Source organism: Cervus canadensis, chromosome 16 (genome assembly GCF_019320065.1).
Source record: "Cervus canadensis isolate Bull #8, Minnesota chromosome 16, ASM1932006v1, whole genome shotgun sequence".
Lineage (NCBI taxonomy): Eukaryota > Metazoa > Chordata > Mammalia > Artiodactyla > Cervidae > Cervus > Cervus canadensis.
Window position 1 is genome coordinate 44,100,955 of NC_057401.1, and position 288,358 is coordinate 44,389,312.

Genomic DNA, 288,358 nt, shown 5'->3' on the forward strand with positions numbered 1-288,358 from the left:
ACCAACTCTCAGAGCTTGCTCAAACTCACGTCCATTGAATTCATGATGCCATCCAACCATCTTATCCTCTGTCATCTCCTTCTCCTCTTGCGTCCAATCTTTCCCAGCATAAGGGTCTTTCCTAATAAGTCAGCTCTTCACATCAGGGGCCAAAGTATTGGAGCTTCAACATCAGTCCTTCCAGTGAATATTCAGGACTGATTTCCTTTAGGATTGACTGGTTTGATCTCCCTCAGTCCAAAGGACTTTCAAGAGTCTTCTCCAGCACCACAGTTCAAAAGCAGTGATTCTTTGGCACTCAACCTTCTTTATGGCCCAACTCTCACACTCATACATGATTACTGGAAAAGCCATAGCTTTGACTATATGGATCTTAGAACCTCCATTTAAATATAGAATTTAATTAAGGGGAACAAACAAGCTTCTTCCTTTCCCATTCAAATATGTAGCTATAAACATAGTCAACGTTTAACATGTTCAACCTTTAAAAACCCATCAGTCTGTTTTTTGGGATCATTTTTATTATCCACATGTGAAGTGAAAAGAGAAAAAATTGCAAAAAATATCAAAGGAAAGAAGAGATAGAGTGAATTTATTATTCACTTTAATAAATTATAAAGATTTTTAGAATGTTTTCCTTCTAAATTTCTTGGGTAGACAACAATTATATATTCAAAAAAATAGATCTTTGTGGAATCAAAACTTATGTGAATCATTTTATAAAATGTATTTTAGCCATAAGTTTAAAAAAATAACACCTTTTTTACCTTTAGTACTTAAAGCATTACCAGATCATTCAATATAATTGTCTAAAAAATCTTTGGAAAGTTAGAGATCTCAATAAATGTAGAAGTTCACAGTCTAAATTTGCATTTAAATTCCACTTTGAGAATTTACTTGATCTAGAATGAGAGAAACATTTCCTAGGTTCTCTAATTTACTTTTAATTTACAGCATTAGAACATTAAATTTCAACTGTTTTTCAGTTGAATTATAATAGTCATGACAAAGTTAAGTGTATAATAATTGCTGACAGGCTTTTAGCATACCGATGCACATTATTCATTTTTGCTACAAGGAACCTCAAACTAACAACATTTTTTGGTAGCTCACTGTTTAATGCTTGTTTCCTTTAAGACAATGGAAAGGAATAGTCATACATAAATTGATCTGATTTAATGGTCAGTCACATACAATTTTGGAAAGAAATAGTACAATATAGAAGAAAAGACATTCCTGTTTGTTTGGGGGCAAGACAGCCTGCAGCTAGGCAGATATGCAGATATTTCCCTTTGGTATTTTGCTATTTCAAGAACTAAATAGGGCTAATACAACCTCATCTTTTCATGTGTACTAATTTTCATTGTAGTTTTATTCTTTATCTATATCCTAGAAGCTGTTTCTATAGCATTCTACATAGATTGCGGCCTTTCAGTAAGATTATAGAGAATGTAAGATAAAAAAAAAATTTTTTTTTTTCTAGTTTTTTAGTTTCCTAGTTTCCAAATAGTTGATTCAGTTCAGTTCAGCCATTCAGTCATGTCTGACTCTTTGTGACCCCATGGACTGCAGCATGCCAGACTTCCCTGTCCATCACCAACTCCCAGAGCTTGCTCAAACTCATGTCCATTGAGTCAGTGATGCCATCCAACCATCTCGTCCTCTGTTGCTCTCTTCTCTTCCTGCCTTCAATCTTTCCCAGCATCAGGGTCTTTTCCAATGAGTCAGTTCTTCATATCAGGTGGCCAAAGTATTGGAATAACATAATTTTGTGACATTTTGTACTGTAGTACAAAAATTGGTATACATAAGAAATTAGAAAAACTCTTCTATTTGCACGTAGAAATTAAACTGCCACCATAGTTGCAGTGATTTCATGATTAGTTGCTATTTACCAATAATGTGTCCCAAACTAGAAATCAACCTGAGTGAAGAAGAAGGTAAACAATAGAAAGAAGGAAAAGAGAGAGAAAGACAGTGACACTTCTGCACAAAGAAATTAGAAACTGTGTTCAAATACTTGAAAAATAGATGTAATAGAAAGTGTGGTCTCAGTGTGTTTGGTATTTTAATTTAGACAATCACTTATAAAATGCATTTCTGCATTTTTGGCTTAATAAGCAATATTATATAATGGCAAGAGAAAAGTCTCAGGGTTCTAAAACTGGAAACTGTTTGATTTATTAATTGTGATTGATAAAATCTGTTTGAAACAGAAAACTTAAGTCTATCATCTAACATAATATCAGTGAGGAGCCTAATTCCACTTTCACAGTAACGGAAAAGTAGAGATGTATAATTCTGCCTAAATTTGTCTCACTGTTGTAATGATTAAATACATTGCCACAAGTGTCTTTTCTGCTTCTAAATTAGTGATTAACAAAAGAATGACTTTACCTAGATGGTATAAATTGCTATTCAAATGAAATAATTACTTTATACTTGTATATATAAATCATCCATGCTTAGCTTTCAGAGAAAATTTTGGTTCAAATTATGTGTACATGCTAATAAAGATTTATAAGACATCACTTAGTTGTATAGTTTACAGTACTATAAATTTTTAATGGTAAATTAGAAGTTTACTACTTCAAATTATACAAACATATTTTACATATGTGATTCCTAATGTGGGCAATTCTGAATATATTACATATTTTTAAAGTGTTATGTTTCTTTCTTGAGATTTTGAGTTATATTTTAAGAAACTAGTAATGCATAATTTCTAAAAATGTACAAATGTATGTATATGTCTGCAGATGTGAATTGAGAGATTATATTTATTTTAATCCTATTAATAAGGATTAAAAAACAGAATTAAAAGGTTTTCTCTTATTTCTTATTGCTGTATATCATCTGTGTATTTTAAAATAATAATTTTGCAAAAATCTCCATTCAAATGAAGAATTAATAGCTTTGGTTACTGGAAAGAATATGAAGTCTAGATTCAGAGAAACAGACTCCTGGTTACTAAACTCATGACTACCAATTATGGAAACTTCTTCCTCAGTCATTTGTTTTAATCTTACTTGGAATGTGGTTAGAATAATCAGAGATATTTTACCTAATGCACTAAGCATATCATATCAATATTGCTTATGAAATCAAATGTATTATTGCACATTTTATTCACATGGCCATTTCTTCTTTACCTAACAAGTATTAATTACCTTCATTTCCATGTACATGTTACAGTTGAAGACAGAGAAATACGAACAATTGAGAAAAATATGTTCTGCTTCAAAAGCATATAGCTCAGTATGTGATATATTAAACATAACATACATTATGTTCAGTGACTTTTGAAAAATATAGCAAGAAGCTCTTAACTCTGCTTGAACTTGGAGGGGAAGAGTTCAAAGAAAAGGTGATATTTGAACTGTGTTTCAAGAGTTGAGTATGTTTTCTTTAGGTAGATTGAGCCTGAAGGTAGCATGGGCAGGGAGAGAGAGACTAAATTGAATTGGAAGCTTTCTAGACAAAGAAACCAACCAACATAAGGAAGTAAAAAATAAACTGCCATATTCAGCTACCTGGAAATAAGAGCGCATGGCTTAGATTCAGGCATGTGTGCAAGAGATGAGATTTTTATACCATAAAGATTCACATAAGGCATATGTGGAAAAAAATAAAAAGATAACAGTCACAGATCTGTGAATCACCTCTTCCCTACCTGAGGTTAATTTAATTGAGACACCAATTTTTCTCTAGGACAATAGCCAATTCAGGGCTATGATACTTGAGATAAGGAAAGCATTAAAAGTGAGCTCCACATTTATCTTAGCTTTTTTCCGGGGCATGTTTTCCAAAGGTGTTCAGAAAAGTGGAATGTGCAAAGAAAGTAGTTATATTGCTATGCAGATGAAACAGAGATTGGGCACTAAAGTAGACATGGAAACAAAGTTTTGAAGAAAGAACCCAAGACAGGAAAAAACTACATGCAAGTTTTCTTCAAAATGTATACAAAAATTCTGCTGGTACCCATGACTATAGACATTCATTAGAAAACTTTGGCTACCTAGGACAGAGCAAATGCCGGCAGACTTAGGGTCAAATAGAAAAATCAGAGAGTTCATAGTGCTGAAGTATATTTGTATATTAACTCAGTCAGAATGGACATAACAGTGAAGAATTTGAGTATTCAGCTGAAGCTCTGAAATACAGTAGGAACAGGATCAAACAGAAATAAATTTGCTCTAATGGGCCTAAAATCAAGTTTCAACAGGATCAAGGAGCTCCATGGGGATAAGACTGCTTATCAGAACAAATATCGATACCCTTAAGAAGAAGACAGTATAATCCCAATTCTCAGGACTTATTATCCACAATGTTCAGTACACAATAAAAATAACTAGACACATTAGGAGATAAAACAATCAAGTGATATTCAGGAGGTGAAACAGTCAACAGAAATACACTTGAAAATAATGCGAATGTTGAAACAAGCTCCAGCATCAAAATAGTGAGGATTAGCTTTTTAAATAGAGAAAATAGTTGACAAAATGGTTTAATAAGTTAACACCAGGTTGATATTAGCAAACGAAAAAACAGGATTAGAAACTAGAAGACTATTCAAGGGAATATATCCTTTCTGAAACACAGAGAAAAAATTGAAAAAGAGAGTGCATATAAGAGAAATGCAGCATATGATACAAAAATAACATGTATGTGATTGAGGTCCTAGAATAAGTAGAAAGTGGGAGAATGGAATAGAAGCAATTTTTAAAAGAAATAACAAAAAATAATTTTTCAAATATAAAAGTGGATATCAAAACACGTGTTTAAGAGAGTGAATAAATAACCATACAAACACAGAAAAAATGACACCTAAGACAAACATCACCAAATCTCAGAGAATGAAATGGAAAGAATAAATTTTAAAATTACCCAGAGATAAAGAAATATTATCTTTCATGATTAATAATAAGAAAGTATGGCAAAAACCACTACAGTATTGTAAAGTAATTAGCCTCCAACTAATAAAAATAAATGGAAAAAAAAAAAAACAAAAACAACCAACTTCTCAACAGAAACTTTGTCTCAGCAGGAGGCAAAGAAAAATAATAAAATAAGATAGAATGGTTAACAAAGAATTCTATAAAAAACAAAAATATCCTTCAAAAATAAAGATGAAATAAAAATAGTCTTAGAAAAACAAAAGCTGAGATTTATTTTCAAGTATACATCCGCTATGGGAAATGTTATATCTCAGATAGAAACAGATAAATCTAAGGAATAAGCAATACTAGAAATGGTAAATACTTGAGTAAATATAAAATTCTATTCATGTGTGAAGCAATATTAAATACTTGTGCTTTATAAAAAATGTAGAATAGGTAACAATTGCACAAAATGTAGGCACAGTGCAAGAGGTTATTATATTTAATTATTTTTCAATTGTTTTATATGTTTTAAAAATATGAATCTACTGTCTCTGGAAATAAAAATATATACTGTTGTCTTTAATATGTTAAAACTGCATTTTCAATTTCAAAGATAACCAGTGGGAGATCATAACAAACAGTATAATGAAAGAGCTAGTAGAAAATGGAACATGAGATAAATGAAAATTTTTTCAAGTACTTAATATGAAGAATAGCTTTTGCAACCTCATGGACTGTAGCCAGCTGGACTCCTGTGTCCATGGAATTTTCCAGGCGTGAATGTTGGAGTGGGTTGCCATTTTGTCCTCGAGGGGATCTTCCTGACCCAGAGAGCAGACCTGCATCCCCTACATCGACAGGTGGACTCCTTACCACTGTACACCTTGGAAAGCTACAGACAGCACAATATAAAGAATGGCAGGGAAGTCGAATAAAGGAGAAAATGACAAGCAGAAAACAAAGAGCAATATGGTAGATTTTAACTCAACTATATTAGCTCTACATGAATTATCTAAACATTCACTTTACTGATCTGTTTGGCTGCATCAGGTCTTATTTGCAGCATGTGGGATCTTTGTTGCATCATGCAGGATGTTTTGTTAGTGAGCTCAGGGCTCTCTAGTTGTGACTTGCTGACTCACCAGTTCTGATGCTTGAACTCCAGAGACCCTGGACTTCAGTAGTTGAAGCACAAATGGGCCTAGTTGCTCCGCTGCATGTGGGACAGTTCCCTGACCAGGGATGGAATCTGTGTCCCTTGCATTGTAAAATGGATTCTTAAACACTGGGCCTCCAGGGAAGTCCCTAAACATTTACTTTAGAACACAAAGATTGCCACACAAGATTTGTAAAAAGATAACTCAAATTGTTTTAAACACATACACACGTTAAATGTAATTAATTATATATGAAACTGACGTACCCAGCAGAATCAAGCCCTACTCTAACAATGTATGTTACATAAAGCACAAATCTAATACTAGTGACATTATTACACCATTTTTTGTTACTGTGCTTTGCTACTGGTTAGGACATGTGCTCTCATGTTGCATTTTTCAAAGGTTCAGTAAATATCATTTGCATTTTCTCCTTTAGCTTTTCTCTTTAACAGTGTTGCATTCTCCTCTACATGCAAGAGTGAATTTCTCCCCATCATCTTGTCTTTTCCACACTTGGCATAACTGAGTTAATATTCCATGAATAGGCTTAGCCAATGTTAGCTCTCAATGTTATTCTGGAATCCCAAAGTAAAAACACCAGGCACCTGAGACTTCAGCTGTCAGTGAAATGATGCAAAACCAGATGTTTAGTCTTGACCCAGTAGCCAAAGTAGAGAAATAGCCAGTGTCAAATAGGATGATATAAGTAGGCCACTGGGACAAGAAGAATGCTTGAACTGGACCAGGGCCATGTCCCTGTAGGTGTATTTCTGTCCATCCTAAAAGTCAAAATTACAAATTTGACATCAGTCACTTAAAGCAGTTCTCTATAGCAATGCTATTGCCTCACGGGGCCTTCACAGAGTTCCTCTGATTATTTCTTCCTTTCTTGTATGAAAACTGAGGCTGTTAAGAGGTTGGGTAACTCTCTCAGATTCACACAGGAAAACACAGAATTATTATCTAAATTATCAAACCCATTCTCTCAAAAGGTGAATGAAGCCTGATAAATGCACTCAGAATATGTCATCTGATGTTCTTGGGTCCAGTGCACTAAAAATAACAAAAGTAGAGTAAAACAGATCTGGGTTCAAGCACAGCTGAGCTACCTATGAGCTGTGTGATTTGGTTTTTACATTTGACCATTTCTAAAATTCAGGTGGCGCTTCCCATTTGGCGCTAGTGCTAAAGAATCCACCTGCCAATGCAGGAGATGTAAGAACCACGGTTTCCATCCCTGGGTCTGGAAGATCTGCTGGAGAGGGAAATGGCCACCCAGTCCAGTATTCTTGCCTGGAGAATCCCATGGACAGAGAAGCCTGGTACAGTCCATAGGGTTCCAAAGAGTCAGATACGACTGAAGTGACTTAGCACACACACACAAGAAAAGAAGATCAGATGAGGTAAATTTAGAAGGTATCTAGTGCAGTAACCAACATGGTTAGTTTTCAAACTGTCATTAAAGAATAACATCAATTATACTAAGAGCAAAACAAAGTGTAAGTATAATTTTTTTTTTAAATTTCTGAGTGCATTTTTCATTTAAAGACCAGAAGTTAATATATAGTTACTGATATTAATCTTCATACATAATAGTTGAAACTATAAAACCAAAGCTTGACTAATACTACACTACCTTTAAATGTGTATTTTTAATAAATACATGTCTGTTATTCTAGCTTTATCTGTTAAATTATGCTGTATAGATAAGTTAGCTATATTTTACAGATGATGTGATGATTGAAGACAGATCTTTCTTTTAGAAAAAAAAATGATGTCTTATATATTAATCAATTGGCCAATTTAAAAATTAGAGGGCCCCTTTTATGAGTTTTGTGGCTCAGATGGTAAAGAATCTTCCTGCAATGCAGGAGACCTGGGTTTGATCCCTGGGTTGGGAAGATCCCCTGCAGAAGGGAATGACTACCCATTCCAGTATTCTTGCCTGGGAAATCCTATGGAGAAAGGAGCCTGGCAGGCAACACCCCATGGGATCACAAAGAGTTGGACACAGCTGAGTGACAACCATTTTTTATGAGCTTTACTATGTGCCAGGCATGTAATAATGTATGTGGTTTTAATGCCACAATGTCTAAATAAGACTAGATTTTAGCCTCCAAGGAACTTGCTCTCTGATAGAGGGAACAGGGTCTGTTTCCCCCTGAGAGACAGAAAAAAACATTTACCCATTGGTGATATCTAAAGAGGAGTGGTGAATCATTACCTTTGCATGAGGGACACTCTCACAGAAGAGATGACATTTAAACTCTTTTAAAAGATTAAAAAAAAAAAATGCTGAGAGTGGTAAGAATTCCCTGGCAGAAGGAATGGTATATGCAAAGTATTTAAAACAAATGAACAATAAGGAGTTCATTAAGGAAGTATGAAAAATTACATCTACCATGAGCACTGTGTATCTTGTTGGAAGCAGTGGAACCTAGAGTCTTTGGAGCCCTCTAGACATCAAATGCTTAGACCCTCTCCTGAACTTAACCAAGGAGTGAATCTGCAAGCTCATTCTCAGATCAGCTCCCAAGCCTGTGGTGGGGAAGTTGGAATCATCAGGGAAGCCAAGGGAACTGCCAGGATCTGGGCTATATTCAGCCTAGAACAACTAAGTCAGAATCTTAGGATGAGAAACCTATCCTCAGGTGATGTTCATGCATGAACAGGGTCAAGCACCACTATTCTAGTTACTCCAACCAGTTTTATATGCTAACAGGCAGGAGATAAGAGTCAAAAGTCTTTCCATTTTATTGGTTTAAAAGAAAACTCAAGGTCACCTCCACTTTGCAGGGTATAAACTATCCCCATCATGTCTTAAGAAATTCAAACTTTCTCCTCTGGTGTTTTGTGCTTCTAGCAAAGTACTGTATTCTTTAAAGGTTTGCTTATTTATGGAGATGATGTTAAAGTCACTGTTCAGCCCAGACCTTTCAATCCTTTCTTGGCTGTGCATTTAAGATATATGTATATCATCTTATAATATGTTAACTATAATTTTTATACAACATATGTTATGTTTACTATGATTGTAAAATGTTTCAGAATATGTTGATATATCATACACATTGTAAAATACATAATATAAAAGTTTGCAAATGTTAAATAAATTTAAGAATATGTAAAACTTAAAACTAAAAATATAAAAGAATGATAATACAAGTTACATTTATCTTTAAAAGACTTGGGAATAAAGGTAAAAAAGACTTTAGCAGCTGAAAGGTATGCAAGACATTTATATTAACGGCATGGATGGAAGTATCCTTATGAACCACCAATTAGAAATTGCTATTAAAGAAATGAAAACATGTGACACACATAGAATAGCTATTAGATTAATTTTTGAGGAAACATTTTTCTTCTCTCAATTCTCTACAGCTTCTGTTATTTGTATGGGCAGCCTCCTCTTTTGAAGCTTTGAGATACTGTTTATAAAAAATTTCTTTGATTTAAGAATCCCTGCTTTTAGTAACTAAGCTGTTAATACCAGGCTTTTCAATATCAAACTTTCTCAATTCATATTTTTCTTTTCAAGTTTGGAAGAGCAAATGCCATTATATTTTGTTCTTTTATAAATCAATAGACTAAAACCTAAACATAGAGCCTGCATTACTATGAGGAGTGAACACAGATACATAAGCTTCATTCCTGATATCTAAATGAAATATATCCCAATGAAGAAAATAGCAGAAAAGAAGAGTGTAGTCACTAAAATTCAAAAATTTAAAAACAGGGAATTCCCTGGCAGTCCAAAGGTTAGGTGTCTGAGCTGCCAGTGCAGGGGAATGACTTCAATCATTGGCCTGAGAACTAAGATCTCAGCATAGTCAAAAATAAATAAATAAAAGAAACTTGAAAACAAGTGGCTGTACTGTTTCACTAAGCAAGGCAAATCAAAAATTGCATTTGAAAAAAATTAATATAAATGTAAACTTTTAAAAATTCATAAATATTACATAAAATATTTAGCAACCTTTGAAACAATAAGTTCAGTTCAGCATAGTTCAGTCACTCAGTCATGTCCAACTCTGCTATCCCATGGACTGCAGCATGCCAGGCCTCCCTGTCCATCACCAACTCCCGGGTTTTTCTCAGACTCATGTTCACTGAGTCAGTGACATCATCCAACAATCTCATTCTCCATCATCCCCTCCTCCTCTTGCCTTCAATCTTTCCCAGCATCAGGGTATATTCCAATAGGTCAGGTCTTCACATCAGGTGGCCAAAATATTGGAGTTTCAGCTTCAGCATCAGTCCTTCCAATGAATATTCAGGACTGATTTCCTTTAGGATGGATTGGTTGGATCTCCTTGCAGTCCAAGGGACTCTCAAGAGTCTTCTCCAACACCACAGTTCAAAAGCATCAATTCTTCAGCACTCTGCTTTCTTTATAGTCCAACTCTCACATCCACACATGACTACTGGAAAAGTCATAACTTTGACAAGATGGGCCTTTGTTGGCAAAGTAATGTCTCTGCTTTATAATATGCTATCTGGGTTGGTCATATCTGCTCTTCCAAGAAGAAAGTGTCTTTTAATTTCTTGGCAGCTGTCACCATCTCCAGTGATTTTTGAGCTCAAGAAAAGAAAGTCTGTCACTGTTTCCATTATTTCCCCATCTATTTGCCATGAAGTGATCAGACTGGATGTCATGATCTTAGTTTTCTTAATGTTGAGTTTTAAGCTAACTTTTCACTGTCTTCTTTCACTTTCATCAAGTGGCTCTTTAGTTCGTCTTCACTTTTTGTCATAAGGATGGTGTAATCTCCATATCTGAATTTATTGATATTGCTCCCAGCAATTTTGATTTCAGCTTGTGCTTCATCCAGCCCAGCATTTCTCCTGATATACTCTGCATATAAGATAAATAAGCAGGGTTAAAATATACAGCCTTGGTGTACTCCTTTCCCAATTTGGAACCAGTCTGTTGTTCCACATCCAGTTCTAACTGTTGCTTTTCTGACCTGCAAACAGATTTCTCAGGAGGCAGGTTGGGTGGTCTGGTATTCCCATATCTTGAAGGATTTTACACAGTTTGTTGTGATCCACACAGTCAAAGGCTTTGGCATAGTCAATGAAGCAGAAGTATATATTTTTTTTCTGGAACTCTCTTGCCTTTCTGATGATCAAACAGATGATGCCAATTTGATCTCAGGTTCCTCTGGCTTTTCTAAATCCAGCTTGAACATATGGAAGTTCACAATTCACGTAATATTGAAGCCTGGCTTGGAGAATTTTGAGCATTACTTTGCTAGCGTGTGAGATGAGTGCAATCGAATGGTAGTTTGAGCATTCTTTGGCATTGCCTTTCTTTGGGATTGGAATGAAAACTGACCTTTTCCAGTCCCGTGGCCACTGCTGAGTTTTCCAAATTTGCTAGAATTTTGAGTGCAGCACTTTTACAGCATTATCTCTTACGATTTGAAATAGCTCAACTGGAATTCCATCACCTCCACTAGTTTTGATCATAGTGGTACTTCTTAAGGCCCGCTAGACTTCACATTCCAGGAAGTCTGGCTCCAGGTGAGTGATCACACCATCCTAAATATCTGGGTCGTGAACACCTTTTCTGTATAGTTCTTCTGTGTATTCTTGCCACCTCTTCTTAATATCTACTGGTTCTGTTAGGTCCATACAATTTCTGTCCTTTATTGTGCTCATCTTTGCATGAAATATTCCCTTGGTATCTCTAGTTTTCTTGAAGAGATCTCTAGTCTTCCCCATTATATTGTTTTCCTCTATTTCTTTGCACTGACCACTGAGGAAGGCTTTCTTATCTCACCTTGCTATTCTTTGGACTTCTGCATCCAAATGGGTATATCTTTTTGTTTCTCCTTAGCCTTTCACTTCTCCTCTTTTCACAGCTCTTTGTAAGGCGTCCTCAGACAACCATTTTGCCTTATTGCATTCCTTTATCTTGGAGTGATCTTGGTCGCTGCCTCCTTTACAATGTCACAAATTCTGTCCATGGTTCTTCAGGCACTCTGTCTATCAGATCTAATCCCTTGTATCTATTTCTCACTTCCACTGTATAGTCATAAGGGATTTGATTTAGGTCATACATTAATGGTCTAGTGGTTTTCCCTATTTTCTTCAATTTAAGTCTGAATTTGGCAATAAGGAGTTCATGATCTGAGCCACAGTCAGCTCCTGGCCTTGTTTTTGTTGGTGGTATAGAGCTTCTTCATCTTTGGCTGTAAAGACTATAATCAATCTGATTTTGGTATTGACCATCTGATGATGTCCATGTGTAGTCTTCTCTTGTGTTGTTGAAGGAAGATGTTTGCTGTGACCAGTGTGTTCTCTTGGCAAAACTAGCCTTTGCCCTGCTTCATTCTGTAGTCCAAAGCCAAATTTGCCTGCTACTCATGTATTTCTTGAGTTCCTACTTTTACATTCCAGTCCTCTATAATGAAATGAAAATACATCTTTTTTTTTGCATTTAGTTCTGGAAGTTTTCTTGGTCTTCAAAGAACCATTGAACTTCAGCTTCTTCAGCATTAGTGGTTGGGGCTTAGACCTAGATTACTGTGATATTAAATAGTTTGCTTTGGAAACAAACAGAGATCATTCTGTCATTTTTGAGACTGCATCCAAGTACTGCATTTCAGACTCTTTTGTTGACTGTGATGGCTACTCAATTTCTTCTTAGGGATTCCTGCCCACAGGAGTAGATATAATGGTCATCTGAGTTAAATTCACCCATTCCAGTTCATTTTAGTTTGCTGATTCCTAAAATGTCAACGTTCACTCCTGCCATCTCCTGTTTGACCACTTCCAATTTGCCTTGATTCATGGACCTAACATTTCAAGTTCCTATGCAATATTGCTCTTTACAGCATTGGACTTTACATCCATCACTGGTCACATCCACAACTGGGTGGTATTGTTGCTTTGGCTCCATCTCTGCATTCTTTCTGGAGTTATTTCTCTACTGATCTCCAGTAGCATATTGGGCACCTACCAACCTGGGGAGTTCATCTTTCAGTGTCCTGTCTTTTTGCCTTTTCACACTGTTCTTCGGGTTCTCAAGGCAAGAATACTGAGATGTTTTGCCATTCCCTTCTCCAGTGGACCACGTTTCGCCAGAACTCTCCACCATGACCCATCTGTCTTGGGTGGCCCCACACGTCATGGCTCATCAGTTGGCTTCTAGAGATGTTCCACAATATACTAAGTGGCAAAGCAGGATTCCAAGATGGTAATAAAATATGTGGTCTATTTTTAATTAAAACACTAATAGGTAGAGCAATTGATACATAGGTGATAGAGACATAGATGCATAGATAAAAGACATACAGATTAAAAGATGAATAGACAGATTTTTAAATTTGATTACAGAAGGTACAGAAAATTATACAAGAGGCTCTTAATGTTAGTACCTACATTGAAAGAAAGGGTTGGAAAAGAAAAGAAGGACAGAGAGGAAGAAAAATAAGGGGAAAAGGAGAAGTATAAAGAAATTTAAAGTTTCCATGATGAAAATAATATACAGGATATAATCTCATTTATTTAAAATTAAATGTGTTGATGACTTAAGTTACATGCTAAAAGATAACGCTAGAAATTTTCTTTATTTGAGTGTTATTGAATGATCTCTGTTTAACTTTTAGAATAAGCATACGATGCTTATTTACCCACTATTATACCAACACTATTTTAAGTAAAGAAGAAAATAAATAACAATATTTTTTACTAAATTTTCATTTTGTTTGAAACAAATAAAGTGCATTTACTGGCTAACTAGTTTTATTTCATGTGCTAAAGAGATACAATGATGCGTAAAACTCTAGGGATTTTTAAAATATATCTTTCTCTAATGTAGGTGTCAAAGGAATTTTTGTTATAACACATTATTTTCAGAATACTTATCTGACTAACATAATCTGGATGAGCATTTCTAAGTATTTCCAAAGATTTACTCATGAGCCAGAAAAAGAGAAAAAAAGCTTTAAAATATGCTTAATACTTATAAATCATTTATAAATTGGTGTGCTCTTTTAACCTAATTCCTTACTAAAACTTATTGTAAACGTAGATACACATTTCCTATGTTATATATCATAAAATACGTATAGTAAGAATTTACATTTTAGGTATAGTTCTATGCTGTATAGAAATTTTGTGGATGAAAAATCTTTCCAAAGGATACATGATATTACAGCTATGTTTGGCTATCAGTGCCTAGAGTCGTGATGCATTTCATTGTCAATGAGCAGTTGAAGGAGACTGTATAGTGCTTAACAGAATGGGCATTAAATTTAAATAGAACTGATTTCTACTCCTGATTCTATCAACTGCCTAGCTAAGTAAATTTTGACAATTTCATTGACTGTTAGTATCCTTGTATTATATCAAGTGAAATCAACACTCACCTTCTAAATTTGAGATATTTGTAAAATACTTGTAGTTATTAATGAAAATATGCAATAAGTCAGTCATTGCTATTATGATAATCAGTTGTATCATTATGAGTGATAGCAGTAGCAGTTGCAATAATAATAACAGTGATATTCAGGTGACAATTATAAATATCAGCAGAATTTTTTAAAAAATAATAAAGAACTCATATAAGTCATCCATGTTCTGCATGGTTTATGAATATTCAAAGACTTCAAGGATTCTGAGAACTTCCTGTTTTCATCATCTACATAAAGACTGGAAAATGTTGAAGTTCTTCAAACTGATGAAAAACAAAGAAAAACTATGAATAATGAATCCGGAATTCTACTTCTGCTGCATTATTTGGTATATGCTTCAATCCAAGATCCCAGAGTCTGTCCATGGTTCATGTTTCATTGCCACAAACATGATAGTAAACCTACTCTCTTTTATATCTTTTTTTCCCAATAATTTAGAAAAGTATTGCTTATTGCTCACTAGAGCAGGCAGAGTACATGCAGTTATGAATCAAGAGTAGAACAAGAGCATATGCAAAGAAATAATTTTGATGATGGGCCCTGGGATTAAACCTGAGTGAGCTGAGAAGTAAGATCACAAAGGGGTGACAAACATTGAAAGAAGTTGTGAGGTCAATGGGGGAGAGATCACAAGGAGAATTAGAATGATGGTCACAAGATTCAGGGAGGAATCAAAATAGGAAAATCAAAGCAAGGAGGAGTCAGTGTGTTGTGTGGAGAATCTAAGTGATTGCTGAGTTTATTAAAAATGATGGCAATTGATGAAGAGAGTGTCATTTCACCATTGTATATTCTTTCCACCTTTGTCATGGATTAATTGCCCATATGTGTGTGGATTTATCTCCAGACTCTCTTTTCTGTTCTATTGATCTGTGTGTCCTTTTTTGTGCCAATATCATGCTGTTTTGATTACTGCGCCTTTGTAGTATAGTTTGAGACCTGTGAAGGTAATAATTCCACTTTGTTCTTTTTCTCAAGATTGATTTGGCAATTCAGGATCTTTCGTGGTTTCATATGAATTTTAAGATTATTTGTTCTAATTCTGTGAAACAATGAGATTAGAATATTTCTCACATCATATACAAAAACAAGCCCCCCATGGATTAAAGACATAAAAGTAAGACCTGAAACTATAAAACTCTTAGAAGAAAACATAGGCAGGACATTCACTGACATAAGTCATACAAATATTTTTTACCTGTTTCATAAAACAAAATCTAATAGCAAAAATAAATAAATGAGACTTAATTAAACTTAAAGTATTACAAAGCAAAACCCAAAAGATGACTTATGAAACAGGAGAAAATATTTGCAAAATGGCGGAAATTTTTTAAAATTATATGACAGAGAAGTTAATTTCCAAATATAGAAACAGCTCATACAACTCAATATTTAAAAAAAAATCTGATTAAAAATGGGCAGAACACCTGAATACACATTTTTTTCCCAAATAAGACATGCAGATGGCTAGCAGGCACATGAAAAGATATTCAATATCACTAATCATTAGAACAATGAAAATCAAAACAACAAGATATTACATCACAGCTGTCAGAATGACTGTCATCAAGAAGCCTAAAAATAGCAAATGCTGGAGAGAATGTGGAGACAAAGGAACCCTTACGCATTGTTGGGGGAAAGGTAAATTGGTGCAGCCATTATGGAAAACAATATGGAAACTCCTCCAAAAACTAAAAAGTAGAACTACCATATAGTCTAGCATTTATATATCTGAGTATACAGCTGGAAAAAAAAAAAAAAACAACACTAATTTGAAAAGATGCAGGCAGATTCTTTACCATCTGAGATACCAGGGAAGTTCTGAATGTTCATATCATCCTTGCTTACAATAGCTGAGTTAAGAAAGTAACCCAAATGCCCATCAATACATGAATGGATAAAAAAAGATGTTTTATATATATAATGAAATATTACTCAGCCACAAACATTGAAATTCTGCCATTTTCAGCAATGTGGATAGATTCAGAGAAAACTATATTTAGTGAAATAAGTCAGATCAGTTCAATTGCTCAGTCATGTCCAACTCTTTGCAACCCCATGAACTGCAGCACACCAGGCCTCCCTCTCTATCACCAACTCCCGGAGTTTAAACAAACTCATGTCCATTGAGTCAGTGATGCCATCCAACCATCTCATCCTCTGTCATCCCCTTCTCCTCCTGCCTTCAATCTTTCCCAGCATCAGGGTCTTTTCAAATGAGTCAGCTCTTTGCATCAGGTGGCCAAAGAGAAAGACAAATACTGCATGATATCACTTATATGTGGAATCTAAAATAAAACACAAATGAATGAATATGCAAAACGGAGACAGATTCACAGTATAAAACTACTGGTCGTGAAAGGCAAGGGGAAAAGGGGGTGGAAATGAGGGATATGGGATTAACAGATATAAGCCATATGTATAAAACAGACAAGCAGCAAGTATATACTGTATGGCAACAAGAATCCTAGCCATGATCTCATAATAGCTTTTAATGGAGTAAAATCTGTAAAAATACTGAATTACCTTGCTATACACCAGGAACAAATACAATATTTTAAGTCAACTATAGTTCAAAAAGTTTCTCCGCTGGTAATGAATCTGCCTGCAATGCAGGAGACCCTGGTTTGATTCCTGGGTGGGGAAGATTCCCTGGAGAAGGGATAGGCTACCCCACTCCAGTATTCTTGCCTGGAGAATCCCCATGGACAGAGGTGCCTGACGGGTTACAGTCCATGGAGTCCCATAGTGTTGGACATGACTGAAGGGACTAGGCAGCAGCATACTTAAAAAAAATGATGATGTTGGTGGTTAAAACTAATAGTAAGAAGAAGAAGAAAAGTAGTAATAGTAAGAAGCAGCCGCAGTAGCAGAAGCAGCAGCCAACCAAGTACTCAGTTTCAATGCATGAGGATTAATCATCTGGCCATTAATAAAATGATTTCAACAAGGAGAATTAGGTATGATGAAATCTATGGCAAGAATGGATAGAAGAGTAAGGAAAAATGGCCCTAACAATGACAAGCTAGGAGATCACTGATCCCAACTGGAGACCTGTGGAACTCCAGGCTATGGGAATGACACCATTTCTCAAGTGAGAAACATGAAATGGAAAAGAATCTTCAGACAATAGCATGGTTTGAGTTAAAACAGGGAACTGAAAGTAATGTTCAAAGAAAACTCTGAGAATACAAAGGATTTCCTAATGTCAAACAGATCTGCCAGTGGGCATATTTGGAACAAGGGAACTCTGATGAGATTTGGGGATACCTCAAATCACAGAGTGATAAAAATCATGATGATGGTAGATGATTAGAGAAGCTTCAACTCTTGTTTTCATGCATGCATGATCAGTTGTGTCTTTCTCTTTGCGATCCCATGAACTGTAGCTGTCCAGTCTCTTCTGTTTACGGAATTTTTCAGGCAAGAATATTGGAGTGGGTTGTCATTTCCTCCTTCCTGATTCAGGGATTGAAGCCTTATCTCTTGTGTCTCCTGCATTTCAGGTGGGCTCTTTACCACTGAGCCACCTGAGAAGCCCTGGAGAGGGCCTGATTTAAGTAGGAATGTGGGCAATAATGGGGTTACTGTAGTAGGTTGTTTAGGGGAAAAGAATAGCTTATAACTTTTGCTTCATTCCTGAGTATAATCTTCATGGGAGATTGGAGATATACATATGATAGTGGTACACAAAAGCTCTTGTGCAAAGCCTTTTGAGCTGAGAAAGAGGAAATAATTCTTTCCCAGCTAGTGGTCTTAAATCCCAGGATAGTCCTATGTGTGGTGTCATAGTGCAGGAAGCCTCTTACTGTTGTCTCAGTGCAATATCCATGCCTTTATGGTCCTAATTAAATGATGTAGGACAAATTATATTTTAAAAAATTCACTTGAGTATCAAGGTTATTTTATTCATTAATTCTTCTTCTTTAAAAAGGTTTTTCTACTTCAGTGCAAGATAAACTAGCAGAGTGACTACTTAACTTTTTCAATGTCTTTCTCAACAAAAACATCAATCTCAGGAATAGCCAGGTGAAAGAGATACATAGGGCATGGTATGGGGAAAAGGTTTGGAGCTTCCATGCGATAGCCAAGAACACCACTCTCCTCAAATTTCCACTTTTATACCATCTGGATGCTCTCCAAATCTGGTCTTTTTGGTTTTCCTGTGGAGGTTTCATTCAGTTCAGTTCAGTTCAGTCTCTCATTCATGTTCGACTCTTTGCGACCCCATGGACTGCAGCACACCAGGCCTCCCTGTCCATCACCAACTCCTGGAGTTTATGTCCATTGAGTCGGTGATGCCATCCAACCATTTCATCCTCTGTCATCCCCTTCTCCTCCCACCTTCAATATTTCCCAGCATCAGGGTCTTTTCAAATAAGTCAGCTCTTTGCATTAGGTGGCCAAAGTATTGGAGTTTCAGCTTCAACATCAGTCCTTCCAATGAACACTCAGGACTGATCTCCTTTAGGATGGACTGGTTGGATCTCCTTGCATCCAAGGGAATCTCAAGAGTCTTCTCCAATACCACAGTTCCAAAGCATTAATTCTTTGGAGGCTTCGTTACACAGGTATAATTGATTAAATCATCAGACACTGGCCATTGAGTCAATCTCCAACTTCCCTCCCCTTCCTAAATCAAGGGAGTGGGACTAAAATCTTCAACCCCTATAATCACATGTTCTGAGCTCAGGCAGGACCCTCTGGGGTCCCTAAGCATGGAAATCTTTCTGTCCCCTGTTTCTTGACTCTAGCCTTAATGACCTTCTTTGAGTTCCAAAGGATAGACTCAAGTAGCTGCTAATTCATGAAGGGAGAGTAAGGCAAAAGCTATGGAAGAACAAGCCAGGAAACAAAGAGTGCTGTTTTGAGGCAGGGTCCTGGCACAACCTCAAAGGATACACATACCAATGTAATTAAGCTCTTTTAAGGGGTCAACCTCTTTGAGAATTGGACCATAAAGAAGGCTGAGCACTGAAGAATTGAAGCTTTCATACTGTGTGCTGGAGAAGACTCCTGAGAGTCCTTTGGACAGCAAGGAGATCAAACCCGTCAATCCTAAAGGAATTCAGCCCTGTATTTTCATTGGAATGTGATGCTTCCAATGCTGAAGCTGAAGCTTCAATAACTTGGCCACTGTTGTGAAGAGTCAACTCATTGGAGAAGACCATGATGCTGGGAAAAATTGAGGGCAGAAGGAGAAAGGAGCAACAGAGGATGAGGTGGTTGGATACTATAACTGACTTAATGGACATGAGTTTGAGCAAGCTCCAGGAGATGTTGAAGGACAGAGAAGCCTGGTGTGCTGAGGTCTATGGGGTCGCAAAGAGTGACTGAACCACAACAAAGAGGTCAACATTCTTCATACCAGAGAAAGACACCATCCTCCACGCACATTGCCTTAAAGTAACCAGAAAAACTCATTGAGAAGATTGTGCATGCTCGGTCAATTCAACCGTGTCCAATTCTTTGCAACCGCATGAACTGTAGCCCACCAGGCTCCTCCGTTTATGGGAATATCCCAGCAAGAATACTGAAATGGGTTGTCATTTCCTCCTTCAGGGCATCTTTCTGACCCAGGGATCAAACCCTTGTCTCCTGTGGCTTTTGCAGAGGCAGCAGATTCTTAACCACTGAGACACCTGGGACGTGCCAATCTTTTCAGCATCCCTCTACGTAAAGCATTGCCATGAAAGTTCTCACCAAATCCCCCTGGCTTGGGACTTTATGAGGGCAGAAGTCCACTGTGCCCCTCTTTGCCTGGCACACCAATAAAGCTATTCTTTTCTACTTCACTCAAAACTCTGTTTCTGAAGTTCGGTTTGGCACTGGTGAACAGAAACAGCTTTTGGCATCAGTTCTCCTGTGATCCAGCCCCCATCCTTAGGTGTAGTTTGGTAGTCACCTCACTAACCTAAGGAGAGGTACCTTTTGTATCTTACTATTTAGGGAATTCCAATGATTTTAAGGAGCTCTGTGCCAGAAACCAGGATGAAGAGTCAATATGTATATATTTCTTATTATATATCACAATATCATACAGGAGTAAGCCAATTGCTTTGAATCGTGTTATATAGATGAGTCCCCAGGTATGAAGACACAGTATTTTCAAAGACTAAGGGAAAAAACAAAACAAAACACAGAACTTTTTTTTTTTTTGCAATAAAGTAGTACTTTTAAAGTTTCAAATAATTAAGAAAAATTAATTCGAGCTAAAGTAATATTGAAAAGAATAATTCAAATAACATTTTATATTTACTAGAAATGAAATATACTCCTACTACTGTTAATAATGATGATGATTAATAGTTTTGTGCAAACCTTTTTGCTAAATATTTATAAACCCTATACTAAGTATCAAAAGCTGTTTTGTATGATGCAGAATGCTACTTATATTTGAAAACTTAAAGATAGCTATACACATAATATAAAGTAATTTTCAGTAATCCCAAGGTTTAGGCCTCCTGTTTTCAAATGCTCCAAATCACTGTGACAAAGGATAGAAAGGTAGAGGATTTCTGAGACAGTAAGATAGTAACCATTTTTTTAGTTGGCAAGTTCCAATCTCCCACCTCTAGAAGTAGTAAAAATAACTTCAAATCAGGCAACAGAATGTTTTGTTGGATTTTGAATTTCACACAAAACAGCCTTTCCCTACAGTTGGGTTTCAGTGGGAAATGAAATGCATGTGACTTTAGGGATTTAAAGCTTTTATTTGTGAACATTCACCTTAAACTATGATAAAATATTTTGTTTGGTTCCTTTTTCCCACTTTACAAGCATTACTTTATCAGCATTAACAGAGAGACTTCTATAATATGTTTATTTAAAGGAACAAGGAGACCTGGAAAAAATGAATATAAAGGAGAATGTGAATTTTATATTAAGTGTCTTTGCCTCGAGAAAACTCTCTTAGCCTCTGTGAAAAATTCACTAAGCTGTTCTTAACCACTTGGATCTATCCAGTCTTGGACAATATGCTCTATTTCTTCTTTCACTTCCTTCATTTGTAGATAAGCTAAATCACTTTTTGTTGTTGTCCATCTGTCGCTAGGACATCAGACTCCTTGCAACCCCATGGACTGTAACACTCCAGGCGCCTCTGTCCTCCACTATCTCCAGGCGAGTTTGCTCAAATTCATGTCCACTGAGTAGGTGATGCTATCTAACCATCTCTTGGTTGGGGGCTGGAGGGTATCCATTTCCTACACTTTAAATTCACAAATATTTAAAAATTGTGTACTACTAATTAAATTATCATGCATTAGCTATGTCACATTTTATTTTGGGACAACTGGAACTGTATTTTCTAAGTATTTGTTTTCCCTTTTAAGAAAGGAATTTCTATAATGCACATAAATAACAATACCTCAGATAGGCAGCTCTATTATCTGCACTTCATGGATAAGCTTCACCACTGGGGGGGAAGAAGTGGCAATTTTATTTTTATTTTCTATTGTCAGTGTTCCTTTGAAGCATCAAATAGAATATTGATATTTTTGGCACTTATGCTATTTACTTACTGTGATTTAACGAGCCGTTATAAAGTGAGCCATATTCCCACTATGCATTTCATACAACTATTACTAGAACTTCTTTTCAGAAGGATTTATCTACAAATCAATATTTCTCTTATTGTACCATTTCCAGAAGTACTAAAGAAACTTCTCTTCTGAAACAAGATTTGATTCTGTTACAGTTTACCCTCTCTAATAGTTGTACAATATATAGCAGCAAATCTAACAGGTGGAATATTTAGTTTTTATGATGTTGCTATGGTCACAATTATATGTGGACATTTCCAAGAAAGGTAGAAAATACATCAATTGCATTATCAACTAATAAGCAAAATGTTATAGAAATCTGAGATCATGTTTAAAATCATTCTCTTTACTGAAAAAATCAGGTTAAGGTATTAGATGTCTTAAAATTATTGTTAATGAAAGATTAGTTTAGTCTATAAACTCGGAGACACAGATAAAAATTCATGATCACTGATAAATAGAATTTAGATTCTTTCTCTTCCTTTTCTTAAACTTTGAAATTGAAACAGGTAGTCATGAATTCTGCGGGGACCATACACAAAATTCCTTATGAGTATCCACACTGTCCATGTGATATATATTTGCTGCAGATGATTTACAGGTTACAGACATGCTGTGACCTTTCTCTCCCCACTGCAAACATATTAAGCAGAGCTGATTAACGGAGACGGAAAACACTGGGTTGTTTTCTCTAACGGGAGTCTTTGACAAAGCCCTCTTTGAGCCCTCCCACTTCATTCGTCTGCAAATCGCCGTGCCTAAAGAGTCTTTAGTCCCCAGCCCAAACCTGGAGCCCTGCAGCGCCATCAGCGGCAATATCTTCCTATGTGAGGGACGTCTCTTATTAATCAGAAACGCTGAATGGAAACCAATCAGATAGAGAGTTCCTTCGGCTTCAGCTTCCTGCCTGTCTGAGTTAAAAGTGATGCTCGCTGTAACAGGAAGGCACATTGAGACTCAGGAAGATTCAGCTGAGAAGATACTATAAAAAGAGAAGAGAAGGAATGAGAGAGAAGCAACGCCGGGATCGTCAGCGCTGAGCAGGGCTAAACTCAATTTCATTGCGGAACAAGGTAAATGTCATTTACTTTGCTTGACATTCTAAGCTATTTAATTTTTGCTTTCTTGTAATGTAGTCATACAAATAGTGCTTTTCTCCAAGTTGCTATATTTTGCTCTTTCATTCTCTCTCAACATTTGAAAGCAGGTAAGAGTCCATTTTTTAGTATTTGGATAAGATATTAAAATACTCAGGGAAAAAACTTGCGATGTTTGCTTCTTATTTTACTTTTACAAAACTGATACCACCAAGGCTCTTTTTATAGTGCTCAAATTTGCATATGGAGCTTTATTAAAAAAATAAAACTAAACTTCACATCATGTTGATTTGGGTGGCTTTGAAACATATTAATTTTGTTTGTGTGTACTATTATTAGATTAATTTGAAATAGACTCCTGTTTTTCTCATAACTTTTGCTTACATAATTTGAGTCAGAACTGTCAAAAATAAAACCATCTTGATCATGTCTTAAAAAGTGATTTATTTTTAATATTGAAATGGCATAGAAATAATAAAAATACCACATATATAGATAAACATAGGATGCCAGGATAATAGTAATCACTTTACCTGGTGAAGGAGGTTTCTTCACATATTTGTGGTTCTCACTCAGGTCAACATTCTGAATGGGTACATCTGTTGGCTATAATTGTTCTCCATTATTATGGGCAAATGTATCTTAATGTAATAAAGACTGGATGAAAACCACAGGAGGGAGTTTCAAAGGCAAAATTGGTGTGTTTTATTTGAAGTGATATGGAAAATGCAGTGACTTAATGGAGCTTTTTTTTTTTTTACCTTGCATGCTCAATATAGCCCTTCACATCAATTATATTTTCAAGCACGCTAATCTCTAAAAAGCCATGATGAATTTTAACTAAAAGGTTATCAATATTCTATAGTACATTTAGATACTGTTAACAGTGTATGTTCTCAGAATCTATTTTAAATGATAAAAGTGCACAAAGGAACAGTGATCACCTGTAGTAAAGTTCACATTTATTTGTATTATCAACTTTTGGAAGTCTTTTCTGGGAGACTTGTAATATAATATTGTGTTGTATATCTAAGAGATTAATAATCAAGATTTTTTAACAAGGTCTTTGAAATCTGTAGCATAAAAAATGAGTGATTTTTGTAACTGCCTAAGGTGGTAACTTTTGCATGACAGGAGGAAATCTTCATGTGGCTCTCTACTTGTCTATGGAAATAGAATGTTGCCCATCTTCAGCCATTAACTAAGAATGAACTTGATCATTCAGTGTTCTTAACTTGGCAAAAAAAGTACAATTTAAAAACCTCTAGCATTCAGTAGAGGATGGATCTTATTTTCAGACTGAGACACTGCTTCATTACCTAATCAGTGCTATGTCAAGGGTAGACATCATTTGTGTAACTACAAAACTTGTTAATACAGGATTGAACAGTAGATATTTTTTGAAAAATAAAGAAAATGAAATAACATGCTATTCCAGCACATAGCAGCAGAGAAATGGGACTCAACACGAGCAGCATGTATGTGTGGTCTTGTCGTCAAACATATTATGGATTCAACTGAAGTTTTCTAAAATGAAGTGAACAAAATAATTGTATTCACTTAATAGATATATGCTGAGGTGTTGAAATGCTGTCATCTCTGTATTTGTTTTGAAACATGAGAAAGTGTAAGATAAAGCTCATGATATGAGCAAATCTAATTCTGGAAATAATGAATAGAAAAATGCTTCAGAGGAAGCAGATTAGTAGTATCAATTTAGAAAGAATTCACTAACTTTAAGTCAGAAAGGTTTGTTAGGACTGAAAAAGCAAATCATTTAAGATCATATTACTTTCTAGGATAGAAAAATGATTTTCCCCTTATACTATTTAGAGTTTAAGAACAATTTTGATATGGTTCACATAATTATACCACCAATATTGTATTTGTTGTATAATTGGAATAAAAATGTCTTGTACCACAGCCTATGTATAAAAGATTATGGTATCAAAGTTAGCTTTGAAATTATGTCTTTAAATGTTATGTTGCTCTACTTGATGAATTACATGTTAGATGAGAAGCTCTTCTGAATGTCACCTTGTGTAAAAAGATTTCATTGGGTATTTGTTATTTTACTGTGACCCTCATACACACAAAGTTTAGTCAGTTTAAAGTCCCTTCTTCGGTACATGCCCCAAATGCAAAAAAAAAAAAAAAAAACTTCATCTGAGATTTTTATTCTGCTGAGTTACCTCTTTATAGACATCAGTAGTGATCTAAGGCAGACATGCATTCCCTACAATCTTTGCACAATCTGGAGGGACAGTTAATCAGAATGCTTTGGACAATGCTTAAAATTACATAACATAAAATATGTGAGTAATATGGCAATATATTGTATGCAAGAAAATATAAATTAAGCTGTGTTAATTAAAAAACATGCATATGTGTCATGAATAAACATTGGCTGTAACTTGTTCTCTATGAAAGTGAACAGACTAGATGGATAATTGTTTAGTGTTAATACAAATGCTTCAATAAACTAGATCATTAGTTTGTTATACTCTTTATTTTAAATATAAAGTATAAATAAATCTAATGTTTTTAAAAAACAGAGTATGATACTTTAAAAATGTCCAATGTGATATTTTAAATATTTGCACCTCTGACTTCAAGGACACATATATAAGTATCTTATAATGTATATTCATACAAAATATATTATAATATATTATTCTATTCTATTATAGAAGCTCTAGGAAGGTTCTTAGGCATTTTACTTGCTAATTTATCTCCTTATGTTTTCTTAAGAAAGAAGAAAACATTCTAAATGGTACCAAAGGGTATTGGTCTTAGCTTTGTTTTTACCTAATGCAAATTTATGAATAAATTATTTTTACTGTAGAATAAGACATTTCTTAAGGTAAAGAAATCATTTCCTTTGTAGCTTGCATATCTGTTTTCAAAATGAGCTGTGTCTTAAAATATACCCACCTCAAACCTCTTAATGTCTATGACATCTTATCCTCTTATTTAGGTGTTAACATAAAATCCTAGAACTTTAGAAAAGCGGTTTTAACCACCTCCAACTCTGATGTTGCACAGGAAAACTAAGGTTTAGGAAAATCAGATTATATAACCAAGGATGTCAAATTATTTATGAAAATTGTCAACACTTTGTGAAAATATATCATTACGTGGGAACATTATGTGAAAGTTGAGCATGAGAATCATATCAGGGATACACACACACACACACACACGCACACACACACACAGTGACTAGCTGAAAATACTAGATTGTTTTAAACATCCTGAAAAAGTTTATTTTTTTTTTTCTTATGAGTCACTTCAAATTCCTCTGCCTGGAACTACCATTATCCTCATCAATAAAATAAGGAAAGGAATGCACAGTGAGGAGAGTATCTTTATAGCACTCTTATACATTTTCATAGCAGTCCTAATATGTTAATGTACTTATCCCTAAATTTAGCACTGCTGAGAGATGGTCTTGTAGCCACATTAAGAATGCAAAGTGCCTGAGTAAAAGAAGGATCTCTGGAGCCTAACCAAGACATTTTATATTAACACTATCAAGACACCTCCCAAAGCATAAAAGTCATAATAATGGATTTCACTACTTATGAAGAGCAAATGGAAATCTCATGAGGTTATTGTTGCCGTGGTGTGTGTGTGTGTGTATAATACATAGTCTTTATGCTACAGTCCATGGGGTCACAAAGAGTTGGACACAACTTAAGGACTGAACAACAATTTATTTTTAAGAGAAAAGGTGGAGACAAGGAGAAGGGAGAAGAACTGAATATTTTCTTAAAGTGACATTCAAGGTTTTCCTTTTTTTCCCTATTCAATCACTTTGCTAAATTATAAATCAATTGCAGGAGGAATGGTTGTACTCATATTCTATATTTCTATTCATGAGCAAGATAATTATTGGTCTTTCTGATTAATCAATGAAACACCAGAGCATATGATTGTTTTGTAAGCATTAATTAAAAAACCTACTCCTTATATCACTGTCTGAGATTAACATTTTGGAAAGAATGGAGATAGCAGTGACTAGTAGTTGTTATTTGATTCTTGAGTTTAAAGATGAATGTGTAAGAAGTAGATACACCTGATAGAATTTATATTGGAATATGTCAAAATCACTACACTTTATGTATTATTAATAGAGTATCCAATGAATATTCATATTTTCCTCATATTTACTGAAACAAGATCTTAGGAAATTCATAAAAAACAAGAAACAATATTTACAGAAAGGAAGTGTAATAAGAATGACAGCAATGCATAGCAATGTGTAATCTAAGAAAATAAACACCAGTAATTCTCTTCCTGTGATAAGAGATATCATGTGAAATATAGTGCTTTTATGAACTAGGCCCTCAATACTACAAGTTTTCAAAGGGTGTTTTCCTTCAGACAAATAATTTCTTTATCATCTATTTTTTTCTAGCAAAACAGGTTATTGAACTGATTTAATATAATTGCTTGAGATATTTTTTCAAAATATTAACACCTATGTGTTATAAACATGCCACAATTCAAATCTCTTTTCACTGTAATGGTAATTAAGCCACAGATGAAACACTGGTGAACATTTACAGGTCAAATTACAAAGTAATATCTATCTATGCTGTGTACTGTGTTTGGTCGCTCAGTCATGTCTGACTTTCTGGTACCCCATGGACTATAACCTGCCAGGCCCCTTCGTCCATGAGGACTCTCTATGCAGGAATACTGGAGTGGGTTGCCATGCCCTCTTCGAGGGTTATCTATCTATATCTTTATATATTTATCTATGCATCTCCATCTGTATGTATTTCTGTATCTGTATCTATAGGTAGATCTGTGTGTATGTGTTTGTGTGTACCCAAAAATAAATAATGGAAAAAATAGAAAGGAATAACATGATCAATTGTTTCAATGTACAAATTATTATAGCCTTTAAATTAGTAGAATGGTGTAATATTAAACAGTAAAAATCTATTTTATTGGCAATCATGGATATTATGAACAAATGATGAAATAGGAGTTAAAACTATGTTTTAACATTGGAAAAGTTTAAACACAAAGTTCATGTATTATGGCTGACTTTTTTAGATAGGGAGAGTTGCCCTTGCATTTTTTAAAACCATAACTAGAAATAATCACCTTCCATTTAACGTGCACAATTCTTGAAGACTTCATAAAATTATAATCTGTTTACCCAATCGTATGGTGGGTAGAAAATAAAGTAGGAATTTTAATGCTATCTAAAGCCAAATTGGTTAAAACAGATTATTTTTATTGGAAAATAAGATCTTTATTATTTATTTAAAATATAGAAATAGCACATCATATATGATGAAATTTTAAATGATTTATTTTGTCATTTTCCATAGTTGAGGGTGTCAATAGCCATTTTATATTTCTTATATTATTGAGTAAATTAACTATTTGCTTATCCAAATTTTCTTTATAATAAAAATATGATACTGAGATTAAATACCATTGCTTTATGTCATATAACTTATATACAATAATTTAATAAATCGGTGAAGGATAAATATGTGTATTACTTCCAGTCCTTCCAGGTTAATTTTATAACTTAGCATACTACAAATTAACTATGCATGTAATGAGCAGGGTTGAAATAGGTTTAACTACTAGAATAAAAGCAATACTTTTCATTCTCCCCTAAATCTTGTCAGTTTATCTAGATGATGTGACATTTTATATATATTATCAATTCAGTTATGCTTTTTTGATTACAAGAGTATTAGATAAGATTCAGGTTTGTATTTCTGCTAATACTTAACTCTTCCAAAGACTAAATAATTAATATGATTATAATAACACATATGAATTTAGCTTAGAATTAAGTTTCCTGATACAGTCATTAACAATGAAGAATGTTATCATATCAGGAAGAAATAATTTTTTTATAGTTAAAATTAACTTTAGTCAGTTTGGAATAAGGAGTTCTATTGAAATACAAATAGTTAATAACAATAATAAGCTTAAAATTTTTAATATTATAGTTATTTTAGCTCTTTAAAATGAGGATTTTTTAAATCAATGCTATCTATATCTATATATTTAAATGTCTATATATTGTGTGTGTGTGTGTATATATACATATATATACACGTGTGTGTGTGTGTGTATCATGTGTCTCAAGCTCACTACTTTGGACTTGAGACCTATGTTAAATTTTGCTTTCAGTAGGTAAATATGGAAGATTGTTTTATTCAAATAAGAAGGTTTCAATTTTGGAAATTTAGAAAATTGATTTCAGAAAACTAAGTGGGCAATTGTTCTAACAGAGTTTTTTAAACTAAATATGTATCAGGAAACTACTTGAGTTTATAATTAAAAATGCCCAAAGATGAATACTGAAACTTATGGAGACCAAATGACAGAATGGAGACTAAAAAAGTAGTGAGATTCAATGGCAGACTCAGTAGCAGAGATACACAATAATAATGATGCTATCATGAGGGTCTGATGTCTCCCCAAACCTTCTTGTGGTTTGCTGCTGACAAATGAAGGATTATCTTTGGAGTCATTGTAACTCTTTATTTAAACACAGGCATAAAGATTCCTCTCCATTTCACTCAAGACTAAACTGTGTTTATTGAAGTTTTACATTGAAATTGAGCTTTAAGCATTTTCAGGGAGGAATAAAATTTTACTTCAGGATAAATATGTCAGTTGTGTATGTCTCGCATTATACTTCAAAGACCATATTATTAAATTGCAGGTTTCCCTGGTAGCTCAGTTGGTAAAGAGTCTGTCTGCAGTGCAGGAGACCCGGGTTCGATCCCTGGGTAGGGAAGATCCCCTGGAGAAGGAAATGGCAAACCACTCCAGTATCCTTGCCTAGAAAATCCCATGGATAGAGAAGCCTGATGGGCTGCAGTCCATGGGATTGCAGAGTTGGGCACGAGTGAGCGACTAACACACACATTAAGTTGCACTCGTCTAAAACTCTAAGAAAATGTAGGTAAACAACCCAAATGGAAAGAATGTTGAGTAAATTCTACCCCAGAATGAAAATTTAATTTAGATGGTGGGTTTTGACAAACATATCTTTACATATTTATAACTAATATTTTCATATAAAATATGGATTTGACAACAGATTTTAGAAAACAAGTAACTATAGAATTCTATATATAGTCTTACAATGCAATGACATTCTATAAATAAGATGTTTTATAAACTATCAGTGATACACATTTTATTAAAATTACAGCTCTATATCATTTTTCTAAATGTAATCATTTAATGTTTTTATTACTTTTCATCCAGTATTTTGACTTATGTCAATGGAACCCATATGAAATTAATCTTTATCCCCAAGATGAGAAAAATTTTAAGTATTAAGTAATCATTTTACTAAAAGTAGATTTTTTTTTTCTTGGTCATGCCACACGGCTTGCCCTTGGCAATGAAAGCACACAGTGAAACCACTGGTCACCGGTGGATACATTCTCAGTCGCTCAGTCATGTCCAACTCTTTGTGACCCCATGGACTGTAGCCTGCCAGGCTCTTTTGTCCATGGGTTTCCCCAGGCAATAATACTGGACCACCAGGGAATTCCCACTAAAAGTAGCTTTTTAACCTATTTAATATATAGGAAAGTAAGCGTATGTTAAGATTATGTAAAGAACTTTTTGTCTTTAACATGTGATTAAAATGTTCTCAGTAATAAATTCACTGATAAGATACATCAAATGAAGGGGTGACAGAGGATGAGATGGTTGGATGGCGTCACTGACTCCATCGACATAAGTTTGAGAGGACTCCGGGAGATACTGAAAGACAGGGAAAGCTGGCATGCTGCCTTCCATGGGGGGGTCACAAAGAGTTAGACATGACTTAGCCACTGAGCAAGTATATAAGTATTTAACTATATATAATGCATTAATTTTCTAATATGCTTGGTGACATGTATTGTGCTGAAAATGTTAAATATATCTCTCCTTTAACTATGACTATTATCTCTGAGGCAAAAAAATGATCCACATCCATCTTCTTTTAACCTTTCACTTCTGTTTGAATTCTGAATTGTTTGGTGGCTAAAATAGATTTCATTTGAGTTGTCTGTTTCCCAATGATTTCTACCAAATTGAATGTAAATCTGTACTGATTCATAGAAGGCAGATTTTTTTTTTTCTGATGCAATGACCTGTGATAATTTATTTCTCTTGCTGCTTTTAACTACTTTAGCTTTCTTACCTTCACTGAAGTTTTAGTTTTCTGCTATTTCTGTTTCCTGTTTACTGCTTTGCTCCTTCCACCTACCCCTACACCTTCAGTTTCTCCTACCCCTACACCTTCTCTAATTCCAAGACAGAATATATTTAACTACAAGTGCTTTTTCATTCTTAATTTGGCTTGCTTTTCAGGAAGATGATTCAGTGAACTGTAACAGAAAAGTAGTCTAACTCGAGGAGATCCTTAGATGTGACGGTAATAAAAATTGGTCAGTATATTCAACGGGCAATTTTATTGATGGAAACACTTCTGCTCCATTCCACTTCTCCCAACTTTACCTTCTAATTAACTGGAAATGGGCCTTACGGTGGTGGTTTAGTCGCTAAGTCATGTCTGACTCTTGTGATCCCAGGGACTATAACCCGCCAGGCTCGTTTGTCCATGGGATTTTCCAGGCAAGAATACTGGAGTGGGTTGCCAGTTCCTTCTTCAGGGGATGGGCGTTTTGGGGAGCTGAATATTACCGAGGTCACAATTCATTAAGACGAGATAAGTGGAACAAAGAGAAATGGTACTACTGACTAGTGGGTTTGACTACAGGTCCGGCAATGTAGCCCTGACTTGCATTCAGCTGCATGAAGATTTTGGAGAACCATTAAGAAAAATCAGGACTTGAAACTGGTAAGGCTGTTTTTTATATAGTTAATATACATAAGGTGTCTGTGTGAGGAGACAGATTAGCAAAAGTATTTTCATGCTGACTGCTCAAGAATCCCAAAACTGATACTTATGAACTGTTCACATTAAGAAGCTGATTGTGTCCCATTTTCATTTAGTGGAAATGACAGCCCATCTTACAGTTCGCTGACACTGGTAGAAGCAGTGCTTCTCATAACATCAATAGCAGAATGTGTTGTTCTAAATATGTGCAGGTTTATTGAGAAGTCTGTTCAGAATCCTATATGCATCCTTTATGTTCTTTTAAGCTCACTATCAAGAGAACAAGATCTGATTAGTTGTAGAAATTAATTTATCCATTGGCTGATTATTTCATTTTCTTAGCTTTGAATTTGTTCATCACTGAAGATCTGCTTCACTTCTAAGGCTCTATGCTATTGTGGGACATGTGCTGGGAAGACCATCGCATGAAAATCACTTTTATTTCCAAACAACTTCAGTTGTTAGAGAATCTCCTCTTGCCATAAGTGGCAACATTTATCTTTACTGTCTCTCTTTATTTTTTCTTAGTTTTCCTTGGTATTAATTTTTATTTCACCATTATGTAATAGTATTAAAAGAAAAGCATTAAAAAAACATTGTCCAGCCTATACTTTCCTTTCAGTGTGAACAGACCTTGTTACTTCAGTTTTAAAATAAGTAACATTTTATAGACTGCTATACCATTCCAGTTGCCCTGTGCAAATTGAACTCTTGTTTGATATTATCCCAAAATTGAAATCAATAATCCTAATATGAAATAGGGAGCATACAATAAGTTGGACTATAACTTACAAGCTACTTTCCAAGTTAAGCTAATACCATTTTTCTATTCTTCTTCACTGCTTTCAAAAGACATACATAGAAAAAAATGTCTTTATGATTTGTAATTCTGTGTTACAAGGCAAAATACCAAATCTTAAGAGATAAAATACTACTCATATCTTGCATTGATCTTTTACTGTCTTGTCCTTCAACCAGTCTTCTTATGAAAACTTTCATATCTCTTTTCTCCAATAAGATAAGAAATTTTACTTGCTCACCTACCCAACAGTATGTTTAATAATTTTTTTTTACATATACGCTTCTTTTTTTGGATTTCCTTTCTATTTAAGTCATCATAGGGCATTAAGTATCCCTGGATTGGGAATATCCCTGGAGAAGGGAAAGGCTAGCCATTCCAGTATTCTGTCCTGGAGAATTGCAAGGACTGTATAGTCCATGGGGGTCACAAAGAGTTGGACATAACTGAGTGACTTTCACTTTCACTTTCTTTTCTTTTTTCACTTTCTTTTCAGGGCATTAAGAAGAGTTCCCTGTGCTTCACACTAGGTTCTCATTAGCTATCTACATTATGCATATTAGTGTGTATATATGTCAATCCCAATCTTGGTCTGTTCTCTAGTATGTTTAATTAATGATATATTCCACAAACTATAATCTTGTAAATTAAGAATATATCTCAGTAACCCTTTCTCCCTTACCTCTAACCCACCCTTCATCATATCTAGAAATACATCAGTACTTCTCAGCCTTGGATCTGAGTCTTCAGCAATTGGTCTATATATTTTAAATTTTTCTGCTATATTATGAATCTTAAAAGTATGTTCACAGCCTTAAAGGGCCCAAAGTATACATTTCAAATGATCAAAACTATCCTGGAAACCTTATAAAAATATTTATGATTTGGTGTGAGTTCCATGGAAGAAAGACCAAAGCTTTCATGATATTTATGGAGTTTTTATATTGACCTCAAAGATGTGGACTGCTTAACAGTTTATAAGTTAAAATACTTGTAGTTAACATACAAGTTTATCAAAACAATAGCAAAAATGCACTTGACTGATAGTATAAGTAAATATACAATCTCTTCCCAGCTCCATTTACAGGTTCTGTCTTGTTGGTAAGTTATCTTCTTTTCTGGGTACAAATTTTCTCATATATTGTAAAATGCAATGAGCAGGAAGTTTAGATAGGTAATATTTTATGGTCATATGGGCAAGCAAAGTCCTGGAATCATACATATAAGAGTAGTTTTACTATACACTTCATGTATGAGGATGAGAAAGATTTTTAATGAGTCAGGGCTCTTGGAACTTCCTGGGTAAAGATATTAGCAATACCTACATTATAGTATATTATGAAGAGACACTACTGATACTATAACAACCACTGTTATTATTATTAAGAATGTTATTGCTCAGGTTCATTATATCTAGGTAAAGTGTATTGAAACTTTCCATGTAGAGAAGCATAAGAGTGACCTAGCTTAATTTGATGACTACTTTCATTGTTTTTGGAACTAGATAAGGTAAATCTGAAAGTCACATACAACATTATCAATATAAATATGCATGTTTATCATGTGATTTCTTAAGTTGACATAGCATACAATGACAATATTTTACATTTTGAAAAATTATGTGGTATAAATTTATACCATATTTAAAGTAAGATAGGATATGTACAGTCATAGATTGAATACTATAAAGTTTATTGCTTCAAGTTAGGATGAGTACATTACACATGGACCTTGACGATGTGAATGAGTTATGAAAGTCTTTTAAATCATTGGTAATAACATTTCATAGTAACTCATATCATCACATATTTTAGCCAGGTATTTAATTTTCCTTTTCTATCGTTTTTATGGTCTTCTACCTTTTATTCTTTGAATTACATTAATAACAATAAAGTGAATGACATTCTTGACCTTAAAGTGCATAGAGTTTATAAAGATGGTTTACTTGTATAAGAATTTTACTATGATTTGAAAAATATAGTTAAAAATGGTAATAATGATTGCAAGCTTGTGATATTCACTAAAATTAACTTGTAAGCTATCTTTGTGATTAACGTTACTGATTTGATGGTTTATTTGTAATCCATGTAAAATGGAGTTAATATTCATAAAATATAGAAACTATTAGTTATATTTATTAAATATTTACTATGCAGATAGCACTTTTCTGAGTGCTAAGGTTATTGCAGTAAACATGATACAAAGTGTTTCCAGTCATCAGATTGTACTTTCTTGGGGAGTAATATAAATAATAAATTAGATAAACATGGTACTGATGAATGCGAAGGAAATAGGCAGTGGAATAGAGAGGTACTGAGGGGGAAGGGGTGGAACTTATCAGTGTAGTTAGGAGCTTTTCTTTGAGGTGATATTTAAAATGGTTCTGGATGGTAATATAAAAAAATGTCATTTTAGGCAGAAAGAATGGCAAGTTCTAAAGTTCTGGTATGTTGATAAATTTTGCTATTTTTTATAATATTCTGATTATAAATGCTTTAATTTATAAAAATTAGATTGTTATATTATGTATACTTATATGCTTATAAACTTCATAATAAAGATATGAACTGGGCATTTCCCATTTTTCACCTATTGGTAACAATGTACATTCTCACATTTTTCTTGCTTCATGAAACAAATGGTTCTGATATAATAGTCATCTTTGTATGTATACAAAGCTAGACTTTTATTAAATGTTACTATTTATATAATGGTAGGCATTTCAGGCTACTATAGAATATATAAATATTAACTCTTAGTGCCCAAAATGTTTATTTCTCTTTTTTCTCCTGGTTATAAGTTGAAGATCGACTGAATCTAAGGCAGGAAAGAGTATCTTATTATAATGAGCACATTTATATCTGTACATATCTCTGTATATTTCTTTATCTATAATAAGGGACAGTTAGTCTTACAATTCTCCAAAGGGGAAAAATGAACTCCATAATAGGTTTGATCCTCTTTTTTCCTAAATGTTGAGGGAAATTCTGTTCTTCTTGAAGGCACTAAGGGCAGCAGGGTATGTTCTAGAATTGCCTTGAATATCTCCAAATGTTGATTCATTGCTATCTGTGTGATTATTTTTAACATAATTTTCATACTTCTCTAGAGTTTCCAAAAGAAAGAGTCTAATTATGTGACTGGATTTTTTCTCCACTTCTGAGGATCTGCTGTCCTACACGTTCCACTTTCATCAGTTTATTATGTCGTGCTTACCTTTATATTCTGGCATATTTACAGTTTCTCTTTTGTTACTCATTTCCTCTTTTTTGATGATCTGTGGTTAAAATTTCAGAGATAATTGTATTACTCTCGTATTTCTTGTTCCAGGACCCTAGACAATCTTTTAGTTGGTGCTCAGTATTTTGACCCCATGGATTGCTGCACACTAGGCTTCCCTGTCCTTCACCATCTCCTGAAGTTTGCTCAAACTCACGGCCATTGAGTCGGTGATGCCATCCAATTATCTCATCCTCTGTCATCTCCTTCTCCTCCTGCACTCAATGTTTCCCAGCATTAGGGTCTTTTCCAGTGAGTCAGCTCTTCACATCAACTGGCCAAATATTGGAGCTTCAGCATCAGTCCTTTTAATGAATGTTCAAGGTTGATTTCCTTTAGGATTGACTGGTTTGATCTTGCTGTCCAAGGGAGTCTGAAGTCTTCTCCAGCACCAAAGTTCAAAGCTACAATTCTTTGGTGCTCAGCCTTCTTTACGGTCCAACTCTCATATCTGTACATGACTACTTGAAAAATCATAACTTTCACTAGATGTCTAGACCTTTGTTGGAAAAGTGATGTCTCTACTTTTTAGTACGCTGTCTATGTATGCCATAGCTTTTCTTCCAAGAAGCAAGCATTTTTTAATTTCATGACTATAGTCACCATCTGCAGTGATTTGAAGCCCAAGAAAATAAAATCTGTCACTGTTTCCACTTTTTCCCCATCTATTTGCCTTGTAGTTATGGGACCAGATGCCATGATCTTTGAATGTTGAGTTTTAAGCTATCTTTTTCACTCTCCTCTTTTACCTTCATCAAGAAGCTCTTCACTTCCTCTTCACTTTCTGCCATAAGGGTGGTGTCATCTGCATTTCTGAGGTTGATATTTCTCCCAGCAATAGTGATTCCAGCTTGTGCTTCATCCAGTCTGGCATTTCACATAGTGTACTCTACATAGAAGTTAAATAAGCAGGGTGACAATATACAGCCTTGACGTACTGCTTTGTCAATTTTGAACTAGTCCATTGTTCCGTGTCTGGTACCAACTGTTGCTTCCTGACCTGCATATAGGTTTCTCAGGGGGCAGGTAAGGTGGTCTGGTATAGTTGATCCTAGTCATATTCTCTTGGATCCCTGATATACAATGTATTTGTGGAGAGATTGACCTTTGACCTCATCAAGGACTGGTTGGACACCCTTCTTTAAAAGCACCTGTCAGCACAGTACTCAATGTACATGTATAAGACTACACCATTTGTGCAAAATATACAATTATAATGACAAGATTCTTAATCCAAATGACATGTAGAAAATATGCTTATCTTTCACAATTGTGTTGATTTTGGCTAAAATCTCATTTGCAGTTATAAAACAAAAATGAAAACATACCCAGTTTAGAGTTTTAAGATTATATCATAAAAAGTTATTGGATGTTTTCAGTAAAGAAACACAATGGCCTAAGTATTTTGGGTGAATTGTGCTTTGCTAAATAATTCATTCCATAAGTTCTACATTGCTTAATTATGAAACTGATTCATATACCATATTGGAAGGTGTGTTATTTATAACTTTTGATTTGTTGCTAACTTTATATTTCCTATATTCCTCCTTCTCCTTTTCCCAGTGCAAATCTGGCTGCCATTCTTTTGAGCTACAGAGTAGGGAACAAATCCTATTTACTTAAGTGCTAACTGCAATGGTTAAAAGCTTAGATTCTTAAGCCAGAAACACCAGCTTTATCTCTTGCCTCCAGTGTGGTCTCAGGAAACTTATTTTATCTTCCTAAAATTAAATTTCCTCAGGTGAAAATGTGGACAATTGAATCATTAAAATTATTGCAAGAGGGATTGTGGTAATACATACATCAAAGTGATCTCTGGTGGCCTTGGCTTGCAGTGGCTCGAAGCAGGGCTTGGGTTCCCATCCAGGGACTGAGGTCAGGTCTCAGCAGTGAGAGCACCAAATCCTAGTCACTGGACCCCATAAGGGTCTTGGCCTTTCAGCTTTGCAGAAAAGAATTCCCACAAAGATAGAAAGCAGTGAAAAAAGTCAAGTATTTATTACAAGGAAAAAAAGTCCAGTACATGTGGATATACATATGGGTGGGCAGACACACAAATGGGTTCAGAGAGAGTTGCTGAGTCTTCCCTTGTGGTGGCCTGAATTACTTTTATGGGGGTATTTCTTCCACATTTTCTGACCAATAATTCTGACTTTCTTGGTTCAGAGTCCATATTTGGTATATCTCAGGATCCTCCCATGTGTGTGTACATATCACCTAGTCAAGATGGATTCTACCAAAGAGGTCTATGGGTAGTGTCATCAATTGACATCACTCCCCTTTTCAACCCCAAGGAGCCTTTCTGCTCCTGTGTAGTCAGGAAGATCTTCGGACTCAGAATGAGAAATATGTGGTCTCTTATCTTCTATCTGGGCAGGACCCAGGCTCCTCCCTCAATTTTCCTGCTATTCTTATCTTGGTGTATTGTTCCACAGGGGACAAATCTCCCAGTGTTTCACCCTGGGTCGCCATCTACCTCCTGCCTCAAAAGTGCTTATATAGTAGCCATTTAATAAATATTAATTTTGCTAACTATTCTTGTTATATTCACAAAATACTCAAACCGTCAGTTTCTAATACTGTTTTTAGAGAATTTTACCCTTGTATTTGGAAAAATGTAGTTATAAAATCCTGTACATGTTTCAGGACTTTTCCTGTCTAGACTTTTATTTATTTTTTTTTTAGAAAGAAAACTCACCTTTAATAAAGAAAATGCCCAACTTCTCATGTATTTCATAACACATTTCCAAATACATTAAACAAGAATGGACAAAACTGCAAGACTTTGAGAATCTATGTTTAGAGTAGCATTATTTTATTTTAATTTTTGAAAATTTTTTTTTTAAATTTTTGGCTGTGGTGGGTCTTTGTTGCTGTGAGGGCTTTTCCCTACTTGTGGCACATGGGCTTCTCACTGAAGTGACTTTTCTTGTTGTGCAGCGTGGACCCCAGGGCACTGGGGTTTCCGTAGTTGCAGCTCCTGGGCTCTAGAACACAAGCTCAGTAGTTGGGGTGCACGGGCTCAGTCATTCCATGGCATGTGGGATCCTCCAGGATCAGGGATTGAACCTACATCTCCTGCATTTGCAGGCCAACTCTCAACCACTGAACCACCGGGGAAGCCCCAGATATTTTATTATGAACTTGCTCAGTGAGTAAAAATGTCATTAGTAAGACAGTCTAAAACACTCTTAAGAAGCTTGACCATTCAAATACTGACTAGCCCACCCAATACTGAAGAAATGCACAGCATCTTGAATCACACGAGGAATTACAAAAAATTGGCCACATACTTACTTTATCATTCTAACTCTGAGTTATAAAACCTCCCCCAGAATTGCCCAGCAGTCCAGTGGTTAAGACTCTGCACTTCCACTGCAGGGGGCCTGGAGGGTTTTTTGGCTACAGCATGTGGGATCTGAGCCCCCCAACCAGGCCAGGGATGGAACCCATGCCCCTTGAATTGGAAGCGCAGAGTCCTCCAGCTGAATCGCCGGGGATGTTCCGGGCCAGGAGTTCAATCCCTGATTGGGGAACCAAGATCCCGCAACATGTGTGGCAAGGCCAAAAATGAAATAAAAGTAAATAATAGCTTCTACTTAAAAACAACCAAACAAACAACAAAACTCCCCTGAAATGCTTCTTAACCAAATTAGGGCTTTGCTTTATGGAATAAATTTAGACATGAAATCTACTGCAGCCATGAAAATCCCCAAATATGCCATTCAAATACAAGAGTGAGAAATTGTGTATTTATATTTGAGGGTCGTGTTACTGCGACCATGACCTTCATTTCAATGATCCTCAAGTTGCATGAGCTAACTCAGGGAATATCATCCCATTTCCAGAGCGAAACAAAGGAAAGAACAGGGGACTTGGTTGAGAGAGAGTAAAGAACATTCTGTCCTTTCCAACAGCCCTCCAGGAATCCAAACCACCTCCCTCCTTACTGGCAATAAGCTCCATTCACCATCAGATATGAGAAAATCTGAGAAAGGCATTTCTTTTCTTTTCTTTTTTTTTTTTTTTTTTTTGCTGCATGGCATGTGCGATCTTAGTTCCCTGACGAGGAACCTTGCAGCGGAAGCGCGGTCCCAACCACGGGACCACCAGGAAAGTCCCGAGAAATGCATTTAAAAACACTCCAGAGAGACTTCCCTGGTGGTCCCATGGTCAAGACTCATGCCTCCACTGAAGGGGGCGTGGGTTCGACTCCTGGTCAGGGAACTAAAACCTAACATGCTATGTGGCGCTCCCCCGCTCCCCCCACCAAAAAAAAGTCCAACTGTGCTAACTCTGGAAAAACAAATCTATGTCCCTTCAGTAAAGAAGATGAGAAGAATGTGGTCAAGCAATGACAGAACTGGTCCCATCATGAGACCAAAATGAAAGTCAAGACAAGTATCTCCTATCAGTACCACAAAGATGACATACTCTGACCATAATGCAGTCAAATCAATGGACAGAAATGGCATCACGAAGCACAGCAAACCTGAGTTTAAATTAAACGTAGCTCAAACAGTAATTCACACGGGTGCAGTGATGCATCGGTGAAATGTTATGAAGCTCCTACAGCTCAAAACTCATGTGGCAGAGCTGAAAGGATCCGCAGTGGGGTAGTCAGCATTCTTGTGGGATTTTATTAGAAATGGTGGCAAATACAGAATTTTGGTTCCAATGGAAGGAAGAGACATGGATAATGCTAGTGATCAGAACAGAACATCTACCCTGTTTCTCTCCTACTATTAGGGGCTTTCCTGGTGGCCCACCGGGCAAAGAATCTGCCCACAACGCAGGAGACGCAGGTCGGATCCCCGGGTTGGGAAGATCCCCTCGAGAAGGAAATGACAACCTATTCCAGTACTCTTGCCTGGATAATTCCGTGGACAGAGGAGCCTGGCGGGCTACAGTCAATGGGGGTCGCAGAGTCAGACACGACTGAGCTTAAGACTCATTTGTGCCCTGCGTGTGAAGAGAGGGAAATAAAGGCTTTCTCAAATCTATTACTGATGAGAGGGTCTCTCTCCAGGGTTTGGTCACATGTGTAAAGTGAGGGATGAGTATGTAAGGTGTGCCCACATTCCTTAATCCCATATGATGCCTCGGCAGTGTGAGTTTTATTTTTTACTCTTTTGGCCCTGCTACATGGCATGTGGGATCTTAGCTGCCCCACCAGGGATCAAACCTCCGCAGTGGGAGGGTGGTGTCTTACCCACTGGACTGCCAGGGAAGTCCTGCAGTGTGTCTTTACAGGAACTGTACATTTGAGACACTGAGGGCTTCCCCATATTCCCCCTAAAAAAATAAAAGTGTGAAATCTCACATTTCTGTAAGATCTGAGAGTTCAGAGAAGACGTTTCCATCTTTGTTCATTCACTGAGCTCCCTTCCACCACGTCCTCCTTCTGCACTCAGTACTTTGAGAAAATGAATGAAGGCTTCTCCCCATTCCTTTCATCCGCAGACCCTCTTCAGGTGGGTTTTAAGACTTGAAGAATTAGTGTAGCTTGTCCCACATTCCTTACATTTATAGGGTTTCTCTCCAATGTGAATCCTAATATGTTCCTTAAGCTTTGAGGACTTGTTGAAGCTTTTCCCACATTCCGGACATTCAGAGGTCTTCAGGTTATGATTTCTCATATGTTTATTAAGGTGTAAGATAAATGTGAAGGTTTTCCCACAATTCTCACATGTGTAGGGCTTCTCTCCTGTGTGAATTTCCATGTGTTTCTTAAGGGACGATTGATACACGAAGGCCTTCCTACAGTCCCTGCACTTATAGTTTTCCCTCCCATCGAAGTTCTCCTGTGCCAATCAGAACTCGGAACAGGGACAAATGTCTTCCCATTTTGATTATTCTCATTATTTGTCTCTGCTTTGTAGGGTTGCGTCTGCCCGGCAGGGAGAGTTATTTAGGAAGGTGTTTTCACACTGATGAGAATGACAAGGTTTCTTTTTCAGGGGCATCCCTCCTGTCCTAAGGGAGATGTCTTCCCCTAAGGCTTTCCCACGTGGACAGTATTTGTGAATGCTCATGCCCATGTACATTTCAGCCTGCATTGAAGCAGGTCGTTCTGATGATCCATCCGTGCCTTTGATTTCAGCTCTGTCTGAGTTCTCGCATGTGGAATCCATGACATTTCCTGCCACTTGACTCGGTCATCTTCGTTGTTTGTAAAGATTTTTTGATTACTGTGTAAGAGGAGAATTTGTTTCAAGATGTCTGGGTTACATCTTGGGTTATGTTTTCTTGTGGAATCTCCCTGTGATGGCACGATCTTCTGGCCAGGGTTAGAGATGGCCCTCATTTCTGGATATTCCCAGAATCCAATGGGAAAGGCATCTTTCTCGTGGGCAGCTGCAACTTGTTGCAATGTTCACCCTCCTTGCTTGCCTGGCATCTCTATTCTATGGGACATCCAGTATTCTCTGAGATCGGAGAGTCGGGAACCGCTGCTCGCCAGATGTGCTCTGTTCACTTCCTGAAACGTCCTTTTAGCAAGGTTGTTCTGCCGAGGGGTCGAGTCTTTGGTTTGATGTCCAGTCGCCCAAAACAGGCCAGGTGACCACAGGTCTCCAGGATCACATCTCTGTAGAGCTGCCTCTGTGCGGTGTCCAGCAGGGCCCACTCCTCTTGGGTGAAGTTCACAGCCACATCTTTGAAGGTCATTGAGCCCGTTTCCCCCGACAACCGGCTCCTAAACGGGTCTAGACTGCTGGTGGCAAGCGCTCATTCCAGTCCCGGAGGTTTGCAGGGTGGCAGGCGGAAGGAATGGAACTGCTTCCTGATCTGCACGCCTCACCGTGGACGGTGTCGGGGGGAGGAGGTAGAGGCAAGCCCTAAACTTTTAAAATAAGGCAGAAAATGAAATATAATTGTACCTCCAAATAATTGACTGAAAAGATGTTTTTGCCCTGTGCTAGGGTTTTACTTGATTAGGCAACATATTTTTTCAAAAGAAATCTTCACTGACTTTTAAAAATACCATACCATCAATCATGAAAGCAGAGAGTAGGAGTAACAATGAGAACATATTGGAAACATTGAAGAAATGTTTAAGATTATGTAAGCAATCACACTTTGAAAATACACAGAGCACTAAAAAAACTTCCAATTATCAGAAGATGAAAAATATGTTTGAAAATGCGTGAAAAATACATTGATCTTAGAAAAACACTTGTCCAGTTTTCATTATTAGTAAAAATAGGGCCAAGTTGTCATAAAGATTTTTAATGCTATTTTTAAATAGAAAAAAGTTTATGCTATAAAATGTGATATTTCTCTTGGAAGGAAGATTTTAAATTAAGAAAAGATTGAAAAAAAAAAAAAAAAGAAAAGATTGATTCAATGTAACCAGGGACTATAACAGTAAGAAGGAATCTAACAGACATTTAGGTAAGGATACCAAGACCCTGAAAAACTTGCTTAAACTGATCCTAGACAAGAAAACTAAGGAAAGAATCTAGGTCTCCAAGGATAAGTTATGTGATTGAGGATGACTGATCAATGTAAATCATTATATTTTTCAAAAATCAGTTTTGATTCATACCCTTTACATGTAAAATATGGCATATTAGTAAGGATGAATAGCCAGACATAAATAATGACTGCCATTTATTTGACCACTGTAGTTGGGCCTGACTTTCTCTATAAATCCTACAGAAAGAGTAGGATAAAACTAATCAACTCTGCATATAGAGAAGGAACAATAGCCTTATGCCAATTGTCTCTGCTGTCTGCAAGAATGAAAGTGGGGTTGACTATTTCTAAAATTTTATGTGATGGAATTACATTGCAATCTAGTTTAGTAAAAAGAAAAAGAGATGGGGCTAAAAAGACTGGAGATAGGGGCTCTGTATTCATTTACCACTTTGAAATGTCTTCATTTTGAAAATGATTGATGGAGATAAGAAGACTTCTATCTCCATCAGAACAGAAAGGGCTTTTTCAGTTCTGAAGTCAATTAAATTTGTGAAAACAGTTATATTAATATTTAACATTCTATTATTTCGCTAACAAGCTTCCATCTTGTGGGGAAATAAAAAACAGAACAATGGAAATAAAACAGTTTGAAAGTACCCAAAGACCTGGTCACTATGTGCTTATACATGGTCCTTTTGAAGGCCTTTCCTGAGATGTGAATCCCTCTGTGTTGATGCTCACTCTAGTATTAGAGCAATAGCTTGTGTTCAATTGATATTCTCCATATTGCCTAAGTTTCCCACGTTGATATCAGACTTTATTTGCTTTAAAAATATGAGTTTGAATTTTATTATTGTCACAAATATTCAGAAATGTATTAATTTATCATGTTTACAGCACCAAACATTCTGTTTCTTCAAGCACATTCACAACTATTGTATTTTTCAAGCACATTCACAACTATTGTATTTGTATTTATATATAGCTTATTGTATACAATAAGTGATACGTAGTTTATTGTATAAGCTATGTATGTAGAAATACATAGCTTTCTAAAGAAATTATCTTGTTTTTTGTTCAGATAACCGAAATAGTGTAATCTACTCATTTGATTGAACTTATATGCATGTTTCTGTAGTTATAAAATTATTTAACACTATTTATATATTTTTATATATGGACTTCCCTGATAGCTCAGCTGGTAAAGAATCCACCTGCAATGCAGCAGACCCCAGTTTGATTCCTACGTCAGGAAGATCCCCTTGAGATGGGATAGGCTACCCACTCCAGTATCCTTGGGCTTCCTTGGTGGCTCAGATGGTAAAGAATCTGCCTGCAGTGTGGGAGATCTAGTTTCAGTCACTGGGTTGGGAAGATCCCCTGGAGGAGGGCATGGCAACCCACTCCAGTATTCTTGCCTGGAGAATCCCCATGGACCGAGGAGCCTGGTGAGCTCACCATGGACAGAGGAGCAGAGCGGGGCAGGCTACAGTCCGTGGGGTCCCAAAGAGTTGGACACAGCTAAGTGACTAAGCACAGCACAGCACTTGTGTGTGTGTGTGTGTGTGTATTTTATTATTATTATTATTATTATTTTTATTATTTCTGTATTGTAGCAAAGATTCCTTGAAATGGAACAGTTTGCTAACGCAACAGCTCAATCTTTGTGAAAAAGAAAGTATGTCAGTTTCCCAGTTTCAAAGATAACAATTAGATTCATTTAAAGAATATGTAATTCTAATATCAAGTGAATTCCTAAAAATACACTCAATTTGTAAATGACTAGATTTAAAAAAAGAAATATAGGTCAGTTATTTCTTCTAGACTTAAATATTCATATCTTTCAATAATTCTATCCTTGGATATCATCATGTCATTGGTTTATGTCGAAAAATATGTCAGGCATTTCAGATGTTAGATCCCTCGTTTAAACCTAGAAGAATTTGTTACCCTTAACTATGTTTTATTTATTGTGCTATCAGAGTAGTAATAGCATAAATGTGTAAGATAAGTTCTCCCAAATCGCAAAGGAGCAACACCCTCTGTTTCAATGTAATGTCTTGAGGAAGCATAACAGTACAAGTATTTGATAGTCAATTAAACATTTTGCTTTCACAATCTATTTACATGAAAATTAATTATTTATAGGTAAATTATTTCATCTCTGTGATTTCCTACTGGACTTAGAGATTTCTTTATGATGTTTTGGAGAAGGAAATTAAACTGTACACTAAATTAATCCCACTGTAAAGTAACATTTTGTAATAAGGAACTACAGGCTCTATTTTTCTTTGGCAATGAACCTTTATTAATAATGGTATCTTGCCCTAGTCTATGGGGAAAATGGATAGTAGCTGTGCCGGATAAAGTTCACATATCATTAGTATACAAGATCTCTTTGCCAAAGATATCACTGGTTATGTAAAATATATACTCTTGATGTCCTTTTTTAAATCCATCATATTTTGTTTTATTTTAATTGTATTCATGTAGATGAAAACAACCTCCATGTTATTGGCCCTACTTATACAGATATAGACAAAAATCATGTGATTCAAGTTACTTGAAGATTATGTAATTTCTCTCTTTATAAGACTCAATTTTTGAGAGTTTGCATAATATAGCAATGTTAATTTGTCAATATCAGACCTAGTTAAATTTACATCTAAACACATGTCTTCAATTCCTATGTGAAATTTATCCATTTATAAAACCAAGCTACGTAGCACAATACTTTAGCGCCCTCTTATGGTTGGCCCAGATTGCAATATGAAAATTACAAGAAAATGCTCTAATAGGCTTTCATTTCTACTGTCATTTTATATTTGAAACAGTACTTATTTCATTGTTCCTGCATAAAATCTAAATTACTTTTATAATAAAAATAATCAAATATATTTCTGGACTATTTTTACATAGGTAAATGCTAACTTATTGGACACTTCATTTTAAAGTTAAAGATATATTTTGACACAGTTTTACAACACATCATTTAAAAAATAGTATTTACTTAATTGTTTAGGTTTTAAAATATGATTTCTCCAAATAAAACATGAACATATATATCACTTATACGTGTTTCCTAATATCTATCAATACTTGTGTCTCCAAATCTATGTTCTCATCTGTATTCTCATCTATAGTTTCTAGCCTCATTTTTCCAGTCTTCATATTTGTGGCTTTCTTTCATAACCTATACTTAATCCTAGTTCCAGTTTTCATGATTACACCAAACTGAGTCCATCCCTCTAAATATTTCCTTAAAATTTCTGAGACTATTTCCAAGTTCTGAGTTTCACCTATTTGTACATACTTAGGATCCCTCTTCAAGTTTCTCAGCTGACCAATGCTCAGCCCCAATAGGCCTCTGCTGTTTTCTCTCAGCCCTACTAATTCTAGGACATAATAGTAACTAATAATAATATCAATGATGATAATGTAACACCCTTTAGGGAAGGATGGGCTTCCCAGGTAGCTCACAGTAAAGAATCCACCTGCAATGCAGGAGCCATGAGTTTGGTCTCTGGGTCAGGAAGATCCCCTGGAGGAGGGCATGGCAACCCACTCCAGTATTCTTGCCTGGAGAATTCCTTGGACAGAGGAGCCTCACAGGCTGCAGTCCATAGAGTCACAAAGCGACTGAGCACACACACACACTCAGTGAAAGATAGAAGAACAAAGATTATGTTAAGGAACAAAAGACATCAGGGAAGAAAAATTACAACGAAGCACTTCACTGTTGTTGTTTAGTCACTAAGTTGAATTAGACTCTTTTACGACCACAAGGACTATAGCCCGCCAGGCTCCTCTATACATGGGATTCTCCAGGCAAGAAGACTGGCATGGTTGACATTTCCTTCTCCAGATGATCTACCCAACTCAGGCATTGAACTCACATCTGCATTGTAGGTAGAATCTTTATTGCTGAGCCCCCTGGGAAGTCCTGCAGTTCACTGATGCATCAAAATAGTCCCTGCAATTTCTCAGAACTTGACTCTAAGAATTCTTCTTCCTTTGCTCTCAGCCTGCTGACTAACCAACAGGTATTACCTTGACAATAATTGTCATTTGTGACCCCCAAATCCTCAATTCTTCTCAGACTATAGAAAGAGTTTAAAGGAAAAAAATGAAATAATTTGGGCTTCCCTGGTGACTCAGTGGTAAAGAACCTGCCAGCCAATGCAGGAGATGCAGGAAACTTGGGTCCGATCCCTGAGTTGGGAAGATGTCCTGGAGGCAGAAGTGGCATCCCACTTCATTATTCTTGCTTGGAAAATCCCATGGACAGAGGCGCCTCCTGGGCTACAGTCCATGGGTTCACAGAAGAGTTGGGCATGACTTAGCACCTAAACAACAACAACAATATAATTTACTCTAATATTATCTCAGAGATGCCAGTATTTTTGAAAATTACATTATTAAGGAGTACACATGAGCATTTGGAGTTTCTTATTAGAAATCACAAGGCTATCATTTAACCTTTATTTACATGACTTATAAGGCTTTCTGTGCATTAGGACAAATCACATCTTTGAATGAGATAATCTAAAAAATAATACTATTAACTTTGTCAATGATATTTTGTCACTAATCGCTATCCAAAGATCAAAAGTATTTTACACTGTTTTCCCTCCTAATTTGGGGTATATATAAAAGTACTTAAATGTTTATGCTTACTATGTGGTTAAGTGAAGATTGTATAAATTTGAGAAACCTTCTGTATATAGTATGTGAAAGCCAAATTCCTTTATCTCCTCCTGTAAATAAACAAAAACCCAAATCACTTTGATTAGCTTTCCATTTTTTTTTTTTTTTTTGGTTATCCTTGTTTATGACATTTGTAACATAAGAATTGGTTCAAATAATTTTTAGAAAGAAAATGAATCTTAAACTGTTTCTTTTAAAAAATGAATAAAAATTAGAATTACTGTCTTTTGGCCTTATTAGAACCAATATCAGCCTTTATTATAAAAACCAAAGACAGTATAATCTCTGTCACAACATATCATAAGAGGAAGAACATATGTGTTAGAAATAGTTGGCTCTGAGATTAAAATGGTAGCACGGGTTACTAATGGAGTTGAAAATTAGGCAGAAGGATTTGAACCTGATCTAGGTGGCAGCACCAGAGGCTGGTCTAAACAAGTAAATGAGAGTTTATTTACAAACATGTGCTTGGCAATGATACCATACAGTTTCATATTCCAACCCAGTCTTGCTCTAACTCCAGTCTTAGAGGAGTGATTTGATCCTTCTGAGGCCCAATTTGTTTCTGTATAAGAGACTCATAATAGTTTTTCATATGTATTCCTTTATGAGTCTTGGTGAAATATACCTAAAAAGAATGTGTGTATTATGATAAAAGTAATATTTGGCAGAAAAATATTTTAAGAAAAGCACTTTGACACATGTATGTCAGAAATCAAAGAGTAAGGAATAGAAAGAAGATAATAACAGTTTATAAATAATGAGTTCCTATATTTATTAAGTTGAAGCTTGTCATGTTGAAGAAGAGGAGACAAAGAGAAGAAATTAATGACAGAACTTGATAATACTCTGGCACTGAAACTCCGAATGATCTTCATACAGCCCTTTGGAAAACGATCAGGGATTAATTCCAATGAATAAAAATATGTCTCTCTTCTCTATGGATTAAGGTATGATGTGTTTTTGTAACTTTATGCTTCCTTAATTTTCTTTTAATTTCACCAAAACTCCATAAATAAAAAGTTAGCATATCCTAAGCTTTAGGTTCTTAAAAGCATTTATGACAGCTCATTGAAAAGAAAAAAATAGAATTTTACTTCATGAGTGATTTCCACATTGGATTTAAGTTACTCTTGGATTTCAGAATGCAAAGAGAAATATCAACAATCTCAGATATGCAGATGATACCACTCTAATGGCAGAAAGTGAAGAGGTACTAAAGAGCCTCTTGATGAGGTTGAAACAGGAGAGTAAAAAACTGGCTTAGAGGAGAACAGGATGGCGGAGGAGTAGGCGGATGTGGATCTCTCTCCATGGATACATCAGGAATACACCTTCAGACACAGAAGCACACGCAGAACACCAACTGAGAGCGGACAGGAGTACCTGACCAATGGAAAAGAATATATAGAACCATGCAAACTGGTAGGATTCAAAGGAACTAGGGGAAAAATAGGAGTGTTAGAGGGAATGGACCTGGCCTCAGCAGGTCTGGGAACTGAAGCAGGGGTCAGATCCCCACATCAGGGCGATTGGCTGAGTCAGAGGAGAAACATTTAAAGCTGAATGTGACACAGCTGATCTGTGGCAGCCTAAATGGAATGAGAATCAGAAAGTCCTTGCCACAGCCATACATACCTTGGATAGGAACGCCTACCCTGGAAGGCACAGGAGTTGGATGCTAGACTTTAGGGATTCTGGAGCCATCCCAAGATAAGGGCTGCTGTTGACTGCAGGGAGATGGATTGAGGGGATGTAAGGGAGGAGATTGTGGCAGGAAGAGGGAAGTTCATAGTAATACAATCCTACCTCAAGAAACAAGAAAAACATCAAATAGACAACCTAACTATACACCTAAAACAACTGAAAAAAGAAGAACAAAACCCCCAAAATTAGTAGAAGGAAAGAAATCATAAAGATCTCAGCAAAAATAAATGAAAAAGAAATGAAAGGAACAATAGTAAACTAAAAGCTGGTTCTTTGAGATGATAAACAAAACTGACAAACCTTTAGCCAGACTCATCAAGAAAAAAAGAGAGAAGAATCAAATAAAAAAAATTAGAAATGAAAAAGGAAAGTTTACAACAGACAACACAGAAATAAAAAGGATTATAAGAGACTAATATAAACAACTATATATCAATAAAACAGATTACCTGGAAGAAATGGACAGATTCTTAGAAAAGATCAGTCTTCCAAGACTGAACCAGGAAGAAATAGAAATTATGAACAACCTAATTACAAGCGCTGAAACTGAAGCTATGATAAAAAAAATCTCCCAAAAAACAAAAGCCCAGGGCCAGATGACTTCACAGGAGAATACTATCAAACATTTAGAGAAGAGGTAATGCCCATCCTTCTAAAACTCTTTCCAAAAATTTCAGAGAAAGGAACACTTCCAAACTCATTCTATGAGGCCACCATCACCCTGATACCAAAATCAGACAAAGACAACACACAAAAAAGAGAACTACAGGCCAGTGTCACTGATGAACATAGGTGAATTTTCCTTCTAAAACTCTTTCCAAAAATTTCAGAGAAAGGAACACTTCCAAACTCATTCTATGAGGCCACCATCACCCTGATACCAAAATCAGACAAAGACAACACACAAAAAAGAGAACTACAGGCCAGTGTCACTGATGAACATAGGTGAAAAATTCCTCAACAAAATTTTGGCAAACAGAATCCAGCAACATGTCAAAAAGCTCATGAATCGTGATCAAGATGGGTTTATTTCAGGGAAGCAAGGATTCTTCAATATACGCAAATCAATCAATGTGATACACCATATTAATAAATTGAAAAATAAATGACCCAATCAAAAAAATGGGCCAAAGAACTAAACAGGCATGTCTCCAAAGAAGACATACAGATGGCTAACAAACACATGAAAAGATGCTCAACATCACTCATTATCAGAGAAATGCAAATCAAAACCACAATGAGGTACCATTACACATCAGTCAGGATGGCTGCTATGCAAAAGTCTACAAGCAATAAATGCTGGAGAGGGTGTGGAGAAAAGGGATCCCTCTTACACTGTTGGTGGTAATGCAAACTAGTACAGCCGCTATGGAGAACAGTGTGGAGATTTCTTAAAAAACTGGAAATAGAACTGCCATATGACTCAGCAATCCCACTCCTGGGCATACACACCGAGGAAACCAGATCTGAAAGAGACACGTGCACCCCAATGTTCATCGCAGAACTGTTTATAATAGCCAGGACATGGAAGCAACCTAGATGTCCATCAGCAGACGAATGGATAAGGAAGCTGTGGTACATATACACCATGGAATATTACTCAGCCATTAAAAAGAATTCATTTGAATCAGTTCTAATGAAATGGATGAAACTGGAGCCCGTTATATAGCGTGAAGTAAGCCAGAAAGATAAAGACCAATATAGTATACTAACGCATATATATTTAGAAAGATGGTAGAATTTAGAATTTAGAAAGATGGTAACGATAACCCTATATCCAAAACAGAAAAAGAGACACAGATGTACAGAACAGACTTTTGGACTCTGTGGGAGAAAGCGAGGGTGGAATGTTTTGAGAGAACAGCATCAAAACATGTATATTATCAAGAGTGAAACAGATCACCAGCCCAGGTTGGATGCATGAGACAAGTGCTTGGGGCTGGTGCACTGGGAAGACCCAGAGGGATGGGGTGGGGAGGGAGGTGGGCGGGGGGATCGGGATGGGGAATACATGTAAACCCATGCCTGATTCATGTCAATATATGGCAAAAACCACTACAATATTGTAAAATAATTAGCTTCCAACTAATAAAAATAAATGGAAAAAAAAGAGAAAGATTAAAAACCATATTATACTCTCAATAGATGCAGAAAAAGCCTTTGACAAAGTCCAGTACCCATTTAAGATTAAAACTCTTCAAAAAATGGGCATAGAAGGAACCTAGCTCAGCACAGTAAAGGCCATATATGATAAACCTACAGCAAACATTCTCAATGGTGGAAAACTGAAAGCATTTCTCCTAAGATCAGGAACGAGACAAGTGTGTTCACTTTGCCACTATTAATCAACATAGTCTGGAAGTCCTACCTACAGCAATCAGAAAAAGAAATAAAAGGAATCCAGATCAGAAAAGAAGTAAAGCTCTCACTGTTTTCAGATGGCATGATACTGTATGTAGAAAACCCTAAAGATAGTATCAGAAAATTATTAGAGCTAATCAATGAATTTAGCAAAGTGTGGGATACAAAATCAATACATAGAAATCACTTGCATTTCTATATACTAACAATGGAAAATCAGAAAGAGAAATTAAGGAATCAATCCCATTCACCATTGCAACAAGAACATTTATATATCTAGGAATAAACTTACCTAAGGAGACAAAAGAACTGTACACAGAAAATTATAAGACACTAATGAGAGAAATCAAAGACAACATGAACAGATGGAGAGATATTCCATGTTCCTGACTAGGAAAAATCAATATTGTGAAAATGAATCTATTACAAAACACAATCTACAGATTCAATGCAATCCTTATAAAATTACCAATGGAATTTTTTACAGAACTAAAAATAAAAATTCATAATTCATATGGAAACACAAAAGACTCCGAGTAGCCAAAGCAGTCTTGAGAAAGAAGAATGGAGCTGGAAGAATCAACCTTTCTGACTCCAGGTTACACTACAAGCTACAGTCATCAAGACAGTGTAGCACTGGCACAAAAACAAAAAATGTAGACCAATGGAACAAGATACAAAGCCCAGAAATAAACCCGTGCACCTATGGGTACCTTATTTTTGACAAAGGAGGCAAGAATATACAATAGGACAAAGGCAGCCTCTTCAATAAGTGGTGTTGGGAAAAGTAGACAGCTACATGTAAAAGAATGAAATCAGAACACTTCCTAACACCATACACAAAGATAAACTCAAACGGATTAAAGACCTAAATGTAAGACCAGAAACTATAAAACTCTTAGAGGAAAACATAGGCAGGATACTCAATGACATAAATCAAAGCAAGATCCTCTATGACCCACCTCGTATAGAGTAAAGGAAATAAAAACAAAAGTAAACAAGTGGGACCTGATTAAACTTAAAAGCTTTTGCGCAGCAAAGGAAACTATAGGCAAGGTGAAAAGACCCTCAGAATGGAAGAAAACAATAGCAAATGAAACAACTGACAAAGGATTAATTTCCAAAATATACAAGCAGCTCATATAACTCAATGCTAGAAAAACAAACCCAATCAAAAAGTGGGCGAAAGACATAAACAGACATTTATCCAAATAAGATATACAGATGGCTAACAAACACATGAAAATATGCTCAACATTGCTCATTACTAGAGAAATGCAAATCAAAACTAGGATGAGATATCACCTTACACCCGTCAGAATGGCCAGCAACAAAAAGTCTACAAAAAATAAATGCTGGAGAGGGTAGGAGAAAAGGGAATGGTCTTACCATATTGGTGGGAATGTAAATTGATGCAGCCACTATGGATGGTGGTATGGAGATTTCTAATGAGGTGGATGAAACTAGAAACTATTATACAGAGTGAAGTAAGTCAGAAAAAGAAAGATAAATATTGTATTCTAATGCACATATACAGAATCTAGAAAAATGGTGCTGAAGAATTTATTTACAGGGCAACAGTGGAGAAACAGACATAAAGAATAGACTTATGGACATAGGGAGAGGGGAAGAGAGGGTGAGTTTTATGGAAAGAGTAACGTGGAAACTTACATTACAGTATGCAAAATAGATAGCCAATGGGAATTTGTGGTATGGCTCAGGAAACTCAAACCGGGGCTCTGAATCAACCTAGAGGAATGGGATGGGGAGGGAGATGGGAGAGAGTTTCAAAAGGGAGGGTATATATGTATACCTATGGCTAATTCACCTGGAGGAGGGCATGGCAACCCACTCCAGTATCCTTGCCTGGAGAATACCCATGGAAAAAGGAGCCTGGTGGGCTAGAGTCGATGGGTTACAAAGAGTTGGGCATGACTGAGCAACTAAGCCACACACTTAGCAGATTCATGTTGAGATGTGACAGAAGACAACACAATTCTGTAAAGGAATTTTCCTTCAATAAAGAAAAGAAAACTGGCTGAGAATTCAACTTTAAGAAACAAAGATCATGGCATCTGGTTTCATCACTTTAAGGCAAATTGAAGGGAAAAAATAGGAAACAGTGACAGATTTTATTTTCTTGGGCTCCAAAGTCACTGGGGATGGTGGCCGCAGCCATGAAATTAAAACAAACAAACAAAAAAATGCTTGCTTCTTGGAAGGAAAACTATGACAAACCTAGACAGTGAGGTCAGCATCACTTTGCTAACAAAGGTCTGTATAGTCAAGGCTATGTATTTTTCCAGAAGTCATGTATGGATGTGATATATGGACCATAAAAAAGACTGAGTGCCAAAGAATTGATACTTCTGAATTATGGTGCTGGAGAAGACTCTTAGACAGCAAGGAGATCAAACCAGTCAACCCTAAAGGAAATCAACCCTGAATATTCAATGGAAGGGCTGATGCTGACGTTGAAGATCCAGGAATCTGGCCTCATGGTGTGAAAAGCCAACTCATTGGAAAAGACCATGATGCTGAGAAGTTCAGGTCAGCTCAGTCTTGTCTGACTCTGCAACCCCATGGACTGCAGCACGCCAGGCCTCCCTGTCCATCATCAACTGCCAGAGCTTCGTCAAACTCCTGTCCATTGAGTCGGTAGTGCCATCCAACCACCTCATCCTCTGTTATCCTCTTCTCCTCCCGCCTTCAATCTTTCCAGCATAACAGTCTTTTCAAATGAGTCAGTTCTTCGCAGCAGGTGGCCAAAGTATTGGAGTTTCAGCTTCAACATCAGTCATTCCAATGAACACTCAGGACTGATTTCCTTTTAGGATGGACTGGTTGGATCTCCTTGCAGCCCAAGGGACTCTCAAGAGTCTTCTCCAACACCACAGTTCAAGAGCATCAATTCTTCAGCGCTCAGCTTTCTTTGTAGTCCAACTCTCACATCCATACAAGACTACTGGAAAAACCATGGCCTTGATTAGATGAACCATTGTTGGCAAAATAATGTCTCTGCTTTTTAATATGCTGTCCAGGTTGGTCATAACTTTTCTTCCACGGAGTAGATGTCTTTTAACTTCATGGTTGCAGTCACCATCTGCAGTGATTTTGGAGCCCAAAAAAATAAAGTCTGACACTGTTTCCACTGTCTCCCCATCTATTTGCCATGAAGTGATCAGACCAGCTGCCATGATCTTAGTTTTCTGAATGTTAAGCTTTAAGCCAACTTTTTCATGCTCTTCTTTCACTTTCATCAAGAGGCTCTTTAGTTCTTCTTCCCTTTCTGCCATAAGTCTGGTGTCATCTGCATATCTGAGGTTATTGATGTTTCTCCCAGAAATCTTGATTCCAGCTTGTGCTTCATCCAGCTCAGCGTTTCTCATGATGTACTCTGTATATAAGTTAAATAAGCAGGGTGACAATATACAGCCTTGACGTTCTCCTTTTCCTGTTTGGAACCAGTCTGTTCTTCCATGTCCAGTTCTAACTGTTGCTTCCTGACCTGCATACAGGTTTCTCAAGAGACAGGTCAGGTGGTCTGGTATTCCCATCTCTTTCAGGATTTTCCACAATTTATTGTGATCTACACAGTCAAGGCTTTGGCATAGTCAATAAAGCAGAAATAGATGTTTTTCTGGAACTCTCTTGCATTTTTGATGATCCAATGGATGTTGGCAATTTGCTTTCTGGTTCCTCCGCCTTTTCTAAAACCAGCTTTAACATCTGCAAGTTCACTATTCATGTACTGTTGAAGCCTGGCTTGGAGAATTTTGAGAATTACTTTACTAGCATGTGAGATGAGTGCAATTGTGCAGTAGTTTGAGCATTCTTTGGCATTGCCTTTCTTTTGGATTGGAATGAAAACTGACCTTTTCCAGTCCTGTGGCCACTGCTGAGTTTTCCAAATTTGCTGGCATGTTGAGTGCAGCACTTTCACAGCATCATCTTCTAATTTGAAATAACTCAACTGGAATTCCATCACCTCCACTAGCTTTGTAGTGATGCTGGGAATGATGAAGGCAAAAGGAGAAGGGAATGCCAGAGGATGAGATTGTTAGATAGTATCACTGACTCAATCAATATGAGTTTGAGCAAACTCTGGGAGATAGTGATGGACAGGGAGCCCTAGCATGCCCCAGTCCATAGGGTAGCAAAGAATGGGATATGACTTAGCAACCTAAAAACAACTCAGGGGAAAATTATGTGGCCAAGCATTCTAAAATTTTTTCCTACAATGGATAGAATCAAATCCTCAGATTTTTTACCACAACCATTGAAAAACTCAAAGTTCACAAATAGCTAAACTTAGATAAGCATTCTTATAAGACAAATATCATATGTGTTTTAAGTTTATTGGCCAAATGAATTCCTTTTCTGAAATGATGGCAGACTCTAAAGTGCACAATGTTTAACCTTTTTGTGTACATATCCTCTACCTGTGTACACACAGTAGCATTTTGTGATAAGTATATATATATATTTTTTTTTCATTGAATGACAGTCCTTCTCAACTGCATCCCTCACCTCTATCTACTAGTCTATTGATTTCAGATCTGTGTTGTATTAATAGAAATGAGTTTTGAGTGCATGGTCAAAACCCATACCTCATATTCCATCAGTGTTCTGGAAAATCCTAGATAAAGTTTATGAATAGTGGCTAATCAAATACCAGTACTGTCTGTTATAGATTTATTGAAATGTTCCAGTATCTAAAGATGGTTACAATTAAGGAAAGTAATAAACTGTTCAAAACCTGTAAAATATGTAGAAATTAAAAGGATAGACTATCTCACTAATCAAAGATATGTTAGTGCACATTGAGTTTGACTTTATTCAATCCTCCTGTTTATGTACTTACGTTAGTTCTGATGATGATATGATGATGGTGTCTCATTAGATTAAGATGATGAAATCATGGACTAGAAGTAGTTGTTCTCTAAGTTATTATCAGGAAATAATGACATACTGGATGTTCTGAGTTGCAGTGTTGGCACAGGTGATTCTCATATGCTTAATAAGCAGAATTCTATTAAAAAAGACAGCTGGGTTAAGTATTTGACAGAGTATGTGGTTACAATATTATGCAATGGAAACATGAATTAATTCTGGGAATCACTGTTAATGCTCGAGAAACCAGAGCATATATTAGAATTTATATCTAGTAATAGGTATCTTCCTAAGAGGTAAACATTTGAGGGCATTTTGACTTTAGTTAATATATTGGAGAAGACTCTTGAGAGTCCCTTGGACTGCAAGGAGATCCAACCAGTCCATCCTAAAGGATATCGGTCCTGAATATTCATTGAAAGGACTGATGCTGAAGCTGAAACTCCAATACTTTGGCCACCTGATGAGAAGAACTGACTCTTTTGAAAAGACCCTTATGCTGGAAAAGATTGAAGGCAGATGGAGAAGGGGAGGACAGAGGATGAGATAGTTGGATGGCATCACCGACTCAATGGACATGAGTTTGGGTAAACTCCGGGAATTGATGATAGACAGCGAGGCCTGGCATGCTGGAGTCCATGGGGTTGCAAAGAGTTGTACATGACTGAATGACTGAACTGAACCGAATATATTACATTTACTATTTCATATCTCTGACACTTAATGATGCTATTTAAGCAGTAGGCATATATTCCTTTGGCAAATATACAGAGAAAAAATTTTAAATAAATTGATTTTATCATATAGCTTACTTAAACAAGTTTCCTACAGAGAAGGATCCATAGCCGGAAGAATAAGAAGCTCAATAAAACCTGACTTTAGAAGTTATTTCTGACCTATTTTTACTTCTTGGAGTTTCTCTTATAGCAAAGAAAATATATCCTAATAAAGATTAATAGTGAAACTGAAGTGACATAGCATGAATGATAATTTAAACTGAAAATAGTAAATATTCTCTGCTTGGGATTCAGTGGATTAAGAAATATTTCAAAGCTTTATTAACCTCATTGGCTGTGCAGCATCTCTAACTAAATTTTTAGTATTTTTAATGTTACAGTGCCTTAAAAATGAGATCCAATTATGTGCAATATGTGTAGAGTGAAAGATAACATGTTGAAGTTGTCTGTTATAGTTAGTTGTTCCCTAACATCCCATTCCTTAATGTACAGACTCAGTGCATTGAGTTACTTGAATTCTTGGTCCATTATTCTTCCTCCAAATCAAACCATGATTCTACACTAATCTCAAGGGTACATGATGAGGATAATTAATTTTATTATAAAACACTTTGATTCCCAGGTTATATTATTTATTGAAAAATCCTTAAGAAAACTGGAGGAGGTAAGAATGGCAGATGGGAATAAAATAAAAATAAATCAAGAAACAAGAAAAGGTCCTTGTATGATCTGATAATAATTACAGTCCATGAGCTGAGAGTATAATTTATTCAGCCCTCTGCCCTTGAGGTTGGGCACTGAGGTAAGAACTGAGTCTATTCTTTAACAACCTTCCTTATAAATTCATATGTGTGTATACACACACACACACACTCATACACACATACTCCAAAATGTCATATTTGTGTCAGTTTTACTACACTCTTCTTTGACAGTTTGAACAGTTCTTTGACAATGATATTGTTTTAATCTTACCCTTTGATTTATTCAAAGTAAAAACTATCTATCATGGAATTATGTTAAGAAACGAACTAACCTCAGTAACCTCATTGATTCTCAAAATTCATACCTCTTTGTTTCAATTACCGCATAGTTGTTGTGTGGTGGACAATAAAACCAGACTTCCCAGGTATGAATCTCGATTCTCACTGAAAAGTCCAATGCCTAAAGGACAGCCAGGAGCACAGTTTTAGTCAAAATTTGGCATATTAACTTCCTGCAACAAGGTATACTGCCATCATGGGGAAATTGGAGATATTTTGGGCAGAAGGAGTTAAGTCTGTCGTAGAGTTTGGGGGTATGCTGGGGCATTTGGAATGTGTTTATAAAAGCAGGGATCAGCACTAGTTTAGGTAATACCAGGAAATTGAGGCAATTCTGTACATGTATGTTACTTTCTATATGGTACTTGGGAAAACAGTTTGAAGTTGTTTTTGATAAAGACATAGTAACTAAGAGAGGAAGCTATTCGGTCATTTTGAGGGTGCCTAGTGCCCAAGAATTTTATCTTGTTTATTCATAGAGGGAGCTCATCTAGTGATGGTATTCTGTTAAATTTTTTGTGCTCAGCAGAAGAAACCACAACCTTTTCTTAGTTGCCAGAGCAGATACCAGCTGTCAGCTCTCTGAGCTGATTTTAATTTTCTCCCTTATCACCTAATGGATGTTTATCTGGGCAATTTATTTAAACACTCTAAACTTTCATTTTTTTGTGTGTAAAATAGGAATAATATAGCACTTCATCAAGCAGGTTTTGAGACTGTTATGTGATTTAAGATAGATTCATCAGTCCTAAAGGGCTAAGGTGTACAGGGAACTTAAACAAAAATTTTAATTTTTTTCTCCCCCTGTTTACAGTATCTAGTGGGGATGTCAGGGAGCTCCTGTGGTCTTCATTTTGGGTCCTAGTGGGAAGTCCTGCTATTTGGTATGGCAAAGGGAAAAACATAATAGCAGGATTATTTAGCAGTTCATACATTTTATTCCAGAAAGAACAGAGATCACATCCACTCAAACTTCAGTGGCTAAATAGCTAAAAAGAACTTCAAGATGGCAGTGCAACACAGCCCCAGTGGACTAGAATTGGGATAATGAGCTGTTTGTGAACTGAACAGACACATTACCAAAACTGTGAGGCACTTAGAACAGTGCCTGGGGTATAAGATGTGCTTCATAAATGCTAGATATAACAATAATAAATAACATAATTATCTTCATTTTCCTTCCCTCCATAAGATTTCATAATAATGACTTACTTATCATATGCGAGTTTATTTTCAGATGAACTTTCCTGATGAAATAAACACTGGATTTTTAATATCAGTGTCTGTTAATGACATATGAAGCAATTTCTTTGTAAATTTATTGTGTTTGAATAGGTGGTTTGCAAGGGAACAATGCTAATGTATTTTTACACTAGATTATTTGTAAAGTTTAGTGAGTATTTGAAATTTAAAAATTAGGGATGGTACGTGATTAATGCTTTTTTCTTTTTTTTTTTTTTTTGGCCTGTTTAGATTTTATTGACTGGTAAAATTAAATAATCTGTAGATCTGTTATGAACCTGCCAAGTGGTACATTAGACTCATGTTATGCTGTGACTGTGAACACTAATTGAAAACATTACCATAGTGATTGCTATAGTAACATTTAAATTGGCATCAGTGCCAAGAAATCTTTTTTGTTGATCTGATAGAGATTAATTCATAGTACATTTCAAGAATATAAATGAAATTTTTCTGGTATTTTCATTCATATGGGCTGAAAAAAGAGCTTGTGTATATGTTCATAAAATAATAATTCTAATAAAAATTGCTTAAATGCAATTTGCCGTGTTTCATATATGATTTTATATTTTAATGACATCAGAGTACCTCATATAGTTTTCTTCCATAATATCACACTATATTTTCAGTTTGAAATATAAAAGAAATTAAAATATACTCTAGGTAATTCAATATATAAATATTAAGCATTTTAAGTTGATTAAAGTATTTAATCCCTCAACGTATACTTCTAATCTTCTCCTCTGCTCTGTGCAAGATCATTTAATATAAAGACAGGAAAAGCCTGTTCTGGTTTTGAATAACAGTCTGAAAAAAGAGAGTCATATGTAATTTAAAGATAGCTAAACTTAATTGAGCTTTTTCTAAGCTTTTTATGAGAATTAGCAACAAGTTCATGAGTATTAAGTTTTACAAATTAAGAAACTAAGATGTAGAAAGAAGTTAGTGTCTTATCTAAAGTTACACTCTGCTAACTAGTAGGGAACGTAGCTTTCTGAAATAATTCCAATTTATGGTCCTAAAAATGCTTTATGTTAACTCCCTTCACTGAATATTATGTACTCATTGATATTGAAGCATTGAAAAGAAATCTCTTAACTTTACCAGTTACAGTGAAGAAAATCTTACAAATTGGTAATAAATATTAATATTTAGTTAGCACTGTGTTAGTTTCCTAGGGCTATTGTAACAAAGCACAGTAAACAGGATGGTTTAAAAAAAAACTGAAATTTATTATTTATTATTTTACAATTATGGAACTTAGCTATCTGAAGTCAGGGTATTTGTAGGTCTCTACTCTCTCCATAGACTCTAGTGGAGCAGTCTTCTTTATCTCTTCCAGCTTCTGGTAGGCTGTCGTGTGGCAGCACAAATCCAGTATTTATATCTGCCTTTCCATGGCCCTTTTTTCTCTACATTAGTCTCTTCTCTTCTCATAATCCAGTCATGTTGGATTAAGGCCCACATTAATTCAGAATGACTTCATCTTAATTTGGTTACATCTTTACAGATCCGATTTCCAAATAAATTCACATCCATAGGTGCCAGGGTTGAAGACTTGAATATATCTTTTTGGTGAACAAAATTCAACATGTAACAAGCACTCTCATAAGCAATCGTCCAGACTGTTGACCAAATATTTCTGGATTTCTTTCTTCCAAATACATTGTTAGACTGTCCTCCTTCATAACCTCTGAATTTAAACATAACCATGGCATTTGTTTTGCACATTAAAATATGAGTGTAAGTGAGTGTCCCTCTTCTGTGTGGACAGCCTAGGGGCCAGCTTGAGAGACTCCATGATCCTTCTTCCTTCTCTTGGTAAACCTGGGGGCATGGAGATGGGACGTCCTTTGCCTTGGGTTCCTGGTGACAAGGTTTATTACAGCCTCCCAGGAAAACCACAGTGTTGTATATCTTGAGCAAGAATAAGCATTTGCCTCCAAGCCACCATGGAACAACGTGACTGGTTAATAAATATTTGCTAGAGCTCATATGCTGTCCCAACAACAACAACCCAAGCAATTTGTAACACTGACTTAAAGCCTGGCCATTCAGCAGTCAAGAAAGTCTTGTCAGAGTCTCAAAATGCAGAAATTCTTTTCATACAGGGTTGTAATATTTGGCAAAACTATCACCTGTGATAACTTGGAAGGTAGATTCTGGGCCCAGTGAGCTTGTAGCCTGAGTGGAAATGTGGAAAAACAGAGTATCAGTAGAGTGTACTTGTCACTAAGGCTGTGTCAGCCAAGTACTATAAAAAACAGATAAATTCAGAGAGCTATTGCTTCCCTTGTGGCTCAGCTGGTAAAGAATCTGCCTGCAATGCGGCAGACCTGGGTTCAATCCCTGGGTTGGGAAATCCCCTGGAGAAGGGAAGGACTACCCATTCTAGTATTCTGGCCAAGAGAATTCCACGGACTAATGGGGGTCTCAAAGAGTCGGACACAACTGAGCAACTTTCACTTTTCAATGCCAGTTTGTTGGCAGGAAAAGGAGATGGCATGAATGGAGTACTGGCAGGTTGAGAAAAAGATGCAACCTTTTGATGCTCTTTCATAAAAGAGAAGTAATATTTTGTGTGAAAATGGCTGATTCAAACTTATCAATGATAAGTAAGTGAAATTGATGTGTATCAATACTATGTGGAGATTTTCAGAAACTGAATGCCAAAGTTACTTTTTTCCTACCTTGGCAAAAGTGAAATCAGAGATTGGAGCAGGTCTCCTTCAGCCTGAAATTCTGATAAAGTTGAAGTAGAACAACCTTCACTAACTGACCGATTATAAACATGCTGTGTGTATATGAGGTACATATTATTATTTTACTATAAGATTATCATTGTATTAACTAGTGCATTCAAGCTAGCAGTGAGGAGCTATTCCATTTAATATCAACTAATTAGTATCAACTAGTGTAACACAAAACACTAAAAAAATGATTATACAACTTTTGCACTAAGGCAACTAGGGAACTATTCAGGACTGCCTAGCTAGGACTTGAAACCAGAAATTTGTGCTTCAGAAGTCATGTCCTCAAATAATGACCTGTTATAACCTAAGTTTTAACATTTGAACAGTTTTCAAGGTTGACTCTATAGATAAATAAAATCACAGCAGATATTAGGACATTTGCAAATATATTCATCAGTAAGAAAAATTGTAGCACCTTCTAGTACTTAAAAGCTAGACCACTTGAATTTTTTTCATATTTAGAGACCATTTGAATAACCCAGGTAAACTATAATCTGCATTTACTAATAAAAGCATTGCAAAATATTAATTGTATAGTGAAGACTGTGGTTTCTATTCAATGGGCAGCTTCTAGTCCCCATATTTTTGATCACTTAGCTTGATGTCATCACCTCCTCCTTCATATGCTTTCCTCTCTGGGTTACAAGAACCTTCCTCCGCCCACTTTCAGTTTCTCTGTCCTCTTCTTCTACAATCTCCCCACTTCTTTCTCTCAGATAGACACAGCTGAAACAAACCAGCCATGCTATTGCCAACTCATTGGAAAAGACCCTGATGCTGGGAAAGATTGAGGGCAGGAGGAGAAGGGGCTGACAGAGGATGAGATTGTTGGATGGCATCATTGACTAAATGGGCATGAGTTTGAGCAAACTCTGGGAGATAGTGAAAGATGGGTAAGCCTGGGTGCTGTAGTACACGGGGTCACAAAAAGTCAGACATGACTGAGTGACTGAGAAACAGCAAAATTGCTTTAGGATCTTTGATTTGGCTATTTCTATAACTGGGCTTCCCAAGTGGCTCTAGTGGTAAAGAACCTGCCTGTCAATACAGGAAACATAAGGGATGTGGATTTCATCCTGAATCAGAAAGATCCCCTGGAGTATGAAATGGCAACCCACTCTGGTATTCTTGCCTGAAGAATCCCATGGACAGAGGATCCTGGCAAGCTACAGTCCATAGGTCGCAAAGACTCGGATACGACTGAAGCGGCTTAGCATGCACGTGTATGCATATAATTGAAAGAACACCTCCTACATATCTAATTGGATGTTTCCCCTTCCTTCAAATATTTACTCAAATAATGCTTTCTTAATAAGATCAACCTGGAATGTCACTTCCCTTCCCTTGCTCAGCCTCTATATTCATATCCCACTGTATTGCTTTAAGTTCTTTCATTTAGTTCTTTCATAAGATTCCAGATTAGCACTTATAGTAAACCGTGGATGTGCTTATGCCTGTAAAATAGTTAATGTGATAGTTTACAATGACCCTCTCAAACCTCTCATTTAAAGTTTTCTAGACAAATGCATAATGTTTTATTGCACATTAATGTAATATAATTATATAATGACCTAATCAATAGGTCAGTTTGAGTGAAAGAAAGAGTTTAATTAACACAGATCAACCATATTTCAAGCTCTCTTTATGCACATGATTTTATTTAATCATTATACCTTCTTTTAAGATAGACTTATGATTCCTATTATAGATATGATGAAAATAAAGACTAGTTAATAAATTCCCCTATGCTTATAAAAAGTTACAAACTCAGGATATTAACCCATATCCCTCTTCACAATTGCTGTTTATTCCACTCTTCTGACTACATCGATAATGTCAATGTAAATATATTTTTTTTCAAATTTTAAGTTCTTGTTACTTTAAAATATGGAGTCCATACATTTAAACTGGGAAACATTACATTAATATCCATACTAATTTCTTACTGAAGTTTCAGTTCAGTTCAGTTCAGTCACTTAGTCGTGTCCAGCTCTTTGCAACCCCATGAATCGCAGCACGCCAGGCCTCCCTGTTCATCACAAACTCCCGGAGTTTACTTAAACTTATGTCCATTGAGTCAGTGATGCCATCCAGCCATCTCATCTTCTGTCGTCCACTTCTCCTCCTGGACCCAATCCCTCCCAGCATCAGGGTCTTTTCCAATGAGTCAACTCTTCGCGTGAGGTGGCCAAAGTATTGGCTTCGGCTTCAGCATCAGTCCTTCCAATGAACACCCAAGACCAATCTCCTTTAGGATGGACTGGTTGGATCTCTTTGCATACTGAAGTATAACATATCCCAAATTTGTGTTTATAGGTATCAATCTACAGAAGTTTTAGAGGTATCTGTGACTTTATCATTAATAGAAATAAAATAACATTCTAAATATCGTGTTTGTTCACTTTTTCTTTGTAAATTTTGGAACCAATCATATCTGCTGCTAGGTCTTATTATTTATTGCATTACTTAAGAAGCATGTGCATTATTTTATCATATGTGTGGGTGCATGTGCTCAGTTGTGTCTGACTCTTTGCTACCCCCATGGACTGTAACCTGCCAGGCTCCCCTGTTCATGGAATTTTCCAGGCAAGAATACTGGAGTTGGTTGCCATTAGCTACTCCAATGGATCTTCCTGACACAGGGATTGAACCTGTGTCTCCTGCATTGGCAGGCAGATTCTTTACCACTAGCACCACTGAGGAAGCCCTATTTTATTACAATCAGTTTTTAAAAATAGATTGATAGCTGTATTTTAATAAAATTGATCTCTATTTTAATACTACACATCTTATTTCTTAATTCATGCAATAAAATATTGCCATTAGATTGATAGATTCATGAAAGAAGTTAAAATTCCTGTTTAAAATCCATGTATGTGTATTAAGTCACTTCAGTCATGTCCGAATCTTTGAAACTTCATGGTCTCTAGCTTACCAGGCTCCTCTGTCCATGGGGATTCTCCAGGCAAGAATACTGGAGTGGGTTGTCATGCCCTCCTCCATTTGATCTTCCCTACCCAGGGATCGAACCTAGGTCTCCGAGATTGCAGGCAGATTCTTTACCGTCTGAATCTTTACCTGGTAAAGATTCCTTTACCAGGGAAGCCCTTAAAATCCATAATACATATTTTTTTTATTAAACTATTAACTTCCCATCTGTATATGTACATGGTAATTAGTATAAGTGCTTGCATATTTGTTTTGTAACTTGTTCTTCCATAACTACTTAATTTTCCCTCCACTCCTCTGTACTTCCAAGCATATCCCACCACCCACTTGATCCTGGAATCTCCTGCTCTACCCTAACACATAAGCTGGGCAGCAGTTTGGTGTGAACTGCTGCTTTCTAGAGCTACTTTGGGAGAAAAGCTGTGTAAAATCAAATACAGTTTTAAGCATGGACACTTTTCAACACTGTGTTCTTTCTTAAATGAGAAATACTTAGTGTAGGCTGGTGCATGTGAGACACTTATTAACTTGCATCTGTCACGTTCTGATGTTCATTTTTGACACTGGAAGCTAATATGAAACCACGAGTAGAAAATGTATTTATACCCTTCTCCACTGATTAAAAATTTGAAATATAGAATTTTATTTCATTTTCCTGATAGATTAAATATTATTCAATAAATCACTTGTAATCTCAGTTACCTCTTCAGATATGTGTCATAAGCACATTTTCTCATGTTATATATGTAGAACACATTCTTAGATTATAAACTCCTTAGAATATAAACCCTACCTGATGAGAAGAACTGACTCATTGGGAAAGACCCTGATGCTGGGAAAGATTGAAGGCAGGAGGAGAAGGGGACAACAGAGAATGAAATAGTTGGATGGCATCACTAACTTGATGGACATGAGTTTGAACAAGCTCCGAGAGTTGGTGATGGACAGGGAAGCCTGGCAGGCTGCAGTTCGTGGGGTCGCAAACATTCCAAAATGACTAAGCAAATGAACTGAACTGAAATGAAACTCCTTAAGGAATCTGCAGTTCTGTTCACCTAGAAAAATGCCTAGAAAAAGAGTAGGCATTTTGTACGTAGTTGGTGAAAGAATTACTAAGTGATTTTTTGATAACTTCATGTATGATCTCATATTACATGTAAGTTGTAGTCTTAGACAATTAGCTCATTTTCACCTTTTCCCCAGTGTTTCTGTCAGCATATTTTCAGGAAACAGCATACCGAATGATTGTGAAGGACTTAAAAGGGTGTTTGTTGTTGCTTTTGCTTAGTTGCTAAGTCATGTCTGGTTTTGTGGACCCCATGGACTATCGCCTTCTAGGCTCCTCTGTCCAAGGGATTTCCCAGGCAAAAATACTGAAATGGGTAGCCATATCCTTCTCCAGAGGATATTCTCAACCCAGGGATGGAACCTCCATCTCCTGCGTGGCGGGCAAATTTTTTACCACTGAGCCTCTAAGGAAGCCCCAAAAAATGACGTGGGTAGGGTTAAAGGAATTGATTGAGGATGGTGCAATGTTTGAACTGTGTTGTTGGAGAAGACTCCTGAGAGTCCCTTGGACTGCAAGGAGATTAAACCAGTCAATCCTAAAGGAAATCAGTCCTGAATATTCATCAGAAGGACTGATGCTGAAGCTGAAATTCCAATACTTTGGCCACCTGATGCGAATAATTGACTCATTGGAAAAGACCCTGATGCTGGGAAAAGGCAGGAAGAGAAGGGGACGACAGAGGATAAGGTGGTTGGATGGCATCACCGACTCAAAGGACATGAGTTTGAGTTGGTGATGGACAAGAAGCCTGGCATGCTGCATGCGGTCCATGGGGTCACAAAGAGTCAGACACAACTGAGTGACTGAATTGAATGTTTCAGGTGTGTGTGTGTGTGTGTGTGTGTGTGTGTGTGCGCATGAGCATATACACACACATGTGTGTGTGTGTTATTTTAAGCACTGCTTCACTTTCTGGCTTCCTTGGTGGCTCAGACAGTAAAGAATCTACTTGCAATGTGGGAGACTCAGGCTCAGTTCCTGGGTCAGGAAGATCCCCTGGAGAAGGGAATAACTACCCACTCCAGTATTCTTGTCTGGAGAAACCCATGCGCAGAAGAGTCTGGCAGGGTTACAGTCCATGGGGTCACGAAAAGTACGACAGGACTAAGCAACTAACACTACTACTCACTTACTGGCACTACAAAATGCTACTGGCTTATTTTGTATGTTTCCTGCACTAGTCCTACAATCAGACATTTCTCCATGAATCCCCAGTTCCTTTAATTTGGAAAGTTGTATTAGAAACTAATACCAGTGTACTAGGTGAGTTCATTGGTACTGGATAATATTGCTGGCAGGCCATCTCAACTAATAAAGTAAGGGCTACATATACATGTACTTCATATGTGTAACCCATATCTATAAATATTTCAACATATAAACATCTGTCTTTACATTAAAGTACATAAGTTTTCACTGATGTCTCCATTTCTAATCTGTTACCACATGGATCATGCTGTCCTCATTTCCTTTATTGTTCAGTCACTAAGTCATGTCTGACTCTTTGTGATCCCATGGACTATAGCACACCAGTATCCTCTGTCTTTCACTATCTCCATGAGTTTGCTCAAATTCACATCCATTGAGTTGGTGATGCTATCTAACTATCTCATCCTCTGCCTCCCCCTCCTCCTTTTGCCATCTATCTTTCCCAGCATCAGGATCTTTTCTAGTTAGTCGGTTCTTCCCATCACATGGCCAAAGTATTAGAGCTTCAGTATCAGTTCTTCTGATGAATATTCAGGATTGATATCCTTTTGAATTGACTGGTTTGATCTCCTTGAAGTCCAAGGGATTCATTCCCTTGCTTATCTGTAAATTCTCACAATAGCAGTGAGAAATGTGACTTCCAATATCTGCCATCCAATTACTTAATTGTTCAATTTTGGTATATACGTAGAGTTGCATAATTCGTAAACTATATCCTTAGAAGAAACAACTTTATTGGCTAGAAGGCAATGCATATGTTCAGTTTCTTTCCATTTAGTCTTAGTGACTCATTCCCAAAGTTGTTTAGAGCAGCACCTTTCTCCCCCCTCGCCACCCTTCACTCAAGTGGTTTCATATAATTTTAATGTTAGATTCTCTTGTAGTAGCCTGCATTCCTTCTTGGATTCAACCTTTGCAGTTTTCAATTCCTAAATGATTTTTTCAAGTGCATAAATTAAAGCTAATTCTTTGAGTAAAGTTGCATGGGTTTTGACAAATGTATAATGTCATATAGGCCACTGTTGTAGTATCATACAGAATTCACTGTTCAAAAGTTCCCCTTTGTACACCTGTTCATCCTTATTATCTTCCTCCCAAACCACCGCAACCTCTGGTTTTTCTATTGTGTCTGTAGTTTTGCTTTTTCCAGACTGTCATTCAGTTTTAATGATTCAGTATTTTCAAACTTGAGCACTGCGTTTTAACATTTCACTTATCACAAGGCATCTGTTTTCTCAGTTTTGTGTGAGTGACTTGATAGCTCATTTCTTTTTGCCCCTGAATAATACTATATAGGTATATCCCATTTTGCTTACCCATTCACCTACATTTTGTGCCAGTCTGAGCCTACTGATAAGCAATGTCATGGCTAGATCATCCCTTACAGTTCTTATTATGATTGCAAAACACTCTCAGCACCAAAAAATCAAAAAACTTTGGAAAAAAAAAAAAAAGCCCAAAGGTTTATTCTCACAACTCCTGGGAAGCACATGGGACACCTGAGCACACATACCTATTTCCTGGTGGGGAGGAGGAGTTGAGGGAGAAAAAGATACACACACACATATGCAGAAATAGAGAGAGCAAGAATAAGTCAGCTAGCCAGTGCATAGTTCTGGAGTTCTGCTTTTACTACTAGGGAGAGTGAGGGCCTAGGGCTTCTCATTCTTTATTGGCGAATTGAAAATGTAACAGCAGAAATTTAAAGGGTAAGAAGAGAAAAACAAGTGGCTCTCAGGTTGTGAGAAGTGTTGAGTTTGGCGACTTTTAACTTCTATATGAGCATGATTATTCTTTCCTATGGAAAGCCTTCTCTTCATCTGATTTCCTGCATTTTCATAGACCACTGTTGTGCTTTGATTTTTATTCTTCCCTCAGATAAAAGTGTTGTATGTGCTTATGCTGATTAAATGGTGTGCATTTCCCTTAGGCTTAGTATAGTCCAATTTTACGCTGCATGGTATGTCATTTTGCCACACCAACTTGAAAGTATTTTCGTCCAGTTTCGAGTGTTTAAGAACACAGAAGCAAAAATTGTCCCTCTTTGTGATAGAAAATTCCAGTAATACCTTAGTAGCCAACATTCTTAAACAGGTTATGAACATATCTCTTAACAGTTTTTCCATCTCTGACCCTGACTAAGATGATTCACTTGTAAGGCAGATCCCCCAATTAAAATATGTCCAAAATAACACCCCCTAACATGTCCCTTTTTTCTTTATCTTGTTATATTATAGGGGGGAACCTCAACTGAACAGATGCAGTAGTATCTTGGCCAACTACAAAAGGGGCATCTGTGTAATAGAAGTTCACATATAAGTTTCGATCTTTTTGGTCCCATTTAGGGCACAGAGTTGGACACGACTGAAGTGACTTAGCAGCAGCAGCAGCAGGGTGCTGATATTGGGGAAAAATTTGCTTGCCCATCTCCTTTTGTTTGAAAGTTGATGTGTTTTCCAGAAATCATAGAGAGTCATCCATTATTATTTATTTTTTAATCTAGAACACTATTCTTACAGAGTATTTCTCTTAGATTCTGCCAATAGATTGTTTACATGTCTTCAGATTTTATAATTCTATATGTACATATTTATATCCTGTTATGTATTTAATATAATGTTATCATTGTTATTTTGATAGTTTATTGTCAAAACCTGTTGTAGAACTTCCTTCAGACCCCAGTTTATACTCTGTTTTCTAGAGAAGACCTAAAGCTGAATATTTAAGGCTTAGTTTAGTGGTGATAACTGTTAAAGTTTGATTATAGAAAGCTGGAAGTTCCTATTTCTTTCATTAATTTCTGGTTTTGTTTTGAAATAGGTTTACCAGATTTAATTAGATAAAGATAGAATCCCAAATGTCAAGATGCCAATAACTGAACATGAAATTATTGAGAAAGAATCAGTGTTATTTTAGAAAAAATATGTATATTAAATAAATATAACAAAATGATAAATTTCATATGTATATGTGTATTTATTTAGTAAATATGAGAAGTATCAATTACCATGAAAAATAGATATGTTAAAACATATGTTCCTAAATATTCAACAGATCCTTGATTAAAAGACTTACAAGACTTGTAATTTTGGTGTCTATTCACATTCATAGTATTGATTCTTTGTATATGCATCATTTAACTAGCTAAACTGTTAGACTTATCTCACCAAACAGTATAATAAACTACAATAGTGTGTTGGAAAGATCACTAGCCAAGCAGAAAACAACATATGTATACCATTTGCCAAATCCACAGAGTAACTGGGTAATCAGAAATATTAATAGCTTTCTTTCTCTCTCCAAACCTTATATATCTCATCTGGAAAAGGAATCAAAATATACGACCATAACCCAGAGGTTTATTTGTTGTTTCTTGTTTTCCTTTAGATAAATATGTTAATGTGTGTGGAAGTAGATTGTTGACTACAAATCTTAAAATAAGGTACTAAAATCAATCATATACACTTGTTTTGTGTGTACATTTTATCTCAGAAACTCTGTCTGAAAAATATGGTTGGAAATTTGAAAATACTTTGTCTGAGTTAAGGATAAGAAATAATGACATAATTCAAGTCTGGTTGGTAGTTTTATATTATGAACATCCTACTTAATTATAGTAATTTACATTTTTTCTTGGTTCACAAATAGCCAACAGTCATTTTTCTCAAATGCAATTGAAACATAATTAAGAGAACAAGAGAATGATAATAAAATAATTTTCAGTTTTTAAAGTTAACAACATTTAGTGAATTTCTTGATTACAAAATCAAGATTAAACCAACCTTAAAATATGGTACTTCACAATACATCTGATGTTTTTTATTTATCAACAAAAATGTGATTAAAATGCAGAGCATTTTAGGCTGATAGAGATAATTAACCATAGAAAATTTAGTAACCAGCTTGTTGCTATTGAATAAATAAAGGATATGAAGAATTTTTAATAAACCCTATGGGATAAGAGCTTGCTAAATTTAAAAACAAATACAATAGAACCCTTTATGATGTGCACTATTGTTCAAGAGTTGAGGAATGTACAGGTGTTAAATTGGCCACACAAGGGGGTACAATAATTTTTCCTAAAGGTGAATGAATTACGCTTAGAATCATGAGGAAAATAAAGGAGATATTTAATAAAAGGGCTTCACTGTTCAGTCTATAATTTATACCAGTCACTGTGTGAAGTTCATACTTAATCCCATGTTATGCAAACTTTTATGAATATCAGTCTTACTTCACTGCAGCATGAGTTTTACTTGTTAGAAAAAACACTGAAACTCTTTTTTAAGATGTTTTTTCCCCTAGAACTCTTTTAAAAAGCACATTTCCTCCCAGTTAATCTCTTTCTGTATCTTTATTAGATACTTACACAATCAGATATCATCAATCTCATATTTGATCCCTGGCTCAAATGAGGATTATCCAATTTAGGCATGAATCAACTAATCAGTTAATTTTACAAATACTTATTAAGTGCCTATGGTATATCAATAATTTCATGCAGGGCACAAAATATCCCACAACCATCCATTATAACTAGAGGAAACTGTCAATAAACATATAATCTACTAAATGAAATATATAATTAAAATCATTGTAAATTATATGAAAGAAATAAATGGATAGTATGAAAGAAATCAATAGAGACTGAAGTTGGCTAAGCTATTTTTGAAAAGGTTATTTTGGAAGATTTTGAAAGAAAGCAGAATATGACATAGAAATTGAAAATAATGAGAAGGTGTTGACTATGGATGAACCAGGTAACATTGTTCAGGGTCAGAGTGTGAGTAAGGCAAAACCTTGATTTATGCAAGCATTTAAAGGTCATAAAGGAGGCCTTCAGATAAGTTGCATGTGAAGCAATATTTCTTTACAACAGTACAATTAATACCAGGAACACTGATATCAGGCCAACAGAATTCAAATCCTAGGCCCTTCCGCTTTCCCACAGATTCCTGACTTTCTGTGATATTAGCAAGTTACTTCAGTTCCAGTTTACCCCTCTTTCTAGTATGGTCATACTTTCCTTGTAATATGGTTATGAGGAGAATATAGAAACTGTGTTTGAAAAAAGACTTAGCACAGTGCCTACTACACAGAAGGCAAGTTGGAATAAATGTAAGTTGCCAGCATCACAGATGTTAGTAGTCTATTTCTGGAGCAGTAGAGCCCAACTGCAAGTGAATGCCTGGCTTTAGTTTTTAGTCTTTCTGTTGCTATTTGTGTGAACTTGTGCAGCCAGTTAAACTCTCTGTGCCTCAGTTTCCTTACAATATGAAAACTATGAGGAGTTATAGAAGACTTGTTTAAAAGGATGCCATAAACTGATAAATTAAACTATATAAAGTCAGTAGACCAGTGAATAACTTTGCTTCTTATTATTATGCTGAAATGTTAGTAGTAGCAGTAAAAAAAAAAAAAAAAAGGTTTCGTTTTGACCAAGAACAAGGAGAAAAATGAAACAGTTTTTCTAATGAATCTTCTCCCCTCCTGATATAAATGACACTCAAAAGTGGCTCAAGGTTTTGCTCAATCATTTGCCTAGTTCACAAACTAATAATCTAGTATTATAATTTATTCCTCCTTTATTTAATACTTTATAATTGATACAAGGACTGATGCTGAAGCTAAAACTCTAATACTTTGGCCACCTGATATGAAGAACTGACTCATTGGAAAAGACCCTGATGCTGGGAAAGATTGAAAACAGGAGGAGAAGGGGATGAGAGGATGAGATGGTTGGATGGCATCACCGACTTGATGGACATGAGTTTAAGCAGGTTCTGGGAGTTGATGATGGACAGAGAAACCTGGTGTGCTCCAGCCCTTGGGGTCGCAACAAGTTGGCTGCGACTGAGCAACTGAACTGAACTAAATCAATGCAATCAACATTCTCTTTTGAATATTGATTGTGAAGAGTTTATTCCGGTCTTAGGTCTGGTTCCCCAGAAACAGGGAAGGATTTGGGTGCAAGTGATTGGTTAACAGATTGCTTCCAGGTCAGGAAGTGTGGGAGAGAGTGGGAAAACAAGACGAGAAAAAGAGTCTAAGTGAGTGTTATTTCAGTCAGTCCAGGCTCAGCATGATTCTTTAGGGGAGCTGCGGGATGCAAATAACATATTGGTTTTTAATATTTCTGCACCTGTTAAACAGTGGCTCAGGGATTCCATGAAAGACAGTTGTAAACTTGCAGGCACTTTAGTCTCCCTGTGCCTGTGGGCAAAGTGGCTCCAGTAACCAAGGGAAGTCCTTCAAAGAGAGTAGCAGGTGCAGGCCATTAGAAGCAAAGCATACAAAAATTGCAGTGCATGAAGTGTGTGTATGTGGCCATATTAAAGAATCAAAGGAAATCTGAGCAGAGATTCGGTGTCCACTTCAAACCACTTCTCTGTGAGCCATCATCATCACTTTCTGGATTACAGTGATATACTTTAACTGTCTCCCTGAATCCTTTCCTATCCTCTAACCTGTTTCCCAATCCGTAGCCAAATTGGTCTTTTCTAAGCATGGCATGTAAAGCCTTCCAAGAGCTTTCCATTTTGCACTGAAATGAAAGCAAATGTCTTATGATAGATTATAGAGACCTATGGGATTCTGGCCTCTGCCTGTCTTTGGCTCCATCTAATACTGCTGAACTTTTCAGCTTAAAGACTTACATTCTACCTAAAATAGGTATCACAGAACAAATGACAGGAAATGAAGAGCGCTCTTCAATTTCTCATGGAAATCTCTCAGTGGGAAGAAACAAGGTTACCCAGTGTAGTCTACTAAGGAAGTGTGATTATTTATCAAAGTGAGTTAACAGCTATTCTTGAGATTCTCTGACTGCTCATTTTCTACCATACTATCCCTGATAAAGAACTTCCCTGGTGCCTCAGACAGTAAAGTGTCTGCCTAAAATGCAGGAGACTGAGGTTCAATCCCTGGGTCAGGAAGATCTCCTGGAGAAGGAAATGGCAACCCACTCCAGTATTCTTGCCTGGAAAATCCCATGTGGAGGAGCCTGGTAGGCTACAGTCCATGGGGTCGCAAAGAGTTGGACATGACTAAGTGACTTCACTTTCACTTTCATCCCTAATAAATAAAATGTGGGGCATAGTCTAAACTATTGGCCATTAGATACTTTTCATTAAATGTTTTGCAAGTATTATTTGCTGTTGTACTGTTCTGAAATTTATTTCACAGTTTTAATGGTTGTGGTTAAATTTACCAGTTTCCAGTAGTTTACGAGATTACTACTAGTTATGTAAAGTCAACAGGAATGATCAATGAACAATCTATAATGAGGTTGTTGATGGAAGTAATAAACAATCTATTATGAAAACAATCAAAGGGTCTTCTCTGAGCCAAATGGAGCACAAGAGCTCCAGAGACACTGAATCAAGAATTTGAATTGTGTTTTGCTGGACTACAAAATGGGGACGACTGATAAAGATAAAAACCTTTATGCGTTAAAAATTACATAAACTGCTCATCAAGAACTAGGACTGGAACTGCAAGAGGTAAGGATGCTTGTTAAGCAAGGATAAGTTGGTGTCCAAAATGGTTGCAGAGTTAAAAGGGAAGACCTTGAAACCACAATGCTGCTGCTGCTAAGGGATGTTAATTTGAGAACGGCTGGTGGTGTTGAATCTGAATCAGGAGATTCAGGTTCTCAGTGATGCAGGAGCATGTCTGAAACTGTCCATTTTGGATGACTAAACTGCAATTACTCTGTTTTGGTTTTCAAATGTACTCTCTTCTTAAATGGTTAAAACAGATTTACAATGCATGTTCAATATACCACAGGTAGGCTTTTTTATTTAGCATAAAGCTCAACTTAAATCATGTATAAGCCAGAATGACTTTCTCATACCTCAATAAGTGAAAATTTCTCCCATCAATAATAATTATCACCACCCATGCTTTCAGAGTTAAAAACAATAACATGACTTTGATTTCTCTCATTCTGGAAGAGTGTGTAGATTTGTGGTTACATATGTGTATTTTGTTAAGTAAGAACTTTAAAAAAAAATAATAATAGGTATGGAAATTAGAGTACATACAGGTGGACAAGCCAATGGGTCTGGACCATAGCAAGTATCCATTCTTTGTTATATTGGTATACATTGGGAGCAAACCTCATTGATTGATAATGAAAACACTAACATGCTGGGGAATTGTATGCTAGCACTGTGCTGATTTAATATAAGCTACGTGTATTATATTATGTAAAAATAAGTTTAAACCTGAGAATCTAAAAACTAGCTCCAACATGTACTATCTGTATGAATTTTGTCAAATTAGTTAATTCTTCACACCTCAGTGTTCTCATAGGTATATGCTACTATAAAATGTAATCTTTGTATTACAAATAGCTATGACATTGTGATAAATGTTCAAAATAAAATAAATACTTTATGAGACAGGTACTGATTTTTCTCCTTTTATAATAGAAGTAGTTGAGACCTTGTGATGCAGCTAAGTATCCAGAAGTCTCAGATAATAAGGGATAAGCCAAGCTTGAGGGTTATATATGACTTTTATGACTTGATAACTGCAACTGAATCCACAGGTACATAGTCTAGTACTGGACATTTGGCTTAGGCCAGGTAAATTAGAGTCCATTACTAGGATTTTTTTGTTTTTTAAACTCAAAATAGAAAAGGCTATCAGTTGCTTTCTCCATTGGAAGATGTTGAATCTTAAACTCATGTATTTGCAGATTTCATCAGGTTGAGAAGGCTTAGGTCGAAGCCAGAGAAAAGTGAGAGAGAAAGAGAAGGAAATAAAAAAAGAACTCCAGTACCCAAGGCCCTAATTCTCAGTTTTCATGAGCAGGAAGGGCCCAGTTGCTTCTCTATTCCTTTCATCCTCTCCTTTCCACACTTAATTTGATTTTATAATGTAATGAATTATTTATTTATTTTTGCCCGTACTAGTTTGAGATGGGTTGTTCTTGCTTATCAAATCATTATAATCAGCAACAACATCTCAAATGTTCTAGATTATATATGTTTCAAATTAAAGCAAAGTACTAATAGATAAAATTAATTTTGAAATACCAAAACATTTAACAATTCTGGATCAAATTATCTCATAGGTAGAACTGCCTATCTAATTTTGCAATACTAATTTTGTGTTTTCCTTTTTGTTATTATTATTATTTGAAATAAATATGGTTTTTTTTTTAATATCAAAATGTTCCTGAACAGGAGGAGAGCACATTCTCCTCGCTTACTCAACTGATATTTGGGAAAAAAAGTTATTGATTGTAAAGGATCAACCTTACAGTGCTAAGTAACTGAAGACACAATCCAAAGTATATTTGGTGTCATTTAGTTTGCCTTGAGGCAACATCTCAATATGTTAAAGAAGAAAAACAGAAGGGAAAGGAAAGAAAGAGGTGGAAGAGGAGAAAGAGCTTATGAAATTTGGTAGACTGTGGACAGAAAATAGTGTTCTTGTTCATATATATTTATATATTGGTAAATATTCTACTTTCATTGGTCTTGAGGACTTTAGGAACTTGATATGATCTTTTGTGTATTATAGAGCTTACTCTTTTTCAAAATAATGAATATTTAAAAATATTAATATATTCAAATTTACATGTCATAATACAGTAACAGTAAGTCAGCTGTTTTCTGTTTATTTTTCCTATATATTTCTCCTTTACTATTGATATAAGTTTTTAATGATAATCCATTGATATACATCAAAAATATGTCAATAATATATTATTTACGACATCTAAATAATATTCAGAAAAGTTTTGCAGTTTACAGGTTATATGAAAAAGAAACACAACCTAATAAACTATTTTTCTCCTACTACTTTTCAGGGAAAAAGACAGTACATTGAATTTGTTTTCCTGCGGAAGCCACAAATAATGAGGACTTATCATTGCCTATCACTATTCATCTGGACCTATATGTATCATACAACTGATGCTCTCCCATTTCAAGAAAAAGGTAACAGTGATTTACCAAGTGAAAGAATACTGGGTCTGACACAAGATGATGGTAAAATGCTACATCGCACCAAGCGTGGCTGGATGTGGAATCAGTTCTTCTTGTTGGAAGAGTATACAGGTACAGACACACAATACGTAGGCAAGGTAAGAGTTTTTGTATGGTAAGTCTAGAAGTTGAAAGTGATAGTTATTTTTTACATCAGTTTTCCATGTCACTAATTATTTTAAAGTATTTGACTAATGGCAATATGCAGAGGTATCATGTTGTCAATTCATTCAGTAGGATAATGTGGGGAATGTGATTTATTCAGGTAGTTAGATTAAATCAGTATTCATAGTAAGCCTCAAAGAATAAACAATTTGTGGACTTAATTCACTATTGATCAGCTAGATATGATATAATTTTATGTGCATGTATCTAAAAGATTTTTTTTTTAATTCTTTGAAAATTAAGCCATGAGTAAAAATAATTTAATGCATTATATAAGGTGAAGCAGCTGCAATTGTAATATACAATAGTTGCTAAAATATATTAGTCTCTGCTGATGAATAATTTATTGTTATTAAGAATAGTATGCTGTATATGAAAAACAAGTAATTTGAATACTTCTAGATGCCTCTGTCTCCTAACCAGTCAAAATGAACTATATCTTGCCTATAATCCAGACCGAAGGATTTAAAGCAGAGGGAAGAAGAAAAGAAAAGAAAAAAAAAAAAAAAACTAGAAAAAAGACAGTACCCTTAGACAGACTTAATTCCATTCCAGTTGCATCAAGTGAAAACTTACTCATTAACAATCAGGATCAAATGGCATCAGGGAATACATAGCTCCCTTCTTGTACCCAGTTTTGACGAAATAGAGTTATTGCCTCTCTCCTCTTTCTGCTGTATCTTGAAATAGGTGACATATTATTTCTGCCATCCAGAATTTTCTAATTATCTATTGTCCTCTTACCAATCACATTCATTCTATTCCACACATACACTAACTCCTTTTTTTCACTGTGAATTATCCCGTTTATGCCCAGTGCTGAGGTAGTTTCAAATTCTGTGCATAAAACAAATTAAATAATTATTAATACTAACATTTCCCATTAGTTATGTATTTATTTATTTTTTATTGTTGGCACAAGACACTAGAAGTGACTCTAATGGTATAAATATTGTTTGACTCACTGGCAACTTGGGCAAATAGGATAGAATCAGACAAAAATGAAAACGTGAAAAGTACCCAATATCGCAAAAGTTATGCTTATTGCTATTAGATCAGAAATATTGGTGAAATAGACAAAATCTTGGTTAATTCTTTACTCTCCTTGTGTGACAGAATATATTTTTTTCAAATGCAACTTCTGTTATCAGAAACCTATTATTTCCTTTTCTTTTGATGTCTCCCTCCTCTGGTTCCATAAGTCATACTCATTTTGCTCCATGCATTTCACTTCCTGATTCTTTTTTCTCTCTTATTTTGCCTTAGGTTAGCCACATGGCACCCTCCAAAATCCCTCATTTAATATCACTTTTCACACTATATTTAATAACTCACATCAGGATATTACAAGTTCAACTGACAAATGTTTGTGTCTAAGGACTTGAAATTGCCTTATGATTCTTTTCCTAAGGCAATGTGTAAAGGACACATTCAGTTCATGGGGCCTTGCACAAAGGGATTTATCCTTGGAGATTCACAGATACAGAAGAATAGATACAGATAAAAAGAGATACTAGTAATCTTAAGGTAACCAAGGCTCCTCTACAAGCACTTATTTTTAGCCATAAACAGAAATATTTCTTTCTAAATATTGATTGCACATTGATTAACTGATCACCATTACTGCACTGACATTTAAAAATATACATTATGCTTTAGATCTTCTTGCTCCTTATTCATTTTTAGTTAGTTCTATGATCTGTTAAAAAATAGTGAAGTGGGTGCTGCTTTTATTAAATTGTTTTTCATAAAATATTTTATCCCTTATCTTGGGAAAGTAAACTCACTTTGATCATGGACAAGTTTCAACAAGATCATGAACCCAAAATAGAAAACACATTAAAATAGCAGAATTTTTCACATGAGGATATTCAAACCAAAACTATGTGTCAAATATTTTTATATAACCAATGGAAACAATACTCATATGAAAGAAAAACTTCAACAAAATAAAACACTTTTTGGAAAAAAAATACTTTATCTCTTTTGTAAGAAGACCTTGTCTTAGATATGCTGTCACCACCTATTTAGTTCATTATAAAAATGTGATTTCAACTACTTCTTAGCATTTGTTAAGGTTTTCTGTTCTGTAAGTCACTCAGTTGGGTCCAACTCTTTGCGACCCCATGGACTGTAGGGAACCAGGCTCCTCTGCCCCTGGGATTTTCCAGGCAAGAATATTGGAGTGGGTTGCCAGTTCCTTCTCCAGGGGGACCTTCCCCACCAAAGGATTGAACCTAGGTCTCCTGCATCGCAGGCAGATTCTTTACCACCTGAGCCACCCAGAAAGCCCTATTAAACTCTTAAGGCTCTGTAAATTCTCTCCTAATCTGCTCTCCTGGCATTTGACTTTATTGCTCACTTGCATATACAGCTTGGGAAAATAAAGCTCAGCTCTCAACCTTGAACTTGGTCAAACACTTGAGTTATGATGACAAATTAATCTTTTGAACACAACACATACTGTCTTTTTGACCACCTTGCTCTGGTTGCCTTGGGTGAACTTAAACTTAATCTTCAAGAATCCATTGCAGTGGCAATACCTTGAGTGAAGACCTACTATATTTACCATGCATCAAGATTGGGAAAGAATAGGAGCTTCTAACGGGAAGAAATTTTCAAAGGTTTTTTTTTTTTTTCCTTATTTTTCAGAAGCTAGGTATCACAGAATGTGACAAGCTATATTAATGTATAGCTGATATAAAATTGTAGAAAGTTAGAAGTGTATCTGATCCTTGGTTGTAAAATCTAGGGTTTAATCCTGAATTTAAATTAGTCTTAGAACAAACTGAATTAGTCTTAGAACAAACAAAGTGGCAGCCATGAAATTTCATAAATATACAAGTGTACACACACTAAACATGAAGCTTACAAGGTTCAATAACAGTGCAAAAGTTATAAGTCAGCTAACTTACCCAAACTTCGGATTCTTGTTAGGTTAAATTAAAATGTCATCAGTGAAAGTCGCTCAGTTGTGTCCAGCTCTTTGCGACCCCATGGACACCAGGCTTCTCCATCCATGGGATTTTCTAGGCAAGAGTACTAGAGTGGGTTGCCATTTCCTTCTCCAGGGAATCTTCCGGACCCAGGGATTGAACCCAAGTCCCCTGCATTGTAGACAGACGCTTTACCGTCTGAGCCACCAGGGAAGTCCTAAAATGTCATTAAGATTTTTTTTTTTTTCATTTATTTTTATTAGTTGGAGGCTAATTACTTTACAGTATTGTAGTGGTTTTTGTCATACATTGACACGAATCAGCCATGGATTTACATGTGTTCCTCATCCCGTTCCCCCCTCCCACCTCCCTCTCCACCCAATTCTTCTGGGTCTTCCCAGTGCACCAGGCCCGAGCACTTGTCTCATGCATCCAACCTGGGCTGATGATCTGTTTCACCCTAGATAATATACAGGAAACACAGAAAGGTTGTATAAACGTGAACCCAAAACAACAAAGTAAATGGCAACGGGACCATACCTATCAATAATTACCTTAAATGTAAATGGGTTGAATGCCCCAATCATTAAGATTTTTAAACTCCAAATTCCTGTTGTTTCCTAGGATTGTGGAGGAAGGGAGATGAGTCTGTAGCTAGGAAGTGCTAATAAAAAACTTTAAAATTTCATGAGGATAAATCCAAGGGTTGGGATTGCATACAGCAAGAAACACGCAGACACACACCCCTAAATAAAAGCTAGTTTAATGGGGTGAAATTAGACCACCACTATGAAATGCTGAAAATTCCATGCTGTGATGTTTTTATATACATCATGGGATGTGAATCCCTGTTGAACTAGTGTACAAATTCATCATGAGTGGAGCACATTCTGGGATGATCATTTTGTTTTCAATGTCAGGGTGTAGTGGAGGACTAAGGGGTGAATTGTGAGGATATTTTTATAAGGAAATATTGTAGAATATTTTCTTATGTCATTTCAGGTCTTTGTAATACAAGAGAAAAGTAAAAAATGTTGAAATTAAAAGCATTTTTGTTTTCACAGTAATGCAAGCTGAGGTTTACTGACTCTGTTTTCTGCAACGAGGGAAACCTTTGGTTCTTATTCTTGGAGATTACAAAGTCATAACAAAGCCATGTAATTTCCCAGTAATGTGAATAGATGTGTGATTGAATTACTTGGGCAGTACTAATATTGCTCAAGAGAATAATTAAAGCAAATTTAAGAAGTATAGCAAAGGCTCCTACTATTCTTATAGAGAAACTTCATACACAATTGATTTTTTATACATTAGGTTTAGATCTTGAAAAATCTGTACTTATGGATTCATAATCAATTGATCATATGTCTATACTTAATTAGCAGAATTTAATTTTATTATTTTAATGTTTGGCTGTTAAAACATTTATTGCATGAAGAGACAAATTTACAGATATAGCAATTATTATTTTTGAAGGAAATTTTAATATCCATAAAATAATTTTAATATATCAACTTAATTGACAAATATATTTTAATTCAAAGATATGTAATATTTATGCTTACTTTGCTCAGGGAAATTATTGAACTGCCTATTAATAGTCACCATCTAAATTCAAGTTATCTTTTTTACAGCATATCTGTCAATTATTTATCATTTTAATTCAAAAACATGTACTATTCCATAGCTGAAATCATCCAAAATGTAATCATAAAATTATAAACTAGAAAAGAGCTTTAACATTCATGAAACTCTTGGTTGCAGCTGGATAGTATTAATGTAGGTGTTAACAAAAATGAAGCAAAACAGAAGTACCGATTGTCAAATGATTAGGAGTCTGATTTACATTTGATTAAGTATCAGGTGGTGGAATAACTCTCTCTCTTGCACTTTTATAGGTTGATGTGTTCACTATATATGAATATTTCCCCCAAGAAAATATAAAATAATGTTCTTGGATAGGCGATTTTCTCTTAGGCTTTTAGGTAGGATATGGCGGTATGATTTGTACAGAGACAGAAATAAAAACTGAAATTTCCTGAAGGCTATTTGATAAATGGTTATAGAACATTATAGTGTTTTTCTGAATCTAAATAAATGATCTTTATAAAGGTGTTAGAATGTCATTACTTATGGTGCAGTCCAGGTAGCAGCTGCATCTGATTTATGGGCACATTGTATCCCAAAATGCTCTTTATAGGTTCGTTGTTTAAAACTAAGGACATATGAGAAAAATATTAAGCATTAAGGCGAGGTGCTCAGGAGAGTCTACAAAGGCTTATTTCATACTGAATTCTATACAAATCTACTTTTACAACAGAGTCCTATCATTTCCTTCTTACTACCAATCCCGTCACCACCTGTACCGTAACACCACAGCCCTGTACCACTGTATCACCACAGTAAATAGACTTTTCACTTGACTTTATTTAATTTTTAATTCTCAGAAATATGTTGCACACTATTTCTTTCTTTTTTATAGTTGCTTTATAATGTTGTCTTAGCTTCTTCTGTATAACAAAGTGAATCAGCCATTTGTATACACATATCCCTTCCCTCCCTGTTGGACCTCCCAACCTTCACCCCTTCCCATCCATCTAAGTCATCAAAGAGCACCAAGTCAGCTCCTTGTGTTATAAGACTCCCCTTAGTTTCTTGAATGATATCAATCTCTTAGATAAAATGTCTATGGAAGAATAACCTAAATTTACTTAAGTAGAATTCAGTGTTCAATGTCATTGTGTATTCCTGCTTTTGTTCTATGTTCCCATAATTACGTAGCCTAAACTCCAGGCAAAGTGAAAACTTTCCTTTTCAAAATACTTGACCTCTATCTGATCATTTCATAGGCCCTTTTCCAGGAAGTATCTAACATTTTTCCCATAATCTCATCTTTTCTCTTTTCCTTTAAGTCCTACGTCAAGTGCTTCCTCCTACATTAAGCCCATCTTCATTCTCCCCAGCTAGAATCTACTGTCAAAGTTATGAAGTCATCCATCAAAACTGTATTGATAGGAGAATTTTAATTATTTTGGTTTACTAGCTTATTTCCTATACACAATATGTGACCTTTGGACTTTGAATTTGTGTTAGATTTTCTTTTTATTTTCTCAAAGTGTTTGACATCATATATTTACTCAAATTAATATTCAGGTTCTATCTCAATAGATTTTGATTGAGTGTTTATTAATCTGGGTCCTGAGAGATTGGCACTATATATCACAAAAAGAGCAGAGAAAATTTCAAAGAAATATACTTTAGAATCACTTTTACTCCAAAATAATTATTACCTTATAAATTATACTGTAAATGGAATCAATATTTTATATTTTATAATTGCTTACAACATGTTTACAATTAAAATAGTAATCTTACAACATTATAATCTCTCATACCTGTAGGACTTTAGTTTTAATTTTGTTATATATTTTCCTCCTGTATGTATTTTAAATTGCTTCATACATTGCTATCATTTCTTATTTAGGCATTTTATTACCTGTTTAAAAGCAAAAGAGTTTTAAAAAATCATGTTATATTAAGTGATTACCATTTCTAGCCATGCTTTTTATTTTCTTGTGTAGACCTTAATTTCTGTATGTTATCATTTCCCTTCAAACCAAAAACTTGCTTTAGCATTACTTCTAGTGTGAGTTTGCTGGAAGCAAATTTTTTTAGCTCTTTTTAATCTGAAAATATTATTATTTCACTTTTATTTTTGAAAAAAAATATTTTCATTGAATATTGAAATATCAACTGATCTGAGAGGTTTTTTTTTTGGTTGTTGTTTGTTTGTTTGTTTTCCTTTCAGCACTTTAAATTTTTGCTGCATTACACTGTGGATTCTATTTCTTTCAATAAGAAGTCAGTCATTATTCTTATCATTGTTGCCCTTATATAATTAGTATTTTTCTCTGCTTGCCTTTAAAGTTCTGTCTGTATCATTGACTCTTAACAGTTTATCTTTGCAAGTATCTTACTTTGATACATTATATGTGTTTTATTAATCTTGTTTGAGAGTAACTGGTTTTCTTAAACCAGTGGTTTTGTTTTAATCAAATTTTAAAATTAACAGTCACATTTTATGTCCTGTTCTACCAAATTAATAAACATTATGGATATGTAGATTTAAACTACTCAAATACCAGAACAACCAAGAGTAAAAAGACAGAAAATTCCAAGTGATATGAACAAGCTGTAACTCTCATGAATTTATGTTGAACTATGAAAGCTAGAAATATTAAAGGAGACCAAAATGGAGAAGTACAATGTGCTTAGAAGTTAGAAGATTAATTAATAATATAAAAATCAAATATCATCCAGTCAATACTCCTGTACATTTCTTTTATCTTTATTTTTAATTAATTTCAAACATTTGGAAGGTCAGTCAAATTGTACAAAGAACTATATATCATTCAGCAAGATTTACCGGTTATCAATATTTCACCCTAGTTGTTTTTGTTTTATCTCTCAATTTGCTTTATAGTATGGCTGAACCATTTCAGTTTCTCATTATTTCTGGGATTTGTCTCTTCTTGAGCTCTATAGGAGGTTTGATGTAGTTGCAAACCCAAAATAACTTGGCAATATTGAACTCTTCCACTTCCTACTGGCGAAATCCACAACTCCTTAGCCTTCTTGCTGACATTTTCTACTGTTTATGAAAGTCAGGTATTGTTCATGTGAAGTTTAGACATCAACTTAGAGATGTTAACAGAGACTTGAGGGTTCCGTTTTCTGTTACTGTCTCCTCCTTAAGATTGTGCCCTCTGGTTTCTGTCTACTCTGGCAAACCCAAACTCCAACCACCGTATCCTCCGCCCAGTGATATTACTTCTTCCTGGCTGGGGTCTAATTAAATATTCCTAACTCTATCACTGGAAAGTACCCTCAGAGGAAAAGTCTGGTAATAATGTGGTGGTTTAGGCCACAAAAATTTAACTCTGAGTCAGAGGCTTTGCAATACCACCTCTTTTGATTGGTGGTTTGTGTCATCAAGCAGTTTTGTCAGTTTGTACATCTGTTGGGGTCATACATTCATAATTATTCTCAGCAGATATATTACAGTGCAGCTACCTGTGAGGATAAAACTCTGAATATCAAGATTGATTTTGAAAAAATGCTTCATGATGTGACTATGCTTGTTTCATGAACCAGTTCAGTTCAGTTCAGTCACTCAGTTGTGTCCAGTTCTGTGACCCCATGAACTGCAGCACACCAGGCTTCCCTGCCCATCACCAACTCCTGGAGTCCACCCAAACCCATGTCCATTGAGTCAGTGATGCCAGCCAACCATCTCATCTTTGTCGTCCCCTACTCTTCCTGCCTTCAACTTTCCAGCATCAGGGTCTTTTCCAATGAGTCAGCTGTTCACATCAGGTGGCCAAAGTATTGGAGTTTCAGCTTCAACATCAGTCCTTCCAATGTACACCCAGGACTGATCTCCTTTAGGATGGACTGGTTGGATTTCTTCGCATTCCAAGAGACTCTCAAGAGTCTTCTCCAACACCACAGTTCAAGAGCATCAATTCTTTGGCACTAAGCTTTCTTTATAGTCCAACTCTCACATCCATACATGACCACTGGAAAAACCATAGCCTTGACTAGACAGACCTTTTTTGGTAAAGTAATGTCTCTGCTTTTTAATATGCTGTCTAGGATGGTCATAACTTTCCTTCCAAGGAGTAAGCATTTCTTAATTTAATGGCTACAATCACCATCTGTAGTGATCTTGGAGACCAGAAAAACAAAGTCAGTCACTGTTTCCACTCTTTCCCCATCTATTTGCCATGAAGTGATGGGACCAGATGCCATGATCTTAGTTTTCTGAATGTTAAGCTTTAAGCCAACTTTTTCACTCTCCTCTTTCACTTTCATCAAGAGGCTTTTTAGTTCCTCTTCACTTTCTGCCATAAGGGTGGTGTCATCTGCATTTCTGAGGTTATTGATATTTCTCCTGGCAATCTTGATTCCAGCTTGTGCTTCCTCCAGCTCAGCGTTTCTCATGATGTACTCTGTATATAAGTTAAATAAGCAGGGTGACAATATACAGCCTTGACATACTCCTTTTCCTATTTGGAACCAGTTTGTTGTTCCATGTCCAGTTCTAACTGTTGCTTCCTGACCTGCATACAGGTTTCTCAAGAGAAAGGTCAGGTGGTCTGGTATTCCCATCTCTTGAAGAATTTTCCACAGTTTGTTGTGATCCACATAGTCAAAGGCTTTGGCATAGTCAATAAAGAAGAAATAGATATTTTTCCTGGAACTCTCTTGCTTTTTTGATGATCCAGCTGATGTTGGCAATTTGATCTCTGGTTCCTCGGCCTTTTCTAAAACCAGTTGAACATCTGGAAGTTCACGGTTCACGTAGTGCTGAAGCCTGGCTTGGAGAATTTTGAGCATTACTTTACTAGTATGTGAGATGAGTGCAATTGTGTGGTAGTTTGAGTATTCTTTGGCATTGCCTTTCTTTGTGATTGGAAAGAAAACTGACCTTTTCCAGTCCTGTGGACACTGCTGAATTTTCCAAATTTTCTGGCATATTGAGTGCAGCACTTTCACAGCATCATCTTTCAGGATTTGAAATAGCTCAACTGGAATTCCATCGCCTCCACTAGCTTTGTTCATAGTGATGTTTCCTAATGCCCATTTGACTTCACATTCCAGGATGTCTGGCTTTAGGTGAGTGATCATACCTTCGTGACTATCTGGGTTGTGAAAATCTTTTTTGTATAGTTCTTCCGTGTATTCTTGCCACCTCTTAATATCTTCTGCTTCTTTTAGGTCCATACCATTTCTGTCCTTTATTGAGCCCATCTTTGCATAAAATGTTCCCTTGGTATCTCTAGTTTTCTTGAAAAGATCTCTAGTATTTCCCATTCTACTGTTTTCCTCTATTTCTTTGCATTGATCGCTGAGGAAGGCTTTCTTATCTCTCCTTGCTATTCTTTGGAAGTCCACATTCAAATGGGTATATCTTTCCTTTTTCCCTTTGCTTTTCCCTTCCCTTTTTTCACAGCTGTTTGCAAGGCCTCCTCAGACAGCCATTTTGCTTTGTTTCATTTCTTTTTCTTGGGGATGGTCTTGTTCCCTGTCTCCTGTACAATGTCACGAACCTCCTTCCATAGTTCATCAGGCACTCTGTCTATCAAACCTAGTCCCTTAAATCTATTTCTCACTTCCACTGTATAGTTATAAGGGATTTGATATAGGTCATACCTGAATGGTCCAGTGGTTTTCCCTACTTTCTTCAATTTAAGTCTGAATTGGTAATAAAGAGTTCATGATCTGAGCTACGGTAAGCTCCCTGTCTTGTTTTTGCTGAGTGTATAGAGCTTCTCCATCTTTGACTGAAGTCTTATTACAATATTGTAAGACTTAAAAATGTTTCAAATGTTCTAAGTCAAAGTAAACTCTTTTTCCCAAATGTATACTTATTATTTCTTTTTAATGGTTGATTATATTAGGTAGGACTGTCAGAATGTTTTACATCATAAGTGTTAGTGTGAATCAGTTTCTTACTGTGATACATCACTTTAAACAATACAGTCCTTGGTATTTTAGCATTCTCTGACATGTTAAGAAACATGATGGTTCACTGTTTTCTTCCTGGAAAAGAATTCAGACCTTTGAAAGGAAATTTCTTGTGACCATTTGCAAATGTTTTCTATTCACATCTTGTCTGGACCAGCAAGTCTATTTTAGAGTCACATTTCTGCTTTTCCATTCACATATCAAGTACCCGACAAGAAAAAGTTATAAATGACCTTTCTTTCCAGGGAAGTTTTGAACAGCTGCATTCAATGTACCAGTACATCAACGAGAGCATGAGGGCAAACGTCAGGTTTCAAGAGTTAGCCTGTATCTTTTGAACTATTTACTCTTCCATGGTGTATGTTGCAGTTATGTAAAATAAACTTAAATACTACCACTTTGTTTTACTGCATTTTGTAATAATAGTTCCATTTTATCTATTCAGGTTAATTTATTCCTTGAAAATATAGATTCTTTCCCCCTAATGCAGTGTCTGGTATATATTAGAACTCAGTTCCATGTTGATAGTAATCTAGGTTTTTGAGCACTGGACTGTAATGTTATCATCAACTGTTATAATCACTACACTGATTAACCACAAGATAGAGCTAAAACTGAACAGGTGAATAGCTTCTAAACCCACTGAATGGCATTAATGGAGTTTTGCAAAAGGAAAAATAAATCACATGCCATGCCTTTTTACTTATTCATTTTCATAGGTACATAAATCATTATTTTGCTCATTAAAGATGGCCTTTTCTTAACATCAAACATGATTTTAACAAAATGGAGCAAAAGAGGAGAGAAATAAGTTTTAAAATATATTTTGCAAGATAGTTAACATCGAGCCACATTAAATAATATAAACATTACCTGTTATTGTGTTAATTTTCAACATAATTTAAAAAGTAAAGATCCATTATAAACACTGTTTTAACCTTAAATTCATTCATGTTAAACATGTTAAAACAGAAAATCAGATCACAATTAAAAATGTTCACAAAAAAAATATTTATTAACACATGTTATTGAAGGTATATTAGGTAGAGAGACACTCAGATCAGTGAAACTTGTTACAATCATTTGTAAAACTTTGGTCATGAAAGAAGTAGAAATTAATAGTTATTGTTCTATAATCATATGCTTTTGATGAGTTTAAATTGTCTCAACTGTATATCAATACAGTTGATATATATATGTGCCTTGCATATATATGAAAGGAACTGTATATGCCTTGCGCTGCTAATCTTCAAGGAACTTTTTAAGTAAAAGAGTAAAAACTAAAATAGATGTTATAAAAGTGACTACAAGCTAAAATACAAAAGTAAATGATATATTTATGCAATCAGATATCTAAAGGTTCTTCCACATTAACTTAGGTTACTTAGGAGTTCCAATTTCTTGAACCATTACCTGAAATCATGAAATAAAGTTAATAAAGAGAGCACATTGAGTAAATGATCTTAAAGCCCCATCTCATGATCAGGCATCATTTCAAAGTTAGATAAAAAAAAATATAAACTTACTATTACTTTGCTGCAGTTAGCAGTCCTAAGAATAAGACTGTGTTCTCATTCCTTAGTATTTCCCTCTTGCCTGCAACCTGAGTCACAAGTGCCATACCAGAAGAAATTTTTAAGTGTTTGGCCGTGTGCTGCAAGTCCTGACAAGAATTCTTTTAATATTTTTTCTTCACATGAACACTGAAAAGCATACAGTAGAAAAGGGATACAAAATATATTCAAGGAACATCAATGCATTCAGTTTATCATTGATGTCTCCTCTTTTTATTCCTCTTGTGTGATTGATTGGTTCTATTGATTTGTCTTCCAAATTCATAGGTGTGGTGACATATGTGTTGCTTCTGTCAATCTTCAGTCTCTCAAAGTCTCTAGTCAGCTTTCTTATGCTATTAAATTCCTAACAAGTCCTATTACTCCCTCTATTTTTTTTCCCTAACAATTTACTTTTCTATACCTAATTAGAGTACCTTTTCTAAATTATGAGTCACAATGTTATCCTCTCCAAAACTTTTTAAATGGTTCTTACTTAGGAAAAATGCTCACATGTTGAGATTATCATTCTTTGAAAGCTCTTAACAGTTGAATATTCACTATTGTGTTGTTGTTTAGTTGCTAAATCAACTTTAACTTTTTTGCAATCCCATGGACTGTTGCCTGCCAGGCTCTTCTGTCCATGGGATTTCCCAGGCAAGAACACTGGAGTGGGTTGCCATTTCCTTCTTCAGGGGATCTTCCCAATCCAGGGATTGTTTCCTGCATTAGCTGGTGAATTCTTTACCACTGAGCCACTAGGGAGCCCAATATTCACTATTATTCATGGCATAATCACTCTTTGTTTATTTTTCCATTTAATACCCATCCCTCCACAATTTATTTATACTCTCCATTCTATTCCCTGCTTATCGTTTTGTTCAATTTAAACGGTCTATATTTGATATCACTCTTTATGATCCATTTACCCATCTGCCATGTAGAGGTTACTGTTTTCCCTTTGATATTACTGTATATTTTATAGTTTTTTTAAATCATAGAACAATTGTATTTCTCTCTGTGTGTATGTATTTGTGTGCAGATTGTTAAAAAAATAATTTTCAATGTCAATGATCCTAGTATAGTACACATGAACACACACACATCTTAGAGAAATAAGAACAGCTTTCTTTGTAAGGATATTAAACTTTGTAAGCAAATAATCTAAAGTGAATTCTGTTGTTAAAGTGCATTTTAAGCATGCGGTTGAATTTAGAGACATATACAAATAATATGATATAAGACAATGATTCAATCTAAACTCCTTTCTTTCTGACTTATGGCTTTTTATATTTAATCAATTTTATGCACTGAGAGTACAATGGATAATACTATTTCAAGTTGTTCCTTCTAAACAAGTATTTCTCTAAAGTCAGAATAAAATAGTGAGAGTGATAATACATTACTGTAGTTAGCACTCCCCCGAGTATAAAAATTGCCTCTTTAAAATGATGTGTTCAAGGCTATAACCTTCACTTGTATTCTATGAGATATAATATGACTGATGAATGAATCCTAATTTTCTCTCATGTCATTTCACTCCTGGTTATGTGCTTCATCTTGACCATTTTTATGGTGAATAATGCTGGAATCATAGAGTACACATTCTCTTTTTTGACTTTCCAGTCAAGGCTAGAAATAGAGACTCTCTTTTTAGCTTTGCATAAACCTGAAAAGAAGCAGAGTTTGCATTTATGTCACAAGGAATTTCATAGAATAAAAGGTAGCTGAAATGTGTGAATTGTGATAAGAATGGCCTCTCCTATGTCAGAAGCATTTTTTGAGGTTTTTACTTGGTAACATTCTTTTCCTCGCTATGGATCAGAAAATTTAGAAGAAATGAAAAGTTTATGTTGGTATTCAATTTGAATTATATGTGAAGAGCCCAGGACCATTCTTATTATATTCACAGTAGACATTTGAATTACTGTAGGACTTGCAACATTTATGAGAAAAATCATCTTATTTATATGTATACAGGTATACAAGACAAAGTCAAATTTGCAAAAGTGAGTCTTTTCTCAAGTAAATAAGGCTTATTCTATGTAAATATATGGAAAAACTCAGTGAATGTATAAAATGAAGTTTACTAATGAAAAAGCTTCAAAGTGTACTCAATTATTCTGTCATACTGCTTTGGAGTTGTTGCAATGATTTAGTTATTTTCTGTTTATTTTAAGCTAACAAGCCAAGTAAATATGGTATAACTTGAACAATGAAGCTTAGTCATAAATATCCAAGCAATACAATATTGGAAAAATCATTTACATAACATGTGAAACCACATATGTCATGTATATTGTGTATGTGTGTGTGTGTGTGGTGAGTTTGTTTTCTCATATATTTCTAAGGTTTGGTAATTTGTTAAAAAAAGAACTATAAATAAATCTATAAGGCTTATTCTTTACAATAAAATAATGTCCCTTATGGTTGCTTACTCATCTGACTTCTTGAAAAAGTTTAATTGATTAGAAAGAACAGTAATAGTAATTTAAGGTCAGTAACTACAATTCCAATTATACATATAAATAAAAACTCAGTGACTGCTTAATTTTGTGACATTTCTTTTGAAGCAAAAACCTGACATTTCTTAAAATATTAAAAATTCAAGATTTACTAACTATATTTTAAACATTCATTTTAATTTAAAAATTCAAAGTGTTATTAGAAATGCTTAAATTTTAAAATGGGTTTTGTGATGAAGAAAGTTTGAGACTATGACTCATCTTGAAAAAGATATATATGTATTTAGTCTTCACATACATATATATGTATATAAATTTGTATCCCACCCATCAATAGAAGACAAGAAAAATGTAAATCTAAGATTCTTGATGTCAGTAAAACAGGAAATATGTGTTATAATATGCCAATAAACCAGGAAAAAGTTAATTAAAATAAATAAGAAACATATATATCAGGCAAAGGAAATTTTGAATTTTCAAGTATTAACACAATGTAATTAAACTCTACAATTATGCATTGATATCTGTTAGTTCTAGCACTATGCTCTATGACATCTAAGGTTTACAATGAATGTTTACAGAATTCATATGGTCCAGTGACATTGATATCAGAAGCACATACCCAAGGGAAAAAGCTAAACGTTTTTCACAACCCACTTTATTGGAATCTCTGCTTTTGCTTACTTCCTTGCTCTAATTTGTCACACTGTAATTTCAAAAATTTTAAATGATCATCATCCAAAAATGTTTTCTGTTCAATTAACATAAGAACAGATTCACTTCACTGACAATAATAAAAATAATATCAAAACAACTATTAAATATAGTTCTCCAGTGAGCCTTGTAGAGATGACAAAGGTTGAGACCTGGCAAGGGATTTGAAGTGTATTTCAGCCATCAGTATCCAAAAATAGCAAAAGACAAAGTAGTAGTTAGTAGTTGATGCTGTGATTCCCCCACCAGAAATGTACCCATTAGATACAACCTCAGAAATATTTGAAGATATATTCACATGGGCATTTAATATATCTCACTGTATATAATAGCCAATGACAACAAAAACAAGCTGAACATCCATTCACTGAATGTTGCTTATACACAAGAATGAACAATTTCCCCACAATGTATAATGAGTATATGGAACTACTTTAAATTATACGAGAAGCTATCTGAGATAAATTATTTAGTAAAAGAAAAAGTAAAGAAAAAGAAAAGTGTGGGAGATGAAGTTTTAAGAGGACAGACAGCTCCAGTTAATATTGAATATTTATACCTTTGATATATTAGACTATATTTCATGTCAATAAGGTGAGGACAGATGTTATCTTTATGTCCACTTTGTTTTTATATTTTCAGGTTATCTTAATTCTTTATCATCATCACATGTTCATTTCATAGTAAGAAAAAGTACTAACATGTATACAATTTTGCCTGACATGAGATCCTGTCCAGACTTGACCCCATCACTCTTTTTAAATTCTAGGTGCTTCCCCTGCCAAAGGCTGGGCTGCCTAATCACACCAAAGTCCTTATTGTCTTCAGATCAGATTATGCTTATACCTCCAGCATTTTGTAAATGGTTGGTTCTTTTTTAAGTGTCCTGTAATATCTCCCATCTCTTTTGTTTTCCATCAACTGGATATAACACGTATTCACATTTCATGATTACTTCATATATCCCCAATTCCAGAAAAGTTTTCCTCAAATCCTTCCTCTCTTCTCTCAACATATTTCCATATATACTTCAATAACAGCATTTTATATTTCCTTTGTTTGCATGTTTCACATTACACTAAAATGTAAATCCATTAAATTAATATTTATGCCTTTATCTCTGCATATATAATGTATTGCACAGCTGCTGATGCACAGTAGTTCTATAGTTTGCATGTAGTGAAAAAATAAAAGAAGAATATAAGAAATAATATAGATATTTAAAAGGCTGGATGTAGTTTAGAATACATATTTGAGTATCATTCACTGTTTCACGATTTATCTTTACTAGTATATAAGTTCCTTTCAGTAGGCATTTTCATTCATGTATTTCATTGTTGGGTTCCTAATGTCTAAAACAGTACGTAGAATATATATATGCATATATATATATATATATATATATATATACACATATATTCCAGTGATTTCTAGGGATCACTTCATAATGTCCAGTGGAATACTGTATCATTTTTAAAAGGAGTAATTACCAACTTGCAGTAATGATCAAATGATACATGGTAAAGTTCAACTTGCATTTTTATCCATCTGTCTAGGATAATATATACAAGAATAAAGTAAAAGTTCCTCGGTTTCTCTATTTCAGAAACATTTGTAATAAGGCTAACGGTTGCTATTGATTGAATGATTGACTGATGATTGATTTGGTGTTAATGTCACATCTTTGTAGCAATCTATAAGTAATAATTAGTCTGTAATGCTCTGTTTGGGCTCAAATATCAGCAATGAATAGTTGCTGTCACTACAAACCAGAAAAGACAGAAAAGACATTCAATGCCATTGCACTTAGCCTTATTTTCTCTATATATTTTGAAGAGGGGATGGAGCCAGAAGCTCAATTAGCTGCTATCCTACAAAGGGATTTAAATTATTTGAGTTCTATTGTATGCTCTATGTTTTCCTCTAGGCAAAATAAGCACTATTTCTTTAAAAGGACAAAAGTCAAAATGCTGTAGATTATATTATTACTGATAGTTGTAAATGATCAATTCTAATATGATTTAGTGAGTTATCATCAATTCTTATTCAGTACTTACATATATATATAGCTCAGAGTAATCATATTTGTAAATAATAACATGGGTAAATTTTTACTTTTATGCTCTCATGAATCACTGCAGATTAACTTGTTTAAAAAGAACAGATTTTTTTTTGTAGAAACATATTGACTTAGCTTTTTTGAGGGTTCTTTATATTAAGAAAATAATTCTTCTTTAGAAAAAATGTTAAACAGATTAGATATGGAGTAAAAGCTTTAGAAATAGAAAAGTTTGGGAGTTTTTTGCTCCTTTTGGTGAATAGAACAGAAGAGCACAGAGGTGAGGAGATTACTAGTGACAGAAGACTAACCGCTTGGATGAAAGGTCAATAAAAGTTCATAACAAAAGCTTACATTTGGTAGCAAAAGGAACTCTAAGATAATGAACACATAGTACTAAATTTCTGTATAGTGGTCAAAGTGACTCAGTGCTAGGTCTTCCATGCAATAAATATAATCTTCTACAATAGAGTTAAAATTATGTATGGATTTGTTAGTAGTTATGAGGTAGAATTATTAAGCAGTCAGTGTAAGGTTGGAGGCCTCAGTTCTTTTTTTCTTTTTTTTAATTTCACCTCATTTTCTCACATAAGCGTTTTGCTCCATTAGCCTGAAGCTATACTTGTTGCTCCAATCTAGGCATTCAGAGGAATGCCTTGCTGGTCTGGAGGATCATAAAACATTCAGATCCAGGACAAAGCAATCATTAACTGCCGTCCAACTTATCAAGGAGGAAAACTCCAGATGGATCCTTAACTCTTCAACATCCATCTGGCCCCTAAATAATGGTCTGGGGTCTTGAGAAAGGGTTGAGGGCTGGCGCTCAATGTTTGGAGAAACTAAGAAACTGGGAACCCAAAGAAGCCATAAAAACAACAAACTGGATGTGGTGATATTTAACTGCTTGGTCAGAAATTACGTATATGGGGCTCTGAGCCAAATAAAAATGAAGAGATCAGTTCTAATAAAGATATAAACTGCTTTTATTCCTGCCTTTGCAGGTATTTCACCCCCTCTCAGTGTCTATGCAGAGTTTTGTATCTCTGTCCTCTAAAATAAACTTTCCCTGTGTGAGTGTTTGCAAGTTTGTGCAGTTCGTTATTCAGCCCCGTAAACAGAATTTGGTTTTCTGTTTCAGTTATATTGGTTAGCTCATTAGTTAGCTTGGGTTGAAATTAAGTGGATTAAATTTTTTTCTTATTTAATTTTCTCTCTCTCTCTCTTTTTTTTTTTTTTACTTCAAAGTGTTATTTATAAATGGGGTTATCTGGAAGACACACAAGAGGGGAAGAATTAAAGCGACAGAATATAGACATCTTTGATAAGTGTTCAGTTAAATGGAGAGGACTTTGCATTTCCAGAAGACATTAAAAGGGGTCAGTGAAGTTTTATCTAAAATTTAAAAGATCAGAAGATACCAGCAGATACCCAGTTTAAAGCTGGAGCTGTATGTTTGAAAATGTATATCACCTAAAGAACAAATGAATAAACTTTAAAGTTTCAAGATCATATGAATTTTCTTCTTTTAAAATTTCCCTACCCAGGAATTGAACCAGGGTCTCCTGCATTGCAGGCGTATTCTCTACCAACTGACCTATCAGGGAAGCCCCTCTTAATATCTACTAGTCATTAAAGTCTTTAATTAAAGATTAAAACTACCTTTTAGTTTCAGTCTATATCCTAATTGAACTACTAATACTCTCCAGAAACTTTTACTTTTTTTTTTTTTAAAGTAATTGGCTGTCTTCTTTATGCTGACAAAAATGCATCAATATTATTCTCAATGTAAAGCCTCCAGTGACATAACTGTATTATCAATTGGAAAGTCTAATGTGATGTCTACACTTTTTAGTTGTTTTATAATGACATATGGAAGGTAAACTCTGTGTCCATGAATGAATTATCTTGATTTTATCCTCATGTTTAACTAATAACTTTACTAAGTATAGAATTTATTTTCAAAATAACTTCAACTTGAACATGAGCAGCATCAATCACTCCTTTATCTTTTAGTGTCCAAAGTTGTTGATGAGAATATACCTGCATACCTGGGAAGATGATCTCCTCACTGGAAGCATTTAGGATACCTTTTCTTTATGTAGTGGTATAAAGTTTAATGATAGCAGAGGAGAAAGAAAATCATAAGTCAAAAGATCCTAATTCTTATGTTTCATCACCTTATCACTTTTAAAATATTTTGGAAATATTGTGAATATAAAAATCAATCATTTTGAAGTATATAATTCAATGGAATTTATTTCATCTTCAGTGTGCAACCATAACTCCTATTTAGTTTCAAAACATTTTATTACCCTCCATATAAACCCTATATTCACAAAGCAGTCACTACCTAGTCCCACACCTCCAGCCCTGTCAACCACTAACCTGTTCTGGATACCTCATATAAATGGAATCTATACAATGTCATCTTTTATTCCTGTCTCCTTTAATTTGGAATAATATTTCTGAGGTTCAGCCACACTGTAGATGAGATCAGTTTTTAATTTCTTTTTATAATTGAGTGACATTCCATTACATGAATATACCCCATCTTGTTTATCCATTCATCCAGTAATTAATGTGGTTCCACTTTTTGCTATTGTGAATAGGGCTGCTAAGAACATTTAGATACACATATTTTTTTCAATACATGTTTTCAGTTTGGGAGGATATACCATTAGGAGTGAAAATTCTGGGCATATGGTAATTATACTTTTAATTTATGGATGTTACAAAAACCTTTTCATGTTTTGTTGGTCTTTCATATATAATCTTTGATTAAAAAAGTTATTCAAGTCTTTTACCCAATTTTTAATTGTATCATCCTTTGGTGTTAAGTTATAAGAATTTTTTACATAGTCTGAATACTGGACACCTCTCAAATATATGTTTTGAAAAATATAAGCTCCTATTATGTAGGTTACTTATTTTACTTTTCTGATATGTCTTGGTGCACAATAGCTTTTGTTTGTTTATTTTTATTTACCTATGACATTCAATTTATCTAAGTCTTTTGTTGCTTGTAAGGATGTCATATATAAGAATCCACAATCAAATCCAATGTAATGGAGATTTACTTCTATGTTTTCTTCTAAGAGTTTTATATTTTTAGTTCTTAAACTCAGGCCATTGATCTATCTTGAGTTAATTTTTGGCACCATGTTATTTTGCCCATACTTTTGTCCAGTCACTCATTAATATTTTTGCATAGGTTCTTATTAAATAGATAACTTCTGGATTTCTAATTGTCCTACTTTCATTGTAAAATATTCTACTAGGGTATATGTAAGTTCTGAATGTAATAAACATACAATTTAGATTTTTAAAAAGTAAATTTGTTTTAACTGTACTGATACAGTATCTCCTGGATACAGTTTTCTAATCTTTATTTGCTTACTTTTAAGTCACCAGTTTTCTTCAAACCTATCATTAGCATTTTTGTCTGTTCATATCCATGTCTATTATTATAGCCACTATTCCTGAATTTGTAGGTGATCTTTCCCTCTGTGCATATGAAAGATCTCTACAGAATAACAGGCTTTATCTCATGAGGTACTTGTGGGAATCATAAGGGCAAACAAGGAGATCATTGTTTCCTTAAATAAACAAGGGAGACTAGTGTAAGATATATTTCTGATTTTTTTAGAAAGCCTTATTTCAATCTCTTGTTTCATTCTAAAGGTAAACTGCCTCTTTCCTCCATGTTGGTTAGGGAAGAAGGGTAACAAAAATCAACCAATCAAAGATACCATTGCCTAAAATATTATTTGATTAAGTTCTTCAATATTCAACCTTCTTATTTTCACTTTTCTGTTAATCTCAGGGTTTAGTGTATATATTTAGTTTCATATATATATATGAAACAAAAATTAAACAAGCTTCTCCATTCCTCACTAGAGTATTCTTTTTGTTTATCTGAGCTTAGGTCTCTTTTTCTTACAGAATCATGTTAGTAAATCTCACTTATTTGCTCTGCTCTAGGACTTGGGTAGAATTAACTAATGCATTCATCTTTGTTCTCAATATTACTTTAAATTCATTCACTTGAGTATTTTTTTTTTTCATATTTCATTTGGCTTGTGAGAAAGAATGGGAAACTAAAATTGCTTCTGTAATCTATCTTTTTAAACTCAATGTCTCAATGACTTTGAAATGTGAAAAGAAAGTTAGTCTCTCAGTCTAAGCTAGCAGTCATGTCCTATTTGCCCTTCCATGGACTACCCATGCCTGCCAGCCTCTCTGTCCATGGAACTCTCCAGGCAAGAATACTGAAGGGGGTTGCCATCTCCTTCTCCAGGTGATCTTCCTAACCCAGGGATCGAGCCCAGGTCTCCTGCATTTCAGGCAGATTCTTTACCAACTGAATCACTAGGGAAGCCAAATGACTTTGAGATAATCTTTAAATAGAATCTACATGTAAAATAATGTATTTTGTTTAGAATATAAGAGGTGTCAGAATGTATTAATTAATTTGAAGTAGAGAAAGCATAAATTTGTATAGCATGAAATCTGCAGCATGCCTGTATTTGTGCATTAAATTTGCCATTCAAAGACAAAATATATTTAGGTAATTTCAAATATTTATGGGACTATCAATTTGACAGCAAAAATAAGTTGACTTTATTATTCCCAACATGCTTTTAAGACCATTTTTTCAAACAGTAACAGATTCACAGACATAGAGAACAGGCTGTAGTTGCCAATGGGGAGGCAGGTGGAGGAGGGAAGGACTGGGAGTTTGGGATTAGCAGATGCAAACAGGATGGATAAACAAGGTCCTACTGTATAACACAGGGAACTCTATTCAATATCCTGTGATAAATCATAATAAAAATGTACAAAACATATTAAAGAAGAACATCTATATGTGTGTAACCAGTTCACTTTGCTGTACCACAGAGATGGACACAGCGTTATAAATATTTTGATAACAATTATTTAAAAATTTAAAAGAACCATTTCTCATTTATATTATATGTAAAAATTTCTCATTAATACTATATAAAATGTTCTCAGTATCACTCCTACAGCAAACCTGATTACAAATTTCAAAGAGAAGTTTACTCCTTTTAATATTTTATATATGATATCAAAATCCACTAAATATATGTAAAAGTTATATTAAAATTCAATTAAATAAAGGGACATTTTTGAAGGACAAATTAATGAAATTTAAGAATCAGATGTACAGAAATTACTCAATTTATCCCACTATAGTATTTTAAGGACATATTAAGACTATGCATTAAGAATAAAAAGTTAATTAAATGTCTTCAGATAAATTAAAAAAAGGACAGGGAAGGACAACTTCATTGAATTATGCCTATGATTATGTTTAATATTCATTGAGCACTAACCATGGTCTAGGAACTTTTCTAAGTTTTTCCTACATTTTAATGAATTTATTTCTCAATTTTAAAAATGATTGCTGGTATTAGGATGATTTCATGGAGATGCAGATGTTAAGTCACTTGCTAAGGTCACACAATACCAATTTGCAGACCTAGGATTTGGGTCCAGTCTGTCTGTCTCTCAGATACATATTTTTAACCACTACACTCTACTGATGCTTAGTGTAGCTTAGTGTATGATATATAAATAGGATATTTACTAATATAGTAGGATATAATATAGTAGATATTTATAAAGTAGGTATATACTATTATATATATGTATATGATACAGTAGAATAATTAGTGTAATAAACTGTACCTGAAAATACATGATAAGCAGAATGATGGTCCCAAATATGCCTATATTCTAATACCGAGAATCTGTGATTTTTGTACAGTATGGCAAAAGAAAATTTGAATCCTTCTGATGGTCAGAGGGAGAGGGAAGGAAAGAAAGAGAGAGATGCAACTACAAAAGAAAGTTCAGAGAGATACCATGTGAAAATAATTTGACTTGCCATTGCTAGTTTTGAAGATGAAGGAAAAGCTTGTAAGCCAAGGAATCAGGCAGGCAAAAGAAATTTAAAAACTCAAGAAAATGGATTCTCCCTTATATCTTCCAGGAAGGAATGCAGCCCTGATGGAATCTTGATTTTAACCTAGTTAGACCTTTTAGACTTTTGACTAAGAGAACTGTAAGAATTGGAAGATAATTAATTTGTGTTACTTCAGGTCATTAAGACTATGGTAAATGGTTACAGCAGCAACAGAACAGAATAGTTGAATGATAGACTACTGATGTTTGGTTTTAGTATACAATGACTATTTGCATACATGCTAAGTCCCTCCAATTGTATCTGACTGTGAGACCTTATGGACTGTAGCAAATGAGGCAACACTGTCCATGGGGTTCTCCAGGAAAGGATAGTGGAGTGGGTTGCCATTTCCTACTCCAGGGGATCTTCCCAACCCAGGGATCAAACTCACATCTCTTGTGTCTCCTGCATTGACAGTTAGATTCTTTACCACTAGCACCACATGGGAAGCCATAACAACTGTTTAACACTTTGTTATGGTAATGTTCTAACAGCCCATTGTAAGTTGTTATTTAATTTGAAGTTTATAATGACATACATAATACAGTCAGCATTTGATTTTATGAACCTTTGCTTAAGTTATTATAATTTAAAAATTGTCATTCATTATTCTTTATAACATTATAATTATCTACCTTCACCTCAGGAGGTGGGATTTTAAGATCCAAAGAGTGGTGATTTAATTTTCCAAGAATGGGAAAAATTAGGTAGTTACCAAAAAGACAAAAGCTCTAAACTTCTCAGCTCTAAATTTCTCTAAATCTAGTTAGGGTGAGAATTAATGTTCAGAATTGTTAATTAATCAGAAATGAAGGAAGTCATAGAAAGTGTTGCTGTTAATTGAAATTTACATACTTGTAAGAGGAGTGAACAATGATGAAGAGTCAATAAATTGTGGATTAAATAACATTCTGCAGTAAAATGTTAGCATGACCTTGGACACAGTAATTCATCTGTCACTCCAAATTGAAGGGGTTGTGCTCAATTACATTGAGATCCATGGTGAATATAGAAAGACAGTATGGTTACAGTGATCAAGGAGGAAAATAATGCCTGGATAAATCTGGAGAGATAGAAAGAGGCAAGGCCATATGGGTTCTTGAAAGCCATGGTAACCTTTTGTTTTTATGTGTGTGTGTGTGTGTGTGTGTATGTGTGTAATTTAGCACAATCAAAAGATGAAAAGACATGAATGTGCTTTAACCAAGCGATTTTCACATAACTGTTTCTATTTTGAAAAGAATTGGTCTGGTTGTTGTGTGGAACATGGGTTCTAAATAGATTCAAAAAGACTGATTAGGGGTTCACTGATATACTACAGATGATCAACAGCAGTGGTCAGAACTAAGATGTTAACAGAAAAAAAAAAAAACAAAAACATAAAAAATGTCACCATAAGACGAAGGCAGATTGAATGCAGCGGAAGAGAAAAAGAGAGGAAATACCTTTGTCATGATCCGTTGCACTATTGACCACAATGGAGTCTCCTGGAAAAGGCAAAGTGAGGGGATGAGGAGGAAATGGCTCAGAGAGAAACACAAAATTCCTATGGGGCCATATAAAGTTTTAAATGGCCTATTTGTCACCCTGGTGGGTATGAAAGGCAGTCATTTCAATGCTAGGTTTGAAAAGACAGTGGAAAAATTAGCGTGGAGATATCACATGTGATATCATTCGCATAAATTGGTATGTAAAGACATTCAAATAGGTAAACTACTTAGGGAGAAAATATAAATAGAAGACAGGGATATGGGCACTACTATTATAACGACAAATTCTTTCAGGTAGTATCCATGGCAATGTCTAAAAGAAAATGCTTTATGAGCACACTTGCAGTGCACTGGTGCCTAAGTTTTCTTTTAAAAATATTTTTGAAGTATAATAGAGAAAAAATTTAATAGAATGATAGTCAAATTTTTAAATTCAATCTGTAATAACAGAATCAAAATTATATAATGCCTATATGTGTCAGATTACTATCTCATTAGGTTTTCTAAGGAAGAATGTTTGATATATTACTGAGTATGAACTTTAATGTCTTTCAATAAAAATGAGGAAATGTGTAGCAGAATTATAAAAGCTTCTGTAAACACTGAGGTTATACTGAAGTTAATGTGAAGAATCTACTGCAGGCAGTGTGTTTTATTCTGATACTGCATAGAATATCAATTATATAGCACACTTCCTAATTACATAATTTATTTTAGTTTATTATTTTGAAAACAGCCTTACTGTTCAACTTTAATTATTATTTCCTTAAACTGTTCATTCCTTAAGAAATGGACACATTTGGGGTTAATTCCCTGAACATTAGTCTTAAGGCAAATTGTTTTCTTCGTTTTTTTTTTTTTAATTGAACCTATGCATTGAAGATGAAAGTTTTGTAGGCACATTTGGATCAATAAAAAATGGAATCTGTGAGAATAGCCTTGGGATGTCACTGATTAAGAAATGACAAATGGCTTACAGATAAAGAGTTAGTCTGGAGAACTAAAAAAAAAAAAGAAAAGAAATGACAAATGACTGTCTTTCTGAGCTAAGATAGGGAATTGTCAGATCAGAGATTTTGACCACCAGTAAGTAAGCTTTACTGATGGTTTTAAGGACACCATACAGTCTATGCTAAAATACAGAGGGAAAGGGGAAGGGCACTTAGTGAAGATTCCAAGATCCCTAAAGGATGCCTCTCAAGCCCACTTCTGAAGAATAGATCAAGGTAAAAAGGACAGTCACTTGCTTTATAAAACATGGTGTAATTAGGTTATGAAGCATTTCCATTTTATACTTATATAGCTTACATGATATTTCCCAGAGAGTATGTTTCATTATTCATAGATTCTTTAATATCAAAGGCAACCCTAAACCAGGTATAGTCTAGTACAGCATTTTAAAGGTAAGTATTCTCCTCATATTAAACCCCATTATTTTGTTTTAAGGATATCTATTCTTAGCATGTTTGCAATGAGATTAGATCATCTTCTTTCATTCTAAGGAGTTTCTCTTCATTAAGGAGAACATTTTATAGGTGAACTATTTGTTAGTCATCTGTCCTCCATCATTATCTTCATACTGTATGTTTTATAGACACAGTTTCATTTTCTGTCTTACATTTTGTGTTATATTTTCTACAAAGACTAATCTTACTAACATGATGACAATGAATGAGATTTCTTAACTTATATTAAATAGGAATTTCCTTTGCAAAACTTGTTAAACATCATGTTTTTAGAGTTGTTTTAACATTTTTTGTCAGTGCAATTACTCTTATCCTCCAGTGACCACAATCATTTGACCTTTTTTATATATGCTGATGTAAGCCTTTATTCAATGTTTAATTTTTGAGGGCCAACTTTACTTCCTTTTCTGGACAAAGTCTTCACAGACCTTTGTTAGGGGGTGGCTTCAATTAAGATCATAAAAATCTTTTCTCATTCTGAAGAATTATCATTTACACAAGTCTGGTTTTAATTTAATTCTATAAACCTATTTTTGAAGCATTTGTTCTTTGTATAGCTTTGTCATAGAGATTAATGTTGTAGTTTCCCCATGTACTATATGGTTTGACTGATGAGATGGTAACTGAAGAACATTATGGTGTGAATTCTGGGATACACTTGGTTTGTGAACTTAACGGTGCCCCAACAATGATAGGGAGATGTTTTGGACACTAGTGTCCATGTATCAGTGTTTTACACAGTTTATCTATATATACCTAATAGGGATGGCACAGTTTTGCTCCTCTGTTTATTCAAACCCAATGAATTGAATCTTGCAATTATTTTAGTTGTGATTTTCAGGCTATTAGAAAACAGTGGTAAAGATCACACTTCTCTCTGATGAACCACCATTCCCTTAAGTTTAATATAGCATTCACACAATTGGACTTCCTTTGCTTGGTTCTCTAAGCCACACTGTCACTGGCCTTTAAACCCATCAGGGATTGCATCTGATCCCCTATGCTTGTAATGAATAAGCCCTCTGCCACCACTGTGGGCAGCTTTGCTAAAGTTATTATTAAATTAATCCATATAATTAGAGCTTTGTTTTCTCTTAAGGCCAATTTCCTGTCATTCCTGGTCTCATGGAAAATAGCTTTTCTATAGCATTTATTCGTGTTAAAAAAGACTTTTTCATCATCCTGACAACATTCTAGTGCCATATTTCAATCCTACTGAGACTTTCCAAACAAGATCCCAACATACTCACATAATAGTTGAAACAATGAGGCTGGTGCTTATCAAGTCACCACATATGATGTTACCATGAAGGAATGAACAGTAGTTCAGTCTTTCTTCTGTGGGGATAATAAGTCCTTTGTCTTTGGTCATCATTAGACAGGAGGGGAATAACTAAGAGTATTACTCCCCTGTGCTGAGATGCTTATTTGGATACTGCATACTTGCATAACTCTCTAGTATTATAGTCCTTTAATGGCCAAACTTTTTCATTTATTATGTCTTCTGCTTATACTTATAACTTTTCTTTCCACCTAAGAATTATTTTTTAAGCTTAGTAGGTTTCCTTATGGACATATCAGTTCAATTCAGTTCAGTTGCTCAGTTGTGTACGACTCTTTGCGAACCCATGAACTGCAGCACGCCAGGCCTCCCTGTCCATCACCAACTCCTGGTGTCCACCCAAACCCATGTCCATTGAGTTGGTGATGACATCCAACCATCTCATCCTCTGTCATCGCCTTCTTCTGCCCTCAATATTTCCCAGCATAAGGATCTTTTCCAATGAGTCAGCTCCTCGTATCAGGTGGCCAAAGTATTGGAGTTTCAGCTTCAGCATCACTCCTTCCAATGAACACCCAGGACTGATCTCCTTGAGGATGGACTGGTTGGATCTCCTTGCCATCCAAGGGACTCTCAAGAGTCTTCTCCAGCACCACAGTTCTAAAGCCTCAATTCCTTGGTGCTCAGCTTTCTTTATAATCCAACTCTCACATCCATACAAGGCCACTGGAAAAACCATAGTCTTGACTAGACAGACCTTTGTTGGCAAAGTAATGTCTCTGCTTTTTAATATGCTGTCTAGGTTAGTCCTAACTTTCCTTCCAAGGAGTTAAGTGTCTTTCAATTTCGTGGCTGCAATCACCATCTGCAGTGATTTTGGAGCCCAGAGAAACAAAGTCAGCCACTGTTTCTGCTGTTTCCCCATCTATTTGCCATGAAGTGATGGGACCAGATGCCATCTTCGTTTTCTGAATGTTGAGCTTTAAGCCAATTTTTTCACTCTCCTCTTTCACTTTCATCAAGAGGCTCTTCAGTTCTTCTTAACTTTCTGCCATAAGGGTGGTGTCATCTGCCTATCTGAGGTTATTGATATTTCTCCCAGTGATCTTGATTCAAGCTTGTGCTTCCTCAAGCCCAGGGTTTCTCATGATGTACTCTGCATATAAGGTAAATATGTAGGGAGACAACATACAGCCTTGACATACTCCTTTCCTATTTGGAACCATTCTGTTGTTCCATGTCCAGTTCTAAACCTGCATACAGGTTTCTCAAGAGGCAGGTTAGGTGGTCTGGTATTCCCATCTCTTGATTTTCCACAGTTTATTGTGATTCACACAGTCAAAGGCTTTGGCATAGTCATTAAAGAAGAAATAGATGTTTTTCTGGAACTCTCTTGCTTTTTTGATGATCCGGCAGTTGTTGGAAATTTGATCTCTGGCTCCTCTGCCTTTTCTAAATCCAGCTTGAACATCTGGAAATTCATGGTTCACGTATTGCTGAAGCCTGGCTTGGAGAATTTTGAGCATTACGTTACTAGCATGTGAGATGAGTGCAATTGTGTGGTAGTCTGAGCATTCTTGGCATTGCCTTTCTTTTGGATTGGAATAAAAACTGGCCTTTTCCAGTCCTGTGGCCACTGCTGAGTTTTCCAAATTTTCTGGCATATTGAGTGCAGCACTTTCACAGCATCATCTTTCAGGATTTGAAATAGCTCAACTGGAATTCCATCACTTCCACTAATTTGTTCCTAGTGATGCGTCCTAAGGCCCACTTAACTTCACATTCCAGGATGGCTGGCTCGAGATGAGTGATCACACCATCGTGATTATCTGAGTGGTGAAGATCTTTTTTGTACAATTCTTCTGTGTATTCTTGCCACTTCTTCTTAATATCTTCTTCTTCTGTTAGGTTCATACAATTTCTGTCCTTTATTGAGCCCATCTGTGCATAAAATGTTCCCTTGTTATCTCTAATTTTCTTGAATAGATCTCTAGTCTTTCCCATTCTATTGTTTTCCACTATTTCTTTGCATCGACCCCTGAGGAAGGCTTCCTTATCTTTCCTTGCTATTCTTTGGAAGTCTACATTCAAATGGGTTTTTCTTTTCTTTTCTCATTTGCTTTTCACTTCCTTTCTTTTCACAGCTATTTGTAAGGCCTCCTCAGACAGCCATTTTGCTTCTTTGCATTTCTTTTTCTTGGAGATGGTCTTGATTCCTCTCTCCTGTACAATGTCATGAACCTCCATCCATAGTTCATCAAGCACTCTGTGTATCAGATCTAGTCCTTTAAATCTATTTCTCACTTCCACTGTATAGTCATAAGGGATTTGATTTAGGTCATACCTGAATGGTCCAGTGGTTTTCCCTACTTTCTTCAATTTTAGTCTGAATTTGGCAATGAGGAGTTCATGATCTGAACCACAGTCAGCTCCCAGTCTTGTTTTTGCTGACTGTATAGAGCTTCTCCATCTTTGGCTACAAAAATATAATCAATCTGATTTCGGTGTCAACCATCTGGTGATGTCCATGTGTAGAGTCTTCTCTTGTATTTTTGGAAGAGGGTGTTTGCTATGACCAGTGCATTCTCTTGGCACAACTATATTAGCCTTTACCCTGCTTCACTCTGTACTCCAAGACCAAATTTGCCTGTTACTCCAGGTGTTTCTTCACTTGCTACTTTTGCATCCCAGTCCCCTATAATGAAAAGGACATCTTTTTTGGATGTTAATTCTACAAGGTCTTGTAGGTCTTCATAGAGCTGTTCAGCTTCTTCAGAGTTACTGGTCGGGGCACAGACTTGGATTACCATGATATTGAATGGTTTGCCTTGAAAACGAACAGAGATCATTCTGTCGTTTTTGAGATTGTATCCAAGTACTGCATTTTGGACTCTTTTGTTGACTATGATGGCTACTCCATTTCTTCTAAGGGATTCCTGCCCAGAGTAGTAGATATAATGGTCATCTGAGTTAAATTCACCCATTCCAGTCCATTTTAGTTCACTGATTCCTAGAATGTCGATGGTCACTCTTGTCATCTCCTGTTTGACCACTTCCAGTTTGCCTTGATTCATGGACCTAACATTCCAGGTTCCTATGCAATATTGCTCTTTACAGCATCGAACCTTGCTTCTATCACCAGTCCCATCCACAACTTGGTGTTGTTTTTGTTATGGACCTATAGAGCTGGTAACAAAAGCAGTCTTATTAACACTTGTCTACTCCCATCCTTGCCTCTAGGCAGATGAGGGATCTGAAAAGTAGAGAATATAGGCCAAGCCCTGCTACTTAGTAATAGAACTGCATTCATATGTAAGTCATAATTGGGTCACAAGAGTTGATATTATGACTGATCCCAAAATACCTTTAGAAATATGTGCTTAATTCAATAACATCAAAATCAGATCTTAGACATTCTTTAGACATTGAACATTTTAAAATGGGTTTGGCATCACTGGAGAAGCTGAAATGGAAGAAAATTTTTTATTAGATGGAAAGATGGAGTGTTTTATAATTGCATGTCCCTATTCTTCAATCCCTACCCCTAGCTTCTACAAACAATTTCAGTGAGGATCTTGCATTACTTCTTCTCATACTCAAAGTTTGGACATGTTCATTTGACTGATTAAGACAAACCATAGTCTTTTTAGCCACCTGTTTTTAATAACAAGTCTTCCTATTGCCAATTGATTAGAGAAAATCTCTGCATGTTATATGTATTTTGATAGATTCATAAAATGTCTCCCTGACTCTTTCAGTATAGTAATAACAGTGTAAAAATTGTGTAGCTTGAAGAGAAGAAATGCACCCATATTGGCCACATTGATAGAAAATTGCTGTTCTAATTCTTGACTTGTATTCTCTGATGTATGTCTGTTACATAATTAGCAAAACTGAAACAATAGCTGGTGTCAGGCCTGGCATAACTCATATTTGTAACCCTTAAGGCTACCAGTAGAGGTTGTGTGGTATGAGCTATGAGTCTTCATTCATGGACACTTCAGTCACAGCCATGTTCAATCACTTTCTTTTTGGTTGATACTGGATGAAGTTCTGGACATATGAGACATTTTGAAGGGCATTACAGGAATTTGTTATCTCTCAACCTATCAGGGATTGACTGAGTCCTGACATGTCCTTTCATTTCGTAAATCCAAATAACTAGCTCTATAAATCTAACTGGACTTCCCTGGTGGCTCAGTTGGTAAAGAATTCACCTGCAATGTGGGAACCCTAGGTTCAATCCCTAGGTTGGGAAGATCCCCTGGAGGACTCCAGTATTCTTGCCCAGATAATCCCCATGGACAGAGAAGCCTGGTGTGCTGCAGTCCATGGCACCGCAAAGAGTCAGACACGACTGAATGACTAAGCACTGCACATAAATCTACCTAGAGCACTGCCCTAGCATTCCATTGCCTTCTTGACTTTCTGTTTTCTATCAGTTTTGTTTAAAGAACACCATTTTATAGTGATTTTAAGTCACACTTTACATAAAACGAAAAGAAAACTGTTTGACATGAGAAGAACAACTATCTATTCTTAACGGCTTGGTGATGTCATATGTTTACATGTACTCTCACACACAAACACAAACACACATACATTTGTGACCACTTCTCAGAACAAAGTATAGAATTCTTATCATTTCTGAAAGTACCACTTTGATCTTTCCAATCAACCTACTGATACTTTGATTTATTATCACCATAAATAAGTTTTGCCTATGTTTGAATTTTATATAAATGCATTCATACAGGATATTCATTTGTATGTTTCATTTGCATATTTGACCTTTTTTAGTCACTGTACTATATTTGCAATTTATACATGTTTCTGAATGCATCAGCATCAGTTAAATGCTGAGTGATGTTCAATTTTATGGATATACATAATTTATCAATTCTCCTATTAATGATCAGATTATTTTGAATAAAATATCTTTGAACAATTTGATAAAATAAAATAAATATGAACAATACAATATAAAAATGTTAAATAAATGTTTAAGTGCACATTATCATACACAGGTACATATCAAGGAGTGCATATACTGTCTTTGGATAAGTAGGTAATTGACTTTGTTAAAAGCTGCAAAATCAGTTTATCAGACTGATAAAATAAGTTACCCTTCAATATGGATAATGTTTTGCATAGCCTATCTTTGTCAATTTAGCTTTCAATTTCAGATGTTCTGGAATATTTTAGTATTAAGTGTTCAAGACTGAAGCATTTTGATAAAGAATAACATTTTTGAGAATGTTTTTATGTTTAATTGACTGTTCAAGCAACTACTCTTACGAAATGCCTGTTGTCCTTTTATCCATTTTGTATTGGTTGGATTCTTTGTCTTTTTGTTTATTGATTTCTAGTATTTCATTTTATAGAGATGGGATCCTTCCTAATGTATATAATCCTGCAAATACTTTATTCCAGTCTATAGCTTGATTTTTATTTTCTTTACATTGATTTTTTTATGACTTTGTATTTGTTGTTTTGTTTTTAATTAAAAAAATATTTTTTAAAGTAGTTTTGTGTTTACTGAAAATGGATCAAAAAGAAGAGTTCCCCTGTCCATTCACTCCATATAGCTTACCCTATTATTATCATCATGCAATAGTGTCACACATTTGTTAAAATTGATGTCAAATATTGTAACATTGCATATAACTAAAGCCCATAGTTTAGATTAGTTAACTCTTTGTACCATACAGTTCTATGGGTTTTGACAGGTGGAAAATGTCTTGGATCGACCATTGCTGTGTCTTACAGAGTGTGTGTTGTGCTTGCTAAGTCGCTGGAGTTGTGTCTGACTCTTTGTGACCCCACGGACTGTAGCCTGCCAGGTGCCTCTGTCTATAGGATTCTCCTGGCAAGAATACTGGAGTGGGTTGCCATGCCCTCCTCCAGGGGATCTTCCTGACCCAGAAATGGAACCCACATCTCTTATGTCTCTTGCATTGGCAGGCAGGTTTTTTTTACCACCAGAACCACCTGGGAAGCCCCTTGACATACAAAGTAGTGGAATTTGAAAATCCTACATGCTTCCACAATTCATCCCTTACTTCCCCGAGACCCTGGCACCTCTGATATATTTTAATTTCTAAAGTTTTGCCTTAAAAAAAAAATAAAGATTTTCCTTTTTACAGAATAAAATATTTAAATTATACTGTGTGTAATCTTTTCAGACTAGCTCCTTTCACTGTGTAATATGAACTTAAACTTTCTTTATCTCTCTTTTTTAAAGGATTATAATATATTTTTCCAGAGTTGAGAGAAAATATAATATAGAAAATATTCAATATAACAAAGAAGGGCAGAAAAAGATTTAACAGATAAGAAAAGAAACAAAGAACCAGGACATGAATAAAAATAATTGCAAATATGGCATATATTAAACAAATTATATCAATAAAACTTCTAAGTTTGAATGACTTAAATATACCGGGTAGAGAATGGTTAATAAATACAAAACTTCACTAGATGCTGTCTAAAATGAACTCATTTTAAATGTAAGTATACAGAAAGGTTAAAGTGAAGAGATATGGATATTCCAAGCAAGTAGTAACCAAACTTTGAACTATCTATATCAATTTCACAAAGCAAATATCAGATCAATATTCTTATCAGGAATAAATAGGAACAATATTCAATGATAAAAAAGGTCAGTTCTCCAAGAAAACAAAACAGTAGTTAATGTATATGCACATAACCATATAGCATCAGATTACATTGTCTTTTGATGACTGAAGGTTAGCTTCTACTAAATCAAAATTATTGTTTTATTTTCTTTACTGGTAATGCCTATTGGTTCTTTAAAAGAAATATTTGCCTACCTTGTGTCATAAAGCCATGGTTTCTTTTTCCAATATGCTTTTTTTGTTCCATTTATCTCATTCGGCTCTGTGTTGTTCAGTGCACAGTCATGTCCAACTCTTTGTGACCCTATGCGGTGCAGCAAGCCAGACTTCCCTGTCCTTCCCCATTTTCTGGAGACTGCTCAAACTTATGTCCGAGTCAACTCTTATTATCAGGTGGCCAAAGTATTGGAGCTTCAGCTTCAGCATCAGTCCCTCCAATGAATATTTAGGATTGATTTCCTTCAGGATTTACTGGTTTAATCTCCTTGTTATCCAAGGAACACTCAGGAGTCTTCTCCAACACCACAGTTCAACACCACATCAAGTCTTTGGTGCTCAGCCTTATTTATGCTCCAACTCTCATGTCCATACATGACTACTGGGAAAACGATAGCCTTGACTAGACGGAACTAGACTTGACTAGAACTGTACAAAAAAAATCTTCACAACCCAGATAATCATGATGGTGTGATACTCACCTAGAGTCAAACATCCTGGAATGCAAAGTCAAGTGGGCTTTAGGAAGCATCACAATGAACAAAGCTTTTGGAGGTGATGGAATTCCAGTTGAGCTATTTCAAATCCTAGACGATGATGCTATGAAAGTGCTGCACTCAATATGCCAGCATATTTGGAAAACTCAGCAGTGGCCACAGGACTGGAAAAGGTCAGTTTTCATTCTAATCCCAAAGAAATGCAATGCCAAAGAATGCTCAAACTATTGCACAATTGCACTCATCTCACACACTAGCAAAGTAATGCTCAAAATTCTCCCAGTCAGGCTTCAAGAGTGTGTGAACAGTGTACTTTCAGATGTTCAAGCTGGATTTAGAAAAGCCAGAGGAACCAGAGATCAAATGGCCAATATCTGTTGGATCATTAAAAAAAGCAAGAAAGTTCCAGAAAAATATCTATTTCTGCTTTATTGACTATGCCAAAGCCTTTGACTGTGTGGATCACAACAAACGGTGGAAAATTCTTCAAGAGATGGGAATACCAGACCACCTGATCTGCCTCTTGAGAAATCTATCTGCAGGTCAAGAAGCAACAGTTAGAACTGGACATAGAACAACAGACTGGTTCCAAATCGGGAAAGGAGCATGCCAAGGCTGTATACTGTCACCCTACTTATTTAACTTATTATGCAGAGTACATCATGAGAAACACTGAACTAGATGAAACAAGCTGTAATCAAGATTGCTGAGAGAAAGATCAATAACCTCAGATGTGCAGATGATACCACCCTTATGGCAGAAAGCGAAGAACTAAAGAGCCGATATGTGAAAGTTAAAAAGGAGAGTGAAAAAGTTAGCTTAAAACTCATCATTCAGAAAACAGAGATCATGGCTTCTGGTCCCATCACTTCATGGCAAATAGTTGGGGAAACAGTGGAAACAGTGGCTGACTTTATTTTTTGGGCTCCAAAAATCACTGCAGATGATGACTGCAACCATGAAATGAAAAGATGCTTTCTCCTTGGAAGAAAAGTTATGACCAACCTAGACAGTATATTAAAAAGCAGAGACATTACTTTGCCAACAAAGGTCCATCTTGTCAAAGCTATGGCTTTTCCAGTAGTCATGTATGGATGTGAGAGTTGGACTATAAGGACAGCTGAGCGCTGAAGAACTGATGCTTTTGAACTGTGATGTTGGAGAAGACCCTTGAGAATCTCTTGGACAGCAAGGCGATCCAACCAGTCAATCCTAAAGGAAATCAGTTCTGACTATTCATTGGAAGGTCTGATGCTGGAGCTGAAACTCCAATACTTTGGCCACCTAATGCAAAGAAATGACTCATTTGAAAAGACCCTGATGTTAGGAAAGATTGAAGGCATGAGGAGAATGGGATGTCAGAGGATGAGATGGTTACATGGCATCACTGACCTAAGGACATTATTTTTTGTAAACTCCGGGAGTTGGTGATGGACAGGGAAACCTGGCATGCTGCAGTTCATGGGGTCGCAAAGAGTCAGACATGACAAAGTGACTGAACTGACTGTACTGTACTGAAGCCTAGTGTGGGATATTTTGAGCATTACCTTGCTAGCTTGTGAAATGAGTTCAGTTGTGCAATAGTTTGAGAATTCTTTAGCATTCCTCTTCTTTGGGACTGAAATGAAAACTGATCTTTTCCCGTCCTGTGTACACTACTGAGTTTTCCAAGTTTGTTGGCATATTGAGCACACACTTTAACAGCATCGACTTTTAAAATTTGTAATAGCTCAGTTGGAATTCCATTGCCTCCAGTAGCTTTATTTGTAGTGTTGCTTCCTAGGGCTCACTTTACTTTGCACTCTAAGATGTCTGGCTCTAGGTGAGTAATCATACCATTGTGGTTATCTGGGTCATTAAGAGCTTTTTTGTATAGTTCTTTAATGTCTTTAATCTCAAATTAATTATTATGGATGATGTGATCTATGGATGGAGTTTCTTATTTTTAAAAAAATACTGATAACCAAGTTGCTATAGTAGGATGTATTGAGAATACACTCACAATGAAATTGCATTGACACCTTTTACTAAATTCAAATGATTATATCTGTGAGTTTACTTCCACACTTTCTATAGTTCTTACTAGTCTTTCTAATGTCTCACTGGCTTCATTATCACAGTTATGTAGGAAATCTTGCAATATAGTAATGTAAGTTCTCTTTGCTTTTGTTTTCAGAATTGTCTAGATTATTCTATGTTTTTTGCACTCATGTTTGTTTATTTTAAATCTAGTTGTCAGTTTTTTATTAAAAATACTTATTACAACTCTTTTTGGCCCCATAAACTGTAGCCTGCTAGACTCCTCTGTCCATAGAATTTTCCAGACAAGAATGCTATAGCAGGATACCATTTCCTACTCCAGGGGAAATTTCCAAGCGAGGGACTGAACTCTAGTCTCTCATGTCTCCTGCATTCTTTACCACTAGCACCACCTTGCAAGCCCACAGTATACAGAGAAGGGGGAGGAAACATATAATACAGATTATACATAAACAGGCTGTGGGAGTTTGGCTAATTCCAGCTCATCACATTAGTACATAGCAAAATGTGATGAATACCCTATGTGTACTTGAAAAAAAAATGTGTATTATGCACATGTTAGATTTTGTGCTAGGAAAATATTATTGGTATTGATTTGTTAAATAACACTATCCAAATGTTTGTTTTATATCTTTACTATTATTTGTTTTTCTGTTCTTTAAGTACTAAAATTTGTATTTAAAATATCTAAGTATAGTTCAGCCTCTCAGTCATGTCCAATTTTTTGCGACCCCACGGACTGCAGCACGCCAGGCTTCCGTGTCCATCACCAACTACCGGAGCTTCCTCAAACTCATGTCCATCGAGTTTGTGATGCCATTCAAGCAACTCATCCTCTGTCATCCTCTTCTCCTCTTGCTGTCAATCTTTCCCAGCATTAGGATCTTTTTCAGTGAGTCAGTTCTTCACATTAGGTGGTCAAAGTACTGGAGTTTCAACTTCAGTATCAGTCCCTCCAATGAATATTCAAGATTGATTTCCTTTAGGATTGACAGGTTTGACCTCCTTGCAGCCCAAGGGACTCTCAAGAGTCTTCTCCAACACCACAGTTCAAAAGCATCAATTCTTTGGCACTCAGCCTTCTGTATGGTTCAGCCCTCACATATGTACATAACTACTGGAAAAACCATAGCTTTGAGTAGACAGATCTTTGTCAGAAAAGTAATGTCTCTGCTTTTTAATATGCTACCTATGTTGTCTAGGTTTTCTTCCAAGGAGAAAGCATCTTTTAATTTCATGGCTCCAAGTATATATATCAGAATAAACTGTATATAGATGCAGCTAGTTTCATAGTGCATGCATGCCTGCTCAGTCGCTCAGTCATGTCCAACTCTTTGCGACCCCATTGACTGTAGACTTCCAGACTTCTCTGTCTATAGAGTTCTCCAGGCAAGAATACCGGAGCATGTTGCCATTTCCTCCTGCAGGGGATCTTCCTAACCCAGGAACTGAACCAGCATCTCTGGTGCCTTCTGCATTGGCAAGAGGATTCTTTACCACTGAGCCATCTGGGAAGCCCCTTTCTTTCATAGTACTGTACAATGCAAGTTTATAATACACAAGAAACACAAAGATAAATAAAACATTTTTTAATCCTACAGTACAGTACTTTGTAAAGTACAATAAGCAAGCAAAGTCGCTCAGTCATGTCCAGCTCTTTGCGACCCCATGGGCTATGGCCTACCAGGCTCCTCCGTCCATGGGATTTTCCAGGCAAGGGTACTGGAGTGGGTTACCATTTCCTTCTCCAGTAAATAGCTGGCAAACAAGGGCTGACTTCCAATGAACAGGCAAGAAGAGTTACTGACGGGAGGAGGGAAAGCAGTTGAGAGATTGTAGAGCTGAAGGATCATCAGCAATAGGAGATGGAGGACAAGCTACAATTTCACTCATGCTTGACATGGATAGAATGAATGGTTCTCATCTTTGAAAGTTCACAACTTGAAGGTTCATATGTAGGAGACTTCCTGTAATATTTTTAGAATATGTCTTTAAATTACGGGAAAAATACAAAGATACTGCAGTTAGTTCCCAAATACCTTACACCCAGTTTCTCTTTCATTAACCTCTTACACTCCAATAGCCTCAGTTCAGTTCAGTTCAGTTCAGTTGCTCAGTCGTGTCCGACTCTTTGTGACTCCATGAATCGCAGCACACCCGGCCTTCCTGTCCATCACCAACTCCCGGAGTCTACTCAAACTCATGTCCATCGAGTCGGTGGTGCCATCCAGCCATCTCATCCTCTGTCGTCCCCTTCTCCTCCTGCCCTCAATCCCTCCCAGCATCAGGGTCTTTTCCAATGAGTTAACTCTTCGCATGAGGTGGCCAAAGTTTTGAAATTTCAGCTTCAACATCAATCCTTCCAGTGAACACCCAGGACTGATCTCCTTTAGGAAGGACTTGTTGGATCTCCTCACAGTCCAAGGGACTCTCAAGAGTCTTCTCCAACACCACAGTTCAAAAGCACCAATAGCATAGTTCCTACAATTAATGAACCAATATTGACAATTATTATAATTTAGTCAATTATTATTGACTAAAGTCTACATTTTATTTGGAGCCCCTTACTTTTTACCTAATATCTTTTATCTGTTTTCCACTGCATTTAGTCCTCATATTCCTTAGAATTCTCTATATTGTGTGATTGTTTCTCAGACTCTCTTAATTTTTTATTACCTCCAAAGATTTGAGGAGTCCATGTTATGTCTTTAGTAATATGTCCCTCTAATAGGATTTATTTGATGCTCATTTTCACGATTATACTAAGACTATGTTTTGGGGAAGAAGACCACAGGGATAAAGAGGGGTAAAGTGTCATTTCATCACATCATGTCAAGGGTATTACTTTCAAAATGATGTATTACTGTCAGTGTTAACTTAGTTGACAGTGTTTGTCCAGTATCTCCTCTGTAAAGATACTCTATTTTTTCCCTTTCCTTAGTGTGTTCTTGGGAGAAAGCCACTATGTTCTATCAACATTTAAAGGGTGGGAGTCATGCTTCACCTCCTTGAAGGACTTAATAACATACTCTGAATGGAACTTGTTTGTATGTAGGGAACTTTCTGTATTAATATGAGTGTACAGCATTAAGTGAACCTACCTATTCTTTGTGCCTAAATCAATATTTGATGTTTTAATTATATGTGGACAGCATAATGACTCAATAGGCTCATCTATTCTAAAATATCATAATTTCAATTATATATAGAAGAAATAAAACCTGATCATTCCCATAATAAAATTCAACTGCGATTTCAATTTGTCTACTACTTTTTTAAATTTTATGAAATGCGCTTCATGTATTTTGAACTCTTTTGGTGTCTCAGCTGGTAAAGAATCCTCCTGCAGTGCAGAAGACCTGGTTTCGATCTCTGGGTTGGGACGATCCCTTGGAGAAGGGCATGGCTACCCACTCCAGTATTCTGGCTTGGACAATTCCATGGACTGTATAGTCTATGGAGTCACAAAGGGTCAGATATGACTGAGTGACTTTCACCTTCGTGTAGTTTTAAAATTTATTTTAGTTCCATGCACAATAATTTTTGTTACATCTTTTTAAGATAATTCTCCTTTTATCATTATAAAATATTCCTGTTTATCATCTCTCAAAGTTTATTTTGTTTGGTATTAATATATCCCCACATATATCCCTACAATTATTATTTCCTATGTTTTTATTTCTTTACTTCAAATGTATTTGTACTGTTGCATTGAAATCATGACTGTTGGAATGTATGAGTAGTTAAGCATTTTTTAGTGGATTCTCATAATCTCTTTATTACTTGAAGTTTTAGTCTGCTAATATGTACTGATCTATTTGTATTTTATTTATTCTACTTCTTTTTTTTAACTCCTTGTTTATGAAAGTGTTCCTGTCTCTCTTTCCCCTTCTTTCTCCCCTATAGTTTAAATTTCACTATGATATTTTCAGCTTTATCTTCTTATATTATTTAGTGGTTGTGCTAAGGATTATAGAACAATTACAAAGGTAAAGATAAGTATCCATCCTTAATTTATATCCAACTAGAATATGATGCCCTTATTACAAAACATTATAACTTTGTAAAAGTGCAATTCCAGTTACCTTTTACACACTATATAGGTTATTTCTATATAATTTACTTTTACTGTATTGTATAAATTCCATAAGACATTGCTATTATCCTAGATTTAAACAATCAATTGTTTTTAAGGAATATGTCTAGCGTCTCGTATTTACCAACTGTTTTTCCCTTTCCAAGGATTCAACCTAGTATTATTTCTATCCTAAAGATATCCACTTAGTATTTTTTTAAATGAAAGGCCTATTTTAGTGAATTCTCTGAGTATTTTTCGCTAAAATGTTATTATTTCTTCATTTTGGAAGGTTATTTTACTCAACAATTTCGCATTTCACTAATTCTAATGTGAATCCAGCTGTCTTTATTGCAGGATTGTTTCCCTGAGCATATGTTTATTTTTTGGATGCTTTAAAGATCTCTTTGTTCACAGTAAAGTCAGTTTAAAAGTGATAAAAATAATAAGAAAACATTAAAACATTTGCAAATTAATAATACACTCCTCAATAACTAAAAGAGGATATCATAAAAATTAAGAAACATGAATTTATTCTCTAAAACTTGGTTTTCATGGATTAACCTTGATGTGCCCCCATTTACATTTTTTGTAATTATTTTCATTGAAATTCACTGAAATTGGATATATGGCCCAATGCCCATCACTAACTTGGAGAATGATCACCATTATCTCTTTTAAAAATTATTCTCTGCCATACTTTTTCCTCTCTTTTTAACTACATATATATTAATTGGTTCTCTAAGTATATATACTTTTGTTAGTTCACGTATCTGAGTTGTTTGCTTCCATTGAGATGGAGATACAAACAGACACACATATATATGTGTTATGCATATATAATATTTTTCTCCTGATTTTGTTGTTGCTCATCTCCTCAGTCGTGTCTGACTCTTTGCCACCCCATGGATCATAGCCCACCAGGATCCTCTGTCCACGGGAGTTCCCAGATAACAACATTAGAGTGGATTGCCATTTCTTTCTTCTGGGGATCTTCTGGACCCAGGGACTAAATCTGCCTCTCCTGCTTGGCAGTGGATTCTTTACTGCTGAGCCAATTGGGAAGCCACTATCTATCTATCTATCTATGTAATATTACATATATATGTGTGTATATAATTTTCCTTTTACTGTACTAATTCATTTAAATTTCTATATTGTGGGTATTATAGATGATACAGTGTCTTGTCAAGTTTTGATTCTAGAAACTATTTGAATGGGTCTGTGTTAGTCTTATTTTTCTTAGGATGTACTTTTTTACTCATAGAACACATTCTTTTCTCCTGAGGCATGGGTTTTCTCAAGTCTTAATGCCCAAGATGCTCACTTAAGATGAATCTTTCTGGTTGTGTCAAAACTCCTATCTGTTCCCACTCTTCGCAGTGGCTGACATTATCTGTTAAAATCTTAGATCGCTAGGAGTGTCTTTTGCTGGGCCTGCCTCCCTGTATATGTACAGTATAAGATTCTACTATAAATTTTAGCAGAAATCTTACAAAGTTACCTTGGTTAGGCCCTTCTGTGGTTCTCTGGTTCTCTCCTCTTGGTACCCTCTCCAGGAAATTCATGCCACAATAGCAGCCCTGGATTCTGATCTCTGTTTTCTCTGCGGAATCGCTAATCTCTGTACACAGGCTATACATCCCTAAAATAAAGCTATTCCCAAACAAATGCTAGAGTGAATATATATCTTATTCTGTTACTTCCCCTCTGCTCTTCAGTTCTTATAATCAGAAATTTCATATATTTTGTCCAGATTTTTACTTGCTTACTATGAGAGTGTAAGTCAAACAAATGTAATTTAGCTTAAGCTAGAAATCTTTATGGTGTAAATATATTGCATATCAGTGGCTTTCTCTTTAGGTTTTATTTACTATAAAACTGGATATTAACATAAAGTCATGAAGGCATTACCTAATATAAGTAAATTTAAAGATAAAAAGTTGTTTTATATTAAATAAATATGCAAAAAGACACTGTTAAGACTGATGCACGATTTACTATTTTTGAAAATGTATTTTAACATTATTAAAACATCAGAGATATATTGTAATTGTTATCAATGATTATTTTTTAGCAACTCTCAGGAAGAGCTCTTTGGCTTTCCTCACTAAAGTATGAGCAGAATGTTAGAAAATTCCAAATATAATTTTAAGGATGTATAAGGATTTTTTATACGAGTTGGGCAATATGGCCTACTTTTGTATTTAAAAGCACTTTCAACAAAAATAAATGAGCAAACAATTAAAAGATCTTTACTTTTAATTTTTAAAGGAAAAGTGATTAGAGGTGAATTTGCTTTGATTTTGCAAACTTTTGCTTCCAAATGTTGTATTATTCTGAGTTCTTCAGAGAAACAGAAGATATATAACATGTTATATAGGTTATATATATGTACACACACACACACACACACACACACATACACACTGCTTGAAGCTCTGTCCACTGGGAGTATTTCTTTTCAACACTGTCCTACAAGGATGTCTCAGAAAATGATTGTAGTGTTATAGTCCAACTTTCAGTGATGCCTGAAAATCATGAAGAACACTTTTTAAACCAGACCCAAGACTTTTCTTCTTCTGTCACCTGAAGAGGGAACTTCTCATGAGGCTATCAATGCAGGCTGGGTAGAGAAGTCAGTGTAGCAGAAGTGGGGACCAAGGGCGTTTGGGTCACTTCTTTCTGTCCCTTAACTTGGGTTTTTGGGGGCATGTCCAGGCCTGACCACATATGAACCAGTTCCATTTGAGGATAGAGTGCTTTCGTTCACACTCGACTTTATGCCTCAATAGGTTAGACAACACACAATTCGTGAAGAGCATTTCAGACTGCGTGGTCACTTGGTACCCCATGGGTTAAGAAATTCATTTGTAAGCCTCCATAGTAAGCCAAGAGGTTTTTCTCAAAAGGAGACTAGTTATCCACAGAGGAACAAGGGAGGGCCTTGTTCCAAAATCAGGAGGGTCTGTAAAGCAATTCACCTATCACAGGCTCCAACCAAAATCTCTACCTGCCACTGCTACTTTAAGAACTTCTGGCTCTATAGGGTTAATATGGCCAAAGTGATGGAGTAGCTTGCACACCAGACCAGACCTATTACAGTCAAAGCCAATAGTTTTTCAGGTGACTTGGTAAATGGATTTGGAGAAAACACCCAAATGAGGAATACGCTGCCTCCAAAATCTGAAGAGGCCCACTAACCCATTGTGCTATTTTTTTGGTTGTAGGATGGGTCAGAAGTGACAGTGTGTTATTTACCACAGGGTGGGTTTGGGGACACACGGGGTGCAGTATGAGATGAACTGCAGGTAAAACTCCATTGATCACCTGACTTTTGTCCTCCTCTATTCAGGTTGGCAGATCACACTAATACTTTGCTTCTCCTGGAGTTGATGTCAGTTCAATGTCTAGTAATACCAAACTGTTTAATTATTTCCTTTTCCCCAGTGCATAGTTCTCCTAAAAAAAAAAAAGCATAGTGTTTTTCGGGAAGACTTGGAGAAAGAATAAGAAATGTTTGGTGTATACTGGGGTCCATCCTCAAGAAAACTTGGCATCCTTTTTATTCAAGGGATTCTGGGTCTGTAAATTGGCTCAAGCCTGGGAAATGATTGATTCTGTTTTTAAGATTCATGCTGGTGTTTTGCTCTCTTACCTTGAACTTTTTGGCTTTTATAGGTTAACTATGAATTTAGTAGCCCTCCTATCCACTTTTAGGAACACCGTAATCAGTTAGCCAATGCCATAGATCTATGTGATTCAGACTATTCTGTTTAACTCAGCTGACCACTATGATATTCCTGCCCCCTATCTTTTGCTAAGTGAGTGCGCTTAACCTCTGTCACTCTGGGATCCAATTACTTCCATTGCACTTAGGTTTCCCAGTTCAGAGATAGCAGGTCCATTGTATCACAGAAAACAGTGATAACAAAGCTCTTCAAGGATGACTGGCCGCCCTCATAGGTTTGTATCCCACAACAGTGATGAAAGATATGTTTTCTGTACCGTGTCAGTGTGGGTGAGTAGATGTTAAATAACAAAGTTACTCTAACATTCCAATCTCCCTTAAGATGATTTTCCTCCCTTTATTTTCCTCTGGAAAACCTAGACAAATACAGATTTTATTTACATAAAATATAATTTATATATGCATAATGTATATATATTATAAATATACAAAACATTAATTTTCTCTGGAAATATATAATATATATATATAACATATATATGTTATATTATTATAGACCAATATGTATTATTATTATATTATTAAAGAAATGTACATATGTAAAAATTGGCTACCATGATTATGGAGCCTGAAAAGTCCTAAGATTTGCAGTTGGCAAACTGGAGATTTAAGAATGTTGATGTACTGGTTTAAGTCCAAGTCCAAATACTTGAAAACCAGAATCAATTGTGTAACTTACAATCTGAATAGAAGACAATAGACAGAAAGAGTAATTGCCCTTTATTTAGCCTTAGATGAAGACACCACCTAAGATGAGGAAAGGATAGTCTACGTCAGTCTGTTTACAGATTGAGTTGTTAATGTCTTCCAGAAGTATCCCCATAGATACATTCAGAATTATGTTAAACCAAATATATAAATTGATTTACAAAGTTAATTATCAGTTTAAAATTTTAGCCTATTTTGCATGTGCATGTTTAATTTTTTCAAATTTTTGAAAGTAAAAAACATTGTAGCAGAGCAAAACTAAAAATGATACTCTTGGAAAACAATAACATTTGAGATATTTATCCATAATTTATTTTGCTTTCAATGTATTTATTCAAGTCTAGAAGAAGGAAGAAAAGTATGATGAGGAAATGAAGACTACTTGGTTTGTTGATGCCTGGAGAAAATAATTACATTTGGTACTCATTTCGTAAGGCATTTTATGTTGGCTTTGCTTTATAACATATAAACAATATTTTTAAGATTTCTATTTTGTCATGATCCTAAAAATGCTAATTTTGAAGTTTATTTTTATCAGTTATTTATATTTAAGCTATGGTAGAATAAATTTTACTATTGATATCTATCAATTCTAAATATATAATTCAAAATTAATATGTACATGAAGCAAAAATTAGTATTTTAAGATAGTGGCTTTTGTTTCTGTTATATTTTACCAGAGTATAACTTTTAAGAACTTTCACTTTTAAAATGAAATTGTGAATTAAAGCCATTAAAATGTGTTTGATTTTGTGTAAAACAACTCTTTTAAAGTGGAATTTTAAATTAAGAGAATAAGAAATATTATGAAATATTGGAACAGGGTTTAGAACAGGTAGGGATTGAATAATAAAATTATTTCAATGATGTACTACTTCATTGAATGTAATGGTTTCAATATATGAATGTCTAAAATAATATTATTGTTTTATTGAAAGGATTTATTTTGTAACTAAAATTTAATATTTTCAGACAAAATACTTATTCTGAAAGTTTTGTATTTCCATGAATATTTTAATTTCCCTTTGGTCATCACCCTTAGTCCAAACAATGTGATATTATAATACAGAATTTTCCTTGAAAATTTAAAAATTGAATATAGTATCATTCAGAAAACAAAAAGGATAGTTTCTATCCTACATAAATGTTTTTCTAGACTTCAAAATATTTTGAATGAGTAGAAAATCTTTGAAGAGTAAATTGTTTCCATAAATGATTGAATCTAAGATGTAGATTCATGTATAATTCAGTGTGATAGATACAGGTTCATTTTCCTACATAATTTAATAACCACAACAGAATGTTAAACATTTATTAAATGCAAAAAATAAAGGTATAATATAATATTTATTATAGTATTATTCTAATTATGTTAAATGTAATGAAAATAGTGGGAAGGATTTAGAAAAATCAAAATTAATTTTCATTTGTATATACATATATAAAATTTCTACTGAAATTTGATGCTACAAACCTGTTTCTGCTTTTTGTTTTGGCTACTTATTAATAATTTCCATAATATAAACATGGGATGGTGTCCCTGACATAATGCACAATATTTACACTACTATATTTAATATTCCACAATTTTCAGTAAATTGTAGCATTATCCCTGGATTACCTTTGTTTCAGCCTGAGAATATATTTGACAATATTGATAATTGACCAATATCTCAAGTTTGTTTTTTGCTGTGTATAAATATGTATTGGGCTTCCCTTGTGGCTCAGACAGTAAGGAATCTACCTGCAATGCAGGAGACCTGGGTTCGATCCCTGGGTTGGGATGATCCCCTGTAGGAGGGCATGGCAACTCACTCTAGTTTCTTGCCTGGAGAATCCCCATGGACAGAAGAATGGTGGGCTATAACCCATGGGGTTGCAAAGAGTTGGACACGACTGAGTGACTAAGCGCAAAGTGTCTTAACAGTCTAGACTTGACTCTCTACAATAGAGAGTTAAGGAAAGCATCCCTAAGAATAAAAATTGTAAATGAAATTTGATAAACATTTAATTAGGGGAAAATGCAGAGAAGAGGAAGGGTGTTAAAGGGTGAGAGAAACATCTGCAGGCATGAGGTATAAAAGCTGGAACAAGCCTTCTGAGAAATGAAGAAAACAAAACAAGGCAAAACAAAGCAATTGATATGTATCGAGTGTATAGCAAAGTGGGTGAAGGTGACAGGAGCACATCTGGAGATGAGGACAAGATTATGATTAATGCATAAATAAGGCTACAGAGTCCAAGCAAATAGAATAACAATAAAAGTAAAGATTATTAAAAAAGAATATTATCCCCTTTTAATAGAAGTGCCTTAGACTAAACACACACACACATACACACACAAAATTTGCCTAATATGACAGAAATTTGCATTAGACTAAGCCAGATTTCTAAGATTTTAGATTCATATTTCTTATGTACTGTACCTGGTTGGAGACTTTTTTGCTACAAAGTAGTATGACTACACTTGTGATGTAGAAAAATCAGCTTCTTTAGTACAGAAAATTGTGTGCAGTAGAAGGAGAGGGAAGTAGTCATCAATCCAAAGACTGCTGCATTGGTCCAGATAAGACCAGTGCAGGGTGCTAGCCACAGAGATGGAGACAGATGACTAGGCGGGGAGATATTTCAGAGGAGAAAAGTCTGCATATATTTATTTTAATATTGGGCTTAAAAGTAAAGAAGGGGTAAAGCATGAATCCCAAGTCTGTAATTTTTGTTACCATAAAAAATAGATTCAAGTGCTCAAATAGTTCAAAGATGGAATAAGATACCAAAGATAGGTGGAATCAGAATGTACTGGGAATTGCAAAGTAAATGATGGAAGACAATAGAGCAGGGGATAGGCTGGAAATGACTCAAGGTACAGAATAGTTTTAGATTTGAAAAACCATGGTTTCCCTTGTGGCTCAGATGGTAAAGAATCTACCTGTAATGCAGGTAGGTCACCTGGGTGTGATGCCTGGGTCCAGAAGACCCTCTGGAGAAGGGAATGGCTACCCACTCTGGTATCCTTGCCTGGAGAATCCCATGGACAGAAAAGCCTGACAGGCTTTGGGGTCGCAGTCCTTGGACTCTCAGAGTCGGACCCGATAGAGAGACTAACGCTTTCACTTTTGCAAAACCATTGGGAATTTTTCCAACTGAAAGTTTCTGTAAATATTGATACATGGTTCATGTGTCTGTTTTAAACACTTGATGAAAAACCGTCTATACTAAGAAGTTTACTTTTAAGATGGGAATGAATAGAATGAAGATGCATAAGATTATTTAAATGGCCAATGGAAAAGTCCTGTGAGTTTTATATCCCTTGAAATTTCAAATGTCCATAAAATTTCTCAATTCCCCAAAAAATGAGAACATTCTGGTAGAAAGAGTACTCTTCTAAAGTCATATAGAGAAAAATCTGTGAGATTAAGTTTAATATTCTATCTCTGGTCGGTCTTTGATGACAGAGCCTGTGTATCTGCAAGCAATATTATACTGAGAGAAGTAAAATCATTTAAAATTATGGCATATAGCCTAAACTTATCATAATAAGGTTTGAAGTTCCTCACATTATCTCTTTGAGTTCAGTGATTTTAAGTGTAATCAAGAGTATATTAATATTTTACACTTAAGATCTAGACTAATAGATTCTTTTCTTGTTAATGTGCCAGACATTTAAATCTTGGTAGTATTCTATTCAAAAATATTGTGTGAGCACTGTGTTTTGAAAATATATTTTACTTTATTTCAAATTAATATATATGTGCTTTTGAGAATGATAAAATTAAAATGTTTAATCTCTCCACAGTGAAAATTAAGATAACGACCTCAATCATTGTTCTAGTGATGTTATGTGGAGATAAATTGATATTTGCCAAAATTATTTTTTCTGTAATAACAATGCATATATTTATAGACTCTTCCTTTCTACCTCCCTGAAGCTTCACACTGACCAAGATAAAGGAGATGGAAATTTAAAATACATATTAACAGGAGATGGGGCTGGCAGTCTATTCGTCATAGATGAAAACACAGGAGATATTCATGCGGCAAAGAAACTAGACAGAGAAGAAAAGTCCCTTTACGTTCTTCGTGCCAAGGCTATAGACAGAAAGACCGGGCGGCAGGTGGAGCCTGAATCTGAATTTATAATTAAAATTCATGATATCAATGACAATGAACCAAAATTCACAAAAGACTTGTACACTGCCAGTGTTCCTGAAATGTCTGGAGTCGGTAGGTATATGCTAATTCATGTAAATTAAGGTTTTTATTTTATTTTTTGCTAAGGTAGTTATTATGGACATACAGTTATGAGATGTGATCTTTTTCAAGATAAGAGCTATAACTGAAACTACTAATTAGTGTTAGCTAACTCACTTCTAATGATTTTCAGTTGTGTTTCTTAACAGTTTCTGCTATTTTGTAACTGATATTTAAGATGATTACTGAGAACAATTATTCCATTGAATTTCAACCAAGTTTTTACCTCTACTCAACTGCCATTCAAATGGCACTCAGATTCAATGTATTTTTGCCTGAAATGAAAAGAATAGTGTCAGCAGTTTTAGAAAGTTTTGCTTGCATTATTTTGCATAATAACAACAAATGCTTGCATTTGACAAATTTCTTTTGATAGTCTCATTTGATCATTGAAACATCTTCATGTGATAGGCATGAGAAATAGAACTTTAAATCCCCATCCTGTTAATTAGGAACCCTGGATTCAGAAAGATTAAGTAACTGAATTGAGATCAAATAACCTGGCAGCATATCAACAATATTCTAATTCTTTTTCATGTTATTTTAGCTATATTCCACACAGAATGATTAGTCTAAAAACTGAAACTAATCATTTCATTCTTTAAGGCTTCCCATAATTTTAAATGCCTTTTGTTATTATGCAATATTTTTATCTGTAAAGGTCATTACATTTAGCTATAGTTATATGAAAGGTTAGATTTGTTAATGAGATAGTACAAGATGACTCAAATTATATTTCTAATAAAAACACTGAAAAACATGCAATTGATTTTCAAACTTTGATATTTAATTGAATACTATTTCAAAATCAAGTATATAATTTTGACATTGTTGTAATTAATACCTAGGTCAGTCTAAAACAAAAGAAGGAAAACAAACTTATGTATACCTTTGCTGAGTGATTGATGTTAAATATTTTTTAATTATGTGTGTCATCTAGCCAGAATAACCAAAAGTTTGTAAAGAAGTTTTTATTTTTTTCTAAACTGAGATGAAATCTCACCTGAGGAGGGGAAAAATCTGCCTTTTCAGGTATTCATTCCAATAATATGAAAAGCATTAGTCAAATTAGAAAGGAGTCCTGTGAAATCATAAAGCCTAGGATGAAATATGAGTGGTTGTATTTTCCTTTAAGATTTTTATATATCTGTTAGCTTGGTTCGGTTACATGGAAAGTACTGCGTTGGTCCATAAAAGTTGACCAGTGGGTTAATGTAGATATGCAGCATGTCTCTTTGTAGGCTTATATTTGAGATAAAGATACATATAAAATTATGTTTTCCATTTCAGTTTCCTATTGATGTACACTCTACAGTTTGGTTTTCTGATTAATACCCTTCAACAATTGTAAAACTTTTTTTTTTTCTTGTATGTATGTTATTTTGTCAGATGTTTTGACACATAATAATACAAAAAGTGAAACTGTTAGTTGCTCAGTTGATCTGACTCTTTGCAACCCCATGGGCTGCAGCCCATCAGACTCCTCTGTCCATGGAATTCTCCAGGCAATAATACTGGAGTGGGTTGCATTCCCTTCTCCAGGGGATCTTCCCCACCAAGGGACCAAACTTGGGTCTCCTGCATTGCAGACAAATTCTTTACTGTCTGAGCCACCAGGGAAGCCCCAATGGTACAAAAATGTTCATGTCTTGTCTTTCTCCAGAAAGATTTGATATACCTATAAGATATGCAATTATGCAAAATCATGCAAGCAAAGCTGTCTAAAACTGCTGACACTATTCCTTTCATTTCAAGCAAAAATACACTGAACCTGAGTGCCATTTCAATGGCTGTATATTCCCTAGTGGCTCAGACAGTGAAGAATCTGCAATGCAGGAGACCCAGATTTGATCCCTGGGTCAGGAACATCTGGAGACGGGCCTGGCAACCCACTCCTGTATTCTTGCTTAGAGAATTCCATGGACAGAGGAGTCTAGCAGGCTCTAGTCCATGGGGTTGCAAAGAGTTGGACATGACTGAACAACAAACACTTTCACTTTCATAGAAGTAAAAAGTATAATTGATATGATAGAGGTGTTTGAATGTAATAAATTTGGATAATTGACTTAACACCAAATGACTTTTTAAATTTCCAAACTATTAATTCATCTTTAAAAACAGAATATTTACTTATCAGAGACTCTTTATATTTAAACTCAACCTGTATTTTCTCCTATATTATTTTATATTATTTAATAGGATATTATCTTCTACTCAATATGGTTTTATAATCTACCAAATTCAAAGATAGTCTTTCTCATTGAAAAACTAATATCATCTAGATTCTATTAAAATTTATCAAGTGTGTGATAAGATCAGAACTAGACTAAGTGCTTCTCTGTTTTATTTTTCACAAAACTTTCACTTGTTCAAACCTATATTAAAATATAGAATATATAAGTTTATACATAGGAGAAGGCTTGCAGATTATCTTGTCCAAAAAGCCTTTCATGTAAAGCAATATGTATTTCATTTATATAAGCTTTAAATTATGGGCAGCACAATTTCTAATTATTGTAAACCTTAAATATGAGAATTTGGGTCACTGCCAATAGCATTACCTGCATGTCTACAATAACAACAAAACCGAGAAGTGTATAGGTGGTGGCTGTGTGGCTCCAGTTGCAGATTTTGGTAATGATAAGCAAAGATTTAAGAACTACAGGTGAATCTTGATCCCATTTATAGAGAGAGAAGTAGCGTTAGTCATTCAGTCATGTCGGATTCCTTGTGACTCCGTGGACTGTAGCCCGCCAGGCTCCTCTGTCCATGGAATTCTCCAGACAAGAATACTGGAGTGGGTTGCCATGCCCTTCTCCAGGGGATGTTCCCAACCCAGGGATGGAGCCCAGGTTCCCTGCTTTAGGAAGATTCTTTACCATTTGAGCTAACCAGGGAACCCTGCCCCTTTATAGAGGATAATTATTATTCTTTATTACTAATATTGACATTATTGCACTAATTGGTTCTTCCTTGCCCCACTCATAGATTTTGTATGTGTATCTATTTTTAAACAGAAATGTGCACATTATAAACATCATATGTATATGTGGAAGATACTTGGTTTAATTACCACTCTTAATAAATAAGTAAAAAGGAGTCTAAAAGAATTAAACTGATTTGCTCAAAAAAATACAGAGACAAATTGTTACTATACTATCTTTAAAAAGGAAAAAAAAAGTTAATGAAATAAAGAGATAGCTGGATAATTGTAATACTTTACAATTTTTCTCTACTATAAAATAGTTATGATTATTATGCAAAATGTACTTTGGAAAACTTCTAATTTTGTTAGATTCTTAGTGACTCTTTGAAAGTGAATTTTTTCTTATTGTTTTAATTCAAATTTATAAAAACATTAAATCTATATAAGTATAAGGAAAGGGGAAACTGCATTTTACAATAAGAATTTAGGTCTATTTATCTATATATGTATATATATATTTCTTGTATATATGTATATATTTATTGTGATTTTTTGCAATTCTTCTACCTAATTTAAAGGAAAAAAAAGATTAATTCATTATAGGCTTTAGATGTGATTTTCTCCGCTTTTACCTGTAAAAATTATCATTTACAGAGAAATATAAAGGGTGATACTTAGAAACTTTGTCAGGTTATGTGTAGCCCATATGTTAACAGCTAAAGCCTAAATATAATCACATAAAAAAGAATATCTTCTCTCTAAATGAAGTAATTCACAATTATTTAATTATAAACTTATTATTAATTTTAAGCTTATTTTCACTATATTAGTGATTTTAATTTAAACCCAATAATTGAAAATCTACTTTTAACTTTTTTGGTAAATTAAGTCTAAGATAATAAAGATTGAAGATTATCTATAAATTCTTTTTTCTCATTTTATCTTTCTTTCCAATGTTGCAGTCCAATGTTCTCCTTTAAAGTGTTCCCTTCTATGGTATTATTTGTTTTTATTAATACATTTGTCTTTTTTTCTCTCACATAATCCTCTGCATGCTTTTTCCCTCTGCTTCTTCTTTCTGTCAAAATCATAAGCCATATTTCACTTTTGTTCTCAGAATCATGTGTCTCAAAATAAAACGAATCTGGTGACAAAAGAAATTTTATGAAATCAATGAATTAGCAATTTGAATTTAGCATCTTTGTTATGATTAATAATTCATATTTCAAATAATCCTCAAATATGAAAACAATTAATAATCTAACATATATGCACAAAACTTTTTGTTAATAGCTAAATTCAAATGATTCCAATTAACTCTTGAAATCTGAAACACATTAGCAACTTCTTATCAGAACAGCTAATCAGGGTAATATATGAGGCTATATGGTGAAGGAAAATGGGATACACTTTGATTTAGATATTTGTAGCAGATTCCTATACTTTATGTTTTCCATTTTTTGTAACCATTATACTTTGGTTGAAGATTATCTATCAACTTTCTATATTTGCATGCATTCATCTCCATCAAGGCAAATTCCTACTGCATAATTTTGGAGGTTTCTCATTGACTGGGTATTTCCCCAACTCGTCCCTCAAAAACTTATCCAGTTTACCTCCCACACCATCGCCCCCAACAAAGAGTGTATCGGTAGTTTTTCACAGATCACACAATTAACTCATCAATGAATGCTTCATGTCCTAATCTAGGCTCTATGTTAGAGGTACATTGCCAGTAGATTCAATGATATGGTCAATTATATGACCAGACAGGCCATTTAGTGCAGTGTTTAGGATGAAGTTTCTTCAGACTGGCTAGCTCAAATCCCATCCTATCACCTACTAGCTATGTGATGATGATCAACTTCGATATGCCCCAAGGTCTATATCCCATGTTTATCATGAGGATAAAATAATAACATAAATCAAGCACTGAGAACTCTGCCTAGTCTACGTTAAGCATTTTGTAAATGTTAGATCTTGTTATGACTTTGTACGGGGAACTCTGTTGGGCTTTAGAGATAAAATGTTGAACAAAAGTAGACAAAAGCCCTTGCCTTGGGAGATTTTACATCATACAGGACAAAACGTACAAGAAACATCACACAGGACAAAACCTACAAGTAACAAATGACATGAATTTGTCATTCAGGTTTCACTACATTTTACTTAATATTTGTTTAATATAAAAGTAAATATTTATTTTAAATTATTTGAGAATAAATGAAACATATAGCTGCAAAAATTTACAGGGCTATAAAAATCAATGTAGTCCCTTTTAGTCTTTTATAAACAAATATTTATAAAATTAGGACAAAAGCACATAAACAACTTTCTATGTAATTTTATCACTAAATAATATGAATTGCAAAATATTCTTACATTTATGCAAACAGAAAGCAAACCAAAAAAAAAAAAAACTGACCTTTCCCTAAAGTTCAGAACCCTACATATTTCTCATTTGTTCATTTTTCTAGTATAAATAATATATTAGTGATATGCTATTAGTGTTCATTAGTGTTTAACAACATTCTAATTATTGCCATGATTCTGAGAAAGGAAACAATATTTTATATGGGCTTTTGTGGCATTTTAACCACATTGATTTCCATTATTTAATTTATTTAATGCTTTTAGGTTAAATAGTTTTGGGTAGATTCAAAGATCACATACCCATGATAAAGAACAAATAATCAGAACCAAACTTAACAACAAAAAATAATAAAAGTGTCACAAAAGTATAGAGGTGTGTTTTTACTTACTACGAAATTATAGCCATAGTCAAAATAAAATGAATCTAGCAACAAAAGAAATTTATGAAATCAATGCATTAAAAATTTGAATTTAGCATCTTGGTTATGTTAATAATTCATATTTCAAATAATCCTCAAGTATGAAAACAATAATCTAACATATATGCAACAAAAGATTATATAAAAATAAACATAAATCAGAAAACATCTATAATTGAACTTTTGAATATTATTGTGGGTGGAAATCACTTTAAAGATTTCTGCTTTGGTCTAGCTCAGATATAAGTTGATGCTTTTTAAGTGATAAAATAATACACCTAGGACTGAGTGAGTTACAATGTGTCCTCTCACAAGGTATACAAATTCCATTGCAGCTGAGGAAAACAGAGGCTTTAAGAGGAAGAGATCAAGTTCTCATGTTAATTAGTTTTGAGAAAACATAAAATACTTGCTAAATTCATGTATTCAGATATATTGATGAAAAATAAAGTTGTTAGTATAATCTTAATGTGCAATATATTAGTTTCTATAATCTGCACATACACACAAATTTTGAGAAACATTCTCTACAACTCATTACACAAGCTCTGCCTGTGTAATGTATGTGGGGTATTAAAGTAGGTGACAGAGCCAATATGGAACTCACTTTTTCTAAAGGCTTTCAAAATCTATGTAAGAATCAGAGTCAACAGTTTGAAAAATTGCATGTAATATACTAGAAAATGCTCTACAAATTCATTTTTCTCAAGGAATACATGTAGGATTTATTTGATGGTAATTTTAGAATCATGCCTTGAACCTTTATAGAGTTCTAGAATTATAGAAAAAGTCCATCAATATATTACATTGTATTTAGCTCCTGAAATTAGCTCCTTTAAAGTTCTTTTATCTTTTAAAAATAATGATATGTGATGATGTTAAGAGAAAACAATTGAATTTTTACAAAATAAAATTTAACCGAGAGTAATGGTAAATTATAGTGTTGTATATAAGACAATTATACACTTTCTTAAATCTGGAAGGATATATCTACTGATTTACACAAGTGTAGAAAATAATACAAAAGCATATCAATAGGTGTGATTATATATGACAATGTTAACTGCATTTTAAAAAGAAGCACAGACACAATACACATATAAATCTTGCATACCAAAAATGTTGGCAATTTTACATCTTTTGTTTCTTTCTTCATGAAAATAGGGCCCCTTTATTTTCATTAAATTTACCATATATAGTTAATTTATTAGAATGAAAGCAGCAAGAGTGCTTTCATTGTTGGATTTATCTTTGAATCCACACTTCCAGTTAGCAATAAATGTATTAACTGAGAATTGCATGAGCACTGTATTTAGTGAAAATTGGTTGTTGTCACAATACTTTCAACCAATTAGTGCATAGTCACCTTTATGATAAATTTTACTTTTATTTGTATAGATAGCTCAATAACAATATTATTCAGGAATATTAAAATTTTAAAAAATTAAAAGATGAGTGATTTTAGCAGCATAATTTAAACAGATTTCTTGAAAAATATACCATGGTCTAACATACCATATTCCCAGTAATATGTTTTCATAAACATGGCTTCAAATTTCCAAGTATTAAAGTGTTTATCTTTGGGTGGGAATTCATGTAGGTACATCTGTTATACAAGTGACTGCAACAGACGCAGATGACGCCAACTATGGAAATAGTGCCAAAGTGGTCTATAGCATATTGCAAGGACAGCCATATTTTTCAGTGGACCCAGAATCAGGTAATAACATTTACTTTCTCATTATGTAATACATCTGGATGCACAGTTCATTTTTAGATTTTTACATACTTAAAATCAATCTATTAAGTATTGTGTTTTTATTTATTCCTAATACTTACTCCATGGAAATATAAGCAGATTTCCTATTATTTAAAAAGATTTGAATCCTTAGCCATTGAGACTAATAATGAGTTTAAATTTATGATGCAAAATATAGAATTTCACAGAGATTGAACACATTATGTATCTTAGAAATTACCAAAACCTAAAAAATGTGACAATCATCAATATTAAACAAGCTGATAAAGTTTTTGACTCAAGTTAGTTTTTTTTAACCAAAATGATAATTAAATTGATTTAGCAAAATCTGTTTCCTAAACAATTGCCCATGGAAGAACTTTTGTCTCTTCTGTGACTAATGTTAAATTGATTATGGATTGGAAGACTTATCTAGGTCCACTGACATGTTATCATCTGCATGTTCTGATTAATTTCTGTAAAATGGATCTTGCATGGCTTAATATTAAAACACGATGATTGAATTGCAAAATATGTGTCTACTTTTTCCAAAAGGTATAATAAAAACTGCATTACCAGACATGAGCAGAGAAAACAGAGAGCAGTACCAAGTGGTTATACAAGCCAAAGACATGGGAGGCCAGATGGGAGGACTTTCTGGGACCACCACAGTCAACATCACTCTGACAGACGTCAACAACAACCCTCCTCGATTTCCCCAGAGTAAGAGAGGTTTCAGTGATACCATGCGGAAAGTTCCTCAAATACACTGTCAACAGTTAAATGTTTTTGCTCCTAGTTTATGGATACAGATGGATCCACAAACCCTCCTTCAACAGAATGTCACAATTTCCCTCATATTAAAGTGAAGAATCGACCTGCAATGCAAGAGACACAGGAGAGGCAGGTTCAATCCCTGGGTTGGGAGACCCCCTAGAGGAGGAAATGGCAACCCACTCCAATATTCTTGTCTGGGAAATCTCATAGACAGAGGAGCCTGGTGGTCTACCGTCCATAGGTTGCAAAGAGTCGGACACGACAGAGCAGTGAACACTGCATTACTTCAAAGTGACTGTGATCATTTTTATCATTGAGTAGTTAATGGAGACAACAAGGAAAGGTTTTTTTTGGCAACTTTAATTATCCTCTTCTACTTTTTGAAGAGTTATAAAATTTTCCAGCCTAGCTTTCCCAACATTTCCTATGATCATCTAGTTCTTTTGATTATCTTTTCCCTGGTTATGTGTACGGACTCTCAAGACTGACCACTTGGTTTCAAATCCATGTCTGTCACTTGTCTTGCCTCAGTTCTCTTGTTTGTACATAAAAACTATAATTCCTTATTTAGTCAATTCTAAAACAGGTTTGTTGATGCTTTAATATTTCTGAAATCAAGTACTATATTAAAATAAATGCAAGTTAGTTTAATCGGCCACATTTTTCTGTTTTATTCACCCATAGCCTTATGGAATACCTTGGTTGTGATGACATCTGAGCTATGTTAAAAAATCTCTGGTATCTGTTACCTACTTGTGAATAATTACACCAGTCTATAGCCTTTCAGTTGTAGCCATTTTTAGGTATGCATGTTAAACCATGGATTCTTTGCAAGCCATGAGGCCCTATAAATATAGATTCTGATTCCCTGCTGCAAATATTTCCAGTTTGCAGCAAATAAAGACATAAGGGGCCCTTTCTTGAAATGTTCTACTAAGGACCCTTACAATTCAATTTCTGACATTGATTCCAATGCAATAAAGCATTTTTTCAAGCTAATCAAATTTGAATACTTGATGATACAGCTCTGGATGGTGGACATATACATATGATAAATGTTAAAAAATAAACATCACTGAGAATATGAATAATAAGCTTAATTAACATAAACCTAAAATTTGAATTCAGTTTCCTTAAATATAAACTGAAAGGGTATGATGTGATGAATTCTCAAATGACTTGCTGCTCTATAATTCTCTGATATAATATAATTTTAGCAGAAGGCTTGGAACTGTAATAGTAATAGCAGAAAGGATCTTGCACTCAGAAATGAACTAAGCATCTTAAAGACATAATTTCATGTAATCTACTTAACAAACATACGAGTTAATTGCTATCATCATCTCGATTTTATAGATGTGGAAATTAAGGGTTAAAGAATTTAACTAACTTGCCCAGTGATGAGAATTCAAATTCAGGGTAGCTAGATTTAGAAGTCTCTCTTCTTAAGAACCAAGCAAATTGGAAAGAGAACAGACTTTGAAGTCAGATAGACTTAGTTTTGCCTTCTGCATTTCCCAATTTTACAGGGTGATTTCCTTGAGCCTTATCTCTGAGGACAATATACCTGCCTTCATTCTATAAGGATGAATGTTAGAATTAAATGAATTAACGTAGAAGCCTTTGGCCTTATATAGACATCAACACATATTAAATGTTTAAAAACATTTCTAACTTTCATTAATATTTATTGTGATATTTTCCAATTATCTCTTGAATAAACCCTCACAAACTTAAATGCTTTTGGGGACAGCACAATGTAAAAATTTCAGGAGACAGAAACATTCATATCCCAATAAAAGACATTAACAAGCAAAAAAGAAAAGAAAGAAAGAAAGAACTTGTCATGCAAAGATTTATTTTTTTTTCTATTCCTGAGTTAGAATATAAGAATAAATGTATGTTCTAAATAATTTATCACATGAATAATGTGTAATGATGATACTGAACACTTCAAACAAGCAGTAAACAACTGCTTTCCTGCCCTCTTAAGTCAAAAAGTTCTGGATTCTAACATCAGGACTACCATCTATTATCTAAATAACCTTGAGATATCCACTTAATCTTTCTGGAACACAAATTTCTCATTTATAAAATGAGAGAGTTCTGCCTTTATAAATTATTTTCCCAACTTAATAAATCTGTAATTTTTGACAGCTTACAATTCAATATGATGAAAAATTCTCCTAACTTAAAATTAATTTAAGTAAAAAAAGCAGAGGAAATGAAAGTTTTTGTTATCTAAAGATGAAACAGCTTTGATTTAATTTTCAGGTACGTATCAATTTCATTCTCCTGAGTCTGTACCTCTTGGAACTCCTCTTGGAAGGATAAAAGCCAATGACCCTGACGTGGGGGAAAATGCTGAGGTGGAATACAGCATTGCTGAAGGAGATGGAGCAGACGTGTTCGATGTCATCACTGACAAGGATACACAGGAAGGGATTATAACTGTCAAACAGGTTTCTTCTTGCTGTCTTCATTTTTTCATTGAGCACTTTATGGTTTATTTTTGCTTTTTAGGTAAGAAAGCTTAGGATTTATTTCTTCCATCTTTACATGCTTCTGTCCTTCATATAAATGGGAATAGCTGTGATTTCTCTTCAAGTGAGTTAAGCATCTTTATCACTGACACTTAAAATTGCTATAAAACTTCAACAGCTTGTGCTTAGAGTAAACAACAAGTAAAACTAGGATCAAAAAAAAAAAAAAAAAACAAAGCAAAAGAAAAAAACTAGGATCAAGTAATCTCAAAAGTCATTTTTATATTTCTCCATGACATTATTTTGCCATGGCAATACTCTGGCCACCTGGCGTGAAGAGCTGGCTCATTGGAAAAGACCTTGATTCTGGAGAAGATTGAAGGCAAAAGGAGAAAGGGGCAGCAGAGGATGAGATGGTTAGATAGTATCACTGACTCAGTGGGCATGAATTTGAGTGAACTCCGGGAGACAGTGAAGGACAGAGAAGCCTGGTGTGTTGCATTCCATGGGGTCACAAAGAGACACAGGACTTAGTGACTGAACAATAGCAACAATGCTATTACTTCATGTACATTTCCAGATATTTAAATTTCTATGTGTGATGCCTATTAAAATAGATGAGGGTGGAAGATACTTAATTTTTAAAGCGGTGAAGGAGAACATTATAAAATGTTACATAGTATAATCCAGCTAAATATTGACTACATTACATCACACTAATTTTATTGGTTTGATTCAATTCAATTCTTGTTTTCCACAGCATTCAGATTATTGATTTTTTTCTTTTTAAAACACAAGTTTTAGAACTGTAGGACTTAAGGAAGCAACTTATATGAATAGCCTGATAAATCTCAACTTTATATTTCTGCTGATTTCAAACTTTTATAACTTAAAATAATAATACATAATATAGTAATAAATAAATATCATATTTATTTATTAGATATTTCATTTACTCATGACCACCAAAATGTAAAATGCATTAATAAGTGCAAATCAGTATTAATGTTATACTGTTACATTCAACTACTCTTTATAAACATGTAAGGCAAAAAAAAAAAACCACAAGAAAGTACTAACTTATTTGATATACTCATGAAGCAAGAATTGGGAAATTTTTTTAACCAAAATTACTGGAACTACTGGAGGGTGTTTATTATATTTTGATATTGTCTCTGCTTGTTATGTCTGCTATGTTGTACTAATTTTTGTTACTTCATTTCACTTCAGAATTTAGATTTTGAAAACAAGATGCTGTACACTTTAAAAGTGGATGCAAGTAACACTCACCCTGATCCACGATTCTTACACTTGGGACCTTTCAAGGACACAGCTGTGGTTAAAATATCTGTGGAAGATGTAGATGAGCCTCCTGTGTTCAGTAAAGTCTTCTATTTGATAGAAGTAGATGAAGATGTAAAGGAAGGCAGCATCATTGGACAGGTGACAGCATATGACCCAGATGCCATGAACAATTTAATAAAGTAAGTGTTTTGAGAAAACCTAAGTTTGAAGATATATAACAATCACTCACTATTTACAAGTTGTGTGAAAAAAAAACATACAATACGTGATCAAGTACAGTAATAAGACCAAATGCTTCCATAACAAAGGCTCTTAGCTGTACTGCCTTTTAAGTGCTCTGGATATATTGATTCCTTTGACTCATCACACTTTGGGCTTCCCTGGTGGCTCAGATGGTAAAGAATCTGCCTGCAGTGCAGGATACCTGAGTTCGATCCCCAGGTTGAGAAGATCCCCTGGAGAAAGGCATGGTCAACCCACTCCAGTATTCCTGCCTGGAGAATCTCCATGGAGAGAGAAGCCTGGCTGTCTACAGTCCATGGGGTCGCAAAGAGTCGGACATGACTGATCAACTAAACACACACATCACTTAACAAAGCAGCTCCTATTATTTTATCTTTCTGCAGATGATAAGACTATAGCACTGAGCATTTAAATAACATGCCAAAAAATTAGTCAGTGGAAAAGCTGGTTTGAGGTTCAAGCTATCTGGTTACTGTGTCCATGTTTTAATCCATTAGGTATTGAAGTAATTCTTATCCCACTGTCCTTCTTAGATAAATCATAGTTCAAATAATAAGAGATCTAAATAAAATGTTCTTCCAGAAAGGTTATTAAGAGATACCTGGAAAATTGATGAAATAACTTTGAAATTAGTCCCTAGGCATATTTTACATAAAAATTTTTGGGAAACAAATTATCAACTATATTCTATTAATAACACACAGGATTGATAAAGACAGTAGTGATACTTGAGAACAGTGAAACTATTAAAATTAGTATTACTTGTGCATAATAGTGTAATACTTTCTCAAAGTTTGAAGATTATATTAACCATTCCAAAGCTTTCAAATGTGCCATAAATTATGCTGAAGTGAAGTATAGTGAAACTTGCTTGGTCACGTCCGACTCTTTGCAATCTCGTGGAGCGTATAGCCTGCCAGGCTCCTCTCTCCATGGAATTCTCTAGGAATATATATACTGGAGTGGGTAGCCGTTCCCGTCTCCAGGAGATCTTCCCAACCCAGTGATCGAACCCAGGTCTCCCACGTTGCAGGTGGATATTTTACCATCTGAACCACCAGGGAAGCTCAAATTATGCTTAAGGAGAATATAAATGTAATTGTGATATAAACTGATAAATAGGATGGGTGGATGAAGATGGGCAAGTATGCTGATGAAGACAAAGAAGACTAAAGGAGCAAATGCTATACTGTTTGTTAAAGTGTGACTACTATAATAAAATATCTAAAATTATATTTTGCTTAAGATTTAATTTTCTACCCAACAAGTACTTACCATGTAGCATAGGCAACTGTTCTCAATATCTTGTAATAACCTATAATGGATGGGAATGTATAAGAAGAATATATATATTTACATGTAGGATAAACTGAACTATTTTGCTTTATACCAGAAACTAAAACCACACTGTAAAATGAACTGTATTTCATATAATTTTAAAAATTTAATACTAATTAAGGAAACTAAATAATTAATATGTTTTGGGAATGCCCAAATTTCCTACAATTCATGTCATATATCATACATAGAAAATCAATGAGAGCAACACTAAATATATAGGCATTAAATTTAGCTTAAGATGTAATAACTATTCATGTTAATTTACAAAGCAATATTTTTTGCACTAAATATACACTAAGCTTAATTTGTTGGTTAATTAATATATTTTTAAAATAAACAATTCATGAAATTTTAATCTGTACTTAGTACTCAGAGTTTAGCTTGAAACTTTTGGCTAGTTTTAGGTTAATTAGAAGAGAATTTATGTAACTTTCTTTCTTAAGTAAATGTTCAGGTTCAAATCATATATTTGTATATTGTTCAACATTAATTTAAAAGCATAATACCAATGAATGAAATATTATTTGATACTTTTATATCATCATACAAAAAGAGTATTAATTTTGCATTATCATGTTGTACAAAACTCTTAAAATGAAATAAGTAATCTAGTTTTCCGATGGTCTACACGTATGCTCCAGCAGGTTTACATCCAAAATTATGTTTATTTACTTTTTATTGAAATTGAGTGTGGCTGATTGGCTTTGGCATCTCTTATATGTGAATTTATTTTTTTAAGTAACAAAAGGAAGTTCAGAGTGTTTTTGTGTTCTTTGTAGTATTGAAATAGAAATAATTTACCATGTATATAAAAATGCATAAGGGACTGTAGATACCAATAGCTATAAATGCTCCGTAAACATCTATTCTTGATAGATTTTGCAGTTTCCAAAAACATAGTAGTCAGTGTTGGCTGTGCCTTCATTTAGACCTAGTTATTTGTGATGCCAAATGTTTATGCTTAAAATTCCACATTTATGTTTTCAATAAAGTCATTGATTTTACCTTTTGTCAGTTAACAATACCCACTGTTAGAAAGTTTTAGACAAGTGACAGGATATTGACTCTTTTAGATGAAGAACAGTTTATTGCCCTACTACTGAGCATTCCCCAGTATAAAGGAGACAGCCTCTTAATAATCTTGTCTCATTCATTTGGTATATCTTGCATATAGGAATTCAGTGAATGTTGATTAACTTGAGAAAGGCAAGCTAATTTTCCATGTTGCCAAGGATATTTGTTTATTTATTCAGATAGCATCAGGATTTTATTTAGTTTAATCATTTTAACACCCCTTTCTACACAAAGGTTTTAATCTTTTTTTTTTTTTTGGTTTTAATCTTTTCATTGAATCAAGTGATAAGCAACAAAGTGCTTTTCTACTCAAATGGTGGCATCAGATCCATGATATGAAACTCAAATATTTTGTCTATCTTTTCCTCTATAAAGTAATTGTTATTTATTGTGCCCTTGCTATGAACTGGGAACTATCCAAAGTATCAGATCATTTAAATCTCATCACAACATTATAAGGCAAGCACATTGCTATCACTTATATTTTTAAAATAAACTATTTTATATTAGAGCATAGTTGATTAACAATGTTGTATTAATTTCAGGTGTACAACAAAGTGATTCAGTTATGCATATGTGTGTGTGTGTGTGTGTGTGTTAGTTGCTAAGTCATGTCCAACTCTCTGCAACCCCTTGGACTATATCCCGCCAGGTTCCTCCTTTCATGGAATTCTCCAAGAATCCTGGAGTGGGTTGCCATTTCCTTCTCCAGGGGATCTTCCCAACCCAGGGATCGAACTTGCCTCTCCAGTGTCTCATGCACTGCAATTGATTCTTTCCTTACTGAGCCATCAGAGAATTTCACAGACTTAGAGAATAAATCTGTGGTTACTCGAGGGGGAGTAGGGTGAGAGATAGATCGGGAGTTCAGGATTGACATGTACATCTGTATTGTTAAAAATAAATAGAGATAGAGATGCAAGGAGTTTAAGGAGCTTTGCCAAGGACCCTATACAAATAACTGGCAGGCTGAGGATTCAAATTATTGTTGATCTGAATGCACAGCCAATTATTTAACCTATATAATTCTGCTTTCTAGGCCTGATTTTTAGAGATAATTAACAACATTTCACATTCATAAACTAATATGACTGAATTCAGTAGTACATAGCAGAGCCTCAAGGACAAACTTGTACAAGAAGCAACCCATGGCTTTTGTCCCTCAGAATTTGGTTTAGTTTTCCCTTGTCTTTTCTTTCCATTGTCCATAATAGGGATTTTTTTTTTTTCCTTCTAGTTTTATTGAGGACTGTGTTGTGGGTTGTAACTTCTCTTTTTTCATTTCTAATTTTATTAATTTGGTCCCACTCTCTTTTTTCTCAATGACTCTGGCTAAAAGTATATCAGTTTTGTTTATTTTTACAAAGAATTAATTCCTAGTTTTGTTGATCTTTCCTATTGTTTCTTTGTTTGCTTGTTTTTTAGTGTCTATTTCATGTATTTCTGATCCTTATAACTGCTTTTCTTCTACTAACTTTGGATTTTCTTCTACTAACTTTGGATTTTATTTTTCGGATTTTATTTACTGTGTCACTCTCTTCTGTCCTGTGTATTAACTGTTGAAATGTTGACTGACAGCCTATGGACATTCCCTTATATATAACTTGTTGCTTTTCCCTTCCAGCTTTTAATATTCTCTCTTTAATTTTCTCATTTCATTACAATATGTCTTTGTGTGGTCCTCTTTGGGTTGATCCTGTTTTGAACTCTGTACTTCCTGGCCTGGATGCCTATTTCCTTTCTCAGGTTAGGACATTCTTCTGCTATCATGTCTTCAAATATGCTCTCTTCCTGTTTCTCTGTTTCTCTTCTTCTGGACCACTAAATATGAATCTTATGGTGCTTGATGTTGTACTAGAAGTCTTGCAAGTTTTCCTTCTTTATTTTTATCTTTTTTTCCCCCTTTTTGCTATTTATCTTCAATTATTTCCACTACTTTGTCTTCCAGATTGTGGTCAATTCCTCTGTATCAAATAATCTGTTGATTTCTTCTGGTGTATTTATTATCTCAGTTATTATATACCTCATGTTTGTTTGCTATTGTTTTCTAATTGCTCTATCTTTTCTTTGTTTCATCATTCCTATTTTCTGCCTTGTTTGGATTAATACTGTGCCTTATTTGGCATTCTTCAATATTTCCTTTTTTAATGTCATCACTCTTTTCTTGCTGGGTATAGAAATTTAGATTGAGGGTAGTTGTTGCTTTTTTATAGATCTAAAGTAAATATTTTGAAATGTCTTTATGTTTATTTTTGTCTTAAAAAACTTAGTTGTTCCTTAAGATGCATTGAAATTTTGTTAAAAGCTTTAAGCAATTTGATTATGATGTGATTTCTATAATATGCTTCATATATTTTGTACTTGACATTTATTAAGCTTCTTGGATCTGTGAGTTTATGACTTTTGTCAAACTTGGAAAACTTTTCTATCACTCTTTCTTCAATAATTTTGCCCTACGTTCCTCTCTTTCAGATCATTTAATTTTAATTATGTTAGGTCTCTTGAAAGTGCAACACAGCTCACTGGTGCTCTAATTTTTAATCTCCCTCACCTTAGTCATTTTAAATAGTTCCCATTCATTTTTCTTTTAAAGTTTACTATGTGTTTTTTTTTGGCAATACCTAGCCTGCTTTAATTCCATCATAGGATGATTTTCAACTCACAGACTGTAGTTTATTTTCTAGAAGCTTTATGAAGGATATATATATATTTACACACACACACACACACACACACATATATATCCTTATTCTTTCCTCTCTTTGCGATTGTACAGACTATAGCCTACCAGACTCTTCTGTCATAGGATTCTCTGGGCAAGAATATTGGGATGGGTTGCCATTTCCTTCTCCAAGTTAAATATTCAGAATGCATTTAAAATAACTGTTAAAATATCATTGTCAGCTAATTCTGTCAACTGTGTAATATCCAGGTTAGCTTTAGTTGACAGATTTTTGTTTGCAGTCACATTTCCCATTCCATGCTCACCAGTGATTTCTGATTGCACAAAAAGTATTGTGTTTATACTGTGTTTAGTGTGTGACACTTTATATTTTTATAAATACTCTTGAACTGTATTCAGATGCGTGGCTAAGTTACTTGAAATAGCTTAAACCTTTTGGGTTTTGCTTTAGCAGCCCTTTGTCTATAACTGGTTTTGCCCTATAAATCAGGTAAGACATTTCTGAGTAGTCCAACAAAGCCCCATGAGTGGTGAATTTTCCATTTTGGCTAGAATTATTTAACTAGAATTATTTCCAGACACATGCCAATTCAACTTTGCACCTGCTGGACCTTATAATTGGTTACATCTATGGAAGCCATAGATTTTACTTGTTCTCTTATGTATTCTGACCAGTACTCAGCTGGAGTTGAGTGGGATTCTCTTCATATTTTTGTGGTTCACAGTGAAGTTCTATCCCCTGAAGTTCTCTACCCAGAAAATTGTAGCCCACATTAGTCTCCTTGGACCCCCAGAATCATCTCTTGAACTCAAGGGATTGACAGGCTCCACCTGGGCTCCCACTTCCTGTGTTATTGCCTAGAGACCCTCCCAGGACAAAGTCACTTTTGAGGATTGCATCATTTTTTCCTCTTTCCCCGGGAATTACACTCTCTGTCTCCTGGTATCCAATACTTCAAAAATGATTGTTTCATATATTTCATCTGGCTTTTAGTGTGGAAACAGGTGGTAAATCTAGTCCCTGTTATTTTATATGTGAGAACATTCATATCTTTTCAAGCTTTCAGGTTTTCAAGATTACATAATTATAGCCATTCATTTTAGAAAAATGTATTGCACAATTTTATAGAAAATAAGATGTCTATAATTATCGCCTCAGTAGATACACCAGTGCTATTTATTTTACTTCCATCAAGTATTTCATCTTTCAAACAACTTATCATCTCCTAATTATTTATTATTAAGTAGAACTACTATAATATTTATGGATTTATGTATTTTACTAACTGTAAATATTTGCTAATATAATTACCTTTCTTAATAAACTTCTATTGTCTATATACATATACTTTCACTCCACTGCATATATATATATGCAGTGGAGTGAAAGTCAGTCAGTTGTGTCTGACTCATAGTGTGTGAATCTATATCTCACACATTATATCTGATAATTTCCACATGATCCAATTTCAGGAGAAAAAATTCTTGGTCAAAGACTGACAGTAAAACTTGCAACCTTTTTTATGATACATAAAAGTGGCTGATACATTTTTAAATTCATAGCTGTACCTGAAATATTTACTTTTATAGGGTACTTAACATCTTCAAAAAACAATGAGCTGTAGTTTTACCTGTAAAATCTCAAGAATTGTGACAAAGGGAAGAAAAATATTGGGGGAACACATGAATTTGAAATTATGTTTCTAAATTTATACTGCCAAATCTAATAAAATATTGGGCCGTGCCTGAAAATATAATATTAAACTCATCTTGCTAGCATAAAAATGTATGTTAAAAAAAAAAAGCTTTATATATTCAATTACAGTGTGAAAAATAATCGGTAATTCAACCAGAAGACAGCATTGTAATATTTGACTCTTCTGTTTGTCTGAATCATTTAGAAGGATGACAGAGCCGATAAACATCATGGAGAAGCATTTTCCAGGGAGAGTTTGGGAAGTAATTCTCACCCACCAGTAAATCCGTCCATGAAACATATTTTCTGAAGTACAGCTTCCACTTGCAACATAAGATTCTGGTTACAATTAGCAGTTGTTGTCAACTTTGCGTCACCTCATTAGTTATCCTGGATTTCCTAAGTTTTAAGGTTGATTATAGCTTTACAGTTTCTGAAAGAGTATGTTGTCTCATTTCACACCTATTTTATGCTCAGCATATTTAAAATTCAACAAATTTTAGAAGAAATCAGTTCTACAGCAGTCATGCAAAGAAGTAAAAAACAAACTTGCTGGTGAGAAATTTAGTTATGTCACAGTAAAGTACATGATTCCATAATAAACTGGAATAAGTGCCTTCATCTATATTAGTATTTTCATAATGTTTGTTTGATTTCATTACAGAGAGTAAGATAATGGTAATTTCAAAATTATGTCACTGGTATTTCCAGAAAATGTTATGAATTATTTGTTTAAGCAGTATAGCCACATTCTCAAGGAAGGTTTCAATTTGTAGCTGGAAGACACATTTCTGGAAAGCAGTAGCTGAAAAAATGATGAACAAACTCGCAGCCTAAGTCTATTCACTTAGTGGAAGATGTCTGGGGTACAGAAAAGGGAAAGGAATGCTATCCCTGACATATTTCTGCATATTCCTGATTTGTTGATTTGTTCTGGTGTCTGTAACTTAACTGACATTTTTGTAGTAGGTGAAAATACAGAGATCTTCTATGTGTTTGCTTTTTTTATTTTTAAGAATCTTTTTTTTTTTTTTTTTTACATTGGAGTATAGCTGATTAACCACGTTGTATTAGTTTCAGGTGGACAGAAGAGTGATGATGTGCTCAGTCACTCAGTCCTATCCGACTCTTTGTAACCCCATGGACTGTCACCTGCCAGACTCTTCTGTCCATGGGGATTCTTCAGGCAAGAATACTGGAGAGGGTTGCTATGCCCTCCTCTGGGAGATCTTCCCAACCCAGGGGGTGAACCCAGGTCTCCAGCATTGCAAGAGGATTCTTTATAGTCTGAGCCACCAGGGAAGCACATTTTCTTATGCCTATAAATATATTGATTCTTTTTCAAATTTTCCCATTTAGATCATTACAGAATATAAACAGAATTCCCTGTGAAATAGGTCCTTATTGGTTATCTATTTTATTTATTTATTTTTAAACTTTTTATTTTATGTTGGGATATAGCCGATTAATAATGTTGTGGTAGGTTAAGGTGAACAGCAAAGGGACTCAGCCATGCATATACATGTATGTGTTTGATTCTTAATTGTAGAACTTGAAAAAAAAACAAACAAATACACAAACAGCAACACAGAAAACAAGCTAGAACCACGACGTCTTAGGTTCCACAGTCTCAACTTTCTTGTGACCTTTTGACCTTGCTATTTTTGCTGCCTATATGGTTAGCTCCTGTTTCTGCATAAGTTATTCATTCAAAAAATCACGCCAATGATTTTTTAAACTTATTATTAAAAATTCAGTATAAGGAGATCAATAAAAAATTGTTTTATTAAATAATCTGCTGAGGCATAGAGACAGTTTTGTCTCGCATTGTGTTTATCAGCCTCCTCTTGGTCATTTGTTGTAATCTGGTGTATTTATTATTAAGAGGTAAACGAGAACATCCTATTCTGTGTTTAAAATAGAACACTGGTTGCTAAATAAATGAAAATTGTCTCTGGGCTTTGAAAAATAGCAAGACATAATTTGCAATGGGGCAAACTTATAAATACACACCCAGAAGTTTGCAGTGTTAATATTAAAGTGAACTATTTATAAATCATCAAAGTGATTCCTCTTCATGAATTCTTAACTTGAAGACAGTACCTTTCAAGGTTGAACCTAAAAGTGGGGCAGCCAGAAACATGGACTTATTTTGATGCCACACAAATGCCAAGTCAAAGCTAGATTTATGAAATGTAAGAATTATTAATTATTCCACAATCACAGAAACTCCCACACAAATCTCTAGGGCAAGTACTAATGGGAACAAAGAAATTTTTATTTTCCTCTTGATCTCTGATGCAAATGATAGGAAGAAATCAGAAATCTATTCAGCAACAAGCAGATTATGGTTAGCTACTGAACTTTCCAGTGATGGAGATAAAAATATAAAGGTGAATATTATGAACTGAATTTAATTCAACACATAGATGTGATTGGGTTGTGCTCTTTTACTTACTTTCTTTGTGTTTCTTTTAGGATTGTTTGTATTGATAAGTAAAATTTGGTCCAAGTATTTTAGGAGAAAAAAAAATTTTTTTTTTTTTAAATATTCCAGTAACTCTCAGGCTACATTCAATTTTAGGAAAATTGAAACCTAGAAATAGAAAACACTCTATCTTGCCTCATTTTAAAACTACTTAAGCAATAAAAGACCTTCCCTGATGGCTCAACAGTAAAGAATCTGCCTGCAAAGCAGGAGACTCCAGTTGGATCCCTGGCTCCGGAAGATCCCCTGGAGGAGGAAATGGCAACTCACTCCAGTATTTTTGCCTGGGAAATCCCATGGATGGAAAAGCCTGGTGGGTTACAGACCATGGCGTCACAAGAGTTGAACCTGACTTAGCAAATAAACCACAACCACCAGCGAGCAATAAAAATTAAAGAGAAAATTTCATATGACTTTTAGTCTTCATTTTAATACATTGATGTTTATTTTAAAAAAAAAAAAGAAGAAGAAGAAAAACTATCTCAGATCCTTTGCTGACAATGAATTCTTAGTTATAACCCAGCATAACTTTTGTCTCTAGGAAATATAAATATATAATACACACACACACACACACAATTACATGCTAAAACGCACTTATATAATTATTTTTGTATCTAGGTTTTACAGGATAGGTATTCTTGGACAGGGACCAAATGTCAAACTTGGGTTTTTAAAAAATCTCCAAATTCTTTTTATAACAACTGTGCAGAAAAATTACAATCATAATTATTGCAAAAATGTCCTCAGTTGCTTCAGTCATGTTCAACTCTGCGACCCACACACAGACTGCAGCCCACCAGGCTGCACGTCCATGGAATTTTCGAGCAATAATACTTGCATAGGTTGCCATTTCCTACTCCATTTGCAAAAATAATGGGATGCTACCATTTCCATATAGCTCTACTGTCCATTGCACAACATGTCCAAAGGATAACAAGGAGGTGACTGACCTGGTTTCATATCTGGGAAGTGAAGTACAGAAAGAAATCTGAGAACAAGTATACAAAGCTTTTAGCTTTCCTATCTTAAGATGAAATCCAATATATATACATCATTATGTATATTTCCACATGTCCAAATACTCATTTTGAACTGTATTTGTGCATTTGAGATAATAAATTTACAAAATTTAGCAGAAAATAAATTACATAAGCACCATCACACACTATACTGTTAAAATTATTTTTGAAATCTGAGTTTACTAATGGATCCCTTAAGTTAAGCATATTTCTTATAAAAGTAGACTGTTATGTGTATTTTTTTACAATAACCCAAACATAAAAACATAGCCTTTACATAAATCCATTTTCATCCAATATGTCAAAAATTGCCAATGTTTCACAATGTTTAGAAACCTAAATATCTATTACTAATTTTTGTCAAAGTCAGTGCCCAACAATGGATATATTACAGAATCATAATGGGAATTGTTAATTCCCAAACTCACCAGATTAAAAGGGAGTTCATTTTGCTAAGTGTCTTTAATAGAGACCTAGAAAAATGAGGATGCCACTTGATGCTGATTAGTCTGTTAGGTCTCTGCCATTGTCGTTCTCTTAGCTGTCCTTTTACTAACCAATTTATCCATGGTCTATAACCTTGTTATACAAAACCTTGTCAATGGACTTACAACCTGGATCCACCTAAGCTTGTTAGAATTGCAGAATATTGTGAATCAGAATCTGTTCTACCAAGATTCCCATTAACATGTGAGATGCACTTAGGTTCTTACATGGCTCAATTAAACATTCAACAGCAGAAATTTAAAATATGCAAAAATGGCAACTAGTACAGTCTAACATGGCCTGATGTAACTAAAGGATTTTCATGTAAGCTAGAATTTTACTTTTCTGCATTCTTTTTCTACTTTTAAGGGTTCATAGGGTTAGTAACATGGCCTGATGTAACTAAAGGATTTTCATGTAAGCTAGAATTTTACTTTTCTGCATTCTTTTTCTACTTTTAAGGGTTCATAGGGTTAATCTGTAGCTCAAACAGTAAAGAATCTGCCTGCAATGCGGGAGACCAGGGTTCAATCCCTGGATCAGGAAGATCCTCTGGAGAAGGGAATGACAATACACGTCAATATACTTGCCTGAATAATTCCATGGACAGAGAAGCCTGGCAGGCTACAATCCATGGGGTTGCAAAATGTCGGACAGAACTGAGTGACTAACACACACAAATAACCAAGTTTAATCTCCCATCTCAATGTCTTTAACCTTAATCACACCTGAAAAGTTACTTTTACCATGTAAAGTAAACCATATACAGCTTCCAGGGATAAGGGGATAGACATCCATTGGAGGAGAGTGGGCATTATTTTGCCGGTCACTGAATAATACAAAGTTTAGGATGACATCTTACATACATACCTAATGAGAGAGAGTCATGTAATTCTGTGGTCCTTTGTCATTTCAGTTTTTATCTGAAATAAGTTAAAGGGAGAGAATGGAGCAGGGCATTTGATTCAGGTGAAATAATCCTTGAACTGAGAACCATTCAAGACCCATGTATTTTACAACAGCCTCTGCATATCCACTTATAAGTACTCTGTGGACACACATTTTTATGTGTTATTTGCAACTTAATTTCAATTTATCCAATGGAATTGATTCTATCAAATTTAATATGGCTGTTTAATATGTCTCAAGTACTGCAATAGGTTTATGATAGGATAAATAAATCAAGTGACTATTAAAAGCTCACTTAAAAGCTGCCACAGGGACTCACAAATGTCAATAATGACTCTGAAGTACACATAATCATAGAATAGTAATAATGAAATCAGTCAAATGTATCAAATTGTCTAAGTGAAAATTACACTAAATAAAAATTCAAGAAAATCATCAGTATTTTACTTGTCACCTTTATCAGACCATTGTGTGAATTGCCTCTAACTTTATGAAATGGTAGATGAGCTGTAATCTTAAAACAGTGCCTGGAATGATGAGTCTCTTTCCTGCTAGGTACTCTGTTGATCGGCATACTGACATGGACCGGATTTTCAGTATTCACTCAGAAAATGGCTCTATTTTCACTTTGAAGCCTCTAGACAGGGAATCAACTCCTTGGCACAATATAACCGTCACAGCTACAGAAATAAGTAAGTTGGAAATACATCCATCTGAGCACATTATTTTTCACCAAAGTCTTAAAATAATAACATTAAATAAACTTTTTCTTGAGAGGGATGATTTTATTATTAGAACTGAGAGAAATTACTTAGAGTGTGTTGGATTTTTAACTTATTTTAAGGATTACCAAATATTCATTCATTTTAAATTTGGCTTTCTTTTACATCTTACTGTAGAATAAAACATGATCTAATCATAAAATAATCAGTCTAAGAAAAGCATATCTTACAAATAATATTCACTCTCAATTATATTCTCCTCATTCTATCATGCTTTTCACTTGAGCCATGTAAGAAAACAGATATACATCAGCAATCCATTCAAAAAGTGAATACCCTAGAAATGATGTGTTGCTAAGTTACAAATGGGGCAAACAATACCACTGCTACTCTGTAAATGAGGCTAAAATCTTACACATGTTCTCACTGCAGATAACTCAAAACAAAGTAGCCACATTCCTGTCTTCATCAGAATTCTTGATATAAATGACCACGCTCCAGAATTTGCCATGTACTATGAAACATTTGTTTGTGAAAATGCAAAACCTGGGCAGGTAAGTTATAAACTTAAAAAAATTTTTCCTCTTCACCAAGGCAAATGACATTGCATTAATTTACTTGGGCTTTGTTTTTTTCATGAAAACTATTGTCAATTCACCTTGTCATTTCTTTATCTCCCATACCAAACAACTCACAATAATCTTAAAAATATGAATTTTTTCATTTATTTTTATTAGTTGGAGGCTAATTACTTTATAATATTGTAGGGGATGGGGAACACATGTAAAAATGTGAATTTTTGAATATTTTATATAATCTATTACATAATAGGAAAATTACAATATATGCTTTAATTTATATACCAGGTATATAATAGATATCACATATATAAAAGTTCCTACCTGGATTCATAATTATACTGGTAGTGATATATAATCACAAATGGGATGAAAACATATTATTAAATAAAACATGAAGTAAGAAAATAAAATTGACCTGGGTTAATATAAAGGAAACCATAATAATTTCTTGCTGATTACATTTGCCACTTTCAGTTGCTCAATTAGGTCATTTTGGTTTGAGATTAGTTATATTTTGTCTGTTTTTCCAGCTATAATATTAGTGAGATAAAAAAGATTGTACAAGAGTTACAAGGTCATCATATAAAGCAATATTTCAGACATCACTAAAGTAATTTTAGGAAAATGCTGACTATGTCCACTTTTTATACTAATGTAGTATTTTATCACTGAGCCCCCTAGTATGGACTTAGAGAATACACAATAACCACAATGATGGATACATTAAACTACTGCAGAACTCTACTAATTCTTCATCACAGAATGTTGGACTGTGATACCTGGAAGTGGTGAAACTATTTGTTTTTGTAGAAGAGAATTTGAAAGTAATGGTAATTAAATGACTGTGGTTACAAATCACACAGATGGCAGACCCAGGACTGGAAAACAGGCCCCCCGATGTGTGGCTTTGTATTTTATCCACGATAAAATGCTCACTAGCATTTCACTGCCCAACCTGTCATTTGCTGTTCCATCTTCCCACTGTGGCACACCTTTGACCTACAGTGAGCATGGCTGAGAGGTGCTATAATTTCTCAAATTCAACAGTGTATTACAAAACTTTAGAAGGCTTTATTCGTAGATTCTTCTAAGTTTTGCAGCTACCATTAAAAAGAAGAGCAAACATTTTGAATAAAGTATGTAATCTCATTGTAATTATGACACCCCAAAGCTTTAAAATCTGCTTTCTGGTATTATATAGCATATTGCTCATTTTTCCAAAACTATATTTATAGTTTCCTTAATCTCTAGAAGTGGTTGTGATAATCACTTTTTTTTTTTTTTAAGATCCATCTGTTATGTTCTTTGCTTTTGAAACAATCATTGTCTAGTGGAGGCAAGATGTTGGTGACCAATTCATAATAAAATGGACTGGGAGTATATATTAACAAGTCAAAAGGCAAAAGATATTGACTTGATCTAATTTTGGATTTCTTTTCTTGGATACAATAGTGGCCAGGAAGCAGACAATGATTCATAGAGGTGCTCTGCAAACTGAGACTTGATTGACATTTTTTATTCTTCATTAAATAAGTTACATTAGACAAAGCTATAAAAAACACTGGAAAATTTTCTCAAAATGGAATTTTTTTTTTTGTTTAGTTTCAGTAATATATTTAAAGCCCAAACGCTGATTTTAAATGTCTTGTAATAACAAGAGTTGCTTTCTGTGCTCTATTTAATTGATTTTTCTTTGGTTTTAGTTGATTCAGACTGTCAGTGTCATGGACAAAGATGATCCTCCCCGAGGCCACAAATTCTTTTTTGAACCAGTGCCAGAATTCCCCCTCAATCCAAACTTCACCATTGTAGACAATAAAGGTACAGAGCATTTTTAAGACAATTATGATGAAACATTAAGAGGCAGAATTTAAAAGACTGATCTGACTTTTTTTTTTTTTGTTAACAGATAATACAGCAGGAATCATGACCCGAAAAGACGGGTACAGCCGCAGCAAAATGAGCACGTATTTGCTGCCAATTTTAATTTTTGACAATGATTATCCGATTCAAAGCAGCACCGGCACACTCACCATTCGTGTGTGTGCTTGTGATAATCAAGGAAACATGCAGTCCTGCAGTGCTGAAGCCTTGGTCCTCTCTGCTGGCCTGAGCACTGGAGCTCTCGTTGCCATCCTCCTCTGCGTCATCATACTGCTTGGTAAGCATGCCCCAGAATGATATGCCCCTGTGATATACTCATTCAATTCAAGGAATTCTCTTCTTCATTACCCAGTGCTTGTGTACTGAAAAACACTCTCCTTTATAGCTAAAGAGGGAAAATTTGAGCTTGTTATTAAAAATGTTCTTCTGATTAAAAAAAAAATGAATTTTTAATGGGGGCTAGGTCTAGCTTACAAGAGACCAAAAAACAAGGATATAATAGCTGGTGATATATACAGATATTTTAAAGTACATTTTATATATGTATAGTGTTTAGTGTGAACTAATATGGTCACATTTCAAATGGTACTTCATTTAATAATTGATTGAATTTTTATGTCAACTAAGGTAAATACTTTCATTCTTCTACAGAAGGTTAGATAACTTACACAAAGTCACTCATTAAGAAAGTGTTCTAACTATCATTCAAACCCAGATTATTATTTGTTAGAATTCACCTTTCTAATCATTGTCCTCAAAAGACTATTTTACAAATAAAATTCCTAATATTACCATGTATTTCACACATGGAATTAACCAGCCCATTTAAGTTGTCACAATAATATAGACATTTTTTCATAATATTTGTTATATGTAGTTTCAGTCCACCAAAGAAAATGCTTAAGTTCATTTTTAAAAATATCACTATGACACTGTGACCATACCTACTTCAGCAATATTTTCTAAATCAAGTCATGCTTCCAGTTGCAAATGCTTTGAGTATGCCCTAACAGGACAACAATTTAATTCAATTAAATGGTCGTTCCACTGTAAAACATTCCCCCAAAACTTGTTTCCATCAAATACTCATCCAAAATGAATGCTTAGGGCAGGAGCGCTAGCCAAATTTATGTTCCAGTACTCATATGTGTTGGCTCCTTTTCACTGCAAATCCCTTCAACCTATCTGGATGTGGTCCCTTTGGCCAGATATTCTTGCAGGACTTCAGCAGGGAACTGATTCAAGTGAGGGGAAAACATTTGTCCCAGTTATGATGGTCCAACTATTTAGAAAAACAATTTATCAGGGTGATTTTGAACTTACACAATACTACCATCAGCAGCAGCAGTCTGCATGTCCACGTGCTGTTAGAAATTTCAACTCCTCTGTAAAATATTGTTGTATCCCTATGGAGATTAAATTTACCCTACCCTTTCAGCAAAGTGCTACTGATATCACGCTGTTTTATTTGCTAAAATAGTTCTACTTCTCTAATTTAGAACAAGATGGAAATAGGTATATTTTGTTTTTTCCTTAATTCCAGTATTAATACAATACATACACACAAAAAGGCATGCATATGAGGGAATAATATTCATCTGCCAAAATAAGTTTAGATATCATAACATTATTCAACTAAATCTCTATGCAGAAATTCTAGAAGGCTCTTTTATTCAGAAAAGTTTGCCATCTTTCTGACCTGGGCAATATGGAGGGCACACATTTCATATATTTTACCTTTCAATTTATTATCTAAACATGGAATTATTTTTTATTATCTTAGTCAGAATGTGTTCTAATTCATAAGGTTTTTATTATAAACTTTCTTAAGCACTCTTGCTATTATTTCAAGCCTTTATACTAATGACTGCATATAGTTGCTATATTTCTGTAGTTAGGAGATCGGCTCTGCAAGGTGGATATAACAAGGGCCATGATATTTTAGGCCTATCCTTTCACAGTTTGAAGAAATGTAGTTCTTCATTTATATCCTTGACACAAGGCAGGGGTTAAAACCTAGGGCAGGACTTCTTAACCCCTTTGGTTCCTTGAACACCTTTGGTAGTGAAAACGAAACTTGTGGACCATATTAGAATAATAATTTAAACTTATTAAATAAAACATGTAATACAAAAGGAAATATATATATATCCAAATTGAACAAAAAACAGAAAGCAAAATGTGCTTATATATGCTTTGTTTTAGTGCAAGCCTAATGATCGTTCGTGACATGTCCTAACTATAATGAAATATAAAGTATCTATGATTTCCATTGGTTTGATAGTCACCATACTCTTACTATCCCTATAATTTATGCTGATATTTATGACAGAAAGTGCTACATTCAGGTTACAAATTAGTAAAAATAATGAGGCATTTTTTTATATTCCTTATCCTAGCTTCTCTGAATTGCATTCACATACCCCAGATTAATAACCTCAGTGGAGGGAAAAGAAGCAGATAATTTTGACCTGGCAAAGGAGAAAATACTCAGAGCAGATTCTAAGGGCCATTTGTGAAAATGCATAAACTTTATATTAGCTAAGAAACCCTTGAAGTGATTTGACTATACCATTGTTGTGCTAGACATATAGAGAATTTATAAATTAGTTTGGACTCCCCAGGTTGTGCTAGTGGTAAAGAACCCATCTGCCAACCCAGGAGATGTAAGAGATGTGGGTTCAATCCCTAGCTCAGGAAGATCCCCCGGAGGAGGGCATGGCAACCCACTCCCATATTCTTGCCTGGAGAATCCCACAGACAGAGGACCTCAGTAGGCTACAGTCTATAGGGTTGCAAAGAGTTGGACATGATGGAGCGACTGAGTACACACATGTAAATTAATTCATTGAATATTAAACTTGGAAAGAACCATCTTGTTCTAATTCATGGCTCACTAGATTGGTGGATTTCAAACCTATATTGAATTTAATTAACACACTCATCCTTTAATAAGAGAGAGTAAAGATATGTCTCATTTTCAATGGATAGTTTTTTATAATGCGTCCAGCATGACTCTGAATATAGCTCAGCACCAAAAGCCTGCTTGGTGCAGGTTAGTAAAGATATTTCTAAGGATTTTTTTGTTTTCTTTCTACTAATTAGTACAAGGTGAGGAAAGTGTTTTGGTCAATATAACAATAGCATTGGACAGGCCTTAATGGTAGTTACAGGGGCATCAGGGCCATGGTGAAGTGCAGTCTCAATGAAAATTAGTTTTTGTAATCTCAAAACAAAGACTGAAAAAAATGAATGATAGAATTTGAGCCAACACTTTTTTTATTTTTCAGTGAAACATCAGTAATACCAACAAAATATTTTCACTTTCCTAAAGTAAGAGAAAATTTGCTTTTTTTTCTCCCCAGCAATGTATAAGTATGCTTGGGAAATTTTTCTTTATATCATTTTAACTTTTCTTATACATAAAATTATGGACTTGGTCCATTCTCAATGGAAAACATACCTTTTTGGAAATCACATAATCTTTCTTACATTTTTAAATGTAATTTTTAGTTTATAAATGTATTTATCTTGCAAATGTTTGTTGTCAAATATTTGCCTAATAGTTTACATTTCACTAGTATAAAAGAAATAAGAAGGCATATCATATGTGAGGAGGGTTCCCAGTGTATGCAGAGGGACCAGCCTCGAAGCTTGAATACAACTGTGTAAGTCAAGAAAGTCCTTAGAAGCAAGGTAATTTTTGTAAGATGAGTAGAAGGTAAGGATGAGTTTAAGTTTGAATTTAATATTGTAGCATATAGAACTATATTTCAGATTTTAAGTAGGCTTTCAAAACCAGGTCAATAATGGGAATGGATGAAACCATGATATATATGTGTGTATACATATCTATAATGTGTGTATACATATGTATATACAATACACATGACACATATTTACACATATATGCATATAAGGCATTTATGTGTATATATGCATAAATTTGAATGTTTTGCATATATCCCCTGAGTCGTTAAGAAAGCATAAAATTTGTGCTCAATTTCTCTTGTAATAATAATGATTGTAGTTTTAGAATTTTAATATTTTGAAACAAATGTGCATTGAGGAAAAGTGAGATATTATATACTCAGTTGGCTAAATGCATTAGTCATAATTAAAGTTTTTCAATGCCTCAGCCCTATAGAAGATTGAGTCTCAAAAGCAAATAAATGGGACTGTATTATCTGCTTTTTTTGTTTTGTTTTGTTTTCTTTTCTTTTCTTTTATCAATATAGCACATCCAGTCTTTGGCCCAAATTATGCTGCATTTGTACAGGGTAGTTAGTCTTTATATCCAAATGAACTTAACACCTCTTTCACCACATCAAGGTCACAAACATAGGAATGTGCTGTATTTAAACCAGAATTATGGAAACTCACTATTTTCTCTCCGTCTCTTTGTTATATTTGTTTTTTGTTGTTTTTTGTTAATAGTTTTAGTTGTGCTTTTTGCTGCATTGAAGAGGCAAAGAAAAAAGGAACCTCTGATAATTTCAAAAGACGATGTCCGGGACAACATCGTGACCTATAACGATGAAGGTGGCGGGGAAGAAGATACCCAAGCTTTTGACATCGGCACTTTAAGGAATCCAGAAGCAAGAGAAGATAGTAAACTTAGAAGGGATGTAATGCCTGAAACAATTTTTCAGATAAGGAGGACTGTACCTCTGTGGGAAAATATTGACGTACAAGATTTTATCCATCGAAGACTAAAAGAAAATGACTCAGACCCAAGTGCACCTCCTTATGATTCACTGGCAACTTATGCCTATGAAGGGAATGATTCCATAGCAGATTCCCTCAGTTCTTTGGAATCTCTTACAGCAGATTGTAACCAAGATTATGATTACCTCAGCGACTGGGGGCCTCGTTTTAAAAAACTTGCTGATATGTATGGGGGTGATGATAGTGACCGAGATTGAGTATGGTATGACTTCATGGATGTCGGTGGAAGTACTCTCTTTGCTACTAGATGGAGTGGCCTGCATTCTCTTCCTTGGAGGAAATTTTTAAAAAGTTAAAATTACAAACAATACGTAGGTGTTGTCTTAGTAAGAGTTTGCTTAATCAGTAAGTTTCTGTGAATGAATATGAATGACATAGATTTTAAAAAGTAATAATAACCAGTTCACCCTCTTTGCCTAACAATCTCTGAAGGAAAGTATATCACATCAATAATCGATAACATATACATAAAAGGCTTTTTGTGCCTTTTCTTAGATATAAGAACTTTATAAATAATGTTTTCTTAACTGACTTACAGTCACCTTTACTATTAAATGAAACATTGTGCAACTGCTTTGTAAATTAATATAAAAAAATATATCCCTAAAGAAATAGGAATGACTATTACTGCCATATTTATTTAGTTGAAGAATGTCTTTGTGTTAATTCATTCATATTTTTATAAATGTATATTTATATTTTTGTATTTTTATGAAATAAAATAGTATTTATAAAAATAAATTTCATTTTATTTGATTCCTATTAGTACTTCTGATATTGCTTTTAACATTTTTTAAACATCTTTAAAAGTAAAACATGATTTACTCAGGGAAAAAGTAGCTAAATTATTGCATGCAATTTGGAACTAGAATATCATGGGACTATAAAAAACTTTGGTACGGATTGTGATTTTCTGCTTCAAGCTCTCAAATATGGACAAGTGTTTACCTAGCCAATGATGTCTACCCATTGATTAGGATGTGAGACACTTGGAATATAAAATGTTATAAATATATCTGTGAATAATTAACTAAATTTTTGTACAATTCTTTCCTATGGGATCAACCAGTGAATTTTATCTGAGAGTAAAGTATGTGTCAGTAATGTGTTGATGCTAAAAAAATCTAAACCTTCCTTCAACAATAATATATTTCTCAGAATGAGAAATTATAGTTCTGACTTTCCTTTTTATGATTAGATAATTCATGGAATATATTAATCATATGGTTAATATTTAAATATGTATTAATAAATTATTGGAGTTTTTTGGCTGATAATTTTGTTAAGGAGATTGGAAGACATTGTATTTGAGGAAATCTTAGAAAAAAAAAGAGTGACATGTAGATTGTAGATAAGAAAACTTAAGGAATGTAAAATTTTGCTAATAATTGGGATTGTCCAGAAAACAGAATATAGATACCCTAAGGCATGGGAAATAAAGAGACAGGGAAAATATTGTGTAATAATCATTTGCAAATTTTGAAAGACTGCAGTTCAGAAAACTTGCCCTAGTTTAGCCTGGAGAATAAAACCTAAACTAAAAGAAGCTACACAAGGAGATTACATGATACCCAGTTTCTATGTCATGAATTACCCTTTTCTTTCTTCTGGAGCAAATGTCATGACCAGGGTGATTTCTAGATAGAATTTATGTAAAAGTTTGGCTTTGACTAGTCTGTTACCAAGTCTTTTGAAATAGCTAACACTTATCAAATTATAAACAGACTCTTATGCATTGTATTATGTTACTATATTGGAAAATAGTTAAAGACAAAGACTATTTCAATAACTTAACCACCAATAGCTAACATATATTAAATATTTAATGCTAATAAAACAAAAATATACTGGGTCCTTAAAAAATAGGTGAGAATTTTCTTATCATTGGGATTGTCCAGAAAACAGAAAACTTTTAGTTCAGAGAGTATTAGTTTTCACTTAAAAATAATTCCTTTCCCTATTGCTAGAGACTTTCCAGGATAAATCAGACAAATATTTGAGGAGGATTATATAGAGTGGCTTAAGGTAGTCAGAAAAAATGAATTTGATATCTACTAATGCCTCTTATAATCACTTTATTCTATAATCACTAGAGGGATAAGTGACAATAGCAAACACATTCCAAGGAGAGCCATAATTACAGTATGAGTCAAGTCTGCTTAAAAGAGAAGAGATTATGTGAGATCAGAACTAGGGGAATAGGCAGTTACATTCGCTGCCTGGTTTTACATGCTATAAATACTAAAAACACCACACTAAACCCAGCTTCAGTTGTGATCTATAATTGCTATGAGAAAACCAGAATGATAATAGAAAAGACATATTAAATTTTTAAGCTCGATTATAAATAATTGTTAATTTGACTACATTTTTCAGCAATTAAATAATGAATTTAGTTTTAGGGTTCTGCCTTTCCTTGATCAGAAAATCACTGATAAATTACTGGAGTCTTTATAAGGACAGAGCTACAGACTTCATATTTTAAATAGATATGTGATTGTGTCTGCTATAAATTGGAGGATCAGATTCAATCAAAGAAATTACCAGGTCTGTGTAATACTAATTCTTACTACAATTTTCCAGTAATCCTTAAAATTCCTACAGTGTAAATAATGCCTTTGGGAGTCAGATCAGCTTTTATTATTTCCAAACTGACAGGTAAAAAATTGTCTATCTTATCCAAGAAAATATTGATAATATTTACCCTATTGAATTTGGTTAATTTGATTTCACTAAATGCACACATTAAACAAGATAATATTAGTTTCCATTACTTGATTCTCTTGGATGGTGGAGTTGGTAATATTTGAAGAAAATTAACACAATGTGTGCTTACTTTTCAAATAAAATAAATTAATTACTTTGCTTACTCATGAGGTAAATTAAATTAAAATCCATTTGAATAACCATTTCTCCAAATTTAAAGTTTGATCATTGTTTTATTTTAATGTTCAATAATTTTCAGGAAACTATAATATCTGTCTATATTCATATCTGAATATTTTTCATTGAGAGGAACCCACCTACACTGTTAGAACTTTAACACAATCTGAATGCTTTCACTTTCAATCCTGTTATCTGACGAAGGAAATAGATTCCAATGGCTTAAAAACCAAGCTTAGTAAAGAAAATATCATTAACAACAAAAAAGCCAATAAATAAGAAAAATAAAAAGTAACAGCATCTTACCTTAGCCAGGGTTGAAATGGTCCCAGTCAATTATTCCCTTTATTCTTGATAAAGTACCACAATTGGCTCCCAAGATTCTTCATTATTTTGGGTTTTCTTTTCTTAATGCACTACTCTTTTCTTTCTTTCTAACTCTGTATTTAGGAGTAATCCAAGCCTGAATGTTTTTCCCCTCTATTTAAATGTTGATGTTCTTATCTATGGATAAAATACATATCTCTATCTTGATACAGATGTATCAATAATTACAAATATAAATGGAAAATTTCCAAATTTCCACTTATCTTTACCTCTTCTTTTATAATCCAAATATGTATATATATATATATGTATATATATAAAGCTATTGTAAATTTCCACTTGTGCATTTAATTAAGTGAGATATATCCAGATTTTAACTTATAGTTTAAACTCCTGAATCTGTCCTATTCTCTACCTCTTTTATATAGGTTGATGGCAATTGATCCATCTACTTGCCCAGGCCCAAACCTTATAGTGATCCTTCATTCCTCTCATTCATATTCAATATTTTAGAAAATCCTATTGAATATACCTTCAAATTTACTTAAAATATAATAACTTTTCATCACACTTCCTGATATAATCCTGGTATAAAAGGCTTACCTTTAAACTCAATGCATGCACATGAGTTTGAGTGAACTCTGGGAAATAGTGAAGGACAAGGAAGACTGACATCTTGCAGTTCATGGGGTCGCCAGAGTCAGACAGGACTGAGCGACTGAACAACAACAAAAGTTTTACCTAGACTACTGCAAAATGCTTCTAAGTGTTTTTGCTCCTACCATCTACTTTGAATGTCAAAATGGATTGCATTTCTTTTTATTTTTGCTTATTTGTTTCAATTAGGTAAGTGTGAGCATCTCATCTCTTGATTCAAAATTTATCAACTGCTCTTCAAAGTGAGAGTCAGTCCTCCCAAATGATATGTCATTTGAGAACCATGCTATCTCTTTGATCTTATTCTTCACTATTTCCTTAATTTATGTCACTTTAGTTATTCTGGGCTTCTTGTTATGCCTTAAAAAATGCTAAGCTCTTTCCCTTTGAACTGACTGATCACTCTTTTAGAACAATCTTTCCCCAGATATTGATGATGTTAAAGAGTAACTTCCTTTAAGTCTTGGGTCAGATGCCACTTTCTAGATGAGGACTATATTAAACAGTCTCGAACCGGGATCTCCTGCATTGCAGGCAGATTCTTTACTGACTGAGCTATGAGGGGAGCCCTTATTAAACAATCTATTAGTATTTAAAACTGCAGTCCTTCTAACCCATTTCTCCTTCCCACACTTATGTTAAAGTTAACATTTTCTCAGCAAATACTATCATACAACCTTATATACAATTTGTTTGTCATCTAATTGTTGTCTGCTCATTTCCACTAGAATTATTTTTGGTTCATAGCTTGTAGGATAAGGAGAGACTGAAGAAAGAGGCAGGCAACTGCAGATTAATAGGTGGCAGTTTTAATAACCAAGAGATCTTACATATGAGATCTCCCTTTGCAGTTGTAAGATAAGTAGATCTCCTCACTCACCCACCAAAATCTTAAGACATTTCCATGGGTCTAGTCATGTGTTCACTCCAGATGGTATCAACATATCTTATTCTCTCAAAGCTGTGTTTTTAAGACAGCATCTTGGTGTGGGATGGTGAGCGGAAGGTGCTTTCCAAGGGTGGAGAGTATATGTAGAGCCTCCAATTTCTCAGTCCGGTGTGCCGGTCAAGCAGGAGTCACATCCTATTGATAACCTCCTCCAGCAATGACTGGTATCTTTGGGTAACAGAGGAATTTCATATATTACATTCAATAAAATATCCCATGTGTCTAGATTAGTATCTTATTCTTTGTTGAAAAGCAACAAATATTTTACAAATGGGGAATGTCAGACTCAGTATTTAGATGTGATAGCTAATTTCATAAAATAATATAAATGCATAGGAGATTAAAATAAAACAAATGTAAACAAAAATGATTATACTCAAATTTATAACAGTGTAGTATGCCTTCAACATGATGATGATTATAGCCTAGAGTTTTAAATCTAAGTACTGTTTACTGAATTTCAGTTGATCATCATTAGTCACTATTTGAAAAGACCTTTTAAAAATTATTTTAAAAAATCAATAATTTTTCTGCTTTTGCTTTTAAGAGACTTCACAATGAACTAAGATTACATGCAATGATTGTTGTTTATCAAAGAAATTGGTAGTGAGATTTTACTAGATTTTAGACCATCAGTACCAAATGTGCCAATCAAAACAGAAGCCAACACAAAGAAGGAGTAAATATATTTCTTTTATTCTGTTTTAATTATTTTTGCAGTCTTCTAATCACTATACTGTTCTCAGATGACTATTTTCTGGCACATCAGTAGTAGAGTGAAGGTGAAGGTAACTGACTAAATCTAAGAAAACATTTTCTGACTTAAACATGTATAAATTTACTAATAACATTTTTGAAGAAGAAATATCACTTGAAGGCAATTTATATGAAATAGAAACACAAATTACTTAAATCTATATTTTCAAAATAGCAAAGTACCAACATCTGATTAGCACTCTTTGTTGCTGTTGTTTGATGGGCTATTGCTAGTTAACTTAGGTTGAAGACATGAATAAAAATCACCATATTACTGCCAACATTTAAAATTCAAGATACTTTAAATTATTTCCTCTAGATTTTCTTGAAGAATTTAGTAGTGAAATTAAGTATTCTTGCTCTAATGTTTATTTGAGTTCATGTTTATTAACAGTTCATTTCAGAAATTGCCAGTTCAGGTCTAGAGCAGTTTTCTTTTAGATATTTTTATTTTCTTACATGTATGTGTATATATATATATGTGTGTGTGTGTGTGTGTGTGTGTGTGTGTGTGTGTGTGCGTGTATGTATATAAAATTTTGATAGCGATGTTTTAAATAATATATATTTTAAATATCCTTTCACAAAATTGTGGCTTCTGTTTTCACTGTAATTTATTTCAATATACTCAAAATGATGTATGGTATGATTTATAGTTTCCTTGCTATTTTTCTTGGTTTTCTGTGTGTCTGTATTGCCAGTTTAACTCCAAACTCTGTGTTAATAGTTTAAGCACAAAAAGTAGGGGACCAACTTTAGTCCTTGAAGAAATCTTTCCTTCTGTCACTAAACCACTCCATTGGGGTGGATTAATTGTCCTGTATACTAAGTATATCCAGCTACCCTCTCTCCTGATCAAACTGGTCAGTCCAGGATATATTCTTCACAGTTAAGTCCTGATTCTCACATGCCATGTTCATTTGCTTTCCTTGCTCCTCAGCACATTTAAAATGATTTGGCCAATATATCTACCTAGTGATGGCATTGCTTAATTGTATCTACATTACAGTTCCATTATACTTTCTTCCAATTTTATTGAGATTAATTAAGATACAGCACTGTATACATTTAAGATGTGCAGAATACTGATTTGACTTACATACTTTATGAAATGATTACCACAATAAGTTTAGTAAACATCTGTCATCTCGTATAGATACAAAATTAAAGAAATAGGAAAAAAACACACTGTTTTGATGTGAGAACTCTCAAAATTCAGTCCCTTAATTTTTATGTGTAATGCGGCTGTTGTTCAGTCACTCAGTTGTGCCCCACACTTTGCGACCCCAGAAATCGGTGTCACTTCTCTCTTGCGCCTCACTCCCCATTGGCTCTGGCCACATGCAAGGTCGCTTAAATGTAATGTACATCAGTGCTCATTATGTTTATCGTATTGTACATTGTATCAGGAGTACTTATTTATCTTATAATTGGAAATTTGTACTTTTTGACTACTTCCATCCAATTCCACATTTCCCACCTCCTGCCTCTGATAATCACAATCTGATCTCTTTGATTTTTTGTTTTTGAAGTATAATTGACCTGTAACAGTATATTAGTTTCTATAACACAAAATAATGATTCAATATTTCAAAATGATCACCTTGATAAGTCTATTATCTATCACCAATTGAAAATATTGTGCAATTATTGACTATATTCCCTACACTGTAGATTTTATACTGATAATTCATTTATTTTACAACTGGAAACTTATACTTCATTATCTCTCAACTATGTCTTTCCCCACCAAGCCAAACCCCTCCCCTCTGGCAAATGACCTTTTTGCTCTCTGTATCTATGACTCTGTGTTAAGTTATATTTATTCATTTGTTTTTACATTTTTTAGATTCCACATAAAAGTCAAACTTTATAGTATTTATCTTTCTCTGTCTGACATTTCACTTAGCCTAATACTCTCTAGGTCCATCCATTTGTTGCAGTTGGGAAGATTTTATTCATTTTTATGTCTGAGTAATATTCCATTATATATGTATATGTGTGTGTGTGTGTGTGTATATATATGTGTGTGTGTATATATATGTGTGTGTGTATACATATATATATATATATACATATATATTCAAAGTGGTCTGTTAAAGGTTTTGAAAAGTTTTGTCTGCAACATGGGAGGTATCTAAAATTACACAGAGAAGTTCTAGATAAATGATAATATTGAAACTGAAGGCATCTAAATCTGCAAAAGCAAAGTAGAACAAAACTGCAATATATTAAAGCAAAGTATTAAAAATATATAGTCTGTTATAGTATAAAATAAACAGTTCAGTAGAGCATATATAGCAAACATTTATTTTGCAATTATAGTGAGTCTTGGTTCTTTATTATCATTCTTTAATGGCTTGAACATCAAGAATAGGCTGGATGGAGCAATGGAAACTTTCATCATTTAAATGTTTAATATTAAATAACTATATTATAATCTCTATAAAAATAACTAAATAAGTCAGTACATATTTCATTAGTTATTTAAAGGTAGAAAAATGCTAGGATAATGTTCAAAAACTCACAGAGAGCAAAACTAAGATGCAAAAATGTGAACAGTATTTCTGCTGGTCACTTCTCCTCAGGTGGGAAAATTACATGTGATGGGAGAAATTCCCATCAGAACATGCAGAATGTTGTATGTTATGTTCTGTTATTACTTTGCCTTTGACAATAAGTAATATGGAAATGTGTATAGAATTGTTTTATATCTGTTCTACTTTTCCTTAAAAACTAAAATAGTTTATTTTGAATCTTCTGTTAAAAAGAACTTGAAGGCACGTAAGAGTGGGAAGTTTGTTCTGTTTCCTTACACAGGATTTGGGCAGAGAAAACACAATGAAAGAACAGGGATTTGAGGTCAGAGTGAGCCCTTACCTTCTAAATTTCCACACGATGCTTTGAAACATTTGAAAGAGCACTCTGAGTTAATCTGTGGAGCAAACAAATATGGGGCCTAGAAGCAATTAAATCCAACTCCAGGAATGGTTATTCTACATCATTTCTGCCTTTAGCCATACTAATTCTAAAGAGGGCAATCTGAAACTTAAGCACCTCCTACTAGGATGAAAGAAGAGAAATGGGCAATGCTGACACTAGGTACATACCTCTTTCTCTGGTCGCTGGATAAATTATATGTTTTTATTTATCTATTTTATTGCCATGTGTAGTCATCTAAATCACAGAGGTAAGCCAGGCTAGCCCTTGATGGCCCTCCCTTCTGCACCCCCTACACCCATATTCCCCAGCATGTTTTAAATCTATCTAAATCCAAATATTTCTCAAGTTCTGAGACCGCTTTCCCCTGATGAAAGTTCCAAATGTTGCTAAGGGTAAAGCTAAAATAATATTGTGCTCAATAAACAGAAGCTCACATATTGATTCCAAGTCATTATTGGCATCTATATAATGAAATATTTTGAAAATGTAGAGGAGTGCCCATACATCATCTGAGTGTGTTTGTATACTCAGATTTAAATATTCATAAGAAAAAGCTTACTTTAAAAGACAACTGTCCAATCAATGGGGAACAACTATTTGTGAAGCTTAGACTACTTTAAATATCCCCTTGTTTTCCTGTATTGATGCCATCATGCTTATAAACTATCTAACTTATTTAAAAAAAAATGAAGCAAAGAGATTCACACTTGTTCCAGTTTCAGAGATGTTGATGTATTTGCTTAATGAAAAAAGGCATCTTATCAAGAACTAATCATCATATGATCTAGTTCTTACCTGGGTATTATTTATTGAATTAGCCTTATGAACAGATGGAAATGTCAGTCTAGTGTCACTAAGAAAAGAGACATGCTCTGAAAATTTGAGTTGATTATACAGATCTAAGCATTAGTTAATAAAATAGTGGGGAACTTATTGCCATTTCATGGTCTGTAAAATGAATTCTTTAACCTTCGAGCAATAGTGAAAAATCATATTCTGCATTTTTCGTTAATAATCTACTCATACTTATTATCACCAAAATTATATTAAGTATTCTCAACCTTATTCATTAAAACTTTAATGCAATAACCATTAGTTTTTCTCACTGAATAGCAAATAATTTAGAAACAATGTTGAAAGATATTTAAATGCAAATCTATGTTAAATGGAAGAGTGATCTGAATTCCTGAAAATTTTGATTTAAAAATTGACTCTAATTCAGTTGAAACTAATAGAGCTAAACTTCTTGCTGTGAGTTCATATATGACAAATTAATTAATTAGTGTGATTTGCTATTTTCAGCAGCATAACAAAAATATGTTCTATTTATTCTCTAAATAGTCTATTCATCTTCCTTTAAGAATAAATATGCACATCATCAGGCAATAGAAGCCTATAAACAAAATACTATTTCAGAAGAAAAGCAAATGTGTACTTAATTTTAGGCATCTATTGTTGATATATTTCTGCATATGTGGCAAAACATCTATGTGAATTGGGATGAAGGATGTGAATTTAAAATTACAAGAAAATTCTGCTCATCTTTGACTGAAAAGCTCTTTTTGCAAACTCACTCGAGGTTCCAAGAAGAAAAGAAGTAAATGTAAGTGATCAAAAAGAAAAGCCCCAAGCTAAAATGTAGGTGGCTAACCTCAAAAGTTAATTATTTTCAGAATTTTTTTTTAAGACTAGAGTACTGTTTTGAGATAAAAGGGAGAAAGCTTATCCTTATGCTTCAACTATGAGGAAAGGGAAATTACCTCATTAAATTTTAACGTAAAATCCCGATTAAAATAAAATCAACGGAAAAATAAGTTCGAATCCACAGAGAACCTAGATGACAACAATTTAGGTAATAGTATGCTGAAGCTGAAACTCCAATACTTTGGTCACCTAATGAAAAGAACTGACTCATTTGAAAAGGCCCTGATGCTGGGAAAGATTGAGGGCAGGAAGAGAAGGGATTGGCAGAGGATGAGATGGTTGGATGGCATCACCAACTCAATGGACATGGGTTTGAGCAAGCTCTGGGAGTTGGTGATGGACAGGGAAGCCTGGCGTGCTGCAGACCATGGGGTCGCAAAGAGTTGGACAGGACAGAGCGACTGAACTGAACTGATGCTCATATAAACATTCCCATTTTCTCTTACAGCATTCATCACCTTCCTAGATAAATGTTCATTGTGAAACTAAAGCCTATCAGTGTGTATTGACAGGAAAGAAATAAGTAGCCAAGGAAACAGTAAATAAGAAAAAAACATGCCTCCTTCCCTGGTTTACCTTGCTTCTCTTATTTATGTTTTTTACTATGTATTTTTCTTTTTCTTTTTTTTTTTTTTTTGGTATTTGTTAAGTGTCTATCATCATTAGCTTACTCAGTAATATACATAGCCAAAGGAGAAATCTTCAGCTCTGAAAATGTATGTAATGAATAGGAACATGCTTGTGCATGTATTATGACTCTGTCAAGTAAAAGGGGGCAAAATATATTCTGGAATCAAAATCCTGATGAAACTTCTTAGAAATTTACTTCCTTGGAGCAACTATAAAATTTTAAATGGCAAAGAGATAAACTATAAACACATATATCTGATATGAATGTATATATCAGACTATGCATTTTATCATATTCACATTAGCATCTCATATGAATTTTCAAGGGAAAATAAAAACAAATACTTAAACAAATAAGCATTACAAAAATTATTGCTAAGACCGTTATAGTAAAATTTGTACTATACCAAGATGTAGATGTTTACATGGACTTTATCATGTACATGTGTTTTAGAAGCAAGCACATAACAATAGGGTTCATACCTCCAAAACTTTGTGTCTAATACAAAATTTATTCCCACTAAGACAATGATGGTCACATTTTTTGTACTGACACAATTTTAAATATTAAAATTTTAATATCACATCTAAAGGAATTAAAAAGCTCAAGACAACATAAAGATTTTACCTTCAAATCATCTTCTTGTCTGGAAATTCTGTTAGAATTGTCTAGTGACTTGGCCAACTGTCTTCATACTTACAAATCTAATGATCTCCATTTCTAGGGATATTAGTCATTTCACTTCAGGCAAATTCTCTGTGCTTTCTGTGTTCCTTCATATGGTATTTCAAAAGTTCTGAGATAGCCTTCTTTGCCCTCTTAAGGCCATGAAGAAAGTGGGGAACGCAGTGGGATTGAGAAGCTGAGATGCAGCTGCCATCTTTTCCACAGGCATAGTTATCCCAAACTTTGTTCTTATCCCACCATCATGGGCTATTTCAGTATCATAGCCTTAAAAACATAAGCAGTAGTAGAAAGAGCCTCCAGAATTTTGCTCACCATTCAAAATCAGGAGATACATGTTGGACATTCCTTAAAAAGTCTTCTGGTCCATTTATTCTATTCTGCTTTGATGAAAACAACACTAGAGAAAAATCACTTATTCAGAAGCCGAGAAAGCATCCAATTAAGGAGTCAAAGGAGGCCAGATTGTCTTTTTTTTTTTTTCCATTTATTTATATTAGTTGGAGGCTAATTACTTTACAATATTGTGGTGGTTTTTGCCATACATTGACATGAATCAGCCATGGATTTACATATGTTCCCCATCCCGATCCCCACTCCTGCCTCCCTCCCTATCAGATCCCTCTGGTCTTCCCAGTGCACCAGCCCTGAGCACTTGTCTCATGCATCCAACTTGGGCTGGCGATCTGTTTCATCCTTGATAGTATACTTGTTTCATTGCTGTTCTCTCAGAACATCCCACCCTCGCCTTCTCCTGCAGAGTCCCAAAGTCTGTTCTGTACATCTGTGTCTCTTTTTCTGTTTTGCATATAGGGTTATCATTACCATCTTTCTAAATTCCATATATATGCATTAGTATACTGTATTGGTCTTTATCTTTCTGGCTTACTTCACTCTGTATAATGAGCTCCAGTTTCATCCACCTCATTAGAACTGATTCAAATGTATTCTTTTTAATGGCTGAGTAATATTCCATGGTGAATATGTACCACAGCTTCCTTATCCATTCGTCTGCTGATGGGAATCTATCTAGGTTGCTTCCATGTCCTGGCTATTATAAACAGTGCTGTGATGAACATTGGGGTGCACGTGTCTCTTTCAGATCTGGTTTCCTCAGTGTGTATGCCCAGAAGTGGGATTGCTGGGTCATATGGCAGTTCTATTTCCAGTTTTTTAAGGAATCTCCACACTGTTCTCCATAGTGGCTGTACTAGTTTGCATTCCCACCAACAGCGTAAGAGGGTTCCCTTTTCTCCACACCCTCTCCAGCATTTATTGCTTATAGACTTTTGGATAGCAGCCATCCTGATTGGCATGTAATGGTACCTCACTGTGGTTTTGCTTTGCATTTCTCTGATAATGAGTGACGTTGAGCATCTTTTCATGTGTTTGTTAGCCATCTGTATGTCTTCTTTGGAGAAATGCCTGTTTAGTTCTTTGGCCCATTTTTTGATTGGGTCATTTATTTTTCTGGAATTGAGCTGCAGGAGTTGCCTGTATATTTTTGAGATTAATCCTTTGTCTGTTGCTTTGTTTGCTATTATTTTCTCCCATTCTGAAGGCTGTCTTTTCACCTTGCTTATAGTTTCCTTTGTTGTGCAAAAGCTTTTAAGTTTCATTACGTCCCATTTGTTTATTTTTGCTTTTATTTCCAATATTCTGGGAGGTGGGTCATAGAGGATCTTGCTGTTCTAATGAGATGGATGAAACTGGAGCCCATTATACAGAGTGAAGTAAGCCAGAAAGATAAAGACCAATACAGTATACTAATGCATATATATGGAATTTAAAAAGATGGTAACAATAACCCTATATGCAAAACAGAAAAAGAGACACAGATGTACAGAACAGACTTTTAGACTCTATTGGAGAAGATGAGGGTGGGATGTTCTGAGAGAACAGCATTGAAACAAGTATACTATCAAGGGTGAAACAGATCGCCAGCCCAGGTTGGATGCATGAGACAAGTGCTTACGGCTGGTGCACTGGGAAGACCCAGAGGGATGGGATGGGGAGGGAGGCGGGAGGGGGAATCGGGATGGGGAATACATGTAAATCCATGGCTGATTCATGTCAATGTATGGTAAAAACCACTACAATATTGTAAAATAATTAGCCTCCAACTAATAAAAATAAATGAAAAAAAGAAATAAATCTAAAAAAAAACAAAAACAAACAAACAAACAAACAAAAACAACAAAAAGAGAGAGAATGAAGCCCCCAGTGACCAATGACAATAAGAAGACTTTCCACCATTTCCAAAAGAGAATATGGAGAAAAGCAATGTGACAGGAACAGAATTTAGAATAGCATTCCTAGTCAGTACCTGTGGGTAGATAAATTTGTCTAGTACCACACCTATATCAAGGGGAAAGGGGCAACAATATTTTGGCATCTCTCTACTCTTAGCTATTCCAGGTGCTTTCCATTGGCTAAATCCTCAGAAGCTAAAAGACATTAAGGACCAATGATGCAGTCACACACTACTAGATTTTAACATCCTGCAAGACAGAGCAGGTCAACACAGCAGATCAGAGAAAATTTATCTTGAAAGACATTAAAAAAGGTCTCTAATGAAACCTTTGTACAGGTTCCATCTAACATAAATGACACTCTATACATATAAACTAATAACTGGCTATATTCCAATATAAGATAAAATGTTAGAAAAGCAATAAAATTTTAAAAAATTAACCATAAATTAATATTTGAACTTATTTGCTTCACCTCTCTTTTTGTATTTTAAATAAATAAAATGTAATAGAAATAGCTAAAGCCCTATCATTAGCCTATCTTTTCCTTTCCTCCCTATCTATAGGTCAAGATAAAATTCTAGGGACTTTTCTGGTGGTCCAATGGTCAAACATCTGCCTTCCAATGTAGGGGCCACAGGTTCTATCCCTGGTCAGGGAGCTAAAATCTCACAAGATGCAGGGCAATTAAGCCCATGCACCGCAACTATGGCGCCCACACTCTAGAGCCCATGTTTTACAACAAGTGAAGCCCCATATGCTACAACTAGAGAGAAGTCCTCATACCTCAACAAAACAAAAGATCCCCCATGCCACACCTAAGATCCGACGTAACCAAATTAATAAATACTTTTTAAAACATTAAACAAAAAACCAATATTTCATGGATAAATTTATGTGCCAGGCATTGTGCTGTTTTATGAATATGCATGCAATTATTCCTCTTGAAAACATTATGGGATTGGTATTATTATTATCCCTGCTCCTCAGTTATGGAAACCAGATCTCAGGAGTTATTTTTTCAGAATCACTGAGCTAAAAGGAATAAGATTGAGGATTCAAACAAAAGACATACTGGGTCCAGAGTATATGGTTTTATTCACTTCTCTGCATTGCTTTCAAAAGATTTTACATTATCATTACTGGCAAAATAAGTAATGCTGACAGCCCTGGAAACCTAGAGATGAAAAGCACCACTGAAATTAATTAGCAGAAGTTAAAGCAGGTTTTCAAAGGAACCTAAGTATCTAGAAATATAAGCACTGTACCCCTTTCCCACAAATATTGAGCAGATTCAGCCCCTATAAACATGCTCAGTCCTTGGAAGAGATAGTTATGCTCATTCTAACTTTGGGGGTTCCATAAGAATTCTCCGCTAACATCTGGCAGAAAACTCTAACATAATGCTTTACCCTAAAACTTGTTCAATACATACCCAGTAGCTGTTCAGTCAGCAGGTCACTCAGTCCATTGGCTTAAACATGTCTCCCATGAATCTCCTAAGGAGGTTCTTCACAAGCTGAATACCTGAATGTGTCAACCCATTTCAAAGGACCCAATCATGCTGAGCATTGTCATAACCCAAGGCAGATTATCTCCTATCCCTGAACGAATTACTTACTGGAGTGTACTTTGCTTCAGTGAGTTTAAAAGAAATTGTCATATAAGTTATAAATCAAATGATAATCTGAAGAGAAGACAATTTCAAATTATTTTTGAAAAACCATATTACCGGAATAGTCAATCCATATTAATCTTATGCTTTCAGTTTTTGTAATAAAGTTGGCAGTTTATTTCCAATTCTATATGTTTGGAAAGGGGCTTCCCGGGTGGCATTAGTGGTAAAGAATCCACTGCTAATGCAGGAGGCACAAGAGATGCTGGTTAGATCCCTGGGTCAGGAAGGTCCCTGGAATAAAAAATAGCACCCCACTCAAGTATTCTTGCCTGGAACATTTCATGGGCAAAAGAGCCATGGAGGGCTACAGTCCATAGTGCTGCAAAAAGTTGGACACGACTGAGCAACTGTGTATATCCATATATATGGGATGGCATTACAAACTTCTGTATCAGTTATAATAACATTCTGAATAATAAAACAAATCTAAGAAAAAAATCCTACATGTATAGAAGCCTATCATTATAAAACACTCTAAAGTTCCAACTATGATTAAGTAATTATTCTATACTTAAAAAAAAAAAAATTCTAAAAAAAAAAAAAAATTCTACACCAAAAAAAAAAAAGTAATTTTAGAAGAGTTAGATCTTAGTGTTAGAGCAAAAACATTTTGTTTATTGTGTTATTTTCTGTTGTACAGCAAAGTGAATCAGCTATATGTATACATATAGCCCCACATTCTTGAGCCTCCCTTCTACCCTCCTATCTCATCCCTTTAGGTAATCACAGAGTAACTGAGCTGAGCTCCCTATGGTATAAACAGTGGAGAGGTACATATAGATAGTGATTCCTCACTAGCTATCTATATTTTACACAGTGCATATATGTAATGGCAAACAAACACAGGAAATGATGTTCAACCTTGCCCATTATTGTTGTTCAGTTGCTCAACTCTTTGTGACCCCATAGACTGCAGCATGCCAGGCTTCTCTGTCCTTTACCATCTCCAGGAGCTTGCTCAAATTCATGTCCATTGAGTCAGTGGTGCCATCAAACCATCTCGTCCTCTATTGTCCCCTTCTCCTGCCACCTTCAATCTTTCCCAGCATCAGGATCTTTTCTAATGAGTTGGCTCTTTGCATCAGGTAGCAAAAGTATTGGAGCTTCAGCATCAGTTCTTCCAATAAATATTCAGGGTTGATTTCCTTTTATGATTGTCTTGTTTGATCTCCTTTCAGTCCAAGGGACTCTCAAGAGTCTTCTCCAACACCACAGTTCAAAAGCATCAATTCTTCAGCACTCAACCTTCTTTAGGGTTCAAATCTCACATCCATACATGCTGCTGCTGTTAAGTCGCGTCAGTCGTGTCCGACTCTGTGCGACCCCATAGACGGCAGTCCACCAGGCTTCCCCGTCCCTGGGATTTTCCAGGCAAGAACACTGGAGTGGATTGCCATTTCCTTCTCCAATGCATGAAAGTGAAAAGTGAAAGTGAAGTCGCTCAGTCGAGTCCGACTCTCAGGGACCCCATGGACTGCAGCCTACCAGGCTCCTCCGTCCATCGGATTTTCCAGGCAAGAGGACTGGAGTGGGTCTCCAGTGCCTCCTCTGCATCCATACATGACTACTAGAAAAACACAGCTTTGACTATATGGACATTTGTCAGCAAAGTAATGTCTCTGCTTTTTAATATGATGTCTGGGTTAGTCATAGATTTTCTTCCAAGGAGCAAGTGTCCCTTAATTTCATGGCTGCAGTCATCATCTGCAGTGATCTTGGAGCCCCCTCAAAATAAAGTCTGTCACTGTTTCCATTGTCTCCCCCTTTATTTGCTGTGAAGTGATGGGACCAGATGCCATCATATTACTTTTTTGAATGTTGAGTTTTAAGCCAGCTTTTTCATTCTCTTTTTCACCTTCATCAAGATGCTATTTAGTTCCACTTTGCTTTCTGTCATAAGGGTGGGGTGTCATCTGCATTGATATTTCTCCCAGCAGTCTTGATTCTGGCTTGTACTTCATCCAACCCGGCATTTTGCGTGATGTTCTCTGCGTGTAAGTTAAATAAGCAGGTTGGCAATATACATCCTTGACATACTCTTTTCCCTATTTGGAACCAGTCTGGTGTTTCATGCCCAGTTCAAATTGTTGCTTCTTGAACTGCGTACCAGTTTCTCAGGAGATGGGTAAGGTGGTCTTTTATTCCCATCTCTTGAAGAGTTTTCCACAGTTTGCTGTGATCTAACCAGTCAAAGGTTTTAGCATAGCCAGTGAAGCAGAAGGAGATGATTTTCCTGGAATCCTCTTGCTTTTTCTATAATCCAATATATGTTGGCAATTTCCTCTCTGGTTCTTCCGCCTTTTCTAAATCCAGCTTGAACATCTGGAAGTTCTCAGTCCAAGTACTGTTGAAGCTTGGAATGGAGAATTTGTCCATTATTAGGTAAATGCAAATCAAAACCACAATGAGATATTACCTCACACCTGTCAGAACAGCCATCATTATAAAATCTGCAAACAATAAATGCTAGAGAGAGTGTAGTGAAAGGGATCCCTCTTGAACTGTTGGTGGGAATATAAATTGATATAGCCGCTATGGAGAACAGCCTGGAGGCATCTAAAAACCTAAAAATAGCATTGATAATAGTACACTTGCAAAACAAATGTAAGGATTACTATATTCCTAGAGTCTGAAGTTAATATATTCTCAAAAAATGTTATATTTTGACAATTTAGTGCGATATAGTACTTTATTCATCATTGCACCATTTCAGTAGAATATGTGAGAGAATGATCCTATATATCTAAAATAAACAACTCCTATTTCTTGGTAATAGGCTGTCTTAAAATACAGACAGAAAAATATGGTACATTCATGAAGTTCAAAATTGAACTGAATTCATATCCCAAGTGAGATGTATATATTTCCTTTTGGTTTTAAAAATTTAATAAATTAAATTCTTTTCATATAAGCTTTGAATGTACCAGCTACATTTTATTTTTCTATGGCCATCTATTGCACATTGTGGAGGTTCCAGGAGAGCACAGATAAAATCCTTATTTGCTTATCTTTAGCACACAGTACATACCAACACCCTGGAATTAGTTTACATATGTTTGTTGTTACCTGAGTGAAAATATTTGGTATGAATGTTCCTTGTTCTCAAAGAGTAGAACAAACTAAAAAAACCTTATCTCGTAAAATTAAGAGGGTATTCAAAGTGATTTTGTAGAGAGAAACTTAGATGGCAGACACAGATCTTTCCAAAGGCTTGTCTCCACTAAAAGGATATACTGAATAATAATAACAAAGTTAAACTCACTGACTTATCCTTTGTTAGCAAGAGAATCAACAAAAAGATAAAAACTGCAAAATGATCTATGAAAACTTCCTCACAACTGTGCTTACAGGATCAGTGAACAAAAGCCTGAGAGAAGTATTGCTCTTCTAAGACATGATGACAAAAATAATTCATTTAAATGAAGAGGATATTTGGAGGAGACCAGATTTCTGAGAGGTTACTGAGTGGCAGCCCTGTTAAATAATGTCACTTTTAAGGAAGTAAGACATGAGCAATTGATCACAGACAAAACACTTACTTGATTTTATATCTAAAGAACATTGTTTCTCTAAATCACTAGGATGAATCACCAGTTGGCATTCATTGCAGTCATATACCAACGAGAGCAGATGGAATATAAAATGGTATGAAACATGTCTACTGAGGAAACAAGCATTTTAAAAGTTAATGAAAGACAAAACAACAAAAGTATAAAGTAGGCTGAGTGAATGTTAACATAGCAATTATAGCATAAAGAGAACCCCTACACATCTAATGATGATCCCAATGGTAAATAATGATACTAGTAACAATACTGCTAGTAATGTTTACATCATTTTTGAAGCATCATCTTAAGCACTTTAGGCATATCATATTATATGATCCTACAGATAACATTTGAGAGATGTGCTTGTGTTAATCCTATTGTCTCAGTAAGATAAATAAGACTCACACATTATAAAACTTTAAGAAATGGCAGATACAGCATTCAAATTAAATTCATCCTACTATGTTAGATTATACATTTTATGCTATAACAATTACATTAAATCATATTTTAAGTTTTGAATTATTTGTGCTCACAAATGTATAAGTGATACAAGATATTTTAGTGGAATACCTGAAAACTTACTAACTCAAGAAATATTTTAATGCTTACTCCATACCAGGCACTTTGGGTATTGGAGATAGAATAGTAAACAAAAAAGATGACACCTTACCTTATTTGTTACCCTACTTCAAGGTGCTTATTATTTTAGTAGACAGTAGTCAATAATACTTATTGAGTATTTATTATGGCTTTGCTACTCTTCTCAGCGTTTTAAATCTATTAATTGATTCAATCTATCATTGAGCTAGGACCTGCATTTCTGGTATAAAGTAAGCAGAAACAGATTAGATAATTTGTTTTGGTTCTCACAGTTAATAAATAATTAAGCTGGAATTATTCTCCAGTAAGTTTGTCTCTAAATTTTGCAGATGTAGCCACTGTTTAATTACCCAGGGATAGCTTATCAGCTAGCTAGCATAGGTTCTAAACTGCTTGCTGTGGTCAACCCCAAAGCCTGCTTCACTAAGAATAAATAAAATAATGGAATCTAAAGATGGAAACCCTTCTTGAATAAGTTAAATATTATCATTTATATTATGAAGATATTCTAGCCTCATATACAAGCCAGAATTCATGGAGCTGGAGATCATAAAGAATAAGAGCCATGCCTTTGTGAGGCAGCACTATCAATTGACTGTAATACTGACCTTGATTTATAATATGAAAGAGAAAGATATTGCTATATTTTAAGTAACTAAATTATTGTTGTATCTCTCTGTTATAGCCTCACTTCACTATGACCAAGAAATATAGCTATTAAATAATTTAGTTCAATTCTTTGCAGTTTGTAGAAAAGGGTATAATTAACAGTATCTATTTATTATGCTCCAAATATAGACTAGGAGCAATTTTAACTTTCAGACATTTACTAAATATTATTCTCAGTGACACTGCAATCCTCATACAATTTATATGAAATGCCACATACTTGTAAATTCTTTTTGGAAATCCAGCTTTAGCATCCTACTCATCACACGCTCTCACTAGCATGCACACATGCAGACACACACACATACACACACACCAACCAAGGAACAAATGCCTAGCTTATATTCATTTTCTCTTTGTCACCTTGACAACTATACTCAGTATAGCTATAAGACAGGAAGATTATAAGGAACAAGAGCTGGAAACAAGAGATTTCGCTTTGTTATTATGAGTGTGAATAAAAGCTCTGACAAACCTAGACAGTGTATTAAAAAGCAGAGATATCACTTTGCTGACAAAGGTCCACATAGTCAAAGCTATGGTTTTTCTAGTAGTCATGTACAAATGTGAGAGTAGGACCATAAAAATGTCTGAGTACTGAAGAATTGATGTTTTCAAACTGTGGTGCTGAAGAAGACTCTTGAGAGTCTCTTGAATAGCAAGGAGATCAAACCAGTCAATCCTAAAAGAAATCAAGCATGAATATTCATTGGAAGGACTGATGCTGAAGCTGAAGCTCCAATACTTTGGCCACCTGATATGAAGAATTGACTCGTTGGAAAAGACCCTGATGTTAGGAAAAATTGAAGGCAGGAGGAGAAAAGAGCAACAGAGGATGAGATGGTTGGATGCTATCACTGATTCAGTGGACACAAAATTGAGCAATCTCAGGAGATAGTGAAAGACAGGGAAGCCTGGCATACTGCAGTCCATGTCACAAAGAGTAGGACTTAGTGACTGAACAACAACAACAAATCAGTGAAATAGTGTCAGTAGAACCATGTTGCTGCTGCTGCTTAGTTGCTTCAGTTGTGTCCGACTGTGCGACCCCATAGACGGCAGCCCTCCAGGCTCCTCCGTCCCTGGGTTTCTCCAGGCAAGAGTACTGGAGTGGGTTGCCATTGCCTTCTCCAGAACCATGTTACTATGATTCAAAATGTGAAAGATAAAGAAAGAAAAGACAGAATATTCCATATAAAATTTTGAGAATTGATAAACAATGGATCTTTATTCTATTTATTTAGTTGGTATGTTAAAGAAAGGTGGCCCATGGTATGTAATACAAATGCAATTGCTTCTTTAAAATTAACGTAGAGAAATATGGTTGTAACTACTGGTTTTGTCTAATATCTATTACTGTCTTCCTCCAAAGTAGTAATCTTTTGCTTAGCAAATGGTCATGAACAACGACTATCATACTTCAGTGTTTCTTGCAGTAAGTGTAGCCATATTACTGATGCCAACCATTAGAATGTAAGCAGGATTCCTGTGGTTAGCTTCTGGAATGGTACTCTGCCTTTTCCACTGGATTTAATGCAGGAAAATTAGAAATGTATGTTTAAGTGTAAATAACAAATCAATATACTAGTTCAGACTTTATATGATAAAGAGATCCATTTCTATCTTGTAAAAATTTGCCACAAGTTAATAAACATTGAAAACATGGTGACAATTCCCTGGTGGCTCAGTGGTAAAGAATTAACTTGCCAATGTGGGAGACATGGGTTCAGTCTCTAGGTTGGGAAGATCCCCTGGAGAATGGCATAGCAACACACTCCATTATTCTTGCCTGTGAAATTCCATGGACAGAGGAGCCTGGCAGGCTACAGTCCACGGGGTCTCAAACGAGTTGTACATGTCTTAATGGCTAAACAACAATGACAATTCAGCTATAGGTTTTTAGAATATTCTATTCCTCACAATTATTGAAACTATGAACTCATTTTAATACAAAATACTCTCAGCTGGTCAAGGCAGGATGTTGTGGATTGATCATTTGTTATAGAGTTTAGTGCCATCATATCTCTCATTTCCTCCTTCACTGGGTAGCTAGTAGTCCTAAACTTTCCAGGTCTGGATCATAAAAACTTAAGAGAAGTGGAGGTGAGAAGACTGCTATAAAAAGCTCTTTCTCTGTGTGGTCCACATCTGGTACATGTAAACAAACATACATACACTTGGGACTTTGCCCACAAATATTTGTTTTCCAGATGTAACAGGAGGCTTCCCCAATACAGCTTTTTCAAAGTATTTCATCTGGATAAATCTTATACCCTCTGATATTCTTAGGCAAAAATTACTTCTGTTAACAAATAAAGAAGAAAGAGCATTCATATCCCAATGGCTTAATTCAACAAGTGAAGTTCATTTAATGCTCATCAGTTCAAAGTGGTTATACTGAAGGTGATTTTCCATACAGCCATTAAATGAAATAAATCAGGCCATTCTATTTTACAGCTATAACAGCCTTTGCACTTGGCCAGGAAGCAGAGATAGACAGAGAAAGAGAGAGGACGGACTTTGGAGGAAAGACATGAAAGTATTTTATCTAACTCCTGTCCACATTGCAGTGCCCAGAATGTAAACAAACAGCCACGTGTAAAGGAAGTTGGCAACTGTCATCTAGATATAATCTTAGGGAGAAAGACAAATGATTTTAGTGAATCAGTAGCCAAAATAATAGCTATTCTCTGAATAAAGTTCAGACCACGGTGTCTAAGAAACTTCATTGATACCTCTCAATCTCTTCTTTAGGTCTCACTTAATCCTTCCATCTAGACCTACATTGTAAAACAGACTTTTTCATCCTGCTTCTTTTCTAAATATTTTTGATGAAATTTTGGATTAGTTCAGTTCAGTCACTCAACTGTGTCCAACTCTTTGTGACCCCATGGACTGCGGCACTTCAGGCTTCCCTGTCCATCACCAGCTCCGAAGTTTACTCAAACTCATGTCGAATGAGTCAGTGATGCCATCCAACCATCTCACCATCTGTTGTCCCCTTCTCATCTTGCCTGCAAATTTACCAGCATCAGGGTCTTTTCCAATGAGTCAGCTCTTCGCATCAGGTGGCCAAAGTATTGGAGTTTCAGCTTCAACATCAGTCCATCCAATGAATACTCAATACTAATTCCCTTTAGGATTGACAGGTTGGATCTCCTTGCAGTCCAAGGCACTCTCAAGAGTCTTTTCCAACACCACAGTTCAAAAGCATCAGGTCTTTGGCACTCAACTTTTTTTATAGTCCAACTCTCACATCCATACATGACTACTGGAAAAACCATAGCTTTAACTAGACAGACCTTTGTTGGCAAAATGATGTCTCTACTTTTTAATATGCTGTTTAGGTTGATCATAGCCTTTCTTCTAATGAACAAGCATCTTTTAATTTCATGGCTGCAGTCACCATCTGCAGTGTTTTTGGAGCCCCCCAAAATAGTCTGTCACTATTTCAATTGTTTCCCCATGTATTTGCCATGAAGTGATGGGACCAGATACTATGACCTTAGTTTTCTTAATGTTGAGTTTTAAGCCAGATTTTTCATTCTCCTCTTTCACTTTCATCAAGAGGCTTTTTAGTTCTTCTTCTCTTTCTGCCATAAGGTTGGTGTCATCTGCATAGCTGAGGTTATTGATATTTCTTCCCGGCAATCTCGATTCCAGCTTGTGCTTCATCCATCCCAGCATTTCATATGATGTACTCTGCATATAAGTTAAATAAGCACGGTGACAATATACAGCTTTGATGTACTCCTTTCCTGAATTGGAACCAGTCTGTTGTTCCATGTTCAGTTCTAAATGTTGTTTCTTATCTGCATATAGATTTCTCAGGAGACAGGTAAGATGGTGTGGTATTCCGATATCTTGTAGAATTTTCCATAGTTTCTTGTAATTTACACAGTCAAAGGCTTTGACATAGTCAATAAAGCGGAAGTAGATATTTTTTCTGGAATCTCTTGCTTTTTTGATGAACCAACGGATATGGTAATTTGATCTCTGGTTCCTCTGCCTTTTCTAAAATCAGCTTGAACATCTGGAAGTTCACAGTTCACATACTGTTGAAGCCTGACATGTAGAATTTTGAGCATTACTTTACTAGCCTGTGAGATGAGTGCAATTGTGTGGTAGTTTGAACATTCTTTGGTATTGCCTTTCTTTGGGATTGGAATGAAAATTGGCCTTTTCCAGTCCTGTGGCCACTGCTGAGTTTTCCAAATTTGATAGCATATTGAGTTCAGCACTTTCACATTTAGGATTTGAAATAGCACAAATGGAATTCCATCACCTCCACTAGCTTTGTTCCTGGTGATGCTTCCTAAAGCCCACTTGACTTTGCATTTCAGGATGTTTGGCTCTAGGTGAGTGATCACACCATCGTGAATATCTGGGTCATGATGATCTTTTTTGTACAGTTCTTCTGTGTATTCTTGCCACCTCTTCTTAATGTCTTCTGCTTCTGTTAGGTCCATACCATTTCTGTCCTTTATTGAGCCCATCTTTGCATGAAATGTTGCCTTGGTATCCCTAATTTTCTTGAAGAGATCTCTAGTCTTTCCCATTCTATCATTTTCTTCTATTTCTTTGCATTGATCCCTGAGGAAGTCTTTCTTATCTCTCCTTGCTAGTCTTTGGAACTCTGTATTCAAATGGGTATATCTTTCCTTTTCTCCTTTGCTTTTAGCTTCTCTTCTTTTCTCAGTTATTTGTAAGGCCTCGCCAGACAACCATTTTGCCTTTTTGCATTTCTTTTTCATGGGCCGCTGTTCTCCAGTAGCATATTGGGTACTTACCGACCTGGGAAGTTCATCCTTTAGTGTCCTATCTTTTTGCCTTTTCATACTGAAATTTTGGATAAAACACAACAAATTTGTCTCCAGAAAAATCATTGCTATTAACTTTTCTTTGCAAGTTTATTGCATAAGTTTTGGCATGAGGTTTCTATCCAAGTGAATCCAGACTCATGTCGGACTGTTAGTGCAACAATTATGACAATTTATCAATTTGTACTTGGGGTTAATATCACATCATTATTTATATCACAATGCCTCTGGTAGGATTTCTGGTTTAACATGTTAGAGAAGAGTAAACTCTTAGAGAACAAGAATAAAAGTAAGAGTTGAGAGCTGAAGACATAGGAAAGAACTGAGATGGGAGAGAATTCTGAGAAGATGAGAGTCAATGGAGCTCCAAGCATATCTGGAAGTGTTTCTTAAGGTAGGAGAAAATGAAACTAATTAAAAAGAAAGAAAGAAAGAAAATGAAACTAATTCATGCAAATTCAGCAATCCTGATCGATTTCTCAGAAGAACTTGAATGAGTATCTATTATCAGCTTCTGTTTTCTACTGAGTATAACATGGGAAGTGCTGAAATGGAAACTTTGGAGAAAATTATGAAACTTTGAAATAGCTGATTCTAGAACATCTCAAACATTTCGTATTTCATGAAATATCTATTCATAGACCCATTATGAATAGTCTGTGGTCAGTGTAGGAAGAATTACCTGCACATTCAATGAAGATATGCACACTATGCTAGCACATTATAGGGTCCAGATTTCAGTGCTGAGAATGGACATGTCAACCAACATTTAATATACTAATTAAAAAAACTATGGCTTTCTTTGACTATATCTATTTAAATACTGTTGAATTTATTAATTCAATATAAGTCACATGAGAGGGTAGTCCTAATACATTTTCTCAAGAACTAGTAATTGTTAAAACATTCTTAAAGTAATAAAGAAAAAAGCAGACTATGTTCATTCAATTTGTTCTCTCTTTAGATATATACCATCAAACAAAACAACTTTAAATGATCATGTTGAATGGATATGCATATGATTGTGGACTGAATCAATTTCAGTTTTGCTGTCAGATCATACGACAGGAAGAAAAAGTATATAGAGGTTATGGTAAGGGCAAGACTGTTTTCCAACACCTAAGAGATATGTACTTGCCTCTGAACACTAAAAGCCAAAGTCATATTTTTCCTAGATCTGATTCAAATAAATTTACTCTTTTCCCATGTGGTGAGTTTATCAGAAGTCCAAGGCAAAATGATTGGCCCATTACACTTCAGAGAGAAAGAGTGAGGGCCAAAAGTATAATCCTTTGAGGGTCACAGGATTTTATGGTTATTTATTGAAGGAAGGGTTCCAGTGTACTCATTTAAGAAGACAAAAGGATTCTGCAAGTTCAATTGAAAGAAAGTTTTCCCCAAAGCATGCAGAAGTTACTGCATTTATCAGCTTAATAGAATCATTTCCAGTCTCATGTAAAATCAGCCTTTTTGCATTAACCCATTAACATCTTTCATAATATAATTATCATTTAAGACCAATATCTGCCTCAGAAGTAAATGTGGGGCTCTGTAATATTTCTTTTGATATTGTCACCTGAAATTCTGAGTTTCTTCTTCTGAATTCTTAGGACAATATGATATATCAACTAACACTATAAATGTGAGTCAGGTTCATAGTAAACCACTTGCATTAAATTGACAATAAAATTCCACTTTCACTTTTTCAGATGGTTCTCTGACAATCTGTGCACATGAAATAATCATTTAAAATTACTAAATTATGATTTATGGGAAAAAGTAGGAAAATGCATCTTGATTTAATTAGTCAACAATTCCAGGGCTGAAAAATTCTCCAAAATGAAACTAAGTTGTTATTCATCATAAGGGTTTATTCCATGACAACCATGGACAATTCAGTTCAGTTCAGATCAGTTCAGTCATTCATTCATGTCTGACTCTTTGAGAGCCCATGGACTGCAGCACACCAGGCCTCCCTGTCCATCACTAACTCCCAGAGTTTACTCAGACTCATGCCCATTGAGTCGGTGATGCCATCCAATCATCTCATCCACTGTCATCCCCTACTTCTCCCACCTTCAAATTTTCCCGGCATCAGGGTCTTTTCAAATGAGTCAGCTCTTTGCAACAGGTGGCCAAAATATTGGAGTTTCAGCTTCAGCACCAGTCCTTCCAATGAACACCCAGGATTGATCTCCTTTAGGATGGACTGGTTGGATCTCCTTGCAGTCCAAGGGACTCTCAAGAGTCTTCTCCAACACCACAGTTCAAAAGCTTCAATTCTTCGGCACTCAGCTTTCTTTATAGTCCAACTCTCACATCCATACATGACTACTGGAAAAACCATAGCCTTGACTAGAAGGACCTTTGTTGGCAAAGTAATGTCTCTGTTTTTTAATATGCTGTCTAGGTTGGTCATAACTTTTCTTCCAAGGAGCAAGCATCTTTTAATTTCATGGCTGCAGCCAACATCTTCAGTGATTTTGGAGCCTCCAAAAATAAAGCTTGCCACTGTTTCCACCGTTTCCCCATCTATTTGCTATGAAGTGATGGGACTGGATGCCATGATCTTAGTTTTCTGAATGTTGAGCTTTAAGCCAATTTTTTCACTCTCCTCTTTCACTCTCATCAAGAGGCTCTTTAGTTCTTCTTCACTTTCTGCCATAAGGGTGGTGTCATCTGCATTGGAGTAACAGGCAAATTTGGCATTGAAGTACAGAATGAAGCTGGGCAAAGGCTAATAGAGTTCTGCCAAGAGAACGCACTGGTCATAGCAAACACCCTCTTCCAACAACACAAGAGAAGACTTCACACATGGACATCACTGGGTGGTCAACACTGAATTCAGATTGATTTTATTCTTTGCAGTCAAAGATAGAGAAGCTCTATACAGTCAGCAAAAACAAAACTGGGAGCTGACTGTGGCTCAGATCATGAACTCCACATTGCCAAATTCAGACTTAAATTGAAGAAATTAGGAAAAACTACTAGGCCATTCCGGTATGACCTAAATCAAATCAAATTATACAGTGGAAGTAAGAAATAGATTTAAGGGACTAGATCTGATAGACAGAGTGCCTGATGAACTATGGATGGAGGCCCATGATACTGTACAGGAGACAGGAAGAAAGACCATCCCCAAGAAAAATAAATTCAAAAAAGCAAAGACACACTCAAAACTATTCATTTCACAGCCTTACAAATAGCTGTGAAAAGAAGAGAAGCAAAAAGAAATGGAGAAAAAGAAAGATGTATCCACCTGAATGCAGAGTTCCAAAGAATAGCAAGGAGAGACAAGAAACCCTACCTCAGTGATCAGTGAAAAGAAATAGAGGAAAATAATAGAATGAGAAAGATTAGAGAACTCTTCAAGAAAATTAGGGATACCAAGGCAACATTTCATGCAAAGATGGGCTCAATAAAGGACAGAAATGGTATGGACCTAACAGAAGCAGAAGATATTAAGAAGAGGTGGCAAGAATACATAGAAGGACTGTACAAAAAAGATCTTCATGACCCAGATAACCACGATGGTGTGACCACTACTCACCTAGAGCTAGACATCCTGGAAATCAAAGTCAAGTGGGCTTTAGGAAGCATCACCAGGAACAAAGCTAGTGGAGGTGATGGAATGCCAGTTGAGTGCTTTCAAATCCTTAAAGATGATGCTGTGAAAGTGCTGCACTCAACATGCCAGCAAATTTGGAAAAGTCAGCAGTGGCCATGGGGCTGGTAAAGGTCAGTTTTCATTCCAATCTCAAAGAAAGGCAATGCCAAAGAATGCTCAGACTACCGCACAATTGCAACTCATCTCACACGCTAGCAAAGCAATGCTCAAAATTCTACAAGTCAGGCTTCAACAATATGTGACCTGTGAACTTCCAGATGTTCAAGCTGGCTTTAGAAAAGATGGAGGAATCAGAGATCGAGTTGATGGCATTCGCTGAATCATCGAAAAAACAAGAGGGTTCCAGAAAAACATCTATTTCTGCTTCATTGACTATGCCTAAGTCTTTGACTGTGTGGATCACAATAAACTGTGGAAAATTCTGAAAGAGACGGGAATACCAGACCACCTGACCTGCCTATTGAGAAATCTGTATGCAGGTCAGGAACCAACATTTAGAACTGAACATGGAACCACAGACTGGTTCCAAATCGGGAAAGGAGTATGTCAAAGCTGTATATTGTCACCGTGCTTATTTAACTTATATGCAGAGTACATCATGGGAAACGCTAGGCTGAATGAAGCACAACCTTAAATCTAGATTGTCAGAATAAATATCAATAACCTCAGATATGCAGATGATCATGGACAATAGAAAAATAACAACATAAATTTATTTGCTCATCTTATTTTAATTGACATAAGTTCCCAGTTTAAGTCAACCAAAATATATTGTATTATTTACCCAATATAGAATGTAGTATGAAGAACTTAGTTTAAGGCTAAATGTATGTTCAAATGCATCAAGTCTTTACATTAAATACTATATATTTTGCATAAATTAAAAAAAAAAAAAACATCATAGCCTAAGTGTAGATATTCGATTTTCTTTCAAGGCATTCCCTGGATAGTTTGTAAAACTCTCTCTTTTGAGACGTATTTTTAGAAGTTTCTTTCTTCTTTCTAAGCCATCTTCATTCTAATTGTAGTCCTTTCCTTGACTGACTTTTGCCTATTTCTCTATACTTTGTAAGCAAAAGAATTCCCTGAGATGATTCAGTGTGTAAAACCGATTAGTTTCATTAAACTTTCACTTACTGAGAAAATTTATAAACACTGTATCTCCCTTGCTCTTTCATTTTCATGCTTTCTTTTTGCTCTTTGAAGATTTTGCTTCTGTCACTAATTGTGAACTTTTGTTCTTGTATCTTCATCTTACTTCATGTAACACTACCAATGCAAAATAGATATTCTCATGTGTACTGTGATCCTTTTGTAACTTTATTTTGGAGTGGTTACTTTATCCCTTTTTGCACAGTAGGAACACTATGTATTTTCCTTAGGGCTCCTTTCATTATATTTGGATTAAAAAAAAATGAGGCTTTGCAAAATAACAAAAGGATGATCAGAATTTCAGGAAACAAAATTACTCCCCTGTCAATGAAACTTCTGGTCAACTAATTCTAAATTGTCCCAATTATAGCTCCTGAGAAAGATCAAAGACATCCTTAGATTCAGGGAAGGAGGGAATGGAATAAGAACACGTTTACTTTTCACTTTATATGATTCACCCATGAAGATTTAAATGGTCCAGCATAACCTAAGATCTACATTGGCAGATGTCTCAGCATGCCGTAGTGCACAGTTTTTAGATAAAGGTAGTCACAAGCATTAAACAAAAGACTCTTGTACTGAGTTTTTGGTGATAAGATTAAAGATATAGGCTTATGCTTTGAAATTTGTAGCTAAAGACTTTTGCAATCTATGCCACTTGAAGAAACAAGACCATTGAGGCAGTGTTAGAACTTATTGGGTGCCCTTTAAGGTATCAAAAATTTTAATGTGTGTGTTTTTTTTTTAAGCTGATTTAAGTAAATAGTTTATCTAATGCCTAAATCTGCAAAGCCTACAATAAATGTCATGTGAAATGATTAAGTGTACTTTAAAGCTGCTCTCTCCCATCATAGGACTTATTTTCCTATATAGAAACTTGTATGATGGTGGTTTTCCCTAGCCAACGATATCTAGTCTTCATTGATTTTTGTATACCAGTTACTCAATGTCGTGCTAAACATATGAGAGACACTGAGAACTATTAATTTATATCAAGAAACCTTGAATAAAATTGAGTTTTAAGGTTTTATAAATGAACATAGAAAAACAGTAATTGATTGCTTATCTGGAAAAACAATGATTACCCATGCTACTTTGTTCCTGTGCAAACACATTTTAATTATATTCTGAAATCGTATTTTAATGTTTGCATATTTCTAGACATACTTGGGTTTTCTATAACCTCTGAAACGTTTCTTTCATTTATTATTCATCCATTTGTTTTTTCAGTCAATTGTTTATTTAGAAAATAGTGTGGGATTAATATGTGCTACACTCAGATTTATGCATCATTAATACAGCTATGAATAAAAATGAACAACTTTACTGTAGTCATATTCTAGTGGATGCAGCTTCTATTCTAATCAATAGACAAAAACAAATGTATAGATATTAAAGAGTGTAATGGAAGGTTGATTAAGTTATATGAGGAATGTAAATCAGATTAAGCAAGAAAAATATTTTTTTTTTGTAAATGTGTATTATTTTATACAAGGGTATTAGTAAAAGTCCCCCTAATGTGGTAATATTTGAGCAGACAGACACTAGACAAAAAAAACGAGAGGGAAACAAGTATTTGAAAATCCCAGAGGAATGTTTCCCAGGAAGAGAGAAAAACAAATGCAAAGTCACCAAGACAGGAATTTGTATGAATCTTTGAAACAACAAGAAATCCAGTGTGGCAAAATGAAAGTGAGAAAGAGGAAGAGTTAAGAGATAAGGTTATAAGCATAGACGTGGCTCAGATCCATACATGCTGAAAGAGTGCCACATGGTATTTAGATTTTAGTCTGAGTAGCATTAGGAAACCCTGGAAAATTTTGAACAAAATTGTGCAGTGTATTTTCAAAGAATCAAGTTTGGTGTTAAAGACAAGGATGGCTGCAGTGAAGGTGGTAAGAAGTGGTCAGACAAGGTGCACATTTCAGTGGACATCAATGCCATTGATGTATTGGTATGAAATATGATGGAGATGGCTTGAGGATGATTTGCCAGATTTGATCTGTGCAAGTAAAGAAAAAGGGTCATTTTCCTGAAACTGGAAAACTGTAGAGAAGGTATCAGTTTATTGGGAGATGATGAAAAGTTACATTTTTGCACACTAAGCTTGAAGTGTTTTTTAGGCATCTAACTACAAGTCTTTAAGACATAAGGACATACTTTCATGGAGTTAAGGAGTAGACTTTAGGCTGGACATATGACTTTGCAGCTCATCAGTGTATAGAACATTTTAATAGTGTAGAGACTGAATATGATTATCTAAATAAAGATCAGTTTGTCAAACACTGCTGATGGTTGAGAAAGATGAAGTTTTCAAATTGCCCATTGAATTTGACATCCAGGGTCTATTCATGATTTCAAGAGCTGTGTCAGTGGACTCATGGGGGAATGAAGCATGAATGAATGTTTTTTGAAAAAGAAAGGGAAAACTGAACCAGAAAATTAAAAAAAAAAATCAAGTTTAAATCATTTACTCTAAGTGACAAGTCAACAAAATTTATGTTAATTGGAAGGGGTTCAGAGTCAAAGGAGAGTCTTGAAGTTGGGAGATATTAAAGTCAGGCATCTGTTGATGAAAATGATTCAAAAGGACAAAAACATACTAATAGAGGAAATAGAAAGCAGAGATAAGTTCTGAAGTGATGATAAAAAAGGGAAGGGAGAAAAACCACAAGTGGATATTTTTGCCTTAAGAAAGACTGAAAACAGTGATCCATTGTGATAAGAAGGAAGACAGAGAACAGATTCAGATAGATTTGATAGTTTTGGTAGTAAGTGCAGGTAGAAATTTTCTTTTCAATGCTTCCATTTTTTCATTGGAAGAGAGCTAAAGTTATGTTGAAACAAGGAAACAAAAGTCTTAAATGATAAAAGAGAGAAGAGAAGGTGTGACATAGGTATCTAAGAGCGCATCACTGAAATCAATAAACTGTACTTAAATTAATTCTTTCCAAAATAAGACCACTTACTCTCTTTTGGGGTTTCCCAGGTGGGACTAGTAGTAAAGAACCTGCTTGATGGTCAATGTAAGAGAAGTAGGAGAGGTGGGTTCAATCCCTGGAGGAGGATTCCCTCCAGGAAGATCCCCTGGAGGAGGGCATGGCAACCCACTTCATTATTCTTGCCAGGAGAATCCCATGGACAGAGGAGCCTGGTGGGCTATGGTCCATGCGGTCACAAAGAGTTGGACAAGACTGAAGTGACTTAGCATGCAGGCACGCACTCATGCATGCGCTCCATTTTACCCTTTTAAGACTCTAAGCACTGGTAGAGTAGAATTGACCCCAGGTAGAATTTACCACTCTTTGTTTTTGGTTACCTTTCTTTCTGGTTGTTTGACACTGAGTTTTGCTCTCCTCCTGTAACACTCTCTGGCACATTAGTTTTATCTTGGTCTCACTCTGATAGACTAAGTTATTCAAAGGTTATAGCGCTTGTCTTACAGTTCACGGCATGCCCAGGGCTTTGCACATAATATTATCTTAATATATGTTTCATTAAAGGGACAAATGATATTTCATACAATGATGAAGTATTGATTAAGAGATACAATTTGAAGCCTTCATCATAAGTTTAAATATCAGACAGTTCCCACAGCGTGATATCTAAGAAATAGTCCAAATTGCACTATTTACATAGTCACAGATATCTAGGGTTTCGGCAGAAGTGTCTTCAATAATCTACTTGAAGTACTTAAATGTCTTTGGTGCTTCCCAAGCCTAAATCTTCACTAACAAAGCAAATCAATCAAACATTCTTCTCTTGGGGGAGGGACTTTATTTTGGCCTATATTTGAATATGTAAGTATATAGGAGTATTTCATTCAGATACCTTGTGTTTTGTTCCCGATTAGATTGGGATCTTCACTTGAAATTTAAATATGTTCCTAAATAGTTTAAAGATCAGCACTAATTTCAGAATAGAGGACATATTACTCATTCTCATAACAGTCATATTTGAGAGTGAATTTTAGAGTGTGATTGAATTAAATTTAGTTGGGACGAACACAGTTTTAATAACTGTTCTATATTGTCAGCCAAAATTACTTTAAAAATTACTTCTAGCTAAATCTGCTTCCATATATAAAACTCTTTATCATAAAATACTCTTAGCCATAGACCTACAATCCACATGCCTGCTTGAATCACTTCCTGGCTGACTCAAAGACAAATTAAACTGAACAAGACCAAAATAAGTCACGATCTTTCTACGATCAAAAATGATTATCTTCCAGCACTTCCTGTCTTAGTAAATGACAACTGAATCCAACAATGATACAAGCCAGAAGCCACAATATCATGTTTTCCTGAATTATTCCTTAATCAATCCATCATCACAATTCTCTCAATTTTGCTTACCCTTAAACACTGTTTAAATGCATCTCCTTTTTTTTTTCCAAATGCAAAACTGCATTGTTTTTCCAAAATACTGCCCAATCTCGCTTGGATTTCTGCAACAGCCTTTTAATTTGCCTCCAAGTATCTTGGCCTCTTTCAAACCATTTTATTTATTCTGTATATAGGAATAGTTACACAAAGTTTAAATCTTATTTATGTTAGTCCATATCCCCCAAAATTAAATTAAATATAAAGATCAGTGCATTCTCATTGTTCTCAAATTATTTAACATGACACAGAAGGTCCGACTCTTAGATGCCTTTCCAGTTTTGACTCAGATACACTCCCCATCCTCTCTAAATATTAGGACAAAAATATAGGACAAAAAGCCATTTTGTCCTTTTTACATTTTTGCAAATATGACGTGCTTCGGTTCAAAGGCACTTAGCTGTTGTCTCCATCACCTGGGACACTGATAACTTTGCCTCACATATTATTCCACTTTGTCAAATTATATTTTTCTTTCCAATTTAACATAAAAGTCACATCTCCAGAGAAGATTTCCCCGATCTCTCTGAAAAAACTGCTCCTCTTGCATCATTTCAAAGTTGCATATGTGTTTGACTCTTTGTGACCGTACGGACTGTAGCCCACCAGGCTCCTCTGTCCATGGGGATTCTCCAGGCAAGAATACCGGAGTGGGTTGCCATGCCCTTCTCCAGGGAATCTTCCCCATCCAGGGATGGAACCCGTGTCCCTTACATCTCCTGCCCTGGCAGTCGGGGTTTTTATTAGCGCTACATTCAAAGCCCTTTTTTTTTTTTTTTTTTTAATATGGATTCAGTGTTACATGTACTGTTTCACCAGAGCTACGGTATTTTTACATATATTTGTGTATTTTGTGAATATCTGCTTGATTGCTGTGTATCCCATTAGACAGGGACTCCACAAGTTTCAGCAGGCCCTGCGTGCTTTGTTCACAATTATTTTAGTAGTGTGAGTGAGTGAATGAAGTCGCTCAGTCGTGACCGACTCTTTGCGACCCCATGGACTGTAGCCTATCAGGCTCCTCCATCCATGGGATTTTCCAGGCAAGAGGACTGGAGTGGGTTGCCATTTCCTTCTCCAGGGGATCTTCCCAACCCAGGGATGAACCCGGGTCTCCCGCATGTAGGCAGAGGCTTTTTACCGTCTGAGCCAGCAGGGAAGAGCCTATTTTAGTAGGGTCTACTTCAAAAGGAGCTCATAGAACGTCCATTAAATAGTGCTGAGCGGATAGCTAAATAAAAGTACACAGCTACACTTATGTAGAGCAATAATGCTCCATAAAATATATAATAACTTCCCAAAGACAGAGCCATTATAGACTTATTAGAAACATTCCGGTTTTAGACTAACAAAAACATGCTTTTTTTTTTCCCTTCCTTTTTCTCTACAGAAGCAAGGTGCCAGAAGCAATTCTGAAATCAATTGTGCAAAATTGCACAAGCTAAAAGAGGATTCTGCAAACTTTTTGTTTGTCTGAACAGATGGCAGCTGCTCATATAAGAAAATAGATGTTATATAAAAATAAATAAATAAAGCAAATTAAAATCAAATAACAAAATATATTTAGGTTAATGATATATCTGTCTAAAGAGGAAACACTTATTCCAATGATTGCTCATAAATCATTGCTCAATTTTCAAATTGTCTTCATCTAATTCAAAGCAAGTTCCTTTAACAATAGAGAACAAGATAATTATTTCCTTATATATAATTCTTATATATAATTTCCTTATATATATATAATTCCTTATGTATATATTCTGCTGTGGTTTACAAGAAATAACATATATAATGTAATATTGAAAACTCAATTTACTACACATTAAAGTTTATTAAATTAAGTATCACATTTCTAATCACATGAATTTTAAATAGTATTAATGGAAACATTTCATAAAGGAAATATTTTAAAGAATCAAGCTTTCTAAAAATTAATAGAAGTTTTTTAAAATATACTTCATCCCTAATTGTATGGATAACTCCTTCAATTTTTATTCTGTTTTTGTTACAGCGTAAGTACAATAGTCTATCCTAAAGAATAGGGACAATTGCATTTCCCTGGAAGCTCTGCCAGTCACTAGCTACTTGGCCTTGGGCAATGCACACTGGCATCTTAGAACTTGTTTCCTTATATCTCAGATGAATGTGCTACTCTTGATTATTTCTAAGGGAACATTCAAAGCCCTGATTCTGCAGTTTGATTTTCTAATTCAAATAGAATACCGTATTAATGTAGTCATAGATTTTTATCCCTGGAGTTTTTTTAATGGGGGGAATTAGAAGAGCTTAAAGAAAATCACAAAAGTAGAAGCAAAAAGGGTAAGTAGACCTGGGGATTATTTCCCAATTTAGATTTTGTTGCTGAGAGATTGTTTCCATGGTACAGATTCTGTCAAAATCCCTCAGAAAAGATGTCTCTATTACCATTATTTGCTCTGACAATATTAGCTGTTAACAGCCTTATACCTCCTTTTCAAAACAGAGACTGAAGCAAGGACAAAGAGTGGAATGGTGTAAACTCATTACTGTGCCAAAATTTAATTCAAGCACATTATCATTTAAAAACTATAATCTTGTGCTCTCTCAAGATGAGATACTCACTCAGGGATACTGCATCATTATCTTTCCTCAGAGACCATTAAAAAAAGTTCTCTGCAGGGAAGTGAAGGCCAACAAAAATCACCATCTCATCTATTTAAAGCTCAAACATGTTGCATCTTTCTACATATTAATTTATTTAGAAAGTAAATAATTTTTTAATTTGAAAAGTTAATTTTATGTAGCAACCCAGATATAAATTACACATTTATATGTATGTGTGTCCATACATGAATATATGTGTTTACCTACAAACACATATTACAAAGCCAGAGCATGCATTGTTTAATAAAATTGCCCTCTGACACACTTTCTCTAGGTAATAATGAATCACAGATACCTATTCAAAGAAATTAATGAAGAACTTACTCTTTTAAATAGCTAATTATTATTTATATGGAGTTTATGTTTTAATTGTATGCTTGGAAACACTATCATCAGGTAACCTATTATTCAACATGTTTTTGTATACTATATGTATTTTTTGTACGCTGTATGTATCAGATTGTTGAGTTCTGTTGATCCACCATTTTGTTAAAATTAATCATATAATGAACTGTGTCATGCTTTGATGTCAATTGTTTTGTTCTGAATTTATGTCTTTCTCATATATTGTACCATTTAAACCTGGAGTACATACCAGAATAAAGAATCTAAAACAGAGCAGGCCAGTTTGTTTTAATATAAGAGTTACATTCTATACAACAGCATATCAAACTGTACATTGCATATATTAATATTTTTAATTCTATTCTTTTTGTGAGATATCTGAGACCTCATAGTTGATGAATTTAGATTAAAAAGTATTTTTCAATGATTAAAATTAGTATATAATGTTAATGCACTTAATTTAATCCAAACTAAAATGCTATTTAGTGTTCTACTCCAGATTATTTAAATTTAGTCCATAAACAATGTAGTAATTGGGAAATATTGTTTTTTTTAATAAATAAATACAAATCTCAAGCACATGCATTTCTTTCCATTTGAACTTTGATTGAAATAACTTCTTTTAGGAATTATTGTGAATGGTTTTGGTTTGCTCTTCATCTGCTTGTTTTTGCTCTTAATCCATGGTTTTCATATCTCAACCCTTGTAGTGCTTGCATATCCTTCTTTCTCCTCTAATTTATCTGTTATCCTGACCCTCATTTTTACTTATGTTTACTTTGTCTTTCCCTTGCATTCATAGCTTTATTTGATCCACAATTTTGACATTCCCATAAGGACTTGAGTGGGAATTACTTTACTCAAGATTTTGGGCCAACATAAAAGCATTGGCTACTGAAAACTCCAGATATCATATGAAGGGAATTAACGCGACAATTTGTCATTGTTCTTGCAAGAATTGGCTGCAAGAAATGGAGACCTGGCCATTCGCCATTCTCACTCCCTGCATCTAATACAAATGGTCTATGATTCGTGGCTTAGCTCAAAATTCAGGTGATATAACCGTACTTCCAATAGATTTAAAATATTCCATTCTGATACTCTTTTAATCACCAGGGACTAGCAGATAGGATAGCAAATTTAATTGATGTTTCTCATGTTTCTTCACATCATATCATATCTCCATAACATATCAATATGAAAACACAGAACTCTTGGTTTATGGTTGATAAAGAGTAGGCAAATTTCCTTGTTTATGTTTTATCAAACAAGGAGATTTATACTCTTGCAATAAGTAAATATCCTTTCCTTAGAAGATTATAGTGCTCGCTTTGGCAGCACATATACTAGAAGATTATAATATACTTGTCCCTAACAAGTGGTCACTTGCCCTCAGGGCAGAATAGTTTTCATAGGACTCTGGGGTAAGAGCATTGATTCTTAATTACATTTCATCAATTATGTTTTTGCCTGCAATTTAGAGACAAACAGAAAGAGCTGCAGATCTTTCCAGGCTTTTGGTGCAAATTCTAAACTTTATCTCTATTTAAGCTACTTTTACTAATTGATAAAATTGAGCTGGAGGATCAAGAACCCCTCTTTTCTTCCACGTTTCCTGAAGCAGGAATGCAAAAAGTGACAGTGCTTCTGTAAATAGCACTGGAATTATTTCCTTCTCTCTCTTTTCACCTTTCTGTACTTCCTATAGCTGAGGAAATGGGCTACAGAATTATCCTTTTCCTGCTGGATCAGAACTTCCAGCCAGCAACCAGTGTCTTTCTCTTTGTGTAATGCTAATTCTTCAGTCTCTTATCTTTGCAGGTGGTTGTATGATGCTGTTATGCATTTAACTCTGCCTCTCCTTAAATAAATAAGTATATATATATATACATATATATATATATAAAGTATATATATATATATGATGCTGTTATGCATTTAACTCTGCCTCTCCTTAAATAAATAAGTATATATATATATATATATAAATATATATATAAGTATATATATATATAAGAGAGAAAGAGGCTTCCCAGGTGGCTCAGACAGTAAAGAATCCACTTTCCAGTGTAGCAGATGTAGGTTCATTGCCTGGGTAGGAAAGATTCCCTGGAGAAAGAAATGGAAACCCACTTCAGTATTCTTCTCTGGGGAATCCCAGGAACAGAGGAAGCTGGTGGGCTACAGTCCATGGGGTCACAAAAGAGTCAGACACAACTTCATGACTAAAGAGCAGCCACATTTGTGTGTGTGTGTATATATATATGTGTGTGTGTGTCCTAAACTAGGAGCTCAGTGAGTGGCCTTATTTAAAGATGGAATCTTTACAAAAGTGATTGACTTAAAAAAGGTTATTAGTTTGGGTTCTAATTCAACACGACAGCTGTCCTTATTAAAAAAAATAAAACAGGAATTTGGAAATAAAAACAGACAATGATGAAGGAAGATTATGAAGAAACACAGAAAAATGATAGTCAGTCATCTGCAAAGCAGGCAGAGCCTTGGAGCAGAATGCTCCCTCTGTAAGAACAAATAGAAATTAAAAATAAGAGTTTAATTCTGCTTCATAAATAAGGATGGAGGCTTTTCCTCCACTGTCCTGTTTTTAGATGATTTACTTTAGAAAACTTGCAAGTATAAGTTCTTTCACTGCCTCTTTGAAATGTTGTAAATATTTTTTAGAAACTAAATGAGCCTTTTGTCAGCTCTATGACCCAGGAATATCTTTTTTAGAACCTGGGAGCCATCTCTCTGAAATCTATATGTCTAAAGAGGTAGTACTGCAACATCCCAGATTTTTTGGTAAGGTAGGAGCTTAACCTCTAAGGATACTTTTTTCTAAATTGCAAAGCTGTCTCATGTTGCAAAAATATGAGAAGTTTGTTTTTCGTCTTCATAACGCCAGTTAGATAACACCTGATCGTACCAGATGAGCCTAAAATAAACTATGTGTGAAAAATGGTGCTGTTAATACTCTTAATTCAGGACTAATTATTGCTCACCTTGAGAACATGTATGTAATGGGTTATTTCTGCTTGATTATATCAAATGATTTTTTTTTTAAATTCTGTCTTTGCAACATCTGAGGGGATTGCCTGTTAGAGCATCATATTGTGCTTTAATGCTTCAGTATCAGTATCAGTTCAGTCTCTCAGTCGTGTCCGACTCTTTGCGAACCCATGAACCACAGCACGCCAGGCCTCCCTGTCCATCACCAACTGCCAGAGTCAACCCAAACCCATGTCCATTGAGTCAGTGATGCCATCCAACCATCTCATCCTCTGTCGGCCCCTTATCCTCCTGCTTGCAATCTTTCTCAGCATCAGGGTCTTTTCCAATGAGTCAGCTCTTACCATCAGGTGGCCAAAGCATTGGAGTGCTTGTTCAGTAGTAAAAGTAGGAACTTCCCTGGTGGTGCGGTGGATAGTAATCACCTGCCAGCAGGGGACATGGTCTCTATCCGTGATCTGGGAAGATGCCACATGAGATGGAGCAATGAAGCCCCTGCATCACAACTACTGGAGCTCTAGAGTCTGTCTTCTCCAACAAGAGAAGCCACCGCAGTGAGAAGTCCGCATGCATGGTCACACAAAGAGCAGACCCCACTCACTATGACTAGAGGAAGCCCAGAGAGGAACAGTCAAGACCCAAGCACAGCCAAAAATAAATAAATAAATAAATAAATAATAAAAAATATTTTCTTTGTCTAATAACGTATATGGTTTTTTTTTTGTGGGGGGGGAGGGATAGGATTTTGCTTTTAATTATATTTCCCCCCAGTATTTCACATTCCTCAGGAGGAAATGAATATGGAAAAAGGAAAATCAACACTTTGATTTTGTATTCTAACTTCTACAAATTTGAAACAGTAAATATCTGTTGCTTAATCTATCCAGTTATTTTCAGGGAGTCATATCAACAACCTCAGATATGCAGATGATACCACACTAATGGAAGAAAGGAAAGATGAAGTAAAGAGCCTCTTGATGAGGGTGAGTGAAAGAGGAGCATGAAAGAGCTGGCTTGAAACTCAATATTCAAAAAACTAAGATCATGATACCCAGTCCCATCACTTCATGGCAAATAGATGGGGTAAAAGTGGAAACAGTGGCAGATTTTATTTTCTTGGGCTCCCAAATCATCGTGGACATTTACTGCAGATACAGGATTAAAGGACACTTGCTCCTTGAAAGAAAAGCTATGACAAACCTAGACAGCATATCAAAAAAGCAGAGACATTGCTATGCTAACAAAGGTACATATAGTCAAAGCTGTGGTTTTCCAGTAGTCATGTACGGATGTGAGAGCTGGACCATACAGAAGGTTAAGCCCTGGAGAATTTGTACTTTCAACTTGTGGTTTTGGAAAAGACTCTTGAGACTTCCTTGGACTACAAGGATATCAACGCAGTCAATCCTGAAGGAAATCAGCTCAATAATTATTAGACAGGCTGAAGCTGAAGCTCCAATAATTTTGCCACCTGATGCAAATAGATGATTCATTGGAAAATATCCTGATGCTGGGAAAGATTGAGTTCAGGAAGAGAAAGGGGCAACAGAGAATGAGATGTTTGTATGGCATCACTGACTTAATGGAGATGAGTTTGAGCAAGCCCTGGGAGATAGTGAAGAACAGGGAAGCCTGGTGATCTGCAGTCCGTGAGGTCACAAAAAGTAGGACATGACTTAGCCGCTGAACAACAACCCAGTTAGTGGTACTTTGTTACAGCATCTTTAACAAACTAATTGAATATTAAGATGAGGGTTTGAGTTTAAGACCTGGGAAAACTTTAAGACCTTAATTCAAGTTTGTTTGACTTCTATTCATTGGTCTATGCTATCCTAAACATACATTTCTTTTTAAGATTTCACGGGAAACATGAATGTTTCCTGGGCTTTAATAACATAACACTTTCCTAACATACATTCTACCATTATGAGATGGAGATTTAATACCAATACATTTGTCACCTCCTGCATTAGAAATTAATATCTAATAAACATATTGTTGACCTCTATAAAGGAATCCCCTACTTAAATCTTTACATGTCTTTATGCCTGCAAAATTTTTCAGCCATTCCACAGCTTGTTAAGAATCAATCCCCAGTTTGTGTGAAAGTTGCTCAGTTGTGTTCAACTCTTTGCAACCCCATGGACCATACAGTCCATGGAATTCTCTGGGCCAGAATACTGGAGTGGGCAGCCTTTCCCTTCTCCAGGGGATCTTCCCAACCCAGGGACTGAAGCCAGGTCTCCCACATTTCAGGTGGATTCTTTGCTAGCTGAGTCACAGAGGAAGCCCTTATTTAATACCCACCAGTTTAATACCCACCCAAATAATGTCATGATGAAAAATGATCAGTCAAAAGAGAAATTTTTAGATTTCTTTTAGCAACCAATCAAAAAATGTTTTGGGGATCCTATCATGTTTGCAAATAAATGTTTTGCATAAATCAAGCACCTACACGACACAGAGTGAACCGCTGAGCCCTCTCCAGAGTGATATGAATCTCCCTTTCCTCACAAATTAATATATTCAGATGTGATACAAACTATTCTGTTTTAACAGTTGTTTTTGTTCCTCTTCAATGCCTCTGCTTAGGAAGATCAATAGTTAGATAGAAACAGCTTTTTATCTTTTTATCCAAGACGGTGGAGACCACAGTAAAAATAACAAAAAGAAAAATAAATCAAATTTTTGTCTAAGACTTATCCACAACTTTTCAGTGTTAAATGGTTCCTAACTCAATTGCTAATATGGAGAGGAATCCAAGCAGTTCTCCACCTGGCCCAGCATTCTAGGCCCAGGGCAGGATGTATCATAAATAAGGGACAGGGAAATGTCTGTGGAAATGAGCTTGGGTTTTTTCTCAGAATAAACATTTGCTTTTATTCTGCCCCTTTTTGTTTTCTAATTCAAGTTACAGAGTAGTGTCAAATACATATAAATTTGAACAGAAATATGGAAATGCTTTTCTCAGAAAAACTAATACAAAGGGAGAATGCCTGGATCTCAGAAATATATAAGCATCTCAAAATCAAATGAAAAAAGAACTTTTCTTTTATGTGGTGAGGAAAAGTGAAAGTCACTCAGTCGTTTCCAACTCTTTGTACAGACCCCATGGACTATACAGTCCATGGAATTGTCCAGGCTGAAATACTGGAGTGGGTAGCGTTTACTTTTTCCAGGGGATCTTCCCAATCCAGGGATCAAACCCAGATCTCTGCATTTCAGGTGGATTCTTTACCAGCTGAGCCACAAGGGAAGTCCAAGAATACTGGAGTGGGTAGCCTATTCCTTCTCCAGGGGATCTTCCTGACCCAGGAATTGACCCAGGGTCTCCTGCATTGCAGACAGACTCTTTATCAAACGGGCAACAAAAATCAGTAAAAGCTTATAGCAGAAAGTTGTGCGAGCAAGGGGAAATAATCAGTGGAGCCTGAAGGAAACAGTATCTCTCTGCAGTCTGTCAGTTCCCCAGATGAGCTTTCAGTTCTTGCTTAGATTGGGGAGAAGTTAAAATTCAGTAACTTGCAGGTAGGAGAGAAACCGGAGGAACCTTTGTTCAAGATAAAGCAAATGTCACTAAATGGCAACTGAGACAATTCAGTTAGTGGAGATGAACACATTTTCTACTCCAGGAAATGTGGTTCCTCTTTTCAGAATGTTACTTTAATGGGCAAAGGCTACTTGGTATTTTTGTGGACCAAATTCAGGTTTACTAACACCAACCCAACTTCTTCAGCAATCCAACCTTTCTTTGTGAGAAAACGCTCCCTCTGAAACATTATCCCAAGCAAACCCATTAACAATTATTAGGAGCTAAAAATAGAATATGGGTAGTAAAATAAAGCCTATTATTTTTTATTTTCCTTTGTGTTTAACATTCTCACTTGCTCATGGGGTGCCGGTTACAGAGGTCTTTTCCTGGCACTTCAGGCCAGAGTTCTTAGTGCCAAATGGCTGTGCCCGTCACCTCAGCTCTGGGACACTCAATTCAAGATGGCGGCGGGCCATGTGCAGACACGTTATGCCTGGCACTGCTCTCCAGAGCCTGAACAACACAGCTGCACCAGCCCCAGTGAATTCTGCTCACTTCCCTTTCCACTGACTAAGCCCTAGGAAAGGGGCCACCCTACAGCCTGTTGGGTGTAGTTAGGATTTTGGAGCCTGAGGTCACACTTCTTCATCCTCTGGTTAAAAACGGAAGCTTTCCTTTGCTTCTGAACTAAACTCAGTCTTGTTCTATTGGCTCAGCTACAGGAGGACCTTTGTAAGGGATCGACTTGGAAGGGTTGCCTGATAACAACTTCACTAGATCATTTATTTGGGGAATCACTTATAACATCCTCTACACTTGTAAACTGGAAAATCTGTGAAGTCTCAAAACCAGTCTCCGGGGAAATACTGTTGTTTTGTTTTGTTTTTTTTTAACTTTTTAAAACTTAATATACAGGATCCTTTAATCATTTTGTGTTAAAAAAGTAAACAAGCAAAAAAAAAAAAAACCACAAGCAAATGTATTATCATCATTAATAAATAATTATTTAAGTATGCTCTTTAATGATGCTTTATATTCCATGTGACTTGAAGTTATTTAAAAATTTAGTGCATTTTATAAATTAAAGCAGCCTAAGGAAAAAAAAAACAGAATTCTTTTTAAACAAATACTTTTATCAAGAAATGTCAATTTGTAAACATGAAGTTTTATTTATTTTTTTTTTTTCTGAAAGAGTGGGGAGTAACTATGACAAAGATGATGGAAATGCATAAGAAATACATTAATAATGCAATGGGAAAATAATTTTACTAGAAAGAAGGACAGGTGTAACCAATGTCATAATTTTCTTAATGATGTTTATACATATATATTTACAATTATTTAACTATTATGGATAATCCTTAAGGATAGAAAATATAATTTAACTCTGAAAATTGTTTAGTCACCGAACATTGATTACCTGCTGAAATATCTGAATCTATGAAACCACAATGTTTCCTCTTTTTTTTTTTTTTTTCAGATTTCTCATTCTCAAAGCTCTCATTATTGCTCTCTGGATCCATTTTCCTCAGAGATTGGCTGTGTGCCTTGTTCTTATATCCTTAGAAACATTGGGCTTAACTGCAGGTGTTGTGGGAATACATTTAAGAAATTTAGAGAAAGGCTATAATGGAAATGGCCCAGTTGGTAGAAAAATCTTTGTCAATAGTGTATCTGAAATGATCCATGTTACTAGCCTGGAATACAAATACAATTACCTCACTTTTATTTATACATTTTCTTGCTTAAGCACCTATCTGCTCTCAGTGACAGGAAATTCCCTTACTTTAAAAAGCCTTCCTTAACCACCCTACTTGGGCAAGAACGCTAGGAACTCAGATCAAAGAAGATTGGTCCACCTTCAATAAGTCAGGGAGAGAGAGAAAACCCAGAGGCATGACCAATCTACTAATGCCTTGGCTTGTGTCTCTGCCACATGGATTTACAGGTGGTCTGGCACATCCTGATCTCAGGAAATTTGTTCATAGTTTCTACAATACTCCCATTAATTCAACTCTTCTCTTCCCATCACCCCAGCAGCATCCCGCTGAACTCTGAGGACACCTCTCTTTTTGATCACACTCACATACTGAGATCCCCCCCACCCACACCGAGGTTTAGCTCAGGCCAGGTGGGCCATGCTGGAGAAGAACTCAGCTCCAGTCTCTCGAGGTGCTGGAATAAGTCTTCCCTATGGAGCCTGGTTTGGTTCTCTTCCATGGGACCATCTCAGCACAAAGTGAAAAGGCAAATGTTAAATAATAAATATACATACCTATACCTACACACAAATTTTCACTGGCAAGAACTGCCTATTTGCCTTACATCTTCATAATTTAGAGGGTGTTTTAAATCTTTGTCTATGATAGAGCAATATCCTCCAAGGGACTGTTCTTGGCTATGCAGTAGGAGTCATACCTTATTCCAATACTAAATTTTCACAGAGAAAAATCTGCTTCAAGACTATGGCTATTGAGTGAGACCAAATAATCATATTTCAGGATTTGAATGCTCATGGTGGAGGAGCTAATTACTAGTTGCATCTCCCCCAGCATTTGATAGTTTTACTCAGCATTTTTTTTTGTTTGTTTGTTTGTTACATATGTAACTGCAAACGATTGATACCCAAAATAGATAAAGGATGACAATGGTCAAGAAAGAAATAGTGCAGTAGGAAAATAGGCATTTCACAGAAAGGAAATCTAAATGGCTAGTAAGTCTTATTAGTAACCTTGAAAATTCATATGACAATTAGGAAATCCATTTCACACCCACCAAAGCAGTAAAAAAAAAAAAAAACAGAAATAGGGCTGAAGGGATGTGAAGGGATGAGATGCCTATGGGAGAGCAAGTTTCCTCAACTCCTCGGGAAGACAGTGGTGCTCACCAACCACCATGCTGTTCAAGTAGCCCTGCAAGTCTGCAGGTTGTGGGTCACGATGTGTGCATCTGCCGCTGGGGATGAGCAAAGCCTTTCCAGGACTGGCTGGTGCAAGAAGCCCATTGCCCTAAAGGAGGTCCCGTGCCCCCAACTCCAACACATCTCAGAAACCTTCCTAGTCTCCACGCATTGGAAGTGTGAGCTTGTGGAGAAACTGCTGCTTCCCCAGTTGTAATGGGCACGGTCAGCGCCTCATGTTGACACCAGTGAGCCTGCCCCTTGGTATTCACGGCCCAGGTTGTCCCTCCCAGACCTAGTGAGGCCAACCTGTATAATAACGCAGATGACTCTGGAGCACTGGGACTTCCTCCTGGCTCTCTTGGATCACTTGCTGTGGGTCCTCAGCTGCCGTGTTGTAAGGACACTCGAGGTGTCCCATAGGGTGAAGAGGCCCCGTGATGAAGATCTGACACCTCTGGCCATGGCAGTATTAACTAGCCAGGCTGTGAGTGGGTCCTTCAGACCCAGGCAAGTCTTGGCCAAATCTTACTGCCGTCTTAGGAAGGATTGAGATAAGCCACCCAGAGAGGCTGCTTCCTGACCCTCAGAAATGATGTAAGATCATAAATGTTTACTTTTTTTTAGCAGTTTTAGAGTGATTTGTTATGTAGCTAAAGATAATTGATAAACCTTATCAAATGCAGATTCTCTAACAATCTGCTGCCAAAGGGCTAGGGTTGGCACTTCCATGATGCCAGTGAGCCAGCTCGTGGTCCAAGATGAGGAGGAGGATTTGGCTTCTGCTCCCACTACACTGAGAGGCAATAACACAAAACAGTGTAGAGTCAGCAGCCTCTGTGCTTCAGAAGGGGTCAGAACAGCCAGGCTATGGGGGCCAGTAAGGACAGCCCAGTGTAACAGTGGGAACCAGTTTCAAGTGCCAAGCTTGATGAGAAAGGATGCAGAGTGGACCCTTGGAGTTTCTGTAAGCCTGGATCCTCTTGGTGAGTTCTAGTTACATTTAGCTCAGAATTTGCTCTGTTGGCTCCAGAAGGTTCTAAGTTCTTATTAATTTAATGTTAGTCACTCAGTCATATCCGACTGCTTGGGTCTCCATGGACTGTAGCCCCCCAGGCTCCTCTGTCCATGGGATTCTCCAGGCGAGAATACTAGAATGGTTAGCCATTCCCTTCTCCAGGGGATCTTCCCAACCCAAGGATAAAGCCTGGTCTCCTGCATGGCTGGCAGATTCTTTACCATCTGAACCACCAGGGAAACCCTGTGAGTCCTGTTTCCATTTAATTCTTAGTTTGCTCTGTGGGCTCCTATAAGTTTGAAGTTTTAATATCTTTTGGTGTAATGGTGAAAACTTATTTAAATGTGTTTTTAAAGACCTGTTTAAAATTATTTAGTATAACTGTATTTAGTTATATTTGAAATAAAAAAAACACTATTTAGTTATGTTTGTAACATAAAGAAGAATAAACTGCAATCCAAAAATTTATTGACGCAAAACATCACAATAAACCATAAATGTAGAAGTATTTATACAATTTGCTTTCAGGTTAAAAAGTTTTAATCAATTATGAGATCTCAGTGTATAAGATACATGTGTATTTGACAGGTCACTTAAATATAGTATCTTTTTTATTACTTAAAGGAAACATAGTTAAATATGTAGGAGATATTGTAAGCAAGAAAATCCCTTTGATTCTTAAATTTGTATAAATAATGTGATAATCATATTCCCCATGTATTATTTTTACCACTGATTGCAATGGCTGCACCACTGTTTTTAGCTTAATTGTTCTTCAATTTGTTGAAAATATTTCTGTTTAGGAATATTACTGAATAAACTAACACAAATATAAAAAGATAAGATTACTCATTAGTAATTGATAAATTAATCCCCAAATTATTTTTTAAAATAGAAATTGTAGCATCCTGAAATATAGATTTGCACTAGGTGTAAAAATAGAATTTGGGGCTCATGTCAGTAAGTGCTAAGAAAGGAGTCACATTTTAAAAATATGGGCAATGAGGCTTGTCATGTTGCTATATTATACACAACTAATAGCTTCTAAAAAGAAATTTGTGTTTTCAAAAGCCATTGTCACCTGCAAACATCTCAGCGTGAATTAATTTCTTAGATTAAGAATTTGTGTCTAAACAGAATACTACAGGATGAGAGATGACAGTGAGGAAAGCAATATTATGATCACTGGGGAAGGTACTGAACTGATGCAGGAGTGACCTAGTGGTACAACATCAGACGAGTTATTTTATCTTTTAATTTCTCAGCCTCCTATTTACAAAGAAGGGTTAATACTTGCACTCATTATATTTGTAAGACGTGGGTAATTTGTTTTCAGAATATGGTATTAACCTATTACCCTGACATCTCCAGATGAGATAATCAATCACAAGAAATTCAAAAGTAATAATTATATTTGAAAATAAAATAAGTATTATGAATGTTAGGTGGTTCTAATCCATAGTACACAATTAGGAACTCATGAGGCCAAATGTGTTTCAGATTAGAAATTTTAGATTTCAAAATTCTAACTTGATATATATACTCTATATTGATTATCCCCTAACCAAACATAGGTATGCAATGAAACATGAATATTCATTAAAAGGGATAAATGAAAACTATAAATATTTCATACCAGTTCAGGTCTTATGTAGATGACTAATATAAGTAAGTATTTTAAGCTTTGCTTAAAATTTTACTGCAGAGATTAAATACTATGGAATAAAATAAAGATATTAATTACTGTGGGAATATATTTTTATCCATCTTTCCACCTACATGTGTGTGTATATATATATATATATATATATATATGTATATATGTAGATAGATAGGTAGGCAGGTAGTTATAAATATATATTCTACATACTAGAACAAGAGAGTTGGAGAAAAACAAATATTATTTATTTTGAATAAATAAGTGAAATGGAGTGCTATTTGGAGATATTATCCTAATATGCAGTTGTGATCTGATAATCTAGAAGACAAAGCACTTATCTAAACTTTAGCATCATTGAAAGGCATACTGTCTTGATTTATGAAACAGAATTTGACCTTAGACCATATGTCACCCACATTACATACATCACATCCTGAGAGTTAGGGGAAATTGACGGCAAGTATTCATCATTATTCAAAGTGAATAAAAAGTAATAACATTGATAAACATAAAGTACACAACAAGAGTCATGCCTACTTTGTGGTACTGCCCAGGTTTTTATAATCCTTCCTATACAAGAAAAATTTAGCATTCTTTTGTTTTCTTTCCTTTGTGCTTGTGTTTACAGTTTGCTTACCTTGTTTTGTTTGCCATAAATGTCATTTTTCTGGTTAATAACTTCATGCTAATTAACCACTTGAAACTTTAAATGGTTTCCAATATTTAAATCAATAAACATACTAAGTATGACTATATACTCCAAAGAAAACTCAAACTTGAGTTAAAAATATAGTAGGTCAATAGCCTTAGTATGTTAGTATAAACCTTCCAAGGTGTAACTGTATTTTTTTTTCATTGTTTGCCCTTTTTCACAAGAAAAGTAAGATTTTCTGAATATTGTTTACTATATATTGACAGATGTGCTTTGATGAAGAATAATGTTTCAGGAAATGACTAATTCAGTTGATTTACATGAATGAGAATTTTATACTTCAGATATTTTTCCTCAAACTTTATGACTCCTTTTTGTTAAACAAGCACATTTTTATATAACAAACTAAACTTTAAGTCATCAACTACATTATTGTGAGGTACAGATTACTGAGTTCTTGTTAATAAAGATTCTTTAAGAATTAAGCTGGCTGGCTGAAGGATAGAGTAACAAAATATCCAGAAGATTTTCTAAGGGAAAGTAACTGTGTTATGTGTTCACTTACCTTATTTCATTTTAATATTCTAATAACAGTATCATTAACTTCATCACATGTGAAGAGATTAGAACTCAAAAGAGTGACATTTTTGTTTGACATCAAAGAGCTAATAGATAGCATAGCTAAAACTGACTGGATTCACAAAAACCTACATTTTAAAGTATATTCTTTTTTAACATTTTCCTATTGAAAGTTACTGATAAATTGTTCATGAAATTGCCAATACAATTTTCTTACATTTTTTTGCAGAATTATTCTTTTGTGTCCTTTTATATGTGTATAATTGATTTCATATATATAATATAGTTATAAATCCTCAAATCCTCAAATAAGCCTCTGTAAGTGTGCATCTGAGACCTTGAGCTGATTTATCTTTCTCTTGGGGCCTCTGTAGTCAAACATATAGGAGACTTCCTTGGTTACCTAAGCATCAACATTTCCCACCTGAATCTTCCTTGCACCAGTGTCTAGCTCATCCCTCTGCAGGTTGAAAATGCAAGTTACTGGCCAAATTCTTCTTCTCTCTTACAGCTAGAAGTCAGACAGGAGGCCTACTTCCAGCTGACTAAAGACGAAGTGAAATAGGCTGGGAGCTCCTGAAAAGTCTGATAGACTAAAAGATGAAAAAAGGAGTGACCAGCCTTGGCCTTCCTCCTAGTGGACATTGTTTTGGGAGCACTAAAGATTAAAAGCCATGCTCATCATCTAAAGGAAAGGACAAAAAATAACAGAAGCTGACAAAAATCCCAAAATTATTGACTGATATCCTTGGAATCCACTACCCCTCGATTTATTAGTATTGTTAAGTAAGTAGATAAATAAATTAACACATGGATAAGATTCACTTTTCAGAAACTTTTAGTGAAGTATTCTATCATTTCAGCCTAAAATTACCTTAGCAGGTAAAAGGTCTTGAAATTATCAGTTATCATGATGATTTGGGGTTGTGCACTTATGAAACCTTCCCACATTATTTGAGTTAATATTTAAGACATCATATATATTTAGGACTGAGTTTTACCTGAATGCTAAGAATAACTTTCTACAAAAACACAATTATAGAAAGGCATGCTAAAGATTCAGATACAAAGATAAATCTGATTTTGATGACAATACACTTTATCATTTTTATAGCTTTATCTTATACCTTGATTAATGAATGGTAAAGTAGTCTAAAATAACCTTTAAAATCTATTTTTTCTAGTATCTGCTTTCTACCATTGCAAAATTCTGTGACTGTTTATGATCTTGCAGTTTATATGCATGGATATGTGGTACATTTTTGCCACAACTAGAAAAATAAGCTGAAACTTCCTCTTAGTAATTCTGTGAAACCAAAAATAAGTGGCATATTCATCCTAATGTTGATATATTTCCCAATTGGAATTGACTTCTTAAACAGCCTTCCAAGATTTCTAAAGAATGATATTCACAGTGTCACAGCTTCATTACACTATAAACTTGAGTTTAGCTTTTCCTTCTCAATTTTTTTAGACAGTCCTACTATGTTTAGGACAAATCATGAGAACCAATGACTCACTAAAATATGGCTAGCCAGCTGTTTCAACCATTACCTAAAACTGAAGGAAAAAGCTTTCCCTGGCTTTTAGAATTTGAAGAAAAAAAAAGCAAACAAACAAAATGTAAAAACAAACCTTGACATTATTGAAGACTTTAGCACATGAAAGTACAATGACTGTCAAACATTATTATTTTAAGTTAATATAGAAACACTTCTCAGTCACTGGAACAAATTTATCTTCAAGACTGTGGCTTCCCAGGTGGTGCTCATGGTAAAGAACGTGTCTACTAATGCAGGAGATGTACAATTGTGGGTTTGATCCCTGGGTCAGGAAGATCCCCTGGAGGAAAGCGTGGCAACCCACTTTAGTATTCTTGCCTGGAAAAACCCACAGACAGAGTATTCTGGTAGACTACAGTCCACAGAATCACAAAGTGTTGGACCTGATTGAAGCAACTTAGCATGTACAGACACACATCTTCAAGGTGGTTTGGAATTATCGACACTGTCTTGCATAATGAAAAGCTTTGGAAAAATGCTGGAGTGTCGGTTAGTTCAGTAGCTCAGTCATGTCCGACTCTCGAGACCCCATGGACTGAAGCACGCCAGGCTTCCCTGTCCATCACCAACTCCTGGAGCTTGCTCAATCTCATGTCCATCAAGTCCACGATGCCATTCAACCATCTCATCCTCTGTTGTCCCCTTCTTCTCCTGCTTTCAATCTTTCCCATCATCAGGGTCTTTTCCAGTGAGTCAGTTCTTTGTATCAGGTGACCAAAATATTGGAGTTTCAGCTTCAGCATCAATCTTGAATATTCATTGTCTGTAAGTGAATATGACATATTCCTTTAGGATTTCCTTTAGGATTGACTGATTTGATCCCTTGCAGTCTAAGCTGGAGTGTGGACTCCCCAAAACACTTGACCTTCTTTTGTCCTTGAGTCAACCTTCAAAACTCAGGAAGCATCTTACATTTTAAAATATATCAGGCAGGGGATCCAAATCTGAGTGTAAAAAGGTTTTCTTACTAGAGTGAAGACAGTTTAAGAGAGAATGTGACTGCTGACTCTCATCACCATTCTATTAGACTATATTAAAAGGAATGCTAATAGTAATCAAATCTATGCATGTATATTACTTTTAATAGCACTTTAGTAAAAATACTGAAAGTATTGCTACTGGCTATCATTTTGTTTTCAGCTTTCATTAGGTGCTATGCTATTATTTTTCATTATTTTGCATACACAAAATAGCAATCAATTTATTGCTAAATAAATAGATAATATTATAAATGCCTTATGTATAATGAACAACCTAAAATCTATATTATATTATTGTAGTGAAAATTATTCATTTCATATGTCTATCTACCTGCAGATCCATGTTTAGACAGATAGGAAAGTTGATGATCAGATGCAATGAGCAACTGTTTCAAGTGGTGTTAGAATCTGATTTAAATGCAGATCTGTTAATCTAAGGCACTACATGATTTTGATTTCTAAGCAATATTCCCTATGTCTGTGATAGGTTTTAGGTCAAAAAGCTAGAATATGATGCGAAACAGAGAAAGGAGGTCGGGAATTATATTTGAGCCAAGGAAATAATATTATGCTCAATTTTCACAGATAAATCTTGCTAACTATGAGGTGATTCTGGTTGAAACCATCAGTATGTATCAGTGCATGTACATATGCATGCTTATTTCTAATTAATAAATGATTAAAATATAGTAACTATTGTTAGAAATTTTTGCTGGTTAAAATAAGAGAAAGAAAAAAGAGGAAATTCACATTCATATGTAAGATCTCATGATTGAAAAGAAGATACTGTAATGAAGTGCAGAAAATATTAGCACAATTCTTTGCACAAAGTAATAATTGATAATTAATACATATTTTAATTGAATGATAAAAGGAGAAAATAGTGATAAGAAAAAAAAGAAACTGTCCAAAACAAACAAGAAATAAAAAACCTCAAGAATATATAACATTATACATGCTATATAATACATATAACATATATTATATATATATAAAATATATAACATTGCTGCTATAACAAATCACCACACATTTAATAGTTTAAAACAACACAAAGATATTATCTTACAATTTTGGTTGTCAGAAGTACAAAATCAGTAGCATGGGGATAAAAGCATGTTGTCAGAAGATCTGGTTCCTTCTAGTCTTTGGGGGACAAGGAAATGGATTGTCCCTTTTCCATCACCAAGTCCCTGAACCTGCTCAAACTCATGTCCATCGAATCAGTGGACATGAATGGGACAAAGAATGGATTATCATTTCCATTCTTTCCTAGCTTCTACAGGCTACTTTGATTCCTTAAGTCACTCTGCTTCCTGCTCAAAGCCAGCAGTATTGCACCTTCAAAACTTTCTTGGCTTCCCCAGTCACATTTACTTTTCTGACTCTGATATTTATAAGGCTCCTTTTATAAGGAGCCTTGTGATTACACTGTACTCACCTGGAAAATCCAGGGGAATCTCATCTCAGTACCATTAATCTCATCTGCCCCTGCATAGTCAGTCGTGTCTGACTCTGCAACCCTATAGACTGTAGCCCACCAGGTCAGACGAGAGTACCAGAGTGGGTTGCCATTTCCTTCTCCAGGGGATCTTCCCAACCCAGGGATTGAACCTGGGTCTCCCGCACTGCAGGCAGATGCTTTACCATCTGAGCCACCAGGGAAGATAATTATTTCTTTAGAGTCTATTAAAAAAAACTCCACAAATGATTTTTCAACAGAAAAAGAAAATATAAGCAAGCAATGAAAATTTAGGAAACACTTAAAAGTGAGAAAACATTTTATGATTTAATTTTTGATTCAATTTGTTGAAATTCTGTTCCACTATAGGAAGAGAAATGGAAATGCAACCAGGTGTAGAGATAATTCCTTACTTATAAAGTGTGAGCAGGCAAGAAACTGAGGTGACAGAGCACTACCATTAATAATAAAATAGTAATAATATTAACAAAACAATACTAAACATGAATTGAAAAAGTAGTCATGCAATAAAAATAAACTTATAAAAATATTTATTAAGAAAATTATTATCTTGATGTCAATCTGGAATTTAGAACAGAGCTGAGAGTTAAGGAAGAAACACCACAGATTTAGAATAATTTAACGCTGAGTTTGAAGGAACAGTGTGAATTCATTTTTTAAAAGATCTCAACATGTCACATCAGATGTCAACAATATTTAATGTACTAAATTTTATGTTATATATGTGTTTATTTTATATCACATTCCTTTTTCCATGAGAAATTTCCAGCAACATTTTTCTTTTCACTTTGTCTTAATGAGAAATTTACTCTTTCTAATTATGTGGTAAATAACTGTCAAAACTGAAATGTCAGTGCTTAATGTAAAAGTCAAAAAAAAAGTCAGTAGCTATTTGTAAAATTATGTATTGAATACTTTATAGCTGTTACTTTAAAACAAACATTGTTGATACTATAAGCAGAAAAGCAAATTATTGAGTCATAGCTTCAAACAGAAAATAAAAAGAAAGAATAGCAGCTAACTGAACCAAAAAGATAACTTGTTCAGCTAACATCTATTAATCTCAGGATGCAATATTCAGCTTTTTTTTTTTTTCTGTTGAAACCCTACTGTAACTGCAAAAGAAAAGATTCCTAATGGAGACTGAAATATGGATATTTCACTAAGTATGTCACATTTAAATGTAAGGATTATTTGATATGGGTGTCATGACCCAGATAAATAATGATAAGAACATATTTTATTCTGGAAGATTAGGATTCAAAGAAAAAAGTAAAGTAAAAAATAGAAAAAAAAGAAACATAAGGAAAGAGTTCTCTTAGTAATCTGTTGTTACATAATAAATCACTTCAGAGTACGATGGCTTAATGCAATATGCTTATTTTACCTCACAGTTATTTGATCTCACATAGTTTCTGTGGGTCAGAAAACCCAGTCCATAGGAACTGGATTGTCCTGCTTCAGGATTTTTCATGAAGTTGTAGTTAAGAAGTTGGCTCAAACTGCCGTTCAGTCATCACAAGGCTAAACTCTGATTGGAGGACCTGTTTCCAGGATGGTTCCTCACTCATGTCTAATCAGTTGGTCCTGGCTCTTGACAGAAGCCAAAGTTCCTGACCACATGAACCTCTCCAGCCACTTGAGTGTCCTCAAAAGGCAGTAGGCATCTGGTACAAGATATTAAAGGAAAAAGAAGGTGGAATAAAAATTTCTTTGATAACCTAGCCTTGAACACCGTATGCTGTCATTTCCATATTGTGTTGATTATACAGCTCAGAGAGGGCTGTATAGTATGTGAATACCAGGAGGTTAAGTTCACTGGACCTCTTCTTGAAATCTGGCATCCACAGGAATGAACAAAGTTAGCTATTTTTGAAAAAAAAATATATAATGTATATAATTTTAGTGCTAATTCTATTATAGAATCTGAACTGAAAGATCAAAGGTATCCTGCAACATGGGATTCATGAGCCATGAATTTGTCTCATTTTTTGATCCCATCCAAAATAAGTGAGTGCTGGGGTTTTGTATTAATCCATTGTTACACATAGTGAGGTGAAGTCGCTCAGTTGGGTCCGACTCTTTGCGACCCCATGGACTGTAGCCTACCAGGATCCTCAGTCCATGGGATTTTCCAAGCAAGAGTACTGGAGTGGGGTGCCATTAGGATTCCCCAAATTTTATTCTGAATTTGCTGCTGGGAAAGATCCTTCCCTGATAGCTCAGATGATAATGAATCTGCCTGCAATGCAGGAAACCTGGGTTTGATTCCTGAGTCAGGAAAATCCCCTGGGAAAGGAAATGGCTACCCACTCCAGTATTCTTGCCTGGAGAATTCTTTGGACAGAGGAGCCTGGTGGGCTACAGTACTTGGGGACACAAACAGTTGGACACGACTGAGTGACAAACACTTTCACTTTTCACTTTTGTTGCTGGGGAAGATTCCTCAAGATTTTTGAATTTATTTAGGGGTGAGAACAACTTTTTTAGAATCTAATAAAATGTTCTTTTAGGAGTGAGATTAGTCTTCACAAGGTCTGGATGAGTGAACTTTCTAATCACACATGAAGAAACTTTGATCCAGTATTTAAGGACTCTACTATATCAAGAACTTGTATAATTTAGAAAGTATAAAACTTACTTGTGGTAGGAAAACAAACTCTGAGTTCAGTCACATTGGAGGAGTGGGTCATTATAGTTTTTCTCTCCAGTTACATAATTACCCAAAAGAAGGAAAACTTTAAGGGAGATGGATGTGTGTTGGGGGTGAGGATTGGCCAGAGATTAGTCCCAGAGTTAATGGATGTTTGTATAATCACCACTTTCAGAAAATCTACTCCTAATATTGAGATATATTATTTGGAGGTATATAAAATATCCCCTAGGTTATTGTATTTATAACTTGTATTCATAAATTTCAAATTATATTCATTTTTCAGTCTCGTCATCCTAGCTGAATTTCCAGATGGCAGTCCTTCTTCATTTTCACTGATTTAATAATCCATTTTTACACCCAACTCCTGGACCTTCACAGGCATCCTCCCCATTTTACATTCAGTTTTAAGCAGAGAGATTTATTTTCTATATTGAAAGCCAGTATGTAACCCTAGAAAAGTGTTCAATCCTCAAATTTTTTATCCTGATGAGAAAAACTTGTTGTTGGTGGTATCTCTACCTTCCATTTAAATATTCCATATTACCAATCTTCATCAGAAAGCAGTGGGTGTTAAGGTATTTTTCAACTTCTCACAATTTTTCAAGAGAAACATATGTGGCATAATTTTCTTATCATTTGAGGAATAAGTGAGAGGAAGAGTACTACAGTTTATATGAAGCACCTGAGCATTAAGAGTCTCATAAACAAATGCTCCCCTCTTGCTCTTGCCTTACGAATCTAAAATAAGGGATCACTGGGGCTATATCAACAGCAGAGATAATTGATTATGGTCATTTCACAAATTAAGAATGATTACAGGTTTATATCAAGCTCATCCCAAGTCACATCTAGTGATGAATTACCCCTTCTCTCTGTTTTGAGGAAAGTAGTATGTAAGTAATTATTATTAGTACAAGGAAATATTAGAATTGAAAGGTACATGGAAGAATAGTTATACTGTAAATTCAGATTCCTTGTAATTTGTCTGCTAACCATACTGAATCTCTCACTAGAAAGGAACATCACCTGAAAGTGTCCTTCACACTTAAGTGTCTAGAATCTAACCTAATTTTGAGGTGATCATGGTAGAGTTCTGGTCTCACATATAATCTTGTATAAGATGTTTATCCAGATAGCAGCATTTTTAAAAAATGTAGCTAAAAAGCATCACAGAACCTCGGAAATGTTTTACTTTGCTTTATTTCTGAATCTACTCCACAGACCTTAACATCGAATAGATGTCTTGTAATGAATGATCATATTTACTTATTTAGGCAAAGTTAATCAGAAATATCTAATGTTTAGCTTGAAGCTTGGGTGTCCTAGCTTCAATTAGTAAAAACATTTACTAATGTTTTTAAGTATACTAAACTAATCATGTTAAAGATGAAGACTTTATTTGGACTTAACAAACCGAATTTCATCTAATTATTGAGATCAATTTTACTTGGAAGAAAGTAAGAAACTATTACATTTTCATTATTTCCTCTCATATATACAAATTCCTGTCTTCTTTTAAAACCTTATTCTTGTTTGAAAGTCACTAACTAGAACACCATTAGGAAGAAAACCTAAAGCCCTCAAACTAAACCTGGGGTCATTATAATTCAATGTGTATATTTCAGGATTTGGTTAACCTTGTAGACCACATAAAGAATGGTCCTAGGAACATCTAGGAAGACAACCATCTAGAGAAGTGAGTAACATCATCAAAAGGCAGCCTTATTTCTGGACACAAAGTTAATAATAAAGATGATGTTTAATTAAACATACTTAAGCACTTACTTGCTCAAGAACCTTATCTAACCACAAATTTTACCCAAGGATCTAGCCAGTTATCAACTATAATTTATTATAAACCAAGTTATGCTGTTATTGGTCCTCACAGATTAGGTTGATAACTATAATCATCATTGAATATGTACTAAGTAGTTTTCTAGCTATAACTTCACCTTGCCAGGATTTATTGCATCAAACCTGTCTTTATGTACACTCACATTACTGCTCAATGATTTAATTCCTTACATAAATGCTAATATTGATGTCAATAAACTTACTCCAGATGCTTTGAAATCACATACTCTCTGATGGACCAGGCAGAAACATTTATTTTATGTAACTAAAAAGCAGAGACATTATTTTGCTGATAAAGATCCATGTAGTCAAAGCCATGGTTTTTCCAGTAGTCATGTATGGATGTGAAAGCTGGACCATAAAGAAGGCTGAGTGCCCAAGAATTTATGCTTTTGAACTGTGGTGTTGGAGAAGACTCTTGAGAGTCCCTTGGACTGCAATATATAATGTAATATAGTATGCTAATTATAACTCAACAAAAAACAAAATTAATGAACATAAGATTACTTTGTTCAAATAAAATTATTTAACATACTAAAGAAAAATGTTTCACATAATCTACTTTGAAATCACTCATTTAAACTACAAGAAAAGTAGACAAAGATTTGAAAATCATTTCAGGTACAGAAAGGTAGAGAAAGACTAAAGAGCAAGATAAAATTTACAATGGAATATTATTCTTCTATTTTCAATGCTGAGAGTTTTGCTTTTTCAGAGAGAATATATATTTTTACAATCCAGACAGCAAATCGCTAATCAAATAGACAGGTAAGAATACTGGAGTGGGTTGCCATGCCTTCCTCCAGAGGATCTTCCCAACCCAGGGATTGCACCCAGGTCTCCCTCATTGCAGGCAGATTCTTTACCATCTGAGCCACCAGGGAAGCCCAAGAATACTGGAGTGGGTAGCCTATCCCTTCTCCAGGGGAACTTCCTGACCCAGGAATTGAACTGGGATCTCCAGCATTGCAGGCGAATTCTTCACCATCTGAGCTGCCAGAGAAGCCCAGATATATATAATACATATAAATAATGCATACATACACACACACACACACACACACACACGCACACACACATATATATCCTATAAAAATACTGTTTCTGTTTCATGGTAGAATTCTAATAAATGTTGGCATCTTCCTTCTTTGATAGTCTCATAATAGGGAAGGGACTCCATGAAGAGCAAAAAAAAAAAAAAAGAAGAAGAAGAAAATAAAGACTTTAGAAGACCTGAAAAGGGTTAAAATTTCAAGTATTTTTTTCATTCATTATAATCAGTATGATGATGATGATCATCATCATCACAATAACAGCATCAACCGAAACAAACACACATTTATTTTATACCTATAATATACCACAGAGATCAAAGTGTTTTACGGGTAGCATTTACTGTTCACAACCTCCCATGAAATGAAAACTATTCAGGACTCCATTTTTATAAATAAACAAAGTGAAGCACAAAGATGTTAAGAAAGTCACCCAGTACCAAATAGTGAGTAGAGGAATAGTGTTTTAATACATGGCATTTTGGCTTGAGTTCTCTTGATGACTCTTCACTGTCCCTCTTGACACATATAAAACCTTATCAAAATGCAAAATAATATGTATCTAAATGCACATTTATCATTTATATGATGCTTAGCTATATACGTGTCTGTTCTGTCTCAGTTTGTGAGCTCACCGATGGCTCTTGTCCTTCTATCTCCAGATTCTTTCTACAACACCCATTACAACAGATCTTTTATAGATGTGTGCTGAATTTTAACTCTAATTATTTTAAGGTAGTAGGAAATACATATATCAAGACAGAAATCAGACATATTAGCATTTTTTACTATAGTATGCTTGACAATTATTAATTTCTTGGACAAGTAGAGATATGTGGGATCAGAGAAAGGGACTGATAATACACATCATATATCTTTGATTTTAAAGAGGTGGTAAGAAATTATCATCTAAGCCTGTTGTCATTTCTAATATACCTTATTTAGAGCACAGAGAATGTAAAAATACTTCTTTTTTAGATTTAAATAGATGTAGAAAGGTGAAGGTTAAACATGGAAATTAAAACATTCTTAATCTAAACTTTCTGGGTAAGAAGGGAAAGGAGAGAGGAGACTAGAGAGACTGGAGAGATAGGAGAGAGAAAGAAAGAGATTTCTAAAAAAGAATTCACCAAATATATGAAAAGATAAGACATTTTTCTTGCTAAATGTGAATATTCATTTATGGAGACAATAGAATAACAGACTAAATTGGCCTAGTTAATCAAAGAGATATTGAATAGAAATTAAAAACTAGGTGGAAGCTTTCTAGAAGAAAGAAAAGCCAGAGATCTGAGTATTATATGAAGGAAGGAAGAACAGCCATAAGCAAACTTGGACAAGAAATAAGTACAGAGGGGATTTTTCAAGTGAAATGCCATATTTAGTGTACTGTGCAATGTGACCCTGCCCGCAATTCCATGCATCCTGAAGAAAATTACAGAAAACAAATTATGCTGGTGTGATTAGATGCCTCCCTGAAGCCAACAACAGGGATGAGTTTTATGTCAGAGCTGTCTGAGGCCAACAGGACACCCATCTATCTGGATTGCCTTCTCTAATTCAGCGGGCTTTTTTCTTGTTAGATATCAAAACTAAAGAAGAAAATAAATTACATGCTTTACTTTAAAGTTTGGGTGGTCTGCATAATTTTGAATGCTTTGATTTGCTTTAAATTGTTTTCCCTCTGAAATATTTACCATGCTAATATTACTCTCAAAAATGTCAAGGTTAAGAGAAATATTTTGTGCAAGTGTGTTGGTACCAGTGATATCAATGAGAAATATTAGGTAATGCTTATTAAGGGAGTTGTGAATAAACAGTGCACATTCAACAGCATTGATTAAAACACAATGCTATGCCTATAACTAGCCAGTTATCTTCATTTTACATGAATAAATACTCCCCAAAACTCTACTTCTAAAATGTATTTTTATGATTTATCAGGAATAATTTGAAGGGACATTTGATCATCTATTTTCTGGGCTGTGTTGCACTTAGTTGCTCAGGCATGTCTCACTCTCTGCGACCCCATGGGCTATAGCACATCAGGCTCTTCTGTCTATGGGGATTCTCCAGGCAAGACTGCTAGAGGAGGTTGCCATGCCCTCCTCCAGGAAATCTTCCCAACCCAGAGATCGATCCCAGGTCTCCCACATTGTGGGCATTTTCTTTACCATCTGAGCCACCAGGGAAACTCAAGAATACTAGAATGGGTACCTTATCCCTTCTCCAGGGGAATCTTCCCAACCCAGGAATTGAACCTGGTCTCCTGTATTGCAGGTCGATTCTATATATTATTTAAAGTGCTTTTGAAAAAAAAAATCTGATAGAAATATTACCAAGCTGGGTATTATTATGACCCATTTTTTTTGTCCTTGAAGAAATCAAAATATGGAGCGATTATGTTTTTAAAATATTAGATCTAACATAATAAGTTACCATAAACTAAGTGGCTTAAAATGACAAAAATTTACTTTCTCAGAATTCTGGAGGACAGAAATCCAAAACCAAGTATAAGCAGGATCATACCCACCCTAATTAGTATGGATTCAACTCGAGCTCTCTGCAAAGATCTTGTTTCAAACAAGGTCATGTTCACAAGGTACTCAGAGTTAGATCTTCAACATATTTTTTGAGAGATATGGTTCAACTCACTACAGATGCCAAATTTTTTTTCAATCTATTATGTCATGGAATTTCTAAATTAACCCAAGGAGCTGAGTATTAGTGTTTCTTCTACTTTTATCTTTTATTTGAAAATGCTATAGCCTGGAAATAGAATACCTTATACGTAACTGTTCAGCAAGTAGGAGGTGGAATTGGGATCCTGATCAAGACAGTTTTACTCCAGAGATCAAAATCTTAATCAAGTGGCACATTTATATAATGTTCCAGCTGGATGTCACAGACAAGCATGTGAAACTGTGCTTCTAACTCCATAGCTTGTATTTTTTTTTTCATTATGTTATTTCAAACCACATTTGTTTCTAAGTTTATTGTGGTTCCTAGGTAACTTTATTATTGAAAAATTAACCAATACCACATTTTTCCTTTCATTTTCCATTATTTGTTTCACCTGATACTTAGTGAGTTCCTCCTCTAAATGAGGTGTTTTTCTAGGCACTGGGGATACAGCACAGAATTAAACACAAACATTTCTGCCCTCATATACCATGTAGTAGAGTGCTATGTTATGCTCAGTTGCATCTGACTCTTTGCAACCCTTTGGACTGTAGCCTGCCAGGCTCCTCTGTCCATGGGATTTTCCCGGCAGTACTGGAGTGGGTTGCCATTTCTTTCTCCAAAGAATCAGTATATTTCCCTGTCTAATACTCTTATCACAGGATTCAGTTCATTTGTAAAGAGATTTTTTTTTTAATGTTATTTGTAGAAAGCATTAAAGGACAAATTTCAAGTCAGTTCCTCAAACTAGAAATAATGACTGATCCTACAACCTATAGAAGAAAATTTTAAGGAGACCAAAATGGTATGTAGAGCTAATCTGGAGGTACCAGGAATTTTTTTCCAAAATACATGCAGAATATTTCTGTCACAAGTGCTTGGTGTCTCTCTAGGGCCTTAGCTAATTTCGCAGCTCTGTTTAACTGTCAGCAGTGCCCGTTATTCAGTAATGGACTAGTAGTGAGGAGCTGGATGACCTTTGAAAATGCCAACATTTGATCAAGATCTGGTGTAAAAGTCTTCAGGAGACTACAGATCTCCATACAGGATGTCACTGCTCCTGTAGCCATGATTCCTCTACTCTTGATGCCAAATTAATATTAATTTTTAGTTGATATCACATAAAAGTGCTAGCCGTTGTGTCTTACTATTAATACAAAACATTCTGAGTGAAAAACTACAGTACTATCAGAAAATTAAAAAGTACCATGAAATACATTTGAAGGACACTTTTCCAGCTTATTGTTTTTGTGTTCCTTATGCACCTGAACACTGAAATGATTAAAATTTTATTTTGTAAAATATGTCACAAGGTTCTGTTACATTCTTTATGTCATAGCTTAGAATAAAAAAAAAGAGTTTCAGGGGTATGTTTTTTTGTATGTTTGTTTTTGTCCCATGGAAGGGTTAGATCATTGTATGGGTACAAACAGCATCATTGTGTGAATTAAAAACAGTTATAATGGTAAAACACTCCTGATTTCCGCCCCCCCTTTTTTTCCCCTGATTTTTTTAAAAGTACTTTGGAAATATTTAACATGTTTGACATCTATAGTATTTTTTCCCTGATTTTTTTAAAAGTACTTTGGAAATATTTAACATGTTTGACATCTATAGTAAGGTTAAATACCTCGAGTATTAGCAGAAATTAGTATGATATAGTCAAAATAATAAAACATAAAAATGCAACTTGGTATTTTTTAGCTATTTTTGACACTTAAACTAGTAAAATAATATTATTGGACTGAACCAGAACAATAATGAAATATTATATAAGAAAAAAAGTACATTGTGTTATCTATCAAATATTCTATGTATTCTTTTTTCTTGGACTATAAGGTCATATTGAGAATTATAAAAATAAATTATGTGACATTTAATATGGGACCCATTTTGGAGATCAGATTGATATCACTGTCTTCTCTATATTTTTATTAGATTTTATAAGAGAATTTTATTCCCTAGTCCCAATGCCGTGAAAAGATGGACTTCTCCAGATTTATTTTTTATCTACTGCATATTGTGATTATTGCTACTGACTTTGTTTTTAAATTATTTTTTTTGCCTAGCAGAATTATATAGCTGATTTTATAGAATAAATCAACTAATTATACATAACAGAATAACATATATTTTCATGAACTAACTTTCCCTTAATTATTATAATTCTTATTTTCTCATTTAATATAATACTTCCTTTATTCTTACAAACACTATAATTTATAAATTAAGTACAATATAAACAAGTGAAAGAGTGAATAATCAATGTAGTAATAAGAGAAAATCTACTAGCAGTTGTTATAATTAGGGCACTGCTTAGTCACTCAGTCGTGTCCGACTCTTTGTGACCCCATGAACAGTAGCCCACCAGGCTCCTTTGTTCATGGGATTCTCCAGGCAAGAATACTGGAGTGGATTGCCATTTCCTTCTCCAAATTGGGGTACTACTGACATTTGATTATTTTTCTCCATTTCGTTATGGCTATCAATCTACACACATTTCATTTTCAATATAAAAAGAAACTATTAAAAAGCCCAAGTGTAATAAAGTTTAGAAAGAGTCACTGACACATATTAGTGGATTTACTTTGTAACATATATTGTACTACTGTAAGTATTCTCTATGCCACTTGCTGTATAGTTTTGGGGTTCAAATGACAGTTCAAGGCATCACCTACGGGCTTCACTATATTGTAGGGTGTTATGGCAAATGAAATGTCAGGAAAAAACAAATACCATATAATTTTGTTTGTATGTGCTATCTAAAAAAACTAAACAAACAAAATTAAACTAAAATAGATCAATAAATATAGAAAACAAACTGGTGCTTGCCAAAGAAGAGAGAATGGGACACTAACAAAATAGGTGAAGGGGATTAAGAGGCACAGACTTCCAACTAAGTAAGTCACAGGGATGTAATACACACTTAGGGCATATAGTTAATAATACTGTAACAACTTGTATGGTCATTGGTCTTATTGCAGTGATTATTTCAAAATGATCAAAATGCAAAATACACTGTATAGAAACATCAAATCATTATGCTGTATACCTGAAACTAATGCAATATTGTTTGCTAATTATAACTCAACAAAAAATAAAATTAATGAACATAAGATGACTTTGTTCAAATAAAATTATTTAGCATACTAAAGAAAAAATGTTTCAAATAATATACTTTGAAATCACTCATTTAAACTACAAGAAAAGTAGGCAAAGATTTGAAAATAATTTCAGGTACAGAGTAGAGAAAGACTAAAGAGCAAGATAAAATTTACAATGGAATATTATTCTTCTATTTTCAATGCTGAGAATTTGCTTATTCAGAGAGAATATATATTTTTACAATCCAGACAGCAACTCTCTAATCAAATAGATGAGTATCTATTTATCCAGATGGTAAATACTTTTTCCTATAAGAATATATTACCAATAAAGTAAATGAAAGTTCATAAAATATTTTCCATCTGATACTGTGAAATAAAAGTTATTTAAGTAAATTTATTTAAAATGCAATGTAAAGATAAATATAGGTATGATTATTCTTTTCAGATTTTCATTCTTATCCTAAATATAAGACATACACTCTGATTACATTTATCAAAATATTTTCTATATAGTATACATTTCTTAAATAATTTTCAATGTATTTTACATCAGATTTTATATATTGGTAATTCATTAAATATAGCAAGACTGCCAAATCTCACACATTCAGAGTAATCCAGTTAAATTTTTTAAAAAATGTCAGTTTTTTAAAAGACATGATATACTTTCTGTGGGGTTGGTTGGTGAATTAAACTTTAAAGTTTATACACTTCACTGCAAAACACCCAAGGCAAAGGATAATAGTAGAGTCTAGGAAGATATTAGCTTTCAGAATTTTTTGATTCACAAAATAATTAAATTTTTACACGTTGAATCTGCTTCCATTTTTGCCAATAACCCTATATGACATCAAACTTGGATTAGGGTTTTTAAAAATTAATATCAAATTCAATTATAGTGTACTATATTATATAGCTACAAAATTAACAAAAATGCATCAGTGAATCCAACATAATGCACTATATTGAAATAAGTTTTGTTTATGCCTTGCTGTTTTTTACATATGTTTATACTGTAGATCTTGCAAAGTTGGCAATATCATTTTTGGGGAAAAGTCAGTATTTTACTGTGAGATAATATAATTTTTAAAACTTAGGATCCAAAATATTCTTCCTTTATGAAACATGGTGAGGGTGAATGGTGCTTTTGTTTGGGTTGCTGTAGATCAATTTTGGCTTGTCTTACATTTGTTATGCACTTACCATTACAGTCAGAAGTTGATCATGTTAATCTACTATTTAATAGAAACTTAAAATACAGGGAACAGCTTTCCAAAGCATCAGCTACATTTCATGGGTATGGATTTTAATCATAATACTAACTCGCATTAAAATTATTTCCCATAGGAAAAATACAAACCAAAATGCACCTAAATTTCAGGCAGTGTTTCAAGCATTTAAAAAAATTCTACATACATGAAAATTAGCACCATTTAACAGAATTTGCATGTCTGCTTTTTTTTTTTCCAGTTTGATGTTTGGTTTCCGCTTTGTTATATTTTTTCAAAATATACGCTAATTATTTAGCATCCAGTTTAACCAGATTCTAAATATTTCTTTAAAACTGATATAAGAACTCATTTATTTCAGTTAATTTAACCTTTATACTATCAAATATGGGATATTTTCATTTTCTAATACAGACTCGTATTTGACCTTTTTTATGACTGGCAAAATCTAAATGTGAATTACAGTCTCATTCTGACTCCTAATATTCACCTTAATGCAAATAATGTTCAGTTGCTTCAGTTGTGTCCAATTCTTCAGAAACCTGTGGACTATATAGGCTGCTAAGCTCCTCTGTCCATAGAGTTTTACAGGCAAGAATACTGGAATGGATTGCCAAGCTCTCCTCCAGAAAATCTTCCCTATCCAGGGACTGAACCCATGCCTCCTATGTCTCCGGCATTGCAGGTGGATTCTTTACGGCTCAGCCGCCAGCAAAACCCATTCACCTAATGCTCGGTGCTAAGTCACGTCACTTGGGTCCAACTCTTTGCAGTCCTATGGACTTCAGCCTGCCAGGCTCCTCTATCCATGGGATTCTCCAAGCAAGAATACTGGAATGGATTGCCTTGCCGTCTTCCTGGATTGGGTGTTTTCCCAATCCCGGGATTCAACCATGTCTCTTATATCTCCTGCATTGGCAGGTAGGTTCTTTATCACTAGCAAGACCTGGAACACACATTGCCCCTAAGAAGTGATACTAACCCAGAAAGATAAAGAACATTACAGCATACTAACACATATATATGGAATTTAGAAAGGTGGTAACGATAACCCTATATGCAAAACAGAAAAAGAGACACAGAAGTACAGAACAGACTTTTGAACTCTGTGGGAGAATGTGAGGGTGGGATATTTCAAAAGAACAGCATGTATACTATCTATGGTGAAACAGATCACCAGCCCAGGTGGGATGCATGAGACAAGTGCTCGGGCCTGGTGCACTGGGAAGACCCAGAGGAATCGGGTGGAGAGGGAGGTGGGAGGGGGGATCGGGATGGGGAATACGTGTAAATCTATGGCTGAATATCAATGTATGACAAAACCCACTGAAATGTTGTGAAGTGATTGGCCTCCAACTAATAAAAAAAATAATAATAATAAAAATAAATAAATAAAAGAAGTGATACTAAATCATATTATTTCACTATTCAACTGAACAGTAAATTGTAGTTAGACAACTGTGATAGACAGTTTATAAATAGCGAAAAATCCTTCTTTTATTTAGTTCGGCCCACAGCAGTTTTAAGAATACGGTTTAATGTTAAAGCTGCACTGATTCATATTGCACATTGTTGAATCTGAAATGTGGTCTTTAAAATACTGAATTGCATCATATTTATATATACATATGCACATTATTAAATTAACAATACCAATAAAAAGGGCCTAAATATTTTAAATGAATAGCAAGTTAATTAAGACTGAATTATACTTTATAAATTCAAAATAATTTGGTAATACAATTTAAACACATTTAAAGGTATGTCTATATATTATTTTCCATTTCTGAACTTATAATGATAATAAGCAATAATAGAATCTAACCTTGATTTTCTAAGTTCAAATCATATTTTTAAGTTAAAAAAAAATACAGTTTCCTACCCTAAATCATCAAAACTGAGAAAATCTATTTTGTGTTAATAATTTCCCTAATTTAAAATATATAGTTATTAATAAAACTGCATTTTGTATCTGGTAGAACCATAATAAAATATTTGAACAAAATTGAATTTCCAGGAAAATTCTCAAGCAATATATTTTTAAATAATTTTTATAAGTATCTTGCTTTATAAATCAAATGAAAACTATGAAGCAGCCAGTAAAAATTCTTAAACAGGAGGAATATATGTTTAATGAAATCAACAAAATCTATATTTCTAGGAAATTGCATCTATTCCTTTTTAACTTGGATTCATCCTAATTGTTGTTAATGTTACTTCCTAGGACCTTCTAATTACAGTACAAAGAATCTTCCCATCCTGTCTCTAAAGTATTTTTTGTATGATAAAGCTACAGCAGAAGTAAGATAGAAGACTAAAACTTAGTGCTAGAATGTGGCACAAATAAAGAGAAAATATCCCACAATTATAATGAAATAACTATTAATTGTTAATCACTTATTATACACTAGGCAATATCCTAAGCCCTTTACATATACTAGCTCATTACATCTTTCCACCAGAATTAAAGTGATGCCCATTCATTATCTCCCTTTTAATTTAATTTAATTTTTTTTTTTTGCAGAGGGTAAAATTGAGTAATACTATAGCTATATTGTATTGAAGAACATTTTCTCCAACTTTAAATATTTCTAAAGCATATATCTAAAAAAAATGATATCTTATGTATGGAAGAATAACTTATATAAGGCTATACAGATGTATTTGTTCAAGTTTAGTTTCAGCTCCAGCCCATCTGTCCTTGTTAGCTTAACCACAGTAAGCTAAGACACACTGCCTTTGTGTAGAAAGTAATTGAAGAAGTAGTTTTACACTAACATTTTCATTTAAGACATTTAAAGTTTAGGTTTCAGGAAACTACTTACTAAAATAAATTGAACTGTTTTAGGTAGTCAATGAAAGCCTTTATTCTAGGAAAATGCCACTCAATGCCCACTGATTTGGGAAAGATACTCATGGTAAATGAAATAAAAAATGAAACTACTCTCAGAAAAATAAAATGTTCTTATTAATTACTAAGTCTATCATTCATTTTGTAGAGAAATAGTATTCAAATTAATATTAGAAACATATTCTATTGAAATTATATTCTATGTATGTAAATGCATTTAATTCTAAAGGCACATTATATTTCACCACCTATATTATATGATTTCTCAGCATATACTTTTTAGTTTTATGCATTTTTATTGGACATAATTTATCTATCATAGTAGGAATAGTATAGAGTTGGAACACCCATAAATACCAATTCCAGCTATGAATCTGATATCAAGAATAAGCAGATCAGGAAGAAAGCAGTATTTGTAGAAAAATGTCCAAGTAATTCTTTTCTACTGGTATATTTCACAGCATATCTATGCAGCATAAGTACTTGCATTTTTCAGATAAACATTTTTCTTCTTTCTTTAAATTCAACACTGCATCAATAAAACGTTGCTTCCTCATGCTCATAACATTATCTATCTATTCAGATTAATTCTGCTTTCTATTTTCTTTTCTTCAACAAGTCTTATTTTCAAATTTAAGTTGCCACCTTCAAATTCTCTATGGTTACCTTTTTTTCTTTTCTCTCTATTCCAGGACATTGCTTGTTTATACAGTGTCGAGTGTGGTGTCTTCACTTAAGCTACTGTATCAGAATTCTTCAATCAACACCAATTCTTAAACCGCCCTCAATTTGTAAAATGTCTAGTGCATTTGAAGAATATTTGGCATCTGAAAGTGAAAGTGTTAGTCACTCAGTCATGTCCAACTCTTTGGGACCCTGTGGACTATAAGTCCTCAGGCACCCCCATCCATGGAAATATCCAGGCCAGAATGCTAGAGTGGGTAGCCATTCCCTTCTCCAGGGGATCTTGCCAACACAGGGATTGAACCTGGGTCTCCTGCATTGCAGGCAGATTCTTTACCATCTGAGCCACCGGGGAAGCAGATTTGTCATGTGGTTACATGCAAAACATAATATAGATTTGCATGATAAGCACTGAAACAGGCCATCACAGTTTGTCCAATAAGTTAAATCATCTTTTAAAAATAGTAAAGAAAGTAATTTCTCAACTTATAAGTAGTAAATATCTCCATAGAAAATTGTCATATTTTAAATGTCTGCTATAGATAAGATACTGGTGTGCTTTTAAAAAAGTATTGGTAATGATATAGAAAAAAATCTAGCTACAGCTATGAAATATACTCCCATTCATACATGTTTAAAACAATCATATTTTTATGTTAAGTTCATTTAAAATTCATGACCAAAAACCACAGATAAACATTAAGTATTGCTTACTGGTTCTGTTATTTGATATGTCAAATCCTGCAATGACTCTCTTATCTCTGCCCTTTTCCTCAATTCCCACACATGGTCTTCTCTCTCCATTCTCCACATATAGTAGATGAACTTGTGTTGGAGAGCACAAAGTGGACCTGGGCAGTGGGAGCTTTATTACCCTAGTCTTTGAAATGTACATTCTGCCCATTGTTTCCATACTTCAAGGATGCAGCCTTAAAGGAAGGTATTTTTGAGATCATTTATATGTGACTGAACTCAGTTAAGGCCTTTATAGAAATTCTTAAGATTCTGGTGGGCATTAGTGGAGAGTGACTCATTTTGCAGCAGCCTAGATAAGTCTCTCAAGTAAGTTCCCTTGTTTATTAAAACTGCTGCCTGTCAATCAGGAGCAGCCTGTTTCTTTCTTTGGTTTCTTCTTGCCCTCCATTTACCAGAGTCAGTTTCAAATCTCACCCTGGAACTCTCATGGTTTTGAGCCAACATTCTGCCTCATACGTTGTCAAGAAAATGTTATCTGCTTGTGTGTATTTAATTCATATTCTCAGCTCCCCATATGAAATTCTACCTGCTAACCTCCCATTTTTCTTCAACTATTTTGCTCTAAGAGGAATTTTAATTCTTTTGCCAAGAATTAATCTCTTCTTATAGTCTAGAATCCAAAGTTACCTGTAGTTCTAAAGATGTCTCTTGCCTATATCATTAATGTTGTTATCATTCTGTCTACATACAAATGACTACTAATATTTCACCTCTAAAATGTACACACTAACATTTCTACTTCTAAAGAGCTTAAATATATGACTTAAATTTTGTGATGGTCCACAAAGTTGCATTACTGGAAAACAGCATTAAAACTGAATGGCGAGACTTCCCTGGTGGCCTATTGGTTAAGAATTCACCTTCCAATGCAGAGGGTGTGGGTTTGATCCCCGGTTGGGGAGCACACAAATGCACTAGACATTTTACAAATTGAGGGCGGTTTAAGAATTGGTGTTGATTGAAGAATTCTGATACAGTAGCTTAAGTGAAGACACCACACTCGACACTGTATAAACAAGCAATGTCCTGGAATAGAGAGAAAAGAAAAAAAAGGTAACCATAGAGAATTTGAAGGTGGCAACTTAAATTTGAAAATAAGACTTGTTGAAGAAAAGAAAATAGAAAGCAGAATTAATCTGAATAGATAGATAATGTTATGAGCATGAGGAAGCAACGTTTTATTGATGCAATGTTGAATTTAAAGAAAGAAGAAAAATGTTTATCTGAAAAATGCAAGTACTTATGCTGCATAGATATGCTGTGAAATATACCAGTAGAAAAGAATTACTTGGACATTTTTCTCACATACCTCATTCAGTTCAGTTTAGTTCAGTTGCCCAGTCGTGTCCAACTCTTTGTGACCCCATGGACTGCAGCACGCCAGGCTTCCCTGTCCATCACCAACTCCCAGAGCTTGCTCAAATTCATGTCCATCCAGTCAGTGATATCACCCAGCCATCTCATCCCCTGTTTCCCCTTCTCCTGCCTTCAATATTTCCACATGCCTCATTGCCCTCCTGTCCCTCCCCCCACCCCCCCCCCCAAAAAAAAAACAGAACATAAACAACAGAAGCAATATTGTAAAAAATTCAATGAGGACGTTTAAAAAATGGTCCACATTAAAAAAAGAAATCTAAAAAAACAAGAAAAAGCCTGAAAACCTGACCTATGTTGTATTAAATACTATTCTAGCCTCACATGTATATGTGTGGGTGTGTGCAGTCTTCTGTAGTCAGCAATTAAATAAACAAGGAGATCAGGAGATGGACTAGTGCACTGCTGTATAGATGCCTTTATCTTTACAGAGCAAAAGCAGAGCTATACTCTTAGAATTCCACTCCAGTTTTTTTTTTGTTAATTAATTTTGTAATTGGAAGATGGAGGACAGAACGTATACATGAGCAGCATCAGACACAGTAGCTCCTTGAGCTAAAATGTGGATTTCTAAAAAGATATATATTTTTAATTTTCCCATTCCTTAGCATAAATAAACAAAAATAGGAAAATTGGTTATCTGATTTCATTTATTCCTAATCTAATCATTATTTTTCTTTTCTTTTTTCCCCTTCTTAGAACATGCCATTCTCTTTTATTTCAGTGTATTCTGTAGAGTGCTAGCTTTTCAGTTAAAATAGTTTCTTTGGGTTTTGGTAGTGTTTGCAAATGCTCAGTTATCACCTTTACCCTTCCACTCCTAAATTTTCACTGCCTGATCCCATCTTAATCCAATCTTCGTTTTTGCTTCTCTCCTGGATCAGATAACATAAATGGATTTCTTAGAACACCCTTCACATTTTATGATACCTTGTTTCCCATGATTGCAGTAATCAGAAGGTGGAATGAACAGCAAAATCAGTAAGAAAAAAAAATACATCAATCTCTTTTTTTAGTCAAAGAGAATGTGACAGGGAGACTACAGAGCGGCACTAGTCAAAGTTGGATCAGCATCTATGCAGCAGCAGCAGCATCTTCTGGACAAAAAGAAAAAATGTGAAATTATAGCAATAAGACTGCAATTAGTGAAAAATCAGTCACCTTCTAACCAAATTTGATTTCTTTTCAGGTCATTATTAGAAATCTAAATAAATAAGCTGAAAATATAAAGGATATAAGTATATAAGCTATAACAGTACTTATAAATCTGTAAGTTTCACTTAAATATGGTAATCTGAGTACCACTTGATATTCATAATTTTTAGAGAAGGAGGTTATCTTAAATAATTGAGCTTCTGTTATAGATTAGATCTGTTATAAATATGTGTGTGCACTTTTTAAAAATATTCACATTATGACAACCACACGATTTTTTCAGCTGGCATTTTATCCTGCCAACTTAAAGAAAATTTTATGAATTAGCACTATAGTCACCATGTACAATAAGCAATATCATATGTAATAGTTATTTTTAAATATAATAAATTGATATTTGTTTTCTTGTTAGTAGCTTTCTTCAAGATATATTAATTAAATTAGACATGTAATGAATTTAATCTTCATTTTTTGTTTAAGGGATTTGAATTTTAAAAAAAAAACATTTTCATCACTTGAAGTTATTGATAGAATTCTGTGTATAGTAAAGAGAATTGGACAGGAAGAGAAACCACTAATTGTATTCAAATGAACAGCACCCACCCTTAGGTGGAAAGGTTACAAGGCTACACCTCAGAATTTTATAGAGAGGGCAGTTAGTTTGGACAGATATAGCACACAGTAGCACACAATAATCACACCAGAGCTTACAAGTAATAGAGTCAGACATTAACTAGAGAATTTTATAAATTTGTATGTAAAAACAAAATGACCAGTCTTCTCAAGTCCTACTTCCTTTGGTTAAATATGCTTCCTCCTTATACAAGATCCATCTATGTATAGAAATCTGAATCTTATATCATTTATACTGAAAAAACAATATGACATTAGTGAGCAATGTCAAGTTTATGATATGATTTTGAAGACTTGAATTCAACAAAATAGGTTTTAATCAAATGCTCCCAGATCATGATTTTAAAATTGTATTAAACATTTGTTACTGTCTGAGCCACCAGGAAAACCCATATGAAGCATTAGATATCTTAATTACCTCTGACTTGAGCATCTCAGCAAACTTCCTGCTCATTCTCCAAAAACTTGCCATGTATCTTTCCCTTGTTACTCAAAGTTGCTTCTTACTTCCTTTGAGCTAACTCAAATTCTGTGGTTTGGAGTCTTTAAAATATTTTTTCAATAAAGGCCAATCTCTAGTTCAAGATCTTCTTGTATTAGCTGTTTAGAGAATAAAGTAGTACTTACATGATTACATATATTAATTTCTAGCCTCTCTAAACAGAGATGCGCACGCGCACACACACACACACACACACACACACACACACACACACACACACACACACAGACACACACTCATAATCTTTCCCTATTTTCTGCTTCAAAAGACCTTTTCATTTACAGGGCCTAGAAATTAATTTTTTGAAAACAGATAATTTTCCAGGTGCTTGCATATTAATTATTGTCAAGTTCCACATGTGGGACTAGGTTATTCCTGGATCAAAGCCTGAAATGTATTACATTAAAAAATTATTTTAAAAGTCCATATGAAAATTCACATCTGTGTATTTCCTTAGCAAATCAGAGTTCATGTTATGTTACATGATGACTTTTTTTATTTTTCAAATGTTATCAGTATTCCTAGGTAATACAAGGCAGTTAATAGAAATAAGATTAATTTTTTTTTCTGTAAATGTCTCTCAACTTGTACTGTGCTGATCTTTGTGGGAATATACCTTAAAGAAGTTTCCTGACATGATGATTTTCTTGGAGCCTCCTTGTAAGCTAACCACTTTCAGCTTTAGGAAAGTTCACTTTCCAGATATCAGTCACCAAAGGGAAAAAGATAGAGGGGGAACGTTTTACCTATTATTGCAGATAGTTCTTGAGCCTGTGTATTGCATATGTACATGTGTGTGATTTATTACAGCTTAAAAATTTCTCTAGAAATATTATCTACACTTTACCTGAGGCTGAATCTGAATCCTTCTCCTTCACAGGTTGGCAATGTTCCTTTCTTGGAATCACTACTTTAATTGGAAGATAGAAGCAAATGCACAGCTGTGAGAAACTTAATAAACATCTTCATTCACACGACAGTCTCTGCTGCTCATAATATATGAATCTTCCTAAATAAGAAGAATTGAGGGTAAGGATATTATTCAGAAGAACCTCAGATTGGACCTGGTACAATTTGATAAGAGTTCAAAATACAGTTCTGAAGGGTCTCTAAGAGATACATTAAATTGTTTTCTCCTCTGACCACACAAGGACCCAAATCGGGATTGGCATTGATGGTACTGGGCGTGGGCAGGGAGTGCTGCTTAACTGGTTTAGTCTAGATAAACTGTTTTGAAAAACTAAAAATACTGACATCTATTTCAAATAAATTCTAGTCAAATAGAAACCCCATGTTCCCTCTCTGTAAGTACTCTCAAATATGCCTAGAGAAAAGCAGAATTCACTGATACCAGGTAAATTCCCAATAGACTCATGTACCATAGAACAAATGGAATGTTCACCATATCTTCCAGAGGATGATTGTTGGATTCTTTCTAAACTTCCTGTTTCTTGTTTGCAGGAAAGAGTCTGAAGCTTCTTGATATCCGCTGAGTACCAAAAAGCAGATTCAAACAGTTGCTCATCAGAAAAGTGACTGAATGCCAAAACAAAGGAAGAGCTATTAAGAAATAATAGTGCAAAAAAAAAAAAAGAGTAGTGCAGAAAAAGAAAGCAGGGTTCTGGTTCATTCATAAAGGATATACAGAACAATATCTTGAGTTTTCTGAAGAAATTAGGACCAAAATATAGCTAAAGGATCGAAACTTCAGGCTGAGCACAGGAATTCTGGAGCATCAACTTATTACCTCAGTTCAGTTCACTTCAGTCTCTCAGCCACGTCTGACTCCTTGTGACCCCATGGACTGCAACACGCCAGACTTCCCTGTCCATCACCAATACTCCCGGAGCCTGCTCAAACTCATGATCATTGAGTCGGTGATGCCATCTTACCTTCTCATCCTCTGTCACCCCCTTCTCCTCCTGCCTTCAATCTCTCCCAGCATCAGGGTCTTTTCCAGTGAGTCAGTTCTTTGCATTAGGTGGCCAAAGTACTGGAGTTTGAGCTTCAGCATCAGTCCTTCCAATGAATATTCAGACTGATCTCCTTCAGGATTGACTAATTTGATCTCCTTGCAGTCCAAGGGACTCTCAAGAGTCTTATCCAACACCACAGTTCAAAAGCATCAATTCTTTGGTGCTCAGCTTTCTTTATAGTCCAACTCGCACATCCATACACAATTACTTTAAAAACCATAGTCTTGACTAGATGGACCTTTATTGACAAAGTAATGTCTCTGCTTTTTAATATGCTGTCTAGGTTCGTCATAGTTTTTCTTCCAAGGAGCAAGGGTCTTTTAATTTCATGGCTGCAGTCACCATCTGCAATGATTTTGGAGCCCAAGAAAATAAACTCTCTCACTGTTTCCAATATGTCCACTATTTCCATCCTACCTCACTATCAACCAATCCCAAGAAAGTCTTCACACAGTGAAAAATAATGAAGACCCTGATTCCCTCCCAAATGACTAATTGTGATTAACTTCACCTTTCTCCCTTTACAGAGGTTCATGATTTCACAGAAATAAATACAATATATATATTTAAAATATATATTTAAAATATATATTATATATTAAACATATATTTATTAATTGTACACAATTAATTATTATATATAATAATTGTATATTATATTATATATTAAAGTATATATTTTATATATAAATTTTATATATATGTACATAAAATATTCACTCCAATGTGTCTGGCTGTTTGCAACTCTATGGACTGTAGCCAACCAGGCCCCTCTGTCCATGGAAGTCTCTAGGAAAGAATATTGGATTGGGTTGACATGCGCTCCTCCAGGGTATCTTCTCGACCCAGGAATTGAACCAGCGTCTCCTGCATTGCAGGAGAATTCTTTACCCACTAAGTCACCAGAGAAGCCCATATACACATAAATACATAGACTAAATCACTTTGCTATACGCCTGAAACCAACACAACATTGTAAACCAACTAGAAATGTAAAAAGTGAAAGAGTTAGTCTCTCAGTCATGTCTGACTCTTTGCAACTCCACGGACTGTGGTCCACCAGGCTCCTCTGTTCATGGAATTCTCCAGGCAAAAATACTGGAGTGGGTTGCCATTCTCTTCTCCAGGGAATCTTCCCAACACAGAAATAAAACCCGAGTCCCGCACATTGCAGGAAGATTCTTTACCATCTGAGGCACCAACTATACTTTAATAAAAAAAAAAAAAAAAAAAAAAAACATTTATTATCTAGCAGAATCTTTGGAGTTAGTTTTCTTGGACACAAGTATGCCTTCTCCCCAGGTTTTTTATCTCCTGAATACAGCAGCCTTTTTTTTTTTTTCTAACCAACACTTGTCTGTTGAGTATTGGCTTTCGAGAGGTGAGCAGGTGAACCTGAGTTCAGTAACAAGATAATTATATTTAATAGGGAATTAGAAAATTCAGGCTAAAAAAGAGTTTCTTGGCAAGAAAACTCTAGTGATTCATGTGAATATTTGCCTGAAACCCGAGGAGGATCAAGCTAATCAGTTCTCTGCCTCCTTCATAGTAAGATATTCTTAGAGGTGTTGTGCCAAAGCATGATATAAAATTGTTCCTAAAGTGAAGTAGTTTTCAGTTTAATCTTGAAATGAAAGGACAAAAATGTTCTACAGTAAGTAGCAGGTAATTCTTTTATGTAATTCTCTCAAAGTCAAATGTGAACTATTGATAAGTCATTCATCAGAATGAGGCAGGTATGTAGCTCCATCTGTGTGTGTGTGTGTGTGTGTGTGTGTGTGTGTCTGTGTATCACATTAATTGTTGCTACAGAAAGTAGATATAAGTGTTTTGGATGATCACAGTGATGAGAATATTAAAAAATCTATAAAATCAAGAAGGCAGAGTTTAAAAGTTTTCTATTATTTGGTTGAATGTCCTTATAATATATCTAGAGAATTTGGCAAGAAACTGCACATACATATACACATATACACATATATACATATACACACACATATATATACACATATAGACAATGTAACAGTATTTGCAATAAAGAAGCTGTTATTAGAGTAAAATAAAAGGTTTTCTTTTCTTTTCTCAGTAAAGACACTGAACATAAATTATAAAATATTACAGGTTAAACAACTAGAATCATTTTTAGAGATCATTCAATTCTTTACATACACATTTTGGAGATCACCTAAAATTTCTGTACAATATCACTGATAATAGTCTATTTAATTTGTGTTTGAATTCTACTTTTGAGGGCTTCTTCATTTGTGAGACACCTTATTCCATTTTGATGGATAGCTTGATTTTAGAAAAAAAAAATCTGCTTATATGATTCTATTTATGCTACTTCTTAGCCCAAATTTTGCTTCTGAAATTACAACTTATATGAATATATATGACTTTCTCATAAAACTTCAAATATTACAAGACAAGAATATTTACCCTTTCATTCTTCACAGTGTTGTTTTCAGGTTTAACATATGTGCGTGCATGCTAAGTCACTTCAGTTGTGTCCAACTCTTAGCAACCAACTGTATGGACTGTAGCCACCAGGTTCCTCTGTCCATGGGACACTCCAGGCAAGAATACTGGAGTGGGTTGCTATGTCCTCCTCCAGGGAATCTTCCTGACCCAGGGATTGAACTTGTGTCTCTTATGTCTCCTGCATTGTCAGATGGGTTCTTTACCACTAGTATCACCTGGAAAGCCCTTAACATATGAGTGAGTGAGACAGTCGTGTCTGACTCTTTGTGACCCCATGGACTATACAGTCCATGGAATTCTCCAGGCTAGATTACTGGAGTGGGTAGCTATTCCCTTCTCTGGGGGATCTTCCCAACCCAGGGATTGAACCCATGTCTTCCACGTTGCAGGCAGATTCTTTACCAGCGGAGCCATCAGGGAAGTCCCCTTAACATATATATTTGCATATATATATATATACACATACACACACACACACACACACACAGAATACAAAAATTCATATAAATCAGGTCTTAATGTTTAAACACCTGCCAACTCCTGTTAACCCCCTGTTCTGTGCACAACACACACACAAAAAATAATTCCACATTGGCTTGATATCATTTGTTAAGGATATGGTGTTCTTCATAAGTTATTTTTCTGCTCTTAGTTGAATCTTACCCCTTTATGTATCTCCATGTTCATTTTCCTAATGCAAGCTTTATTTCTAATGAGACTAAAACATATTACCTACTTCATCTATATGCAAGGTATACTCAGTATGGGCTTCCCAGGTGACACATTGGTAAAGAATCCACCTGTTAATGCAGGAGACATAAGAGACGCAGGTTTGATACCTGGGTCAGGAAGATCCCCTGGAGTAGGAAACAGAAGCCCACTCCAGTATTCTTGTCTGGAAAATTCCATCAACAGAGGAGCTTGGCAGGCTATGATCCATGGGGTTGCAAAGTGTCAGCCACAACTGAGCACACACACACACACATATACTCAATGTAATCTAATTCTCCCATGATAAGTCATCTCATATGAATGAATATTAATTCTTATACAAGACTATACTAGAGAAGTTTTCCTAAATCCGCACACTGATAGGTTATCAGTAGTCACTCCTGTTTTCAGTGTATTGGGACTTAATTAACAGATTTCATATCCTAACTGGCTTCTTCTGATATTCTGAGGTCTGAAAATCATATAAGAAAGGTTTTTATCTTGTCTTTAAAATAAAGCAATGATATGGTGGTGATGTTAGTCACTCAGCCACGTCTGACTCTCTGTGACCCCATGGACTCTAGCCCATCAGGCTCCTCTGTCCATGGAATTCTCCAGGCAAGAATACTGGAGTGGGTTGCATTTCCTTCTCAAAAATAAAGCAATATCTATTCAATAAGTGTTTAAGATGGTAACAATAGGGAAAATTCAATATATTAATACTTTTATTCTGAGAGATTTGTGATAATTTTTCAATGATTCAGGGCTCAGGTAAATTTTAAGCTTCATTTGGGTTCTAGAACTATGATGAAAACAGGATTATGCTTGAATCCTAGATCCAACACTTTCTAGCTAAACAGCCTGGGCACTTTAAACCTTCAGAGTCTCATAGACCACTTATGAAAAATAATAATAATAATAGCCACAGCTCAGAAATATTTTGAGAATTAAATGAAGAAAGCAGACAAAGTTCTTAGAAAGTTCATGGATACTGTAAATAAATGCTCAATAAATTCCATTTATATTTTTATTTTTTTCTACTACTAAATCCCTACCTAACATGAATTTTTAATGAAGTCCACACTGCCATCTATGTCTACATTTACATCTGTATTTATGCCTATATCCATATATAACAGTTTGCAATTGGAAGGTATGTAGACGTAAAACAAACTTAATAATTGCATTAAGCTTAGATCTGTTCTTCTTTAATTTGAAAAAGGGACATCATAAATTTAGCTTGATATCATTAGTGGAAAGAATAGACAGGTATACTTAGAACTGAAGAATAAATTAGTCAGATTCAATAAGAGAGGAGAGAAGCAAAATAAATAAAATAAATTAAATATAGATATTTTATTATTGCCTGGAATTTTTATTTCATTTTTGACAGATTTAACTAATGAAGACTTCTAAATGACATTTTTAATTTTTGCTATAGAGGACTCCATATTTGTTCATTCAACATCTAATAATCAAATTAAAAAGTTTTTCTAAATTTGGAAGTATTATTTGACTGTATATAGATATATCATGGAAATTTTTAAGTTCGCAAGGTAAAAATTTTCATAAATATAATAAAGATATTTCGACTTAGAAGCAATCATTTAGGGAATTGTGTGCTGATGTTATGTAATTATTTTCCTAGAGAGGAAAGAAGAATATAATCAAAGTGTATAAATGGTATCAAAATATGTAATAATAAAAAGTTCAATGACTATGAATGGATATGTCTAGATTTCAGGATGACATAGCAGCAGAATTAAATGATATTGATTGGTCAAGTATAATCACCAAAGCAATGAAAATCACAGTGAATTTTCTTGCCTAGTTTCTACCATATGAATTGATTTTAGTATTATATTCATTACAAACCAATAATTTTAATACTTTATATGGAATTTTATGCAATATTATCTCAAATATACATTTCAATTTTGCTGTGCTATGCTGTCCTTTGTTGATGTCATGTCTGATTCTTTGTGACCCCACGGATTTTAGCCTGCCAAGCTCCTCTTTCCATGAGGATTCTCTAGGCAAGAATACATGCCTTCCTCCAGGGGATCCTACCAAACCAGGAATCAAACTGGTGTCTCCTGCATTGCAGGTGGATTCTTTACCAGCTGAGATATCAGGGAAGCCCACATTATGTGAAATTAAAATGTCCTCCTCCATGGAATTCCTGGAAGAGTTTATTTCCATTTTACTTAAGTAAATTTAAGTTTCAAAAATGAGAGAGAATCTTATAATCTCTTATTTTTATTAGAGATGTGATGTAATTTCTTTCCCATACATTCTAGGAAGTAATCTGAACTTATACCTCAAGTTCTGTATTAATAATTAAAACTGAGGAACAGATCATCATACTTTTTTTTGCTGTACTGTTTTATCATATTTTTAAAATTAGTATGTATTCTAATTTTTGTATACTGTTAAAAGAGACAAAAATGATGTATATTAATTGCCTCATCAAAAGAAGAATTATGAAACAGAATTTTAAAATTTTTGCTTTTCCAGAAAGTTATTTCCCAAACTTCATGGAATTGAAATAAAAAGCCATTTTGTCCTGAGTCTGAGATTTCATGTGCAGGAAAATGCAATGTATTTATAGCAATAAATGATTTATGCCTCTAGAAAACTGGTAGAGGAACCTAGCAGGCTACAGACTATGGGGTCCCAAGAGAGTCTGACGTGAATTAGAAACTAAACAACAACAACAGGCAGCGTATTTTAGGCCAATAGACAACTTGAAATCTAGGCCCAGGTTTGCTTGAATGTATCCTTGGGAAGAAAAAAATTTCCCTTGATGATCTGAAATTTCTGTAAAAGTTATGGATTTAACTAGAACATTAATAAAATGTACATCAATGGTAAAATACAATGTTATATTTAGAATTAGAACTTAGTTGTGAAGTTCAGTTTAAAAATTTAAAATGCCAAATGTCAAAATCTTTGTGCACTTATTATATAATTATTATTGCAAATGGCTTTCTTATGAGTCATAATTTTAAATATTTTTATCTTCATTATTTGATCTATTTAATCACTTCTCTGACTCCCATATACAGAGATAAAGCAATTCAAGTAGTACGGAAAAATAGATTATATCTAATAGCTAACTATTAAACTTGTAGAAAGTGACACTCTGTATCACTGTGTGTTTTAACCATAGAGAAATTCAAAAACTGCTTTGGAAGATATACTTGGACATCTTATGACACTTCATCTCTCCATGAATTTTATCATCTGAGAAAATATACTTGCAATTTTTCTCTCTTAAGTGATAATAAAGTGGCAGAAGAAGAAATTAAAATTGTTGACTAATGCAAAAATGTCAGGGCAGATGGATTAACTTAATAAATTATTGATTCAGCAAGGAAAAAATCAATAGCAAATTGTTGAACTTTAATTATAATGTTTGAAAAGGAGTACGTCAAGGTTGTATAATGTCACTCTGTTTAACTTATATGCAGAGTACATCATGAGAAATACTGGGCTGGGTGAAGAACAAGCTGGAATCAAGATTGCCAGGAGAAATATCAATAACCTCAATATTCAGATGACACCACCCTTATGGCAGAAACTGAAGAAGAACTAAAGAGCCTCTTGATGAAAGTGAAAGAAGAGAGTGAAAAAGTTGGCTTAAAGCTCAACATTCAAAACTAAGATCATGGCATCCTGTCCCATCACTTATTGGCAAATAGATGGGGAAATAATGGAAACAGTGACAGACTGTATTATTTTGGGTTCCAAAATCACTACCAATGGTGACAGCAGCCATGAAATTAAAAGACACTTGCTCCTTGGAAGAAAAGCTATGACAAACCTAAACAGCTTATTAAAAAGCAGAGACATTACTTTGCCAACAAAGGTCCATCTAGTCAAAGCTATGGTTTTCCCAGTAGTTATTTGTGGATGTGAGAGTTGGCCCATAAAGAAAGATAAGCACTGAAAAATGATTGGTTTTGAACTGTGGTGTTGGAGAAGACTCTTGAGAGTCCCTTGGACTGCAAGGAGATCAAACTAGTCAATCCTAAGGGAAATCAGTCCTGAATTTTCATTGGAAGGACTAATGTTGAAGCTGAAACTCCAGTACTTTGGCCAGCTGATGGGAAGAACTGATTCACTGGAAAAGACCCTGATGCTGGGAAAGATTAAATGCAGGAGGAGAGGGGATGACAGAGGATGAGATCGTTGGATGGCATCACGGACCTGATGGACATGAGTATGAGCAAGCTCCAGGAGCTGTTGATGGACAGGGGAGCCTGGCATGCTGCAGTCCATGACTTTGCAAAGAATTGGACACAATCAAGTGACTGAATTAAACTGACTGAATTATAATGATAATTGCATCAAAATAAATATAGACTACAGTTACTAGACAGGGCTTCACTGATGGTTTAGAGGGTAAAGAATCTGCCTGCAATGCAGGAGACTCGGGAGAGGCCAGTTGATCCCTGAGTTGGGAAGATCCCCTGAAAAAGGAAATGGCAACCCATTCTAGTATTCTTGCATGAAATATCCTATGGACAGAGGAGCCTGGCAAGTTACAGTCCAAAGGGTCTCAAAGAGTCAGAAAGGACTGAGTGAGCACTGTACACAGTTAATAGACAAAGTTTAAAAACTGGATAAAATAAAAGGCCCAATTCAATGCTGTTTACAGGGCACACATTAAAATATAAATATACAAATAAATAAATAAATAAGACACAAGGTGAAAAGAGAATCTGAAAATGATATAGCATGTAAAATTCAGCAAAGAAGAATGGTTTAGCTATATTAGCACCCAGCACACAGATTTTAAATCAAGAGGTTTTCCTAAAAAAATCAAGACTGAAATTCCTTAAGTAACAGTGTATTATGGTCCACATGCTTTGTGCTGTGCTTATTCGCTCATTCATGTCCGACTCATTGTGACCCCATAGACTGTATTCTGCCAGGCTCCTCTGTCCATGGGGATTCTCCAGGCATGAATACTATGAACTAATAACACATCCTCAGCATATACATAGATATAGATATAGACATATAAATATACATTGATGTAAGTGTAGATCTAGTATAGACCAGATGGCAAGAAGTGTAAAAATTTTAATAATTCAGAGTTTCTGAGGACTGCTATTAATCTTATTGTTTCTCTGTTGAACCTGGAGAGTCATTTTTTCTCTTGATGGGCTCAAGAAAGTCTCTTAACAGTTTGAATATGATGTGACTATTAATGAATGTCTTTGAATACATTCTACTTAGTTTGTTGAGCCTCTCGAATGTATGGATTACCATTTTTTATTAAATACTAAACTAAAGAAGATAATTTGGTCTTCTGCATTCTATTCAGGCTCTCAAAAGACTGGATGATGCCCACTGGCATTAAATCAGTCTACTGTTTCAAATGCTAATTTCTCCCAGAAACATTCATACTAATACATTCAGAAATAATTTTTTACCAGTCACTTGGGCATCCCTCAGCTTGGTCAAATTAGCACACCAAATTAACCATCATGATTGGTGTCTTCTCAAGTAAACTGCAAGTCCATTTAGGCTAGAATTCTGTTTATTGTGACATATATAGAGACTATACTTGAATATGTCTCAAATAAGTAGATAAGCAGAGCAAACTGAGTCATCAGTGACACATATTGAATTCGAGAAAGCATTAAAAAGGAACTCATTTTCAGCAAGCAAAATTTTTAGTGGGACAAATAGTATCTAGAAATTATCTTTCAAATAGATTCAAATAAGGTTTCCACTGATAATATGTTTCCCTTTTCAGGCTGCTTATTAAATTGCTTCTAAGATTAAAAGTAACAAATATGCTTATAGAGAAAAGCCAATTTTGGTATTATTGTTATTATTTATTATATATTCTTATTATTGATGTTCTCCTGTATGAGGGCTTCCTTTCTTTACAGTATCACATACTACCAATGCACCAATAAATTTAAATTTGTCCAGAATTTCTCACTTTTATTTATTATTCTAACAAGTTCAAATAAGGACATCAACTTTTTTGGTTTGGAAGTGAATTTCTCACTTTGTCTCTATGCAAAAAAGTGAATAGTTAATATCATCTATTATATTCAGTATATATTCTAATTTATGGCATAAAACTTGTACAACATACAAAGTATCAAGTGCATACAATCTTCAGTCATGTAATAAGACAAAAGCATGACAGATGATATTCACAATAATAAATCAAGATATGGTGAGGTCTTAAAAGAATGCCTTAAAAAAAAAAAGCAAGCACTGAAATTCTGAATGCTTATCCTTATACTTAATCACATATGGATAAAAAAGGACTTATAATTTTGGGTCTCATTCCTCTACTTGACAAGGAAGAAGTCACTAAATATTCCTGAATTCTATTTTTTATTGTCTTTAAAATAGCTTAAAACCTGTAAAATGTTCATAATGTTAACTTCAAGAGATTTATGTGAATATAAAAATTCTAATCTTAACAAGCAAATACTATTATGATCACCAACAGAAACAAACATTTTTGATAATGTATTCACCCTTTCTATGTATCACCTCATTTGTCCCTCATACATATCATATTAGGCATTTTCTATATTTTGGCTTGTTATAAAGGATGAAGAAGCTGAGTTCTGTTGAGATCACACAAACTGCTCTGGAGCGTATGACTCTACCTTTCAAGCAAGCATTTAAATGCATGCAATTTGAAGACTACTGTTAATGACAATCTGTAATACATGTGAACACTCTTCACTGGTAGCCTAATCATTTGCACAATCTTTTTCACTTACCCAAATAAACAGAAACTACAGCATATTCAAAAATCCATAAATTCAAAATAGAGGCAGCTAGCACTTGTTTTGCTCCTAAAGCCTGGTGAGGCTCAGCTGCAGGAATACAAATCAATTTGGAGTATCACTCTCAGCACTTGGCAACAAAAATCTCAAAGTGAATGGAAAATTACAAGTGTTGGATTTATTCCATTTACCAAATGAAACTACAATCTTATCTCCTTCTTAGTATAGAAGAATCAAAAATACTTCCTTTTGCAAGTGCCAAAAACTGCTTTCTGGACAATTACAGTACCAACTCTTCTTTTCCTAACTGTACATTTGTGGGTTTTATGTGCCGACCAATCAAGACTATTTGCTTCACTTAGAACTTCTCCTGCCAAAAAGGCAATTTTGTGTATAAATGGCTCCAATCTGGGAAGCCATCCAAAAGAAGCTGTTCAGGTGAAAAACGGTGTGATTTACATCCAGGTGCAAAACGTAAACTTAGCAACAGTTTGAAAATGCTGACTGAAGATATGGAGTAGAATTGAGTTAACTAGACAGGTATATCACCTTCTTCTGGTATGTTAAACATCCTAGAAATGCTTTATTATTATTATTTTTAGATTTATAAGAATGCATCTTCCCTTGAGGTTTGCTTATGCTTTTGATTTTTAAGGAAATGGATATTAGGGTAATGACTCATGCCCCACAGAATCTAATGGTAAAAAGTATTAGTAGAGTGGAAAAGAGACCTGTCCTGCTTGACTAAAAACAAGAAACACTCCAAGGGGATGCATTCACATACCTGAAGATATAATGCAATTTTCCTCTTTCACTTTCACAGCTCTTCGTATAATAACTATGGTGTCTTTTATTTATTTCCTTATTTTTGATAGCATAAAAACAAAGCAACCATATAAATCATCAAAAAACTGAAAAGAAAAAGCCCTCGGTTTCTGAAAAAGTTCAAAATACATCTACCTATAATACTGCCCCTGGATCATTTTAGAAGTTAAAAGGAAAGTATGAACCAATGAAACTATGAAATAATATATTGAAGTATACATTCTGGGAGGTAGAGGAAATGTTTTTCTCCTTTTCCTTGGGTAGTTTTTTAAGTTCTGATTGATATCAGCTGTAGCAGGGATTTACTAGAAAAATACAGATGACAAGAAAGCTGAAGCGGAGAAGGCAATGACACCCCACTTCAATACTCTTGCCTGGAAAATCCCATGGATGGAGAAGCCTGGTAGGCTACAGTCCATGGGGTCCTTAAGAGTCGGGCACGACTGAGCGACTTCACTTTCACTTTTCACTTTCATGCATTGGAGAAGGAAATAGCAATCCACTTCGGTGTTCTTGCCTAGAGACAGGGGAGCCTGGTGGGCTGCCGTATATGGGGTCGCACAGAGTCGGACACGACTGAAGCGACTTAGCAGAAGCAGCAGCAGCAGCAAGAAAGCTGAAGGGACATCTAATGATTGGAATTCTAGTGCCGAAACAGTTATTAAAAATGGAACCTTAAGAGCTCTGAGGGTTTTCCTGGTGGCTCAGATGGTAAAGAATCTGCCTGCAATGTGGGAGACCTGGGTTCAATCACTGAAAAAGGAAATGGCAACTCACTCCAGTATTCTTGCCTGGAGAATCCCATTGATGGAAGAACCTGGTGGGCTACAGTTCATGCAGTCATAAAGAGTCGGACAAGACAGAGTGATGAACACTGCTTCCAAGGGTTCTGAATCTCAACTTCCTTACTGTAAAATAATGCTTCAATGACTAACCTTTATTATATGGGCAAAATGACGTTATAGTTATGAAACTTTTTATAAAATGAATTTGTAAATTGGTTTTACAGGAATAAAAGGAAAAGCAATTTAAAATTACTTAATGAATAAATATAATGACTTGTACAATGTTATTAGCAAGTATCATTTATATTCCAGGTGCTGTAAAATTTTAGATTCCCTATAAAAGGAATTTCATGTCAATGGTTCTAACATGTTAAATGAAATGTGACATAATCTCCTCTAAAAATGAGAATTAAAGATATTAAATGTATGCATTTTTGGTTCTACATGCAATGTTCATTTATTCATTGTACTCAGTCACTCAGTCATGTCTGACTTTTTCCCATCCCATGACTGTAGCCTGACAGGCTTCTCTCTCCATGAAATTTCCCAGGAAAGAATGCTGGAGTGGGTTGCCATTTTCTTCTCCAGGGGATCTTCATGATCCAGGGATCAAACCCACGTCTCCTCCATTGGTAGGCATATTCTTTACCACTGAACCACTTGGGAAGCTTTAAAAGATAGTGCTACTATTTATCTAATAAGTAAGTAATAAACATAATCAGGCCTTTATGAAATATAAGGTAGATTGCTTCTTTCATCGTTAGTCATGCTTAAATTTACATTTTATTTTTGGCACACAATACACTCTATAACCTTCCCAATGGTCACGTGCAGTCGTGAGAGTTGGACCATAAAGAAGGCTGAGCACTGAAGAATCTGATGCCTTTGAGCTGTGGTGCTGGAGAAGGCTCCGAAGAGTTCCTTGAACAGCAAGGAGATCAAACCAGTCAATCTTAAGGAAATCAACCCTGAATACTCACTGGAAGGACTGATGCTGAAGTTGAAACTCCAGTATTTTGGTTATCTGATACAAACAGCTGACTCATTGGAAAAGTCCCTGATTCTGGGAAAGATTGAGGGCAGAAGGAGAAGAGGGGAACAAAGGATGAGATGGCTGGGTGGCATCACCAATGCAATGGACATAAACGGGCAAACTTTGGGAGGCACTGAGGCCCGCAGTGCTGCAGTCCATGGGGTGACAAAAACTGGAAACAACTGGGGAACTGAACAACAACGACGTTGTTTGACTTTGGATAACTGTTTGAGTTTCCTCTTCTTCATCTATAATAGCATAACATGACATGGAAGATAGAAGTAAGAGAGAAGAGGAAGGTATTTCAAAAATAAATTAGGGAGTAGTGGTTAAGACTTTGCCTTCCAATACAGGGGATGCAGGCTCAATCCCTGGTCTAGAAGCTAAGATTCCACCTGCTTCACTGCCAAAAAACTAGAGCATAAGCAACAGAAACAATATTTAACAAATTCAATAAATACTTTAAAAATGCATTTGTTGTGCTGAGTTGCTTCAGTTGCGTCCAACTCTGTGCGACTCTATGGCCCGTAGCCTGTCAGGCTCCTCTGTCTGTGGGATTCTCCAGGAATGAGTATTGGAATGGTTGTCGTGTCTTCTCCAGGGGATCTTCCTGACCCAGGGATCAAGCTGAGGTTTCCTGCATTGCATGCAGATTCTTTACAGTCTGAACCACCAGGGAAGCCCCCTTTAAAAAATGGTCTTTATCAAAAAATCTTTAAAAAATAAATTTAAAAAATGAGGAACATAGATATTAAATCTATATAAACCTGAAGACATGAGTTTGAAAAACTTGATTAATAATATCTCTTTATACTAATTGATGAGCAGACCCAAGGGGAAGAAAGTTGTATGATGGAAATCACCTTGTAAATTTGTTTTGTCCTCTCCCATAAATAATCCTTAAACTGATACTTTTGTATATCTGCTCACATTCCAGGGAATTATTCTGACAAAAATTGACTATTCTCTTGGTTTATTTACTAATTAGTAATTATTAAAATATAGATGTGACTATAATGTTTTATCTAAATTACTAATCCTAAAATTTGATCATTTCCACCGGTAATTATTGTACATTGACCAACTATATTGTATTTCACGTGCATTGGTTGGATAGCTTCTATAAAGCTCAATAAGCAAAATGTGATATTGCTATAAGAGAAGATTGCAGACCACAGGAATGATATGTGAAGCTTATAACAGACCTAAATATTTAAGGACACTTGATTTGACAAAATGAATTTACACGTTAGTGAGTAAAGGAAGACATTTTTAATAAATAGTGCTGGACAAATACCAATATAAATCATAGTTATACAATGTGTCCTTAAAAAGAACAGGAAACATAGACTTAAAATATAAATAGATATACTCAGATCTACCAAAATTTCTTAATTGAAAGACACACTTAATATTCAGTATTGGTAGAGGTATAAAACAACTGGAATCTTCTTACATGGCAGGTGAGGGTGTAAATTGGGACAACTATTTTGGAAATGTCTTGTACTTGATAGTATCCTAAAAAACTGAATATACATATACCTCATGATTCATCTCCCTATTTATATAATATATGTATGTACATGTTTACTAAAAACATGTACAAGTGTATTAATGGAAACATCATTCATAAGGGAAAATATAAAATCAACTTTAATATTTATTAATTGCAGTGAATTCATATCATGGAATCAAATAAAAAACTGAACCCTGAAATAGCAAACAATAGCTAGGTGAACCTAAAAAAAAAGGGTAATCATGAAATAGGCCAGTCATCAGGTACAGAAATGAACATGGAATAGGATCCCATTTAAATAAAGTCAGTAAACAGAAAATTTTTAAGTTTAGAAGTCAGAATATTGGTTATTCTCAGATGTGATAATGATCAGAATGGGGCTCAAGGAGGGATGTGGTGTTGGTAATGCTGTATGTCTTGATGAAGATGTGATGTTAGAGGCAAGTTCCCCTTGGAACAGTACCATGGAGTTGTTCATTTAACATTTGTTCAAAGTATTTCTAAATTGGAAAAAAAAAAAAAATCTACCAAAATTAACAGTATTTATTTTCTTCTAGTGAGAGACAAAAGGATTCCTTTTAGTTGTCCCCGTCCGCCCCCGCCGCCACTTTTCATAGGCTATGGGATTTTTCAAAAGTTTAAGGGAATGAATTACTATTAAGCTGAAACTAAAATACTATACTAAAAAAAAAAATACAAAATTAGAAATTAAAATTGCTGGAGGAGGGAAGTAAGAATGACATAGATTTTGTAAAGTAAAGGGACATTCACTACTTTTATGACCTCATCTTGATAAGTAGATATCCCCACATGTGAAATAAAGCTGGACATATCCCAAAATAATATTAGATAAATATTTATGTGTGCAGTTGCTTTAAAAACTATTTCCTCAAAAAAAATTTTCCTCTTGCTCTTGGGTATAAGCAAAGTGAAGCCACATATATATTATAATATTGCCATCATGAAATAAACCTATGATTTTTAACTGAAGTATGAGATAACTGGTAAATTGAATCTGGGAAAAAACTAAAAAGTATCAGAAAATGTCACATAAATACTCTATGGTTTCAGGTTATTTTGTTGTTTTTATTGTGAATACACATAAGAAATTTAAATGCAGTATAAATAAGGTGGATTTGGGGAACAAATATGACTATTTATCTGAATGTATAAAAGCCAAAACATTTTTCCTCAACACTTTAAAACACATACATTTGATATTAACTTATTTTATAACCTTAGTAGATTTTCAACGTAGGAAAATGTTGAAATGCACTGGAAGATAAAAATACATTTAGGCCAGTAAAATACATTAATTTACTTGTTATTCATTTAAATATGCTCTTATAGTCATTTGCAAACATTGAGTTTATATCTGAAAATTTAAGGTAATGTTCCATGCCAATTGCAACACATAAATCCTGTCTGTCCTTTCTCTAGATGCTGAAGTCCTCCATCTGCCCTTTGGCTATTTGTTACTTTGTGGAACATTTATTTTTGTTTCCATAAATGCTTTAAATAAAAAGCCATTTAATCCAGTCATCTGAAGCATAACATATGCTTTTTCAGGGTTATCAAAATATCTTACTCTTCTTTTAAAGGATCTTAACTATGCAATTCTACTTTTGGGCTTTCTTCCAAACAAGACTAAAATAGAATTGCAGTTGCACAATAAACAAGAGTTGCTAATTGCCAATTTTGTAGAATTTCTTACAAAAAAAGGAATATCACTTCAAAATGTGTTTTGATGGAAGTTTTTCCTCTCTATTCATCTTGTTTCTGATAACTCAGGACTATTTCTTTGCACTTGTGCATTTGAATTTTGCCTATGTTTTGAAAGATAAGTCTCTTTTGTTTAATTTTCTCTTCACTAAATGCATTTTCTGCTTTTCTATTCTAGAGTTAGAGCTATAGTAATTTTCAAACTTTGTAATTTGTCTTTACAACATTATGCTTACTTGTTCATCTTCAAATAGAGACTAAGACTCTTAAAAATAATGGTCAAAACAAATGATTTTAACATTGTAGTCAATAGAGTTTATACTTAAATTATTTATTAGTGTGTTGATGTTGCCTAGTGTTTTATTTATAGACGCCCCTCTGGATGCCTATGTCCTTAACTTTGAGATAAAATATCATCTTTTAAGAATGCCAAATTGCTAATGATTAAAATAAAACTCCCAATAGAATAATATGAATGGCTCAGAACTTATTTTAATCTAATTATCCTATTATGGACTATGATTTCTATGTGATAGCTTATTTTTCTCCTTTGGAAAAATAACATATATGAAATTGATTATATATTAAAAGCATGGGAAGGAATGATTATTAGTGAAATCATTTGACCATGGCTCTGTTAGCTACTTCAACTGATTTTTTCTCAAGAACACTATGAAATAATTTTATACTATATATATGGCAGCTACTTAATATCTCCCAAACAAATCTCTTAAACAAATTTCTCCCACTAGCTTTCCCAAGATACAGAATTCTTTAGAGGTTGCTGAACAACCAAGCTGTCAACTTTGAATCAACTGAGAAAGTCTTTATAATATTGTTCTTTACTTAGAAACAACCCCTTTCATCCTCTGATCTTTTGCTCACTCATATTTTGGATCTAAATTTATACATTGAGTTTAGTACTACTTCATTCCTTAACTAGGTAAAACTCCTTTGCTATATGTTTTCATATTTCCCCAGTGTAGTAAGTACAACCTGTCACAATTGAAAAAAAAAAAAAAAAGTGAAGTCACTCAGTCATGTCCAAATCTTTGTGACCCCGTGGACTATAGCCTGGCAGGCTCCTCTGTCCGTGGGATTTTTCAGGCAAGAGCACTGGAGTGAGTTACCATTTCCTTCTCCAGGGGAGCTTCCTGACCCAGGGATCAAACCCCGGTCTTCTGCATTGCAGGCAGACGCTTTACCCTCTGAGCCACCAGGGAAGCCATAATTGAAGTAACATCTTAATTTTTGGACTGTCCCAATGGACTGCAGTCTTCTTTAGGTGGAATATTTATTTATATTTCCAAGAACTAGAAATTTTTTTGTTATATCTATCATCATTGTTAATAGCTCAGACAGCTGTAGATAAATCTATGAAATAAAAGACTAGTATTTTATGTGAGCTTTTCAGTGGTGGAGGGATTCTAGACAGCAAAACAAGTGAGAGAAATTTCATAACTAAGAGTTTGTAACTAACACCAGGTTATAGATATTTGAAAGAAAATTTAGAGGAGAAGGGCTTCCCTGGTGGCTCATATGGTAAAGAATCTGCTTGCAATTCACAAGACCTGGGTTCAATCCCAGGGTGAGGAAGATCACCTGGAGAAAGGAATGGCAATTCATTCTGGTATTAATGCCTGGAGAATCTCACCGACAGAGGAGCCTGGCGGGCTACAGTTCATGGGGTCACAAAGAGTTGGACCCGACCAAGTGATTAACACACACACACACACACACACACACCAAGAGGAGAAATCAAAATTTTGAGACAACTCAAGTCAAAATTGACTTAAGACATATTTGGATAAACAGTGTTTTGGATTAAGAGGTGGATCTTACAGGCAGCCCAGCAAGAAGACCACTGCTAACAATATGGCGGCCAAAGTCAGCTTGATCAGCTCTAGGAAGCCCTCTGTGGATCTTGATTTGTGAAAGTAGCATGTAAGTACGCGTGCTAAGTTGCTTCAGTTGTGTCCAGCTTTTTATGACGCTATGGCCTATAACCCGCCAGGTTCCTCTGTCCATGGGATTCTCCAGGCAAGAATACTGGAGTGGGTTGCCATGCCCTCCTCCAGGAAATAATCCAGACTCGGGGATAGAACACATATCCCTTACATATCCTGCATTGGCAGGTGAGTTCCTTATCACTAGCGCTACCTGCGAAGTCTGAAAGTTGCATGCCTGGTAACTAATTCCATTTTAAGCCAGAGAGGCAATTTCAGTAAAGAAAGCATGTTGGAGGTTGAATTTGAATGTGCCAATACCTCTGCTGCTTGTAAGAAAAGTCTATGGCATTGCTTCTGGTTTTTGCAAAATCTAGCCAGTACTTTCACTCCAGAGGCAATTTTCCTGACGTATGCCACGTGCTAAGATAAAACCTTGAAGTAAGGCAATGAATTGCAGGTTGATATAGATATGAACAGCTGTTATAAGATTTAAAATGTTAAGACTCTTTAACAGAAGAGTGAGACATTGTTTGAAAGCTAAAGTAGTTATAAAAGAGAGCTTACTTTAACATAGCTCATGACACAGGTGAAGTGTGAGAGAATGTAAACAGCTCTCACTGAGAATCCTGCCCTGGAGACCACGTCCTTAAGGAATTGTTAGGGGAGATAGTAAAGGGACCCTTCAGAGACCAGATGAGATTATATCAAGAGACATTGCTAATGACAACTTGTCAAAGATAGTCCTCAACAGACATTCTTAGAGAATGGGAAATGTAGAGAATTAGGATAGAATATTAAGTGTGCAGAATAGAATCTAAGTGATGATAGACAACCTGGAGTTAAGGAATTCTAGTGCTGGTGCAGTGAGTGGAATGCTTGTCTTTAGAGAAGTGGTTTTCAAACTACAGAAAGGACTCCTGGATTGTATAAAAACTTTTCAAGGAGATCAGGGGTGTGGCATGAAGTTATTAAAACTTGAAGTTTTAATATCCAACTTCAAGTATGTATTATTCTCTCAAAATCAATCTGCATGAGACTGTTCTTTTAAGAAGATGCAGATTCCTACTTTTCTGTTCATAGAAACTGTCACATTCCTGCGGTTTCTGGAATTCAGGAAACATAAAAAAAAGAGAACCCTCCAAAACATCCCTAGGATACTTAGCAAAATATACTGAAATTGATTTTGCTTATATTAATATAATATTAAATAGTTCTAAAGACCTCATAGCAATTGCCCTTTTAAGTCAAATTTCAACTCTTTGTTTTCTATGTATTTAAAGAGGAAATCAAAGCAATTACCAATGAAGAGATCCTTATAATTCATTTTAGATTAAGGCCTTGGATGTAGTTTTGTTGTCCTTAAAAGGAATAAACTTTTTCTGCTGACAAGACAAAAAAAAAGTTGTAGTAAAGTGATGATGATGATGAAAGGATGAAAGTGAAAGTCGCTCAGTCGTGTCCAACTCTTTGCTACCCCATGGACTATACAGTCCATGGAATTCTCCAGGCCAGAATACTAGAGTGGGTAGCTTCTCCCTTCTCAGGGATCTTTGCAACCCAGGGATCCAGCCCAGGTCTCCTGATTGCAGGCAGATTCTTTACCATAAAAGAACACTATGTTTGTTTGCTTAAAATTCACAAGTAATTCAAATATCTAAATGCTATTCTCCATGTCTTTATCTATATGAAGAAAATTATTAAGCTTTTAGATCTATAGAAACAGAATAGTGACTTAGAATTGATGGTAAATACTGTCTTAGAGCAATGTGTGGAATTTATTCAAATCAAAGTACTTTAATTATGAAAAGTACAATCAATCTGAGCTCATTAAGAGATTAATTTTAAAAGCCCCTTTATGGTCAATGGCTATTTATCTAACTTTGAATTATTCCTACATTGTTTTAATCAATCATATACAGATACACCTCTGAGACATTGTAGGTCTGGTTCCAGACTGCAATAAAGCAAATATCACAATAAAGCAAATCCCACAAATATTTTTATTTCCTAGTGTATATAAAAATAATGTTTACACTACTGAAGTCTACTAAGTGTGCAATATGTCTAAATAATGTACATACTTTAATTAAGAAATACTTTATTGCTAAAAGTGCTAACAAACACCTGAGCCTTTAATGAGTCTTAGGAGTAACATCAAAGATCACAAATTACCATAATAAATATAATTTAAAAATGACAGCAATAGACCTGTTTGATGCAAGATTGGCATGAACCTTCAATTTGTAAAAAAAAAAAAAAAAAAATTAATCTCTGAAAAAAATGCAATAAAGCAAAGAGCAATAAAATGAGGTATGCCTGCAATCACAAAATAAAAAAATCCAGAAAAATAGTTTTAGTGGTTAGATTCCTACTGGAACAATAGTAGTGAGAGAAAATTTTTAAATAGAGAGAAGTATCATGTTTAAATAGTTTTAAGTATTTCATATGTTAATGAGGTACATAATTTTATGAGAAAATAGAAATATACCTTGGGGAAATTGAAAACCATTTAAAGATACTATTAAAAATATTTGTTCAAAAATTTGTTCACACATTTAACAGATTTCTAATTTTACTAGAAACATTTTGTGTGTGTGAGTGCTAAGTCACTATGTGTGTGGTTGTATGCTAAATTGCTTCAGCTGTGTCCAGACTCTTTGCAACCTTATGGACTGTATCCCACCAGGCTCCTCTGTCCTTGGGATTCTCCAGGCAAGAATACAGAGTGGGCTGTCATGCCCTCCCCCAGGGGTTTTCCTGACCCGGGAATGCAACCCTCATTTCTTACCTCTCTTGCGTAGGTGGGGTCTTCACAACTAGCACCACCTGGGAAACCCAGAAACATTTTAGATATACAGAAAGGTAGAGGGACTAATATAATGAGCCTACAGCACCCATCACGCATCTTCAAAAATTATTGATATTCTACAACTCCATTTCCTCTCTCTATTCACAGTACTGAAATGAAAAATTACAGACCTCACATTCTTTTGCAAATAATAACTTTCACATTTGTTCCTAGCATACATTTAAAAAATGTAAACACAATAAATTATCAACAAAATAGATAATAGTTCTTTAATGTTATCAAATACCCATTTGATTTTCAACTTTGAAAAATATATTGACATTGCTTTAAAAAAAATTGAGTTATTTGAATCAAGATCCAAATAAATTCTGGAAAACTCATACCTTATATTTGGTTGATATAGCTAAAGCTTCATCTAACATATAATCATTTATTCTGTTTTCTTTTTTGGAAAATTTCTCACATTCTGCCTATAGTTGCATGCTTCCTGGTTTGTTTCTTAAAATCATATGTTTAACTGTATGATTGACCCATTTATTTAAATACTCCCAAAGTATCTCAAAATCAGTATGGCTAATCAAAAAAACCTATGATACACAGTGATCCCAATTCTATTTTTACCATTTATCTTTTCTTTCTCTGTAAATAGCGCCATCCACTCTTTGCTAAAGGGAAAAACTTGAGTTATCTAGGCAAGAAGGCAGGAATGGCTTGCCATTTCATACTCCAGGGGCTCTCCCCCACATAGGAATCACATCATCATCTCTTGTCTCCAGCATGGCAAGCAGATTCTTTGCCACTAGTGCCACCTGGGAAGCCCCTTAGAATTATCATGAGTGCTACATAAAGTTCCTTGGAGGACTGCTTCCTCTGAGACCATCCTCAGCAGAGAAATGTTCTTGTGAAACAATTCATGAACCATTTGATTAAAATGAGAGACGATACATTTTGAAGAAGGAGTGAGCTTTTACAAATACTATTTTCCTGCTGTCACATAAATTTTTTCCGACATCCCTGAGAACTGGTATGTCATTCAGTGTCTAACTCTCCATCCTTGGTTCTTCATCACTTGACAAGATTTAATGTCCCTATGTATTAGTTTTGAACCATTAATTTTATTCAGTTCCTTGACTTTCTCAACTTCAAACTCTTACATAGAAGTTCAAATATTTATAGCTGTAGTCTTATAATAAATCTTGTTAAAACACTAACTGACTTAATGATGAAAATCTTTCATTCAAATAATATAATCAGGGATAACTACCTGTGTGTCCATTTTTAATAACCCTAGATTTCTAACACACATGCTCCTACTGCATTTGTTATGTGGACTTATTAAAATATTATCTCATGTTTACTTTTATTCCCTAAAATCTTTTAACTGTCTTTTACCTCATTTCCTACTCTTTTTCTATGTGTATCTTTACTATATGGGTTATTAACAGAGTATATGCTAAGGTTCCCCTAATAAACATATCAAAAAATAATAGCAGTGGATTAAGCAAGATATACATTTATTGATTTAGCACAGGGTTCTCAAGTTATAGTCAAAGGGCCAATTCAGTTGGAAAGCTGTTTTGCACACTGTTATCCAGGAAGGAGAAAATATTTGAATAAAAATAAACAATAACAACAAAAAAATTCTATCATAGTCTGACCATATCTTTATTACCTTCTGTGAATAACTTGTATGATAAAATCTCCATAATATTGTTAAATTATATATTCATATGTATGTATGTTTGTATATTTCTGTATTCTATCTTAGAGTAATTTAAGAATTAAAGTGAGGACTGTCCTTTTTCCCCACATTGCCAATTTCTAACAGCATTCTTAAAAATAGTAGACACTAAATAGATATCTGTTAGATGAATCAAGGAATGAATAAATTGTGAATAAATGCATGAATTGAATAATTCCTTTTTGGAATTTTCTAAGCATAATACTCATTTAACATGATAGCTTTATTTTCATTTATTGCATTTATTATCAAGGTGTAGTGAAATTCTACATCATTTCACAGATACTAAAATACTATGATATACATTGTATATTTTTATGAATGAATATTTACTTAATAATTGACTAGTAATTGATATTTTCTATATTTTTAGTTTTCAAAGGTCAGAGAGAGGCAGGTAAAAATATGTGAAATGGTCAAAAGATATAAACTTCCAGTTATAATATAAACAAGTCCTGGGGAAGTGATGCATACGGCATGGTGACTATACAGTTAACAATACTGCATTGTATATTTGAAAGTTGCTGAGAGTGTAGCTCTTCAAAGGGTTATCCTGGTGATTATTTTGTAATATATGTGTATTTTGCATCATTTTCTATACCTAAAGCTAGTGTCAAGTATATCTTCATTCAAAAAATATTTAAAAGCTATTTGTGCATATAATCTGGTGAAAATTATATATGTAAATGTCAGAATTTATGTATATATTTAATACTCAATACAATTATCTATGTTGACTTTTAATAGGTTATGAAATGTTAATATTCTACTAATAATATTAAAAAAATCACTTATAACAGAGCTGCAATAGCATCAACTGTTAGAAAGTGTAGAACTTTTCAGGTACTCATGATCAAAACAACCGAATATCAGAAAGATGTTAGAACTGTGCTGTTTGAAAAAGAAATCACTAGCCACGAGTTCCCCCTCACCCCATTTTATTTCTTTGGTTTAAATTTGTTAATTGCTTTTAGATAAATTGAAACTTCAGTTTTCTATGATACTAACCACATCCTATGGGCTAAATAGCCTTATAAGTCTCAGTTCAGTTCAGTCTCTCAGTCATGTCTGACTCCTTGGGACCCCATGGACTGTAGTACGCCAGGCCTCCCTGTCCATTACCAACTCCCAGGTTTGCTAAAACTCACCTCCATCAAGTCAGTGATGCCATCCAACCATCTCATCCTCTGTTGTCCCCTTCTCTTCCCACCCTCAATCTTTCCCAGCCTCAGGGTCCATTCAAATGAGTCAGTTCTTCCCATCAGTTGGCCAAAGTATTGGAGTTTCAGCTTCAGCGTCATTCCTTCCAATGAATACTCAGGACTGATTTCCTTTAGGATGGAACGGTTTGATCTCCTTGAGAGATCTCCAAGGGACCCTCAAGAGTCTTCTCCAATACCACAGTTCAAAAGCATCATTTCTTCAGTGCTCAGCTTTCTTTATAGTCCAAATCTCACATCCATACATGACTACTGGGAAAACCATAGCCTCAAATAGATGGACCTTTGTTAGCAAAGTAATGTCTCTGCTTTTTAATGTGCTGTCTAGGTTGGTCATAACTTTCCTTCCAAGGAGCAAGCATCTTTTAATTTCATGCTGCAGTCACCATCTGCAGTGATTTTGGAGCCCAAAAAAATAAAGTCTGACACTGTTTCCACTGTTTCTCCATCAATTTGCCATGAAGTGATGGGACCAGATGCCATGATCATTGTTTTCAGAATGTTGAGCTTTAAGCCAACTTTTTCACTCTCCTCTTTCACGTTCATCAAGAAGCTCTTTAGTTCTTCTTCACTTTCTGCCATAAGGGTGGTGTCATCTGCGTATCTGAGGTTATTGATATTTCTCCCAGCAATCTTGATTCCAGCTTCTGCTTCACCCAGCCCAGCGTTACTCATGATATCCTCTGCATGTAAGTTAAATAAGCAGGGTGACAATATACAGCCTTAATGTACTCCTTTTCTTATTTGGAACCAGTCTGTTGTTCCATGTTCAGTTCTAACTGTTGCTTTCTGACCTGCATACACATTTCTCAAGAGGCAGATCAGGTGGTCTGGTATTCTCATCTCTTTCAGAATTTTCCACAGTTTATTGTGATCCACATAGTCAAAGGCTTTGGTGTAGTCAATGAAGCAGAAATAGATGTTTTTCTGGAACTCTCTTGCTTTTTTAATGATCCAGTGGATGTTGGCAATTTGATCTCTGGTTCCTCTCCCTTTTCTAAAATCAGCTTGAATCTCTGGAAGTTCACAGTTCAGGTACTGTTGAAGCCTGGCTTGGAGAACTTTGAGCATTACTTTGCTAGTGTGTGAGATGAGTGCAATTGTGCAGTAGTGAGCATTCTTTGGCATTGCCTTTCTTAGGGATTGGAATGAAAGCTGACTTTTTCCAGTTCTGTGGCCATTGCTGAGTTTTCCAAATTTGCTGGCATATTGAGTGCAACACTTTCACAGCATCATCTTTTAGGATTTGAAATAGCTCAACTGGAATCCAATCTTCTCCACTAACTTACATGTCTAGTGGCTACCATATCATAAGAACAGATATAAAACATTCCCATCATCACCAAAAATTCTGTAGGAAAGCACTGTCGAGAGTCCAAGGTACTCTACAAGAATCAATTAGTGGAGGATGTGGGAAAGTGTCTGTATATTCTTGCCCAGAGAATCCCATGAAGGGAGGAGCCTGGCAGACTATACTCCCTGGGGTCACAATAGTCAGACAGGACTGAGTGACTAAGCATACATATGTGGGAAAGTATCTGTTTACATAGTGAGGTTTTTTTTTTTTCTTTTTTTTCCAGGTTGAAGATCAACAAACCATTAGGAGAAGGCTGAATCTAGCCCACTGCCAATATTTGCACGGTCTGCAAAATAAGAAAATTTTCAGCAGAGAGGGTGTTCTTACTTTTTAATGGCACATGGAAATTATTTGAATTTCAAATATCAGGGTTGATGAATGATTGCTTATTAAAACATAGCCACTCACATGTATTTAAATATTGCTTTTCCTGGAATATAATCAATATAGTTAAGTAATTATGACTGAAACCTGAAGTCCTCTTTATCAAAACATTTGAGGGTCAGGATAAAGAGAGAAGCAGAATGAAGAGAAATAGGAGGTAGGAGAGCTGGAACCAGGTAAGTAGTAGTACCCAATAGATTTTCATATTTCATCTGTTATCCTACATGTACATTATTTACAGAAATGAGTTATTCACACTGCATTTTCATAGTAATATCCAAAATACTGATGATTTTTATAAATATGTTTCTTTTACAAAATGAGAAATGGGAGGATTTGGGGAAATTTTTAAAATCCAATCAGTAAAATGGCTTATTCAACTATTTAAAAAACTACATTGGTTAGATTTTCAAATATTATTAAGAAGAAAAGGGTGAAGCAGATCAATTGTATGGTGCTGTGTTGTGCTTCGTTTCTGACTCTTTGTGACCCCATGGACTGTAGCCTGCCAGGCTCCTCTCTCCATGAGGATCCTTCAGGCAAGAATACCAGAGCGGGTTTCCAGGCTCTCCTAACCTAGGGATTGAACCTAGGCTTCCCACACTGCAGGTGGATTCTTTACTAGCTGAGCTACCAGGGAAGCCCCAGTTGTATGGCTGTTGTTAGTCACTCAGTTGTGTCCTACTCTTGGTGACTCTGAGGACTATAGCCTACTAGGCTCCCCTGTCCATGGGATCCTCCAGGCAGGAAACTGGAGTGGGTTGCCATTTCCTGCTCCAATTTGTATGGTAGTGAAAGGTAATTAGACTACTGTTGGTGATCATTTTGTAGTGTAAACAGATGTTGAATTAAAATGCTGTACACTTGAAGCATATCATGTCATAGGTCAATTTAACTTCAATTTAAAAATAAAAGAAAGCAAGGAATTATATATAACTTTATATATATGTATATATAACTGCAGCCATGAAATTAAAAGATGCTTGCTCCTTGGAAGAAAAACTATGACAAACTTAGCACAACAAAAAGCAGAGACATTACTTTGCTGACAAAGGTCTGTCTAGTCAAATCTATGGTTTTTCCAGTAGTCATGTATAGATGTTAGAGTTGGACCGTAAAGAAAGCTGAGTGTCAAAGAATTGATGTTTTTAAGCTGTGGTGTTGGAGAAGACTCTTGAGAGTCCCTTGGACTGCAAGGAGATCAAACAAGTCAATCCTAAAGGAAATCAGTCCTGAGTATTCATTGGAAGGACTGATGCTGAAGCTGAAACTCCAATACTTTGGTCACTTGATACAAAGAGCTGACTCATTAGAAAAGACACTAATGCTGGGAAAGATTGAAGGCAGGAGGAGAAGGGAAGGACAGAGGACAAGACAGTCATTTGGCATCACCAACTCAATGGACATGAGTTTGAGCAAGCTCTGGGAGATGGTGAAGCAGAGGGAAGCCTGGCATGCTGCATCCCATGGAGTAGCAAAGAGTCAGAAATGACACAATGCCTAAATAAGATATATATGACTAATTTAGAAACAGTGTTGTCCTTAGTGAAGAAATAGCCTTTCAATACTTTTGAGGGATCTATACTGCCAAATGCTCTTTTATTTTTATTTTGGTTTTAATCAGGCTCTGAGTTTTACTAACAAAAGAAGCAAAATCTTGTTAATTGATCTTAACCCATATGGAAATGCCAAGGTTTCTCATTCAGGCTCTGTGTTTGATTTGGGAAATTTGAGAAAAGCTTAATGAATCATCTCCATACAGTGGTGTGGGCTGGAATAGGGAATCAAGAAAGAAAAGCACAGTGCTGTTGGGCTACTCACAAAAGGACAGACCAACTAAATTAAGAACTGACAGAGCCAAGGTAATAGAAAGGAGGCATATGTAATAACCCAGAAAACTTCTAAAATAGGCTTTGACATCTAAAATAGGGCTTTGACAGTCCATAGTCTAGCATTTGACTTTTATTTTAGAGTGTAGTGTAAGATAAAGATAAAAAAGTTCTTAACCTTTGTTGTCATTCAGCAGGGATTTTAAAATTAAACATAGACATACATAAGTGCAAAGTTCATATACACTTGCCTGTTTAAACACAAAACGCATGTGCACAATACTCTTAAAGAATAGCAGTGCTTCTCAGAGAAAGTAAATCCTCTATTCATATGCTGGAAGGGCTATTTTGATCTAAATATAAAATAATATACTCAAATTGACATATATATAAACAGAAATGCCCTTTATGTTATTTTTTATAAAAAAAACATTGGTCCAGTTTTTCACCTCTGCCTTCTTTAGAATAATTCAGTATGGTGCCTCTCTCTATATAAAAACAACCAGTACAGAAACACAGACCTTTGAACTTTTCACACTTGGTAATAAAGTCCTGAACTAAAATTTGTATCCAAAGTCAAAGTGATATTGAAATGCAAATGGGAGAGCAGGATACATATTCCCATTTGAATATGTTTCCTCTTCTTATAAAAGCATGCTCACATCTAAATATGGGTGGGTTGATTATAGAAGAGTTTATTTCTAGCCCCTGTGCTCCTATCCTGGGCCCCATCTAGAAATACTGACCCCACAAGCTAAAATATCTAGGATTTAATTTTGAATCAGGCAATATCTTCATGTTTAACAGACTTAGCCACCTGTCCTGGAATTATGACAGATTCCATAAATACACACTCATACACAGACACAGTCTTAGAAGAATGATGTTTTCCCACATAACACTAATTCATTTTTTAGAAGAGTAGCTTCTGATTCCTCTACCTTGCTTTTAGTTGCAAGGCATCTGTGTGTTAAACACATTATATGAGGAGTAACCTAACACCAATCATTGCAAAGCTGTCTAATTTTCATTTTTGAATGATTTAACTGAGCCCTGAGGGAAGCCCTTAATATTTACGTATATGCTAAAATAAAATAGCTTCTTTTTCTTTCATATTTAAAACTGCCCATATACTTGACTCCTGTTCTCATCACCATTCTACTTCTACTTTTTCTATGTTGCCGGTAAAGTGAAAGAATGCTTTGTTTGCTATTAACAGTTATATTTTCAAACAATGGGTATATCAGCAGGGCTCCAGGGCAACTCTTCAGGATAAATCAGAAGAGATTAGAAGCTTTGATGTATCCTTCATGTTTAAGCAATTCCATTTTCCTCCTCTAATTCACTGTCCACTTCGCTATGTCTTCTATTTAGCTTAGAGAGATAGCTTTTTGCATTGTTTGGGGTATTGCTTTCTAGGAAGACCTTTAGTTATTTAATTATTTGAGGATAGAGATACAGGTTTTCCAACTACATCTCCTATGGTCAATAAACTTGTTCAATAACAATTTGTTCTATTACAATCTCTGTATAGACAGAGTCCACAAGATACTACATGACTAATTATCAGCTAATATATTCTACTGAAGAATTGACCAGAAGTTTTCAAATTACAATTAACCAGTTTACTCTTCATAGTCCCTGCCTATCATGTGGCTCTTTGATTATTATGTTAGGTCTTTAACATAGGCTAGTTGAATTATCACCCAAGATTCTTCTCCCATTTGATACTTAGCCAAAGTTTTCTTTTTTTTTTCTTAGTCAAAGTTTAAAGAATAAGTGGTAAAGACTTAGCCAAAGTTTAAAGAATGAGTGGCAGATGTGGCTTGGTTTTCATAAATTTTATATTTTATTAATAAGACTAGAAAGCAAATGTTGACATGTAGAATGGTCATCATGGTCTCTTTTATATAATTAAATGACAGACTTTAAAAAAAAATTCTACAGTGCTTTACAAAATTTTAAAGTTTCACACAAATTATATCATGGTCTCTCTTTATATGGACATCTGGACAAATAGCTGATAAAATCCTTCCTCTTCTGTCTCATACATTGTTAAATGTGTTTCACATTGATTTAGAAGACAGGGCATATGGAGGTAAATATATGGCTCATATTAATAACTGAAACTAACTTGTCATTGGGGCTTCCAGGGGGCTCAATGGTAAAGAATCTGCCTGCCAGTGCAGAAGACACCGGAGATGTGGGTTCAATCTTTGGGTTGGGAAGATCTCCTGCAGGAGGAGATGGCAACCCAGTCCAGTATTCTTGTCTGAAAAATTCCGTGGACAGTGGAGCCTGTTAGACTACAGTCCAAGGGGTCACAAAGAGTCAGACATCACTGAGCACACACACACTTAACATGTCATTAATTCATATATCTAAAACCATTCAGCAATAACATCAAGATCATGGATATCTATAGATATGCAAACCAATTAAGTCATCCTGTATCAATTAGTTACTGGAGAAAAAATAATGGACCACTGATATCCCAAACTAAATGGTATTTAATATTCAAAAATAACAATTCATATTAATGAGTCTACTAATGAGATCTACTTTAGATTAGCTAATATAAGAAGCCCAATTTAGAGACTCTGCTTCTAGCCAGGGACCCTGTCTGATTCTTCACTGCAGGCTAGTATCAGTGTATTGCAACAGTGTTTACTCTGCACCCAGATCAAGGAGCAGTAGCCCCTACTAAGGGAAACCATTTCTCCATGATGGTAGAGGCACAATAGAAACAGCTGCATGTAACACACATCTCATTTGTCACAGTAAGTCATATGGCTGAGCCCATAGGCAAGCGGGAGGACAAATAATCAACCTAACTTGTAGCCAAAGCCCAGCTAAACGGAAGTCAAGTGTCTTCTTAAGGAGCCAGGAGGTGGGAATGAATTATGATCAGGAGTAATTTAATCTATCTCAGAATTTATTCTATTTATTGCATTTAAGTATATACTGTCTGAGGACACAATAAATGAAATTGTGTTTTTTGAAATATATGTGTGTGTGTGTGTGTGTGTATACATTGAGAGAATTAGAGATGCTTAAATTATAACTATTGCACAGCACACTGAAAGTAAATATGAATCTTTTAAAAGAAAGACCATGAACTTTGTAATTTTCTATATTAGGAATCTACTCTTCTGAATTTTAATTATTCTCCTCAGTAAATTTAGGCATTTTATTAATCACCATGGGTAGGCACTCAAATATAAACACATGAAGTTTAGAGTTAATCAAATTGAATGCAAATGTTATTCAAAAAGTAATTAGAAGTACATTTTTGAAGGCATTTAATGCATTTTAAGCTCATATTTATACATGACCATTATTTTTTAAAAGTCAAAATTTTACTAAGTGAGTCAGTCATTAAAATTATGAACCAAAAACATACATAAGTATAATTGTCTGTTTTAATCAAGAAGTCAACATAAATCAATTTTCTGAAGTATTGGAATGAACTGTATCTACTTTAGTTTTTTATTCAGTACTAAACAATGATTTATATTCAACTATTTACAAGAAATAGTTTTCATTTTAAAGTAGCTTAATTGACATGTGCTTTGTTGTGCTTTGTTGTCAGTCGTGTCTGACCCTGTGACCCCGTGGACTGTAGCCTCCAGGCTCCTCTGTCCATGGGATTCTCCAGGCAAGAATACTGGAGTGGGTTGCTATGCCCTCCTCCAGGGGATCTTCCCAACCCAGGGATCAAACCCAGGTCTATTGCATTGCAGGCACATTCTTTACCACCTGAGCCACCAGGAAAGTCCAAGAACACTGGAGTGGGTAGCCTATCCCATCTCCAGCAGATCTTCCCAACCCACGAATAGAATCAGGGTCTCCTGCATTGCAGGTGAATTCTTTACCAGCTGAGCTACTAGGGAAGCCCAGCTTAATTGGCACAGTTAGTTTAAAAAAATAAAAATTCTTAAATTGAATTATATCTAAGGACTAAATTGAGGTATTTTAAAGAAACAATGTGAAAAGAAAGCAATCTGATATCAAGCACAATGATAGTGAATATGGGAGTACTAGGTACACAGAATATCACTTCTGTTGTAACACATATTAACTTGTAACTGGACAAAAGTCTTAGGCTTTCATATTGCTAATGATAAATCATGCCATTTTAAAATGTAATGGCATTATTTCAAAGCCTCCAGCCACTTCAATTCAAAAAAAAAATAAACTGCTAATAATCCAGATGTTTCATTTTAATTACACCAAGCATCTGGATATTTTGGAACATCTGTTTGGCTCTGTTTTACAACATACAATTTTAACTTTTTGATTTAACCATAGCATTTGTTTATTAAGAAATAAGTGGTGTACATACACATACCCATACCCATGTCTTGATGTAAAAATTGTCTCTAAAAGCAAACTAACAAATGTGTGTAACAGGCCTTTTAAAAACCATATTTAATGACAGTTTTATTATGAGCTTAATAAAATATGCATACATATTGTTTCTATCATTGCAATGTGTACACACAGGTATGTGATATGTGTATAATCATATAAACAAGGAAAATTAGGCTGTTTAAGGTGACTAAAAGAATGGTGTCCTGTGGTTAGCAAAAAAGAAATCTATGTATTTGTTAGAAAGAAAATCAATTTTCCTTTAAATGCCAAACTCATGTTGTTTCCAAGAAAATATAAAACTTGCTATTGTAATTTAAACTCTAAAAATTTTAAAACCTGACACAAAATCTCTGTTGTTTTCTAGCAAATACATAGAAACACAAGTCCCTAGTCTACAGATGTCTGTTTAACTTGTATAAACAAATCTGAATATAAATTGTTAACTTAAAAACTGTCAGTGATCACAAATATGCTCTTCCTTAAAAAAGTTTTAGAATAAAGCTGTAATAATTATAAAATGATGAAATTTATTTCATTATATAAGTTTAAATTTCCTTAAATAAGCTCAAATATTATAATAACTAATTTTAAAACCTCGTTTGATAATAATGCCATTTTTCAATAAAGTATAGGTTGCCAGGGATTACTTAGAAACGTATAGCACTCACTTTGTAAACAACACAAAATGATGCAATGTTTTTATGAACACTTGAACTTTTACATGTGTAATTATGCCATGATTTGTTGTTGTGGTTTAGTCCCTAAGTCTTTTCTGACTCTGTAACCCCTTACACGCAGTGTACCAGTCTTCCCTGTCCTTCACTGTCTCCTGGAGTTTGCTCAGTTCATGTACATTGACAGTGATGCTCTCTAACCATCTCACCCTCTGCTGCCCTCTTCTTTTGCTTTCAATCTTCCATGGCATCATAATCTTTTTCGATGAGTTGGCTCTTCCTATCTGGTGGACAAAGCATTACGGCTTCAGTTTCAGCATCAGTCTTTCCAATGAATATTCAGGACTGATTTCCTTTAGGATTGACTGGTTTGATATCCTTACTGTGCAAGGGACTCACAAAAGTCTTCTCCAGCACCATTATTCAAAAGTGCCAATACTTCAGCTCTCAAAGACTTCTTTATGATCCAACTCTCACACCTGTATATGACTATTGGGAAAAACCAGAGCTTTGAAGCTTTGACTATATGACCCTTCATTGGCAAAGTGACATCTCTGCTTCTTAATACACTGTCTAGTTTTGTCATAGCTTTTCTTCCAAGGAGCAACCATCTTTAATTTTGTGGCTGCAGTCACCATCTGCAGTGATTTTGGAGCCCAAGAAAATAGAGTGTGTCACTGCTTCCACTTTCTCCCCTTCTCTTTGCCAGGAAGTAATGGGACCAGATGCCATAATTTTAGTTTTTTTAACTTTTTGAGTTTATGTTATAATAGCATGATATAATATATACATATATTTTTTTTCAATGATAATTATTTAAATATATCATTTCCTATCTGGAGACAAATCCTGGCTAGTGTTTTGAATATTCATATTTAAATTTATTAACTGAAAAAATGTGTAAATTAACTTTCTCTATATGGATAATGTGTATTTTCTCTTCAAACACATCTAGTTAACACCAACTGTAGTAGATTTTTTGAAAATAAGCTTACTTATTCCATAGAAAGATGAAATCATTTAAAATCAGACCATCTTGTTTACTGGTGTTTTGTATCATACTATCCTTTAAAAATTTACAAACACATTTTGCAAAATAAAATGTGTGCATTGTTTTTCAAAAAGAGTAAACTTTCCTTTCCAAATGAAACAAACAAACAAAACAAATAAGGGTCACTAGTGACATAAAATGATGAAGAGTAACACATCAAAATTATTTTAAATCAAAAATGTCTAAAGCCAATATTAATTCAACAGATACTTGTTGATGTTTTTAAACACAGTGGCTCAGATGATAAAGAGTCTGCCCGCAGTGGTGGAAAGCCAGGTTCTATCTCTGTCTCCTGGAGAAGGGAATGGCTAACCACCCCAGTATTCTTGCCTGGAGGATTCCATGGACAGAAGAGCCTGATGAGCTAGAGTCTATGGAGTTTGAGAATTGGACATGACTGAGAGACTAGCACAAACTTTTTAAAATACCAATTTATGTACAAGTCTTGAATCCCTTTATATAATAAGTAAAATTTTCTTAAGGAATATAATACTGCCAGAATTAATTCAACAATTTTATATAGAAATATTCACAGAATACAGTGTGGCATATAGTAAGGGTGGAGATATCTTACATGAATACTAGAAACTTCTTTTTAACAAATATTGGTCCTTAGTTATTTTGTTTACTAAAATACAGATATATCCACTCAGCTTCATAAAGTAATTTCATTCTCATATATAGCAGAACTGCACTGCTTTCTGTATGCATTGGTTTGAGTTGAAATAAAAATATTTCTAGTAACATTGCTTAAGAGCAAGTTTAATTCTGTAGCTTTAAATTTAATCAATCACTAAATGCAAGAAAATATTCATGACAGCTCAGAAATACATTGAATGCTATATTGAAAGAACTTTAAAATAACAAAGAAGGATGGCTTTTACAATAAAGGGGAATGTAAATAGTTCTGATAAAACATATTTGTATTCAGAGGTTAAACATAAAACAAGATCAACAGAATCTGACAAACAAAATTATAGAAAAAGGATTCATCACAGGGATGCAGACATTTGGAAATGAATTACTATAAGAAGCAATGAATTTTAAAGCAATCATCATGCATAAAGTGGTTCAAAATATGGGCCCTACTCAGGTGGGCTAGGTTAAGTCAACTCTACAATTTCAGAGTATTATGACCTCAGACAATTTACTTAATCTCCTGGCACCATCTATAAAATAAATACACACATCATATGGTTGCACAGATTAAATGAGCCCTTGTTCAGCATAGTGTCTGGCAAAATGGTAATTTCTAAGTAAATATTAGCCATTATTTTTAGTACTATCAACAGATCAGATGATGTATCTATAAAACAGGAGCTAAAAAATCAAAGGAGATAAATGGCTAAATTATTTTTATAAAAAAGATCAAGTGAAGAGGGATATGAGTAAGATTAAACAAAGATTTAAAATGAAGTATAAATGCAAAAGTAGGATTTAAGTAGCTTTTGGCATAAGTAGAGTTGAAATTAAGGCAACTTGCTTCTGTGATGTTTTCTCAAGATAGAAAAAAAGTAGGGGGGTAAAAAGGATGAGAATTGTAAGTATCACAGCTAATAATAGTGAAGGGAAAATTAGTTTGCCTAGTACAGCAAGATCATAGCTCTCAGTGTTTATCTGCATGATTCCAGTATACTTTTCTTCCCATCAACTCCCATGACAAGGGCACTTTTTCCCTTTTCAAATGAACACCAAAGCAATAAAAGATTCCAGAATCTGCAAGCTCAGGTTCTAGTAAGCTTTGCTATACCAGAGCTGGAGAGTAACCAGAACCAGCAAACAGGGGAATAAAAAAGCCCTTTGCATAGTTGCTCAGTCATTTCTGACTCTGTGACCACAGGGACTGCAGCCCATCAGGCTCCTCTGTCCATGGGATTCTCCAGGCAAGAATACTGGAGTGGGTGCCACACCCTCCTCCAGGGGATCTTCCCAACCCAGGGATTGAACCCAGGTCTCTCACATTGCAGGCAGATTCTTTACCATCTGAGCAACCAGGGAAGCCCAAAGAAGCCCTAGATAAGTTCATTTGTGCCATTTCTTTTTAGATTCCTCATATAAGGATATCAAACGATATTTTGCTCTGTCTGACTTCACTCAGTATGATAATCTCTAGGGAGTTTGAGGCCAGCGTGTGTACACTGATATATTTAAAATGGATAACTAACTGTATAGTACAGGGAACTATACAATGTTATACTGTGGCCTGGATGGGAGGGGAGTTTGGAGGATAAAAGATACATGTATAAAGGGAGAGAGTCCTGCCTTCCATTAATGTGTGACTCTTTTTTTTAGCAATTTTTCCCCCCTACTCATTTGAAAGATGCACCCATAGGAGAGTTGTTGAAACTGTGTTTCAGTGGCCTTCACTAAGAAAATAGGTTAGGAGTTATTTTGCCTAACTAAAAGTTTTTTTTATAAAATTTAAATTGGTTTAATGTATATAAAGTAAACTTTGAAAATAGTAAAAAAAAAATCAGTCACTATTATCTTTCCTCAGTTCATGTTTTGATTTTTTAAATGTATTATAATTGATTAGAAAATTGAAAATCAGAAAATTGAAAAAAATATCTTACATATAATATAAATGATGTATTTATATAATAAAAAACTTTAGATGTGTACCCAACAGACTAAAAAGGTCAGCTTTTAATTTCCAGTCTTGACAAAATGCAGCATATCATTTAATTGGGATGATGATTTTCTAAGTGACAACTATTTTCACAAAGGAAATTATCTTTACATATCTATACCTATGTCTACATTAATCTGTATGTTTATGTATATGAATGTAGATAGTTGATTATATCTATATTTATCTATAGACTGTTCTATATATAGACTGATATAGAGACATGCATGGATAGATGTAGTGATATATCCTAAGTATTATAAGCTTTGATGGTGTGAGATGTATGGACCTATATTTTTTCAGTGTATGATTTTACAAATGTTTATATCAATAATGAGTAATATTTGTACATAGTTTATCCTGACCAAATGCTTATAGATGTAGTAGTAATAACTATCCTATTTTTTTCAGTTTCTAAGTTTACCTTGTAAACTTAGTAGTAGTAAGTAAACTTAGTAGTAATTTCTATACTTCGAAAGCTGCTGCTGTTGCTGCTAAGTTGCTTCAGTAGTGTCCGACTTTGTGCAACCTCATAGATGGCAGCCCAATGGGGCTCCTCTGTCCCTGGGATTCTCCAGGCAAGAATACTGGAGTAGGTTGCCATTTCCTTCTCCTACTTAGAAAACTAAACTGTCTTAATGGCTTGCTGAAGTCTTCTTTAACATTATAAGAGAAATGTGTTGAAGAGTACCCTAGAGGCCCAGTGATTAACTCTCAACTTTCTTCAGAAAAGTCAGTTCATTTAGAATTCTACCTCCCTCAATTTTCTTAGTCTGTTCTAACCCATACATTCTAAATAGTGACAATTCATGCACACAATAATAACTCTGAGGTACTGTAAGTGTAGTTTCTGACTCTTCAAAAGGATAATAATATGTTTAACACTGGGCTAATTCTATTAAGCTCCAAGACTTTTAAAATAGCTAATCATCGTATTCTCTAGAAAATATAATAATTAACTGAGATTTTTCATACCCCCTATAGCATTCTAGGTAATTAAATTTACTGTATGGAGAATTAATTTGAATTCTGTGGATAATAGAACCCAATATTGTTTTATTTTAAAAATGCCCTGGGCAGGTTTACTTAACTTTTGCTACTTTTTTTTTTTTTTCCCATTTTCATAGTTGCAGTATTAAAATGCAACTTGCTGAGTTAAGGTCCCTGACATGAAAAGGGAATGAATAAATGAGTGTAGCTGTTATAGTTGTTGCTATACCTGCAATTCTGTTAATATTATATCAGTTCATTCCATGACCTTCACCGATAGAGCTGATAAAAGCACCGTAGTCTAGTGGAACAAACATCAGACTGTTTTACATCTGGTCTCTATTCAAAGTCTGGATCTCACATTTATTAGGTGACTTCCTGAAATTCATTTTTTTTTCATATCTAATATAGGATTACAGAAATACTCTGCTCTATAAATATATTCATATATGATAGGAATTGGGGATTTATAACAGCTCATATAGTTATTATTTTAGGTAAAAACTCAATGTAAACTAGGCTTAAGTAATTGACCCGTTTTTTGAATGTTTATATAATAAGCATGCAAAGTTTAAGATTCAAAAGGTATGCAAATACTAATAGCCTTAAGAATGCACTCAAAAGTTTATGGAACTAAAATGATGAAGTATGCTTGAAAAGAGAGAAAGGATCTCTACTTCTTTTGTACAGACAATTCCATATCTATAATGAGAATCAGAAAGCATTATTTTTGTTTTGCGGGGAATAAAACAAGGTTATTATCTGTTGAAATGCCATTTCTTCTCATTATATTTTAAACAATGTAATCACTTTGTGAAAAGTTGCTTATGGGCTCGACAATTAATACACTTATAGTTTTGATGAAGATAGCCATAAACTAGTCTGCAATTACAACAATTGTTTGATTTTAAGAAAACAAAATGACTTAATTTTGTGATGAGTGTCAAGGAAGCACAGTATGATAGCTCGCTAAGTTAAATATACAATATGCAAAATATTTTTGTTTTGAATACTGTTGACTTGCAGAAAAATAATAAACTTTCCAAATGCAGATGTTCCCACAATTATATAATTCTCAATGAAGGGTAGTGAATCAAAGCATGTGTTCAAAATAGTCAAACTATTTTCACCTACAGATATACCTACTCAGTTTTTAGAGGGACTATTATAATATACAGAATATTTATGGATTTTTAAATTATTTATTTACAATTTAGTTACAGAAGTGTAAGAGTCAAAATTCAATAATAGATGCTTTTCTTCTAATAATAGATAAAAATGTCACTAAAATTCATGCAATAGTCATTCTATATATTTTCTGGAAAAACAGCTGTGTCCTTTAGCTACACTCTGGGCTCAACAGATGACAAGTTTCATAGTTCTGTCAGGCAAGTTTGTGTTCCTCGGTTTGTCTCGTCACAACAAAGATTTGGAGTGACGGACATTAAAGCCCCCCTCGGCGTGTCACAGCTCTCGGGTCTTGGACAGACCATGTTATAGCTCTCAGGTCTCAAACAGACCGTGTTATAGCTCTTAGACAAATCAGTGTTACAGCTCCGTGTTACAGCTCTATTTTATTTAGATAATAGCAGGAAAATCCATCTTCAAGGCGTGAGGGCATGTCGACCCAAAGACACAAAAAGAAGAGCGCCCCAGCGCATAGGAGAGAGAGAAAGAGAAAGAGCACCTGCACGCAAGGGGGAGAGAGCCCGTGCAGGCAGTGGGGCGGGGGGGGGGGGGGAGAGACAGAGAGAGAGCCCTTGGGCTCCACTTTTTATACTTTTTTTTCTTCCCCCTGGGCCTGCCCTGTGCAAATTGGGATTGGCCAGGAGTGCTGTTCTACCTGAAGTCCTCACTCCAGTTCTCTGACCTTCCTTTATTCTATTTTCACGGGCTTTTCCCTTCCTTGTCTTTTAGCTACCACCATTTTGGACTCCTGTTTTCTATTCTAACTACCTAACAGTTCTATGTCAGAGAAGGCAATGGCACCCCACTCCAGTACTCTTGCCTGGAAAACCCCATGGATGGAGGAGCCTGGTGGGCTGCAGTCCATGGGGTCGCTGAGAGTAGGACACGACTAAGAGACTTCACTTTCACTTTTCACTTTCACTCATTGGGGAAGGACACGGCAACCCACTCCAGTGTTCTTGCCTGGAGAATCCCAGAGATGGGGGAGCCTGGTGGGCTGCCGTCTATGGGGTCACACAGAGTCGGACACAACTGAAGTGACTTGGCAGTGGCAGCAGCAACAGTTCTATGTACACTGATTCATCCATTGCAAAACAAATGAGTCAAAGTCCAAATTACTGAAGGAGGAAATAATATAGGAAGAGAACTGTTCTCTAAGCTCAAAATAAATATTTCAGTGTAAATTACAGAACGGTCAAATGATGGAAGAACATGAAGTTGATTTGAAATTGCAACAAATCTAGAAATCAAAAACAATAGGTGTGTGTGTGTGTGTGTGTGTGTGTGTGTGTGTGTGTGTGTTCAGTCACTCTGTCATGTCCAATTCTTTGTAATGCTTTGGAAAACAGCCTGCCAGGCTCCTCTGTCCATAGGATTTTCCTGGCAAGAATACTGGAGTGGGTTGCCATTTCTTTCTCGAGGAGATCTTCCAGACCCCAGGATTAAGCCTGCTTTTCTCACATTACCTATATTGCAGATTGGATTCTTTACTGCTGGTTAATCCTAGCATACTATATTTAGGATAAACATTAGCACTTTAATATGTTGTAGGTTGTTGAAGGGGAAAAAGTCATGCTAATCTTCAAAGTCATGCTATTGAAATAAAGATTGCACTGCAAAGGAATCAAGACCAACAGATAGTTAATACTTATTATATAGTACAAATAGAAAGAAAATAGGTAAATATAGGTAAGTGTGCCATAATAAATAATCTAAGCCTTTCCTCATTTATTTTTCTTTCTTATTGAATTTCTGTTTTTCCATCTACATTCTCTTCTGAGAAGAGGCATTAGCTACAAATACTGTAGCAAGAATCAATCAAAGAGAAATAGAATTCTGAAAATTTATACCAGCTATATATCTGAATAACTTGGGCAGATGTTCTGTTTGCTTGTTTGTGTTTATTTTGCTTTGTTTATTTTTAAATAATGGATAGCCTCATTACCAGATGGCTCTAAAGCATTGGTTCCCCAAAAGTGACTATTTAGTTTAACTTAGGAACTATATAAAATATGTTGCTAAATATTAATGTACACTTATATTGATTGTAAAATTAATATCAATAATAATATACTGAATGCTAATAAACTGAGCAAACAACTTTGGAGAATGGAGCTGCAATGCAGAATACATTAAGGAAGCTTCTCCAGGGAACCAGAACTCACTAATAAAATAAATTTAGAACAGCACACTATAGAATTTTCCCTTGTGATATTAATGTCAGAAAAACTCCAAGAAAGACCTACAATCAGGGTAATGACTTATAAATTAGAATGGAAGGATGGAAATCAAGGGCTGCAAGAAAATTAAATTAGTTTGGATAGTTTACGTTAAATTGGTATGTGCTCTGTTCACAAAAGAAAGTGGAGCCTCTAGGTGGTGATCAGGTCATGAGAACAAATCTTTCATGAATGGGTTTAATGTCTTTGTAAGAGAAGCCCTAGAGAGATTCTTCATTCCTACATGTGAGAGTAGAGTAAGAAGGTACCCTCTATTAACCAGGAACTAATCCTTCATCAGACACTTCGATCTTGGACTTAACCAGCCTCAGAGCAGTGAGAAATCAATTTGTTTATAAGCCATCCAGTCTATAGCATTTTGCTATAGCAGACTAAATACACTACCACAATCTCTGAATTTGATTTCAGTTACTCCAAATGGATTATTTTTTGTTGTTTAGTTGCTAGGACATATCTGACTCTTTTGAGACCCCATGGACTGTGGCCTGCCATTCTCCTCTGTTCATGGAATCTCTAGGCAAGAATACTGGAGTGAATAGCCATTTCCTTCTCCAAGTGATCTTCCTGACTCAGGGATCAAAACAACATCCCCTACTTGGCAGGTGGATTCTTTACTACTGAGTGACCAGGGAAGCCCAAACAGATTTTTCTAGTCACTGACAAAAATTGGTTGGAATCATGGCAAAGAAGAAACTACTAAGCCTTTGCTTTTTAAAATTTAATCAAAGGCATTCATTCCTAATCTAGTCTCTTCCATAGTATATACTTATATTATCCTGTGATCTAAAGTCTGACTAGAAAATGTGGTTCTAGATTGAAATATATACGTAAATATTGATCCTCGCTAGTTGGTTTGAGCTAAATAGCCTCATCAATCCTCTTGAGCATTTAAAATTTGAAGAATTAGGTCAAAAAGAACACAGCTTTAGTGGAAAATAAACTCATTTTGCTAAATCTGAAGATGCTACACTACTAATTTTGAGTGTCTTCACAAGATATAACTGTTGGAAAAACAACAACAACAACAATTCCATTTGGGCAGCTTTTAAGACGCTATGACTGACTCTGAATGAAGCCACAAAAAAAAAAAAAAAAGGAGGAGGTAGATCATTTAGCCTACATCATTTAATAAAAGTGGCTTCAATTGATAGCTCTCATTTGTATCAAGATTTCTTCTGTAATTCTAGGGTGCCAAGATAGAGTAAGGGATTTTTGACCTCTTTTCAAGATAAACAATAGAGTAAAAAGCTTGAAAACAAATCACATGCCAGACCTTTATCGCTGAAGAGATCTAGCTTCTTGATCAAATCTACACTTTCCTTAATCACATATGTTTTATGTTTATCTATTATGAGAAATTGTTCCTGCTTTTACTCAATTAACTTCACCACTTCCACTGTATAATCATAAGGGATTTGATTTAGGTTATACCTGGATGATCTAGTGGTTTTCCCTACTTTCTTCAATTTAAGTCTGAATTTGACAATAAGGAGTTCCTGATCTGAGCCAAAGTCAGCTTCTGGTCTTGTTTTTGCTGACTGTATAGTGCTTTTCCATTTTTGGCTACAAAGAATATAATCAATCTGATTTTGCTATTGACTATCTGGTGATGTCTATGTGTAGAGTCTTCTCTTGTGTTGTTGGAAGAGGGTGTTTGCTATGACCAGTGCATTTTCTCTTGGCAAAACTCTATTAACCTTTGCCCTGCTTCATTTTGTACTCCAAGGCCAAATTTGCCTGTTACTCCAGGTATCTCTTGACTTCCTACTTTTGCATTCCAGTCCCTTATAATGAAAAGGATATCTTTTTGGGGTATTAGTTCTAGAAAGTCCTGTAGGTCTCCATAAAGCTGTTCAACTTCAGCTTCTTCCGCATTACTTGTAGGGGCATAGACTTGTATTTCTGTGATATTGAATGGTTTGCTTTGGAAACAAACAGAGATTATTCTGTCATTTTTGAGATTGCATCCAAGTACTGCATTTCAAAGTCTTTTGTTAACTATGAGGGCTACTCCATTTCTTCTAAGGGCTTCTTGCCCACAATAGTAAATATAATGGTCATCTGAGTAAATTAGCCCATTCCAGTCCATTTTAGTTCACTGATCCCTAAAATGCCAGTGTTCACTCTTGCCATCTCCTGTGTAACCACTTTCAATTTACCTTGATTCATAGACCTAACATTCCAGGTTCTTATGCAGTATTGTTATTTACAATATCGGACTTTACTTCCATCACCAGTCACATCCACAACTGAGTGTTGTTTTTGCTTTGGTTCCATCTCTTCATTCTTTCTGGAGTTATTTCTCCACTCTTCTCCAGCAGCACATTGGGCACCTACTGACCTGGGGAGTTCATCTTTCAGTATCCTATCTTTTTGCCCTTTCATACTGTTCATGGGGTTCTCAAGGAAAGAATACTGAAGTGGTTTGCCATTCCCTTCTCCAGTGGACCACATCTTGTCAGAACTCTCCACCATAACCTATCCACCTTGGGTGGTCCTATATGGCATGACTCATAGTTTAATTGAGTTAGACAAGGCTGTAGTCCATGTGATCAGCTTGATTAGTTTGCTGTGACTGTTGTTTTCATACTGTATACCCTCTGATGGATAATGGTAAGAGGTTTATGGAAGCTTCCTGATGGGAGAGACTGTGGGGGAAACTGGGTCTTGTCCTGATGGGTGGGATGGTGTTCAGTAAATCTTTAATCCAGTTTTCTGTTGATGGGCGGGGCTGTGTTCCCTCACTGTTGTTTGACCTGAGGCCAAACACTATTGGAGGTAATGAAGATAACGGTGATCTTCTTCAAAAGGTCCCATGCAGGCACTGCTGCAATCAGTGCCCCAACCCTGCAGCAGGCCACCACCAGTCCACCCCTCTGCTGGACACTCATTGACACCCATAGGCAAGTCTGGGTTAGCTGTTGTAGAGTCAGTGCTCCTTTCTCCTGAGTCCTGGTGTGCACAAGGTTTTGTTTGTGCCCTCCAAGAGTCTGTTTCCCCAGTACTGTGTAAGTTCTGGAGGCTCTACTGTGGAGTTGATGGAGACCTTCTCCAAGAAGGCTTAGGGCATATCCAGGTCTGCTGCACCCAGAACTCCTGCCCCTGTGGCAGGCCACTGCTGACCCGTACCTCCTCAGGAAACAAACACTCAAAGGTAGGTCTTGTTCAGTCTCTGTGGGGTCTCCTGGTGCAAATAAGGTTTTGTTTGAGCCATCTGAGCATCTCTGGTGGGTATGGGATTCGATTCTAAACACAATTTCACCCCTCCTACCATCTTGCTGGGACTTCTCCTTTGCCCTTGGATGCACGGTATCTTTTGTTGGTGGGATCGAATATTCTCCTGTCAACAGCTATTCAGCAGTGAGTTGTACTTTTGGAGTTTTTGTAGGAGAAAATTAGTGCATGTCCTTCTACTCATCCATCAACAATGGAAGTGACAAATAGATTCAAGGGATTATATCTGATAGACAGAGTGCCTGAAGAACTATGGACAGAGGTTCATGACATTTTACAGGAGGCAGGGATCAAGACCATCCCCAAGAAAAAGAAATTCAAAAAAGGCAAAATGGTTGTCTGAAGAGGCCTTACAAATAACTGAGGAAGAAGAGAAGCTAAAGGCAAAGGAAAAAAGGAAAGATATACCCATTTGAACGCATAGTTCCAAAGAATTGCAAGGAGAGATAAGAAAGCCTTCCTCAATGATCAATGCAAAGAAATAGAGGAAAATAATAAAATGGGAAAGGCTAGAGATCTCTTCAGAAAATTAGAGATAGCAAGGGAAATTTTCATGCAAAGATGAGCACAATAAAGACACAAATGGTATGGACCTAACAGAAGCAGAAGCTATTAAGAAGAGGTGGCAAGAATACACAGAAGAACTATACAAAAAAGATCTTCATGACCCAGATAAACACAATGGTGTGATCACTCACCTAGAGCTAGACATCCTGGAGTACAAAATCAAGTGGGCCTTAAGAAGAATCACTATGAACAAAGCTAGTGGAGGTGATGGAATTCCAGTTGAGCTATTTCAAATCCTAAAAGATGATGCTGTGAAAGTGCTGCACAACAGACTGGTTCCAAATTGGGAAAGGAGTACATCAAGACTGTATACTGTCACCCTGCTATTTTAACTTATATGCAGAGTATATCATGCAAAATGCCAGTCTGGATGAAGAACAAGCTGGAATCAAGATTGCGAGGGGAAAAATCCATAACCTCAGATATGCAGATGATACCACCATTATGGAAGAAAGCAAAGAAGAACTAAAGAGCCTCTTGAAATTCCACCCTAAAGGAAATCAGTTCTGAATATTCATTGGAAGGACTGATGCTGATGCTAAAAGTCCAATACTTTGGCCACTTGATGTGAAGAACTGACTCATTGGAAAAGACCCTGATGCTGGGAAAGATTGAAGGCAGGAGGAGAAGGGAATGACAGAGGATGAGATGGTTGGATGGCATCACTGACTCGATGGACATGAGTTTGAGTAAGGTCCAAGAGTTGGTGGCAGTCAGCAAAGTCTGCTGTGCTACACTCCATGGGGTCACACAAAGAGTCAGACATGACTGTGGGACTGAACTGAACTGAACTGAACTTCATCACACACTCTGAAAAGTACATGTATTAGAGGAAAAAAAGATATTAGATGGCAACAAGAAAATAAAGATAAATATATACTATAAAACTTGCCAAAATTACCCTGATTTTGTCTATAGTGAATATTAAACAAAAATCTTTTAGCCCTATCTTTCCCTGTAAATGGAATATTTATGTTACACACAAGCTGTAAGTACTTAGGTTCTATTTATCAGGACAATCTTTTGCAAATTTCGTGAATCTTACATTTCTTTACATAGTACACTGATTGGATTGCAGTTTTTGCTGACTTCTGTTGCTCTGCATTATCAAGAATAACTAGCTAATGTTGTGCATACATCCTAAATACCATTTAACTGTATCAGTAAACATATATTGCTGTTGTTTGAATGAAATTGAGAGCATTACTCAATATATGCATTTATTTACTGTTAAAACTGGAGAAAATATATAGATATTTAAAAGTGAATATCTAATAAGAAAAGACACTGAAAATATAGTTATACATATTTTAGTGGGTTGTATTATATTTAAGGACTTCCTGGTGACTTAGTGGTGAAGAATCTGCCTGCAATGCAGGATATTGGAATTAAGTCCCTAGATTGGGAAGAACCCCTGGAGAAGGGAATGACAACCCACTTCAGTATTCTTGTCTCCAAAATTCCATGGACAGAGGGGCCGGGTGGGCTATAGTCCATGGGTTTTTTATACTGAAAGAGTATGTAGAAAATTAAAAAAAAAAAAAAAAGGAACATAGCAAACTCTTTAACCTCAAATAATTCAGTTTGTGCAATGAGAAATCTTGTTGGAATACTATGTATCAGGTATCTCTGGACTAAAAATCAAATGCTTCTATGCATTGACTGGAATTCAGGTGATCTCATTTGCCTTTGCTGATTCTGACATGGCTTGCTGAGGAGTCTATGAGGTGCTGGGCTCCCTTGTGTGCTAATAGCCTGGGTTTGTTCTCTAGGCTGGGCTTATCCAGTGAAGCTTCATTAGATCAGCACTGCTGTCCGTGTTTCTTACTATGCTGATGAAAACAGTCTGCTAGCCCAGTCATATCCTTCTAACAGTGATGACAGGAGAACCAGAAAGAACAGGAATATGTATGCAATTGTCAAGCATCTTCCCTGCTGACAACACAGTGATCAGAGAAGGAAAATGGAATCAAACTGAGATAGTGTTGTGTTCCAGTTAGCACTGCTGTATAAAAAAAGAACCCCAGTCATAAGGGCTTTAGCACAACAAGCATTGTATTCTACATCACAGATTCTGAATAGCTGGAGTATAGGTTAGATGGGCTGGATGATTCTCTTACTTGATATGGCATTGACTTTTGTCACTGAATAGTTCTCAGGTAGTGAATAGGCTGAGTCAGAGGATCCAAGTGGACTGCATTAACCAGTCTTGGATTTGGGCTGAAACGCCTGCAATTCTGTTCCCAGTGAGCACTGTTAACCTTAATGGGTAAATACAACCCCTCATGCATGATGGTTCCAGAATAGTTAGAGTTTACACGGCGATTTCTTCAGAGAAAGAATCCAAAGCGAGACATGTAGAAGCTACAGGAACTTTTCCTGACTGAGACCCGGAAGTGGTGCAGTGAATATTACACCGCATTGTATTGATTACAAGTCAGTCATAAAGCTAGATCTGATTCACTTGGAGCAGAATTAGACTTTATATTTTGTTGGGAAGTGGCAACTCACATTGTGCTAAGACATGGAAGGTGGGAGATATTGCGGATGGACACCTTTGAAAAAAAAATTTTCCACATACTTAGAGTAAATGTGCATGGTAAAAATAATGGATATAGGTAGAGATAAAGAAATAGAACCATTAAGATAATTCACAGGAGAAATTTAAACTGAAATTTATAAAAATTTTAGTACTTTGTGATTATTAATTAAATAATATTAATATAATATTCTTATTCTAATAAATATTCACTTTCTATGCTTTGTGCATTGTCTCTTTTGTATTTCAGACTACCTGAGCTAACACATTATTAAATTACCTATAAAATAATGTGAGAGTATAAGCAATTTCAACTTTTAAGATCAATAATTAATATTATTTGTTATACAAAGAACATTTAAAATCATCTTATGTAGTTTCAATCAGGACATATATAGGTGTGTGTATATATACATACATATATATATATACATATATATATACATAATGAGGACATATATTCATATATATGTGTGTATGCGTGTGTGTGTGCTAAGTCGCTTCAGTTGTGTCCAATTCTTTGTGACCCTACAGACTGCAGCCTGCCAGGCTCTTCTGTCCATGGAATTCTCCAGGTAAGAATGTTACAGTGGGTTGCCATACCCTCCTCCAGGAGAGCTTCCGAACACAGGGATGGAACCACGTCTCCTATATCTTCTTCACTGGCAAGCAGACTCTTAACCACTAGCGCCACCTGGGATACATGTAATATAAAATACACACACACAGATGTGTGTGTGTGTGTGTGTGTGTGTGTGTGTGTGTGAAACCTCAAAATTTGCTTTATAGCTTTAACTATAGGGATATTCTTTGCAGCATTTTTGGAATAACAAAATCCAGAAGGACCATAAGTTTTCAAAATTAGAAATATAAAAATGTTTAGACCTTTTTGAAATGATAAAAAACTATAAAAACATTAAAAGAAGATAAACATATTTATTTATGAACATGGAAAGACTTTAATAATATTTTAAGTTCACTAAGGTGCTTAAGTCAATATATGCAAATGTTATCGAGACTGTGAGCTGTTAAAAAGTGTCCATCATGTCCCAGTTTGTGCACATAACTATAAATCTCTGGAATCTTCAGTTAATAAGACCATATCACTAATAAAACAGTTTCAGTTAGATGTGCTTTGACCGATGCATAAAAATCTCCATACACACAAACATACTCCTTCACTGTCTTCTCTCCTTCCAGGAAACTGGAAAGGCAGTGATTTTAGTGACTTTAAAATCAACATCATCTGCCTTAAATGGTTACATGGGAAAGAAACAAACTTGTTCTTTAAACCATTACATGTTATAGATTCTGTTGTTCCTTTAGCTTATTTTGTTCCTTCACTTATTCAGTAATGCTGTTTTGTTTCTTGCAGTAAAATTATAGCAGCACGATGTAGATATTTTAATGTAGAAATTTCTCTAGAGCCACACTGTATGATTTTCAACCTTGGCTCTGACCCTTTCAAGATATGTAATCTTGGGTAAGTTATTCAGTCTCTGTCTCAGTTTCTTTAATAATAAAATGTGCATAACATAGTACATATTATTAAGAAATACTTCAATAACTTGAAGATGAAGCAAAATGATGGCTGAATGACCTTCTGGGGTCACATTGGAGCCTTGTCTATCAAGTAAACCCAAGGACAACTTTATTTTCAAGGAATATTCTATGTGCTATTTACTCTCAATGTACATGTTAAAATGGAGTTTTCTATTAATTTGAGATTCAAAATTTCTAGTTATATATTAAAAAAAGAACCCTGTGTATTTAGGGCTATTATTGCCTGAGAGATATTAAAGGTATGTATCTAACCTTGTGATTTTGTGCCCACAGTTTTTCTTTGATGTCTTTAAATACTCAGTTTTTCAAGTATTCTTTGAACATTTTTTACTATATTAATGATTCCTCACTAGTGAATTAGTTTATTTGTTTATTTCTTGGAAAATACAAAATATATGCAGAGTGGATACATGAGTGTTTAAAGAATGTATTGTATAAGATTGAACCAAAGTTAATCATACAGGCATATCATTGGATATCCTGACAAAAGCAGAAAGCAGATTTAGTAGCTTGGAAGAATAAAATAGTTAAAAGATGGTTTTCAAATAGAACAGGGGACTTCCCTGACAGTCAGGTGATTAAGACTCCACATTTCCAATGAGGCATGGGTTTGATCCCTGGACAGGGAACTAAGATCTCACATGCCATGCATCACGGCATAAAAATAAAATAAATGCCTTAAAAAAAAATAAAAAGAGAACAGGAGATCTCAAGAAGAAGTTAATGGGCACAATATAGTTTTTCTTTCTTCTTTTATATCTTCCTAAATTCTCACATAAAATGAGACTAGGCAATCAGAAGAGCAAAACCGAACACCCATTCACAACATCTAGATGAAAAAGTATCTTGACTAGCTAGTGAACCAGCAATAGCCACAATACCAGTATCAGTAAAAAGAGTAACTCTGTGGGAGGCATGAATATCAAAGAACTACAGAACTGTCAAATGCTCCCGACAGGAAAGATGTTGGGCCCACTGGAGGTGAGATGAAATCATGAGAGATGCTATAAGCACTAACATAAGGGTAAAGGAAGTGTGAGGAGGTTGCAAGGGATGAAGTAGTATGGGCCCTATGAACCTGTAATATTCATAAAATCTGGCTAGCCTGGACAAAGACCCCTGTACTGAGTAGAAACTGCTGAAAATAGAATCAAAATTATGCTAGGATGGAAATAGTGGAGGAAGAGAAATATGTGCAGCTAAAAGTGTGAGCAAAGACAGAGGTGGCTGGTCTAAGATAAAATGATGTATTTTGTAAAAAACTTCACAGAAAAAAACAGAAGAGGGAGCTCTGGGATTATGAAAGAAAAAAAATTTATTCTGATCACCTCCTACAGGAAAATCATATGATACAAACTTGAAAGGAACAGAAAGTACTATGAAATGAGTGAACAATTAATACTGAAAACTTAGATTAAGAATCCAAAGAAATGAACAATAACAAAGAATGAATACAGAGATACATAAAAAACCTGAAGCTCAGACCAATATTTTATAACTAAAAAGGAAATTTGAAAAAGAAGGAGTCTATGAGAAAATCAGTAATTAGTATGAGATGACTGAAGAATAGGAAGATCCACAGAGGTGGCAAAACTCAAAATAATTAAAGTGTGTTAATAAAATCCTTGACTAAATAAGAGACAGAAATTAAAGAATTAATTGCAACAAGAAAAATAGAAGATGAAAAGGAAAAATGTAAAAATGAAGACAAAATAGTATATAAAATTCATAGAACAAAAAAATGTTAAAAGTTACAATTTAATAAAACAATTTTAAAATTTAAAAAAATAATCTTATGAAATGAAAAGAGTGGTAAAGAACTCTTTCAGAATAAAGACCAGATACATGGCAACACAATTTAACGCAAGATACTGGATTGGATCCTGAAGCAAACAGCCAACCTCCTCCCAACCAAAAAAAAAAAAAAAAAAAAAAACAGAGAGGAAGAGAGAAAGAAAAAGAAAACAGAGAAAGAGAGAGAGGAACCAAACAGAGATAGAAAGACACAGAGAGAGACACCAAGAGGCTTGATTATGAAAATTGAAAGAACACATAATTACTCAACTGGGAAAATCAACCAAGAACATCCAATAAATAATACATATCCCAGATACACTTGACAGCAAAAATGATGGCACATTACTAACGTCTCCAAGTTTGGGAAGATTCTCCACTAACTTAGGGTTTACATAAATGAAAGGCAAAAATAGTTGGAAGCTACTACTTCATAGATATTTGACAAAGAGAAAACCACTTATTTGAAAGACTAAGAATGTGATTATCTCTGTAACTCCTTGCTTCAAAGCACACTTCAAGATTCAAGATTTGTGCTCCTCAAAAAGCCAACAAACAAACAAAAGTTTGGTCACTCTTCTTCATGTGGGATTTTTTTTCCTCCCACATATGTATACATATCTTTCAAAAATGTATTAAGACTAAGTTGGAGGCCCACGTTTTCTGGTATTAGAGTTGAGGTCATCAATAGTAAAGCTTTATTAACAAGGTCTAACTAAGACTGTGAAATTTTGTGTACTGCTTTGGCTCATTGTAAAGGATATAGGGACTCCCCTGGTAGCTCAGCTGGTAAAAAATCTGCCTACCATGCAGGAGACCCCGGCTTGAGTCCTGGGTTGGGAAGATCCACTGGAGAATGGATAGGCTATCCACTCTAGTATTCTTGGGTTTCTCTGGTTGCCCAGACAGTAAAGAATCTGCCTGCAATGCAGGAGACCTGGGTTCTATCCCTGGGTGGGGAAGATCCCCTGGAGAAAGAAATGGCAACCCACTCCAGTATTCTTGCCTGGAGAATCCCCATGGACAAAGGAGTCTGACAGCTATAGTCTATGGGGTTGCAAAGAGTAGGACATGACTGAGTGGTTAAGAACAACACAGCAAAGTATGTAGACACTTACTCTAAAATTAAATTACAAACTCAAAAGCAGAGTATATATTGATAGCACAATTTTGACTGATCAACTCATTTTTCTGCTACAAATTCAAGCAATCCTACCAACATAAGATAGCTGAGTTTCTGGGTTTTCTTGTTTTTGTTTTGTTTCTTTCTTTCTTTTGACTAGTAGTTATTTCTTCCTGTATGTATGTATGTATGTGTATACATATATATATATATATATATATAGAGAGAGAGAGAGAGAGAGCAT

At 34.9% G+C, this 288,358-nt stretch overlaps 1 protein-coding gene across 2 annotated transcripts; it reads left to right on the forward strand.

Moving 5' to 3' along the window:
• The first annotated feature begins 22,854 nt into the window (after positions 1 to 22,854).
• Positions 22,855 to 160,517, forward strand: CDH9 (cadherin 9). Of its 2 annotated transcripts, XM_043488759.1 has the most exons (12): positions 22,855 to 23,083; positions 77,991 to 78,266; positions 127,672 to 127,966; positions 135,312 to 135,431; positions 136,005 to 136,172; positions 138,501 to 138,688; positions 139,940 to 140,193; positions 152,512 to 152,648; positions 153,111 to 153,232; positions 154,963 to 155,080; positions 155,169 to 155,420; positions 159,581 to 160,517. In XM_043488759.1, the coding sequence occupies exons 2-12, from the start codon at positions 78,039 to 78,041 to the stop codon at positions 160,066 to 160,068; spliced, it is 2,370 nt and encodes a 789-aa protein (XP_043344694.1). In that variant the 5' UTR covers positions 22,855 to 23,083; positions 77,991 to 78,038; the 3' UTR covers positions 160,069 to 160,517. The 2 variants fall into 2 exon arrangements, with proteins under 2 accessions (XP_043344694.1, XP_043344695.1); XM_043488760.1 differs by lacking the exons at positions 22,855 to 23,083; positions 77,991 to 78,266; positions 136,005 to 136,172; positions 138,501 to 138,688 and having other exon boundaries at positions 127,843 to 127,966.
• The last annotated feature ends 127,841 nt before the right edge of the window (positions 160,518 to 288,358 follow it).

What these genes read in the sequence shown, in the direction of transcription:
- CDH9 (XM_043488759.1), top strand. Translation starts at nt 78,039, where the DNA reads ATGAGGACTTATCATTGCCTATCACTATTCATCTGGACCTATATGTAT. An exon ending in GCCATGAACAATTTAATAAA is followed by an intron (nt 140,194 to 152,511) that starts GTAAGTGTTTTG and finishes CTTTCCTGCTAG; the next exon opens with GTACTCTGTTGATCGGCATA. An exon ending in CTGCGTCATCATACTGCTTG is followed by an intron (nt 155,421 to 159,580) that starts GTAAGCATGCCC and finishes TTTTGTTAATAG; the next exon opens with TTTTAGTTGTGCTTTTTGCT.